We start from the raw sequence: 283,288 nt of genomic DNA on the forward strand, positions 1-283,288 counted from the left end.
CCCCAACCCCAACCCCAACCCCAACCCCAACCCCCCAACCCCAACCCCAACCCCAACCCCAACCCCAATTTTTAACCATATTAAGATTTATTAATCAAATATTTTTGAATTAAAAACTGAGATAGGTAAGTAAAATATTTCAATGATTTTAGAAAAATTGATTTAAATTGTAAAAATATTTATTAAACTTTCTTCGAAATATAATTAAGCAAATGTTTTAAAAATGAATTATTAATATATTTTTTTATCAAATAAAAAATAATAATTAAAAATCAAATTTTAAAATGAAGCAACATACTTTGAATATACCTATTTAACTTTATTTGATGAAGATTAGTTAGGTTATTAGATTGAGGTGATGTGATATAGAATAATCTTTAAATATAGTAAAATTTTTAATAAAATTCCTTTTATTTAATTCATATATTTTTAGAAAAAGTTTAGTAATTTGAAAACTTTGTTGAAACTCATAAATTAACAAATAAAAAGCACAGAGCTTGTTAAAACAAAGAATAAAAAAATTAAAGATTTTATTTATAAAATTTCTTGAATATAACTTTAATTGATATATAAACAAAAAAAAATATATTTTATAATTATTTATTCTATAAGATTTATTTTTAGCTTTTATTCATGAATTATATAATTAAATTCAAGATCAGAAGCATAAAAATCTTTTTCTTTTCACTTTCTTTTCATTTTCTTCATCATTTTTCTTTTGTTGTTGAGAGAAATGAATGAAAATTTACTCCAATGTCATTTCAGTTAGTTAATATGAATCTATTACCATAGAATTTTAGGTAGTATTTTTCTTGTTAACTTTAGAAGAAGATGGTATTTCAATTACAACTTAATGATTTTGTTACACTGGTATGTCTGAAATCTTTACTTACTAAAGCTCATTTAGTATCATGTAAGTCTTATAGAATGAGAAGTTTTAGTATTAAATCGAAAATCCTATTTACCTTCCATCAAACTTTTAAGATACTTTACAGTTACTAATTTTACTTAACAACTAAGATTCAATATAAGAAGCACAATCTTCATTCTTACATTTGATTGTAAGTCTATAACCATCACCATACTTCTTTTTGAGGAAATTTGGACTTCCTAAGCATTAGAATTTACCATTGACCAAGATACCTATTTTAGAGCAAAGTGATTCAGCCTCTTGCATAGAATGAGTAGTCAAAACTATAGAGCTGTCTCTTACCTTCAAACTCTATTTAAGTGTATTCCATAAAAAGCGCCTTGCAATAGGATCAACTCCAGATGATGGCTCATCAAAGAATTAAAGATCTGGACCTCCGATAAGAGCTATGGTAACACAAAGCTTTCTTTTGTTACCACCACTTAAGTTACCTGCTTTTCTAGTTCTATAATCACTAAGCTACATAACTTAAATAAAATAGTCTACGCACTCTTTAAGATCTTGTCCTTTTAATCCTTTCATTCTACCAAACAGTTTTAGATGATCTTCTACTGTCAAATTTTCATATAAACTGTCAAACTAAGGACATATACCTACATCTTAATACACGTCAAGCTAGCCACTTTTTACTTCAACTCCTTTGAGTTAAACAGATCCAGAGCTTTTAGTAATGAGAGAAGTAATAATATTAAATGTAGTAGATTTACCCGCTCCGTTAGGTCCAAGTAAACCCATAACTTCACCAGAATCAACACCAAAAGAGTTATTGGAGATAGCAGTAAAAGGCTTTCCATCTGGGTAATAGGTCTAATAATTAATAAATATAATTAAATATTTTTTAAATTAAATGCTTTAAAATAAATACCTTGTAAAGTTTAGAAACTTTTATTTTATCTTTGCAGCTTGGATCAGCTACTCTTTAATCTTCTTGATGAACTTCTTCTGCCACATGCTAATCTTTTTCGATTTCTGAATAATCTTCACCTTTCATAGATTTATTAGGTAGTTACTAAATTAAAAAGTCAATCAAAATAGATAGGCAAATAAAGATTATTCCTTATACTAAGAGAATGTAAACATAAGTTTAGTAATTTCCCAAACTGCCAGGATATATTTTCATCCATGAAGGATCTTCTTAAACTTCTCCATCATAACTGGGTTAAAAGCATAATTATCCTGGTTAAACTCTCTCTTTCCATTATTTATAGGTCTCATTTGGCAATTAAGGTCCACAGTTAGGTAATTTATTTTGATATTTACTATATGCAAGTATTCCGATAGCATTAGAAGTTGATAGGAAAGGTGATAATATGTTAAGTAAATATTTAACAGCTACATAATCTTATGGTATCAATAAGAAACCAGCTAAGAAGGCGGCAAAGAAAATAAAGAAGTTGATAAATGGATAAGTCTAATTTTATTGAAATAAAATTTATTTAAAAAACTATTAAAATAAAATTAAAAATTTACTATATAAACCCATTTTGACTTAGAATAAATGAAAGAGAACAAATAAGAGAATCCAATGTAGTTGAAGATAGAAATAATCAGAATTAAAGATATTTCCCCTAAATTGTCTGTTAACACACTCAATCCAATAATCGGTACGCATAGTAGGAAAATTCCAAACATAGAAAACATAATTAAAACGTCAAAAATAAAAGATCCTAACCAATAAGGTGTGTTTCTACATCCCATAACAGTAAGGGCGTATCTAAGGCGATATTCTTTATCCATAACTGGAGAAGCAGCTATACCAGTAATAGTTAGAGTATATGACAGAATTTAGAAAGCAGCATCAGTGTTTAACATCAAAAATTTATTATCATTAATCTCTTTTGGCAAAGTAAGATTAGGCTTATATAGTTATTTACTTAGAACTACTCCTCCAATTTGAATAAGGAGAGGGAAAATAAAAGTAAAAATCATAGAAGCAGATTTCATAGATACTATAACTCTCCTCAAGAACAAAGCTAATAATTGATTGGAGAAGATAAAGACAGGATGTTTCTTTACACTTTCAGGAACTTTTATTGATTCAAAATCAGTATACTTTTCCTAATTAATCTTTAAAAATAAATATTTAAAATTAATAAAAATTATTTCCATATTAGTAAAGTTACTTTGTTTTCTCCATTTTTTTCATTGATTTCCTTATCCATACCTATGTTGACGAAGGCATCTTCTAGAGTATTAACTTCAAGAGTAATCTATTAATTTAGTAATTAATATATTAAAATTAAATTAATTGTTTAAATTGTTTACTTAAACTTCAGGAAACTTTTCTTCTAAAATTTAGAATAAATTCAACAATTCATTTTTAGCTTCAAAATTCAAATTCATTAGAACAGTACCTTTAGCGCTTTGAGGATTATATTTTGATTCAGGAATAGTATCAATAACGAGTTATTTAATTTATTGTTATTCCTCTTCATTTAAAAATACTGCTTAAACTTCATCAGGTTTTGTCTTTTTACTCAAAGTGAGATGGTAGCCTTCACAGAAATTTTTTTTGATGTATTAATTAGTACCTAAAATTAAAAGTTTTCCCTTTGACATAATTGCAGTTCTATCAGCCAATTCTTCAACTTCTTCAAGGTGATGTGTTGTAAGAATAATAGTTTTTTCAGAGTCTCTTATCTCATTAATAATTTCTCTGATCTAAATTCTACTTAGACTGTCAAGTCCACTTGAAGGTTCATCTAAGAATATGACTTTACTTCCTCCAATCTATTTTTAAATTATAATTTTTATTAAAAAATTAAGAAAAATAAAACATTTTTTTTTGTAAAATAAAGTTTTTAAAATTACGATTGACATAGCCATACTAAGCTTTCTTTTATTACCACCACTCAAAATGCCAGCTTTTTTGCCTACTTAATTTATAAGTGCGCATTTATCAATTGTGTGCTTAATATCTTCTTCTAACTCATCAAAGAATTTTCCTTTCAATTATCCCATATAGCGCAAGTGCTCTTCAATAGTAAGTTAATCGTATACAGAATCTTTTTATGTGCAAAGTCCGATATATTATCTTATATCTGAGAAATTTTTATTTAAATCCTTTCCATAATAGCTAATTTTTCCAGATGTTTTTTCAAGTAAGCCAGTCAACATAGATATAGTAGTTGTCTTACCTGCTCCATTATGTCCCAATAAACTATTTAAATATTTTTAATTTTTTATAAATTCTAAAATAAGAATTTTAATTACCAAAATATCTATTTTTCAAACAGAGTAAATGAGATATCATCTACAGCTATGAATTTACCAAATGACTTGGTAAGATTTTTAATTTAAACACTTATTTTTGCGTTTCTTGTATTCATCTTTTCATGATATTAAGCAGAGCTATTATCCTCATAATCTATGAATTCAGATTATTCATGACTATCTACTTTTGATAAATTTCTGTTAGTTTTCTTAAAAAAGTCCAAGAAGAAAAGTGGATGCTTGTGGGTTCCATACTCGGTTTTGATAACCTGATCGCAGTAAAGGTAAGCAACAAAGTAGAATACACTCATTATTGTGATAACAACTAATGCATCACCTAAAGTGAAGTAAAGTAAATTGCTGTATCCTTACCATCCAGCAGCGAGCCATGAAAGTACTAAGGCGCTTTAAGGGAAGAAGAAAGTTAATGCGTATAATGAAGAACTGTTGGTGCTAGTACTAGATCCTTCACCTACAAAGAACATTAAAGAAAAAGCTAATGATACAAGAAGATAAATTTCAGAAGCTATTCTTGGTCTTGAGAAGAAAGTAGAGAAGAAAAATGCGAAATTTATATGTATTGCTATATTGAAAAAGTACATAATAGAAGCTTAAATCCAATCGAAAGAGTCCACAGTAAGAGCTCCAGTAGCAGCAGTAGGAATTAAGTAAAATATTGTGCTCTTTTATATTAATAAAAAATTAACTTTAAAAAAAAGCTTAAAAATTGTTTACATAAAAGCCTCTTAAGTAGTAGAAAATCATCCAGCCCATATTATATGAAGAAGTCTCTAAGCCCATAATCTATTAATAAAATTTAAGATGAATAAGTAAAATTACTAAAATTTCATTAAATTTTTTACTTTTTAAATTTCTTTTTGTCTTTCTGCCTTCTCACTAACAAGAGTATAAACCAAATTTCTTGTCAAACTGATGAATGGAAAACTCACCAAGATAGGATTCAACACCATAGTAGTGTACGCTGTTACCAATCCACATACTAGTGCAGGTAGAGGGTCTATAAAAATTTCTTTAGACCTAAAATAGATTTTAAAATTTTTAAGGAGAACAATTATGATCTGCTCTGTTATCATTTTAGTTAGTTTTTTGTATTTTTATGAAATTAAATCAATTATAATTTTTTTAAATGTCATTAAAAATATAAACAAAATTTAAAGAACAAATTATTAAAATTAATTTTTTTAAATTGTAAAATTTTTGAAAAATCAAAAAGTAGATTCGACAAAATAGAAAAATTTATTTGTAGATTTGAGTAATTTTTCTTTGAAAGCAATTAAATTTAAAACATATTTTATCAGAAATTAAATTAAATTTTTGTAATAATATATTATCCATCTAACTTATTTCAATAAAATATTTTTTGTCTTCTTACAACTTAATAATACATTATGAGCGTAAAATATTCATTTTTTATAAATTAATATTTGATTCATTTGATATTTCTTTTAGATTATCTTAATTAGGGAGATATTAGATAACTCTAATCTTTAGCTTAGGCAATCATCAGCAACTCGCTAATGTCTAATTATATTTTTTGAAATTAAGTTAAATGCCACAAAATTTAAATTAATTTTGCTGACGCTTTATAAAAATATAAGAAATGTTAGAACTAATAATTTACTAAAGAATATTCCTTTACAAAAATTTATAAGTAAATAAAAATTATTAAAATAGATATTGATTAAATTTTTAAATTATAAATTTGAATTTTAAACAGATTTTATCCAAAGCTGAGTACAGTTTTTTTAATTTTTATCAAATAAAGTAACTTATACTTTTCTTAATGTATTAAATTATATCGCTTTAAAAAAGCTGAATTTCTCTTTTAGATAAGATAGATAAGATAATCAAAATTCAATTAAATTTACAAATTTATTTTTTTATTATTTAAATTTATACCATAATTTGATATTTTTTTGATGTTTAAAAAGATTATAAGAAAAAATTAAAAAAATAAAGATTTACTTATCTTATAAAATAGCCTTTTTAGCAGAACTCTTCTAAAAATTATTATAAACTTTATTTTAATTACCATTTTGCTGATTTTTCTGATTGAAAAGTAAACTTAATAAAATTATATACTGATAAAAAATAGCTTCCCTTATTTTTGGAGTATTTATCTTAATAAAAGAAGTTAAAGAAATATTTATTAAAAAAATATATTTTTTGATATTAAATAAATAAGCATTAAAAAAAATATGAGTTTTTATGAAAGTAATCTATTAAGTTAAAAAATTTGATATTTATTTTTAAGAATTCAGAAAATAGATTATGATTCTCAAAATTGTTAAAAATGTGAGCTGTATATACAAATTAAAATAAAGGTTTTTGGATGAATAATAAAGATTAGTTGATATTAAATCTGTACTTTGTGATTGAAAAATTTTTCTATATTATTTTCATTTATATTTATTTTATCTTAGAGAACTTAATATACTTTGCTGATATACATAATGTTTGTAATAATATAATCAAACCTAAATACAAATTGTTTTTAAATAACAATTCTATTTTTATTGCTTAAATGTTAAATAATAATCAATTACTTAAATTTAAAAAATTGTTTAGCATTTTGAGCAGTTTTACTTTGAAAAATAAAGGTTTTTTTAAAAATAAAACTTTTTCATGATATTTTAGTACACACCTAAATTTATTTATTTATTAATTAATATATTCCTATAAATCCTTCTATATTTTCAGCTACTTAAATATTATATTTTTTTATTTTACACTTCTATTTTGTTAATTGATGGATGTAAATAAAATTTATATATATTTTCAATACTAAACTTTTTTTGAAAATATTTACAAAATTCTTCTTTATTTTTTATTGATGTTATTCATATTTTTAAAAGTTGAATTCTTCAATCGCTAAATGTTTTGTGAAAATATTTTACACACAAAATAATATATTTGAAATAAATTTGCTTTAATTTAATATTTTTGGATAACAAAATAATTAACATCTATAAAAGCTTAATTTTTAGATATGAATTTTATATGAAATATTATAATACAGACATTTTAAAATATAGAAAAATAAAAAATATAAATATTTTATATTATTTTAATTTAAAAGTAATAACATTTTATTAAATTATGGATTTTGGTTGATTTTTAAATTAGATTTTCGATTATGATACTTACTTATCTTATATTTGATTATTTTATTTATCAGAACCAACTTTTTTATTTAAAAAAACATAGAAAAAAATAAGTAATATCTTTAAATTTGTTATCAGAAAAAGTAATTTATAGAATCGAATACTTATTTTATTAATGGAGTTAGAAAAAAACTAAGATTTAAACAATAGTGATGTCAATGAGAAAAGTTTTCTCTCAAAACAGCTTGAGGTTTATAAAAAGATATATATAGGAGTGGAGTAAGATGAAATAGAGAAATAAATACAAATATACAAGTAGATGGCATCATTTTAGTGCGCAGCTCCTATTAAAAAAGAAGAAGTTTACTTTAAATGCTTAGATTGCTCTACATAGCCTACTCATTGCATTTGCGAAAGTTGTTTTTTTGCTGGAGATCATGAAAATCATAGCTTTTTATACTTTAACAAGCTAACTGTAGAATTTTTTATTTTAATTTGCAAAATAAATATTAAAAATTTTGATCCTTGTAGAGATAGATATCATTCATTCATTATTTAAATAAATAAATATTTAAAAAAGATTTTCTGAACAAACAAAATGATTGTTTAAATTATTTTTTATTTAGGGTGGAACATGTGATTGCGGTGATCCTAATCTTTCATAGCTCCTTTTGTGCAAAAAGCACTAGAAAACTAGCTTAGAAGATAAAATAAAATATGAACACGTAGTTAAACAAGAGTACAAGAACATGATAAAGGAATATTTCTAATTATAATTTGTATCTATTTTTAAGAAAATTGAATAGCGTTGCTGTGAAAAAGATATGTCATAAATATCAAGTGAAAGCGAAATAAATGAATTTTAAAATTTGATTGATGAAATAAAAGTATTTATTTCTGAAAATGCAAGTGGAACTCTCATTTTATCTAAAGTATTAATGGAACCAATACCTTCTTTTATTTGCAATCATGCATGTGACTCAATAGATGAAAGCTAAGAGCATTTTTAAATTATCAGTAAAGCTAAAATAGAAGATCATCAGTGCAAATGTTCTATTTTAAAAAATATTTTTAGATATATTAAGTTTTATGGAACGAAATTAGAATATGAAATAGAACTTACTTTAAATCATTTCTTTATTAACTAAGATTTTAAATTATATTTAATATAAGTATTTTGTGAGATGTTTAACTTTATGCTTTTAAACTACTCTGAAGAATCAAAGTTATATCGTCTTTTTTATCAGTTCAATAGCACAACTTGTTATGAAACGTTCTTACAAAACACTTATAAGAGAGGGTATTTATTCAATTCACTAAAAAAGCTTTAAGTTTATACATTGCCATAGGATTATAAAGATGCTAGATAAAAATACTTCTTTTTCTATTTTCTTCTATACTTTTTTACATCTAATGATTAAAATCCAATAACTTGGTAGAATAATATCCAATGTGCAGTTTAAATTATTAAATCAATTTGCTAAAATGGAAAATGCTAAAATTTTGGTAAATCATTTGTCTGAAAAGAATTTGTGTTAATTTTATTTTTTAAATATTTGTATTAGGCGCTCATTTCATAATGACTCGTTTAATTTAAGACTACTTGTTCTTACAAGTAGTATAAGAGGCCTTCAAGTCTTTACATGATATGCCAGAAGAATCAAAGATGTAATTCTAAGGTTAAGTTCTTATTGCCATGCTTGAACTTATTGAAGAGTTTTAAAAATAGGATTAACAACATTAGGAAAGAATAGAATGTTACAAAAAATGCATAGTTTTAGAAGACGAAATAATAGATTTAGTAGAGCAAAAGTTATAGATAATAAAAAAAGAAGATTTTGAATAGTATTAGCTAAAAATTTTTAAAGGCTTAGAGAATATGAGGTTACAATAAATAAATATTTATTATTCTTGTTTATAAGAATTAAAAATATATTTAGAAGCTGTGCAGGAAAGCTAAGGTAGACACATATTTTTAGTTTTTTGCATTAAATTAAATATAAAATTAAATAAAAGATTAAACAAACGATTAAGAGTAGGAAGCAGATATGTAACAAAGTGATTAAAGCGATAAAATCGAAGAAGATAGTGATTCTGAGTCAATAGATGAGATTAATGTAGAATTAATAAGAGTGCATAATTTATTCTTTCAAAGAAATAGTGACAAAAATTAAAATTCATAAAACCAATTATTATTCTCTACATTCTACACGGTTAATCAAAAATAAAGTGCATCATTCAATAAATTTACTTCAAAAATTGAATTTTATGAAAAAGAGTAGTGTCCACTTTTTAATAATAAATATAGAGTTATAGGGTTGATATTTGCTTAAATCTGCATACAAAGTGAATCTATTGAATAAGCAAAATAAAAAATACTCAATTTAGTATAAACATATGGCAGCTAGAATCAAATAGCTAGTTTTTAGAACAGTCTTTTATTTATTTTAAAGCAACTTTCAGAGTGTTTTGAATATGTAAGGCATCATGATGAAAAAATAATGGGCTATAATGATTATCAGGCATTATATAATGGTAATATTTTACTATTTAAAAATATTTTATTTTATATTTATTAATAACTAAATTACAATATTCATTTTTAATTTAAATTTGAGTTTAGTTAAAACCTTCCAAATTCAAATTGAATTTATTCACAAAAAGATTTATAAATAGTGAGCTAATAGAAATATTATAATTGATATTAGACTTTCTTCAAAAGTGAAAAAATAAGAAGAAAATAGTTTTTTGAAGATTTTTTATCTTCGTATTTTATAAATATGATTGTTTTTTAATAATTCATAATTTAATGAATAAAAAAAACCTAACTTCAATAGAATAAACATTATTTATAAAACATAAAATTGAAATAAAATTATTTATATTTTTAATAAACATAAATAAATAAAATATCAAGAATTGAGTATAATCTAATTGGTTTTTTTTTTTATTTATTTTTTGAATCTAAGCATTAAAAAAAATTAATTTTTACTTTATTTAAATTACAAGTTAATTTCCTAATTCCTAAGAAACTTGAATTTAAAAATAATAATTTCAAATTAAGTATTAAAAATTTTTAACTGATTACAACTATAAAAGTAACACTAATTTATAATACTCTAATGAAATAGAATTACCAGGAAATAACGCAGATAAGGTGCCTATAGAAAAATATTACATGAATCCAGATTATAACTTATATGATAATGACATAATGACAATGTAGACTATTTTAATATTAGTCGATCCTAAATTATACGCTTAAAGTATGCTTGAAGGAATGAAAATTTCACCAGAAGATCAAATTATAAGGTTTGATGAGCATAGAGGACCATTTGATTAAGATTTGGATTAACTTTTAATATATTTTAAGAGTTTAAAAGAGCAGTCATTAGACGGAAAATAGCCTTTAATCATCAAATAAATAAAAAATTTCTTGAAAGTTATCTTGATGGTAGGTATAGATACAAATAGTTAACTGAATTGCCTTCATATTTACAAAGATATTTTTGTGAAATGGATGAAGCCTTATTTGAAGAATGCTTTAAATATCTGCTTCAATTTCAATAAAAAGTAAACATTTCAAACTTTAAAAGAGCAATTAACAAATTTAAAGATTAACAAATAAGTCCCTGTTAAGTATAGCATTCTAAGCATCGTTAAGTTACAGTAAATTTTAATTTTATTTAATTTTATATTAGTTTCATTTTCTATAATTTTAATTTAAAGAGGAGACTATTTCGAGAGACTTCCAAATTTAAAGTTCGTATTTGAGCCTTTTGATTTTTTGAGAGATAAGAAACTTCATAATGAGTATTATCAGCTCTTAAAGGAATAGTACACAAACAATTAAGAAATCGATTATATTCTAGGAAATTAATTCGAAACATTAGTAGTTGAAAGTTAGTTTGTCAAAGAAATATTCGATAATATTTGTTAAAGTGATGAGATACTTTGTATAGTATACAAAATTTTAACCTCAATCGAAACTATTACTTATGAAAGGATGTTCTAGGAATTAATTTAGTACTCATTAAAGTATATCTACTGTTATTTGTACATAAATAAAATTAATCATAGTAGCGCAATTAGAAGTTAGAGAATCATTTATTTAGCTCAAGACTAAAATTTAATAAAAAACCTATAGATTTTAAAAGAAGAGAAAGAGCTTTTTAAAACTATTGATAAAATAGAGTTTTTGATTAAAGAATTAAGGTAATTAATTCAGATAGAGCAGATTGGATAGATTACTAGTAAAGATCTTGAATTTAATAATTCGAATAGCACTAAAGAAGAAGATGACAGAACGATATTTAAAAAAAGAGCTAAAGAAGCTCAATAAAGATAACTTTTAATTATGAAGTAAAAAACAGAGAGATTTAAGGAAAATAATTTAAATGAAGTAGAGAATAGCATAAGTATCGAATATGAAAAGGCTAAGCATGTTTGCATGTACTGTTAAGATCCTCACAGCAATGAATTACAAGTCATTTAGGCATACATAGAAAAAGACAATCTTGATCAATTTACTAATAAATAATTTAAAATTCCATATGACAACAAATCTCGCTACATAATACAAAGTTGCTAGCATACTTCACATTATGATTGCAGAGACAAAGCAAAACTAACACAAAGGGTAAGCTTTAAACATATATTCAATATATTTTAATAACTATCAAATATATGAAATAAAGAATTTTTTTCCCAATTAATTAATTACTTCCATTTATTTCTTAATTCTTTAAAACGCAAATAAATTTATTTAAGTCAATATTTCTTAATTTTAAATTAAATTTTAGTATAAATTAGGCGCATTAGTGCCAAATGGGACACGTAGAAAGGTAGAGGGATTCTGCTTGCAATGCAGATTTTTATTTAATATTGGTATACCATTTATCGAGCAATACCTGAAAAAGACTCTTACTAATGAAAGTGAATAATATCCTATCGCTTTCGAATCAAAAAGTCATTTCTGCGATATAGAACAACTTAAAAGCAAGTTTTAAAAGTAAATTAATTTGGGAGATTCTTAAAAAGAATTAACTTCCGATAATGTATAGAATAGTATATTACTTTTTTTAAATAATTTGTTCATTAATTTCGATGAATAGGATGATTTCAGCAAAATTAAGATTTTGATGGAAAGTTTAATTTTTAATCTCTAATAAGTATTTGAGCAAGGTATGGATATCTTCTTTAAAAAGAAAAAACTTATTAGCTCAAACATATACTTATGCGCAAAGTATTTTATTTAAAATACTCTCGGAAAAGACTTTTTTGAAGCTTGTTAGTAAAGTTTAAAATAGATAATTGATTAAAACTGGTCAATTTTAACCTGCTAGCTAACATTTATAGATAGATTCATTACCAATCAATAAAATCAAAAAACTAATTGCTTCTCTGATTTATCTGATATCTATCTATAAACTTGTTTCTGTATAGCTATCTCTGAAAAAAATGATTATGAAGCAGCGGTTAAAATTTGCTTATTAAGTGAAATTGTATTCTTCAATATTGTTTCTATTAATTCACGCATTCTAACTCTAAAGTCATTTACTGAAAATGAAATCTCCCACAATGAGATGCTAGAAATACACGAAAATCAAAATGTTTAAGACTAGTTGCAAACTAAACTAGCTGACAACAATAAATCTCTTCATATCTAATAAAATAATATGAGTACTTAATATCATAATAACGATACTTAAGGAAAATAACTTCATTCTCTCTAATTAGTAGATCAGTATTTAAAGAATGAAGAATATATGAGTTCTTTAATGGGGTATATTTAACCTTGGAGTAATTTAATAACAAGCACTTTACTGACACTTTATTATGTGAAAGGTGACGATGATCTTGAAGATTTAATACTCTCTGATAGCCGCTAAGTTGATGTTGATGCACAAATTTATTAAAAGCAATGCGTTATGTTTAAATTTTTAAAGATAAAAAGTGAAATGTTAGTATCAGGAATTTACGCATTTGACTTATTTATAAAATAATCAAACAAAAACTATCAAATTGAAATAGAAAATTCACCAAGCAGGCTACTACAGAATATATAATACTATGAATCAATAAAATATAATTTAACAGAGTTAGGAATAGATTTTAAAGAAAATCACTCAAAGTTTTTTAATAAAAGATGCAGCCGTTGCAACTCATACCCTCATGCAGCTAAGTCTGATTTATGTGTTTGTTTAATTTGTGGAATTTAAATATGCAGTATAACATGTGAAAAAAAAAATATTTTTTCAAAAGATAATGAGACATTAATGAGGACACATGTTGGAAACTTAAATACTCATGCATTAGATTGTCATGAAGGAAAAACAATATTTTTTAATATTCTTGAAAATACTTTGATTTTAATTGATAGTCCTATGACTATAGAATACGATCACCTATATTTCGATTTAATTAAATAGCCTATGAAGATCGATATTATGGATTATTCTTCTGCTAAAAATTGGGGGGAATACAGTCTTGATAAATAGAAGCTTTAATTTTACTAAAGCATGATAATTCAAAGATAGATACCAAATAAAATTAGATCAATAATATAATCATCTACTTAAATTATAGAATGCAAACACAATATTTTATGAAAAAAATAAATAAATTACTCAAATAATAACAAAAAAAAACACTATTATTTATTTAAGTATTTGTGCATATTTATTTTAATTGATTTCTATAATTGAGCACTCATTATTTATAAATTATTTTTTATTTTTAGAAAAAATTCTTTACTGTATCAATTTAAAAAAAGCTTTATTAAAATTTTTTAATTTAAATAATAATTGTAAATTAATAAAATTTTTACCATAAAAAACTTAATCTTTATTTAATGTGAGATTTTAAAACAAATTTATTTGATAAATAATAATCACAGTAACAAAGTGTTAATACTAACTAACTTCTACTATTAAACCATATTTAAACAAATTGATTTTTTATAGGTAACTAATATTTAAATTCAATTTTAAATGTACAACAAAAATAAACAAAATGATAGATCCATCCCAGTATTATTTATAAGTTATGGCTATGTTCCTTTATATTAAAATCATAAACTAGCTCCAGAATTTATTTAAAATTTGCAAATGATAGGTAGCTATTTGAGAAATTACTATAAAATCAACAATATTATAGCTATATCTGCTCATAAATGTCTTAAGGGAACCTTCCTAGTTAGCTAATCGGATTAGCTGAAGATATCGCATGACCATCCATTTGAATTTTATTATGATATTGAAAAGATTATAAAGAGTAGTTCGTAAATATCATCTCTAGTTATTAACTTGTTAAGAGCTTATTAAATAGATGCATAACCAGATTAAAGTGGAACAATAGATAGCAGCATATGGGGGCCTCTTTAAATTATGTTCCCTGATCTTGATTACCCAGTAGTTTCTATTTCAGTTAATAAAAATTATGATCCAGAAACTCACTTGAATATTGGGAAATTATTGGAAGAATATAAATCTAAGGGATCTTTAATAATTTGTTTTGGAGGAATTACACAGAATATTCACTAATTTTATGAAGCCTTAGTGGATGAAAAAAAAGTTAAAGAACCATTAGCTTACAATTAGTTTGACGGTTGGTGTAAAAAAGTAATAGAAACTATGAAAGGAAAAGATCGATAAGCTAAAATTATGGAATACTTTAAACATCCACATTTCAACAAAGTCCACCCTACTTAAGAACACTTTATGCCTGTTTTAGTTGCAATAGGGGCTTCTGGTTCTTGCCCTGGAAAAGCCTTTCATTAATAAATGTTTAAAAAGTGCATGAGTCTATCTAGCTATATTTTTGAAGAAGTTGTATATTCTTCATGAAATTAATAATAAATATTTAATTTATTAGTAAATTATACAAAAGTTATATAAAATTATATCTTTTTTATTTAGAGTTAATAAAAATAATATAATTATTTTAAAGTATTTACAAATAAATTGGTATTAGCTTTTTGAGATGAAGTATGTATACATAATATATGTAATTTAAACATAACTGAATTTCCAATTCCGCTTACTGCATTAATTTTTTAAAATTGTTAAGTTAATTAAGAAATTAATGGTTAATACATACATAACACCTGATTACAAAAATAAAAATCAATTATAATTAAAACATAATTTGATTTTAAAATCAATTATTTTTTTTTGATTGAATTATTATCTAATTACATTATTTAATTGAAAGATTGTTCATATAGTTTTTGAAATTAACATTTTTTTATTTATTTATTTATTTAGATATATCTCATTCTTCAATGACTGAATTAAAATATTAATAAAGTTCCTTACGAACAGAGTCCATGTTATCGATTAACTTTTTATTTAGAGAATAATTATTATTAACCTATTATTTAGATTGCTAGATAAACATATTTATTATTTAGTTTTTATCAGAGAACTATAACTTAAATTTTAGAAGCTTTTAAATTGATATTTCAAAAAAATGATTATCTTGAGGATTCAAGTTTTATTTGCCACTTAACTTGCGTCTTTAGTGTAATAAGAAATCAGCATCTTCTTTCATATTACTAAATTCGAGATCTTTACATGAAATGTTAAAGTGATTATATATTTATTCACGATATTTTTAAATATCTATCTTTTATTTATTTAAATCTTCTTTGATCTAAAAGCAGATAATTTTTAATTGAGAAATAACACTCTTCAAATTTTAGTTATATATGCCCATTTATTTGATTTTTTTATTTTATTTTGATTCTATCAATTCTATATTTTTAATTTGAATTATTTTTTTATGGAATAAATTTTACTTTTTTTAATTAACAACAAGCTTTTATTAATTCAGTTCACTCTTATAACTTTAATTTATTAAAAATAGGGGATATTTAATTACTATTTCTATGCACCTTACATCCTATTTATTAACAAATCTGCTTGTTCGAGTGATTACTTTTAATTCCATAATATTAAGAATAACTTGTAAGTGGATTGTATACCAATTTCCAAATAAACCACAAACTTTAGAATAATAATAAATATTTACTAATACTAGCTCAGATAAAAATTGGAAAAATATTTCCTATAAATATATTACATTTTTATAATTCCTTTTTATTAATAAGCCTCTCCGTATAATTATTTTATTAAATTTCTTTAGAAACTAATTAGTAAGTTAATTTATAATAAATTTTTCATCAAATATTAAATTTATTACTTTATTTAGTATAAATCATCTAAGTAAAATCTTTGAGATTCAGGCTAATATCTTAACATTAATTCATATATTTTATAGTCTATCATTTTTTAAGTTTTTTAATTTATTAATATAAATATAATAAATTTTTATACAAACATTAATTTTCATTTTATTTTTTTAACAAAAATAAATGATAATAAGCTTAATAATTTATATTATTAATTAAATAGCTTTTATACGAATTCTATTTTTTTTATCAAACTTCTTGATAATTAAGTAAGCTAGTATTTAGCATATTAAATAATCAATAGTTGTATGAAATACCAAATTTAAAAAATTGAGTTTGCAAAAGTTCAATTTGTAAAAAAATAAAAAATAAAATAAATATTATTAATAATAAATAAATAAATAAATAAACTATTTAGCTCAAATAAAATTAATCTAAATGTAAAAAATAGTTAATTGAAGTAAAAAATTAAATATTTTGAATCAATTTTATTTTTTAGAAATAATGAAATTTTTTAGTATTTTGGTTAAGGTTTTTAATATTTAATAACTATTATAGTTATTAAAGAAAGCTTACTACTATTTAATTTCATAAAATAAATATATCAATAAAACAAAAAGTTAATTGACTAAAATTAACATAATTTTTTATTGCTAATTTTTTTGGAAAAAAAAGTGTTAATTAATTAGTTAGTTAATAAAATTAATTTTTAAAAGGATTTATTATTAAAAACATTAAAATTAATTAAATATTTGTTAAATAAATGAATTTCTATTAGTTGAATATTAATATATTCAGTGATTAAAAAATAAATAGTTATTTTAATTACTTTTGAAAATATTTAAAGTTTTACAATAGTTAATTGAATTATAAATTTTAATATTTTAATTTTAGTGAATATACACATAAAAAAAACAACAGAAATTGATAATAATAATAATTAATAAAATATAATTGTTATCTTATATTCATTTAAATCATTAGTGATTAATTAGCATTACAAATTTATTATAAAAAGTAGATACTATTTTTTTCGTTAACAAAAGATATAAAATTGACTTAGTAAAGTAAATGGCTGATTACGATAATTAATATGATCATTATGATATGACTGAAGTAATGAGGCAGTAAAATTAAGCTGAGTTAGAGCTTTCAGCAAAATTACCTATTAAAAATCATCTAGAGAGACTTGATGTAACTAAATTAATCATTCATTATTTCACATATATTTAACATTCTCCATAAAAGCAAAGTCAACTTTCCCAATAGAAAAAGAAAAAAGTTGAGTTAAGTTATAATTTGTTTCATTTAAATTGTAAAGTTGTTGAAATTCAATAAATTTTAAGAAATAATTTCATAATGATTGAGAGATAAAAATTTTACATTTTAAAGTTGAACATAATTAATTGTAATTTATTATTTGTTTTAGATGACTTTAGAAAATCTGCTTAAAGATTTAGAAGATAGTAAAAAAGACCTCTAGTCGTTAAGAAATGATGTAGTAAGTTTAGGACATTTAAATAATGATTAATGCTCTGAATTAAGTAGATTTGTTATGGATGAAACTCTTAGATTAGCTAAAGATTTTAGAAAATTAACAAATATCGAACAAGATGAGTGCACCTATTTAAAGTAATAAGTAAATTAGCTTACTTAGGATAGAATCCGCCTTCAATAGAACACTTTAGTGTTAGAAAATAGAGTAAATGAAACTGAAAAAGATGTAGGCTTTAGACATATGTACGATTGAATTAATATTTATTTTTTTTGTTATGTATATATAGTAATATTAAGATAGTTTACAATGTAGTTAAAAATTATGCATTATTTATTTATTTATCTTCAAATTTCAAAAAAGCAGTTTTAACTATTTAAAATAATTTTGCTTAAAAAACCATTTTATTTTTTACTTTTGAATTAGAATGAAAATTTCAACGAAAGATAAAAATAATAACCAACATTTATAAAATCTATACTTTTAAACCAAATTTACACAAAGTAAAATTATAGATTAAATTAAATTATATACTTTCAACACTAATTTAAAACTTCAGAAGAACATAAATGGCAATAAGTTCAAAATATTATTTATGTATTTATCTAGTTTTTATGCTAATGCTTTATATTATGTATTATTTTAATTATTAAATATTTAAACAAATTTATTCTTTCTTAAGCTAGCCATAAAATTATATATTTACTATGCTCCTTCAATAACTTAAATATCTAAACTTTTACTCCTTTTATAATTAATTTACTTCAATTGTTAGAATAAATACTATTTATATGAATAGCTATTTTTATAAAAATAAATAATATTAATTTTATTTTTATTCCTGTTTTTGCATAGATTTTAGTTTATTATTTAACAATCACTGAAACTACAAATATATAAATAAAAGAAGTTATATTTATTGCTTTTTTATTTCAATTTATAAATTATGTATTTATTATAAATGGTAATATCTGTTCTCATTTTTACTTTGGTTGTGTTAACTATAAAATTATTTGAAATTAACAAACTTAATAAATAAGTAAAAATAGCAATTGATGATTTTTAATGGTTTTGGAAGTTAATTGAAAAATAGGAAAAATTATTAATCAATTATTTCTCAACTAATTTTAAAAAATAAGAGTATTTATATATTTTAAATTATTTACTGTTATTATTATTTTAGATAAATAATAAATATAATTCTTTTAAACACTCAAAAAAAAGTTATTTTATTATATCCATAAAATATAAATTAAATAAAATGTTAACTTTTATAAAATCAGACTTATAAATTTTAGATTATTTTTCTTTGGAATTAAAATTTAACTTTAAAATAATAATTAAAGTATTTAAATAACAAAATCTCTTTGTAACAATAACCTTGGTACTTTTAATTCTATCCAAATAATTTTTTGATTCAAACTATCATGTGAAAATTAAAACATGCATTCTATTGAGTTAACTTTTAACTAATTTATTTATCTCATTTGTAAAATAGGATTTAATAGTATTATGATGTGTTTACAAATGGTATCATTAAATTTAATTAATAGATTATCAATTTTATCGTTTAAAAATAAAAATACTGATTAATATTTAAATAAATAAATAATTTCAAAATTTAATAAAATCAAATAAATTTAATTGGAAATTTGTTTCAAATTAAGAGATATGGAGAGCATAGTTACAGGAATCGTTTCACTTATATTTAAAATACTTGATAAATATGTTGTTTATAATATGGCTGTAATTCACTCTAATTATAAGTAGCATTTTTTGCTTCAAATTTAACATTTTTTATAATTAATAGACATCATCAATTATACCTAAGTTAAGTCTATTTTGTATTTTCGCTCTGATAGAATTTATAATTGTTTTCTCAGTTTTAGAGAATATATTGGAAGATGTAATTAAGGCTTGCTTTAAATTTTACAGGAATCAAACTCCTCTTTCTTCTCATCTAGATATTTAAAGCTTTATTACCCTTTTAATTACTGTACATTCAGTTATTAACAAAGTAGAAAATTAATTTCTTATATTATAATGGATGATTTTAATGTAAATTTAAAAATAATATAGGCCTTAATATATTCAGGATACGGTTTTTTTGATTCATTTTTAATTTCTCTAGCAGTATTGTTTGGGGTTATAATATTTATACTTGAATAATATAATTTCATTTATAGATTTGTTTCGTATGATGAAAAGAAAGCTATAATTAGTAAAAAGTAGAAAATAGAAGATTCCTATGGTTAAAATAATTAAGATTCTTTTGTTGTTATTTCTTTTGAAGAAGAAAAATCTATTTCAAATAGGATACAAACTTAAAAAGATAAAAAAGCAAATCAAAAGACAGCAGATAAATAAATTTACAGCAACTAAACTGTCTAAATAACTCATTTATATTGGGTTTTAAATATAATTTATTTAATCTTTATAAAATGGATGCTTAAAAAGTATATTGATTCTTCAACAAGCGATTTTTAAAAATTTAAATTTATGCTTGTTGATTTCTTTTTTTTATATCCAATACTATCTGGAAGCCATAAAATACAGAGTATATAACTATAAGGGGTTTTAATATTAAACATCTTATCTTAATGTTTTCTTGTAAATATCTAGGAGGTTCATATCTTAATAACTTATATTGCATTAGTTTTTATCGTCAAAAAATATGGTAAAAGCATTCTGAATTTAGTGATAAGTATATTAGTATTGGTTTATTTAAATGATTTCATATTGCAGTTTATCATTCATTAAACAAGAATGCACTTTTCGATTAAAATAATTTTTAATATTATTGGACTCTCTATGCTATGCTTCTTTTATAGAGTATCACACGAAGGTTTGATATATGCTTCATTTTTACCTGCTATTTAGTTTATTTTATTTATGATATGGTTCTTTGTGTTTGTTTTTCATATTGAAAAGCAAGTTTACTCAACTTAAAGCTATTTGACTGATTTGATAAAAGAGTAAGCTGGCTTAATAGTGCTGCTAAATTTTGAGATTGCAATTTTAAATAAGATTAGCAATAAAATAAGTAATTACCTATATTAGATCTAAAATACTATGTAACATCAATATTAGCAGAATATAATCTTTGAAATTTTAGTATATTATTTAATTTTTAAATTGTTTTTTTAGTTAAAATTAAATTTATCAAAACAGAATGACAATGTCTTCTAAATCATTTGGTACCAAGATCCTCTAATGAAAATGTCTCTAAAAAAAATGAATACCTTATAATTCTATGTTTGCTTTGCGTTCATGCACTTATTCTTTGGTTCTTCAAATATGTATTCTTTCAACTATCTTTAAATTTTTTCAAATTAAGATCTATATATAGTGTATTTAATAAAATTAATCCATTATTTTCTATTACTAAAATATCAGGTTTTCATTCATAGCTTTCTAAGTTATAATGAATCCATATTTTTGGATAAGTAGCTTTCAGAATAAGAGATACTTTACTTTTATAATTGTTACATTTAGCTATGTTAGCAAGTATATGTTAAATAAAGGATTTCATTTTATATTGAAATACTTGATTAACTGTACTTTGGTGATTTTCTCATGGAAAAAAAGTTTACTGGCAAATCTAATTCCTGTAATATTTGAGAATTACACACAAATTATGTCATAAGAGAACAGCAGGTTTCAAATAGTTAATGCTAAGAGCAATGACTATACTAGTAACTGGGAGATATTTATTGTATCTGTTTCTTTCCTTTCTGCAATAGGGTTTTTAGTATCCAATTCTCTTATAAATAATATAACGAAAAGAATTAGAGTAATTAATGATTTATTTTAAAGATAATTATTTCATTTTATTTATTAAAAAAATAGGATTTGCTAGTCCCATTTATGATTTACTTTTTGATTTTCTAAGATTCAAGCTCATAATCTAAATATATATGCTTGAATTTTATGCTTTCATTTGTATAAGATTTGGGTATACTAACTAAAGATATGTGATTAATATTTATAAAACGAGTAATAAATTAAAATAAGGGAAGATTGATTTATGTTTTTTATATATATAAAATTTGGAGTATTTTTTATATATATTTGAGCTCAAAGTATTTTCTTTTGGATCCCTTTTTAATTTAAGTAACCTTAATTTTTTTGGAATATAATATTTCCAAATGTATAGAATTAAATTGTAAAAAATAGCTTTGAAAAATGTTTGTGGAATAATTGAAATAAATTTAAAACCATTAGTTTTGATATATTTTTGTAAATTAATGAGACTCTCTTAAAAAAATTAATATAATTTCTTGTTATTTAATTAATTAATTAAAAAAGCTGAAAAAGCGAATTAATTATACCTACTATATAAAAATATATTAAGTAAAGAATTTAGCAGTTAACTATAAGATAAATAAGTTGTCTTGATAAGATACCTTACAAATACTTTACAATTTTACTTATAAATATTTTTTATTCTGATAGATTTTTTTGATGTCATCTTAGAATTATATATCATCTAAAAATAATGTAAACGCATAAAACTAAAATCCCTTTTCAAGTTAACAATCTTAAATGCATCCTAGCACAGAATATTATGACTATTAAACAGCTTAGTTTATTAAAACCCATACACATATATAGAATAATAATAATATAAACACTTTAATAACTAACAGCAACAATAATATCAATGGTAACTTAAATGGAGCTAATACATTTTTAGCAAATAGTTAGCAATCTTCTTCAAATTAAAATAAAAAATCAGTTGCTTCAAAAAAAAATTCAATAGGTAATAGAGAGAAAATTGAACCTATGATGACAGCTAGCATAAACCATATGATAATTAACAACTAAAGTATGTGCTAAGGATTGAATGAAGAAAGTATGGAGAAATCAAACATTAGTTAATTTGCTGGTGTTAATAATGCAGCAAACCAAAAGGTTGAGTAGTTTTTATTGAAAAAAAAATAAGAAAAGAGTAGATTTAAAGAAGTTTTAAGAAGTAGAAACATATTATTTTTAGCAATAATAATTTTTGTTTATTAAGCAGATACAATTTATATACATACCTAAACAATTAAGAACATAGAGATTAGCCTAGCTTCTAAAATATTTCTTTACATATTGATTATATTATAAACTACTATTGCTATTTTGTTCATTCTTTTAGGATGTAAAAAATAAGACTATTGTTAAATAATTTTAAAGTAGAAATAGAGCTATTTTGGAATATCATAAATCGTATTAATAATTGCTTATTATGAAAGTGTGTCTATAGCACTTGGAGTCGTAGATGTTGTATAAAATTAAATCACTGATGAATAGGAAATCAACTTAAAGATAGTTCTTTTTCGCTTTTTTAATATTTTAATTTTAAATGCATCTTACTCATTTCTTATAAGAACTCATAGATTTAAGTTATTTATTTATGCTTCTTAATTGATTTACTTTCCTCTCCGTTTTTTCATGATCAGTTTAAAGGGTAATTACATATAATTTTTAGTTGTACTGACTGCATTTGTAGGATTATATTTTTAATCAAAGTTATTAAATGAACATATCAGCATTAAAAAGTAAATTTTAATATCAACAAAATATCAGAAGCTAATTAGCGGAACAAATTTTACATTAAACAACAAAAATATTACAGCTAATAACAATAACGTCATTAATAATATGAATAATAATGCAAACTCTTAAAATAATAATTCGAGTAATAATAAAAACTAAAATGCTGGTAGTTATTTGTAATAAAGTAACAAAGGATCGCCTCCTGAAAAAGATGAAATCTAAGATCTTTTAAATAAGTAAAGTTTTAATAATTTCAATAACAATTAAAGCATTTAAGGCTTTTAAGTATCATATCCTTTCATATCTTATCATTAGTCTCAGTAAGGAAGTCAGTTACAAAAGTAATAATCCTTAGGGTAAAATATGAATACTTATTACAGTTAAAATAAAATTGAGGTATAAAATATAAACAACACTAATAATAATTAGTTGGTTTCATATAATTCTCTCAATGGTTCTTTAATAAACTTAGAGAAACCTGCTACCTTGCTTGAATAAAATAACCACAGCTCATAAATAATATTCAATAATAAGAGAAGTTAGTTTGGATAAACACAAAGCTCTTAACATATACAGAGCGGTTTTGATTTAAATAATAATTTTATTAGTAATGTCACTCCTATTTAAAATTAAATAATTAACTAAGGAATATAAAACATTATAAAATCTGAAAAAATGCATTAAATGAGTAAAATTTCTGAGTAAGATTTTGAGAATGATTTCTCCAAAAATCATTATAATACCTCAAATCAAATGTAAAATTTTACTCAAAATGGATAGAGTATGGTGGAGCAAAAATCGTTGATTGAATAAGTTATTGAAGTAGATGGTATTGTCGTTTTTGATCAAGAAACACAAAATGTCATTTTCGCTAACTAGAATATATTGGTGTTATTAGAAACAGATGTGAATAGAGTACTTTAAGAGGTTATGTCCCTAAAGTAGTTACACGTATCAGTTGATGACAAATCTAATAAAGAAAATCTTGAATATTCAAATACTTTCTTGCTAAAAAACTTACTCAAAGGTAATAAATGCATTTTAAAGTTACTAATTTAATAAATAAATAAAACATTTTAAAGAAATTTTATTATTTTTATTTTTTTTTAAATGATTTTTTATTTTTAACAAGATAACTCTATAAATCTTTTAAATGCATCTCCAGCAATTGGCCCTTAAAATAATTCAACAAAAATGTCTAATAAAATAGGAAGTAATCCATAACTAAATAGAGTTATCGAAGAAGAAAATGAATAAGACTTTAGTCCTTAATTAATAGTCAAAGGAGAGGTTGTTAAACAAGAGGGTGGTAAAGTAGAGTAAGTTAATTTGTTTAATTTTTCTGAAAATATGGTAGAAGAGTTAAGCAAACAAGGAACAGATAAGAAATCTTTATCTATGTTGGCTTCGGGAACATAAAGCAACTAAGTTAAAAATCATCAATAAAATAAGCAAAAATACCCTAAATCTAAATCTCATGTTTACACTAAGTCTCGCTCTTAAAATTACAAAGCAAATCCGTTCTATTTATCTCCAAATTAAGAATTATAGCCTGATGAAGACGAAGGAGTTTCAGGAACAAAAACACATAAAAATGAATCCACCTTTAAAAAATTATCCTGCGATAATACACATTAGAATCCTATATCAAACTTTGATTTACCCTCTTATGTACAAAATAATTATGATGGATAATCGTTCCTACAAAATAGATAGTTAAGAGAATCTCAAGATTTTCAAATCCCTTCCTTTATTTCTTCAATTTCACACATGTAAATTCAATTCTTTCTTACATTTCTAAAATAAGAATAATAAATAAATAAAAATGAAAATTTTATTGCAAAAGACCTCGTAAAAATACAAACTAAGGAAGCTACACAACTTTTGAAAGGGAGAGAACTAACACACTGAAAGATATTATGGATGATGTAAGATCTAAGAGTGGAACCTTTTTGGCTTAATAAAGAAAAAGCACTATGACCTAGCAAAGGAAAAAAACTCTTAATAATAAGAAGTAGCTAAACTATTCCTAATAGCCAGAAACAGTTATAAATAATATGGTTTTGTGTAAGGAAAACACATAGAAAATTTATGTGATGAAATATTCAATAGTGGAGCATGCAGGTAAAGTTTTACACATCATTACAATTAGAGACTTATCAAATGAAATTTTTGAGTAAATTCTCGATAGGCAAAGTTCAGTTTTAATAGATGAACTGTACAGATATTTGAATTTCACTGAGATTTCTCAAATTCTTGGAAAATCTTTAAAATAAATTAAAAGCTTAAAATACCAAATTCAAATAAATGACTATAAGCAATTTATTTCACCTTTAAAGCTTAATTTAAAATTATATAAATACTTAATGAGTGATATTTTTGACATACGATCTCTATAACATAGATCATTTGTTCTTAATAAGGACTATTTTGATTTATAACAAGAACTCATTAATGCTAAAAAAATGACAGAAAAGTTAAGAAATGATATTGTATTTAATTTTTATTATGATAAAATGATCCCCATTTAGATATTAAATGACAAAGAGAGAATTTCTCAGATTTTAATGAATTTATTAGTAAATTGTTGCAAATTAATAAAAAATAATAAAATCTTTTTGAAAGCTAAGCTATGCAAGGATTAAAGCCAAGTTAAAATTATAATTTAAAACAGAGAATTAAAAAAGTCATAAAAGGAGCTAATTTTAAAATCTTATCAAAGTCGTCTTAATTCTCTTGGATATCATTTTTTTATTAGTAACTTATTGGCAAAATAAGTATCCAATTAAATTCATAAGCTTGAAATTATTAGTAATAAATAAGAATATGTTAAATTTAAGTTTTTTATTTACTTATTCACTCATGCTAGTTAAGATATTTCGTAAATAAATCTAATTAAACCTTCTTTAAGTACAAACCCTCAACAAGGAAAATCGAATAATACAATGAGCAACGAAAACAAAAACTAATCAAATACACAATAGTAATAATACATTAATAGTTTATCACATTTAGATATAGATATAGACGATTAAAATGAGGAAGACAAAAAGGAATTAACTTAAAGAGAAGAAAATAAAATTGATGAAAGTCCTCCTACTCATCTAGACAAAGGTCAGATTAATATAACATCAAATATCATTAAAGATTCAAAAAACAGTTCTAATGACAATAATCAAAAATCAGAGCCATCAGGTAATTAGTAAAAAAGTAACAAAAAAACCCTTCAGCTGAATTAAGAATAATAACAAGTTTTTAACTAAGATTTTAAAAGTTTAAAGACTATTTCTAACGAAGGTACAGAAATTAGTGAGCAGATTGATAAACAAAAAATCAAAGATTTTGATAATTTTTAAGCAAATTTTCCTATGAAATTTATATCAGATCTATAATAATAAATTTGAATTTTTGTAAAATACACTTGTTTCTTAAGAAATATGACTAAATCATTTGAATAACAATGAAATTGTTAAGAAATCTTTATCTAAAAAATTATTGCCAAACAACATAAAATTTATTTTTATATTTGTAAATAATATTGATAAATAAATTCGCTAAATTCCTCAAACATATAATTTAGAACAGTTTTAAAAAATAATTATCACTAGTAATACAAAAATTTTAAATTAAGTATTAATATACTAAGCATATTAAGGCCAATATATTTTTTTATTTAAATTGATATTAGAGCTTAGTCATTTGTATTGAATTAACTGTTATTTTTTTGTAATTTATAGAGTTAAAAATTTTAACATCCAAAAATACTTAATACACCAAACAGATATAATCATTGACAAAATAAGGAAAAACTTAATTATATTTACTTTAAAAAATTTATAATGTATAATTTTCGATCTTCAGTTTAAATCAATAAATTATATTTATTTGAATAAATCATATAGCTTCTTCAATAGAAGATTTTTATTTTGTTTAAAATGCTGTTATCCTTTATTTATATTAATTCGTAACAAAAGTAATTTGGAAGAAGTAATAATAATTACAAAATAAGCTTTTTAAACATAGAAAGATAGAAAAATATAGTATTGAACTATATCTTAATATAAATAATATTAGGGAGTGGTGACAGATATTCCAGTATAAGATTGTTTAACAAACTTACTGGTTGATTAACTAACTTGGTTTGCGTTTTTGTTAATAAATTTATATAAGAAAAAATATTTTAAACAAACTAGTTTTTTTTAGTTTTTTGTTACTTAACTTTGATTATTATTAATTATTTTTAATAATTTCATTCATTTATTATTATTAATACTTAAGCTTTTAGAAACTAAAGATTTATTATGCAGAGAAACTATTTTTTTTTATGTTCCATTTTAATTGCTGCTTGTAGGTGTATTTGAAAATTAGCTGTTTAATTATTAAGGAGTATTTGAATGATTGGCTATATTAGGAGATATTGACGTTATATTATTTGAATATGTATTACTTTAAATTTAACTGAACCCGTTATTATTATTATTATTACTATTTTTAGATGATATATAATTTTTATGTTCTAAATTTGTAAATTTTGGAGTTTAATTAGGGAATAAGCTAGAGTTATTTTCGTTTAGAGGATGCTCGTAAGTACTTTTGCTTAATAAATTATATGGATTATTTTTAGAAGGTATTGCCTATGATGAAGCATTAACAGCATTTCTTTTTTCATTAATAACCTATTTTGAAAATTAATCTTGCTGTGAGTATCTTTTATCTTTTAAAGAATATCCTGTCTTTTAACTGTCATACTTTTGCTCTAATTTGCTATTTTTTTTATAAATTTTTATGAGTTCATAATAAGTTTACTATACTTTTTAAAAATTAATTTACAGATTCTCAAAGCTAGAATTTTAGTTAGATTGGTTTTGGTTGTCAGGTTAGAGCTAAAACTTTTTTATTTGAACTCCATGCACTGTTGATTAGGATATTTAAGGGTTTTTACTTGTAGAATTTGAGGATTCTCTTTTTTTCTACTAAGTATATGTCTACCTAAAAGAGTTGCTACCTGCCATTGATATAGAAATTTACTTTTATTTAGTTTAAGACTTTTTAAATTAAATTTAGCATTTTAATGTTTTTGATTAAATTATTTTACTATGCTTGTATTAATGTTATTCTTAAATTTTAGTGATTTTTCATTTATTCCTTCTGCAGTTTTTCTTCTCTCTAACAGTTGATATTTATTTTAGTTTTAATTGTGCTTTTATCTAATTGCTAATTCGTATCTTGGACTATAAGGGCTGATTGTTTTTTTATAATTGCAGTTAATTTTGAATTATGGATTAAATATTTTACCTGAATGCTTTTGCCATATTAACGAATTCTATTGAATCATTCAATGATATTTCTCCTGGAAGTGTATTATTTTAAAACGATGAAATATTATCCTTTCTTGAAGCACTATTCGGTTAAGTAACCTTAGATATACTTTAATCTTGGCTATTAGTTGCATTTTTATTTAATTAATTCTGATAATTTTGCTAGTAGGACTGATCTAAACTATCCTATAAATTATTATTTCCTAATTAAGATTAAACCATCTTAATGACATCCTTTTTATCTAAAATTAAGATTAAAAACTTCAATAAAATTTAATTAGATTTACCTGAAAAAGACCTATCTTATCTTGAACTGCTGCTATTAAATTATATTTTTTTAATAAAACTGCTAGAATTATTGCTAGATATTTAGGCTTCTCTCTTTTTAATTGGAGAAACTCCTATATAATTACAAAAAATACTATATAATCAATTTATCATAATTCTTTATACTTGAAGAATTCAATGAAGTTTGATTGTTATGCTAGCTTTTATATGAATCCTTTTCTATAGAACTATTTTATAAATATTATTTTATATTATTATTTAAACTAGATAATTATATTCTTACTATTTTGATATATCTTATATAATTGAAGATCCTTTTGAGTCCTTTTCAGGCCTTTTCTGCTTAAAAGGGCTATTGATTACAAACCCAAAAATGGACTCCTATGGATCTATGAACTCAGAAGAATCAAAATTATTTTAATCTTAAGGATAAAAGAACTAGACTCTGAAGGGTTGATTGTAATCTATTTTACTGGAAAAATACCAGCAAAGAGGAGCTTTTCCTAATTTTATAATGCAATAGAAATTAGGTATAATCAAAAACAACTATCTATATCTATATTTGAAATAATTTCTATCATTCTTTTTCTTATTTTTTTCTGTTTACGAAAGTATTTTATCAAATTTACTTTTTTAAATTTATGATTGATTGTTTTTATTTATGCATTTCATAAAATACTACTTAAACTATCCAAAAATTAATATGAAATCTTTTATTTTCAAGAAAATCAAAAAACTAACCATTATCATTCACAGGAATAGGACTACTTTTTACGATTTCGAGAATCTCAGGAATAAATCTCATATGCTAATTAAATGATTCAGGAATTTTGTTTATACAAACCTATTTAATTTAATTGAAAATAATCAGTGAAGTGCTTAAATGTTTATTTAAGTAGCATATATCAACTTTTGCTACTTTCTATCACATTATAATTAATGCATCAAAAACTATAATTTGTAAGCTATTTTATCAATATTTATTTTTGTTTATTACTTTTCCATCTATTGGTAATACTCCTGTTAATTCACAGAATAAATCTTGCACCTAATTATTATCGTAAAGAAGCTCGCACAAAAATCTACAAGACGTTTTTCGTAATTCTATTTTATAATGATAATTTGTTAATTATATATTGCTGTTAGATATTATAATTATCTAAATGTAATTTTTAAAACAGGTGATGCTAAACTATAAATTGATTTTCACTATAACGCAAAGCTAATTACTTAAATTTTTATCTTCAATATTTGAAAGGATCTTTAATAAGTCATTTGTTGTAAGAGAATTAAAAATTTCTGTCTGATGAACTTTACTGTCATGAATATGCCTAATATTAATAAAACCACGCTTACTCAATCCAAAATTTATTTTTAGTCAATCAAAATGTTACTCAATGAGTTTAGCCATTGACTCAATAAGCATAGTCTTCTCCTATTCATTATAATCACTCATTTGCAGTCTTTAATCTTGCTATATTATAGTACTTTTCTTTATACTCCAAACTTACTTACTTACTTTTTTAACTAATTTTACTCTGTATTTTTATTTTTTAGTGAATATATTATTTTTTTTCTTGTACTATTATATATCTATTGATTTTCACTAATACTTACTTTGACGAACTGATTTTATTTTTCCAAAAATAAGCAAAGACTATATATTATATTTCATTCATGGTAGGTTAACAATTAATCAATAATTTATTAATTAATTCATGCATACATAAATATATATATTTTTAGAGAAATTTCATTCTTTTTATATATCTAAAATTTTCAAAGTTTTTATTTTATTTAAAAATATTATGAATGTTAAAACAAAATTTCTTGAAAGAAAATTGAGATTTCACTGTCCAATATATTGGTCAAAAAAAGTAATTTAAATACATTTTATATTTTTTAACAAATCCAACAAAAATATCCTAAGTGTAATACTTTACTTTTAATTTTGGAAATTATTGTTTTTAAGATTAAAATACTCAAAGCATTACAAATTAAAAATATTTATCAAAAAAATATTACTTTATTTATAACTTAAAATTAATATACGCTTATCTATTAAAAAATCAAATAAATTTTTTAACAACTACATCAAATTATTTTATTTATTTATTTTGAAATCAAAAAAATTTTTAATTTTGATTATTATAGAATCTGTATAAACTTTTAAGATTTTTAGAATTTTATTATTTTCTTTATTTTATCAAATTGTTTAATATATTCATTATCTCTCGGCTGTTTCTACATTTTCGTCAATTTATTGTACAAATGAATGCTCACTTACTTAGTTACCTTGCTTGTAAAATGTTCCTAGTTTGAAATGAAGTTTATGGTAGATAATTAGAATGATAAATATTAGAGGTACCAACACTAACTGAGTATAGAAAGTTATTTATAAAACTTAAATCATTGTTGAATATGATTTTAAATAAGCTAAAGTCTCTTACGAATCTTTAAAGCTATCTATTGATTAGTAATCTTCATAGAATTAATTTAATATTTCATTTCCAAACAGAGTTTGATAGCTTAAATAAATTGAGGAGGAGTAAAATAAAGCCTGAAAAAATTGAAAAATTCTTGCTATGCATAAATATACTTAGCACACATTAAAGTAGTCAGTTAATCTCTAAAAAATAAAAATTATGTATCCTATCAGTGCTAATATTACAAGATTGCTATAGTAGCTAGGAAATTAAGATTACATCTCTTAAAATTCAGTAATTTTTTCTTTATTGTGTAGCCTTAAAAATTTTTAGCAAAAGAAAGAATTAACTAACAGATTGCAGCTTAAATAGATACTAAACACTAAATAAAATTTCTTTAGCATTATTTTATATTTACTTCTATTGAACTATTTATTTATTCTACTTGTCTCTATTATCCAAAATTTAATAATTGTTGTAATGAAATAATTAATTTAAATTTAATTAACCAAAATTTTTTAGAAATCTAAATACAAACAAACAAGCAAACAAACTAATAAATAACTAAGTAAATAAACAAATTATTAATGAATCATAAATAAATTAATGTGAGAGTGAGCAATATTAAAACAAATTTTAATTTCTTGTAAGAATAAATAAAACAATCAAATATAATTTTCTAAATTTTTAAATCTTCAAATAAAATTATAATTATTTAAAATAAAAATATTTTTAATTACTTGATTTACATCATTTATATTAATACATTTATTTATACATAAATATTCTTATTTATTTATAAAGAATTTTCTCTTATTTTTATATAAAGAATATTCTTATTTATTTTTAAAATCTAATAATATTAAAATTTTTTAAATTGATAAAAATATTTGTCTAAATTTTAAAATATTAAGGATCATTTAATAATATAATTTATATTCGTTTAAAATTAAAATAATTAATTCTTTTTCAGTTTTGATTTTCCTAATCAATTTATAGGTTATTAAAGCAATATATTTAATTAAAGTTTTATCTTAAATTGGTTTTTATTAATTATGTTAGCTTTTAGTAGAGAAATATTGTTAAAAATTGTATATTAATTTTAAATTGTCTTGTTAAATAAAAAATTTTGTTTCGTTTTATTTAAATAGAATAATAATTTATAATTTGTACCATATAAATTTTAACTAAGGAAGGAAAAATTAACTTAAAATTATACTAGATAAACAAAATGTAAATTATTTATTTATTATGAATATTTTAAAAATTGTTATTAGGAATTAAATAAAATTAATCAAAATAATATTAAATTAATAAAATATTTTTTCAGTAAAATTTTTGAAATTAGTATTACTAAAATATTTCAGAAAATTCAAATTTAGTAGAGGAATGAGGAATGATGTTATCAATATAAGAAAAAAACTTAAAAATCCTTTTTGGAGTAGATCATCCAATCAAATTGCAGATTTAAAGGTAGATTTACGAAAGAAGTCTATTTGCAATGAAACCAATTTTTTAATATGTATGCTAATCAATAGCTCTAAATGGAATGTTTTTTTCTAAAGTCTTTGATAAAATTTGATAGCACCAAATTATTATGTGTGTATGATATTTCTAATAAATGCATTCATTAAACAAAGGGAAAACCTTTTTGATTCATTTGCTGTGAATGAATTTAAAGCAAATAGCGAAATAAGAATCTATATATTCGTCAAAAAATCCTCTGTTTAATTTCTAAAAAATAAAAGAAATATATTAAAAAAATTAAAAAACTAGAAACAAAAAAGAAACAAAAAAAAATGGGATCCACCAAAAAGTCTGCTACCAAGTCTGCCTCTCGTGAAAGATCTAGATCTCCTTTAACTAAGACCTCCGCCAAGAAGTCTGCTGCTAACAGATCTACTTCTAAGAGCCCTGTTGCTTAAAAGAGATCTGTTACTCCTACCAAGAAGAGTACTGGTAAGACCTCAACCAAGGCTGAATCTACTAAGAAGTCTACCACCAAGTCTGCCTCCAAGACTCCTACTAAGGCTTCTGCTACTAAGTCTACTTCTAAGGCTTCTGCTAAGAAATCTACTGGTAAGGCTTCTGCTAAAAAAGAGTGAGTTGAATGAATAAGTTTGGTACTGATTCATTCATTGCTTTACTAATTAATTAATTAATCAAATTAATTGTGATATAATCTACTACGAAGGTGTTTTTATAAGGGTGTTCCATTCAAGTGATTTAATATCTCCTTGAATAATATATAAATATGTTAATCTATTATTTTCCATTCTAATAATGTTTAAAGCATATTCATATTTTGTGTATTTTGCGAAGAGATATTAATCTTTTGAATGATTTTAACATTTCTTTTTGGTCTTTTAAAATTTCTATATATCAAATATCAAATTTTACAAATCAAAAGTTATTCGAAGGGAGGGAAAAGTAGAAGATTAGAGAAAAAGCATTAATATCTAAAAAAAGATTTATAAGTGGTATTTTCATTAAACTTAAAAAAAAATAATTTGCTTTTCTGAAAATATAATTTAAATGAAGAAATTCTTAAACATTTTCTTTTATTTTTTAATATATATGTGTCTCTTATAGTTTAAAGTTGCACTTTAGTTAGAAGTCCTTTCTATTTATTTATTAATCCTAAAAGATTTTTGAGAAATCTAAAGTATCTCATAGTAATTTTATTGATTAAATACCATGTTTTACAAAATAACAAAACAAACATAAATCCTAATAATCTGATAAATAAAGTAAAATAAGCAACACAGAAAGTTATTAAAACATAGTAAATTAATTGATTATCAATCAATTAAAAATAAACATAATTTTAGTTAAATTGAAGTTCAGAATTTTTAAATCTTAACTATATTTAGAATTTTAAATTTTTAAGAATCTTCGGTTTCTTATTTATTTTAAAATAATATTTTCCTTTTTCTTAGAGTATTTATGCCATTCTTTTTTTATATTATTGCTTCATTAATTTTCATGCATTTTTCATTCAAATATTCTAAATTATTTTATATTTAATTTTCTAAATCGTATAGAAATTTTTCATTCATTTATTCTAATTATTGATCACCTGTCTTGATTATTTTTCTAATTTAATCTTGAGTAGCTTATTCTATTGCATAGTCTTTTAATTATTTAATAGACCTCTTAGTTGTTAGGATTAACTTTTTATCATCTTTAATTTTATTTAATTCCTAATTTATTTTTAAAATTAATTTATGAATTTTAATTCGTTTTAAATTACTTCGAAAAATAATTCTTCTTTTTCTTAGCACTAAATTAATTCAAAAGACTTTATTTCTTAATCATGATCATTTTATAGTTTTTAATTTTCCTTGGCTGTTTCTAAATTACAGTTGGCTTATAAAAAATCAATTTTATTTGGTAAATTTATATATTAAGTATGTTTTATTTCTTGCTAATCTAAATTTCTTTATCTTTTTGTTTAATAAGAACAAGCATCATTCGAATCATATTAATTTAATGGATTTTAATTTTCTTTATCATACACTTAATCAAAGAATAATACAAGTTTTAAAGAAGATTTAGTATTATTTTATTTTTACATTTTATTAAAATCTATCATGTTCAAAAATAACGAAATAAATTAATTATAATTTATTTTTGAATGATTTTATATTTGAAATAAAAATTATTGTGCCTCTTATATTAAATAAGCTTATTTTTAGTTTAATTCATAAATATTTTGGCAGATATATTATTTGAAATAAAAAATCACTGGCTAATTTATTGGTGCAAGATGATTGATTAATAAAAAATATCATTCTTGAATTAATCAAATTTTATTGATTTGCAAAAAAAAAAATTCCATATCTTTATTAATAAAAAAGATCTTATGTAGTTAATTAAATAATTAATAGATTCATTTAAAAAGAAAGCTAACTTTTGAGTGGCTTAGCATTATTAAAAACCTATATTAATATTTAATAATCAAACTGATTGAAATTGCTAAACTAAAAAGGAATATTGAATTTAATTTGATCAATCGATATGAGTAGATTTAATCCAAATAATTTAAGGCAATTAGATTTAAATTAGATCGATTTTCAGTAGGACACTATTTTTTCAGATGAAGAGTCGTTAGAAGATTTTAAAGTCAAAGCGAAAAAACTTATTAAAAGCGCATTTAATACCCCCACAAGAAGGGAATCTAAATCCATTTTGCATACTGGTAAAAATAGCTCATAAAAGTCTGTTAAATTTAATGAAGTCAAGATAGAAAAAGAAGGAGATAGTTTATATGTTTCAGAAGTAACTTTACCACAAAACTTATCAACAAATCCTGATGAATCAGTCTCATAATTTAATGATTCCAAATATTTTCCATCTTAGTAAAGCTAAAATAGAAAGTAGAAAAAGCTACTAGTCACTTAAAGAGACTCTCTGCTTTCTTCATAAGGTCCATTAAGCACGAGGAGTCAATCAGCTTATTCTTCAATATCTAAAGATTTTTAAAATTGTTAATAGCCTTAAGAATTTAATATAAATTAATAAACTTCTGATAAATCAGTCTCATCTTTAAACAGTTCTTTTGAAGCATCAAGCTATTATTCGATGAACTGTAAAAGCCCTAGCTCTTAAAAATATTCTCTTAAGAGGAGAGCAATGTCTCAACGTTCGTCTCTCTGTGAGTAGGAATATGATGTACATGAGTTCGATGATCCAGTCTATTGTAAACAAAAATAAATTACAGAAAGATGGGAAAATACTCATAATTAAATACTAATATAGGATGTATTAAATAAATACTAATGCAATATAGGTAAGAAAATATTTTATATTTAAAATTTATTAATCATTTTAAATTTATCTAAATTCAAATAAATTATTTTGATATTTTTAGTTTAAATTATATTATTTTAAATATAGATTCGCTTCTCAAATATTAAAAAGTTAAATAGACAAAAAACTTTTAAGACAAATTGTTTCCTCCATGTGCCTATTCTCTAGCAAACAAAGAAACATCATATAATATCAATAAAATCTGCAATATATCATGGAAACCTTTGCATATGATCATAGATATAGATGAAAAAAAAAATATTACTTTAGGATAGTATATTAATAGCAGAGATATTATGACAAATAACTGGCATCACAATAACATGGCAGACATATTAAGCGCACTAGCTGAAGATAAATAAAGAGTTAAGAAATTACTTGACCAAAATTTTTATGAAAATAATGAGAAAGGTTGTTTTGTTGTCAGAATTAATTGCAAGGGAGTATGGAGATATATTCTGTTGGATGATATGGTTCCTATTTTTAGATTAAGCAAAGAACCCGTTTTTTGCTAAAACAAATTCAAAGCTTTAAGGAATATTGATATCTGGCCTTTTATGATAGAAAAAGCTCTAGCATCATATTATTATTGTTATGAAAAATTAGAACACGCTGATATAGGTCAAACGCTATTTGATTTAAGTGGTACATATTTTATAAAAGTTCATAAAAATTTTAATTTAATTTTAGCAAAAATAAAATTTATAAATTACTTTTAAATTATATTTTATTGGGAGTTTGAAAAATTTTTATTTCAAAACAAATAGGTGCTCCTTATGAAGAATTAAACCTGAAAGAAGAGCAGCTTATGATAGCAGCTGTAGAAAAAGCCAATTAAATGAATTGGATTACAATGGTCAAAGCAATCTCAGATGATAAAAATATTTAATAGCTAATTCCTATTTATAGACTTTACACTATACATTACGTTCAAACAAAAAAGAGAGTTAAACTCCTAGTTGTAGAACTTAAATCAAGAGATGATAATGGATACTTAAAATACTGTACTTACATTAAAGATAATTGGGATATAATGCCTCCAGATTTTTAAGAATACGCCTTGTAGCAAGCTTAAAATGACCACAAAGTATTTATTACTTATGAAGAGCTGGTAAATAGATTCGACAAGCTTGTAGTAAGCAAAATTCATGATGATTATAATTATGTCTGTACAAGAATAAAACAATCAAAATAACATACTGCATCTATGTTTAAGTTTTATCTTTAAAATTCATCATTATTTTATCTCTAAGTGAGTTAATTTGATAAAAGAAAAATGACAAACTCTTATAAATATTTACCTTGTAGAGTTATTTTGTCTAAGTATGAACCAGAGTAATAGTAATTTGTGTATAGATAAGGATTTTACTAAGTAGGAAGAGATATTAGCTAAGAATTTAATTGTGAAGGAGGTGAATACTTAGTATCTGTATTATTTGAAACCAATGATGAGTAAGCTTTATATGAGGCAACTCTTAGTTATTATGGTGATCAAAAAATATGCTTTGATAGAGTCTCTTTCAGATAAAATTAACAAATATTTGAGCAACAATTTTCTTCTTATGCTAAAAATTAAATCAAAAGAAAGCTTAGGTTAGGTAAAGCTAAGCACATAGATAATAGTTCATAGTATTATTATTAAGCTCCTACTACAACTCAGTAACTAGAAAAAATGGTTATGTTAGATTAATACACAGGTGTGGTTATAGAAGTATATAATAATAGCTAATTAGTAAGCCTAAATTTTGCAAAAAATATGAGTGAAGTTGATTAAAACTAGCTAACTTACATTCACAATAGTCTGTAGGAAGAAAAAGAAAGGCAGGAATAAGAAGATAATAATTTAAAAAATCCTCTTAATGCAAAAAAATCTAATAAGAATAATTCTCAGATTAAGTAATTCTAGGTTTAATCTGGTTAAGATTAAACTTTTATTTACACAATAAATAATTATCCTTTTTCAATAATTTCGAAACTAAAATAAAATTTAAAGTAAATTTTTAGCATTATTTTATTTAGATTTATTTATTTAAGCATTAATAAAATTTATTCACATTATTTTTTTTATTTTTAAAAATATATAAAATTCACTTTAAAGTGAAAACTAATTAATTAATTAATTTTTTTAGGATGTATTATAATACTAAGACAGAAGATATAAAATAGATAATTTGAACTTTAATATTTGTCTATTCAGACAGTAGGAGAGGTAGAGTAATTAATACTTAAATAAGTAGAATAATATTAGAAATACTAAATAAATAAATCAATCAATAAAATAAATAAAAAATTCTTTATAATTAAAAATCTTTCAATTTGTAAATATTTATTAATTTATATAATATATGTATGTAATATAGATAAGCGTCTACTATTTTCAGCTTCAAACTAAATATTAATTTTTTTAAAATAAAAGTAATTAATATCTTTAATACATATAATATATAGAATAACAATTAGAAATATTAAATAAACCAATAAATATAAATAATTAAAATCTTTTTTGAAATTATATAAATTTATTTAATAACATAATATGTATGATATAGATATATGTTCAAACTTTGAATTTGAAAATATAAAATATTTTCATCTTCAACTCTATATTAAAATTTTTAATGATAAAAGTAATCAACCTCTTGAATAAGTTGAATGATTAGAATTATTAAATCAATCAATTTAAAAAATAAAAATTTCTTTGTTACTAAAAATCTTTAAATTTGTAAATATTGTTTAATTTATATAATATGTGTAATATAGATAAGTGTCTACTGTTTTCAGCTTCAAAAAAATATTATTTTTTTAAAGATAAGAACAATTAATATATCGAATAAGTAGAGTAACAATTAGAAATATCAAATAGATCAATGAGTTAGCATAAAAAATATTTAATCATTAAAAATCTTTGAATATGTAAATATTTATTAATTTATATTATATGTGCAATATAGATAAGTGTCTACTATTTTCAGCTTCAACTAAATATTAAATTTTTTAAAGATAAATTAATCAGAATTTTTGTATAAGATATAAATATTATTTATTATCTTTTTAAGATTATTTATTCTTTAATTTTCAATTTTCAAATATTTTACAATTATGAATTCTTTAATTCCTTAAGTAGAATTTTAAGAAGGAGAAGAGGTTAAATATAAAGCTGATTAAATTCCTTTAAAAATTACTAGCAATGTAACAGAAAATTTTGTCATATTTAATGATGGAGTGCTTTGCATTACTAATTAAAGAGTTGTTTTTGCAAACATCGATCAAAAAATTTTCTAACTTGAATATAAAAATGTAGTCTCTCACGGAATCTAAGATAAAAATCTAGTTTGTTACTTAAATGGAGGCGAATCTCAAGAAAATAATGACGAAGAAGAAGATGGAGATTAATAAGATGAAGAAGAAAAATAATATTTTGCATTTTTAGCTAATTCTAAAAATGAATTAATTAATTTATAAGGAGATTATGAAGTAAGATTTTCCTTTGAAAAGAATTTGAATGCTGATATAAATAGTGCATTTAGTATTTTTTCAGAATGTTCTGCTTTGAATCCTGATGCAGACGAAGACGAATCTCATGTAGCAAATTTAATGGGAGGAATGATGGGTTTTGATTTTGATTCTATGGTTACAGCAAAAGATATAGATGAAAATGGAAATCTTATTTCTAATAAATAAGGTTTTGGAGAAAACGATGGAGAAGATGATGAAGAAGAAGAATATACTGATGATGAAGATGAAGAAAATTAATAGGAAATTTAAGAATAGGATTAAAATTAATAAAATAAAAATAGTGAAAAACAAAATAATCAAGAAAATATGGATATAGAGTGAAGCTTCTTAATTAAGTTTTATGCATTATTAATCTATAATAATAATAAATATAGTTTGGTTAATAATTATAAAAATTTGTTGAAAATAATTAGTCATTAGTAAACAATTACCTATGTTTAGCATTTTAATTAAATTATCTATTTTTTTAAAAAAAATATTTTCATGTCGACTGTTTAATTTAATTTTTGAAATCTATATTTGATTCTATTAGTAGCTAATCCTATTAATAATTTAATAAATATTGTGATCAATTTTTATCTAGTGGAGATAAAATTTTTAAAAACTATTTTTTAAAGATGACTAATACAAACTAATTATCAAATATAAGCTATCTTAAATTCTTGTATTTTAGTTTATTTTAATTAAGGCCACATTTTTAATTAAAAGTTTTATAAAAATAATTTTTATTTTAAAGAAAAAAGTTTTTATTATAGGTAATTAATAATATATTTGACTTGAAGGTATTTAAAAATATATATTATAAAAAAAGATTTTCTTATTTTAGAATAAATAATTTTAGAAATAAAAGAAAATCTATTTTAACTTTTTTATATTATATTATTTTAACAATTATTTTATAAATTATTATTAAAATATGAACCTTAAAATGTAAGTTAAGCTACTCAAAAATTATTTTAAAACTGAATACTCGATATAATCTTTTTAAAATTCTTATATCATACTATTAAAGAACGTAATACAGGTTAAACGCGTTAGTTTTTGTAATCGTTTGTTTCGTAACTTAGGTAAAATACCTTAAAAGCTTAATTATCTAACTCTCTAAAAATTGGCTAACAGATTGAATAGGATTTATTAGCTAAATCAGGTTGATTAATTACTTCGATATCAAGTTTCATCAGATTGTATTACTGTATTTTGGTGCATTTCTTTAGAAGTTATAAATTTTCATCTAATCCTCCAAAAATATATATCTAATCATTAACTTCTATAATAGTTGATAAAAAGGATTGACTTACACATTAATTCAATTGAGGCATTTATATCCATTAATCCAAATCAGGGAAATAGAATTCAAACAACGATTCAGCTAAAATCCTGGGTGTTTTTGATTAGTTTCGCTTTTTCAATTAATAAAATAATAAACTTAATAATTTTTCTTTATAATATAATTTAATTTACTTGATCTGTTGAGTTAGAGTCAAATTATATTCCACCAAACTTGACAATTATTTTATCTTACCAAGAGCATACTGAAGCATGAGATGTCTTCTAAAGCAAATTACTTATAGGTATAGCATTGTGCTAATTAACCTTTTAGAGTGATATTTTTTCACATTTAGCCAAACTTCCTTCTTAATAATTATAGCCTCCAATGATATAAAGATAATTTTAAAAACAACATAAACCAAAACTGTGTCTAAGAGTAAGCAAACTACTAACCTTTTTTAAAGTTTTTTAATCTAGATCAAGCAAATATACTGATTTATATTACTCCTCGTTTTCAGAATTAATATTTTTTTGATCATAGCCTCCAATTAAATAAATATTATCATCACTAGCCAGTATAGATCTGTTACCATAATAAATATTAAAAGATATATTATCTAATACAATCTTTGTAATCTATGGATTTGTTTTAGAAGTATCTACATAATAAAAGTTTTTAGTATTAGGTTCAAAATAGAAGAGCCAGTTCTTTTTAGAGTTTAGAGGGGCTCTCTGCTTTTTTTACACCATAAGCTTCTTTTTTAATTCATTTTTTTCTGATGGAATATAAATCAAATTTTTTAGTTCCTGCTAAAATGAGCCTAAAAAGCGCAAGACCACATCATCATCTATTACTCCTTCAAATCTTTTTGTATATTGATGAATTTTTAGAAACATAATATAAAAGTAACTTTGGTCTAATATTCAAAATTTTTTAATGGAAATTTAATTTTTGCTAAATTTATTTAAATGATAATTAATGTTAATGTTACTTTTTTGTTGTACGCTCATCAAAAAGTTACTCCAAGCGAGCTTTTTAAAACGATGTCTAATATGGTATATCAATAATACTAGTAAGTTTAATCGTTTCCAGCTAATCCACTGAGTTTAATTTAGAAATAAAATCATCTGTTTCAGTTATTTTTGTTTATATTTCGTTATAGACATCTTTTATTTTATCTTTTATAGGTTTTTCGTAATCATCTACAAGCTGTTCAATAAAATGATCAAATTCTTAATTAATCATTCTCCTAATTTCTTGTAACTCTTTTACAATATTATTAATTGGTAATTCTGTATTTTCCATATTTTAAATCTCTGAAGAAGCTCTATCTTTAAAAAATTTAAGATCTTCTCTAACTCTCAAAAGAATCTTTTCAACAGTATTTTTTTGATCATCAAATGTAACAATAGTATTGTTTGGTTCTGGTTCATTTTCTACTTTATACTTCTAATGGAATTATAAGTGATTTTTGTGGCATTCGTCACACAATTCTTTGAAGTTGCTACATATTGGGTGTAAGCAAATCCATCTAATCTATCTTCCTTGTTATTTACAAGTATTTGTTCCTGTACAAACTGGCATTGATTTAACTATTAAGTATATTTTTATGATGATATATTTTTATGTTTTTTTTATTTATCAATAAATAAATCAATTAATCAATAAAAAATAAATAACTAAAAACATATTGAAATTAAATTACTATAAAAGTTAAGAAGACCTATTTTTTATTTACAATGAATAAATTATATAAATAAATAGTTAAATATATGCAAAATAAATATTTATTAAATTAATATAAGTGTTTATTAATATAGTGATATAATTTCAGTCATTTTTAGTTATTAACTGGCTTTTTACAGTCAATATTTTTAAATTATTTACAAATTAAATAATATATTTTAAAGATCGATTATTTTTTTTAATAATTTGGTAAAAAGGTATATTCGCTAATATTATCATGAGTTTAATTTTTTTTTGTTTGTTTGTTAATTAATTTAAATCATAATCAAATATCAAAATACCTTAAAAATGGTTTTAAAGTATGATTTTTAAAATCTAAATTATCTTATGCGAGAAAGTAAATTCTTTTTTTCTTAGAATTAGATGTTTCTTTTAATAAAGGCTGAAACATAGAATAACAAGGGTCAAAAACGCTAGATGATTTTGATATTTCTATGTCCAGACTCTCAACATTGTAAGCTTTAATTTTAATTAAGCTGTTTGTTGTAATAACTTTATCTTCATTCTTAGAAGTGCTTTTTTTTTTTATTTTATCAAGAGTAATTCCTCCAAAAATAATAATTTAGCCGTTGATTTCAATCGAATTTGATAGAAAAGTGCAAGGATAATTTAATGTTTACATTTAAACCCAAAAATCTTAATCTGGAAGATAAAACTCTGTCAAATAATCAGATAAAACAATCTACTATTCTTATTTACCCTATTAATAAAAATATTTTTTAAATAATTAATTATTATATTTTAAATTTATATATTTTCTTTTTATTTTTGCTTTAATATTTCAAATCGCTATTATATTTTAATAATAATTATTATCATTTACTATCTAACTCATAAAGATTTTCTAAATTATCTTTAGTTAAATGTAATTCTAGTTAGAAAATCAAAAAATATTTTTGTATTAAAAATCCATAACTCATATTTATTTATATTTTAGATTAATTATAATGGCTTACATTAGTAGCTTAAAAGCTCTGGTCGTGTAAAATACCTCCATACTTAACTAAAATGCTATTCCTCCAGCTACATACTGTAAGGTAGCATGATCTTTTTTAAAGATTATTAATTGGAATAGAGCTATTATATGCTTCGTTATCCAATGGAATCTTCTCACATTTCGCTAAACTTCCTTCAATATAATTATATCCACCAACTACATATAAATAATTTTATAATTGGCACAAGCCAAATGAATGTCTTAGAGTTATCAAAGAACTAACTTTTGAAAGAGTTAATCTTTCCAAATTGAGTTTGTAAACATATTTGTATTACTATTCATTTTCTAAGTTAATTTATTTTGGATCATAACCTCCTACAAGATAGATTTAATTATCTTTAGCTAGAATAGACCTATTCCCTGGTGAAATTAGAAAGTCTATTGCTAAGGTATGTGTCTTAAATGTTGGATTTGAGTCTTAAACATTTAAGTAGTGAAAATTTTTAGTATAAGGCTCAAAATAGAAAAGCCAATTTTTGCATTATTATGAATTATCTATTTATTTTTTAATATTTTATTTTTGTGTTTATATATTTGATGGCTTTAATATAATTTATTCTATGTCTTTTCTAACTGAAGATATTATCCTCAAAACTACATCCTCATCTATTTTTCTTTCATCACTTTTTTTAGTTAAAAATTTATTATTCAATTATAAATTTAATAACTTATTTATTTAGCTATTTAGTTCTTTGTTTAGTTTTTTAATTGATTCTTTGCAAAATCAATAATAGAAATTTATTAAAATACTAATATATTTCGCGTTTTTTGCATGCTTAAATATGACATTTTTTTGAAATTTTTATTGATATTTTGATATTTTTGGGAAAATTGAATTTATAAAGTATTTATATTACTTTTTAATTGCTAATTCATCCAATACTTGTTCCATTCTCGATCTTTGTATTTATGTCTAATACTCTAAGTCAAATATAATAACGTCTCTCATTGATTATAACTAAGTTTCTGGATTACTAAGCATATTTTAATATTCTAAAGTTTCAGTAATCTTGGTTGTAACTTCTTCATGTATTGCCCTCAACATATCTCTCTTTTTTAAATGCGATTCTTCTTGTAACTTATCTATCAAATCATCAAATAATTTTATAATTGCATCTTTCACTGAAGTCAATTCTTAGACAATTGGTAAAGGTGGTGACTCTTGCTTAGCAAAAGATTATATTTCTTAATTTATTTTTTCTCTTATTGCTTATAACTCACTCTATACCTTAATAAGAATTTTATTGACATTATCTTTTTGCTATTCTAGTCTATTTAGTGGATTTTAAAAATCTGCTTCCTAAAATAATTTGTTTTATTTATGAAATTCTATATGAATAGGGTAGCAAGAATCGCACATTTCTAAAAATGAATTACAGAGTGGATGTAAACATATCCACTTAACTGCTCTTCTAAGCTATTTGCACTCTAATTATTGATGGCAGTTATTATTAACTTTATCTATTGCTGTTTATGACATTTGAACCGTTTTTATATTTAAATAAACTTATTTAACTTACAACTTTTAATGTAAAAATTAATAAAAATTATCTTAAAAAATATCTTTAAATGCGTATAAATTATTCAAATAATTAATTATTAATAATATATAATTTCTTCTATGTAGGATTAAATAAATTTAATATAAATAATTTTAATTAATGATCAAAATTTACAATTTTATTTATTTTAAAAAAACTTAATTCTAGCTTGTTCTTTGTTCAATTATAAGATTGACCTGATATTCGTTTATATTAATTCTTTTTCATTTATTTTTATCAATTTATCGTAATTATAAATTAATTAATTATTAAACTTCAAACTATATTTATTTATTTACTTATTTTAAATAAATTTAACTTAAAAAATGTTTATTTTAATTTTCATAATTTATGAAATCTTTAAATCAATTTGTAGGCTTTAAATATGCTAGTTTAATAAAATTATTTTTCATGCTTTATAAATTAATTTTTAATATTAACTAAAGAGTTTATTAAACTAAACAAAAGAAAACTACAGATGTCAATATAAAGTTTAAATTCGATTTGATAAATTGTATCAACTCGAAATAGATGATTAATGTATTAATTTGTGTTTATTTAAAAGATTTAAATTTAATAAATTGAAAAAAAATATATCTATTTGAGGTATAAAATTTAATTTCTCTAAAATCCATCTTTCATTCGGAAAATATTATATTACTAAATAAATTGGAAGGTATTTTATTATAAAATGTAATAATTTTTTCAACTATTTTGAGACTTTAAACTTTTAAAAGAACCAAATTATAAATATTTTTATTAAAAGTTATTCTTGAATTCATAAAATATAAATTTTTTCTATGAAAAAGGAAAGAGTAATTAAGAATTGTAACAAGAAATTGAGTAACAAAATGAAGAAAGTAAAAATTCTGATAGATTTCTATCAAGATATCAAAATTGATTAATAGAAGAGGTAATAGAAAAAAAATAGAACGAAAATATAAAAAGAAGTTTAATAATACTATTAAATAGAAAAAAAGAAAAAATAATATATAAAATATTAAACCAATATTTAAAGTTTTTTAATTACCAAGAATTACTGCATTAAATATTAGACATAGTCAATTTTACATACAAATTTGGAATTGTTAAAAAAATAATAATAATAAAAAGTAATCAAAATCATCATAAGATTATAATAATTAATTCAATATCAAATATAAGATTTAAATACATTTAGTTTATTTTTATCTATTTAGTTTTAGTTAAATCATATGATTGCTGAGGAAATTAGGCAGCCTTAAAATGGTGATTAACATTAAGAAGATATCCAAAATGATGAAATATTTCCTGAGAGTTAGTCAACTTAGGCTTGGTAAAGTTCTAAGTGTGCTTTATCAACCTCAAACGGTAGCACATACTAAATACCTTAAAAAAAAGATAAACAAGAAGAATAATATAATAAAAATAAAATGATTTCTTATTAGATGATTCCAAAGTAGCAACTAAAGCCATTTAATTTATTTTATTTAAGAGGAGAACTATTTATAGATTTAAATTTTAATGAATTTTCAAGAATTTCGAACTTAAACTACTTCAAATAAGTTCGTAGTGCAACATATGTTAAGGAATATGGCTTTTTATATGTAGATTATTTAATAGACTCGAAGTAATTCGATGACCATTAAAGAGTAGCTAAGCTTCTAAAAAACTATAATGATGAAGATATATATGATTTAGGAGAAAAAATAGAAAAGCATGAAATAGTCCAATAAAAACACTCAGAAGTTAAATCGCAAATTATGAAATATACAAGTATAAATAATATAACTTCATAGCTTATTGCAGCAAAGAGATAAGAATTTATGCTGCTTAGAAAGGAAGTATTAAGTCATCTGCCAAAAGATAAATACTATATGTTTGTAGATTACAGCTTTGATTACTTTGACATGACTTTTAAGATGATTGGAAATGGTATGAATTAGTCATTTCTAAAACTCTTAGGATGTGATTTTAAAAGTATGTAAGATATATTGATGCGTAAAGGGATTCTTGATTTTGTAGAATCAAAATCTAAGTGGAAACTATTAAAAAGAATTGTAGATAACCTTAAATTAAGAGTAGAAACTAAACTTCACTATGAAGATAGAATAGAAATGATAACATTAGACGATATTTTAATAGATGCTAATTTCTCCTCTGACCTATATAATTGTTAAGCTAATAGAATCTTTGAAAACTTTTTTCATCCAGATTACAAAGATTACTTAATAGATAAGGGTTTTCTAGTTTTTGAGCTGCATATTACTGATTTTCATATCCTTAAAATCAATAGTATAAGATAAAAATACATTGAAGAATATGGAAAAACAGGTAATTATGAAAATATTTAGCCTCAATTTGATAATCTTTACAGACCACACTTGTTAAGTAACAACAAAAACGATACCGAATTCGATGAAAAATCCTATGAAATGGAAATAGAATAAAATTAAAGCTTCACAGACAGTGAAATTTAGAAAAAAAATTAATGTTAAAATGTAGAACTAACTTAGAATTCTCAATCAAACTTTATTCAAGAGCTAGTAACAGATATTCCCTACACAATTCAAAGCCAATACTTTTTAGATAAATTTTATAATTAAAATAAACCTCTCCCTAAAAAACAATCAGATCTATAAGATAAATTTCCAACTAAAACATGCAAATACCGTGTAATTAATTAATAAAGTTGATGCATATATTCATAAATAATTAAATCAACTACCTATTCAATTACTTTATAAATAAATAATTAATTAATTAATTAAACCTTTTTAAAGATTTATTTTTTAAATATGAATTAATAAAATCAATGAATATAGAGAGGTTTCTTATTTTCTAAATCTCCTTTATTCTATAATTATTTCAATTTTTATTATATGAGGTCTTTTAATGTTGTAATAAATCTAAAATTAGTTTATCCTCCTAATATTAATAGTTTTAAATGTTATTTTAAAATTATAAAATTATAAAATTTATGTTTTTTGTTTCTTTTTTAAATAAGAAAAGTGATTTATCAAATTTTTATTCTTATACTGTTTAAATATTTTCAAAAATAATTAAGGAGATTTCATTTAATTTTATAAAATTAATTATTTACAACTTTTAAGTAACATAAATTATAGTCGAATAAAATATTGAATATTTATTATTAAGAAGCTATAATTATTAATTTTATGTTTTCTTTATAAAATAAATTAGTTTTTGTAATTCTTACAAAAAATGAAACAAATATATTTTAGAAACATCAACTAATATTAACAGTTTCTTCTATTTCTTATTCTCTCTTAGAAGGTATGAGGAATTCCCAAAATTTATCTTCTGAAAGCTTAGGATAGACAATAACTTCTAAATTTTTCTTAACATTTCTGTTAGATTTTTGCCCAATTAAGGTACCTTAGAAATTAAATGAGAAATTAAAGAATAATTTTATAAAAATTTATTTATTACTGATGATAGCTGGAGATGGAATTGATCTTACAAATTAAAGATGTTTGGCACCTTGATTAACGCATTAGAATACATCTTTAGGTAAAGGACAGTTAATCATAGCACCTTACATAAGTGGAGATGAAGTAATAATATTAACTTATAATTCTCTAGCTACTTTAAGTAAGAATTATTCTTGCACTTCTCCTTTTTCATTTTCATAATTTTACCATTTTTCAGAAAAACTTTCAGGCATCATCACATTAACCTTATTACAAAAAATAATAACTTTTATAAAGAAAAACCTTTTTAATTATTTTACTGGCAATTATATGTAACGTAAACCATGGTTTTTACCACCTACTTTTTCTGCTAATTTAACAACTTTTTACAAATTTAAATGTATATTTTTTTCATCTTAACGTGAGCGGAAAGCTAACCAGGTTGCTAATCCGTAATTTCTAATTTTATTTTCTTGTATTTTTTTTTCAAACAGCTCAAAAACTAAAGATAGTTTTTCAAAGAATTTATCTTCACCAATTAAAGGCATTTAGACTTCAGAAGCATTTTATAAATAATATAAATCTAAAGTTTCAACACCCAAGTTGTCAAGACTTTGATCAATGTTTTAAGACAAATAATTAGGGTTCATGCAATGACAAGCTCCAATAATATCCTCTTCAGTAATTAACTTTTTCTAAATCAAATTGTTTATAAGAACAGTACTAGGAATACCTTAATCGGCATCATCAACCAAAAAACCACCTTTAGAAGCTAAGAAATACTAATCTCTAGTAATTTTATTTTAATTTTTGAGATATCTGAGAGCAGCACCTATTGATCTTTCTGATTTTTAGTATCTAAAATTTAATGCTGTATCAATAACATTAATACCACCAGAATTAACTGAGTCTATTAAGGCATTAAACATCTAATTTATAAATTTAATATATAAATTTGTTAATTTTACTATTTTAAAAATATTTAGTAATTCTATTATATATTTATTTGCTTTTAAATATTGAATATTCCAGAAAATTTCGAGTGATTGAAATACTTTCACAACAAGAATTAGTAAATAAATTTGATTTTTGAATTGTATTTTTTAGAATCTTTGATTTTAGTGATGCAAAATCTAATATAAATATCTAAAACTTTTGATAATTACCTTCATATCATCTTCTTTATCAGGAGTACCCTAATAGCTTCCAAAACCTATACTGCTTAAAGTTAGATCGCTCTTAAAGGGAGTGCTAAAATTAGTTGGGTCAACTTTATTATTATATTAATGATTTATTTTTATATTTAAAGATAATGTATTTAAAAAGAAATATTTTACCAGAATCTTTTTTCAATTCTGAATATTTTTTAGTTCCTTCTGCTGTAGCGTATCCTACCAATTTATCAGTGTATTTAACTTTATACAATTATTCAAAATCTGATTTTCTCTAAATTAAATTGTGTTCGCTTTAAATATCAATAGTGTGGCCTTTTAATGAGAAGCATTGCTTTACTTTATTTGATAACTATATGCTGCTTGAGCTTGTAAATTTGGTGAAAATGTTTTTATACATCCTTAAGAAAATTTGTATGTTATTTGTTGCTTGATGGAACTGTTTAATAAGAGGAATTTAGCTGTTAATTACAAATTTTTCAATATCGTGAATTATTAAATAATTAATTATTTTGATTTTTTTATTTTTGATAGTATCTATAATTATGTAAAGATTTAATCTAGAAAAGTATCATTTACATTGCATATTATTTTTTACATTAATTTGTTTGTTTTTTTGTTAATAAATGCGATATTGGTTATCCTCTATAAATTATATTTTTTGATTTTGCAAAAAAGTATGCGCGAAACTCCTTAAATTTTAAATAAAAAAATAGATACATCTTTCGTTTAAATCCAATAAGCTTTATATAGCAAATATTAATTTATAAAAAAATATCTCTAAATAGAAACCATTAATTAAATTATAATATAATATCTTATTTATTATGGCTGATAAAAAGGTTAATCCAAAATCTAGAGAATAAAGTAAAAGATTAAAGTCAAACTCATAAAAATAAAATTAAAATGGCAAATAATAAAAGAATGAAGAAGGAGATGATGGCTTATTTGGCTAAAAATAAGGAAAAGCACAAGTAGAAGGAAATTAATTTCAATAATTTTATGATTACTCTACTCTAGAATTAAAAGATGATTACAGAGAAAGACCTATTTTGATATGTCCAGATGGAATAATATTTTTAGAAACTTTTAATCCTCTTTACAGGGTTGCCTATTAATTTTTAATTTCTATTGGAGAGCCTGTGTAAAGACCTCTCTCAATGCATAAATTTACCTTGACTAAGTATTCACTTTATACTGCGATGGTTTTATAGTATGAACCTAAAGATATAATTCTGTGTCTCGAAAAGCTTAGTAAGAACAAAAAAATTCCTAAAGAAGTAGAAAGATATATTACTGAAAATACATAAAACTATGGAGCTGCTAGACTATTTTTAGACGACAGTAGTTATTACTTAGATATAGATTCTTAGGTATGGACAAGTATAATAGAAAGAAATCCACATATAAAAGACCTAGTTTCACAAACATAATTTAACTTTGATAATATTATAAACTAAAATAAAGAATTGAGGGATATTTAAAAAGATCTGCAAAGCTTCTTTTAAAATATAAAAACAGAAAACAATTAATAATCTTCAAAAAAAAACTAGAAAATGATTGTTGAAGATGAGCAAGATGATGGAATTCCAGATAAAAAAAATAAATTAATGAAAAACGGTGATAGCAGTATTGCTAATTATGATGACGAAGATGAAGAAGATTCTGATGATGGTGATGATGATTTTGTTTATAATTTCATAATGAATAATAAAACAAAACGGTCTTTTAAACGTATTTAAATTATTGGAGATCATTTTGAGGTTACTAAAGCTGTTATTAACTGTAGTGTTCCTCTGATTTAAGAATATGATTTCGAAAACAAAAGCTTCAAATAACTAGAAATTGAATTAAAGCCAAAAATAAAGGTGAGATATTACCAAGAAAGAGCTTTAAAAAATATATTTATATAGAAGAAAGCTCGTTCTGGATTGATAATTCTTCCTTGTGGTGCAGGGAAAACAATTGTTGGAGTTATTGCTATCGAAAGGATAAAATAAAGTACAGTAATTATTTGTGACTCTGATGTTTCTGTGGATTAATGGAGAGATGAACTTGAGAGATGGACTACAATTAATAAAAACAAAATAGTTAGATTAACTGGTAGAATAGTGGATGAATGGCCTACTAGAACTACAGATGAGCCTATTATTGTGATTACAACATATTATATGCTTGTAAAAAAGCGTGAAGATCTTCCTCCAACTTAAATTGCTTAAAAGAGCAAAAAGAGATAATACATAGACTCAATGAAGGAAAGAAAATGGGGAGTTTGTGTGATTGATGAAGTGCATAAATTGCCAGCAAATACTTTTTAAAATGTACTTAAGCAGTATAAATTCCACTTTAAACTAGGTCTCACTGCTACTCCTTACAGAGAAGATGAAAAGATTATTAATTTATTTTATATGATAGGACCTAAGTTGTATGAAGAAAATTGGTATGATTTAGTTAGTTAAGGATTTTTAGCTAAACCCTACTGTGTAGAAATTAGATGTGAAATGTCGTAGCTCTGGATGAGCGAGTATAATAAGAAAGATTTAAAGACAGGTAAAAATTACTACAGAGGGCCATAAAGAGAGTTAATACATACAAGTAACCCAAGAAAATTTAAGACTCTTGAGTATCTCATAAAAGTTCATGAAGAAAGAGGAGATAAAATTCTAGTTTTTTGTGATAGACCAATGATAATAGATTATTATGGAAATATTTTAAAATATCCAGTTATATATGGAGATGTATCACAAGATGAGAGAAAGAAAATATTTAATCTATTTAAAGTTTCAAACTAGATAAATACAATATTTCTTTCCAGAGTTGGAGATACAGCAATAGATTTGCCTCAGGCTAACGTTGGTATCTAAATTGGAATGCATTTTAAAAGTAGGAGATAAGAAGTTTAGAGGTTAGGTAGAATCATGAGAGCTAAAGAAAACTATGATGGTTAATATAATGCTTTTTGGTATACATTAGTTTCAAAAGGAACTGATGAAACTTCCTACTGTTTAGCAAGGCAAAAATGTTTAATAAATTAAGGTTTCAAATATGAAATTATTGATGAAAAAGATTTACCATATAGTTAAAATCCTTAAAAGTTTAAGTGGATGTCTTAATTAGATGAGTCAGATTATCTTTACACATTATTAATGAATTCTGAACAAAATCAGCAAAATGGCAAAATGTCAAGTGAAGAAGAAAGCTCGAGTGGTGATAGCTCAGGATCAGATTCTGAAGAATCAGAAGGACATTTTAATATCACTACAAAAGCTGCAAACCCTTTATAAAATCTAGCACTTTACAAAGAAACATAGCTTAATAAATACTGAATTTTAATTTGGTAATTAAATTAAGACAATATTATTTAGCTATGTTATATCTAATATTGTTAAAAAATTTGTTGGTTTTCAAATAATTACTAATTCTATATATTTATTTAAAATTTTATCAAAAATATAACTACAATTTTTAAACTATGATATTATTAAAGTAAATATTTATAATTTTAGAAAAACGAAAATATGTATTTATTTGCATTTATGTTTATTTTAACTTTTACAAATCAGGTTTAAAATATTTTACTTTGTTCAAACATCTCATAAATAAGAAAGATTACAAATATTTTTGTTATGTAAGAAATTTTAAAAATATTAACAATAAAATTAGTAAAGTTATTATTTGGTTAATTAATTATCATTGATTTGTAACAAGTTTTAAACATTTCTTATGAAAGAGTATAAATTTTTTTCTTATGTAAAAATATTAACAATAAAATTAGTAAAGATATTATTTGGTTAATTAATTATCATTGATTTGAAACAAGGTTTACAAACTAAGTTTAATAAATTTTACTTTGTTCAAAGATTTATTATGAAAGAGTATAAATATTTTTGTTATGTAAGAAATTTTAAAAATATTAACAATAAAATTAGTAAAGATATTAATTGATTAATTAATTCATTATCATTGATTTGAAGAAAGGTTTACAAATCAGGTTTAAAATATTTTAGTTTGTTCAAACATCTCATAAATAAATAAATAAGAAAGATTATAAATATTTTTGTTATGTAAGAAAATTTTAAAAATATTAATAATAAAATTAGTAAAGTTATTATTTGATTAATTAATTATTTATTTTTAATTTGAAACAAGGACAAGATCACATTTTTATAATATTAATTATTTTTTATTAATAAATACACACCAATTCTATCAGATTTAATCATTTGTAACAATGTCATTAAATATTTGCTAGGAAATTAGCTATTCTATTTATTCAAAAAATGTCTTACCCTTCATCACAGAAATATTTCTATTAGATGTAAATATTCTATAAGTAAGTTCATTATCACTTGTTATTATTAGAGAAGATCTAGCTTAATTATCGTTTAAACACATAACATGATCCACAATAAAATCATCTGAGCTTTTAAACTGAGTATTTTTACAATTAATTACTTAAATTTTACTATCACATATCTTAGTATGCATTTAATCAAAAATTAGAATCAGTGTTCTCAATCCTAGAATTTCTTTAAGATGAAAAGATAATTAGAATATTTTTTATTCAGCAATTGCTCTTTGCTTATTTATACAATTTTTCCTTATACTAGAGTTCATAAAAAGCAAATTGTTGCCATCTATAACAACATCAGTAAATTTTTCATTAAAATTCTCTGTAATATTAAAATCATTCAAAGATTATATTTCTGAATATGTGATCTGTTTTATTTTGTGATGACATAATAATTGTATTTCAAAACGAGATTTATCAAGATCACCACTGTTTTTCTTTAAAATTTATATTATTTTTTTTAATGTTGCAGAACTTAACCATCCTTCTAAAGCTAAAGTCTAAAGCTACTCTTTAAAAACTTATTAATCATTTAAGCATGTTTATTTATTTAGATTAATTAGTAAAAGTGCTTTTTACACATCTCCATCAGCTTCTTTCAGGTGTTTTATAATTAAATGTTTACAAATTTTGTGTTTATAGTTCTTTTATATGATATTAATTTCGTTTTGGTACATTTACCTTTATAACTATTTTTAAATAGTTTCTTTTATGAGCTTACGTAAAACAATTTCCTCATTCCCATTTTCTTCTTTTAATAAAACTATAATTTTCGAAGTATTTCCAAATCCATTTTACTTTAAATACTCTATTTGTTTTTAATATTCCTTTTTATACAATTGTTTTAAGCAACCATTTTTGTCTTTTCTGAGAGTAGCTGCCAGCTAATCTTAATTCTAAATACATAATTATACCTTTTGTTTATCATTATTAAATATGTCTTCAAATAGTTATTGTGTGTTAGATTAGATTATTTTTAAATTACTTTTTCTATTATTCTCTTTATTACCATGGGCTTTTCTATTTACATCATTTTAAACCTGAGTTTATTAAAAATTTTGCTAGTTTCCTTGATAAAAATTTTAATTATAGTTATTTGGAGGATAATTAAAATTTTAATACTAATTATTACTAGGAAACTGTCTATTTTACTAATTATATTGATACTAAAATGAATTTTGAAGGTTTTATGGAATATATTATGCCATTTGTTACTATTCTTGAACCATTTACATGTGCATTTATTATTAATTAAATAATATTTATTATTAAAGCTATTACTAATCTTACATCATCTGATATTAAAAGTTATGTTAACTATCAATAAATTATTCCTAAGAATTTAGCATATTTTTCTTATTTTATTTTAACTCTTGCTTCAATTATTTAGCATTTTATTTCATCTAATCTTTCATAATTTTAGAGCTTTCTTTTAATTCTTTCTTTTATTCTCTCATCGCTTGCTTTAATTCTTTTTTCATAAGTTTGTAATCAAACACATCATCTTCTCTCTCCATATTTACTAATTTATAACTCAAGGCTATCTTACTAATTAATTAATTAACTAATATTTGTAGTTTCAACTCTAAAATCTAATTATTTTTTTTAGTGAGGAATATCACTTTGCCTGATCTTAATTAATTCTATATAAAGCAAACCAATTAAGATAGATAAAAATCAAAAAAAACTTTGATAAATAATAATTAAATTAATAAAAAAGATAAATATTAAATTTAAGGGAGAATCTATCTCTTAAAATGAGGAAGTCATTTGTTTTAAATATATCAAATGATTGAATCATTTATAATAGATTTCTTTCAAAATTTAGAGTTCATTTTAAGAAAAAAGATTTATTTGCATTTTAAAAAAAGTTTTTAAACTCCCCTTATTCAAGGCTCAAGTATCAAACTTACTTTTGACACCTAATTTTTTAACGAAATGTATAAAACAACATAAAAATGCTAAGCTAAATCATAAATTAAAATGACTCCTTTCAATTAAATCCATCTAACCTTACCAAAATCGATATTTTACAAAAAACATTTTTGAGAAAACTTAAGTTTTTAAAACAACGATTTATTTAATACCTTAGCAGTAAAAACTGTCATTAAATAAATAAATAATCCATCACTATTGTAAAATATTGCGAGGATTTTGTGAGGAAATCCCTAAATGTTATTGTTCTTGTATCTAGTAATATATAATTAGTATTTTTTAAAAAGTAGGTAATAAAAATAGAAAATCTCTGCTATGCCATGATCTCTCCTTCCAATCCTAAAAGAAAACAAAAACTAAATGAAAGAAATAAAAAATTAATAAAAATAAAATTTAAAAAAATACAAATAAATTTAAATTTCAAATAAATAAAATAAAAAAACAAATAAATAAATAATAATAAAAAAATAAATAAGAAAAATAAAAAATAAATAATTAAAAATTGAATGAAATTAATGAAACTTTTAATTTTAATGTGCGATAATGTATCAAGCATACATTTGAATTTGTAAATTTAAAAAATAGTTATTATTTATAATTTGAAATTCAAAATATAAAAATAAATAATAAGTTTAATTAATTCATTCTATTTAAAAGTATCATTTTTTGAAAAAATTAGTAACTGAATTTTATAAAATTTAATTTGTAATTGCTTACCTTATCTTATTTTAATTTAAATACACAATTAAATGCAAAAATGAAATTGCTTTTAAAAAATGTATAAATATTTATTATAAAACATTGCTTTGATTTAATCTGAGTTGATGTAAAAACATAAATTCATACAAATCGTAAATAAAATTATATTTTTTTCAATAAGGCTAATATGGTTTTTTTAATGAGTTATTTTAAGATTGCATATTTTAGGTTGAAATTTAATTTGCTGTTTTAATGGCTTCATGCATGCTTCTGAGCTTTTACTATTTTAAAGTTTAATAAAGTTTTATAATAGAAAAATAAATTTGAAATTAATTACTTCTAATCTCTTTTTTTCTTCTTCTAATTTTGATACTCTTGTTCTTAAATCTCTATAATCTTAGCCAAGTTCTTCAGAGTTTACAATACTTTCAAATAAAATAAAAATAAATTTAAATCAATAACAACAAAAATATTTACCCAGTTTATTGCTTAAGAGTTAAATTTACAGAACGTAATTTATCTTTAGTCTTTTTTTATTAAGTCAATTACTTTCTCATGTCATCAAGCTCTTAATCTTTTCTAACATTTTAAGAATTGAGTTCTCCGTTTTCGCCCTAGACAAATCCTAGCTTTTCTCTAGTGTGGGTTAGAATTTAAATAGTTGTAGTGTTTTTCTTTTTTAATTTGTGTAATTCTTCGTTTCTTTCCTCAATTTTTTCATTCAAAGTTTAATTTTCAATCTTCAATTATTCAAAATCAATTAAATGAAGACCCTCAGCTAATTCTTCTTTCTTTTTTAATATTTTTTGATTTTTCACATAAGCGTTTCTTAAACGAAGAATTTAAAGACGGAGTTCTTAAAGTTCTTTTGATTTTTACAACTCTGCCTTTTCCCACTCATTAATTTGTTGCTCAGGAATAGGTTTATCAGTACGAGAATTAGCAGCCTTTTTAGCTACTTCTCTCTTTAATTCTAGAAAAGCATACTTAATTTCGTTACATTTTTTTTACTTTTACTCAAGCTTCTTTTACAATTCCTAAGACATTTAATTATATCTAGTTTAAGTTTACTTCAAATCTAAACGGATCTAATGAACATGAGCTAATGTATTTAAGTACTTATGTTCGTTCATTGCAGTTTCATTAGACCTATCTACAAAACCATCATTTTTATTTTTGAGGAGCTTAATTTCCTCTTATAGTTTATGATTTTATAGCATAAATTCATCATGCTACCTCTAAGCCTCTGTTATTGCCATTTCAAGTTCTTACCTAATTTCTTTCTATAAATTAAAATTGACATTATTTTAAAAATTTCTTCATTTGAGTCAATTAATTTACATTAGATATTGTGTCTTGTTATTGTTAGGCAGCTTGTTGGTTTTATTCTTACTCTGCATGCATAGAATCATGGTGTTTATCCTTATCAGATATATCAGACTATGAGTTGAAATCGTCTTAACCGTGTTCATCGTCGTCATATTACCCATCTCCATAATCCTTGCGTGATTGCTTTAGTCTTTTTGCATCATTTTCTTCACGTTCTTTTCTTTCTTACTCTTCGTGAGCTAATATTTCTTGCTCTTTACGAATTCTTTCTTTTTCATCTTCAGCAGCGTACTTTGGATCTGGATAAATTTAAAATGGAGTACGTAATCTTAATTGAAGATGCTTATAAGTTAATTTTTCATTTTTGCTTTATTTCTTTTTATATGGGATTGAATCTGGAGAAACACGAGTATAATATTCAATTGCCATTCTATCTTAGTTATACAGTTCTAGTTCAAAAGAGGCCATCCATTCTTAAGTGGAACGCGTATACTCAATAAATTCGGGTCCAACACCTTTAATGTCTTTCTTTTAATCATCCACATTCATAATTCTGATTGCATAAATACCAAAGTTTTCATCAAGCATTTTACCCCTGATTTCTATTTTATTTTATTCTGGTTATGATATCTTTTAGATGCATAAGACTTTTTCTGAAAGAATCAGTACAACAACAATTTGTATTTCATCAAAAAAGACTCCTATACCGATATGATTATTTGCAGGATCTATTTATTATTTTTTAAACAATAATTATCCAATAAATATTCAGTTAATAATAAATTGAAGATTAATACTTAATATAATTCTTTTTTCTTCTTCACTTTCTAAAAAGAGATAACCAATTTCCATAAAATAATCATAAATATATTCTTTAGTGATATCTGCATCTGGCTCAAACTTAGCTGTTATATGACAAAGTTCACATTCTCCTAAATTATTATACCTGACTTTTCTAATAATATCCAAAAATAATTTTTAAATTTTTCATAATTATAGTTTTAAAATAAATTAGAGTGATTTATTTTAAAGTAAATATAATTAATATATTTTTACGCATTTTCATAAAAATCTTAATTGTGTTCATTATTGACGAGATATTCTGAGTAGTATTAAGAAATATTGTTAGTTGTTAGATCAATATAAACTGGCTATAAATCTCTATGTCTTCTTTCTAAATTTATATTATCTAATAAATCTCTACGAATTTTTCTTAAAGTTTCATCGTCTGCTTCATAATTTCCACTAATCTTTATATAAAATTTAAAACAATTTAGCAAAAATATAAAATTTGAACTTTAAAAATTATTTGTAAAATATTTTTAATTAGTTTAAGAAAAAACTTTTGAAATTTTAATTGTATTTAAATCATTTATAGATATATTTTACCTCGCTATTAACTCTTCTATCATATCTATCTTAATGCATTTCATTAACTTGATCATGTCCTTACTATTGGCTATCTTATTGACTATCATATTCATTTTAATTTCCATCATAATCTTAATCACCATACTCTTCTCCATAACCTTCTCCTTCCTAACCTTCTTCATAGCCTTCTTCATATTATCCTCCTTCCATATTAGAATCTAATAATCCCTGTCTTTGCATTTCCATCATATATTACTGCATTTGACTTTCTGTTAATTATTCAGGGTCTATACCTTCAAATTAGGAAGGCATCTCACCATCTTCGCTTGCCATTTTGTATAAATAGGGTACTTAATTTCTTGCAATTTCAATTGATTGTTGAAATAAATCAGAATAAATATTATCTTTTGATTGAAATTAATAACAATATTTCTAATTATAACTAATAATTAGCCTTATTATTTTTTTATTTATTATAACTATTTAATGAATAAGTTATAAATTGACTTTAATTTATTAACTAAATATTTTTAATAAACATTCAAATCTTTTTTAAAACAATCTTTAAAAATTAAAATTTACTTCTAAATTCTATTAAAAAAATTAATTTTAATTCTAAAATAAAATAATAATTTTTATGATCTTCTAAGCAATTTAATTAAAATTAAAAATTTCATCACTAAGATTAGGTTTTAAATAGTTAAAATTGAATTTTTTTTCTTCAAAAAACCCAAAATTTATTTAAATCTGTAAATTATTTTGAATTCAAAAAAAAAAAATGTAAAAGTCGAATAAAAGTTATCTTGATCATTCAATTGTCAAATAAGTAATTTTTTAAAATAAGAAATATACTTTGTATCTAATTTTATCATAATAAATTATTTAAAACAAAGAATAATTTTGATAAACAAAGAATTAAATAAAATATATTAATCTAAATTTTATTATTTCTTATTTCTTTGATAAATATAGTAAAGAATTTGATTAATTCGAGTTTAATTAAATTAATTTGTCTATTTTTTTAAAAAACATCAATAAGATTTATACTCTTTAACAAATAAACAATGAACACTTGGTTTAATAATTGCTGAATTTAACTTTTTAATCAGTGTTTCTCTAAATCGGTCATCTTGAATTTATTAAAATAAATGATCAAATGAAGTGTATCAATTATTACTTTCATTTTTAAAACAAATTATAATTAGAAATTCCTATTAAAAAAATATTTTAATATTAATTATGCATTAATATGATCTATTACTTATTGAAGATTATATAATTTTAATTAAAATTGAAGGAACATGCTGTCTATATTCATAAAATAAAGTGGATTATAAATTATTCTGTCTATGTAAATCTTATTTAATTATACATACATTTGATTAAGGTAGTTATTAATAATTCATAATTTAATAAGAGGAGAAAGACGCAAAAAAATATAATTTGTTTATTATTAATTAAAACCTAAAGAATAAATTGTAATTATAAGAAGGATTGATTCTTTTGGTCATTAATCAAACAAGAAACTTAGATATATTAAATGAGTAATAAATATTCTATTTATTCAAAATAACTTTTACATACAAATCAATAGAGATTTTATGAGCTAGATTAAACGTATACTAATAAGTATTTTGTATTAATAGGTAATAAAGGTAGCTCAAATCAATTCGTTGATGATGATGGAAGAGAAATTCCAGGATAAAAGCCAGTCAAAAAAAGATTTGCATATAATGCTCCGGAAGAATTAATAGAAGAAGCAAAGATGTAAGGAGCAGATAACGATGATAATGATGATTTATTCAAAAAGAGTTAACAAAGAGTTACTGATACTCAAAATTCATATCAGTTAAGACAATAAAATAGATAACTTTAGTAAAAGAGTTATGATGCATTTGCTGATGGTGGTAAATCGCCAGATGAGAATTCAATTAAATTTTCAGAGAGATTAAAGGAATAAAAGCTTGAAAACGAAAGGGTAGCGTTAGAATAAAAAATAGTTAAAGAAGCTCAATAAGCTGAATACAATAGTAAGTTTTCAAGTGTACCAACCTAAGTAAACTAAAATGCACCTTTAAGATAAGCTAACACTTCAAAAGGTTCATCCAAATTTAGTGATGTTGATACCGATACTTCTTTTTCAAGTGGCGCTATGTCTGCTAACAGAATGGGATCAAAATGGGGAGAAACTCCTAAGAGATAAAGTAATCATTTTTACTTACTTTATTGAATATTAAATTTCAGTTGATTTTAAAAATATTTCATTTTTTTTAAGATCAAATCAAATTAATTTTTAAGAATGCCTCAATATTTATTTCTGAGTCATTTAAAAATAAATAGATATATAAATAAATAGATAGATAGATACTATTTATATTCAAAAGTATTTAAATTAATACTTTCTTTAAAAAGATATCTCATGAAAGATTTTTTAAATTTGATTTGATTTGAACAAATTTTTTTAATATATTCAGAATTTTTAAATTAATTTTATTTTTTATAAAAAAGGTGGTTTTGAACAATCTACTCCTGTAAAGAGACAAAGATGGGATATGACACCTTAATAAAGTGGAGGTTTTGGATAAACTCCTTAAAAAGTTGGTGGTATGTTTGGTGAAACACCTACACCTGGTCACTTAATCTAAGGTACACCAAGCAGATTTGGTGAAACCCCTACTCCTAAAAGAAGTACCACACGTACTCGTTGGGATGAATAAACTCCTAAAAATATATAAACACCTTTAGGAGGTTATATGGGTATTACACCTACTCCTGGTGGTTTATATACTCCCTAAAATCAACCCAATTTAACTCCTGAATAAATTATGAATCTTAAATAATTACAAGCTAATGAAATGAGAAATAGACCTCTCACTGATGAAGATCTTGATCAAATGTTACCTGGACCTGGAGACGGTTATGAAGTAAAAATTCTTTTCACTAATTCACTAACATAAAATTATGAGAGTAATAATCGAGTAGACTTGAAAAAATTTTTCTATCTTAAAAAATATTATTAAATAATCAATTTTATTTTTATTAAAAAAATAAAATCAGTAAAAATAAAAAAAATATTTTAATTTTAATTTAAAATAAATGCTTTCGTTGTCGTGATAAAAACACTTCTTTTATAAAAACCTTAGCATTTTCAACAGAAACCCTCTCAGAGAGCAATTAGAAAATATTTTTATCCTTTCTCCTATTAATTATCTCCATGGTTAGATACATCTAAGTCTATATGTATATGGAAAATTTGACACAAGTAAAATATGTGAAAGGGAGATCAACAAACTAGAAACATTGAGCGATTGATGATGGTTGAAGAAAAGTAGGAGAGATAAATTTAAAATAATGTGGATATGTTAGTTCTTTATGATCTATATAAAAATAAGAATAAAAGCAAAATAAGTTATATGAATAATTAAAAAAACAACATTTTGAATATTTGAAGCTTTCATATTCTCAAAAAAAATGCACCCAATTTGCTATTTAAGTTGGCAGATAAACAAATAGATAGATCTAATGAATCATCATCTAATCTAACTCGATTATAACTCCACTCTTTTGACTTTAAGTAGCTTTTATTTAATTTTTTTTTTTATTAATTTAAATAGATTGTTAAACCACCAGATAGCTACAACCCTCCTAAAAATATGATGAGATAGTTTTTAATGTCATAATAAACTCCGTCAATGACACCCATGGGTTATTAAATCCCTGATGAAATGACTAAGCCTATTGAAGTTCCTCAATCTCCAAGCATAAATGGTTTGCCTTCAATTAAACCTGAAGACTTGGCTTATTTTGGAGAGTTATAAAACCCTGTCAATGAATCAGAGTTAACTCCTGAGGAATTGAAGAAGAGAAAAATAAAAGAATTATTGCTCAAAATTAAAAGAGGTACTCCTTAAATGAGAAAATCTGCTTTACGTTAAATTACTTAAAATGCAAGAGAGTTTGGTGCTGATCTTTTGTTTAACGATATTTTGACTTTGCTTATGTCTCCAACACTTGAAGTACAAGAACGTCACTTGCTTGTTAAAGTCATTGATCGTATTCTCTACAAATTAGACGATTTAGTCCGTCCTCATGTGCATAATATTTTGGTCGTTATTGAACCCTTGCTTATTGATGAAGATTATTACGCTCGTGTTGAAGGTCGTGAAATTATTTCTAACTTAGCTAAGGCTGCCGGTTTACCTACTATGATTAAAACACTCAAGCCTGATATTGACCATAATGATGAATTCGTACGTAATACAACAGCTCGTGCATTTGCCGTCGTCGCAAGTAGTTTAGGTATTTCATCTATGTTACCTTTCTTAAAGCCTGTCTGCAAAAGTAAAAAAAGTTGGTACACCCGTCACACTGGTATTAAAATCGTTTAATAAATTGCTATCTTGATGGGTTGCGCTATTCTTCCTCATCTTCGTTCACTTGTTGAAATTATTGAGCTTGGTTTAAAAGATGAACAAAATAAAGTGAGAACAATTACAAGTCTTGCTCTTGCTGCCTTAGCAGAAGCTGCTACTCCTTATGGTATCGACGCTTTTGCTAGTGTGTTAATTCCTCTTTGGGAAGGTATTACATAGTACAAGGGTAAAAGTTTAGCTGCCTTCCTTAAGGCTATTGGCTTTATCATTCCATTGATGGATGCTGACAGAGCTCTCGAATACACTAAAGAAGTAATGGAAATATTGAAAAATGAATTTTCAAATCCTGAAGAAGAAATGCGTAAAATTGTATTAAAAGTAGTAAAGTAGTGTGTTAGTTGTTAGGGTGTTGATGCACAATACGTCCGTGAGCATGTTGTACCAAAGTTTTTTGAACAATTTTGGGTATCTCGTATGGCAACTGATAAGAATTCTCGTTAACTTATTGATACTACTATTGAAATTGCTTCCAAAGTTGGAGGTGCTGAAATTCTTGAAATTATAGTTCCTCACTTAAAATCAACTAGTGAAGCTTATCGTAAAATGGTCATGGAGACTATTGAAAAAATAGTAGCAGCCCTTGGTGTTTCTGACGTTGATAACGCTTTAGAATAATAATTAATGGATGGTATCATCTCTGCTTTCCATGAACAAAATAGTGAAGATACTGGTACCATGCTTAATGGTTTCGGTACTTGTGTTAACGCTTTAGGCTAACGTGCAAAGCCTTATTTCTCTTAAATTTGTGGTATTATATAATGGCGTCTGAATAACAAGAGTGCTCGTGTCCGTCAATAAGCAGCTGATCTAATTTCTCGTATAGCTTCTTGTATGAAGAATTGCAGTGAAGAGAATAGACTTGGTAATTTAGGTCTTTTGTTGTATGAGAGTTTGGGTGAAGAATATCCTGAAGTCCTTGGTTCTATCCTTGGTGGTTTGAAAGCAATAGTAAATGTCATAGGTATGAATAAAATGACACCACCAATAAAAGATCTATTACCTCGTCTTACTCCAATTTTGAAAAATAGACATGAAAAAGTTTAAGAAAACTCTATTGATTTAATAGGTAGAATTTCAGATAGAGGAGCTGAGCATGTTTCTCCTAAAGAATGGATGCGTATATGTTTCGATTTACTTGATCTTCTTAAGGCACATAAAAAGGGTATTCGTCGTGCTACAGTCAATACATTTGGTTATATTGCTAAAGCCATCGGTCCATAGGATGTTTTGGTTACTTTATTGAATAACTTGAAGGTCTAAGAAAGACAACTTCGTGTTTGCACAACAGTAGCTATTGCTATCGTAGCAGAAACATGTGGTCCCTTCACAGTCCTCCCTGCTTTGATGAATGAATATCGTGTCTAAGAATTGAATGTTTAAAATGGTGTATTAAAATCTTTATCATTCATGTTTGAATATATTGGAGAAATGGCAAAGAATTATATTGCCGCTATAATTACTCTTCTAGAAGATGCCTTGGTAGATCGTGATCCAGTTCATCGTCAAACTGCAGCCTCAGCAGTAAAACATTTAGCTCTTGGTGTTTCCAATCTTGGATGTGAAGATTGCTTAATCCACTTACTCAACTTCATTTGGCCTAACATTTTTGAAACATCTCCTCACGTCATCACCGCTATGACCGAAGCTATAGATGCCCTTCGTGTTGCATTAGGACCTGGAGTCATATTACTTTATCTTCTTTAAGGATTGTATCATCCAGCTAAAAGAGTAATCAATTTTTTATTCAGCTTTAACATTTGAATTTAGAAAGTTTTTTGCAAATTCTTTCTACACTCAAGAAGAATTATATTTCATTCGTTTTTTTTTTATGATATAGGTTAGACAAGTATATTGGAAGTTGTATAACATGATATATGTTGGAAGTTAAGATGCTCTAGTTGCATTTTTCCCAACACTTGAAGATGACGAAGGAGAAGATAGAAAACAGTATTCATACTCCAGAAATGAACTGCAATTAATGCTCTGAAAAAAGTGAAATAATTGTTATTTTATCATTCATATATTCAAACAAGAAAATATACATTCGAAATGACCAATGGCATTTATCGTATATAAATTGTTTGAAATTTTAATTAACTGCGAAAGCTTTTTTATTTTTGATATAAAATTATTTTAAAAATCAAATGAAAAATCATTTAATGAATGTTTTATCTATTTAGTGATGGTTATCTAGGAAGTAATTTTAATCTATTAATTCTAAATAGTATTCATGCAAATTTAGTTTAATATTTATTTATTATATTATTATTTTATTACATATGTTATATTTTTAAATTAATTTTTTAACATTAATATTGATTGTTTGATTAATTGTTTTAAAATAAATAAATAAAAATATTTGATTGTGAAAAAGAAATTTTAAAATGTTAAATAAATTAAATAAAATCACATTTTTAAATTGTATATTCTTAATACTACATAATTAATTATTTAGCACTATACATACATATGGTTATAATTAAGTAATCACTTAAAAATTATAAAAAATTAAAGATATTACAATTTAGTTTATTAAAATTTATCGATTATTTATTATTAAAAATTATGATGCAATCTTCATATGAAGAAAAAAAAAGCTAAACAACTACCTCATTTGATTGGGAACATGTTAAAAAAGAATATAGAAGACTGAATACAAATATTGAATCTCTAATTTCTAGTGTATAAAATTATTTACTAACAACATCCAAACAGTTTTCAGATATTCAGTAATCTATTTATTGTTGTTGAAAGCAAGTATCAATTATCAAGCATTTCGAAATAGCAACTCTTAAATTATTAATAATATTAACAAATCAGAAGTAGTAAAAATTCCATAAGCCATTCTGAATCTTCTTTTGATATTCCTAAAAATGTAGTTAACTGCTTTAACTAAATAAAATCAGATATTGATGAAGTAATTCTTTTTCATTTTATCCTCATTTTAAGAATTTCTAAAATTAAAAAGCTTGAGGTTCTTCTTAAAAAGTGCTTAGCATTTAAACAGCTATAGCCTTCTTAAATGTCGATTATAAAAAGATACAAAGAGATATTGGACGACCAAAAAAAAGAGTTTAGAAGAATTTAAAATGGAATTTAGTAGAACTCAGATAAAATGAAGTTATTTGCCTAAGTGCAGTTAAAAAAAGATAAAGACTTGGAAACATATGACGAAGAGGAAAAACTTCAGTAAGATGGTGACGATTTAGAGCAACATAAGCAAAATGCAGTTAGCTTAAATAAAGGATTAAGCACATCTAATTCTATTATACAGTAAAATAAAAAAATGATTAAACTAAATAAATATTATATAAAAATAAAAATTAAATTAGAATAGCATAATAAGTTAGAAGCTCTTTAAATTTCTAGACGAATTTATTAAGTAGAGCAAATTAATAAGTTGAAAATATGAATAGTAAATATATAAATTAATATAATGGCTTTGTTTAATTGAAAATATTTTTAAATTAAAATTAGAATAAATTCCAGGAATGGGAGATTTAGTTAATGCTATAAAGAGAGCAAAACATAGAAGAGTATTAATATACTATGCAGTTATAATATTTTGTATGATTATCATAACATACTAAGTAATTTCTAGTAGGAAATGAATAAATAATAAAACAAGTAATTAAATTAACAAATAAAATATCTTAATTTTAAATAAAAAAATAAAAATGTCTTCTGTCTTTTTACATAAATTAGTTAATGAATGAATTGCTTATTACATATAATTTATAAATATTTCATCATATCTATTTTTATTGAAAATTTTAAATAATAATTTTTATAATGAGAAATATAGATTTTTATTTATTTATTTAATCATTCAATATTTAGAAGATTTATGCTGATTTGTGAGTTATAACTTGTTATTACTTAAATCTTCTTCTGTATATTATTATTTGCAAGTCTCTTTCAAATCTGGCAGCTTAAAATCATTCTAATTCTTTTTTTTAAATTATTTATTTAAAAAAGTTTTTCAAATAAAATTGGAATTCGCTATAAATAAATTTACTTGTTATTTTTTTGGAGAACTGAAAATATTAATTTATCTAACAAAATGTTCATCTCCTCCTTCACTTTTTCTGCTTCTTGATGATTTATTTAAGATTTAAATTGTTATTTGTTAAAATATTTAATTTACTTGTTAATGCTATTATTATTATTCAGTTCATCTGAGTTTATATTGTTAATTTGCTACTTTCTTTCTGTCTTTACCACTCCTTGCTTCACTATACCAGGAAAGTTTTAGAATATCCTACTTATTGCTTCACATTACTTAACCTCATTATCTAAATTTAAACTAATCATATCTTGATTAGCTATAACTTTATTGTAATTTGAATAATTAACACTTTATTGTTAATTATTACTAAAAATCATATCAAAAATTTTATTGCCTTTTGAAGCTTAATTGTTTTTCTTTTTAACTGAGTTAACTGTAGGGGAATCTTTTTTTTTGTATGTTGATTATTGTAAAATTGTTTTGGGATTTTGTGAGAAATTTAAAGGTTTGTAAAAATTTTATTGGTTTTATTGTAAGGTTTTTTTAATTTAGCTGTTTTTGTTTTAATTTTATGTATTATTTATTCCATATTATGTGTTTGTTGCACTTGAAAAACTGGATTAGGGTCCACTCTACTGGGGAATATCCATTACATTAAATATTTTTAGTTATTTTACTTATTATTTTTCTTAACTTGATTAATATTGCAAATTTTAAGTTTCGCCTTCATTATTTGTCTATTTATAATAGTTTGTATTTTCAAATATTTTAATGTCTGTTTGATTGGGGCTATCAGATATCTAATCATGCATTAAATTTAGAGTATCTGATAATCTAATTATTTTGTTGCTTCTGATTTCCCTTTAACTTGATTAGTTACTGTAGTTTAAAGATATTCTCTTTTCTACTTAATCTTATTGGTTACTCAGATATTGCTGATGAGTAATTTAATCATTTTTTACAAGAAGATCTGTTTTGGAAGTTGAATTAAGATTCTAAGAATTACCATTCAGTAAATATCCAATTAAATTGCTTTAGCTGCGTTAATTACTTTATTTGGCATTCAATCCTTGAATTATTTTTTCTTCCTCTACACATGCATTATTATTTGGCTAAACTACATTTTTTGGATTAGATATACTACTGTAGTTATATTATGTCATAGAATGGTAGTTTTTATAATGTCCTTATGGCACATTTTCCCTTTTTTAGATTAATTTACTTGATGATGGGTGATTGCTACTTAAATGAGAATCATATTAGCTTATAAATGATTAAGCATCACTTTTTATTTACTATTTATCAATTAATCTCTAAGAAACAATAAGTTTTTTACTATTTAGTGCTTGATTTATCAATTAAATCTGATTATGACAAGACAACTATTAATTCAATCCATGTTATTTAGAATAAAACATGCCTTATTCAGATGGTTTATAAAACTACTTCTCAATTCCTTGTATATTTAAAGATGGTAAATCATTTTATTGCTATTCTATTCCATTTAAAGAAGACATTCTGAATTACCTAGTCCTTTCATTGATATTGTTAGCAATGATACTTTTTTATTAGTCTTTCTTTTTAGATACTTTGAATAGTTCAGTGTTTTAAATTTAATTTCCATTTACTTATTTATGTAAGGATAGCTGTAACACATTGTTGTTTTTTGTAATTTCAGAAAGATATTATTCATAATTTTTTCTCTTCTTTTTTTTAGATAAAGAGTTTTAATTTGGGCGCACAATAGGATCTTCTTCGTCAATTTTATAAAATTTTTTTTCACTGTTCGATATGTGTTAGCTTTGTTGATTTCCTAAAAATATAAATGATACTTAGTCGTTATTAATATTTTACTATTAAATTTGAAAATTTTATTTATTTATAGGAGGAATATGGCAAATCATGCTCATATGATGAGATTATTTTTTTGGGCTTTCAGACTTGGATAAAATTTTGTTATGCTAATGTGAGTTCTAGCTAGTATTATTATTATCTTGATAATCTTCTTTTGCAATATCACATTTTTCTATTTCATGAATGCTTTTAAATTCAAATTGTGTAACTTAATTTTTTTAACTCTGGCTGTTTTCATCATCCTCATTGAAGTTTGACAATCTTTCAATTTCAGTATTATAATTATCTTTTTAAGTACTTAGAAGTCCAAACCCATTTTTGTTATTCTAGCAATTGTAATCATCAGTGTAATACTCTTCAATATTTGAACAGCTTATTATCCTTTTTTCAAATATTCTTGATTTAATTTGAAAATATTTATTTTATCTTTTATTCTGTTAGTTATTATTCTATTTGGAGTTCTCAATACTAACATATTTATGTAAAAAATTCCCTAACAATAGCTCAGGCCACTATGTATTTTTAAACAAAGTACTATCAAAATTAAATACTTTTTTTCTTTCAAACTCGCTAAAAAATGCTTCCTGAATGAATTCATTAAATTTTCTTGCTTTTTTATATGCTAATGGATCTTTCCTAAATCTTTCTATTCTTGCACAGTCCCACCCAATACTTCGCCTTATATTATCTATAGTTTTATATGAACTATTTGGTATCCTTGAATATGGATTTTTCTCAAAAATATCTAATATAGTGACTAAAATAGCTTTCCCTACATCTTAATATAATATAGGAACAAATACTGGAGGCTCTTTTTTTCCCTTATATATTTCTGATTGGTTGTCTTCTGCAGGATCATAATCAAATCCTAGAACACTAAAAAGTAATATAATTTTTTATAAAATTTTTAGAGAATTATTTTAATTAAACTTTACTCATTAATTTTAAACTCTGCATTTGATGCAGGTGGAAGATAATTTAGTTGAGTTGCTTGATGAAACCCGCATTCAAGAGTGTATGCATGTATAATTTTTGTAATTTAATGCACCTATACTCTGCCACAACCTTCTTTTGTCATTTCCTCGAACTTATCCTTTTTTTATATTCAGATGTTAAAAGTGCTTTAATAATAAAAAAAACATTTACCCTTGCCTTCATATGTTTTTTAGAAAAATTGCAAAAATTGTATTCAAAATTTTTGCAATTCATAGAGAGTATCTTAGCAAATGTCTAATTTTCAATTTACATTACTATGTCATCGCATGCATTACCATAAACAAAATGACCTTTCTTTCCTGCATGAGCATGTAAATCAATATAAAAAAATAATCTTTTATCTTCTTACAAATATTCTACAAGTTTTTTTATCGCATATATTGAAGGTTGCTTTTATGGATCTGCGATTTTATAAAATCTGTTTAAGTTATTGTTAAATGTATCCATTCTATAGTGTCCATTGTATACTCCATCAGGGTTCAGCATAGGTACTATCAAGAATACAAAGAATTATCTTAGTAAAGCAGACCTTGAATCCTTTTTATTTAAAAGGAACTTAATCATTCCTTCTAAGGCGTAGCTACTCGGAGTTTCTCCAGGGTGAACTCTGCATGTAATCAATATATAAGGCTTATTAGTACGAAATCTTTATTTGAAATATACAAAAATATATACTAAAAGCTTAAACATGAATTCAATAAAATAAGAATATTTTTTACAAAATTTATGATTCATTAAAGCTTTTTTGTATAAATATTTTGATATGTATTGATAAATATTATAATGCAGTACCTTTTTGCTCTAGTTTCTTTTTCTCTAAATGGAAATAAAGGCTATTAAAAATATTCTTCTTATTTATCAAGTATACCATCTTGTGAAGATATTGTTAATAAGTGAACATCTCTTTACTAAGTGCTCTAAACAATAACTTCTGAATGCAAATAAATGTCTTAATCATTAGAATAGTCTTCTTACAATTTTTTAATCATATCTATACATCTTTGATACTCATAAGGGTAAGAAAAACAAAAGAATACTTCATCTTATTCGCTATTCTCTTGATCAAAAGTGTACTCAAATGTTAAAACGAGATAATTCTTGGCAACCATCTAATAAAATTTAATTGTATTTGATAAAAAATCTAAAATTAAATTAATTTAATAAATAATAATAACCACTAATTATAGTTAAGAAAGTAGTTGATTTAAATAAATCTTACAAGTAATTTATTTTTTAATAAATATTAAAAGTAAGAGGACTGTCTGTTTATATAATTGATTGATTAAATAATAACTACTTTTCTTTATTTACTTATAGTTTTAAGAAAGAAATATTTAAACAAAATACCTAAATATTCACTTCTGTCTGTAGTCGCTAATACTCGCCATCTTTATTTATTTTATAGACAGGTTTATACTAGTTACAAGCTTTATTCTTATTATATATATAAGTTTTAATGTTAGATGTTTATTAGCTTATATGGCTCAAATGAAGCAAACAAATAAAAAGATTTATTTATCTAATAAGCATATTTTACATTCCATAGAGACCATAATATATGGATCTGTTAAATGTTCAATTTTATAGTTTATTCCTTTTTGAATCCTTTTACACTAAAATAAAACCAACTCTTAGAGTATCCTTCTTGGTCTGTTCCTTAATCTCTATCAGGAGAAGTAAAAATATCATACTATTTATCATAATTAACAAAATAACTCTTCAGTAATAATTTAATAATAGTTAAATATTTAAGTAAGGCTGTAATGATATAAAATTATTCTTTCTATAATGAAACAGTATATAATATTTTGAAATAACTAAATAAATTACCTCGAAATTAGATTTTTAAATTACTCTTCCACAATTACCAGAGTCAAAATCGCTATTAAAAACAACTGTCATTTCAGACTATCCATCTAAATTTTCTAATTTGAACTCAAAAGTATTATGCTGCGGAATTTATGTTGTTTTTATTTAAATGGCTTATTACTATGTTTAAGCAGTATCATTCATTCTATATATATAATCCTGCGATATTACAAAATTAAAATATCAGATATATTTTGAGAAATGAGAGTTAGTAGAAGATTCTCACTCTCAGATAAAAATTGTTAGATAATAAAGCTTTTGTGAATTAATTTGTTATCTTCTTTTTTATCAGAATAATAGCTATTAGATATAAAAAATTGCAATTATTTTAATTTCATTGAAAAAAAAATAACAAAATACAATCCACAAACACATTAAAGATCATTCATTATTTAAATAGATAGATAAGTAGCATTCTTTTATATTTTAATTAATTCATTAAAATGTATTTGATTTATAAACAAACACAATTTTAAAATCAAATAATGCCATACATAAATCCTTATAACAACATATTAATTATTTTTATTATCAAAAACAATTTAATTTTATAACAATAAAGATAACACTATCATTACTTTTGAATTTTTTGTTGAATACTTTATAAACTATAGTTTTATTATCATCTTCTTATTTTTGGTTTATTTAATTTCTAAGAAACTTTTCATTTTAATAATTGTAAAATAGCAAGATTTTATTTTAAATAATGTCTATTATCAAATCTAAGATCAAATAAAAAAACCTACTTAAAATAAAAAGTAATATTTAAGTTAAACTAAATAAATCATTTATGAATGCAATTTCAATTACCTAAGAAACTATTATAATAATGATTTACCTAATTTATTCTAACTTAAAATGTAAAATGCCTTCTTTTTTTTATCCTCAAATAAAATAAAAATATTTGATTCAATCATTTTCAAAATAAAATCAATTAATATAAAACTAAAATAAGGCACTTTGAAATTTTTCATTAAATACTTAATAAATTATTGCAATTATTATCATTCTCTATTTTTTGTTTGTTTATAAATTATGCAATTTTATCTTGATAATATATTTATGATTATTAAATAGTTGATTATTGAAATTTATTTTAAATAGTACAATATATAAATATCAAATAAGATATTTGCAAATGAAAATATAATAAAATTATATTTGAATAAAATTAAAATAAATCATAAATGTATGTGATTGAAACTCCAAAAAAAATATTTGGTTATAATAAATTACTTTATAAGTACTGATTAAAAATGTAAAATGGCTTCTATTTTTGATTCTTATTTAAATTAATATAAAATTAAAATATTTGATATTCTATCAGTTTTAATTTTTTTTAAAGAATTTATAAAATAATTAAGGATTTTATTATTTTCTATTTTCTTAAGTTAATTACAATGAACCTAATCTGATATTTATAATTTTTATAAAAATTTATTTATTATAAGATTTAGATATAGCTTGCTAATATTTTATTGTATCTTTATTAGGATACCTTTTTTATCAGGAATTTTTGTTGCTAAGAAATAATTGCTTTATATATATTGGAAAGAACAAAAAAATTTAATAAAAAAACTAATTAAAAAAAATAAACAACAATCAAAAAGGTAAACACTCTTTAGCACTCCAAAAATAATATTAACAACAAATAAGAGAAATTTATTTCTTTTCGGACCTTAAGCACTTTTCTTGTTTCAGAAATCCCAACTAAGCTCAACAATGATCTAAACTTCTTTATTGAAGTAATATTTTTCATAAGGAGGAGGCTATATTAACTTTGAAGAGAGATCTTCTACCTGCCTAAAAAACAATCTTTAAGTTTAAATTTTCAATAACTAGGATTTGAAATCATCCTAAGAAAAAATGCCTGCTTAGACATAGAATACTTGCTATTTTAATTAAACAGATAGTAAAAAGAAGCAAAGAAAACCATTAGTTTATAAAAGCAATAACTTTTTTTAAGAACAAAGCGAATCAAATGTTAGTTCTACTTGCTAACAAATTGATATAAAAAAAGCAGATATAAATGAATAAATAATAAATTCAAATAAAAATTTAAGTGAGGCAAATCAAAAATAAGGCGAAAGACAGACAACATCGCTATAAACTCAAGAATGTAATTCCTTTGATAATTCAAATCAAAATATTTCATTGCTTTAGAAAATAAAAAATTAAATCTAACAAGAGTTAAACGTAATTTTATAGTTTTAATGCATCTAATAATTGCAAAACTTTACCAATAGTTTAGGCATGAAATTAAATTTCTAATAAAAGCATATTAATATGTGCTGCTTAAATTTTCTATCATTATGTGTTTCTTAAAAGATTTTCTAAGACATCTTAAATAATAATAAAAACATCCACTAGAAAAAATGTTAAATGAGATACAGGAAGTATAAATATTAAAAAAAATAAGATTAAGAATATGAAATAAAAGAAGTTTAAGAAGCTCCTTATACAGTTCATTTAAATGACATACCTTAAGATTTAGGTGATTGGAATAGCTTTGAAATAAAAAAATTAGACGAGACTGATTCATTCAATGAAGAAGACTCTTCAAGAGATGAAAATGACTCTTAATACATCGAACAAAACTTTCCCTTATTACAAGTTGAGTAAAATCTAAAAACTAAAGATGAACAGATATAAACATGCTCTGATTAAATTAATACAAAAAGTGAAGATACTATCGAAAATCATTCTCAAAAAGAAGGGAGAGTAAATAGTCAATAATAATAAAAATGTTCCTCTTCTTCTTTTTCTTCGATTGAAATAGCAAAAATAGATGAAAACAGTAGATAATCTGAATTTCATTCTTTAAGTGGTGAGAAAGAAAAATTATGCTTCGACAAACAAATGTCAAACAATTTTTAGCTTAAAAACGAATAAACAAATATTCAAATAAAATAATTTAAACTTGATGAAGTAAATGATTAAAAACCAATAAGCATTTCTGATTTATGTCTTAATAATGTCCAACCATTAAATATACTTTACAAAAAAAATGCTCTTCTCGAAAAAATTTAAAAGATTTAAAAAGAACAAAAACTAAGATAAAATTTGAACAAATAAATTGATATTCTAAATTATTAGGAAACTAATGAAGAATCTGATAAGATTTGTGATATAACTATATCTAAAGGAGATGATAAAAAACTATTTTAAAATTAATGGGAAGAGGATGATTTATCACTGTAAGAAATTAATAGTAATTAAATACAGAATTAGTAAACCAATAACAAGGAAGAAAGCAAGTTACCTTCAAAAAGTGAATTTGGTTCATTTCAATTTTAAAACTCTTAAAGCATGGTGCAAGAAAAACTATCTAACATCGAAAATAATAAAAAACTTACTTTTTAAAAATTCTAATAACAGAGATAATACCTAAAAATGTAATTAAGAGCCATCGAAGGAATCAAAGATTTAAAGCTTGGTTGCAAAGTATATAATGATAACATTTATATTTACGAAAAAGAAGAACCTCCTTTTTTGAGAGGCTTTAACATTTTTTAATGTTGTAACATAAATAAGATAGTTGATTGGTGTTAGAATGAATCTGAATTTTAAGATAAATTCTAATCAAAGATAATAGTTGATGTTTAAATTTAAGATTAATTTAAAGGTTTTTTCAATTAGATTTTGCTTAGACCTGATGGCTATTTCAAACAAGGAAATCTTTAATTGATATCTAAATTTACAAGGAGACCTTCTTTTATTTCGAATGATCCACAAAATAGTACCCTCATATCACAAAAAGAAACCTGTAAAGCTATGGAGTTTACTTTAATTAATCTAAAACTTGTTAATCCTAGGGAATTTTATGAAGAAATTAATTAGTGCAATAAATATCTTTAAGATAAAACATTTGATTTTGAATTTATAGAAATTGAATATTTATAAAGAAAGTGCCAAGAATCTCTTAATTATGAGTTTAAATTAATCTTCGAAAAATAAAAAATGGTGAAATAATTAATAGGAGCCTTAAACTCTTTAGCTTAAAAAACTAATTTCATTTTTGGTATTTCTGATATCGATAAATAAAGAAACTAAGAAATTTACTATGAGCATCTCCTTAACAGCCAATTCAATAAAAAAAATATTTGTAATACACTTGATAAATTCATCAATTAGACTCTAGAAATTATAAATTAAAACTTGTCAGTACCTGGTGATGATGCTTAAATAAAGGCTTGGAAAAAATAAAACGAGATTAGGATTGAAATCAATGAGGAAGTTCTAGTTATCGAATTCCAAATATTAAAAATATCAGATAAACTTTATCCTATAAAGATGATAGTTCCTTCTTCTTCTAATTTATTTATGGTCAAAAATGAAAAATGTAAATTGCCTAACCACCAAGGAAATTATACTTACGTAAGGTAAAATGCATCGGTTAATATTTTGCTAGAAAACTAAAAACCTAATCTCTAAATAAAATTACAAGAAGAAGATCTACAAGAAATCAGTCAATTCTATGAATTTAAAAAAGAATTTCTTTCCAAAATAAAGAAATGACATTTTTTTAAAAATTTTAACTTGAGAAACATTTGAATAAATTTAAAAAATATTATATTTTCGTTTAATATGTGTTAAAATAAAATTATATTTGTGAATTTAGTAAAAATATAGTTTATGAGAATTTTATCTTTACTTATTTAGGTTCTTAAATTATAAAATTTAGCTATTTTATTTGAGCATTAACACAATATTATCAACAGAATCTTCAAATGTAATAAAATATCAATAGATTATTTATTAACTTGCTTTTTTTTAGTGTATAAAGTTAAAAATTGATTTAAGTATGATTTAAATCTTAAAAATTAAATTAGAAAACAAAAAATGTCATTTTGAATAAAAGTGTTTAAAGAAAAGTTAAATAATTCCAATTATTTAACAATAAAATATGATTTATAATTCTTTAAAAAGTATTTGTAGTTCAGATAAAAATAATAAGCTTATAAATTTATTTATTTTTATGCTTAATTTTTTAATAGATTTATACAATAGTTGCCATATAAAAATTATCAAGTTTTTTAAGTAGTCTTTAAATGTATACATTGAATTTAATAGGAGAAGAAAAAATAAATTTATTTTATTTGATTGAACAAATGCTCTTAAATAGAATCAACAATGTCTTCTAATTAGAAATTTATTAAAATATTTCAAAATTTACTTGTAATTCTTCTTAGAATAAAGAAAAAAGTAGAAGATTTTTTTAAATAGTAAATGGTAATAGTAACTTGTATAAATAGCAATCATAAAAAAATATAATTTAATTCTGTAATTACTTACAAAATATTAATTTTAATTAGGTTAAACTTACTTCTTTTAATTAAAAGGTTGATAAACAATTTTTTTCAAATGTATTATATAGTTTTTCTTTTTCAATTAGCTTTAATAATATTATTAAACATCTAGCTTACAGAGGTTGATACAGTAGATATCAGAAATTATTCATAAATAATATATTACAAATTGTCATTAATACAAAATAAATTAGTAATTCAAGCCTTTTATTTGATAATAATTCATCTTCAATTTAGTGAAACAATGCATTATAAATTAGTAAGCAAATGATAAATACGATTGCGCTTAAATCCACCTATTTTGCAGTGATATTTTCTTAATAATTTTAATATAGAAAAAAGATAATATGATAACTTATCGATCAAAACACTATTTTCTTTGATAGTGACTTAAATTTAATTGGAAATAATTATTAATTTAAAATATTATTTTATTTCTTCATATTCTTTGTTTTTTAATAAAATAGATGAATAAATTTTTTATTTTTAAAGTATCAAAATACAAAATGATAGAAGATAGAAAGAGGACTCTATCACATATCTTATATTTTAATCAAGAGCTCAGTCAAAAAAAATTGTAATTAAATTATGAAGTTTCTTGTTTCTTATTTTTGAAAAGACTTTAAATTATTTGCTTACGATTATTATTTACACAATTTTTCATAAAAAATCGAATCAAGAAGGTTTTTAATTTCTTAAATAGCAAAAAGGCAAAATTTAGCCAAAGAAATATCAATTAAGATATGAGTGAAAGATGGATTCAACTACATTTTAAAATTAAAAAAATATTATTTTTTATATATACTAATATTAATATTTAGGTTCCTATCTTTTAAACCTTTAACTTTCTTTAGAGAGAATAATTTAATCTATAGATTTTGGGTTCATTTTTTTAGCTAAAAAATATAAACGAACGAACGAACAAAGAAAGATAATTTAATTTTCAAATTTTGTTTCTCTTTATCTTATTTTTATTTATTTATTTACAATTTATTGTTACAAACACTAAAGGTTCTGTTTTATTTTCCAGAAATATTACTTTTTAAGTATAAATTTACATTTTTTTTTAGGTTTATAAAATAGCTAATATTTTTGGCATATTTACTTACATAAGATAAAAAAATTAGGAGTATAAAACTTCATGATATTTGTATCTTTAATCAATTTATATAATAAAAAAATGATATATTTACAATATAAAAATATTAAGATATCTTATACATTTATCTTGCATCAGATGGGGTAGTCTTTGTGTGTTTATAAATTTTTTTTATTAAGACACAAAAAAATTCAAAAAATTTTACTTTGTGACGCATTTATTTTCTTATTGTATAATTAATTTTATATAAAACTTGTTCCAGCTCAAAGCTGGTTTAATTATTAATCAACTAATGTATATTGAGTGAAACCCTATTTCAATTGGCTCAATATTTTCTTTAAATTTTTTAGGAATTTTATTGTATTAGCTTTTGCGAATGGTGTCATGATACTTAAAACACTCAAGCTAATCCAATTTAATGAATTAAGGGAAAAAAATTGAAATATGTATTATGGCAGTTGTAATTGGTTAATATGTAAGTTTTTGAATTTAAGGATGAAACTATAATTCAAAAATTAATATTACTAAAAGCTGATAATCTTCAAAATACTAATCAATAACTTTATTAAATTACAGTCTTTTTGGCGACTACACACAAACCAAACCTTAATTTTTTAATTACCCATCAGTCTTTAAATTCTAACTTACCAATCTTTTTTAAGATATAAAAATATTAATTTTAAAAATTTCTTGTAAATAAGTAAAATAAAAAAATTTGCAAGTTTTCAAGATTTTAATTTGCTAGGTCTACTAAACAAACATTTTAGGACTATTTCTAGGCAGCATACAAGAACAAGAAGCTATAGCTTTACTGTATTATCTCAGACACCCATTAGAATTATAACATTAACAAGATATTGAAGGAAATGGAGTAGGTTTCACTTAATTCTACTACTGAAACCAGTCAAATGGTTTCTAAGCGCGATGGCTATTTCATTAAGCAATCTAAGAGCGATGGTATTGCCAAAGCATCTGACCGCGATTCTCTTATATAATACAAGCTAACTATCTATGAAAATATATGGAGAGCAATATTTTTGTTCATCACAATTTGTGGTGGTATCCTAGTAGAAAGAGTATATCGCTTCCATAACGACCCTTACACTGCTAGTGTACCTAAAGGACATATCTATGATTTCTGGATTTCAATTGTATCTGCTTTAGTTATTGCATTGATCCGTTTCCTCATCAGATATTTCTTACTTGATAAGGTTGTAGGTATGCTCTCTGAAAAGCGTTTAAAAACTATTGAAGAAGGTAAAAAGCGTGCTGATTAAATTTGTAAGTGGTTATTCGATATCTCTTACTATACTTTGACAAGCATAATCGGATACTTGATCTGCAAAGACCAACCCTTCCTCCCTCCTTCCCTTTTAGGAAGTGGATCTTGTAATAATCTTTTCATGGGACATCCTGAAGTCCCCTATGTACCTTACTTAGACATATTCTACTTAGTTCAAACAGGTACTCATCTCTATACATTTATTCACTAAATAATAGCTAAGTTCAGAGATCCTAAATTCTACGAATATGCACTTCACCACGGACTTGCTCTCTTCTTGTTATGGTTCTCATACATGATGAACTTTAAGTTAGTTGGTATCATAGTTCTTTTAATTCATGATATTGGTGATGTCTTTTTGATTGCTGCAAGAGCATACACTGATTTAAAAAATAGAATTGTAGCAATTAACATTTTGATCTACGTATTAACATATCCTACTTGGGTTTACACTCGTAATATTGTATTCCCCTTTTGCGTAATTGGTGCTGCAGCTGACTAATACATGACACCAAGATCAGAAGAATATTCAAGAATTATGGATTTCCCAATGATGTACATGTTATTCATGATTTCAGCATTAGCAATTATGCATATATATTGGACATTTTTCCTCTCCAAAGCTGCTATATCTATGCTTGGAAAGGGTAAGGATAAAAATGGGTATGACTCATGAGCTTATTTCATAATAATATTTAGTTACAAATTAATAAAAAATTATCAAACATACAGTGAAAATGACTGTTATGATTATTATACTTTATAAAATAAAATTTATAGTTTTAGTTAAATTTCTATTCATTGTTTATTCGTATTTTTTCAAATTAAGATTAAATATGTTGACTTTAAAAAGCAAAAGACTTAATTGTAATTCCAAAAATTTTTGGTTTTTTTCTCTAAATAAATACATTTCATTTTTTTTATTATGAGAGTAAATTAATGAGAAGAGTGCTTCATTATTAAATAAATACTTTTCTGTTTCAAAATTTTAGTTTTAAAATTTACTCAATAAAAAGCGAGCTTTATCATCTATCAAAATAAAATAATTACTTTTATTTTAATATTAATAAAATTATTGAAATCTCTATTGTTTATGTAAATAAATACAGTAAACCTAATTTAACTGTAGTGCTTTTTTTCATTCTTACATTTGTACTCATAAAAAGCAACAATTTCACAAGTATCACTAAAGAGAGTTCTAGAATCTGATTTATTTATGTATATATTTTAATTAATATTATTAAAAAAGTTTACACAAGTTAATTACTTTAAAAATCGGCATTTATAAGAAAGTCTTATTAATTTATTTCAATATATTTTTATTGATCTATTGACGTATTGAAATAAGAAAACAAAGAAAATATGTGATGTTTATAACAATTTAATTCTTAATTTACATTCAATTAATTTATTTTTTACTTTTTAAATAGTAAATTTTTGAATTGATAGTCATCTCTTTGATTTTCCTTCGAAACCTTGCTTTTCTAAGTTAATAATATTATCAATTTCTTAACTAAATTTTTTTATAAAAAAAAAGTAAATAATAAAATTATTAGGTCATTTTTAAATATTTAAGATATTTGTGCTGTAAGTAGTTTATAAACCTTATATAGTATCTATATTTTTGGAGTTAAAACTTAAAAAGATTTCAAAAAAATAAAAAATTTTTTCAACTAAAAAATATTTTTTATTTTTTCATGCAAAAAATTTAATTTAATTAGATTTTAAATATTTTTCAACTAACAAATTTCAAATGAAAAACGAAACTTTAATTGAACCTGAATTAATTTATGAAAGAAAATTGTAATTATATTATAAATTTAAGCAAAACAAATTTGCTAAAAATATAAAAAGTTTTATTTAGGTATTTTATTTTATTTTTGATTGAAATTCATTTTTGTATTCTCTAATTGTTATTTTTTTATTTATGAAAATAATTTCTAAATTATAAAATAAAAAGAGCCAAATTTTAATTTAAAAATATGAAAATATCAATTATGAAATTTGTTACATTTGATTATTAATAAATTGATATTAATTTTATATATTTTATTTATTTATATTATTGAAAATAATTTCTAAATTAAACAATAAAATGAGATAAATGGTCATTTTAATATGGAAATATTATTTATGAAGATTATTACATTTGATTATTAAATTAATATTTATAACTTTATTATATCAGTTTTACATATTTAAAAACATATCTAGCTAATTAAATAATCTGTCTTAATTTTCTTGATTTTTTTTCAACACTTTTTTTGAAGTTTTTTTTTTATTTTAAGAAATAATTTTTTTCTTTTCTGGAATTGGCTTTGCCTATTTTTAAACAGTAACTTATTTATTTTCTTATTTATTATTTGTTTTATTTTTTTTCTTCTTTTTTTTCTGGCTGCCTTCGCTTTCATCACTACTATATTCTTCAGATTATAATTTTTCGCTTAGACTCTCTTCAAAATCGCTTTCATCACTCTCTTTTAGATTTTAATTCCCTTTTTTCTAATTTCTTTAATCATTATTTTCCTTTTTTTCAGAAATCTTTAAGAGCTTTCTGTTTTTTTAAAAATTTTTGTTATCATCAATATCTTCATCATCATCAATAAAACTATCTTAGCTTTAATCTTCTCCTTCTGATTCTTCATCATCGTCTGAACTAACAGTTTTGGAGTTTTTATAGTTTTACTTATTTAATTTTTTTTAATTATTAGCTTTTTCTTCTTCAAAGATATTTTCATGAATTTCTGATAAAGATTCATCTTCATTTTGTAGATTCTTAGATTTTACATTTTTATTAAAATTGTTTTATGCTTCTTGATTGCAAGAATTAGAATTAATTGGGCTTGAACTGCTACTATTATAACTTACTTCGTTAAATTATTCTTCATAATCTTTTAAGAACTCTTAAAAATTAATTTTTTTGCCTCTCGTCTGTCTTGCTTTTGATTCATTTTTCTTATTATAATTCTATAATTATTTCTTTTTATTTTAATTTGTATTGTCTTAAGTAAATACTTTTGCCTTCTTTAACTACCTTTTATAATTTTCATTTTATTCTTTAATTGCCTAAAATTGTATATTTAAATCAACCATTTCTATCATTTTCTACTCTAATTAATTTTTTAAATTTAGCAATTCTTCTTTTTCATTGTTATTTTTATAAGAACTCAAAACTTAAATTAAAAATCTTTCAAGAGCATTTATTTTCTTTAATATTTTTGTGTTTTCATCTGATAATTCTTAAAGGCAATTTTATTGATCTGTATCTTATATTTAAACTCCTAATTATTCTAGTTATTTTCGTGTTTGTTCTTATAACGAGCCTTATGTAAAAATTTTAATGAAGTCTAGCAATTTATAATAATTTTTTGTTTGCTCGCAATATTACTCTCTAATTTTAAGATTCTCTTTTGCTAAATATTCCACCATTTCATTTAATTTTCTATTTTCTTTGAAATAGAAATCCTATAATTATGCAAATTCTTTTTCAAACTAATTCTATTTTTTTTAGTTTTAGTTTCTGTATTACTTAAGTTGATTCTCCTGCTCATTAACTATATTCTACAATTCCAAAGTTACTTGCTTTTGAAATAATAACATTTCATCTTCTTTATCATTAAGCTATAACAAATCCTACATCTAAATAGAAGGTTTTTTCTCAGTAAATGTTACTATCTACATTAATTTATCTAGTTTACTATTTATAACCTCAAAATGCAAATCAGCTGATACATAGCTTGAATCTGACTAAACCTCTTAGTTCATTAATTACAAATGTGTGCTTTTACTTAATAATTTACAAAGCTATAAAGATTTTTTCGCTTTTTTGACTCAATTAAATCTAATATTTTACTTAATATTCTATCAGCTTAAAAATTAAAATAATTTGATTAAAAAATTTATTAATAATTACTTAGTTTAGCTTCTGATATAGATAGTATTTGTTATTTAATCATAAGAAAATATTAATTAATATCAAATGAAGCATTTAAAATTTTAAATTTAATAATTTCTTACAACAATTTATGAATTATAATTTGGCGGATAATTAAATAGATCAAGTAGTTAAAAAAAATTTATTCAAATTATCTGAAAAATATTCTTAATTTCTGTATTTAATCTATTGTTTCTTTTATTTTAGCATATTTTTATTATAATAATTTATTCTATCTTATATGAATTAGATAGAAGGAATTTTTATTAATATGCTATTTTCATTATTGATAATTAAGTGGTGTTAAATACTTTTTAAAAATTAATTAACTAATTGCTTCTTATTTTGATACAAAATGAATAATTAAAATCAAGAAGATAAATTAAAAAGAACGCAGGATGTAAAAGATCTAATATCTTTAGAAAAAAAGATTTAAAGACTTTAAATTGAGAAGAAAAGAATTGATAAAAGAAATCATGATATTAGGAGGACCTTTAAGAATACAAGAAATAGATACTAATAAGATTAAAAATAAATAATTTATGATAACAAAATGATTTAAGAAAAAGAATAAGCTGAATACTGCATGGAATAAATGCAATGTTGTTGTATTTAATAATAAAATTAGTATATAATGGATCTTTAATAAACTGATATTGATAACTAAGTATTTAAACATATTCAAACTGACCATCATTATTAAATATTGCTCAATTAAATAGATTTGTAAATAATATCTGGCAATTTTGAAAATATTTGTTTGGTTTTAGAATAGATAAATTAGTTAAATTTTGATACTGAGATTAAAAAAGAAAGTAATATAAAAGTGGAAAATAAAATTCTAATTAATGGATTTAATAGATATAAAAATGAACCTTATATCATATATTAACTGGTAAATCATTTAAATTTTTTACTTGATGTAATTTAATTAAAATCAGATTTAGATTTAAAGTTAGGTAAAATGTTGCTAATTGATTTAAATATTATTAAATTATTGAATGACTAACTTAATTCAATTGATATCACTCTAATTGTTTTAAAAGTTTTAGCAAAATGTATAAAATTTTATGATTCTTAAGAGTTTATAAAATCTAATCAGTTATTTATTAGTGCTTGCTAAAATATCATTTCTGATTATAATAAAAATGTTGAAATTATGCATTCATTATTTGAATTATTCATTTTTATTTTATAAATTCATAATTGTCCATAAAATATCTCACATATAATAAATTTGGTAGATTAAATCCCTTTAAATAAAATCTATACATTAAAAAGCGAAGAAAATACAGAAAGTCTATAATAGTAATAATAATTTATATCATTATAGCTACAATTCTTTCACTAGTTTTCAAAAATTTCTTTTTTATCAAGCTAAAAATTATTATTTAATGGTATCTTTGAGTAGATTATACACATACTTTTTAATATTCTTGAATAAAATGAAGATAATGAATTCAAAGAAATAATTATCAAATTAATAAAATATTAATTAAAAAATGATAGTCTTAATGCTATAGATATTCTTATTTAGAATAAAGTCAATTCAAATTATTATAATAAAAATTAAGCATTGATAAACCTAACTGACAATATACCTTTGATATATAAATTTCTCTTACTATTTTAAGAATAATAATAAAACAAATAGTAATCATCTGTATGCTAGAAAATGTATGAAATTATTTTTCTTTTGATAGAGAACTCTGATATTAATATTCATTTACCTAAATTAATAGAATATGGATATATTGAATTATTATTAGATATAATTAATTAATTTATAAATCTTGAAAATAAACATTTTACTATTTACTAAAATAACCAATTAATAATTAATGAAAAATTAACTGTCAAACTATTAGATACTATTAAATATTTATTTTAGTTGCTTAAAATTTATAGTGATAAATTTTTGGAGCTGAATTAAAACTATTAAAAATAAATCAATTAAATGTTTGATGAAAATGAAGAAGGTAACTAAAATATTAAACACTGGCTGTACTCTATTTATTAAATTTTTAGCTAATTTACCTATATTAAACCATAAATATAAACAATTAGTAAAAATATTCAATCTATTTAAGAAAAAATTCAAGAGATTGAAGAATTATAAATAAGCTTTATCTAAATAGAAAAAAAATGAGAAAATAAATTCTTAAAATGTATGCAATTTTTATTACAAACTAATTTTATATTTCTTTTAAAAAATAAATTATATTTTATATTTCTTTTAAAAAATAAATTATATTTTATATAAGATTATTTATTTGTAAATTAAAGATTTATATCCAAAATCATGTTTATAGCTTAATACTTAATATTGAAATTATATTATTTAGTTTTCATTATTAATTAATTTGATTTTTAAATATTCATAAATATTTTTGAATTATTTAAGTCAATTATCTTAAAAGAAACATTTGTCATTGATTGATTTATTTGTATTAAGATATTTTGTTTTTTATTTAATAAACTTATTTTAGAAAAAAATTAATTAACTATATATTTTGAAAATTGATTAATGTATCTTTATAATCTTTAGTTTCGAAAAATAATTTAATAAAAAAAATTAAGAAAAGAGAAGTTAATGAAAAAAAAGTTAATCATCTTTGAATTTTAAATAAATAAATTTATAAAATCATAAATAAGTTAAACTTCAATTTTTTTAATTCCCGATGAACTACCTCTAAAACTTATTTATGAAAGAAGCGTAAAACAAAGAGAAAATAATTAAATGGCATTTGAAATTATTAGTTTTTAACATCAAAAAGTTTTTAAATTCCCACTTTTAAATATGGTTGCAGAAATGATAGATATACCAATAATAATTAAAAATGCCAATAATTTTTAGTCTCTTTGAAGCTTCACCACTCAATATGAGTACATACTTCTTCCAGTTAATAAAAATATATAAAAATATTGTTTAAAATATAGGAACCTCTTCTAATCTCGACTCCCTGCAGAAAAAAAAAAAAAAAAAATTAAAAAAATTTAAAAAGTTAAAGAAAATAAATAAATAAATTTGAAAAAAATAAAAAATATTAAAAATATATAAATAAAAATTTATTAATTAATTAAAAATAAAAGATACAAATAAATCCGAAAAAAAATAAATAACAAAAATCAAAATTAAAAAATCACTTATCAATATATAAATCACTCGCTCTAACTAAAATATATTTCATTTAAACTAAATTGCTTAATATTTTTATTGAAAATTGCAAATTAAGATTATTTGTTATATTAATGATATTACTATCAAATATACTAAAAAATATTTCTTTAAGATCTAAACTAACTTTTTTAGCATGTTGCGTTGATAATTAATATCTATAATCTAAATTTTTTTATTAATATTGAAAATTTATAGTAGTATTAGCTAACTTTTTTATTTAATTCATAAAATTATAAAAAACTTTTTAAACAAACTCAACCAATTTATGAGATTTAAAGTCAAAATAGATATATTAAATTTCTTAATAATTAAAAAGCTTTGAAAGGTACAATGAAATTACGCTAAGCTCTTTAGAATTTTTACACACCATTGTTTTTATCATTGCAAAAGAAAAACAGTCTGTAAATATAATAAGGAGATAGTTAGATAAATATATAGATAGATAATTTCAAGAATAAGTTTTACATAAATTAATTGTATAAAAAAATTACTTGCCTGTTTAAAAAAAACAAACACTTAACAATAAATTAATAAATCAATTTGCATAGTTTTGTAAATAAAATCTTGTAATAATTTTATTAATTAATAATAAATTAACTTCAACGCATTAATAGGTAGCATAGATGAACTTGAGTAAAAGGCATTAGTCAGAGAAAAGTTTACTTGACATACTTTAAAAAAAAGACAACAACTTAAACTTTGCTAAGGATAGAGAAGAAACACTCTCTAACTATGCACCACATTCCACAACTTCCTAAGGATTCAAAAGAAAAATAAAGTATAGATATACTGAAGATGATGATTGGGAAAATTTTAAAGATAGAAAATAAAAATAAAACAAGCCCTAGCTTACAAGAGTTGTTTTTCGTTCGAATAGACCTAATGACCCTTTAAGCAATGACATATACAAAAAGCACTACGAACCAATCATGACTACAACAAGTTACAATAATTAAACTGCGAGAAATACTCGTTATGGATCTTAAGATTTTAAACAGCAAAAAGCATATTAAGATGAAGCATAAAGAAATGGATTGTATGAGACACAGAAGGATGGAGAAATACCAAAAAATAAGTTTAAAGGAACATTTTACAATTAAAATAAGGATTCTTTTAGCTTTAATAGAAGAAATATAAATAAATCATCTTAAATGAATCCATAATAAAATTATTCTACTAGATATCAACAGCTCCTCAACCGTAATGAAAATTCTAAGTATGCACAAGTAAATAAATATTTAAGCCTATTTCCAATTTTTTTTTTGAAATATAAATTTAGATTCTTAATTTATTTAGTTATATTTTTGTAAAAACATTTTATTTATATTTTATTTTTAACTATTAATAAGTAAAATACCAGAAACAACTTAGGTTTTTTATCTAGTCAAAGGAGTGCATAAAAATTAGAAACTTAGAAGACAGAAGGTAATGAAAATTAAAGGCAAGTTTAATTAGAGGACCATGTATATACAGACCGTGAAAAGCAGTATCTTAAAATAATTTTAGAATATGAATACTTAACTAAATAATATAAAAAGAGGGATGATGATAGATCCACAAAGTGGTGATTACGATGACATTGAAGAATAAGCTCTTTTTGATTAGATATCAAATTAAGATTGGTATCAATTGCTTCCAGAAGAGGTTTTAAATAATAAGAATATTGATTTAGAAAAGTTCTTTATAGATAACTCTGAGTATTTTTATAATCTGCTATGTAAATTTAACTAAATTTATTTTATATTTAAATAATTTTTATTTTGGATAGGTCAAAATGCTCAAATAAAATCTAATAAACCTTTTTTCTTTAACAACGATTAATAGACAGCTAAACTTAAATATAGCTAAGGCTTTAATACTACTTATAACAAGCAGTTTTTCAGAAAAACTTAGCAGTTTCCTTCAAAAGCATAAATAACTGATAAAATGAGACAAACTCAGTTTTTAGGTTAATAATAAATTGAATATACTTCATAAAAACAAGTATAAAATAAATAAATAAATATTATTAAGTAAAGGTCAATTTTATTTTTAATTTAAAAGAATGATTATAAAGATCCTGGTGTACAAGAATTAGAAAGAAGAGTTCAGTAATACTAACCTTCTTAAAAACCTTTTATGGGATTAACAAATTATAAAGTAATAATTGATTAATAAAAGTTGTTTATTTCAAATTAAATTTAATTAATTAAAAAAGAGCAATTTTGTCAATTGGTAAGACTACTAGTAATAGTTCCAAAAAGCACCATAGCATCTAAGTACCATAAATGATATTCCATTTTTTGGCAAAACTAGTTACTAAGAAGCTTTCGGAAATAACAAAAATTAAAAAGGAGAAGTTGCTGAAATAGATAGAAAGAGCCTGTAAAAAACAATTACTTTAATTAATTAATTTAATATTTTATTCATAAAATCAAGGTTTAAAGGACCAATACCTACCTATCCTATTTAGTTTGGTGAAACTCAATATGCTACCACTTACAGACCTTTCTTAATTAAACCAACATATCATAATGTAAATAACACTGCTCCTGATATGGAAGTACCTACAAATGTAATATATTCTATTATTTATATTCAATATAAAAAAATAAAAAATTAAATTAGGAATCTAAATTTAGGACAACATTCTATTCCTCTATACCTTCATTTTAGGGTTAATATAAATCAATGAGCTAGAGAGAATATGGACCTTAGAGAGATCATAGATATCTAGCAAACAAACTTAAAAAAATTTGGAGAAACAAGATTTTATAAAAGTTAGAGGAGTTAAAAACTCTTAAATAAGAAAAGTAAATAGAAGAGCTTAGATAGCAAGTTTAAGAGCTTTCATGATTTTCAAAATGAAAAAGAAATATTAGCTAAAAATATAAAATTAATTATTTAATTTACAGAGTTCTTAGCTACTAAAATAATTGATTAAATAGCAAAAATTAGTAAGATGTAAAATCTAAAAATAATTTTTAAAAATGTAATTTATTAAATATTATTTTATATTGCTTACATATTTATGTAAAACTTTAAAATAAATCTTAGATTAAGTCAAAATATTTAAAACAATTTTTCATTAATTAATAGTGAATAATCAAAAGTAAATTAAATCTAAAGCTATAGATATAAATAATCTTGATAGATTTAAATAATTTTTAAGTTTGTCAATTAAATTTCATTTTTTTAAATTTATCTTATTAAATATTTTTTTCTATTTATTAAAAAATATTTTAATAAATAATACAACAAATTATTATTAAATGAAATTAAATAAATTACTATTTGATTAATTGTGATAATAAATGTAGAAAAGTAGAAAACTAAAAGAAATAAATAACTATTTTCAAATTTACTAAATATAATATTTATTATTAAGATATATAATTAAAACTTCGGTCGAAATTAATAAAATAGATTATTGATAATTGTGAATAATTAAATTTTAAAAAAATTTTTAATTATTTGAATGAAATGCTCAACTTTTTAAAAGTTTAATTATATCATTTTATTGATTAATTAAGTTAATTTTTTTTTAATTTTTAAGTAAAAGCCAGATTAAATGAAAAGATTAACATTTTGCAGTAAAAAAATGTATTTATTAGGATGAAAAAAAACAAGAAGAATGAACTAAAATAAATAACTCATTTGAAATTGATACTTATAATATTTACTATATACAACACAATTAACTATCTTAAATTTATTTACAAAATTATTTTATTTTTATTTAATATTAATCAATTAATTTGAAGAAAAAAATTTTAATTTAATCTTTACATCAAAGTATTTTTTTGTTACTATTTAATTTATCAATTATTTTAAAATTCTTTATTGAATTATTAAAAGTAGAGTTTTTCAGATTTTATTTTTCATTTTAAGTTGTAAGTTAACTCTATTTTGTTATATTTAGTTTAGTTTTTCATTTAATGCTTCATTCATCTTTTATAGCTTTTAAATATTTCTTTGATGCATGTTGACTAAAAAATTAAAAAATAAAAGTTTATAATTTATAGAAGAAAAAAATAAAATACCTTGTTATTTTGAATGAGATGCTATATTATTTTGATCATTTTATTTTAGGTCTTCTCCACAAAAGTTTGAGTTTAGGGTTTAATTGTCTGTTTATTCATTAATTTAATCGTTTTCAAATTAATTTTAATTGTCTGAATGAGTTTTTTTGCTTGCTTATTCCTATTTTTTTCCCTAATTTAAAATTGTATCATTCGAAGTATGTAATTTGTTTTTAGATTATCTTTCTGAATTTTAAGCTTGAGAAATATATTAAATGTTTTAATGCTCATTGCTATCTTCGTCAGAAGTGTAATCATATTAATTATAATCAAATTACTGTATATTATATAAATATCCTTCTTAATTTTGATTTTCATTTTTTTGATTGTTTCTTTATGAGAAAATTTGCTAAACTCCTTAATTAACTCTGCTTGAATTTGTTGGAGATATTTCATAATCAATTTCACTTTAAGCTTTACTGGTCTATCCAGATTAAACTACTTAACACTTGTTCCCATTAAAAACATGAACTTAATCAAATAGATTTTTGTTTAAATTGGTCTAGCTAAGCTAATCAGCAATTTCATCATATTCATCTCTTTACAAATTTTAATCTAAGATCATATCATCTTCGTCAAATTGATTTTATTTTTCATTACTTATTTTATACTCTACTACAAAACCATGTCTTGTATCATCGATAAAAGATTTTGTTTCTTTATTTTAATCAGAAGTTAAGAGATTTGGGTTAGTGTTAAATGACTCTATAGTATTATATTCAGCATGATGGAATATATCAGCTGAACTTATTGCATTGTCGTTAAAGTTTAAAAAATTATCTGTAATACTAAACTTTTCACTGATTTAATAGTCATGATTGTCTTACTATAACAAATATTAATTTTATTCTGATTTTTAATTTCCTAAAATTTAAAACATAGCAGAGTTTTTATCCTACTAAATTAATTGTTTTCTATTTTATTTATCTGAAAAATTCAACTTAAAATTTTAGTTCGATTATTTTGTTTGACTTTAACAAAAATCGCTTTTACTTGAATCCTTTAAGGTACTCAAAATATCTTCATCTTCTGAGATATTTCTAGGAGGAGAAATAGTAGGTATAGAAGGTTCTTCATTTTTAGATGCTGAATCCTCTGTTCTTTTGCTAACCTCATTCTCATGAATATATTGTTAATATGAATCTTTGTTTGGGAATTACATTTTTTTAGATTATGACTAATTTTAACTAGGAGTTTCTATCATTTCGAGAGTAGGTTATTCAATTATTCCATCCATTTAAAAATGTTTATTTTTAGCCATTTGGTAATATTTTTCTTTAATAGCTTGCTATTATTAAGGTTACTTAACATTAATTTAGTAGTTATTGCTGTTTTCATTTAATGAGGGGGAACTTTCTTAATTAATCATATCAAGAAGCACTTATTACTTTTTTTATTGCACAGTTGAAATTTAAGGGATCTATTTCAGATTTATATTAAAATCAACTTTCTTAATATTATCCTCAGTTGCATCACCAGAAGTGGTCAAATATTTTTATTCATCAGAACTTTAAGTATTACTGATTTAGTTAATATTTTAAAAGGAGGAATTAGTTGTTTAAGGAATAGTTTTTTACTAATGGTTTTTCTATTGATTTTGCATAATTTCGATTAATATTTAAGATTAAAATTGCATTAAAACTAGAATTTTTTCAATATGGGAGAGATTAGGATTATTTATAAGCTGTTCTATAAAGTATGTTATGCTTGATTCATACTTAGTGTAGCTTTCTGTTGGTATGTTAGGAATCAAAAATTTAATCTAGCTCATCAATTATCTAATAAATTACTCTATTAATTCAGAACTACTCTTTTTTAAAAAATCTTCCTCTAGTTCTTTAAATTTACTTGTTTCTGTTATTTATTGGTCATTGTTAGACTAAGAATATTCATCCATACTTTATTCTAACCTTCCTCCATTCGAGTTCCCAAAATTTTTTTTGTTACTCTTAGTTGATGAAGAGTCTGGTATATCATCTGTTACAATAAATGAGCTAATTTTATTACTACTCTTTTTTTAAGAGCTATTTATATTAAAGTTATTACTTTAGTTTGATCCATAATGACTAACAGCATTTTTTTATGTTTAAGACGAAGGAGGTAAATTATTCCTATTTTGTGAATTAGAACTAATTATTTAGGTAGATTGATCTTCTCCTCCACTATATTTTTTAATCTAAGATTTACTATTGCTATTTATACTTAATTATTTGCCTTTTGATGGTGTAATATTATTAGAATTTGCTTTACTAAAAATTAAACTTTCGTTTTAAATTTCAATTTTGGCTTAATTGCTATTCTAAGAATAATAATTTTAACTATCATAGTTAAACTATGTTACATATGGAATATTATTATTTGCTTAATTAGATTAATACGAGTTAACAGACTAGTTCTGATACTTGCTAGAATAATTATTATCTTATTAATTAAGTATCTCTTTATTTTCTTGTAGTAGCTTTCCTTTTTAATACGATTTTTTTTATATAACTTCACCTTATATGCTTGCTAAGTCATTTCTAAGTTTATTTAGTTATGAATGGTTTTTTTCACAGATTGATTTGAAAGTGCTTTATACTCTTTTTACTTCTTTTTAGTAGAATGAACCTGCATCAAAAAGTGTTTTTTAAGCATTTTAGAGACTATTGTTATTGCAATTTAGTTTTGTCCTTATCCCACACATAATACTATTACCTAATTAGTCTTCTATTTCACTTACTTTAAAGCCACAATTGTCAACTATAATATTTAAGACTTCTTTATTTTTAGCCAATTCAAAAACAGTTTCTCCTCTTTAATTTTTTTGAAATAAATCACATTTTAATGAATTTAGGAGCAAGTAAATTATATCAATAAACCCTTTATTAGCTGCTATCATCAAAGGACTCCATCCTCTCTTTATTTTTCAAAAAATCAAAATAATTATTTTCATAAAAGTAATTAAAAGATTTACTTAATCAGAAATGTTGACATTTGCATTGTACTATAATAAAATACTAACTACTTCAATTTAGTTATTAAAGGTGGCCAAATATAAAGGAGTCTAGCTTGACTATATTTAAAAGAATTTTTTACTTTATATATTAATATGCGAATAATATCTAACCTTGGTTTGTATATTAACATCAGCTTTGTTGTCTAGTAGTATTTTAAGGATAGATAAATCATTAAGTCTTATTGCAGTTGTTATGGCGCTGTTACCGCTTTTATTTTTTAAATTTATGTATTTTGGATATTTCTAAATACATTAAATAATTTCATTTAAATCCCCTTTTTCAATTTTTAGCATTAAAAGGTTTGTTCCACTTACTTAATCCTTAATTTTATTTATTAAATAAAATATTTTAGGTACTGAGATTATCAATTTAAAGCAATTAATTACCATTTTATTTTAAATATTAGTAGGAATGTGAATATCTTACTGGATTTGACTTTTTAAATATTTTAATTCTTATATTTGTTATGGTTTCAGAAAATTTTCTACTAAATTTTGTAGAATTCAATCAAGATAATTCGCAGACTTATAAATTAAATTAAATATAAATATCAAATATTAACTGACCTTTTTAGTGTAATCTTTGAATACAAAAATTAATCATAATTTTTATTTCATGTCAATCCAAATATTATTCATATATTTATTTTTATCAAAGATTTATCAATTTTTCAAAAGATAGATTTAAATTTTAGTCAAAGCTAAATTGATTAAAAAATAAATATTTTACTTTTAGTTAAAATAAAAAATTATTTAAATTAAAATTATTTTGCAAAATATTTTTAAAAAAAAATTTATTATATGAAAATAAGCTAGTCAGTCTACAAGTTGAAGGTTGGGCAAATGAACATTTTAAACAATTTAATTATGCTAAATTATTCATTAATAAAATTAATTTGCAAGATTTTTTGAATATGATTGGATATTGTTAACATTAATTTATTTATTTCTAATTAGATTCTCTATTTAAATTAGGATAGCTATCTTGTTTTTCAATTGAAAAAAACATGAGCTGATAAATAAAAATTTCAAATAAAATTCAAAAATTATGTGATTTTAAGAGAAAAAATCTTATTATTAATTTATTGATATGAGATTATTATTTTAATAAAAAAAAGTAACACTTATTTGATTAATAAAAGTTAAATAAACAAAAATTATTAATAGATAAAGGATATATTATTAACAGAACTATACAAAAATCAATAAAAATATTTAACAATATACTGAAAAATAAGATTTGTTTCTTAAATAAAAGAGATTTACAATCTGCATTTAAAGTAAGTAATTACAAAAATAGGGTGAAATAAATTAGCAAGGCACATTTAAAATTGTACATTTTAACTTCAAATGGACTAACTTTAGAAAGTAAAAGTTGTTGCTAGAATTAGGTAGCAAAATATTAGTGAGACATACTCTAATGCCCCATAGCAAGCTTAAAATATAAGTAATATTCAAGCTAATACATCTCAAATGGGCACAGTTAAAAACTTTGGAGATAACGTTTCAATGGCTTAAACATAAATGGGAAGTCCTAAATCTATACTTGCAAATGCAAATTAAGGCATGGCTCAAAATTCGTCTCTTGACAAAGATGGTAAAGTTTGCATTTTTACTGCTTCTAGCAAGTAAGTTAAGCCTATTTATGTTGCGGCCAGTGGAAATCCAATAAAGAAATAACTCCTTTAAGAATATGTTAAAACTGATAAGAATATAATTTAGTATCGTCATTCCATCCTAGAAAATGCAAATATTTTTAAATTTGATCATGCTATGAGCTATAAAATTAATAATGAGGAAATCTACAAATTTTAATGTTAAGATCTTGTTTAAAAAGCTATGTCTTAGGGCATCAGCAGTACTTTCATAGTAGTTGGCCCAGCAAAGTAATTTAATTTAAATATTTAATAAAATATCTGTCTTAACATTAAAATCTCTCGAAAATAATTTTAAAATTCAAATTGAAGCTTTTAATTTATAAGAAAATATTTTTTTATTGACATAAATCACTTTTTTTATGAAAATAAAATTCAAATAAATTTTAAAAATTGTGTTTAATATTAATTTATTGTTTTAAATATTTATTTCAAAAATATTAAGATGATGAATGAAATTTTTATTTTTTTAATATAAATTTAGAGCTGGAAAAAAATTTACCATAAAGGGAGGTGAATAAACAGAAAAAGGTATTTTAACCCGTGCTGTTGATGATATGATAAAATTATCTGAATTATAATCATAAAGTTCTGGAACTAAAGTAACATAAAAAAACAAACCTGTTACAGTTGTTTTTTCCATTTATGCTATATACAACAATGAAATAGTAGATTTACTTCAAAAAGATCCTAATGAAGATGAATTAGAAGAAATTGAGCTGACATTTTCTGGAGAGTTCCGTAAATATTATATGAAATCTAGAGAAAGATTGAAATCTATTGGACAAGGAGAATAATCTATTCGTAGACTACATATCATTTACAAATTCTAAATCTATCGTAATGAAACAGGTAAATCAAAAAATAGAATAATGAATGCACCAAATGGAGGGTTATTCAGTACAGTAACTTTCGTGCATTGTGCTGATTTTTGTAAAGCAAAATTGCCAGAATTTGTAGTGCTAGGAGATTATCTTACTGATATTGCTACTCGCAAAGATGCAAATGTCATGGAAGTACCTGCATATTCAAATTCTAAGCTAGTTTCCTAGCTGAATGATTCCTTAAATTCAGGGAAAGATAATTCTTGTGTGTTAATCTGTAATATCTCAGGTTCATATGATTACCTAAGTTAATCTGTAGATTGCTTGCAGGTAATTTGTTTTTTATATGATATTTCAAAAAATTTATTATAAAAATTAAAATAGTACTGTGCTGGAATTAAAGAAAGAATAGACCATTACTATGAAGATGTTAATACATTTAACTAAGATTAGGATATGATTAATTAGTTAGCAAGCCCTAATAACAAATCTGCACAAGATTTATAATAGGGAAGCAATATTTATAGAGGAAGTTTAGGAAACAGTGGAGTAAATGGACAAGGAGGTGAGGCAGCAGGAACCTTTAGAAACTCTTAAAATGAGTTTAATAAAAAGTATTATGAAAATGAATTAATACATGTACCTATGAGAGATGCTACTTATTAATTCAGAAGACTTAGAGGTGAAAATCCTAATGCCCAAGAAATATAATAAGATTTGAGTAATTTAATGAAAGATATTTACACATTTACTGATTAAACAAATGGACTGACTGAGGAAGAGATTAAAGATTGGGCTCATGATAGAGAATAAGAGCTTTAAAGCATTTAAAACGATATTTCCAAATTACCTCCAGAGTAATAAAAATAATTTGAGGCTGCATAGTTTAAGATTGCAGAATCCCTTAACTTTTTATAACAAATAAAAAAAAATGCTGCCCAATTAGCATAAAACAGAAGTAAAATTTTTAATTACTATTTATTATTAAATAATTTTTCTTCAAGGCCCAACAAGCGGAGCATTAAAAATGAGCGATGATTTAGGTACTTTAATGAGTTAATACAATAAATCTAAGGAATCTTTGCTCAGAGGATCAGGTTCATAAGAAGATTTAGTAAAATCGTACAATCAAAGTGATTTATAAGAAGGAGCTAATTAAAGTTATACCTATTAAAATAATTAAAACGGAGGTAAAAAAAGTATGCAAGAGCTTAGAGAATAGATACTTAATAAAATTGAAGAAGTTATTAACGAAAATGATGCTAGTCGTAGAACAGTCAAAGTTGGAGGTAGAAATGGGGAATCTGCAGAATAGTATGCAGAGAGGTAATTTCATTATTTTGTATTTAAATTTTTGAACGTTTCGAGGAATTCAAATAGATTGTAAAATATTTTATATTAACTCTAGGTCTAGCAGAAATTTAAGACAATTAAAAGAAATGCTTGCTGATCAAGATTTTCTGATTTAAGAAAAAAGATAAAGATTAAAACAAAAAAATAAAGAATTAAGAGAGTAATAAGTAGAGCTAAGGAATCAACTTTAGTATCTAGAAAACGATATCAAAGAAAAAGATGCAAGAGTTTAATATGTTCAGGATCAAAACGAGTAGTTAAAAGAATAAATTGAACGCGATAGAGAGATTATTTAGCTTAAAATCGATAAAGAGGAGCTCCTTGAAAAAAATGATGAGGAACTCAGAGAATTAATTGATCGTTTGAAAATAAAATTGTAAAGAAGGAAAGAAGAATGCTTGATGCTAAAGTAATCAATTATCGAATAAAAATAAAATTATATATAATTTGTGTTAATTACCTTCAAATTTATATTAGGGATAATATTGATAAAGTTGAGAGAGACATTTATTAATAAAGAGTTTTTTATGAAGAAGAAAAAAATAGCATGGTAAGATAAATTAAGGATTTGACTAATGCATATGAAGATGAAAAAGTCAGAAATTAAGATATTTAGAGAATAAATGAAAACCTTGATTATTAAATTGATAATTAAGAAAGGCTTTTAAAAAAATTGTAAGAAGATCTTGAATTATCCAACAAAAGATATGATAATATTCAAATCATGTATTAAGAAGAGTAAAGTTTAAGTAAGGAATTGAAGTTAGCTTAAGCTGTATATGAAAAGCGTATAGATGAAGCCGAAGATAGGGCATAGACTCTTGAAGTAAAATTAAATAAGCTTAAAAGAAGATTCTAAGAAGAAAGAAACTAAATAGTTGAAGAAAAAGATCAAGAGCTAATTAAAAAGAAGGAAGCAACTGCTAGACTTAAAAATGAAATTAAGGATTTGGAAAGAAGAGTTTAAGAGCTAACTCAAGACTTAAAGATTCTTAAAATTGAAAATTAAAAATTACAAACTTTTAATGAAGAAATTTAAAGAGACTAAATGTAGAAAAACTAATAAATTAAAGACTTGTCTGAAGAGCTGTAAAAATTATTTATAAAATATTCTTTTTTATTCAAATTTATTTTTTAAAAAAGAGAAAGTGTATAACAAGAACTAAAGAGAGTCAGAAATATACAGAGAGAAAATGCTTAATATTCATCAAACGATCAATAGGAAGTAAACTATTTAGTTAATTAATATGTTTTTAATTTTTTTTTAGAAAAAAAAATTATTAGATGAAAATGAAAGATTAAATCATCACTTAAGAAAATAAGATGCTAGCATCCATATGTTAGAGACAGAGTTAGAAGAAAAGAATATTTATATTGAAAATTTGAAGAAAGATTTACTTCAAATTGATAAAGAAAACTATGGCTAAAAGGGTTTTATAAGCTAACTTGAGAGACAAAATCAATATCTTTCAGATGTTTAGCACACTGTAAGTTGTTTAAATTAAAATTTCTGGATTAAAATTAATTACATATTATTATAATTTAAACATAATAAAATTTTATTGAATTTAAATTAAAATTAAGATTAATTGTAATTAAATTTAAATAGGATATTGATAGACTAGAAAGTAAAGTTAAATAATTGAATCAAGAAATCATCTCATTAAGAAAAGAAAATTAAGACCTAAGTCAAAGAGATAATGAGCAGTAGTTAAGGTTGACAGAGTTTAAAATTTTTACTGAAAAATAAAATGATAAATTGAATAAAAATAAAAATGTGATTAAGCACTTAACTACATAATTAGATTAGATGGATGAAAAGGTTAAAGAGCTTATACATGAAAAAAATCTTGAAATTTCACATGTTCACTAGTCATCAATTTCACAAAATGCTCACAATCAATCAAAAGTATATTTAAATAATTTTTGATAATGTAGCTAATTAAAATTTTAAAATTAATTATTAGAATTAAATTAATGATAGCCTCTTCAAAAGTGCTCAAACATACTAAAGAAATACACCAGCTGGAGTTTAGCCATAATAATAATAATATAACTAGCAACAACAATAGTAATAGAGATCAATTTTAAAGAAGCCAAGATTTAATTTGATTGAATCTGATTCAGATGATTCTGATTATTCTTCCATTTGATTAATAATTCATTTTAGAATGAATCTTACAAATATTATTTTCATATTTTAATTATGGTTTTATAAATTTTTGTTAAAACAAATGTTTTAAATAAGCTTTAAAGTAGATTTTAATTAAATATTTAATTTATTTATTTATTGCTTTGTTTATTGAAAAAATGGGTTAATATAAAAATAAAAAAGTAACCTTTTTATATGAATATGTAATGTAATTAAAACAACAATTTTATATTAATATAAATATTTTGAGATTTAAGGATATTGCAAAGATATAGTCATATTTTCCAAACCTATAACAGAAAATTAAACATAACATAACGTCTAAAAATACTATTTTTTATTTAATTTACTTTGCAAGTTTTATTTATTTAACCTATATAATATTTTAAAGGTACAATAAATCGAAAAAGTAAATCATTAAAGGTTCAAGGGGTTGAGAACGTTAGGAATGCTAACAACTGGTAAGGGGCTGTATTAATAGCTAGGATGAGCATATCTAGTTTTTTTTTCTTGATCAGTTGCCTTACTTCTTTCTTCAATAATGTTTTCCCAGACCTTGTGATACTTTTTTCATTAAAATAATTTTAATAAAATGTTGTGAAAATACATTCAAAAGTTTCAAATTTATTTACTCTCTTCATCATTTCAGCACCATAAATAGCATTAATTTCAATATAGTGAGCTGAAGTTCTTTGATTTAAAGAGTTAAGAGGTAAAGCCATGTCACCAGCTCTCTTTTTCAAGTAGGGGAATCTATCAGGACTGTTTTATAAAATAATTATTTTAGATCAAAGACATCTTTTAAATTCTTTTTAATTTAGTATTAAATGCATTTTCAAATATCTTTATTTTTTTGGCAATTTGATAAAGATACGTATGTATATATCTTTATTTATTTGTTTATTATGAATTATATTGCTGTTTGCCTATTACTCTATATTAAAGAATTTTAAGTATACTTTATCTATTAAAATTTATGTATGCATATCAAACATTTTTGTATTTTAGTCATCTTATATTTGTAATTTCAATTTATTTATTTATATATGAATGTATGGATTACGAGTAACATTTATTGTCATCACCCCAGTAGACGAACAAACCTAAACCAGCCAAAACAGTTGCAGGTAAAACAAAAGCGAAATGTCTGAAAACTCTGAGCATATGGAAGCCATTATGAGTTAAACTCCTGTTTTTAATTAAATTTGAATGTTAATATTATAACCAATTAGCTTGTATTTAATTTTATCAGTAAGTAACTTTTTTTAATTTTATATTTTTCTTATAATTTAAATGCTATGTTTTTTTTGTATTCATCATATGCTATTTAAAAAAGGAGGTAATCAATCGATCAATTAATCCACCAACCAACTTCAACTTTCTTTTGTTATTTCTAATGTAAAATTGAAAAATATTCTTTACTTGACGAAAGAATATCTATGAAGAGCAACAGCTTAGAAAGCCATATATTTTCTGTTCATGAAAATGAACATTCTGTTAATAGGATGGACACCATATTCTCTAGGTCCAATAGCAAAGAATCTACCAAGCTTACCAATAATACCTATTATGAAATAAAAGAAAAATAAATTTAAAAAATAAGAGATAAGCGCTTTTGCTTGAGCTATAATTAGATTGTAACGAATTTAAATTTTATTTCTTATATTTTATAAGTAAAATATTTTATTTTCACTGATAAAGAGCTAATGATTTATTTTTATTAGTCAACATAAAATGGAAGCTAATAATTTGATATCTATCTAAATAGTCTTATTGCTATTCAGTTTATTAAATACGTTCTGCGCTATGCTATAAATTTCTAATTTTTATATCACTTTTTTCTATTATAAAAAGTTTAATTCATTACCGGTTCTCTTGGCCATCTTTTCATTGATAACATAAGAGACAGGTTCCAAAATCTTAAGCCAGGCCTTTTGAATAGGATTCATTTTGATTTTATCTTTTTTGTTTTTCTTTTAGATTCTTTATTAAATTATTTATTTATTTCCTTTTTTCTTTCTTTTTTTTCTTTAATTTCCTTCTTGTCTTTTTTATTTTTTTGTTATTAACAAGGGATTAATTTATTTATAAATTGTTAGCAAGATTTCCCTTATTTTCTTCTTTCTTATTCTTATCTTTTTTCTTCTTTATTTCTTTAAAATATGGTTTCTAATATACTAAATATCAATCAAAATAATCATTAATTATTGATAATGATATAGTTAATTAATTATTTAATTAGTTATGGGTATTTCTTCAAATGATGAGTATCCACATAGACATCAATTTGCAAGCAAATCTTTTCTTAGATTAAAATATTTATTATGAAATCTTTCAATAATGAAGATCTAATTATTTATTTTATTTAAGTTATTTCCATTTTGTTTGTGCCATATATTAAATATGATGAAAATACTGCTAAGAATCAAAGATATTATTTAAAATTATAAATCAGATATCTTAAATGTCTTTTAATAATATAATTAATTTTAAAATACTATAATTTAATTAAATTTTTTAGTTTTATCAAAATATCTAAGAAGGTAATTAGATCTCTTTTTTGATAGGTCTATTCAGAAATTTAAAATATAAGATCAATAAATTATTCATTAAATATAATTTGATTTTTAAAAACTAATTTCAAAAAATAATTATCATTAATAATAAAAAACTAAAAATTATAAGAATATAGCAAAAATAATAGGATGGCTTCAGTTAACGAATTAAAAGATGTCCTTAAAGAGACTCTTGAAGAGAAAGGTGTTCTTACTAAAATAAGAGCTAAAATTAGAGCAGAAATATTTAATACATTGAATGATCAAGGAACTGAAAAGGCTCCTGTTTCCTCAGAAAATATGATTATAAATGAATTAATTAGAGAATATATGGAATTTAATAATTATAATCACGCACTGTCTGTATTTATTCCTGAAACTGGATAACCCTAGTAGCCTCCATTTGATCGTAATTTTATAGCTAAAAAACTTAAAATCATCGAAGATAAAAACACAAGAGATCTACCTCTTTTATATGTAAAAATTTATACTAATGTTAATAAAAATATATTGATAATTGTTTTTGAAAATAAAGGGTATAGTGTATGGCGTTAAAAAAATGGTAACAAAAGATTTGGTTTAAGAATCCTAAAATAATACAGTTTCATAAAAGCTTGGAAAAACTTAATTTGCAGATGATTTAAATGATAATGATACTTCAAATTTTTAAGGTTAACAATCTAAAGGTGGAGATAATAAACCCCTCTATTAAAATATATTTAACTGAAAGTATTTTATATTATATGTAAATGATTTTAAAATTTAAGAGTTTTCAAAGGTTGTTAACAATTTGCTCTATTTCTTATCATTTTTAGAGAAAACAAACTTAAAAGTAATTTGTTTCACATTTTCAAATATAAAAATAATCCATTTTCTATAAATCATTAAATTTAAAAATTTCAAAGATTTTGAAAATTTAAGTTATTTATTTTTAACGCGAATCGATAGTTTATAAAAATATTTAATAATAATTTTTTTAAAAATTGTTTAATTCAAATTTTATTTTCAAAGTAAACAAACAAACAAATAAATAAATAAATAAATAATAATTTTTAGTGTTTTAATTTAAAAGGTAAAATTATTTATTATATTTTGCCTTACTAAATTTATTAAATTAGATTATAATAATAAAAGATCTTATTTTTTAAAAATTGTAAATTTAATATTTAACATAAATAATAAGTAATTAAATTTTATGATTTTTAATGTTTTTGTGAAAGTAAAATATATTTATGCAATTGCCTCATATTAAATTTATTAATTAAAAAATTCATTTTAAATAGTTTAATATTCGAAATGAAAATATTTAGAAAAGAAAGTATTAAAAATCAATTCAATTAATTACAAATATATTTATCAATTTTAGATTCTTAGAATTTTAATTTTTAGGTAATATTATTTGTAATTATCCTTAATTTGTGTACATAAGAAGTAATTAAATGTATTTTAAATAAAAATTTTACTCTAAAAGATATATTGGAATTTAAAGAGAAAAGTTTTTATTTTAAAAGTAGCTTTCTTTATTCAATTAGATATTTAATCAAATAGATGATTAAAAATATATTATTCTGTTTTCAATTTAAGATTAAATAAACATTGAGTTTTTGAATTGAAGAGCTGTTTCAAGCTTTTTAATTTGAATAAATCTGAATTTGATTTTATTAAATAAATTATTTTTAATAATTTTAACTACATCAACATTCCTGAAAGCAGTATGTAATATTTTAAGTATTGATAATAAATAAATACATTTCAACAATTAAAATTAATAAAACTTTTTACATAAGGAAATAGATAATATTACATATAAATATATTTAAACATATCTTTGATTATTTATTAATTATATATTAAATTGATCAATAGTAAATTAAGTTTCTTTTAATATTAATTACTTTATTTTTACATAATTTATTTATTTTTGATATTTGTTTTGTTTTTCAAATAGGAAAACCTATTAATTAATTTTATATTTAGTAATTAAAATCATTAAATTAATCATGAATTCTCTATTTAAACTATATCAACAAGCTAGTTTATTTTCAAATCCACTTTATCGAATTTGATAGAAGGGACTTGTTACTTTAAAATTTTTATTTTGTCAGAAGGACTCAAGTCAACAAATTTTCTATTCTTTTTGATCTATTTAAAATAATAAAATTTTTAATAAAAGTGAGGTAAATTAATATAATGGATTTAGTTTTTAATTTAAAAAAATTTTATAAAATTTATTACTTCACTTTTAATTGCCTATTACAGCTTTTGTAAGTTTTCTTTACCAATTTATTTAACATAATTTTCTTTAATTGCCTATTTATTTAGATTATAATATTAACAAGTTTATTTATTATACGATTAAAAAATTACATTTATTGATTATTTGTTATTTGGAAGAGTGTATATATATTCTTCTTCATCTTATTGTTATTAAATATTGTTATTTTTTTACTTTTAATTAGTATTTCCTTGACTTTCATTGTTATCAAATTAGTCATCATAGTCATCTCTATCTACATCTTCAAAATTCAAATTTTAATTTATGTTTTATTGTTAATCTGAATCATTAGTAGTGTTGTCTTCTGTACAAGGAGGTTCATCAATCTTTTATAAAAATAAAGTTATTTATCTATCATAAATAAAAAAGATTAGAAAATACCAAAGATTTCATTTCTTCTAACATCTATGTATACTCTATTTCTTGTCTATTTTGAGGTGCTACATTTCTATGTGCAAAACCTTTTTATGGATAATTTTAAGGATTTGAGTTTTCCTGCATGTCCATTAAAAATAGCTCTCTTTGCTTTTTTTCTCTCTCCCTTTTGTTTTCTTCATACATTTATTCTTAAAGTTATTTTTGCTTTTCTATTTCTTCTTCTTTCTTTTTTCTCAAAGCCATTTCTTAGTTATATTTCTCAGCAGCTATTTTTTATTCTTCTAACTTTTAATCAATGTATTTAGGTCTTTCAGGTGGTTAGTCTGGCTTAAGTGTTCCCATCCATTCTATTTGTATTTCTTCTTTTTTATTTTATTACTGTTGCTATTGAACTTGTTAAACATTTTGTGATGGCTTTGAACCTTATCTCTATTATTACATAAATTATTGAATTCAATTTAGTGTATTTAGTAAGAAAATAAATTACCTTTTGCTTTATATCTTTATACATATTTTAACGAACTTGTTCTCTTTCTTCTTTTGATTTTAGACTTGCTTCCATTTTAGCTTTTTTAAGATCTTCTAATTTTTTCTTCTTTTACTCTTATGCATCTTTTACTTTATTTAAGATATCTTGCCTTTTTTGACTTATTTCTTATCTCACATTTCTTTAAAGTTATACAGGTGGAGTATTTGATATTCTTTAAGGTGTAGAATTTCTATTATGGGCAGTGATTGGTCTATTATTTGAAATAGGGGGTTTATTATTTTAGTCACCTTTTGAGACCTAATTAGAAACTAGAATCTATCCAGCACTTTATTTGCGGTCAATTGGTTTTGGAGGATAAAAAGGTTTACTTCCAGGTTATGATTTGGGAGTCATTATCTATCTTTAAGGATTTTATGGAACTGCAGTGGAAGGTCTTTAAAGTTTTTATACAACTGGCTTCTAAGGAGCTTTTTAAAATTTCTATTATGAAGGATTTTGCTTTAATTATGGTTATGGAGGTAAAGGTGGTGTTTATTTTGAGGGTTATTAGCTTATTTTTTCTTCTTACTCAGTTGGAACAGAATTATATTTTACATTTACAATATTATTTTTCGAAGGCTATCTTACGATTTTTTTATTATCTGAACTATTTTCTTTTCCGATTGGAGTTTATTATTAACTGTTAGGTATTTTACCATATGGATAATTTTATGGTCCAACATCAATATTTGAAGGTCTTTAATTTTATGCTTAATACTATTAATTCTAAATGGGAATCTTTCCATTTATAGGTCTTACTTGATTGCTGACTGGAGTTTAGGGTCTTATTTATTATTTTTCTATTTAATTTTGCTTCTAGTTTTGAGGTGCCTTCTAAGCTGCTTATTTTGGCTCAATACTTGGCAGTACTTTTTATTATTATTATTAATCTTGCTTCTCCTGAGCATTTCTCTGCTATTCTTTCATTTGGTATGCAACTGAAGGTGGTGGAGGACCTTAGACATTTTTGATATTCTTGAAATCATCATCGATAATAATTTTCTATTGGTATAAAGTAATTTTAATTTATAAATTAAAAAAACAAAATAATTATTACTTAGTTATGCAAGATAGTATGAGAGAATTCATTTGCTTTTATAGTTTCACTCAAGAAATTTTTAATACGGTTTCTGATAAAAGGCAAACCAAGAATTTGTTAAATTGAATAACGGCTTTCAGGCCTATTTTGAAGTAAATTAGAGACTAATTTTTTAAGATCTTATGAATATATATTAGGGATAGGCTAATACTATCCTTTCACAATATTTAATGCTAGATTTTGCAAACTCTCACCTTGGAATGGTGGTCTAAGACAACACATCTCATATAGAACTACTCCAATAGACCATACATCACTTTTGTAAGAATAAGGAACACTATTGATAATCTCAGGAGATAAATAATAAGGAGTACCGACCATCGTCTTAGCTTTTTCAAATGTTTTGTTTAAGACTCTTGCAATACCAAAATCTCCAAGTTTACAAATATTTTAAGACGTTAAAAAAATATTCTAACCCTTCAAATCTCTATGAAGAATTTTTCTATTTTATAAAATTTTGTTTTAAAATGAAATTTTTCTTTGTCATATTCTTTAAACATTAAAGTTAAAACTACAAAATTAATTTATAAAAACTGAATAAAATGTTTTAAAATTTTAATCTTATTTGCTAAAAAATATTAAATACCTATCATGAACGTGCTTCATAGCTAAGCAAATCTAAGTGAACCAATCTAAAATCTACTCTTCTTTGAAATATTTACCTCTTTACTTCTAGATTTTTTAAGAAAGATCGCCACCTATGAACAAAAATAATTTTAATAAAAAAGTATTTAACTTTAACTTTAATTTTTAGTTTTCATCTTTAAAAAATATATTTTTTTTTTTAAATTTAAGTTAAAAAAAACTACCATCAGCATATTCCATTACAATGCAAAGCTTTCCACTTTTAGTTTTATAAATTTCTTTGAATTTAACAATATTTGGGTGATTAAGCTATTCTAAAATCTTAGCTTCCTTATAGCTCTCCTTTTTTTCTTCTGGGCTCATAGCATCAAGAGAAATTTATTTTATAACCCACTTACTTTTATCGCTTTAACTTTCAACTAAGTATGCTTTACCAAATGAGCCTTCACCTAATAACTTTAAGCGTTTATAAATTTCATACTCTTAGGTAGGTTTAGGTCTTTAAATCTGATTAAATATATCTCCATTTTATTGATAATCGTTATTTTAATTATATTACAGCTAGTTCATCTCTAGTTAGCTAGGTTTAAAGCTATATTTATTATCTTTTTAGTTAATGTATTATTGTTTTGTGAGTTATTTGTGAAGAAAAAATATCGTTTGATCTTTTTAAATTATTAAAAAGCTATCTAAAAATTTAATTGTTAATTTAATGAATAATTAATTAGAAATTTAAATGATTTTTTAATTATAATTTTACAAGGTTTTAGCTCATAGATTAATAAATTGAGTGATGGAATAAATTTTTTTTTTTGATTACTTTTAACTAGATATTAAAAATCTTGATTGGAAGCGTTTAATCCCACATTCAATCTAATCTTATTTAAATATTAAGATAAATCAATAATTCTAAATTTTACCTAAAATTTAAATTTTAACATTATCAAGAAACAAACTGTGAAGACTATCTTCCGAAATTTCAGTTTAAGATTTTGATAAATTTTGAATTATTTTTCTATGATTTAATTAAATGAATGAAATACATCTTAATACTTTCTAAAGATAACCATTCAAAAAGGATTTTAGCATAAATGCTTGACAATTTTTTTTCAAAATTAGAATAACAAAAACTAAAAATAGATAAATTTTAATTTTAAAATAATTTATTATAGACAAATCTTCATTTTGAAATTTTCAAAATTTATTAAAATTATTGCTTTTAGTAAATTTATTAACTAAGCAAAATAGAAAAGCTTATTTTTAAATAGAATGTGACAATTAAAGAATAATTTATTTACTTTTATCAAACTTTTGCTTTAATGAAATAGCCAATTATCAAATTATATTTCATCAATCAATATCATTTTGTAAATTTAATCTCTAATAATATAAAGAATTAATTGCTTATAAATAATTTAATTTTTATCAATTAATTAAAAATTCAAAGTTTCACTAAACTATTTGTGAATATTTAAAATAAATTTTATCAATATATTGCATTGAATAGCAGTTAATTATAAAATGATAATTTTATTTCAAATTTTAAAGATATTTTTTTAGATTTAAAAAAGAGATTTTTATGCTAAGAAATTGAAAAATTAATTATTTATTAAATCGTCAAAACTTTTAATATTTCTCATTTGATACTGACACAAAATATTATAAAGCTTTGATATTAGTTGAATTGATACAACTTTTATTAAAGACTAATTAGAAATTTATATCGACGAAAATAATATTAGAGTAGTAATAATTTATAGTTCAATTTGTTCATTCTCTGTACTTGTCGTGGAACCACTTAAGATCAGCAGAGCCAGGTCTTTCAATGGGTAAACCGAAAGCTCTAGACCAGATGAGGTTAGCCATACAACCAAGAGCTCTAGAAACGGCGAAGACAACAGTGTAATATTGATATTCAGTTAAGCCCAAAGAGTATAATAAAACACCAGAGTGGCAATCAACATTGGGATAAGGATTAGCAATCTTCTTGTAAGTTAATAATTTCTTGGGGATAACATCAGCACATTAATGTAATAATTTGATCATTTAGTCATCCTTCAAGTGGAACTTGGAGAAATCGACTTAATGGTGGAATCTAGGATCGGTATCTCTCAAGACAGCGTGTCCGTAACCTATTGTTTAGTAATAACAATTTAGGAATTGTATTATAAAAGTGTTTAAAAAGTATGAAATTTTATAAGCTTATGCTATTATCGTAATAATCAATCATCAAATAATATTATGCCGTTTATGTTTTTTATCAAACTGGAAAGTCTTAATTGATGTGATGTTAAGAATAATTTTTTTTTTTAATTTTTTCATAAATACTTAATTTATTTATGAATTATATTTCCTTCCATTATTTATTTATTTCTTTATTATTTTAATATAAATTGTGATCAGAAAATTCTGGCAAGTGATTGATTGCTTTTATTAATCTTTATTTAAGATTCTTGATGTTTTCGAGATAATTTATTTATCTTAATATGTGAGGTAAGTCTACTAAATATTTGTTGTAAATAATTTTTATTTTTAATTTTATGATTAACTGTGCTTAATAAGTAGTTTTATTTTGTGCTAATACTATTGAAGTGCTTATTTATCTAAATCTTATCTTTGCTATTTCTTTAATAGCTAAACTCTTTCTATAAAAAATATTAAATTTTGCTTATATTTTTAACTTAACTTGCGATTTTTATGACAATGATGATTGATTGCTATTTATAAATAATATAATTTAAATTCAAATTTACCAGGAACGACTCTTCCAGAAGAAATAACGTGATCAACGTAGTCTTCAATGTCCTTGTCAGAAACCTTGGTACCCTTTTCTTCAATGAATTAGAGTAACCACTTAAGGACTTCTTAGTTAGCAAGACCGTGGAGGGGACCGGCAAGACCGTTAACACCAGCAGAGTAAGAAAGATAAGGATCAGAAAGAGCAGAACCGACCAAGTGAGTAGTATGGGCAGAAACATTACCACCTTCGTGATCACAGTGGATGCTCAAATAACCTCTAATACATTCCTTAACGACGTGTTATTCGAAACCCATCATATGAGCGTAGTTACCAGCCCAATCTAACTTAGAATCAGAGTCAATTAACTTGGAATCCTATAATATAAATGAAATTTTGTTAATACAGTTAAAATTAAGATGCTTATATAAATAGCTATCAGTAAATCAGTGTAGGGTAGCACTAGAAGAAAAAAAATTCTATTGTATTTTAAAAACGATTTCAAAAACTAACATGCTTAAAATTAGTTTTTTATTGAATTCATTAGAAGATAAAAAGCATATTGTTAGATATTTCTAAAAGTAGATTTAAATATAAAGCTAAGAAACAAAAATTCTATTAATTTTACTCTGTATTTATGTCTGTAGATAATAGCAGCAACTCTGGGGATCTTAGCAATAAGGTCCATGGAATCTTCGTAGAAGGGCTCCCAGTAATCTTTCTTGGAGATCTTACCTTCGTCGTAAAGCTTAGCGAACTTAGAATCCTTTTGGAGGTAAAGGAGGGCCATAGAGAGCATGGTCATGGAGTGGAGGTCCTTGGGTAAGTTCAAAATGAAGTTGACACAGTCTTAGTTGACGGTACCTCTGTTTTACCATTCGTGCTTAAGAGCATCGACTTAAGCGTGGGTGGGTAATTAACCGGTCATTAATAACCAGAAAATACCTTCAGGTAAAGGTTCTTAGTTGGCTTAGTCAGCAGCCTTAGGATCAGCCTTAGGCAAGAATTCCTTAAGTTGAGGAATAGTGTAGCCTCTGAAAATAATACCTTGATAGGGGTCGCAACGAGAGAGATCACTCATAAGACCCTTCATACCTCTCATACCACCGATGACTTACTTGACAGTGTATTAACCAACAACCTTATCACCATACTTTTCCTTGACTTCCTTTAATTCAGCTTGCTTTTGAGGAATAATTTCAGCAATAACCTTCTTTAAGTTGGTTTGACTAAAGTTGTATTGGCTCTTTTGGGATAAGCTAGCTTGCTTAAGAAGTTAGTTGATAGATCTCATTTTTTGATGATATATTTTTAATAAGATTATTTTACTTATTTTTTTCCTTTATTTTTTATTTTATTCTTTATTAATTAATAATACAAATTTTATTGATTTACCAGATATAAAGGGACACACATATCACACATAGATCGTTCTATCTTATCTTCTTGAAGCAATTGTTAGATTTTTAAATATAAAGTAAATGCTTATTTTATACAAAATTTAATTTAATAATTAAAAAGATATGTATATTCTTTAACTATTCTATTAAAGGTCTTTTAGAATCTTCGTTTATAACATTCAATTAATCAATCAATCAACCAATAAACAGCGAATAGATTTGATACATTAGCAATAGTAAGCTGGGCATTTAATTATAATTATATTTTAAGAAGAAAGCACATAATTTTATCAAGATAAAATAATCCTTGATTTTCTTTTTTTTTAAATTCTTCATGAATTAACAAATGTTTTTTAGTTAAGTGTCTATCTTACTGCGTGATAAGTCCTATTTGTAATATCAGTAATAGGAAAAAATGTATAAAATATAAAGGTAGTATTATCTTATTACTTAGCAAACCGAGAAACCTGTTAGGATAACAATTTTTTAGTAAAAATTCAGCTTAAAATGAAAGATTTTAGAAATCAATATTTGAATCCAAAATATATCTATAATTTTAATAGAAAGTAAAGTGTAGGTGAGTAAAAACCATATAAACATGGATAAGTGTAAAATTTATGAAATCTGTTGAAGAAGGATTTATATTTTTAAGTGTAAATATAAGGCTGCAAGAAATAATTTTTAAATTATCTTAAAAATAGAATAAATATTGCGTCATTTTTCGAAAGAAACATTTTTCTAAAATTTTTGATAATTAAAAATCTACACTAATAAATCGTAATATTCATCAATTTAGACCAATTTAATTCGTTATCAAAGATATTTTATTAAATGCTTATAAATTTAACTTAATTATTGCATCACATTTATAATTTACAGTTCAAATCTTACATAATTATTTTTTTCTTTTTTACTTAAATTGCATTTCAGTTTTTATAAATCCTATCTTTCATCTGCAATTTTTGAATTCTATCTACTATACTTTTACGTGCCATAAGCATATTTTAAATTTTATTTATTTATTTTGCATTTTTTATTTTGCTTAACATCAAATGTTATTTTTCATATCACTATGTTTATATTAGGTACTATCTCATTAATTTTCACATATATCTTCCCAATTCTTTCTTAAGTGGTAATAATGTTCATATTTTCAAGTTAATAAGATCATATATCTTCAAATCAAACGAAAGCCAGTTATATATTTATCAATTTCTGTAAATTTAACAAATTAAAATAATTATGAAATATTTATCTAGAATATTTTGTAATATGAAATTTATTAAAACAATTTCAAATAAAAGAAGTATTTTTATAGCTACATATCATAGATTCGTTTAAAATTATTTAAGTAATAACTTGTTGGGAAAATTTTGAGGATATAAATTTAACAAAGTTAAGCCGCTAAGAAATAAATATGTAAATATACTAAAATAATCAGCCAAAATTTTTATTTTAATTTATTTCTGACCAATTTGGTGTAAATTTGTAAATTTATAATACCTACATCTTTTAAATTACACTTAAAAATTATGTAAAATTCGCATGTAAAATTCTGTTTCTAAAAATTATGTTGAATCCAAAAGCAAAAATATTTTAAAGAATTTAAATGATTTACTTAATATTTTCTCGTAATTACATAATAATATTTATTAATCTTTTTTTTTAGTTTAAATAAAAAATTCAAATAACCTAATTTTATTAAAACTTTGGATATTATCTTCCTCTTCGATATAGTAATTTTAGATCTACAACAATATTTCCTTAAATTTGACTTCCATTTCTTTTCTTAAATGATTATAAAAAATAAATAAATAAATGAATTAGAAAAAATTACTTTTACTCTTAAATTTTTTGCAACAATTAAAATTTTAAAGAAATATTAGCTATCTAGTAATTAAAAGAAGTAAACATTTTAAAAACACATATTCAAAATAATTAATTTAAATCTTTTATTTTAAAGTAAAATTAGAAATTTATATTGCAATTTGATGAAAAAACGAATAACAGTCATCCTTCTATCTGTGCTTAATAATTTAATAAAAATGCTGAATTTTTGTAGAAATTATTTAGATTATTTATTAAAAAACAAAATTTTCATTTTAATAATAAAATAAAATTTAAAAATATTTTTGATTGTTGTGTCATGCAATGAATTAAATTATAAAAAATTGAATTAAAAAAAGATTCTTACCTTGTAAAATAAAATACCTTTAACTATTTTTTATAAATTATTATTAGGAAACATAAAACCCTTTTGTTTAATTTTAAATTAAATTTATATAATTTGAAGTATTAGTTTAATTTTTTTTAATTTATTAATTGTTTGTTGTGTAGATAATTTTTAAAAAGGTAATTCTAATATAAAAAAATATCTTTTTAGTTAATAAATATTTAATTTAAAAACGGCGAATAAGATTAATCTTGTTATAAAGAAAAAAATCTTAATTATATAAATTTGTAATAAATAATATTTTTTAAAAGCAATAATTTGTTTGTTAATATTTATTTAGATACTCTTTTTCTGATCTAAGATATTAAATTTTAAAGAAAATTAAATTTTTTACTATCTAATTTTTTGATGAGTTGAGACTTGATTATAAATTAATATCTTAGGTGGTGATAGTGTTGTTGTATTTTTTTACAATTTTTTTAAGATAAAAGATAGTTTCGCTATCAGTAAAAAAATTAAATTCTTAAATTTTATTTTAAAGTAAAATTAACAATTCACAAATGAAAATTTAAGCGATTTATAACTTTTTATTGTTAATATCTCTCCTTTAAGAAATAGTTTTGAGCTAAGATAAGCTGCTTCTAGTAATAGAGCACTTTAGACATGGCGCAAGAGGTCCTCTAAAAAACTCTTATGACTATTAATAGTAAACATATATGGCAGGTGAATTAACAGACGTAGGAATTTTCTAATAGTATTAGTTAGGATCTCAAATTAGAGCAGAATACGTTTAAAACAGAAAATTCCTTAGACCCTACTTTAACCATACAGAAATATTAGTCTATTCAACAGATGTTAACAGAACAATAATGAGTTCTTATGCCCATCTTACAGGTAGTTTATCTTTCTCAAATAAAATATACAACATTAATTAGTTAGTTTTATCAAAAATCAAAAAATGAAAAAGATTTTAATTTTATAAAAAGCTCTTTACCCACCAGGTACTGGCTATAATATTAGTGTTACAAACTAAACTCTACTTCAGACTCCTTATTAAAACGCTATATTTTACCCTGTTGATGGAGGATATGCATTACCTTATGGAATGTCTGTATTTCCAGTCCATACTCTCCCTTAGTAAGGATCGATTTTACCTCTATATTGCCCTAACTATAATAAACTAATGTAATCAAATATTAATAAGTATGGCGACTTTATTAGTAATTTAAATGCTGAATGCAACGATTTGTATCAATAAATTTCTGATATGATTAATGAGCCTATCAACAACTTATAAGATTTGATGAATTTCGAAGATGTTATGACTGCTGATATATATTAATAAAGAAAACTTCCACCATAGCTTACCTACGATTAGATTAACAAAATAAACATATTGAGAGCTATTTCATGGTTCGTTTACCAAACAGGACCAGTTGCTAAAGCATTGGCCTCAAATGGATTTAATTTTATAATCCAATAATTTTAAAATAAGATAAACAATAACTCTACACTTAAATATATAGTCTTATCAGGACATGATAGCACTCTTAGTAGATAAATATTACAGCTCAATATGTCAAATCATGAATGTTAATGGTAAAAATACCAAAATAAGCCAAGTACATCATTAAATTGTGTAGATAGTCCAAGATTTGCATCTACTATCATATACGAGCTTTACTAATCAGCAGCTGACCCTACTTAGTACTATGTGATGGTAAAATATAATAATTAATATGTCTTTCTTTGTGAGTAATAATCAACTAAATGTGAGCTCTAAGAATTTATTTCAAGATTATAATTTAGCTCAGGGGTTTACGAAGATCTTTGCGGTATAGTAAGCGATAAAAGTGTTATAGACGATAGGGAAACTCTAATTTAATTTTTAGCAATAATTACAGTAGTATTAGCTATAGTAACTGCTCTGCTTGGTTATAGTCTATATAAAATGAAATAGCAATCTAAATCATAGATATAGTATTTACAAGAGCACTAGCTTTAATCCCCACTTTATAACTAATCAGATATGTCTAGGTATGTTGAATTGCATAATATTTAATAAAATTAATAATAATAAATAACTTAATCACAACAATTCTAATAACAATAACAATAACCATAATAACAACAATAACAGTAATAATATACTGAACAAGGGTACACTTAAGCATGATACAATTATTTATGGATGTTGATTAATAATTTTATTTTCAATTAAATTTTTAATAAAATTATTAAGATAAATGTTATCTATATTTCAAATTATATTGACCTTTATTAGTGTATTAATTAATTTATTAATTAGATTAGATTTTTATTTAAAAATTAAAAATTAAAAATATAATTTTATTATTTTTTTATATGAATAAATATTAAAAAAATTAAAGTAGAATAAATCATTATCTCTTTAAATTATATTAAATTACCTTGCTATGTTAAACCGCCAATATTAGACGTTTATATTTTATTGTACCGCCTTATATATAAATACTTATAATTGATTAATTAGTTTTGTTATTAAAAATTTTAGTTTAAATTTTCAATCGGTTTTTTATCATTATTTATTTCACTATTATGCTTTTAAAATTAAAAAATTCTTAATAATAGCTATTACTTTTTAGACGGAAATATTTTATAAAAAAGGTTTTTTTGAATAAAAGATATAGATAGATAGATTATAAAATTAATGGATAAATAAGTATAAAGTGAATGCAGTAAAGTTTTGAAATAGCTGCTTAAGTTACCAGAATCATATCCTTTTAGAGAACCAGTCGATTATGAATAATTATAGTTATTTGATTACCCTGATATTATAAAAAATCCTATGGATTTAGGCACGATAGAATAAAACTTAAAAGCAAAAAAATATAAATAGCCTAAAGACTTCTTTGATGACATATTTTTAGTGTGGAATAATTGTAAAATGTACAATCAAGATGGATCTAACATTTATTAGTAAGCTTTAAATATGGAAAAAGCTACTAATGCTGCTAAATATGCTTTTGAATAGTCCTTAAAAAAGCTAAATTAAACCTAAGCACAAGCAACATAAAACCAATCTTCTTCAGCTGGCATAGCTGGTAAGTAAAAAAAGACAGAAAAATCAGTTAGTTCATCTATAATTAAAAAGAAAATCCATAAAAACAAAGAAGGAAGCAGTAGCATTACAGTAAATACTAATACAAACGTGAATGTAGCATCAGGAAATAATAATAATGGAAATAACAATAATACTTAATATTAACAATAATAAAATGTCTAGAGTGTATAATATAGTAAAAAAGAAAGGCAACCACCTGTCAATAAAAATGAATAATAGTAAGAAAAATATGCTAATTAGCAAGAAAGAAAATATGCTCATATATCACTTAGATTAAATTTAGCTTTTAAATTAAAAAATGCTACAGAAGATAAGTTAGTAAATTTATTTGCTATGCTTGCAGAAAAACACCCTGAAACACTTTCAAATATAGAAAATAGAGAACAAAAGCTCTCTATGAATTTGACCTAGTTACCTGATCAAACTATTTAAAATATGATAGCAGCATTAGAATTCAAAGATTGAAATTATTTTTTGATTTATTTATAGTCTACAAAGTCAAAGAATATAAGAGTTTTCAAAAATGTATGAAAACTTAGTAAATATTTCAATTATGAATAAAAGATAAATACTTCAAATAAAACAAACTACTATATTTCAATCAATCAAATTATATAATTAAATTAAGGCTATTAGACTATTTTGTAATCATAAAGAAACAAGCTTTTATTAAAAAATGTTTCCAACTAATCAAAACTTATTAATGCAAATTATTAAAGAATTTAAAATTTGAAGAACAAAAAAATCTATCTAATTTTCATATTATCAATTATTTTTAACTAAAAAAACATTATAAAAATAACAACTTTCTTTGTTAATGAATTGTATATTGCAAATCATTTTAAAATAAAAACACATTAAAAAATAATTTAATAATTTGTATAAAAACTTTCATTTAATTTATTTTGTTTGTTTAAGTTTAAAAAAAAATTAAAGATTTAGCTTTAACAATATGATAAATAAAGTTTTTAATTTCTTTATGATCTAAATAAAAAATTTTTTAATTTTCCAAATATCAATAATTTAATTTGTTTTATTTAGATTAGAAAAATATAAACTTAGTTTTATATATTATAAATTTGATGCTATATTTAACTTTTAATGAAAAAATCCTTATTATTTTAAAAATAAATAATTTTTATACAACTTATTTTATTCTCAAATTTTATATGTTGATAAATTTAAATAATTAAATGTAATTAATTGTTTTTAAATAATTTAATTCATTTATTTAAAATTAAATTATTGAAAATATATCTATTTAAGATTATCTATCTTTATTGTTCTTGATATAAATGTACTATCATATTAATTTTTTAAGGAATTATTTTTATTTTTGTTTTACATGTATTTTTGTAATTAATTTTAAAAATATTATTATGATAAAATAAACAAAAATCTTTTTTTAACTTATTTATTTATTTAATATTGAATTTTTTTATTTATAGAATTAAAAAGGGAATTTCAAAAAGAAGAAAAAAATAGTGGTATTTAAATATATGCATGCATGTATGTTATCATCAAGATTTCAAAATAAAAGAAACAAAATACTAAAATTATTTAATTAAAAAAATAAATATAGCACAAATAGTTTTTGAGGTTGCTATTTGATACTAATATTGAAATAAAAAAGTTTTTTTCCCTTGATGTAGATTAAGCTTTATTTCTAAAACGATCTTATATTTTTTCATCCTGCTTCGGATGGTTCCAATTAAATCCCTCTACCAATATCATTATTTTTTGTATTCATTCAATGAGCAACAGGTTATATGATTTGTTGGTTAATTATTTTATCAATTATTTAGAAGAAATAAGCAGAAAGGGTGAGTCATTCATTGTTTTTGATAGTGAGTGGCATTAATTACAATCTAATATGTTAAATTTATTAAATATTAGATCATAAGAAGTTTGTTTGGTTGTTTGATTTTGAAATGATATTTTATCATTAATTATTTAATTGAAAATGTTTTATATGAGTGGAACCAGAGTATTTTTATATAGTAAATGTTTATTTAGGTATTTATTTTTATTATTTTTATAGTTTTTATTGAATTATAATGAAGCCAAATATATTTTTTGTTAGCCTCTCTTTATTTATTAAATTTTCAATCATTTATTCAGCCTAACTTTTAGTTTAGCATATCTTTCTTTGATCTTTAATATCCAATTTTCTGCAATTATTGGCTATATTTTTTGGTGTTCTTTTAAATTTTTGTATGATTCTTCTAGCCTTTTCTAAAATTATTCAAGTTCTTCATTCATATGGCAGTTCGGTCCCTTTTTCTTTCCCTCACTTTTTTTAATCTTTTCTGTGCTGCTATCTCTTGGCTATTCTTCTTCACCATTTTAGTGTTAGGATTGGTTTTATTCTTCATCTTTACAAATTATATAAATTTAAATTAATTACATATTTACTAAAAAAATATTTACCTTTATTTGCAGCAGCATTAGCAGCAGATTTGTTTTTCTTTTTCTTCTTTTTCTTTTTCTTTATTTCTTAATCATCAAGTGTATTAATGTATTCACATAACCCATTAATTTATTCCGAAAATTCTTTTTGCCCTGCGTAATCACTTATGTCATTATACTGACCTTGTGCAAACTATTATTGTAATTTTTTCAATTACATATTTTTCGACTTCTTTTAGTTTCTTTTTTTAAGTAGTTTTTGATTCATAGTGCTTTATTATGAAATGTGAGGTTGACCTTAATAATATCTATCATCATCTATTCAAATAATATATTAATTACTATAGATAATTTTATAAAATCTATTACTTTGACTTTCTTCTTCCTCTTCTTCATCACATGTTTCTTTTTCATATATTTCAATGTTTATTGGATGTTCTTCAGATGGAATGTATTAATTTCTATTTTTAAATCAAAAATTTTTATCTATTTATTTACTCAAATAAATAATTGTTTTAAAAATTCTACTTTCTAATTAAAATGTCATGCATCTTGTTTAATTGATGGAAGCAATCATGGTATTTACTTCCATTCAAACCTTTTGATCTGAAATAATTTATCTTAGCCTCTAAGTAATTATTAATTTAAGGATCTGCAAAGACAAAGAAGATAAATATTCTCCTATGAAGGTCTTCACAGTTGAAGCGTATCTATTTAAATTAATATTAGTAACACAATTATTATTTGAAAAGTATGTAAAAAATTATTTTACGGATCTATTTTTCTCAATGAAATGATTTATATAAAGATAAACTATTTTTTCTGTTTATTTACTGTATTTTTCTACTGCTTAATATTATCCATAAATCTGATTTGTAATTCTTATAAAGGCCTCAGACTATTTATGGAAGTTTTTATTGATAATTTATTCGAATTCTGATATTTCGAAAATCCTATTTTATGATTCAGCTATACCAGAACAGGCTTAGTTTATTTACTTTATATTATTTATAATTTTCTACTTTACATCCTATTATAAAATATAAATAAAAGTTATTTTATAGAAATAGCTAAATTTCTTTAATTTTATTACCTCAGCGTATATGCGTATTGAGTTAAAAAGAATATCAAAAAAATTATTTATATTTTAAATCTCTCTTAGTGCTGGAATAACAAATTCTTTTAATTCATCATAAGTATATTCTTCAAAATAAATTTTATTTAAAATTTAATCCAAATCCAAGTGTTCGTCCTTTACTATTAATTTTTTTATTCAAATAAATTTAAAAAATTAAAACTGTTGTGTAAAAAAATTAAACTGAATTTAAAGAAAAGTTTTTTGAATTTTTTTGAATTAAGTTATTTATTTATTTATTTGTCTCAAATTTTAAATGATTAAAGAATAAATTTTAATTAAACACAATTTGAAAAAAATGAAAAATAATTTAATTCGAAATTGATAATTAAAACAAATTTTACAGTATTTAAATTTTTATTAGGATAGCAAGGCTAAATTAGCCTCTTGACTGATAAATGAATTGTGAGAAGGTGCTAATTTTTTCTCACTTTCAGACTTTGGTTTACCATAGACTGCTACTCTTTCAACAGAGCTCTTCTTTAAAGACTAAGATGATTACTTTGTGTTTTTTTCTTATGATTAATAAATAATAATTAGAAAAGATACAGCAAAAATTAAAATATTTAATTTCTATTTTGTTTTGCATATTTTGTAAAATAACAATTTTATTCGTTAAATAAATAATTAATTTTTTACAAAAACTATTTGTTCTTGCGGAATGGTTGAAGCTTTCAGAGTTATCATCCGTGGAAGGAGTTTTACAACCTCTGTTCTTTTATTGCTAAGACTGGTTCTAGTAATTAGCTGTAGAATTTTAGTTTGAAGTATTGTTTTATGAGCCGTTTGCATAATATGAATTGTTTTAATTTATAAATTAGTGGTGTGTCGTTTACTAAGAAGAAGGAAGATAGTTTTTGTTAAGTTATTGAATGTTTTAATTGATTTATTGCTTTTATTATAATTATTATAAATTAACTTAATTGAAAATCTATAGTTGTTGCTATTACAATATTTATTTTTATTATAATGCCTACTACTATTGATGACTTAAATTACTTTATTTAGATTTTCCTTATTAAGCATTTTATAATTATTGCTATTCTAGTAAGTACTATTGTAATTTCTAATGTTAAAGTTATTTTTAATACTGTTTAATCTATAATTGTTGCTGTTAGCGATTTCCTTATAATTGTAGATCATTAAGATTCTTCTATAAAATATTAGCTTATATAAATCTCAAATTTTAATTATCTTCATCGTATGTGTAGCTACCTCTAAAATCACCATTTTCAAATTCTTCGTGGTCATCCTCTTCCTCTTCTTCGTCTTCATCCTCGTCTTCATCATCATCTCCATCGTCTTCCTCTTCATATTCTTAATCATCTTCAGTAGCTCCGTTACTTTATAATTACAATATGATTTAAATTACAAATAGCTGTTTTAGAATTTTTAAATATGATTTTACTTTGACTAGAAAATTTTTTTCCCATAATGATTATAGTAATCTCTTTTGTTGCAGAATTAAATCTACAAATTTTATTAGCAATCAAATTCTTCATTTTCATCGTATTCTATTTATTCTTCATCTTCATCATGTCCTTCCATATCATCACAGTCTAATTATTATCAAATAATACAAGGAAATTAATAGTGTTTCTTTAATATTTTTATATCAAATAGTTTAAAGATTTAAGCTACATGTTATAATATTATCAAATAGTAAAAAGATAATATCAATGACATGTTTTTATATCAATTATACCACAATTAAATTCACGATCTTTTAGAAAATACTTTTTAACTTGAATTACAAACACAAACGCTATTTTTGTTTTTGATTTTCTCTAAAATAATCCTATTATTCTCAATTAAATGTTTAATTTTCTTCTCTCTGTTTTTATTATCGCTCAGCATCCAGTTAAAGAGTGTTAAAAAAGATCCAGATAAAATTTATTTGAAAATAATATTTAAGTAGTTAAAAAATTTTCATTTTTTATTTGATATATCCTTTCAGAAAGATTTCATTCAATTAAAATAATTATTCGGATGCTGCTAACTAGAGAGAATTGCAGAGAGAGTTTAAGGAAAAGCCAACTTCAATTTATTCAAATATATATTATGGCGTCAAATAGAGATTGGGGAGAAATATTCTATAAAATGTATATTAATTTACTCTGATATTACAGCTCATTTTGTGGTAGGTAAACATGATATTGCTATTTTTAAATTTCTTAGTTATCTGTTTAATAAATATCGTTACAATCAGCATCTTCTTCGTCATCATAAGAATTATGATAATTTTAGCGTTTAATTGCATCATCACAACTCTTAGAAATTTATTTTCTCTCAAATCGACGAATCATCATAATCTAAGATCCCTCTTTTTAAGAGAGGCTGTTAAGATTGTTTAAGTGGTGATTTCTATTAATCTGATATTAATTGTAGTGATGCATTTAATTGTCATTTATCTATATATTCTATTGTCCATATATTTAATACTGCTATTATTATAGTGGGTATCTGTGATGAAGAGGTATATGCTAGTTCATCCTTCCTTCTTAGATAATTTTTTGTACCTAAAATATAAAGAAAGTTGAATTTTAACCTAGACTAAGCATTGCATTTTATTATTATAACATCAGAAAAATTTATTATGAATTACCATTTATTCCTTAGTAGCTCTACATTATTCTAATTGTTTGCTTTGTGAGTGCTGTTTATATTAATTAATAAAGGAATTTTAGAAAAATCAAATATGTTTGCAAACAATAAAATATCATAAAAACTAAAGAAATTCGCAGCACTACCATCTTAAGCAAGATCTTTGTGCATTCAATAATTAATAATTAAATAAATATTTTAATAAACATGCCTTCTAACTTTAGTGAATCATTTAAAGCTCCTCGGCACTGAACTCCTGCTGTCTTAAATCCATACTGTATTAATAAACACTCGCATTCAATTTAGATTCATCATCTATGTAATCATTTTACATGGAATTTGTGCATAATTTCCCTCTAATGATATTCAATTCTTGCTATTATTTTAAGAGCTGTGCTTCCTCTTATGCTTTTTATAATTATTATTCTGCTTTAAGCCCCTAATTAACCTTTGAGTTATTTGTATTATTTTTTCTTCTATTTTTTTTGCCCATATTAGACTCTATCTTATAGGAATTTGCTTTTTCTTTGTATACACTATTAATTTAATTAGGTATAAATACCTTTATTTTGTTTTCTTAGTTTTTTTTAATTAATTAATTAAGTTTTTTTGCTAGCTAGAATTGCTGCTGTGTTTCTTCCTCATATTTTCATTCATTTTATTGGCATACTTGCTTGTTTGCATGTATGTATTTATACATCTATACATATATAAATACATAAAAACATTATTTATTATTAACTATAATAAGTGGAAATAACTAAACTAAATTCATAAAATTTTTTCATCTTTAAATAAGAAGTGATTTTACAAATGAGCAAAAAATCAAATAGATCAAAATATTAATTAGTAAATTAAAATACATATTTTAGACAAATAATTGAATATTAATATTGAATTTATACATTTAATTTATTATTATTGTTATCAAACTTCCTAATTTTTTCTACTGAGTTAAGACACAAAACATGTAAAAAATAATCAATATAATTTGATTTTAAATTTACAAATCTAAATAACAAATCCGCTTGACAAATATGGGATCTAAAATACTCTGATATCCTAATAAATCCCAAAAATACTTTCAAAATATCAAAATGAAGTATATAAATAATATAATAAATGCAAAGTTCAATATTTTTTAAAAATATTTAAAGTTTAATAAAAGCAGCTTAGATTTTTTTTGATAAATAAGAGCAGAAAAACACGATTTCTTTTTTAAATAGATGCTTTTAAGTTTTTATCATTTGGCTATAAAAAAATTATATTGTAATGTAAATTTATATTAAAGCTTCAAAGTAAAGATAGAATCTAACCAAAATAATTATTATAAAGAAATAATTTTAAAATAGTTCTATTATAGAGAATTAATTTTATAATATCTAATTATTGTATGTATGTTTCAACCAATTTAAAATTTAAAAAAATAAAAAAATGAAATAGACTATATTTCTTTCAACTAATTATTTACGACAGAATATATTTGTGTTATTTATTAAATTGAAAACTTTTTAAATTAATTTAAATTTCTTTTTTCCTTTTTATATTTGATAGTATTGTTAATGAACTAAAGAACTTCCCCATAATACATAAAACACTTTAAATTCAAAAGTAATCATCTTATAATCGGAAATTAACGAAATATTTACAAATTCTTCTAAGTTACGAACCATTTCAAGATCAAAAATAAAATATGTGAATTTATTTTAATGGATAATTTAAAAATTAATTTTAAATGTAAAAGCATCAAAATTTATTACAAAATTTGATTAAAAATATTCTTAACTGGATGGATAAATATTTACTAAATTACTTTTAATTACAAAATAAAATTTTACTTAATAGCTTAATTAATTTATAACAATTATTTTTTCATTAGTATTTATTGTATTTATTATTTTCTGTGAGTTTTATTTGCTAACTAAAGACAGATACCTTAGGGGTTTTCGAAAAAGCATATGAAGGAGATCTTTTTCCTGTAATGTTAGAAGAATTTTAAAAGTTTCTTGTGCTTTAAGATCCTGCTTAAAATTAATTTTTTATCTGCTTACTGTTGAAATCTTCATTATTATCATCACAATAAAAAATATTATCTCCAAAATTTTTTTTGTGGCTATTTGTATAAAATTGTGTTGCTGAGTGCCTCAAAGGATATTATTTTTAAGATTCTGTCTATTAATTAGATATATTATAAGCATCTTTGTGGATAGAACCTGATTATTGTTTATGATCTCTTTACATTCTTAAATTTTAAGTGGAAATTTATGATGATGGAGTCTTTTCCTTTTCTTATTATTATATTTAAGCTAGCTTATCTTAGAATTCTTAAGGTTTTAATGTACTAAATTTTCTATCAAAATGCTAGTTTCTATTTTGTTGATAGTTGTTTTCTATTGGAAGTCCCGATTTAACTGTTTGCTATCCATCCAAAATATCTTTCATCATTTTTAATTGAGCTAATTCAGTTTCATTTGATTTTTCATTAAGAATAAAATCAGTTGATTCATGCCTCATAACTCTAGAGATATTTACTGAGCTGATACTGTCTTTCTTTATTGGAAGAGGCTTGATAACTTTGTCTAAATCAGGGTAATTCTAAACAATCCATTCTAAATTTTTTTATAAATTAATAACACTCATATTTTTTTAAGCTTAATTTTGTGTAAAACCCTACATATTAATTTTAAAAAAAATATATATTATTGTGAGAAAAGTTTTATTTAGTTTTAGCAAAGTTCTATTTTAAAATTACATTCTATTCATAATTCAGATATTTGTTCAATTTTTCTTACTGGTCTTCAATGAAAGATTCACGTATTAGATCTTCTATTTATTTCTAAGAAAGTATTTCTTGCTTCTAAGAAATTTAATTTTCATATTTTGCATTCATTTAAGTAACTTTGGCAAACTCTTGTCTTATATTAGAAGATAAGTTATTTGCTTATCTTTATTCGTGGTGGTTTTGATTCTTAAAGTCTAAATTTTAAAAGGTGTCCCCTCTCATTTCTTAATATTATTGACCATTTTAATCTGCCAGCTAAGCTTTTAAGTTTTATATGGTGTCAATACTCATCCTTTCTTCTCTTTGATCTTTTTTATTACCTTAAAAAAAAATATGCACTTGCTTTTCATAATAATTTATATGATACTGCTACTTTGCTCTATTGATTTGCTAACTTAATTTGAGTTATCTTTTTGAAATTCTTATTAAACCTTATTGAAAAATAATACCCATAGATAATCTTGAATTGAATTGCATATGATTTAGAAATTTGATTTAAATATAAGTGAGTTAACTTGATATTTTTCTATAAAATCAAACTTTTCAACTTCTAAATCATAAAACTTTTTTAATTCTTAGATTGTAAATTAGTACTCGCTGTTCATTATGTTATAAAATAAATCGTAAATTTAATTTATGTAGCCAACATAATCTAGTTTGCGAAATATTTGATTAGCTTCTTAGTATTTTGCTATATCTTGCTATAGTCTAAATGAAAGCTCTTGATTATAATTAAACAATTATTCAGTCATCTCTTTTTTAAATTTTTGTGAACTTTTAATTTTAAATAATTTATTTACTGTGTTATAATAATTGCAAAATAATTAATAACTGGAAAAAAAATCCAAATCAGATATTTTAGTTTAATTTTTAATTGCTTGATATTAATTCCAAAAGATCTTAAATAAAGTTAATTGATAACAGAAAAAAAAATCAATAAATTTTTGAGAAAAATATTCTGATTATTCACTTTTTCATATCTATATCTGACAAAATTATAATACTGTAAATAATTATAAAAAATATTTTAACCAAAAAAAAAGCATGTAAATGATTAATATTAAATCAAAATGAAACAAAAAAAATTATTTATAAATAGAATAAATCTAAGTAAATTAAAATTTTTTATAAAAAATAAAAAACTATCAATGTTAAAGCTGAATAGAAATTAGTAATTTAAAATAAATCAAAAAAATTATATAATACTGATTGATTTATTTATTGAAACTCGATTTTTAAAAATAAATTCTTTAGAAATAATTTAATTGAGATAAAAAATGATAGTTTATTTATTTAATACAGTAAAAAAAAATTTATTTTTAAATATTTATATGAAAATAACTTGTTTAAATCAGTAAAAACTAGAATTATAAATTTTTTTTATGTGTTTAAAAAATATCTTTTGATAATTTTTTATTAAATTGATATTTTAAAACGTAAAATTTCTATTTATTGATGACTATTTTTATCCTTTTCAAATAATATAGTTTTATTATTTACCATTTTTGAATCAACTTTATCCATAACTATTGTTTGATATTTAATATATTTTGTATTTTACTGAAAAAAGTGATAACGCTAATAATAAAAGACCAAGCTTGGTCAACAAAAATAGAAATTTTCATAAAAAATATGAACTAAATAAACAAGTGAATGAACTTTTTAATTTGTTGAATTTGAAAGGATGAATAATACTATGATATAGATAGATACTTGCTTACTTGCTTTGCTTACTAAAAATTACTGTATAATAAATTTATATTTAATACTCTGATATGATAAACGTTAAAAAACTTATATAAAATTAGTAATCAGTTATCTTCTTCTTCACCCCTTTTAGCGTAGTACAAATCCTTGGTTGATTGTTTAATCTTTTTTAGCTTCTCTGGAGGGAAAATTCTGAGTAATTCCCAAGCTTTGTTTAAGGTTTAGAAGATAGTTCTAGATTCGTATTGACCCTAAATTATATTAAAAATATAAAAAATTTGTTTTCTAATTTAATCTTATTTATTACTTGAGAAATATATTTAGATTCGAAATTCTTTAAGAATTCAAGATAAAGGTGATCTTCTTCATTAAGAGCTTCTTCACCGACGACAGCCTTCATTGCAGCAGTATCCTTACCAATAGCATAAGCAGCATAGAGTTCGTTGGAGACATCAGGGTGATCAACTCTGGTCATGACCTTACCGTGATCATCAATACCAATAGCAGACTTCATGAGACGAGAAAGAGAAGGTAAGACATTGATGGGAGGATAAATTTACTTATTATGTAATTAACGATCAATGAAGATTTAACCTTCAGTAATATAACCAGTCAAATCGGGAATAGGATGGGTAATATCATCAGAAGGCATGGTAAGAATGGGAATTTAAGTGATGGAACCATTAACACCTTCGACTCTACCGGCTCTTTCGTAGATTGTTGATAAATCAGTATATAAATAACCAGGATAAGATCTTCTACCAGGGACTTCTTCTCTGGCAGCTGAAACTTCTCTCAAAGAATCAGCATATTATGACATATCAGTTAAGATAACCAAGACGTGCATTTCTCTTTCGTAAGCTAAATATCTATTAATTTTTAAATAATTTATTATTATTGATATTTTCAAAAGATTTTTATCAATAAAATAATTTTTTATTTTTATTTAAAAGTGCGATGTTAAATTAAAATTTTTTATATTGCTTTTTCTTTCATAAACACTATTTGCCTTTTATTCATATCTTAAATAATAATCAATAAGCTAATTTTTTATTAAAAAATATCTAAAAAATAAAAAATTTTAACCATCCTTCTGACTAATTTATTTTTTGTTTATTTATTTTTTATTAGTAGTTAGTTGCCTGATTTTAGTTTAGAAAGGCAGAAAAATGCAGATTATAAAGTTTTAATTATTGAAAGATTAAGTGTTAATTAAATATACAGGACAAGATAGTTATTAAATTTTTAATAAGCTAAGCTATTTTGATTGGGAGGGAGATCAAGAAAGAAAGAAATAATTAATTATGCACTTAATCTTATATTAATTTATATGTGTGTGTGTTTATTTGTATCTTATTTTAAAGTCATTTCTAAAAATTAGATTAATATATTTATTGTATGTTAATTACTCGGCAGCGGTCAAAGAAAGACGAGGAGTAATGATACGTTCGATAGTGGGATCATTAGCAAGATTAAGGAAAAGAATAACCTTTTCCATGGAACCGTTAGATTCGAAATCTTATCTGAAGAAACGAGCGACTTCCATATTAACACCCATAGCACCGAAAACGACGGCGAAGTTTTCTTCGGAGTGATCTAAAACATCCTTACCCTTAACCAAAGAAGCTTAACGCACGATTTAAGCACCAATTTCATTATGGGGAAGACCGTTAGCAGAGAAAAGAGGAATCTTTTAACCTCTAGCAATAGAAGTCATACAATCGATAGCAGAAATACCAGTTTGAATCATTTCCTTGGGATAAACTCTGGAGTAAGGATTAATGGGTTGACCATTAATACTTTAGAATTTTTCAGCCAAAACAGGTGGACCCTTGTCAATAGGAGTACCAGAACCATTGAAGACTCTACCTAACATTTCTTCGGCAATGGGCATTTATAAAGTTTCACCAGTGAATTCACAGTGAGTATATAAACTATCGATACCATCAGTACCTTCAAAGATCTTTAATTTTATTAAAAATATGATTAGTTTAATGCATTTATTTTTATGGCAAAGCAACTTTTTTAGTAATCCTTTTTGTTGCCTTTCTTTTTAAATACTATTTACCTAAACGACGGCCTTTTTACCACTGATTTCGAGAACCTAACCTTTACGGATTGTACCATCGGCTAAGCAAACGTTAACGATTTCAGCAAACCTTTTTGATACAAAAATTAAAATAAGTAAAAGCTACATTAAAAGTTAAAAAATAAGTTCATTCTTAAATCTATAAAGTTGATTGAATCACCATCAAGCAAAACAATCTAACTATCTATCTATATTTTTATATATTTTATCTGTTCTACTCTTTATACTGAATCTATCTATTACTAAATTTTTATTTTTTGCATTCAACTATTTGCTTTGAAAAAAGTTGTTTATTTGATTTGTGCTGCTCTAATAATTAATGTTCTTAACATTTTTTTATATGCTATTTGGAACTTCTTTGGGAAACTAATGCCATCCATTATATTCATAATTTTTTATTAGGATTGATACAGTAGTATCATTAACAAAAAATTGGAATTTGATTTTGTATGTAAAATATGAAAAATTATTTCCATAGAATGAAAAATGAACCTATTTTATTATCTCTATTTGCATAGTAGTATTTATTAATTGTTGAAATTGATATATGATTTACTTGGGGAATTTGACATTATCGAGGATAACCAAAGGACCATCGACTTTGCAAACTGTTCTGTAATCAGCACGAGGAGCAACATTATAATCTCTAGATGCTGCGGCTGCGTGAATCTTAGCAGCTATAGGATCAGAAGACATTTTTCTTCTTTTTCTTTTTTATTTTTATTTTTGTTTTTTTATTTATATTTTATTATAATAAATAAAAATTTTTATTAGGATTTCATCCCTATAGCCAAATAATTGCTTGTTCCACCTTAACTAATGAGCCAAACAAAGGTATAGTAAAGTAAAAAAATAAGATAATACACATATTCCTTTTCTTTTTTCCCATCCCTTCTTCTATCTTTATTCATCGATTCTTCCTTATTTTATTTTTATTTTTGATTAATCAATCTATCATGCATGCATGCATGCATTCATACATACATGGATGGCATTATTAATTAACTCACATATTATTTATCTATCTTTTTTACATTTATTTAATAACTCATATAATATATATCTTTCATTATAAAAGCTTATCAATTTTAGTTATTTTTCATAATCTTTTTTTTTCTTTTATTTTTCTTTTTGTTTAATCCCATTAATTTAATTTTATGAATATGCAAATATTATTTGCTGATAAACATATCTTGCTTGCTTGATAAAATAAGAATCAATAAATATCATGCGGCAAAAGGCCTTTAATTAATTTATTATTAATCATTTATTATTAATCTTATTTTTGATAAAATTTTATTTGGTTTTAATATTTCTAATGTTTATTTGTTTTTTAACAAATATACAAAAATTTCTCATCCAATTTCTTGCATATCTTTATTCATCAAATTTATACAAAATTTTGTAAATTCTTAAACAATAATTTCTTTTATCCAAACTTATTCATTAAAACTTAGTTAAAATTTTATTAATTCACTAAACAAATTTTTTATTTATTTTTTTATTAAAATATATTAAATTTTTTTTTAGAAATAAATTTAAATTATTTTTAGTTTAGAATAAACATTCTAAGTAATAAGTTTTTTTAATTTATTCAATATATTTATTGTAATATAAAGCCATAAATTAAGTAGTAAGTATTAAATAGTAATTAATTTAAAATATTTTTTAATTATTAATTTTGTAATTTTAATCAAATTTTTTATATAATTTTTATTTTAATAATTTAGTAGTAGTTAAAGAGGATTAGCTTATATTAATAATATCAGAAAGACACTGAATGAAGTCTATGTATTAGGAAATTTGTATCTACTTTGTCTTATTCTTCTTTTTCTCCTTCTATGTTTGAATCATTAAAAGTCTAAATAACGCCCAAGATATTCTAATAATTCTTTTTAAATATCTATTTAAGCTTTTCATCTTATTTTTCTTAGACCAAATTGATGAATAGGTCAAGGATAAGAAAAGCTTCTTTTCTTATAGCCTGATCTTCATTAGCAGCAAGTAGAAGAATAATCTTTAAGTTTTCCTTATATTTATAAAAAAGTTTATGAATATTTTAAATATATTATGTATTTTTCTTACTATGCTTAAGAAATGACTGGCAAACACGTGATAAATAGGATCATTCAAAATCTTATATAAAATCTATTTTTATTTTCATATTAATTTTAAAATATAAGAAATAAATTCTAAAGTTTTTTAAAAATTATTAATAAATAATGAAGAGTATATAATTAATTCAAATAATTTATAAGAATATTATTAACAAATAATTAAAAATAAATATTTGATTTAAATAATTTTTAATATTACTTTTAAAATCATCCTTATGCCAGAGTAGTTTACATTATCTTATAAGGATCTTCTGAAAGTTTGCTCTACCTTTTATTTATAAATTTTGTTATTTTAGGCAAATTCTAGCATTTAATTATTTACTTCAACAGATTTTTCTTCAAGCAGTTAAGACGCAACAATTTTAGTGTTTGTATTTTTTTTGTTCAAGAACAATTACTAATATTAATGATTTGAATGAAATGTTTACTATTTAAATTTAATTTAAAACTAATTTATTTACATTTATTACTTCAATAGCCTCACATTAGATTATGAATTAGTTTGAATTCAAATGTTTAAATATCTTATTTATTAGATTTATTGATAAAATCTATCCTAGCAACTTAATTTTAAAATTAATTTAATTATTTTAATAAGCCTGTTTTGTATTAATTATTGATAATTTACTTCTTTGGATTCTGATACAATCCTTATAACGCTTCCAACATAAAAACTCATTTATTCAAATCTATTAAATATTTAATACTTAAAATTTAATAATTTTAATAAATTAGTTTACTTATCACATAAATCATTGACAATATTCTAAATATGATTAGATTTTAGATATTATTCTGTAGTATTTATAGATGACCTAAGTAGACCCTATTCATCTAATAAAGAGTTCTACAACAAATTAATTATTGTCTTTTTATCTTCTAACTAGAAAACATCTGGATGTTTCATAAGAAGTACAAGTGATTTGTTGAAATACTCATAAGAAATAAGTTCTTTTATTTTATCTTAGTCTCCCTTTATTTTTTTAATAAAGATTAGATTGAAAAGTCTTAGTTATATACTAAATTAGTAGAACAAAGTAGTAAAAAAAGAACTAATTCATTACATGTTAAAAGATCTCTGAGCACCTTTAAATATACTTATTCATTTTTTGATGCTTCTAGTTTATTTTATAGAATATATTTTAGATTAAAATAGTAAAATTATATCAGAGAAATACTTTATTTGATTTCAAGTCATTAAAATATGAATCGATTGATTAATAGAGACAGCAACAAACTTCATAAACAGATTTATGTTTTTTACCAAAAAAGCTAGTTAGCTTTGGTGATACTTTTTTAACTTCAATTTCTTTATATTTAAAATAAATTCAATTAAATATCAGGATAAAAGATATAGGCTTTATTTCTTAGAAAGAATTTACTTTGTTCTTAGTTTAACTTTTGAGTTAACATATTTATTTTTAACAATAGTCACTATGTATGAGAAAGAATTTTTATTTATTTGTTTTTTTTATGTTTTTGTAGTTGATATTAAATTTTGCTTATAAATTATTTACAAAAAAGTTTTTAATTAGCCAGATATATAATACATTTAATACTTGATATATAATAACTTTACAATATTTATTTTCGAAGAACATTTCCACTTAGAAAAACTAAGCTGGTGAATAGTTTTAGTATAATTTCTTTTTTTTTTCATAATTAAATCAAATAGAAATTAGAGTTTTATATATAAGAAGCTACTACCAATTTTTTAACACATTTTAAATTTTTTCTCAAAAAAAAAGCATTAATTAAAAGAAAATCAAAAATTTTACTGGTTGTTATTGTGGAACTTTACAAAAAAATAAAAAATTTTCTTAAAGTATATCTAAGATAACTGCATAACCAAAAAAGTGTAATTGTATTAGTAAATACATGGAGTTTAGAGATTAAATCAATTATTTTTACAAAGTGATATTGAATTTACATTATGGAGAATTTAAAAAGATTATTAACTTATAAAACTATAAAAAATAAAATAAACAAATTTTATAAAAAAATAAATAAATATAGATATGTATTTAATTTTAATATTTTTCTTTTTATACTTGTTTTACTATACTTAAAATCATTATTTAATATTTTATATATATATTTTAACAATTATATAATGAGAAGTAAGGAATAGTTTTTATTTTGCTGAATACTTTATAAAAACTCCTTTTTCTATTTGCTTCAATTTGCAATGTAAGATATAAAAATCTTTTTGATTTTTGGAATTATAAATTTTAATTAGGAAAAATGTAAACAAAAAAAGAATATTTACAAAAATACTATAACAAAAAATATGATAGAATTTCGAATTTTTCACTAAAATTTTTCTATCTTTTGATTGTGAGAAAACAATATTAAAAAATTAAAAACTCTTCTTTTTTCTACCTCAATAGAACTTTAAGTTTTAATAATAATAATAATAGTAATACCTAAAAATTAAATAAAGATTCATCTATTTCATTGATTTCAAAAAATAGATTCAAACATATACCTAATAATATAATCATTTATATATTTAACTTCAATAAAGAAAAATAAATAATATCATTTTCTAAAATTTATTTCGTTTAATTTTATAATTAAAATAAGTTCATTTTTACTTTTTTTTTTTAATATTTTTTTGGTTTTAAAATATGAATTTTTTACAAATTTAGAAAAACAAGAAATATTTTATTTTAATTTTTATAAGAAAATTACTTCACATAAAGATAATGAACTTATATTTATATCATTAATAAAAAATACATAATTAAAAACAAAATCAAATAAAGATACTGTTTAGATAAGGGATAATATAATTAATTATGTATAAAATATTTTTTATCTTTATATTTCAAGAAGAAGTGTTTAAAAACATATTTAATAACTAAAATACAGCTGTTTATTTTTAATAATATAAAAATGTTAAATTAAGGAAGATGTTAAAATAAACAAATTTACCTGAACCTACTACTACAAAAATGAATAGAGAAGTAATAACAGGACCAACTTTGCTTGATTTCTCTTTTGGGACAGGCTTTTATAATTTTAGATTTATTTTTCAATAAATTGGAATGGAAAATTTCTTAATATTTTTATTACTTTTCCAGAAATACTTGACTATCCTCTTTTGGTAATATTTTCACTAAACTATTGGTTTCTATGCTTGATACTTCTAGTTGCTGAAGTCTGATAGTATTTATATTAATTTTTAAATTTTAAAAACCTAAAAAATTAAAACTTTTACCATTTTATCCTTTGTTTCCTATTTGTTTTTTGTTAGATTGTTTATTAATTTTTAATTTAATATTTAAATTTTTTTTTCTACTTAAATCTTTTAAACAATTTATAGTTGATATTAAAGTATTTGTAAAGAAGCAAGTGGATTGTTTTTAGTGTTTATTAGATTTGCAATTCTACTGTTTTTCAATGCTTTATTATTATTAATTAATATAATGGTCATTAATTTGCTTATATAAAATAAAACTAACTCATTTTTTTGTTAAAATAAATGATAGTTAGTTATTAGCTATTTTATAATTTAAGAGTTATTTGCATATAATATATTTGCATCAATATCACTTTTTTAATTAAATAATAGTAAGTTTTACTCTTCATCATCTAATTAATCTAAAAATTTAGAAAGCAATAAAAAAAATAATAACTACTTTTCATAGGTTTTTGATTTAGAAAATGGATGTAAGATTTTAGTTTAATTTAGATTTTTAAATTAGTTGTAGCAGAATGAAATTTAAACTAATATCAAATATTTTTATTGTATTATAAAAAGAATAACTCAAATTATTAGCAAGAATATAGCGAACATGTTTATACTTTGAAAAATAGAACTGCTCCTTAAAAAGAATAGCATTGGAAGATGTAATTTTTTCATTTTAAAATTACAAATTTAAATTTAATTTTTCAAAAGAAATGATAGAAAAGCCTAAAAGAATGGACCTCATAGTGCTATCTACTGGGTTAAGGTAATATTTAAAATAAAGTGCAGATTCTTATCTAGATTAATATGGTTTATACTTAGAAAAAACAAAGAAATGAAGATGGATCTATGAAAGTTGAAAAATGGATAGCAAATACAAAATATATTGGGGATTGGAAAGATAATAAAAAAGATGGTTTTGGTATTTAATTTTATGGAAATGGCGATAAATATGAAGTAAAATCGTTTCACTTTCTAATTTAATGCATTAATTCATTTTTTACGTCAAATAAAGGGAGGATGGTAAAATAATACGAGAAATGGTTAAGGAACTTTTTGGGTTTGTGAAGGCAAAAATAAGTAAAAAAGTTTCTCTTATTATAAAATCTCTTAAAGTTATTTAAATGATTAAGATTGAGGAGAGAATATACTGGAGATTGGGTGGATGATAAAAAAACTGGTAAAGGAACTATGTTTTATAATAATGGAGATAGATATGATGGCCTTTGGTTAGACGATAAGCCACACGATGAAGGGAGAATGATTTATGCTAATGGAGATGTTTATGAAGGTTTTACATACTATTTTTAAGAGTTATTTTTATTTTTAATTAAAATTAAATTAAAGGATAGTGGTTTGTTGGAAAAAGGAGTGGATATGGTGTTATGACAAAAAGAAACGGTGATCACTTCGAAGGTCATTGGGTTAATGATAAAAGAGAAGGATAAGGATCATACTTCTTTGCCCTAAAAAATTAAGTATTTGTTGGTGAATGGGTAGATGATATGCCCAAAACAGGTGTATATTCTGAGGTAGAAGATCCATACACTGTCAAACCAGATAGGTAAAAATATTTTACATACAAATTTAAATTCTGTTTTCAATAAATGAATAAAGTCATTTTTATTTTATTTTTTTAAAAAAAATATAAAGGGAAAAACACTTTACTGACCCATATATTTTACCTAATATACCTAAAATCTAATTAAAGAATCCAACTAAAGTTCTTTAAGAAGCTATGGAAAATGTAAGGAAATAAAGAACTATTTATAGAGCTAGGTTTATTCCTATCGATGAGTTATATACTGAAGAAGAACGTTTAGAGCTTTACAAAGAATTTGCAGCTGCATGTGATGATAATAGAAAAGTTTCAGTACTTGGGTTAAATGCTATTTTAGCTAACATGGACTTTGAATTAACAGGTAAAATATGCTTTAAGAATTTCAATCAAATATGATTTATTATAAAATCCTTTTAAAACACATCAAACTAATTATTACTTTTTTATTTAAAATTATTAGACGAAGATATCAAAGATTATTTAGAAAAGTTAAAACCTGAAAACCCTCAAGCAGATATAGATTATGATACATTTGCAAGATTAATAGCTATTATTCTTGAAGATAAGTCATTTGAATAAGGATAAGAAGAAAACGATTAAGTTTATGAAGATGAAAATGAAGAAGATATGTAATAATATTAAAACGATGTTGGATAACAATACGATAACGAAGACAATGAAGAAAATTCTGATATATTTTGAATTATTTATTTAATTTCATTTATTTATAAATATTATCCATTCCATGATTATATTTTTGTAAACTTTATCATTATTTTCTGTCTAATCAATCTTATCAAATCAGAAGTTTATTTAATATTTTTCTTATTTTTTAATGAATTAATTATTTCCCAAAAATAAAATAAACAATCTAACGAAATATAATTTTTAATTTAATAAATAAATAATTAATACTTAAGCAGCGCTAAGGAAAAGTTTTTTAAGCATCAGCTATTTTCTCTTTGTGACTTAAGATAAAGGCTAAGTATTCTGACAATTGATGGACGGATATGAAGCAAAGTATTGATTATTGGAGGGAAGATGGAGATACAAATTTAAACAACTGAATGATTATTTGAAAAAATACTTAAATAGATAAATAAATAAAAAAAATAAAAAAATTGAAATTACTTCGAGAGAGAGAAAGTATCTAGCATTAAAGGAAATTATATTAATTAGGAGGGATATCTTTAATAGCATACTGTTCCTACCGAGAAATTAGTTTTTTATACCATCTCTTAATTCTGCATTCCTTTCTTCGAAATTTTTAAAAATTCGGTAGTAGGTTAACATGTTAGATGAGATATTTCTAGGCTAATTATTATAAAAGTAATTTAATCAATGAGAAAGAATTGAAGTAATAAAAAAAATGAAAAAAAAAAAAATATATAAAAAATAAAAAAGTATTTGATAATAATCAAGAAGGAATTTAGAGGAATATTGAAATTTTCTTAAAAATATGACATGCTAAGTGAATTTGAACTCTTGAAATTGATTGGTTGAACAGTCTTTACTTAATGATTGGAACTTAACGTCGTTTAAATTGGGGAAGGATTAACTAACCACTAATCTAACTTGATACGACAACCTTAGGCTGCGCCCATAAAAACGTCTTTCAAAACAACTATCATAAAATATTTTTTATAAGGATTGCTATGCTTTAATTTTTACAAATAAATTTTATAAAATCGAGAACTCAACTGATTTGATTATTTTTTTTACCGTTAAAGATTGATAATAAATAAATTTTATTAAAAACTCAACTGATTGATTTATATAAAAAAAACAAAATACTAAAATAAATGAAATAAAATAAAAAAATATTAATTACATATTAAAAAATCTTAAATTAAATAACTAAAAAATAAAAAAAATAAATAAATTAATAAATATAACTTCATATTAAAAATAAACATATAGCTAAAAAGGAATCTTAAAAAACTAAATAAAACACAAAATAGTCATTTTCAAATATGATGAAAACTTTAATAAATACCAATACCATAAAGTATAATACATATTTTCTATACATTTTTTAAAATTTATATATCTATAATTGGATTAATTTCAAATATTAATTAATCTATCACTTTTGTTTTAAAATATCTAAAAGAAAGTATGTTGAAATTAATTTTAATTTTATTTTAAAAATCTTAAGTACAATTATATTATGAAAAAAATAAATCAATTAATATATTTGAAAATAAAACAAAATTTATTAAAAAATATTTCACCATTATTCTACAACCATAAATCATGCATGCTAATTAATAATTAAGACATATTTGAGAAAATATTTTCTTTATGATTTATTATTTATAATTTAACTAATTTGAGAATAATTTTAATTAATTATTAAAATATCTTTTATAAAAAATATCATTGTTTATTTCAAAAAATAATTTGAAATAGTTTTATTCTTAATAATTAGTTGTAAAATTTAATTAATTTTCAAATAATAATAGAATTCATAAATTTTAAATTTAATATCCAAAAAATCAATTTGTATTATCTTTTACACACACTGCTTTGAATAGAAATATTGATGAAATTTTGAATCGAATTTAAAAGCTCCTTATAGCCTTATTTCTAAGGTATTTGAAAAATTTAGAAGATTTAAGTAAAAAGAAATAAAGTTCGTTAATATCGTCTCTTGAGTTATTAATACTGCAAATAAATTGATTTGAAATCAAAACAAAATAAATAGTAAAAATCATAATAACTAAAAGCAAAGCAGTACTATTGGATAATCAACTCAAATATTCTACTTTAAAGATCACCATACCATTTATTTACTTAACTGCTAAAATATTATATTAGACTAATATTACTTAAATATGAACGTCTAAGCCGAAGTTTAAAATTATGCTGACATTTTAGAGTTATTTGTAATTTTGGGAATCAAAATAACTAATGAAAGTAAGCTATATCTTATTAAGTTTTTTTTAGATAGATTCATATCGCTACACTATGAAAATAATCTAATAATTTTTTTTATCTAATAAAGCTTTAGAAATCAGCGATTAAGCTCAGTAATTTGAATTTTCTATAAAAGATGTTTACCCATTTTAGGAAAATAAGCCTGGATTTATTCATAATTTACATCATGTATATTTTTAAATATATTTTCATTTAAAAGGAATTGATAATTAAAGAATCTAAAAAAATTTTTTTCATAATTTGTTCTATAAACAAAAAAGTGGTGTTTTCCAGAAGGCGTGCATATTTATGACGAATAAGGAAATCAGAAATATTAAAACAATTCAATGAAGCAAGCTATTAATAATATAAGCTAAAATAGCAAATAGTAAATATAAGATAAAGTAAACGTTTTTAACTTCGTAATAACTGATGAGAATTCTTTAAAAAGATACTGCACTTGCTTATAAGTATTTGTAAGAAAATACTTTATTAAAATATTTAAATTTTTTATCTTTTAATTTTAATTTATTTCAAACTAACAAATATTTTATAAAAACCAAGAATTTTAAAATATTTTTATACTTTTTAGGAGTTAAGAAAGCTTAAAATTAAATCAACTTCAGAAGCTACAAATTTAGAGTATTAAAGAGTATTTATACCAAAATCATATTGTTTAATAAGTAGACTCAATCTCTTGGAAGTCCATAAATAATTCCTTGCCTTTATTTACAAATATGTTGTACATCCTTAAATAGTCTAAAACTCAATCTCATAAAACAGTGATTTAGTTTATGATTCTATAAAATTTTCTCAAACATAAATACAAAACTTCGAAAAATACGCAAATAACTATGGATATAGAGAGGCCTAAAAAGTAGCCATCAATAATAACTCAGAATTAAAGGAAAAAGGAAGTATAGTCTTTAACGTAAGAGAAGAGTTTGTTTTCAACTTTCTATTTTCGTACCTTAAAACAATCAAGAGTCGTCAAAATATCAATCAATGTAAATAATTTAGTCTCGTACTTAATGGAAGAGAGATATTTACCTTGCGTAATTGTGTGAACAAACTATTTGAAATAGAGAATTTTTCTTACAAGCCACTTTTTATGAAACTATCCATTTAGAATATAATTGATCTTATACAAAGCATCCTTCTTGAAAAATAAATAATTATTTTCTCAAATAATCCCAGCGACATCATTCATTTGTGTGAAGCATTGTTTACTTTTATTAGACCTCTTACTTGGAATTGTCTTTATATACCATTTTTACCAACTCAAATGATAGAGACTCTTCATATAATGGTTCCCTATATTATTGGCATTCATAGAAATAATAAAGATTAAGTTCTTTCTTCAGTAGAATCTGAAAATAAAGTTTTCCTTGATTTAGATAGTGATTATATAATTTAAGATGTAAATATTTTTACTTTTTTATCATAGAGTTAAATCCATAATTTTTTTTAAAATCAGGGACTGCAATTACCAGAGTTTTTAAAGTTTCACTTGAAAGAGTAATTGAGAGATAAATTAAAAAATTATAAAGACACGCTTAAGTAAGGAACCAAAAAAGAGTAGAATCTCAATTTTATGAATCTCATTCTAAATATGAAGAAAATTTTCTTATAATTTATGATTTCTTTAATTAATAACTACTTACCCTTCTTTCTTTTCCCAACGGATTTTGATTATGAAAGAGATGTCAGCAATGAAATATTTGACTTCAAGGCTTATTTTAGATTTTTAGATGCTTCTTCCGAACCTTTTTACCAAGAATTCGTCTAAAAAACTATGGTAAATAAATTTTTATTTTATTTTATATTAAAATATTTGTTTATTTAATCTTAGATTTTTAGAAGCTTTATTGAAGAAACATATAAGATTTTAAGATAAGTTGAAGTTTTTAACAGAGATATTCGCGATATTAGAGACTAAGAGGCTCCCCAGTATTTAATAGAGTTCATAAAGGAAATTTAAAAATTAAATTCTTACATTTAGTTACAGAGCCAAAAGAGAATTGAAATAACTAATGTTAATGTGTACAAATACCCTGACCTTCTTCACACTTTAAACCTTGAGCACTCTATTATTATTAACAATTACATGCAAGAATTATAGAGATAAAACTTTACAGAAACTAAAAATGAATTGCTTAAATACTTGATCTTTTTCTAAAAAGATTTAAAGAAAAAGCAAAGTTAGAATCCGTTCTATCCTTCAAATATTAAAAGTATTTCAGCTCCTCTTTCACCAATATTAGAACAAATAGGAGAGATTCCTATTATTAATTTAGATGAAATATAAAATGATGTAGATAAAACTATTACGAAAAAAGCTGAAGAAAGCAAGTAGCATATTTTTTTAAAGCAGCCATACTTTTAGGAATATAACCCAGACTTTTAAATTTTATTAGATAATCAAAATTAAATATTTGAGGTAATTTATTGAAGTTTACTAACTTGATAAAATTCTTTCTTTTTATCTTTCACATTCATTTAAATAATTATCAAAACATATTTTAGATTAAAGAATTTGAAGATTAGAGTTCTAAAATTTTAATCCCTTAATTTGCTAAGAATATTAACATAAAGCATGAAATGGAAAACCACCACAGATAGAATCTCAGCATTTAAGAATTTTCCACTAATGAGTTAATTATTCCCTACCCATCTCCTAATAGAAATAATTTAAATCTAAATTAATCTAATAATGTTTCTAAAGAATTCTTGACATTTCAAAGCTAGTAAAGACTTCATTCAGAATAGAGTTCTTTCAACAACGGATACAGTAAAAAAATTAACATTTTAAAAAATAATTAATATATTTTTTATTTATTTAGATGGAATGCAGTTTAATTCATAAAATAATTTTTAACCAAACGGAATAATGTTTTCTACTGAAACCAGATGGAATAAATTTGAATAACCTGCTAAAAATACTGGAACTTCATCTTAGAGCTTAAAAAGAAATTCAAGGAAAATATTTGAAAATACAGTAACTTAATTCTCTGGAAATTATTGTTCTGCTGCTTATAAGCCAAGGACTACGTTAGATCCTAACAATCAAAGAAGATTTAGCAATAACATTAAATAAAAGGCTAAAACTGACATGAGTATTGAGGAAAAGAATGATACTTAGGAGGATTTACGTTATCACATTTTTAATAACCAAATTTAGATTAAAGAAGACACTCTAGGAGAAGATGCATAAGATGAAGATTATAAATTCTTCAAAATAGAAGAGGTACCAAAAAAATAAATAGCCAAAAAAGATAAATCTTTATCTCCTAACCGCTCAGACATTCCTGAAGAAAACTAAGTAGATACTGTACCTGACTTCTTTAGAGGAGAGTTAGAAATGAAAAATATTGTAACATTAAATATCGACCAGATAACTAGTTGCCATACATTTCGTAAAAAGGAGTCGTCAAACTAAGATAAAACTAAAAGTCACTTTAAATCTGTTTAAAATTTTGGAGGATAAGCAAACACTCAAAGAAGTTTGAATTGCTAAAACAATTTTGCTTTTACTTCAATAGAAGAGAGCGAGCTAGATAATGAATATAATCATAATAAATCTAACGAAGAGGAGTTTGGTTCAGATCCTTTACTTGAAATAAGAAATCATTTCTTTTAAGATTAATTATCACCTGTAAATACATGCAGCAGATTTTCTTTGTCTAATAATCCTTTTACTGTAATATCTCCAGTAAATTAAGGCAGTGGCTAGATACCTCAATTAAAAAGTGCACATTTTTAACCACCTTACTTTAAGAATAATAAAGTTAGTAGTAATAGCCAAGTAATACCTCGTAAGGCTATTTTTAATACATTAATTTCTGATTAAAACAAAAACTCATAATATTCAAAGTGTTGCATAAAGACTGAAGAAAACCTAGATAACAGGTTTTAATTATCTATTAATTAAAGCTAGCAAACAAATGTTAACACTTAGTAAGATATATGTTCTCCAACTAACTCTAAAATATTTTCATATAATTGGAAAATATAAAATGGTATTTAGCTCAATACTTAAATAACAATTGATGAAGAAGATAATCAAGCTCTATTAACAAATGGTAGCTAAATTTTTTCATAAGGAATAAAGTCCCCAACTTAAAAAGCTTTAAGCCCTCAAAGTAACTAAATAATTAACCTACAAGGAATTAAATATTAATAGTCCAGCATGACTATAGCTGCTATAGCTGGCTCATAAAACCATTAAAACTTGAAAATTTAGCAAAAAATTAAAAATAATTATTTTCACACTGAGAATGTACAAGAAGAAGAAAATGAAAATTTATCTACAGAACCTAGAGATAAACCACATCAAACTTAGCTTTAGTCAAGAATTATTTTTAATCCTTCTTCTTAAATATTAAATAAGTAAAAAACCAAATTGAAAGTAGATATCTAAAAAAAATAAAGTTATTTATAAACTTATGAAGAAAATAAGTTTGAGAATACTCAAATCAAAGATGACCCATTGATTCTAAAAGATTATTTTTCCTATGAAATTAGTAATAATAAAGTCAATACTAACAATAATTTAAATAAAGTAAAACAAGCTCAAACAAATTAAAAAATATAAGTACCAAATTTACTTAATAAAGCTGTTAACTAATAAATGAATATCCAAACAGAAAGTGCTGAAGAAGAAAAAAAGATGCTCCATAAAAGAAGAGGGAATAGCAGTTAAAGCAATTTAGTTGTGAATGCAAACAATAATCGCTCTTTGTCCCAAATTAATCTTACATAAGTCAATCAAAGTACAAACAATGCGAATATTAATCACTCGAAAAACTAGACAGGTCTAACACTTAAATAATACTCTGAAACAAACAGAGATATAAAAACAGCTAATTATTCAAATAACTTTTAAAATAATACGTAAAATAAAAAGACTACTAAATTTAAAATATTTGATCAATCCTAAAACGAAAAATAAATTTAATAAAATATACCAGCAAAAATTTAATAAAACGATGTCAAAATAAATTAGAGTTCTGACGTTATGTAAAATAACTAAAATTAAATTAATACAAACCTTCGTACTATCCTTTAAAACACATAAAACTAAATTTCTAAAGAACATTAAGCTGCTGTCTAACAGGAAAAAACCCATAATTAATAGGGTCCATTACAACCTTAGCAAAACGAATAAAATATACTTAAAAAAAATAACAGTTAGGTTATCTAAGGCAAAGAAACCATATCTCATATGCTTCAATAGAGAAGATAGTCTAAAGAATAATATTTTAATCAAAAATTTTAAGCTCCCTAAACTTTATTATCAGGAGAAAATAAATTAAATTATAATAACTAAGTTTAGAATAACAGTTAAAACAGTTCTGTTGTTACAAATAATTAAAATGACAAAATTATAAAGCAAAACTTAATAATTAATTAAAATTAATAGTAAAAAATATCTGCAATAAAATAAATAAGCTAACAAAATTACTTTTTATCAAAAAATAATCAAGTAAAGACTACTTCTGTAGCTAATTAAAATAAAATTAATTCAAAAAGAATATTTTGATATTCAAATGTAAATAAATTTAAAATATCTTAATCTTATCTGCATAATTTAGAAAGTAACTAACTAAGTAAATATCTAAAATCAATTTATTTTTATGCATAGTAAATTATTATATAACAATGTAAAATAAAAAAAATATATGTCAAAAATTCATACTCATAATCTTATAATCAATCATATTTTACTCTGGCTAATTATAAACGTTTAATTTTGCAACACATAAAGATAAAATTGTTTTAACTTCAATAAAATTTTTCACTTTTGCATTCCAAATAAATAATTATTGTACAAAAATAAATATTTTTGTTTTATCATTTATATAAATTCCTATATAATAATGTAAAATAAATAAAAAATATGTCTAATTTCTTACTTATAATCATTTTATCAATCATATTTTACTCTTTCTAATTATAAATGTTTAATTTTACAACATAAAAAGATAAAAATGTTTTAACTTCAATAAAATTTTTCACTTTTACATTCCAAATAATTATTTTACAAATAAACATTTTTGTTTTATCATTTTTAAAAATATTTGCATACAGCATCTTATACTTGTTTATCAGAAGGAGGGTTATATCTAAAATCTTCAGCTTGCTATGTTGGAAGTCTTTTATTTTTTTCTAATGATTAATTTGACATTTGATGTGCTTTTTGTAAAAGTTTGGTGTCGTCAAAGAACATTTTTTTATTTGGAGAAGAGCTTTTATTAATTAAAGTTGAACATATTTTACCCATATATTTTATTAAATTAAGACAAGTATTGTTATAAGTAATTTTAAAATTAATTTTATTGTAAAAATTTACCCTGCTCCTGAGGTATTAGATTTATAGGCGTTATCGTATAAAAATGAATTATAATAATTTTTGCTGTGATTGGCTGAGTGCTATTACTTTTCAATTAGCCCATAATGTACTAATGAGTTTTTGTATATTCTTGGGAAGTTTTATCCCATATTTTTTAATTACAGACTTTAAAAACTAGTTTGAAATAGATTAATAATTTATTTATTTTCTTTCTTAATTCAAATTACTTGTTGCTATGGTTGAAAGGAGTTAATCTGTCAACACTTTTAGTTTCGATTAAGCTAGGTTTGTAAGATGTTTAATCTAGCTTATTATTTTTTGAAAACATGAACCTTTCAGGATCTCCGTGCATAACCTATTCTGCTTTTAGTGTTCTTATCGATTTTGAAACATTTAGTGTGCTCTCCCAAGGATCATCTTTTACTCTTCCAATAAAATCATTTCTTTTGGGCTTTAAAAATATATTAATCAGTAAAAGAAATACATTTTTAATAGTTTTTACTTCTTTTTTTTTATCTCTGTGTCTTCCTAATTTATCTTCAATTTATTTAAATCCTCCCATGTAAGGGTCAGTTGGTCCAATTGGTATTTGAGGCCATGGTGGGTTACTTGACCATTTCAAACTTGATTTGGTAGAACAATCAAATCCTTTATTCTTAAAATAATTAAAAATTTGATTATTAATAATTAATAAAAAAATTTTTTTTACAAAATCAATCCATTTTTATTTATTTTTCTATTTCCAGTCAGGATCATGAACCATTTTCATATCACGACTGCTGTGATCAATTTTTTGATTGTTATTTTCAATGTTTTTTACAAGATTTTCATTTTCTATACGATTGTTATACCTAAATTTTTGAAATTAGAAAATAATTATAACTTATAGTTATAGAACTAATATCTTTAAGTGTATACCTTAAAGGAGGACCTTCTTTTTTCAAATCTCTTATTCTTAACCATGAAAGTGTAGGATGCAAATGCGGGGGATGGCTATTGTATATTTATCCTTCTAAATGTGAGCTTAAAAATTCCTACTAAGTATGGGCTGCCCTTTCACTACCAACCTAATAACTTAAAAAAAACATTCATTAGAATTTATTTAAATAAGTCTTTAGTATAAATAAGTAAATATAAATTTAATCATTTTTACGTCCTTAAATATATTCCGCCATATTAATCTTTCTCTTTTTCTTTTTATCTATCCCTAAAGTTATGAAGATCAGGATTTATTAAAGGATAAGATCCTGTTTAAAATGCTATTTTGTTTTAAAAAAATAATTATCAAAATTATCAATAAATTAGAAAAAAAATACATTCTAAAATAGTTTATGTTCCATCTTCTTTGACAAAAGTCATTAATTTGTTTTGAAATCTAGAACTTGAGAGAGAGTTAAATGTTTCTTTAAATATTTTCTTCTTCTATTCTTTTTAATTTCTGAAAAAAGCATTAAAACAGCAAGATGAATCCAAAATATTTGGTATTTTTTAATAAGCAATAACAAATTTTACTTTGCTTCCTATTATTCTTATTAAACTATGTCCTTTTTAGACTAAAATACGTTATCCATTTATTTTTTAGATACCTTTATATTAAATACTATTGATCTATTTTTAAATTGATTGTTTCACAAATAAACCTTTTTAAATTGATATTAATTTGTTTATATAAAAAGTATGTAAAATTAATTAATTAATCAGCACAGAAATATTAAAAGAAATATAAATATCCCTAAAAATAAAACGAATTTAAAAATTATTTTAAAAATATAAAATAGTGTTTCTTTACTTAAAAAATTAAAAAAAATGTTTACTTTTGTAATTACTAATTTACTTTTAGAGACCAACCAAAAAAATCTTAAAAAAAAAAGTTTATTCTACTTTAAAAAGTTATTTTATTTCTATTTAAGATAAAATTAATTATTCATAACATTAAAATTTTTTATGTCTTAATTCTATTTTACTATTTTTTTAGTAAATTTTAAAAAGTAATTTTAGGTAAATTTTTATTTATGTTATAAAAATATTGCTATTTCTATTAGATTATTCAATTAAATTTTTATTGTAGGTATATAAATAATAAACATAATTTTACTTGAATATGTTATTGATAGAATTTGGTAAGCATAAAATTTTTATATAAAAAAAGATAATTAATTCATCATAAATTAGCTAGCTAATATTTATAGATAGAATGCAAAGAAAAATTTAAAAAAAGAGAAGAGGAAATAAATTCAAAGATGACATAATGTTAGAAGAAACTGGAAAAAATACTCTTTCCTCCTAAAGTTAAAGCAGGAGCAATTAAATTATTTTATTAGAATAATAGTATAGCCTAGATAAATAGTTTATAAATAAATTAGATTTAGAATTGGCAAAGTAAAATTAAAACAACTGTTAAAAAGAGTCTTTAACACCATGGGAATCTAAAGAAGCAAGCAAATTGAGCTTTATGAACGATTTAGAAATAGATAATTAAAGCTTATTTAGTAATGCATTAACCAATACAAAAGGAAGCTAAACTGAATATAAATAAGAAAAAAAAAAGTTTATTCTACCTTTACATTAAATTAGAAATAAATTTAATTTTGCTAATACTCCTACTTTACCAAAGCATGAGCAACAAACTACACAATTATCTTTTTAGAACTAGGAATAAAATTTAAAAAGCGAGAATTCTTTTCAAATTACTAATAATGGCTACAATACTAAAAATGTTTAAAATTCTAAGCATTAATTCTGCTCAAATTAATAATTTTTGCCTAAAACATAAGAAGATTGTTCAAAAAATTTTGGATCTACTTCTTTGCTTGATTAAGAAGAAAGCAATTATAATTAAAATATTTTACGTAATAAATCTAATTCACTTTTGAATTACAAAAAGTGTTAATAATCAAATGAAAATATCACTCCTCAAAGTAAAAAATAAGATGTACATAAATAATTTTAAAAAGACTAGAATTATTTTATCTCATAAACTTAAAGTTCAGGATAGACAAATAAATTAGATTTAATTAAATCTAGCTAATAAATTTAAAAAATTAGTTAAGAAAATTAAAATATGTTTACTCCTAGATTTATTCATATCTCTTCTAATGATAGTTAAAAAACATAGAGTGTCAGATCTAACTCATAATCCTAATCTTTAGAGCAGTTTACTTAAATAAAAAACATATAAAATTTTTTATAAAATATTCAAACTGATTCAAATCATCATCTTAAAAACAAAATAAATCCATTTAAAAATTTTTATTATCAATCTTCTTAAACAATCAATTTGAATAACAAAGTTGATTTAAATTATGAATAAGAAATGCATAAAACAAACTTAATTAATGGTAATTTTAGATCTCCATCTTTTTTGCATATAAATAAGGTTGATATTTAAAAATCCAATACATTATATTAAAAAAATAAACTTCAAAATCAACAAAAGACTTTTTATTAATAAACTGAAAGCAATAAACCCATTTAATTAAATTTAAATTTTAGTAGTAAAATAATCGATACACCTAAGAGATTGATGAATAACAATGAAGAAAATGGTATTTAAGAATCTCCTTATTAAGCTAATCAACATAATTAAACAACTGATTAAATATAAAATATAAATTACTTCAAATCAATTTTTCCTAAATAAAACGATAAATTAAACTTAGATAAAAAAAGATAAAACACTATGTCAGAATCTCAACCTTTATGTAAATAAGTAAATTTCCAATTTATTTTATTAATATATATTTTTATTAGAATTCAGAAACAGTACTTAAAGAATGTTATAATCAAGCAATAGCGAATTTAAATAAGGTGAGTCTAAAATGATAACAAATAGTTTTTCTAGCAAAAAAATGTAATAAAAAAACAATTTAATTTACTTTTTAAATGATGAAGCTTTAACAAAATAATACGGGTTCCAAACGCCAAGAAAAGCATAAGAAAATAATACTATTCTTACAGAAAGGTTATGGAAAACAGGTCCTAACTTTTTTTAAATGAATTAAAAAAGAAGTAAATCTAACAAAAATTCATTTTACAAATAAAATAATTATAATTCAGATAAATAAGAATGCTCTAAAGTAGATATAAACTAATATAAGAATTTTTAAATTTTTGAAGACTTTATACAAAAAAAGGAGTAAGAGAATTCTCTAAAAAAATCAAATTAGATTATGAATTAAAATATGATGAAATATAAATAACACATGAAGTAAAAGAAATAGCTAAAATAAGAAGAAGATCAATAAATAAACACTCTTCTTTAAAGTTATGTTTAAAATTAATACTCACAAATTTTGTAAAAAATTATTAAAACTAAAAAAATAATGCTAAATACAAACCAATTTAACATAAATATTTCATAAACTAATTTGTAAAAAAAAAACATCGATTAAATTTAAATAAACCATATAAATATAAAATGAAAATTTATATATTTTAATTGGTTTAGGAAAGCAACAATTTAAACTAAGCAACAAAACTTCTTTCTTCAAAATAATTTATATTAAGAGATGATAGGAGAAGTATTACTGAGATATTCGAAATTATTTATTATAAAATTTTGATTAAAAAATTATTATTTTAATACCAAAATCTATTTTATTGTTTATATTTATCACAAATTTATTCTAGAATGTCTTGTTAAAATAAAAGAGAATTAATTTATTTGAAATAGATAATAAAAAAGTGTGTATATATTCAATATAAAATATAAATTGAAGAATAAATAATATATTCGGATTAAAAGTTATTTTTTATATTTTAATTTTTATTTTATTAAAATGGATTTTTGTTTTTGATTTTTCATAAGTTAGACATATTGATTATTACTTACTTTTCATCTTGAGATTTACTTGTATCTAGCTTATTAAATGAATTGGTAATGCTTTGGTATTCATTATTATTAATATTCTCTAATCCCACACTACGGTAATTAAACTCAAAGCATCTTAAAAAGCTGCTAAACAAGACAACTAGTATAGAGCTAGTACTCATAGCTATAGTTGAAATTAATGGAGATACTTTCAATCCATACTGACAAAAACACCCAGCTGCTAGAGGAATCATAAAAAAGTTATAGGAAAAGGCCCAAAATAAGTTTATGTAAATAAATATTTTAGATCTTTTAACAAGATTAAATATATATACAATTTTCCATAGGTTTTCATCTAAAATTACAATATCACTGGCCATTAAATTTAATTCAGATTTTGCATTTATTGATACTCCTAAGCAAGCTTCTTCTAAAGAAAGGATATCATTTAGACCATCACCAACCATCATTACTTCTTTCTTATAATTTTATCTTAAGCTAATAAGGAGATCTTTTTTCATTTATGAGTCACATTCTCCATACAAATTTTCTTTTTTAATTCCTAAATGTCTACCAACCTAGTTGACAGTTTGCTTAGAATCTCCACTCAATATAAAGACTTCTTTTTTAAGTTGCTTAGTCAAGTAGTCTATGACCTATTTAGCTTCAGGCCTTAAATTATTTGTGTTATGCAATGTTATAGTACAGCAAATATTCTAATTTGTGCTCATGATAATTACTGTGCTTCCATTTTCTTAGACATTTTAGATTTATTCGATTAATTAACTACTTACATCAATGTTGTTTTCCCTAATTAAATTGAGGTTGCCAATTAAGACTTTTATTTATTTATTGGATTTTTTTATTTGCAAAAGTGTGCATTCAATACCATTTTTAAATTATTTAAAAGAATTTGCCAAAAGTTAAAAGTCGCTTTTAAAGGTACTACAGTCTCTTTAAACAGCTTCTTTATACAGTAATTCTGCTAGGGGATGATTTACATCTTTTTCAACATGTTAAATCATTTACCAAATTTAGCTATCAGTAAATTAGTTATCAGATAAATTACAAAATTCATCTACTTTGTTAGCTTTAGTGAAAAGTGTTCCTGTTTTATCAAAGACGATAGCTTTAATCTTTCCAATTTTCTCAAATACAGTATTTTTTTTTATCAGAATCGAATTCTTCATAGCTAAATTTAAAGATGTTGCTATGACAGAAGGTATAGCAAGACCCAGTGCACATGGACCTATTGTTCAAATAAAATAATTTTAATAAAAAAATTGAGTAATAAGTTTATAAACATAATAAATTTTATATACACTCTATTCTCAAAGATTAAATCCATTTTAATAAAATTTTTAAAGAAATCTTTCAATAAAGTCAATTTTTTTTAGAGAAAAAACATTTTTTGTAAACACCCCTTAACTAATGAAAATGCAAAGATATAAATTATGTTATGTTATATTGTATCTATGCTAAAACTTATAGAATACTTATTAATTTGAGACAAATTTTATCAAGAAAAGTAATATAATAAGGGGGACAACAAATGAAAAATTTTCTAATTTAAAAATATTAGTTAAATATTGAGCTTTTTTTAAATGATTTTCAAAAAAGGGGATTATTTGTTATTTGATTAAATAAAAAAATTTAATTACATGATGCTACTAAAACTGAAATGAATCTCTCCACAGGGAAACACCACACACAACTAGAAGGGATTTAATAAATGTCAAAAATTGCAATTAAACTCCACGCTATTAAAGTAAATGTTGCTATAATTATTATGGTTTTAACAAAAATTTCTGACAATTTTTTCAAAAGGGCAGATATTCCTGACTCTGATGACTCAGAATTACTTTAAGCCAAGTTAAGCTACTTGCTAGTTTGGTAAAGTAAGCTATCTTCTATTGTGTGATTTATTTAAGCTATTGCTTCTCCTTCAATTATTTCAGCACCACTTCTTAAAATAGAACCCTTTTAAACAACAAAAGGATCATTTTAGCCATACAATATTTAATCAGTTGCTTTAATGTTTGATGATATAATTTAAACTATAGTAACATCATTTAGCAACCTGAACGGGGCTTTTAATTTTATAAACTCATCTTTATCTACATATGAAACATCAACAGTTCTCTAATTATCAATATCAAATTTCTTGTTTTTAGGTTCTATTATTGTTACTTAGGTATTTTTAAGAAGTTAATCTTCAGGAAATAGCTTATCAGTCATATCTAAAATTGATTTTTTCACTTTCCCTTCTTAATACTTGCCAAGTGTAATGATTGCTAAAATTAAAGAAGCAGACTCCATCATATGTACAATCTCTGATATTTTCATTGACCTGCTATGCTTTTATTGGTCTGTGAGTTAGTTACTTCCTAAGACTTCATTATAATCTTCAAAGAAATATGTTAGTAACAAAAATACAGTTAGCAACAATGAGGAAAAACATCCAATAGACACAAGAGTTTCCATATTCATTGCATGATACTTTCTGTAGTTTGTGATAGTATTCAAAAATATACGCTTTCCGAAGTAGTACATAGTAAATGAGGTTAGAATTATCATTATTATAACATAAATTGTCATTATATTCATACTATAAGGAAATAACGCTATCTCTTAAAAGAATTCAAAATGAGGAAGAACCATAGTAAAAAGGGTGAAGCATACCATTATAATGAAAGCAATTAGTACATCACGCATTTTTGTTGCTTAATAGTGACTCTTTGGTTTTTTGAAGCTTTCTATGTATGGATTACTATCAATGTTACTGTTTAAAAATTACTATTATAAAAAGTCGTGAATATCTGCAGCCTTAGTAGCTTTAGGATTGTATTGTATCTAATTTAAAATAAAAAAAATTAGGTAATTTACAAAATAGTTTTAAACAAATAAAATATATTTCATATTTGTTATTTAAATATACAAAGAACTATTTAAATTTAATGTAAATTATTACACAAATTATTCCTTTGTCAGATTGTTCATTTATTTCAGTTATACCACTAAATTTCTACTTTAACTTTTGTTTCAAATCTTCATTTGAAGTTTGAAGTAGCTCATCTATTTATTATCCATCCTTCTTGTTATTTAGATTAATTTTGAAGTATACTTTCCTGTTAGAGTTTTTAGACTAGCTAAATAACTAGATTTCTTCAAATTCAGATATCACTTTAAACCCTAGAGAGCGTATTTTATTAGAAATATCTTGTATATCACCTTGATTTGTGACATTAATTAGAACTTTTTCGGAAATAATGTTCACAGAAATAGATTAAATTGAGAGATAATCTGTGAGATTCTAAACAATTTTATTTCGACAACCTGTACAATGGATACCTTAAAGCTGAGCTTCGTATACATATACTTTTTTCTCTCCTAACTCAATGTCTTGTTTAAGATTATTATTCATTTTTTGATTTCAATGCCAGATCAAATTATCATTAATTAAGAATTATAAATTAGATGAATGTTTATGCTTGAATTTATGATTAGTTTTTGAAGTAAAATAATTAACCTGATTTAAATATAAGCAAGGTGCTTAATTAATTTGTAAAACCAGCTAAATCTAAAAGATCACTTAATAAAAGTAATAGAAACCATCAATTAGCAAGAGTGGTAAAAATTCAATTTTGTACAATTTATGGAAAAAACAAAAAATAATATATTAGCCATTATTATTTTTATTGAATATTATTAATCCCTTTCTTCAGTGACAATATTTACCACAGATAATATAGTTAACCTCAACCTAAGGTGGAAAGTTTATTATAAATCCCTCTTTGATGTAAAATATTTAGACGAAATTCCTTTTGAATATATATTAATGATACTTGATGTTTAAAATATAAATTATTCAAATTATAAAATTCAAAATAAAATATTTTTTATTAAACTGAAACAATATTTTAAATATTTATAGTCAGAGATTAAAAACAATTTTAAAATATTACTATTTTCTTATTACAGAACGATATGTTCGCATGTTAATTCAATTCAAAAATCTTCTTATGACTAAGTTCTGTTTTTTTCACTTGAATAATGATGATCAAAATTGAGGATAAAAAGCAAATTATAAAATTCATACCAAATTTTTTTTGTTTAAATAAAAAATAAGTCCATTTTAATTAATTGGAGATTCAGTAAATAAATATCAACTTCAAATCTAAATAGATAGCTAACAAATCATATTTAAAATTTGAGAGAAAGAAGTTATATGTGATAATAAAAAAATATATAATTGAACTTACAGAAATAAATTTATTACAAAATTAATTTTAAATAATAATTTTAATATAATTTTTTTATAAAGATTTGTATTTATGATTTTCAACTTTAGTTAGTTTTAAGTAAATCTTAATTCTCTTATGTTGCTTAAGTAATTATTGTTTGTATGACTGGCTATGCAACATTATCATGTCTAGTATTCTTATTGAAATTTATTTTTTCTTTTGGGCTATTAACAACTTTTTAAATATTAACAGCTGGTTCTTTAAATCTATAAAGTCTAAGTAGATTACTGAATAAAACCACTACTATAGAACTACCACTCATCGAAGCACTTGATATAAGGGGAGATACATGTATTCCTACAGGCTCAAAAACACCAGCAGCCATAGGAATCATTAATACATTATATGCAAATGACCAGCAAAGATTTAAATAAATAAAAATATTAGCCACTTTTATAAGCTCAAATAAAAATGGAATTTTCCATAAATTTTCATTAAGAGCAACAATATCACTGGCCATGAGGTTTAATTCTGACTTAGCGTTTATTGAAACACCTATACAAGCTTCTTATAATGAAAGAATATCATTTAAACCATCACCGATCATCATAACCTCCTTATTTTATTTCTCCTTTAACGTTTTTAAAAGTTACTACTTACTCTTTGCATCGCATTCTCCAATCAAATTTTATTCAGGGATTCCTAAATATTTACCAACTTCTAAAACTGTGTCTTTATGATCTCCACTAAGAATATAAATATCTTTTTTTAAATTCTTTTGAAGATAATCAACAACTTATCTAGCTTCAGGTCTTAAATTGTTTTAATTATCTAACACTATAGATGCGCTTAGCAATTTATTTATGGAGACTAGAAGGACAGTGTATCCTTATTTTAAATATGCATCTATCTATAATTGATTTTCTTCTTAGATGGTGATTTAACTTTAAGTCATAAGTTTCACGTTTCCAATTTTAACTTCTAGTGAGGCACTATTTCTTTTGGTGTCATATAGAAGTGCTGACAAACCATTTTTACCATCAAATGTGGGTCTATCTACCATCTTGTAATCTGCTTAAAATACATTACAGCCACGAGCAACAGATTCTTAGTAAAGAAGATCAGCTAAAGGATGCTTGATATCTTTTTCAATGATTTGAATAATCTACCATAAAGATTAATCAGAATAAACGCCATTTGAGTAGTTATGGAAATAGTCTATTTTCTCGGCCTTTGTAAAGAGAGTACCTGTCTTATCAAAAATAATTGCCTGAACTTTTTTAATTTTTTCAAAAACGGAGTTCTTTTTAATCAAGATAGAGTTTTTCATAGCCATATTCAAAGTTACTACAATTACTGATGGAATTGCTAATCCAAGTGCACAAGGACCTAATTTGTTGAAACAATAAAAAATTTAATTACTATATTTTTTTATTTTATATAAAATAAATTTTTTTTGAAAATTAAAAATTACATGAAGCTACTAAAACGGAAATGAATCTTTCAATAGGAAAGCACCAAACACAATAATTATCAACAGTGTAGGAATCTGTAGCAATCAGTATACACCAAATTATCAAACTCAAAAAAGCGATGAAAATAATTACTTTCACAAAGTGTTCAGAAACTTTTTTGAATAACGCAGCAATACCATTTTCAGTTGATTCAGAGTTATTTTAAGCAATATTCAACTGTTTGCTAATTTAAAATAGCATACTATCTTCAATAGTGTTGCTTATTTATAGTATAGCTTTACCTTCAGTAATGTCAGCTCCACTCTTTAATGTTTAGCCTTTTTTAACTTCAAAAGCATCATCCCACCCATAACAAACCTGATCAATGGCTTTTAAAGTTGGAGTGTAAATGTGTACTACTGTACTGTCTGTTAGAAGCTTATAAGGAGCCTCTACTAAGATAAAATCATCTTTATCTATATAAGAAATATCATAAGATTTTTCTACATCTATATCAAATTTTTTATTTTTAGGTTCAATATATTTGGTATTTAAGTTAGCTAAGAGCTATTCTTCAGGGAAAAGTTTTTCAGTCATTTAAATGATTGAACGCTTAGATTATCCTTCTAAGTATTTACCTATGGTGATAATAGATAAAATTAGAGCAGCTGTTTCTAACATGTGAACTATATCCTCAATTTTCATTTTACGATCTGATTTTTCGTGTTCTGACATATGGCTCATACTATTAGAATCATCTTCTAATTCTATAAAGTAAATTACTATTAAGAAAATGCTCATAATAGCCGCTGACAGCGCTCCTAAAGCAACAAGAGTTTCCATATTCATTATTCTGTATTTCTTAAAGTTAACAAATGAGTTGTAAATAGGACCTTTACCAAAGTAGTAAAGAGTAAAAACAGTTAGTAAAAACAAAAATATGACATAAAGGGTTATGACATTAAATTTCAGAGGATAAACTTAAACTTCTTCGAAGAAATCAAATATGGGAAGAATAAGAGCCATAACGATAAAAACAATGCAAACTAGAAGTGCTATGATAACATCACGAATTTCTAGAACCTCATTTTTAACATTTTACTTTTTAAATCCAGAAATATAATTGTTGTAAACTTCTAGCTTCCCTTCATACTATTAAAGTATAAAGTCATAAATTTAACGGCCTTTCACAACCTTAGAGTTATATTTAACCTTTATGATAAAAAATGAGTTTAATTAATTGATATTATTCTATTATTAAAATTTAATAAAATTATGTTATTGGTTTCTAAATTTTATTTTTTTTGAGAATAATTTTTTAAGAAAATAAAATTTTAATTTAACCTTTAAATTAAAATCACAGATATAAAATACAATTAATTCAATAATTCCAAACGATTGATAAACACACTCAGTTTGTAATCAATTTTTAATATTTTTAATAAAGAGTAATAAATAAATTCAAATTACCATAAAAATATCTAAGCCAATTTGTTGGACATCAAGTATACCTCCAAATTAGTTTTCGATCACTTTTTATAAGTTTTTTATGTCCATTTGCTCTTTTTACTTTTTTAAGAAATGTATCTAGCGAGTGGTATCAGCTGCATCGGTTTTTTAGATGATTTCTTAGAATCCATTCAGAATTTTGAAGCCTAAAGATTTGATTTTTGATTCCACTAATTATGCAGTTTCCTTATCATAAAAGTGGAATAGACCCTTCTCACCGATAACATTAATATTGAATGACTTTATGCTTGAGAATTCTTTGAGATTATCAGAAATCTTTTTAGTACATCCTGTGCAACGTATACCTGAGAGTTAAGCTTCATATGAGTATATAGTCTTTGATCCTTGCTCAAGGTCTGTATCCTGTGACATAAATCAGAAATTTTTTATTCTTAATGATTTAAATGTTGATATGTTTTATTTATATATTTTTTTTTATAATTTATTATTATCTTTATTTGATTACTAGCTTTATCAATATGAGCATTATGAAAGATTTAAATTTGAAAAGCAAAATAAAAGATTAAACTATATTTGTATTAAGGATTTAGTTATATAAATTATTGATCTAGAATTTATTTTGAATAAAATTGCTTACTAATTTTTTAAAAATACTCAATTTTTAACTCATTTTTAGTATTTTTTCTAAATTTTTCATTCTTTTATTTAAGAATAGCGTTTACAGTTTTTACGGTAATTAATTTGCTTGAATTAAAATGAGTCGGCTCATGACACAAATTTAAGGTTCAAGAGTTTTTCAAATTATTTTTAAATAATAATTCATTCAGTACAGGTGTTAATAAAAATAGTTTTAAAACATGTGAATGATATTTCTATTATTAAATTAATATAAAATAATTTTTAAATATAATTGATAAATATTTTTTGTTTAACATATAAACTACATACAAAAGTTATAATTTGAAAATTTGTACTCTTAGTCGAGCCTTTATTTTCATATTTTTAATTAATATTACGCAGCTAATTGAAAATAATGCACTATTTTTAAAGTGTGTGACTCTTGAGCCAAAATATATATTCAGAATTTATCAAAAAAATTATTGATTCAAGAGTCACTCCCCTATAAATTTGAGATTACAAATCAGAATTTTCTTACAAATTTGATGAAACATTTGCTAAAGCAAGACAAATTTCTTCATTAGAATTACAAAATTATATTTTCGTTTGGACTAAATAGGCAAATTTATTATGTATTATTTAGAATAGATTTATAATGAATTAAAAAATACTTTTTATTATTAAATTTTATTATAATAAAAATAAGTTTTTGATTGAGAAAATTTGCCTATTATTTTATAATTTACAATATCTATAAAACAGAAAAGTATTAATTAATACAAAAATTAATGAAGAATTAAGTAATGTTAACTTAATTTAATTAATAGTAAATATCCATTTTAATAAAGAAAAATGTTTAAAATAGAATATATTTTTTAATTAATTAGAAGTGGAAATTTATAGTTACACTTTATATATTTATTTACTAATTATTATTATATTCATATTTATTTACACTTATAATATTTTTAAAAAATGCCATGAAATAAAGAAATTTTTTTAGTTCATAAAGTTGTGTTAATTAATGAGTCGTCGAAGGAGTGATTCTAATTAAATTAAATCTTTTTCTTCTTTTTTTAAGCTATTGGATTTCTTTCTTACACATAAAAAGAATTATTATTACTAATTGCTTGATTAATTTATTATTATGCGTTTCCACCAATGAATATTCCTGAATTTTATAAATTACTTTCTTTTTCTCTGCTATTATTTTATTACTACTTCTTAACTAAAGGAGGTTTATTATATGATTAAAATGAATTATTATGACTTGTTTGGCTTGCAGCAGTTTGATTGAAATTATTTTTTAACTAACCCTAAAGGTATGATGAGTCTTGTGATGTCGAAGAAAAATGGTTTGAATTCAAAACTGAAGAAACAGAGAGCTGCTGCTACTAATTAATTTATTAAACATTATGTTAATAAATGCTAGACTATGGTCTTTAATTAGGAGATAATTTCTTTTTTCTACTAGGACTAAGAGGTTATTTGTAAGGTTCGAATTTATTAAGTTTTTCTTAACCCTGCTAAGAGATGCTTACTACTTTTACTCTGTTAGCAGAATTAGATGAATTAGAAGGACCTTTAGTATTTTTAGAATTCGCTTAAGATTATTAAGAAGAATTTTTCCCTCCAGAAGTACTTCTTTTTTTTGATTTTGCAGAAGTGCTTCTTTGATTTCTTTATTTGGTTAAAACATCCAACAATTCATCTGCTGAGTTTTCAAAATGATTTTCTTTATTCTCTAATGATTTTTATGGGTAATATTAGTTTTACAATATTACTTATTGCTGCTAGTGCTAAATTATAAAATTTTATTGTAAAGGTTACTAGTACTGAAGAAAGCTATTTTATTAAATATCTAAATGGTTTTAGACTGGAAAGCAGTTTCCTTCAGAACCTCTTCTGCTTGATCTTATTTATTAATTAGCATTTGCTTAGATGTTCTATTTTAATGGCATTACTTATAATTTATTTGTAAGCTAATTATTTTTTTAAGCTATTTAAGCAATAAGATATTTTTATTGTGATTGGTCATTTATATTTTAATTAGAAATATTTTAAGTATTATTTAGAGATTATTGTTTAAGAGGAATCATGTGTTGGTTATCGAAATTTTAAAATGCATCTGCAAGATCAAGAGTGCAGTTTTTAGAATCACCTCCACCCATATTACTATAGGCGTTATCATCATATGAAAATTGTTAGTGGACTTCATCATCAAACTAAGCTGATTACTAAGGAGAGTAGCTATCCTTTTAATGGTTTCCTGCAAATGAAAAGTTACTATTACTCATGTTATTGTATGATTAACTATTTATGGTAATTGAATTGGGGTTATTTTAGTTGCTATAGTAGCTTTGGTTGTTAGCGCATTAAATAGAACTGCTATTGTTCTCTTTAGATTTAGAGTTTCTTGAGCTAGATATTTTTGTTTTACAAGATTTAGGTGTAATGTTTGTAGTCTTTTTAGAAGAAACATTGGATTTTGTAGAATCAAGCAACCTGCTTAAAAAGTCTGTTTTATATAATTTATCAATGCTATGTAGATTTAAATTATTTTTATTAGAATTTGAGACAGTATTCTAAAAGCAGTTTCCTGCTACAATATTGGCACTATTAGTTTTCAAGGGAGGTTTGCAAGGATTTGTAGAGCTATTATTGTTAATTCCATTAATAACACTAGAGATAGTATTATTAAAAGTAGAGCTTAAGTTACTACTTGTATTTTTTTCTAATGATCTCGACTTACCACCACTGTTTGAGCCTTACAATCTCAGTTGACTCAAAATATTGTTTTTACCAGTGGAAGTTGGTGGAGAATGCGAAGGAGTTCTATTTTTGAAGAAACCGCTTGGAGTGACTGATGTTGTCTTTTAACCATTCCTTTTTTTACCATTTGATTTCGATCTACTCTTTGAAGTAGACTTTTAATGTTTGGTAGAAGAAGAGCCTCCACCAGCTTAGATATTCATTGTCTAATATGGAGAATGAGAGTTAGAAAGCGTTTAATATTGGTTATTTTTTCTAAAAAAATCAACTTTTTATGACCTTCCCTAGCTCTTCGAAGAGGCACTAGAAGCAACTATAAACTCTTAGCCTTGTACGATATTTAACTCTAAATTATTTTAGAAGGCTTAATACCTTTATTATCCTTATTAATTTTTTTCTTTAGATCTCGACTTAGATTTTTATTTGGAACTTGATTCATCACTTATATCTAACTATTAGTTTTTAGTTGATGTAGGGTGCTTTAATAAATGTTTTAGCAGTTAATTATTTTAATTTGAGGTATTTTATGTAGGTGACTACCTAATCTATTTCTATTGATTTTTGGTTGAAGATGGAGATTTACTTCCTCCTTAAAATGATTTGTTATGTTGAGATTAATTTTAAATAGCATTTAACAGCTAGAGCTAGGTATTTTCAGTCTAATTATTTGAATCATTGCTATGATGGTAGTTTAATCTTTGTTTTTCTATTGTCTCTTATACTTACTATTTATAAGGTGATTACTGCTTTTATTGTAATATCTGAACATCTCCTCTTTCTTAAGGTGAAAATGTATTTTTATTATTTTTTTTATTTTATCCAGAAACACTAATTTCGTTTGAATTATAATGATTTTAATTATTATTTCCTAATTTAGATTTATTTAAATTAGATTCTTAAATATTTTATGCATGAACAGGAGATTTACTTGGTTGATTAATTCTTGGTGTGTTGTTAGGAGGAAGATTTTATTTATCAGTACTCTTTTAGTGAGTGGTTGGTAGAGGTGAAGTTCTATTTAAAATGTTAGAATTATCATTATCTTATTTTTGTGACATAGGTGCTTTTATTGTTTGATTATGATTGATTGGAGATTAAGATTTTACTACATTATTTTAGTTGGATTATTTGTAGCTATTTTTACTGTTTTATTATTCTTGTTTTATTTATTAAGGCTATACAAAGGGTTAGTTAGCAAAGTAATTATTCATTTAAATTTACTATCCTTTCTAATTCTAGGGAGTTGAAGATCTTTATTATTAATTCTGCTATTGGATTTAGTTACTTAAATTTTAGCTGTTATTTTACTTTTAAGAACTGTCAGCCAAATTATTCTCAGCATTACCAGTATCTTATGCTTTATTATTAAAAAACTATTATTGCATTTAAATTTAACTTGGTTCATCTTCTTTTGTTAAAGTTTTGTCAGTGTGCTCATCTCTAAAAATACTACTGTCCGAAAAACTTAAAGTTACTTCAAATGTATCTCTCCTTTTTTGATTAGGCTAAGAACTCTAAGTATAGCTTAAAGACTCCTTATTTTCATCACTCATTATTGCTTCTCTGAAATGCATTCTTTAATTAAATAAAACCTGCTTTTATGCTTCAGACTCTACACAGTTTATTGGTTATAAATCATCCTTTAATCTCTTTCCTGAGCTATTTTATTATTAAGATGATTATTGTGAGTTTTTTTCTGTAACATTAGTATAATTTGAAGCATATCTTGAATTATCTTTTTTTGTAAGATTTTGCTATTTATTACTGTTGTGCTCTATTTTAATAAAGCCATTATATTTTAAGTTTTAATACTAGTTCTAGTTATATTAGCCATTTTATGAATTTTACTCAGTATCATCTTCTTATATATCCTCTTCTATTTCTTCTTCATCTTCATCTTCGTACTGTTATTCCTCATCATTATAATCTTCTTCATAGTATTCATAATCTTAGTAATTTTTATTTTGTCTTTTCTCAAATGATTATATCTGATCATTTTATTAAATTTTTTTTTATTCGAGAACATTTGAATTTGTAGATGGTGAACCATCCTGCTTGGTTTGCTATTTATAAAACTTTAGTGTATCTTTTTAATTTTGATTATCTTATAATTCCTAGCTTCCTTAATTAACTTTACTATTGTTTATGTTATCTGTCGCTATATTTTTATTTTTTGAATCACTTCCAGTTAAATGCTGCTCTTTTATTTAATTTTGCTAATTTTAGCTTAAAGATAAATTATTTTTACTGAAATTACTATTTTTTTCATTACTTTCAACATTTTCTATTTTTATATTTCCTTAAATTTTTTGCAATTCGTTGCTAACTTGCTACTAAGTATCCTCAACTAAATTTTATTATTTAGACTAAGAATTTCTTTATACTTATCTCCCAGTTTGAGGTCTATTACTGTCTGACATTGCTTTTTAATTATTATTATTAAACTAGGATGGATTTTTATGTCTCTTATATTCTTAGTATTTTTTTTCATAATCATCAATAAAATGTTCATCATCTTCCATTTCAATAATTCCAAGCTTATCATAATCTAAATCTTCATCATCAAACCTGTTGAACTTTTTGTTTGCATTTCCTTAAATTTATGCTTATTAATTTCCCTAAATGTTCTAATTTTAAGGTAATTACTTATCTTTCGCCTATTCAAATTTTCTTTCGATTTTCTAATCAGAATTGTTATTTTCTTGCTTATTAAATAATTTAATTTCCTTACTTCTGTCCTACAAAAAATCAAGTCCTAAATTGTTATTTTTTTTCATTTATTAAAATTGCTACTGCTGCTATTAAATGTATTCTTCTGTAATATTATTGAGATTATTATTGTTGCTATTATTTGAAGAACCATTTTAGTTATTTTAATTTAAACCTACCTCATCAAAGTATCCATATATACCAGCATCTTCTTCTTCGTTCATAGTATAAGTAATAACCTCAGTTGTAGTTGTCCCCTCAGGCCTTTAAAAAAAAAATATTTAACTTATTTCTTAACTTAATGATTTTACTTATGCTCAGTATTATATGTATCTCTTTCTATCCATAAAGTTACTGGTGGTTTTTATTCTCCTTTAAACATAGAAATCATATCTCTAATTTCTTTTTCAGAAGCTGTATCAAACCAAAAAAGACCATCTTAATTCTAGTTTTTGCTTAAGTTTCCATCCTAGCTATCTTCCTAATCTAAATTTACTTCACTTAGCTCCTCTTCACTCTATAATTAAGGCTAATCAGCTCCTATACTATCACTTGAGATATTATTGTTATTATATAAATTGCTTTATTTATCATCTTCTGCTGCTAGTTAATTAAACATGCCGCGACTTGGCGTACTTTCATTATTTCCAATAAATAAATTTTAACTAGTTTGATGATTACTTTATTTGACTGATCTATTCATAATTCCAGAGTCATTTATTATCTAATCTTCTTCCTTTCCCTAAAAAATTATAGGAGTAGTAGACCTATTTTCTTTAGAAGATAAATGAGAATGTATATTGTTTTAGCTGTATGAGTGATAATTGCTTCTCATATTGATATCTATTTATAATAAATATTTAATCATAAAATTAAGAAATATATATAAAATACCTTCTTATTTAAGTCTGAAAAAATGCTTTATAGAATCTCTAGGAGCACATATTTAAATTATAATCATAGCTGCTGCTTAGTTGGTTACATCCCAATCACTTTAAATGTCATAAACTGTTTCCCAAATAGCTAATGATATTAAATTTTCGTGTCTTCTAAAAAAATGGAGATAATTTTTCATTTCATCTACTTTATCGTCAAAATTATAACTTAATCCGCATAGAGATCCTAAAATATTTAAACCTCCAGTTCTACATTCACTTTCTTTACTCTAAAGTAAACTTAGCAACAATCTAAATAAAATTTATAGAAATTTTTTTTAGTTTGAACTTTTATAGTGATTGAGGTCTGCCCTAACCTAATAAGTTCATTAAAATTATTATTAAATTTAAACAATTTCATAATATTAAAAAAATACCCAGTTGCAGATAACACCATAGGTCAAACTTCTGATATTACTCCATGGAGAGTTAACAAGATTTTAAAGCAGGGGCCAGAATTTTAAAATTTAATTTAACCTCATATGAAGATACCACTCATTATCGTAGTCGAAATATTAATCAATAGTGAATTCGTAAGTTTCTAAATCAAGAATCTGTACTTTTTTTTAAGTCTTTTGATGCTTGTTCGGGTTTAGAACCTAATTAGCAAACTTCAATTCACTTTCAAGATCAGGTCCACCAAATAAATTCTAAAAAAACTAATCCATGAGAACAAGAGAATTAAATTATTATTTTGGATCTTTTAAATTTTCAAAAGAAGCTTTTAAGCAAGCAATTATTAACTTTGTTATCATAATTTTTGCAAAAGAAAATACACGTTTTTTTGCCTTACTCTAATCAACTTCTTCTTTTTGCTGCTTATTTAAAATAGTTTAATCTAGCTAAGCACTTTAATCATATTTTGAATTCATACTCGTGCTAATTTTACTTTGATTTTTATTACCCTAAATAGATTTTTTATCACTTTCATTTTTAGAACTATTTTATTAAATTTATTAATAAGTATTAAAATAAACCAAAATATAATCTAAACTAATCTACCTGTTATACCATTCTTCTTAAAAAGAAGGTGCAAATTAATTTTGCTTGGATAAAAATGAACTATTTAAATAATTTCCAAGCAATTTTTCTATTTATCTAATTTATACTTCAGTTAATTCAACAAAATGCTCGTGGATCTTTTTGATAATAGAAAAACCTTTCATTCTAACTCTGGAGTCTCCACTGTTGATAAGCTTGATAATCGAATCGGAGATTACTGAGTCTTGATTTTTACTTATTAAACCCACAAAATGAGTTTACTTTAAATGATCTAAGCAATCTTAGAGAAAAGATAGCTTATCAATAAAAATATCATAATCTTTTTCAAACTGCTTTGTATCAGTATTTTTTTTGTTTTGTCTAGTTTTGATTACTTAGGCTTTCCCTTTAACTTAAATTAAATCACTAGAACTAGGATCATCTTTGTAAGGTTCTACATTTTTTACTAAACAAATTTCCAATATCTATTAAAAATAATTGATTTGTTTTGATTGAGACTCAGGTTTCATTATCTTAGAGATGAAATTGGAAGCCACTTTCTTTTAAGTTTTGTTTTTCATAGTATATTGGTCAATTAAAACAGAGAGTATTTTTTCTATTAAATTATAGTCAAGCTAATCAATTTTTTCAATTAAACAATCAACAAGAAAAAAAATTTCTTCAAATATAGAGTGAGGGACATATCCTAAGATAATTTGTAAAAAATCAAGCATTTCTCTTTTCAAACCAATATCTATTTCTTTCTAATGATAAATTAAAATAAATTAGTTTATTTTTAAAAATAAATTTATTTAAGTATTTATTATGTTTACTTGAGGTAGGGAGGAAATGATAATTATTAATGCATCTAATTGTAAAACAGGAGGAGGATGGTTTGCAATAAACTGCTTAGTTTTATTCAGAATTGAGTAAGTGACTTCACCAAGAGTGTATTCAGTTTATTATTTAGAACTGGCTGAAGTAAGGATATCAATAATTATTGACCATATTAGCTTAAAAGTATCTATTCCTTAAGGGTGGGCTAAGGTGAGCTCTAAAATTTATAAGTAGGGATGGATTAGTATTTTTAAATTTAAATTTTCCTAAGACATTTCTAGCTTTTTATAATAGCGAGCAAAATTACTTGGTAAATTTTCTTAAGTTCTCTTTTCTCTTTGAAGTACAATAGAAGTAATTTCTATCCAAAAGTTAAATTCTGTATCTTAGTCTATTTACGATTCTCTTTTCGATGATTTTTCAACACCTTCTCCTTAGTTATCAAGTATATTTTACAAGTTTTCTGAAATTAAATCAATAATTTTATTGGCTTGTGAAAGTTCTAAGTTTGAAAGAAGCTTTTATTTAATATTATCCCAAGTCCTTTCCAAATGCTATTTGAATTAATTTGTAAACTGCTATTGTTATTGAGTATTTAAAAGATAATTCATCATATTAGTAATGAATTAAGGTGTTACAGTTAGATCTCCTTAACATATACTAATAATTTTATCTGTGATTTTACACAAATAAATTTTAACATCATGAGCAACCTCGTTATTAAATAGCTAAGTGGAAATTACATCATTGAATATTGATCTCAATATTTAAGAAGATGCTGATGCTAACAAATTTAAAAACTGATCTAGCAAATGATGGTACATATCAAATATCACTTTTTAATTTATAGAAGCTTGGGATTATAAGGATTTTGGAAAATTATTGAAGCCATTTCCTTTTTTTGCTTTTTTTGGCCTTTTATTTTAGCGAGCAAATTAGTCTTCTTCTTCATTTATTTCATGCTCTATTTCTTAAAAATTTCCTTCTTCATACCTATCAATAATATCCTCATTATCTTCTTCATCTTCTTCTTAATAATCATCCTCTTCATCAAATTGTTTGTTAGGCTCTATTGAAAAAGCTGGGATCAAGGGATATGTAAGAATGACTTATTTTAATATCTAAGGAAGCTAACTGCTAATAGTGCATCCTAAATTCTCAATTAAAAATTCTATCCCTTTAATTGCAGATATTCTTAAAGGATCTATTCTCTCATCAAGAGTTCTCAAAAGAAATTTGCACAAATAGGGACATAATATTAAGATATTTGTATATGGATCTGCATTTTATTGAGAGAGATTAATATTTAAACGTTACCCTTAAAAGTATTCTGTGGCTCTTAAATAAGCCTATACTTTTTAATTTTGAAGTTAAGGCTATCTGATACAATCAGCAACAAGCAATTCTAACTTTGCTGCTCTTAGTAGCTTTTAATTACTAGTTCCACATCCTTAATAGTTAGTGCTACTAAAGATATTTGTTTAGTTAAACGTATCTTCATTAAATTCTTTAAATAAAGATTTTATAAGTTTAAATTGAAAAGTAAAACGATTTAATTAATAAATTATTTACCATTTTTTTAATTTGGAGAAAAAATCAATGGTTTTGAAGTATCTTGGAAGGTTTAATTAGGAGTAGATTAAAAATTTTCTTATAAATTGTTTTTTTTTTAAGCAGTATTCTCATATTATTTATAAAAATAAAGACTGCATCTTTTGAATATTTCTGCTGCTTAAATATACTTTCTTTATGACATTAATGAATAACCTAAAATTATATCTGTCTCAATAGCCTCTTCCTTTCTATTGTTTTTCTGAAATAAATTAGAAATATTAAGCAAATGTATGCATTAATTCGATGGAGGACTTAGAAAGAGACTATATCCATATATTTATATGCTATCAAATAATTTTTTAAACTCCTCAGAGCCCTTATTTTATTAAATTAATATAAAAAGAATTAACTTTATAAACTATAACTCCTAAAGAATATTTATTTTACTTATTCTAATTCTATATTCTTATCTAAATTTTAATCTTAATACATTACCAAACACCCATCTTAGCTTTATTCTTGAGAGCTATTATTTAAAAACTCACTCTTATTTATAAGGTAAGATATTTATAGAACTTTAGTGACACCATATACTTGAACTTTCATTTAACTATAATAATTTTGGTATAATTTTAGGATTAATCATTCAATTAAAAATATATACTTTTTAATCTTTTGAGTTTGGAGTGTTTTTAAAGAAGCTCCATAAGCAGATAGTTCTCCTCCTTAATCTTGTATAGAATCTAATCTCAAAAGTCTTTAAAATTCAGTATTTTCCCCTAATTAGTTTCCTAATACTTCTAATAACGTAAACTTCTTTTCTGCTGCCTCTTACTCTGTCATAATTATTCTTATACTCTATTTTATATAAAATTAACTTCTTGTTACTTCATTTTTTTTTCTTTTTTAAAGAAAAATTATGCTAATTAATAAATTGTACAGTGACAAGTGATGGACTTCCTAAATCTATCCTGAGAGTGAGTTTTTAGAGGGTATCAAAGCTATCTTTTACATTACTGATTTATTCATCGTAATGTTCTGCTATATGACATGGTGAAATAGAAAAAGAAGTCTTGCTTCCTATCAAGAAATCACAAATAAGATTATTTTAGTTTCTAAAATACATATTTGCCATTAAAAACAGTTTTTACTTTCAAACTAAAATAATTTTTTATTAAATTTTCTTTTAACGTTCAAAAAGCTCTAATTAAAGATCAATAAAATTAGAAGACTATTTGTATAATTCTAATTATGGCTGACCCTAAAATACTATGAAACTGTTGTTCTTAGGTTTTCGCCTTATTCCGCTTAAAAATTATGTGCTTGATAATGTATAATTTTGAATAACAATGTTTACCAATAATTTTTAGATATAATTTGATAAATTATTGATTTAAGTTGAAATTGAAAAAAAAATTTAATTAATTTGATTAGGAAGGACAGATAGTTGTAAAATCAATGAAATATAATCATTTAATTAATTTGATATATCTACTTATTTTCAAATTTTAATTTTCAAATTGCATTTAACAATACACAAAACAAACAAACAAAAATATTCATTAACAAAGTGTCTTTAAGATTTTCTGGTAATTTAAAAGTATTTGACAAAGCATTTATGATCTTCTGTTTAAATTAAAAAAAATTCAATTATTTACAATAAAATAATTATTTAAGAAAAAATATTATTTTTTTGCAAAAAAATTTTATTTTTTAAATATTTTAATCATATATTTCTTTAAATTTAATTTACATATTTAGCTAAAATTATTTCAACATAAAATTTGTTTTAACTATTTTGAGTAAAATAAATTCAATCTTAATTTTAATTTCATTAATATTTTTTTATTAAAAAAGTTATTTTAAAGGTAATTAATTAAAATATATTAAATTTTAATCATTTATTTAATTAAAATACAAAACCAATTACTATTTATTTCTAGAATTTGCTAATCAATTAATAATCAGCTTAAAAATTATTAAAATAAATTAATTTTTTTAGATAAATATTATAACTTAACAAAATAAATTTAAGGTAATTTTTAAGATTTTAATCAAAGAAATTTATGTAATGTAAGTTGAAAAAATACAATAAATATATTAAATTTTACTCATAATATAAAATTAAAATTCAATTTGTTTCTAGAATTTGCTAAAACATTTACAGATTAAAACTATTTAAATAATGAATGTATTTTCTAATTATTTAACTAATTTATTATTCTATTTATGTATTTTAATTGTTTATAAAATTATAATTTTTTTATATTACTCATTTTTTATTTTTATCTTTATCATTTACATTAGAATTTACATTGTTAACTTAGGGATTAGGTTATTAATAAATCTTCAATTCGCTCTTAATACTTGTTTTACATACTGGGCATTCTTTTTTGGGAAGAACGTTATAACACTATTAGCACATAGAACAATGCAAGCATGGACGTAAAATAACACTTCTGGATTTTTAGTAGCAAATGATACACTCCATCTCTTCTCTTGGTTAAGTATATACTATTTCTAGAGCTTTATTATTTTATTCATCTTAGACTTCTATTTATTAGTTTCCAATTTTTTATAGAGAATTGTTTTTATTAAGATAGGCTCTTAAATTTCTCATACCATTTACAATAAATGTAGGGACTTTAAATCTTCTACCAAATATTGTTAAGTAATCTTTATTTTACAGTTATAAATAAAGTCCTCTTAAAGCAAAACTAGAAAAAACAAATGAAGAAAAGAATAATATTATCTTAAGTGTATCTTTAGATTCTATTTAATTCCTAAGTATTTAAAGGTATTCTAGCTTATTTTTCATAAGTCTTACAGGTGTTTAAATACTAAATTCACCTTTATCTTTGTTATATATAACATCACCTAAAACACTTATAATACCTTTATTTTTTATTCCGATTTCACAGTTATCAATTTTTATTTTAAAGCATAAATGTTGATTTAAGTTTTCTCTTAAAAGTAATCCTGCTATGCCAGCAATTAGATTACCAAAAAAATTCCAAGTATATTTGAGAAGAGATGGATTTTCTGATATCATTTTAGAGTAAGTATAATCAAAACACTGATTATCTATATTTTTAAAGTTTTCAGATAAACTAATTTTACAGATTGTGTCTTTTTTCTAAATGTTTATGGTTGGTTATATTTTTATCCTTTAATTTATTCCACATTCTTTTCTTTATAAATAATACAGACTATCAGTAGTCTTTTCTGAAATTATCTTGTAGTTTTCCTAATCATTATAGTATGGAAAATCATAATTAATGCGAGCTACTAGTTATGTTTTGCTATCAATATCAAGAATGGATTTAAGACAATCTGAATTATTAATTTGCCCTTAAACTAAGAGATTTTTACCAACTAATATATTCCCTTAATTTTAAAATAATTTATGAACTAATGGTTCATTTCTATCTATGATATTCTTCAATTCATCTGGAGTATATATTCTTTGATTCTTTAATTATGATTCAATATCTTTAATCCTTTTTTACTCTTTAAATTGATAGTAACCTAAACCGAATAATATAGAGGATATTACTCCTGGAATTAAGACATATTTGTCATTTATATCTGCCATTTTTATATTAATATATTCTAAATATGTAAGTGTGATTGCTATAGTTAATTATTATCTTTTCTTTCTTTTTTCTTGCTTGTTTGATGCTTCAGAGTTAAACAAAAATTAATTTTTCAATTTCTTTTATATTATTTTTTATATACAAAAGTAAATTAGAAAATTTAAATAATTAAAAACAATATAATAAAAATATATTTATTTTTGAGTAAATCCAATCAATATACCCTCTTACCATAAAAATATAATTAGAATATTTTTTGAATATAACATTAATTGTAATAATTTTATTTATGAATTTTTATTAATTTGTAAAATTATTAGAATTGATGATAGAATATTTAAAGCTAGTTTAGTACAATAGATTGTAAAATTTAGAATATTCTGAATATTCGAAAATATTCTTTTTTTATCATTTAAATTTTTTACTATTATTACGATCATTTGTATAAAATACTTAGTAATATTTTGAATATAATACAATTATTTTCATAGAAATAATAATATAAAATAAATAATATATATGTACATCCAGCAATTATCTTTTTATAAAAATATATTTATATATAAATCAAATTTAATTTTAAGTTTATCTCTAAGAATTATGTGAAGAAATTCTGCTCACTTGTAAAGGACTCTTTTTTATTATAATACCATTTGTCAGACTTCTTTGAGTGTTTGAACAAGAAGAAAGTTATTCCTTATCTCTAGAAGTAAATACAGAAAGATGCTTAGGATTTTCTTTTGACGAATAGCTTGAAGAAGAAGAATTTCTTTGATGATAGCATGAATTCACATTAGAGGAACTATTATAAGTTTTTATGCTATCGAATATGTTAATTGGGTGCCTTTCTAATTTAATAAAATCATCCAATAAAATAAATTGATTAGTTCTCTCATTATTTTGCTAATCAACAACTCTGCAAATGAGTGAATTGTTAGTTAATTAAATATCTAAAAGCTTACTTCCAAACTAGTAAATATTTTTATTGACTTTAATAAATTTAAATTAAGAATACTCTTAATACAGTATTCTGTCTATCTCGCTATTTTCATATTAGTTATTCCTGTTTTCTTTAAACTATTCTTTTTCTTAAAATAATAAACCTGAGTTTTGTTCCATCACAGAAGCTTAGCTAACTATCTTTTCTTAAGCTGAAACAGTTTATCTTAATTAATTTTGCATCTTAGCTAACTTTTATACTAAATTTATATTTTATTCATTTTTCTTAATTAACTCTTATTGCAATTACATCATATTATTTTCTAATTTATCTTTTTAATTTCCTAGCTATGCAAGATTGTTCTTGCATAAATCAATCTCTTTTATCAAATTTTCCTTTAATAAAACAAAAAGATATGTTAAATAAATAAATAAATTAATTTTAATAGTTTTATTACAATAAATTCCTTTTAGCCAATTTATTATGCTATTTAGATACACTAATCTTAATTTTGATATATAAGCTCATTTATTCTCTTATCTTTTTCTGTAATTATATTGTTTAATTATTCTATTTAGCTCTCTAGCTCCTTGGTATACTATTAAATATCCTATTTATAAATTCAAAGCTTTAAATAAAATTTAAAAATATTATTAAATTACATTCTTTTATATTGACTCATATTCACTAAGAGAGGATCTCATCAAAGATTGAAGTTTTTAAATTTCTTAAAGAAGCTAAGCATGAATTTAATCCTTTTCTTCTAGTTTAGCTTTATAGCAAGCGATAACATTCTTATTCTAAGATTTAAGCTTTAACTATTCTATCTCTTTTTATAAAATTTATATTTGCTCTTTGTATTATTGTTCTGTTCCTTTAATTTTTTCTTTGAATTCTTTAACTTCAGCTTCTAGTTATAATTTAGTAATTTTTTCTTATTAAACTAAATGCTACTAATTTTTAAGTTGCTCATTCATATCTCTAAATTCATCAAGTTACTCAACTTAAAATTAATTTAATTTCTCAATTTTACTATTTAATTGTTATATTGTTTATTAACTCTCAACTCCTTATTTTAATGCTTATTCTAGAAGTTCATTTGATTACTTTAATTCTTCTTCAAGTTTATTCAAATTGTGTTATAAGCTTTCTTCTTTTGCTGATTGTTTTTCTAGAAACTCTGAAACTCTTGAAAGCTACTCCTTTAAGCAATTTAAATTTTATATTTTTGAAGGAGAGTTATTGATATCACTATTTTGAACATTTTCTTAGCTTTAAAAAATTATTTATAGTTAATTTATTTAATCAACTACTGATAAAATTAATTTTTTTTGATCAGGCTCTATTTCAAGAATTTTATCTCTTCTTTACAATACAGTCTTCATATAACTTACTTATTTGTTCAAGCACTTATTAGAATTTTCTAATATCTTTAATTTTTGATTGGATTCAAATTCTTATTCAATCAATCTTTTTTTATTTATAATTTAAAAATAGATGAAATCAACAAACAATCAAATAAAGTTTTAATAAAATTAAAATCTTATATTTCTGTAAATAAAATTAATTACTGTTAAAATTTTTTATTAAATAAAAAAAAAAAAGAAAACTTATTTTACTTATTCTTAATTTTAACATTTTCATCATTTAAGTCTTAAAAGTGTTTTTAATAGCCTGTTATTGATTTCTAATATCTATTTTGATAATATTTTAATAAACTAATTAATTACTTTATAAAATTTCTTACTGTTATTGTATTCTCTCAAGCTCTTTTTCTTAATTTATCAAAATAATCTAAAGATGTAATATTTTGTCTTGATATTCTTTTGAAGTTAATGTGAGCTAAACATCATCTAATTTGGAAATAGATGAAAACTAATTAGAATCTTCATCGCTGAGGTTAAGATCGTTTATTTCATTTTAAAAATTTTCAGATGACTCTGGCAACGAATTACTTTTTTGATTGAACTTTTCTAACAAATTCTAACTCACGTTATCAATGCTTTTGTATTACAATATTTATTCACATTTTTCATTACTTCTCATTTGTTCGCTAATTAATAATTCTTTTTAGGCGTCTTCTACTCTTTTCAGCCCAGATTCTACTCTTTTTTAAAAATTTTATTCACATGAACTTTACTTTTTTATTTTCTAAAGTTGTAAAGAATGAAAATTTTCTTAATGTTCCTCATCTGTTTCTCTAATTTTATCTATAACTAGCGATTACTATTCTTATTGACTCTATCTTAAATCATTCATTATGTTGCTCGTTTCCCCTAAAATAAATTAAAGTAAAACTCTAGGATTTTCTTAATCATTAGATTCACCTAGTACCCCATCAAATTCATCATCATTTTAACTATCAAAAAGAGTGAACCTTAAGGATAATTAACAAGACATAATTTATTATAAATATGAAAAAGATAATAAATATACCACTGTTAAAACTATTATGTTTATTTAGGAATTTAAAGAAGCTATAAATCAGAAAATGATATGTATCCAACAGACTCATTAGTACTTAATCTTTTAAAGACTAACCTAAGTTTATATGAATTTTAGCTTTAAAATTATAAATTAGCTTTGTTGCATTCATCAGAAAAAAGTATCAAATCTATAAAACGTTCTTCTTAATCTGAGATTTGGCTTAAGTAGCATCCTAAATCATGTAAATATTCATTTTAGTTTCCAAATTCTATGTTCTTAATAGATAAGCTGAATTATATTTCTGACATATGAGTTTTTACTAGCTTGTGATTTAATGACTATTTTTAATATTACTTATTATTTAATATTGATGTGTTTTATTAATCTTTATATTTATTTAATTTTTTTTTTCGTTACTGATTTATTCAATTAAAATTGTTTACAACGAATATTTCTTTCAGCTTTCAACGGTAAAATTTGACTAGTTCTTATAATATACACACAAAAACAAATAGGATTTAATAAACTATCATAAACTAATTAATTTGGGCTAAATCTATTATGTTTAATCTTAAATTTTTTAATTCTCAATTAATTTATTTTGTTTAAAAATATTTTAAATTATTTTATAAAATAAAAAAATTCAACTTGCAAATATTTTTTTATTATTAATTTATTCATTCATTCATCTATTTAGGAATTTAATCAAAAAAGAAATTTATTTGGCTATTGAATTTAAAACTAGTAATATAAAATATTAATAATTATCATTTTTATTATTATTCAAATAGCACACTATTTGAAAATATATAATCATTAGACAACAATCTTTTGTTCAACAAAGCTGGGTTTCTTTTGAGATTATTTAGCATAGAATTCATTCTTCCAAGTAGCAAAGCTGCTAAGAGTTTTGTTTCTGATTTCTTTAAGAATGGGACTGTCATTAGGGCTTGGGGTTCTTAAGTCAACGCAATGAGCACATTGGTCACAATCAGCAATATAGCTTTACATTCCAGGAAGAGTAGGGGTTCTCTTGGATGCCCATTACCAAGGATCTTCACCACCGTTAGTAAAAATCAAATTAGTAGCTTAAATATCAAGACCTCCAAAGTAGTTATTAGTAACTTCAGTGTTAGGGAAGGCACCATCATAAGCGGAATTGCACCATTCAGTCCAGTAGCTCATAGTTAAGATTTCACTTCTCATGGGATAGTGTTTAGCAGGAGTGAATAACCAACCGAATTCACTGCAAACCTATATTTTTAAAAATGTTTTTATTTAAAATTGAAAAAAATTATAATTGATAATTACTTAGTAATACCATTGACGGGCATTTCTTTCATGACTGTAAGTAGTATTTCTTAAATAGTAGGCACCGTATTAATCAGGAGTGACACCAACTTATAAGGCATAGGTAGCAAGATTCTATAAGACACCTGCAAAAGTTTAGTTTGACATAAGTAAATCACACATAGCAACTCTACTACCGTATTAAACTCCCATAACAGTAATATCAGAGAAGTAGAACATAAAGTCACCATCGGTAATTAAAGTACTGTTGAAGTAGGCCTTTAATTATTACTTCTATTGAGGGGTTCCCTTTTTCAAAATATTTGTAACATTAACGTTAATATCATGAACAATCTATCTGCAATTTCCAGAATTCTTAGAAAGAGAATCAGAGATCTATTAATCAAATTCATAGAAATCAGCATAAGCATTGACGACTGCAGAACTGGCCAAAGCACCAATAGTCAAGTGAGGGAACTTGTATCTAGATAAATCAAATAATAAATTATTAATAGTTTGATATTTTTTGTTAGTTATTAGAAGATTTCATCATGCAATTTTTAGCATCCTAAAAAAGTTTAAATTTAGAATTACCTAAACCAAGCAGAAAGAGCACCAGGATAAGATCCACCGATAGTGATCCAAGGCATATTAGGAGTAATTCCGAAAAGTTAATTATCTTTGACGTATTAGATAAACCAAGCTAAATCGTTCAAAGCTTATTATGCAGTCAAGTATTTCAAGTTAGGAAGAGCATAGGAGTCATTACCGAAACCAAAAGGTTGAGATTTTCCTATTTTTATGTAATGAATAGTTAATTTAGTTGATAAATTATGTATAGTTTAAGTAATGAATTTAGAAATTCAAAAAATATTACCGTAGAATCTGTGTTCTAAAGATAAGACGATACCATTGTGGATTTCAGCAATCTTAGAAGTAAAAGAACTGTTATATTAAACACCATTACATTCACCTTCACCACAGATGTAGAGGATAACTAAAGGTTAAGCAGTCTTATTGAACCAATGATCCATTACAAAGTATCTTTGGGCCCAGGTACGATTATCGAGAGGGGCATAATGATCAAGCTTTTATTAGAAGTATAATTCTCCTTCACTTGATTATTCATTCATAACCTTGTAAGTTTATTTAGCAAAAGCCAAAGAAAGGAGAACTAACAAGAATATCAAAGATTTATTCATATTATTAGGTCCGTATTTTATATTATTACAATCAGTTTTTATAACAAATTAAATAAATATAAGGAAAGATAAAGATTCCTTTCAAATAGATAAATTAATAAATAAATAATAAAAGAGATAGTATATATGTTTATAAAATATTTGAGCTTAATCGGTAAATTCTTTTATTAAATTTATTAAGATTTAAAAGAATTCAATTGATAAATTTATACTGATAAGATTTAAATGATTTTTTAGATACTTAATACATCATTTTGCTTAATTTATTTCTATTCAATAGTAATAAATTTATTTAATTCATACTCTAATACTTTATTTAAAATTTAAAAATATTATTTATTTATTTTTTATGCTCAGTAACAATATTCAAAAAATACTTAAACAATTTACAAAAATACCTTTAATAAATAGATCTTTTCATAAAATTTCTTGACAAAAAAAAAATAAAAAATTACTAAAAATTATTTCAACAGGAAATGAATAAATCAATCAAACTTTAAATTTTATAATAAAATACTTTCAAAATTTTTTAAACTTTTGACAACATAAAAAAAAAAAACAAATAGTTTTATTGAAAAAGGTTTATCATAAAAATTTTATTTATAACACAAACTCTTTTTTATAAACTATTTTCAAACAGAGGGGATATATATACTAGTAAGTATTTTCATTACAACTAAAACTTTCAAATAATTATAATACTTAGCTGATTTGTGCTAGTGAAATCTTATATTCAAAAAATAAATTTTTAAAGCAATAAATTAATAAATACAAATTTTATGTTTACAATTATCAGTTAATGAAATTTGTTTATGATTAAAACTCTTAATAATAATAATATTTTTTTAATTACTAATTGCTATTATACTCAAGCTTACATTGCACTTGACCATATAGGTCATGTAATAAATCTTAAATTTAATTTACCTCTACTTATATGATTTTTGGTTTAAGAATGACTGATCAAGATAAAGTATTATTTTAAATTATAGTTTACATATTTTTATATTACATGTTGAATTTTATAAAAAACTTAATTTTATTGGTTTTATATTTGATTATTAAAATAAGTTTGAAATTAAAGTTAGCTTACATCTATCTATTAACATGATTTTCAGACAAGCTTTATGTGTAAAACTTGGCCACTATACAATCCATAGTCGGAAATAAATTTTTCTTTATTATTAAAAAACATTTTATCTGGAACATTAGTATAAAGAATAAATTTCTTATGGCTTAAATCTCTTTGCTTTTATTTGATAAAAGTATGTATATCTTCTATAGTTTCAAAAAGATGAAAATTCTCTGTATATCTAATTTGAGAATCAATCCAAATAGTCAAAGCAATTTACTCTTACTAAATTTCTATCAAATCACTCATTGAATTCTAATTTTTTTGATTATAATCTTTATTATTTATATGATTATCTATTTTTTTGCTTTCTTAAAAACCAATGTTAACTTATTTACTTTAATCATTTAATAAGCTATTTTGATTCTGCTATTTACTTAGTTTTTTATAAAAACTATTTTAATTAGATTAATTATTATCAATTTTTTCAACTTTTTATTTATATTTGTTATTTATTAACTAAATTTTTTAATAAAAGCTTAAAGTTTAATTTTGTTTTTGCTCATCTACCATTTTGTTTTGTTAATTTTCATGATATTTTTTTTTTTAACTCATTTCATCAAATTATTTTTGATATCCCTTAATATCTTCATCTTAATATTTCGATTAATTAACTTATTTATTTTAGCTTTTATTCCTTAAATTATACGACTTTTATTAATCATAATTTGAAAAATCTTCATATTCATCCCATTCTTCATCCATTTAGTTGTCTTTTTTTTTATTACTTTGAATATTATTTTTTTTTTTAAGATTTTTATAAGGTTAAATATCCTCATTTAGAATAAGAAGCTAGTGTTTTTCAAACTCAGCGTTATCCAAAACCTTTTAATTATTGGGATAATCACCTGAAACTAAAAATATATTCTATCCTTATTCTTAAAACTATATGAGTAAAGCACTCAGATAAAAGTCACTTATGTGTCTTGGCCCAGTTTTATACAAAGAATTTAAGTCATACCAAACTCCATCTACTTTTCTGATCGCATACCAATGTAGAGATCTATGACAAATAAATCCAGTCTAATTACTTAAATCTTTATCTATTAATTCATCAGCGTTTACATTTTTACATTTCAAGTTATATCTTTTTAGGGCTCTTTCTAATACCTAGATAGAATAATTTCCTCCATCCTCAACATTATGAGAATCACCTGCCACAAATTCTAAAAAATCTTTAGAATCTGTTCCTCCTTATTCTAAAAGGATTTTTTCTTATTTATCTAATTCCTGAGCATATAAAGCCAAATCAATTTCATTAAAAAAAGGTCCTTGAAGTAAGGAATTAAGACAATGTACTCCGCATAATAAATCATTTCCCTATTTTTCCCAATACACAGCACTCATGTTAAAACTTTTTAGAACAATATTTCTTTCAAATATTATAAAAATTTTAATCAATAAACAAAATTTTTTTTGAATAATTTTATTATCGTCTGATTAATTATAACGCTAATTTGTTGGCGGTCTATCATAAACAAAATAATAAAAATATATTCATAACACTAAAATAGTAAAAGTAAGTATCCTTTTTAAAGTATTGTCTCCCTCAAAAATTTATTAGAATATTTTAAAATAAATAAATAAATAAAATCAAAACCTAATCTTCTTTTTAAATAAAATTTAATACTTATATTATTTTATAAAATGTATCACCCTTGTTATTAGTTATTTTATAATCCGAAAAACATATCAATTTATACAACAAGTATATTGTGATAGAGCATTTAATAAATGAAATATAAAAGTTTAAAGTTTGGATTATTTTATTTTAAAAATTTTTTATTTTAACAACAACTTAATACAAACATCTGAAAGTGAATTATTTTTATTTTATCTGAAATATTTAATAATTAATTAATTCGTTTTTCTTTCTTGAAAATTAAACTTTTTTTTCATTTTTATTTTATTTAGTAACTAATTTTAATAGGAGTAGCATCTATCTATTAAATATTAGGTAGAATTTCCATAAGTTTTTATCTATATGAAGGGAATCTTGATACAGGGTTACCTGCCAAATATACCTGAAAGACAATAAATTATAATTAATAAATAATCAAGATAAAAAATATTACTGTTTCCAAAAGATCATTTTCCTTCAAGATATCTAAGTCAGAGAAGTTTTCTATCTCATTAATATTTAACTAAATTGATAATAAATATTAAAGATAGATAATTACTCAAATTTAATTTTAATTTTACCCATAATTCAGTTAAATTTTTAAGGTTTGTAATTCCTTCTAATTTTTTGATTTTATTCATTGAAAGATCCAAAAGATAAAGATCAGGGAAGTTAACCAAACCTTCTATTTAGGTGATAAAGTTTTCAGCAATATAAAGCTCAGAAAGGTTTTCTAGACAAGAAACTCCATTTCCAATATATTTAATTCTGTTTGCCTTTTATTTAAATGAGTAGAAATAAATTTACAATAGAAGTTAAAAAATGATTATTTACTGTGAGAGCTAGTGTTTTTAGAGTATCCTTAAGAGGTTCTAGGTTTTCAATGACTTGAATTCTATTTTTACCTAGATAAAGTTCGGTCAATTTGGGAAGCTTATCTAGATTTTAAATCTTTTCTATTTTGTTTGCTCCTAATTCCAACATAGTGCACTCAGGAAAATCTATATTTTCAATGACTTTTATCTTATTAGATAGTAAATATATTTTTTCTATCTACTTTAGTGTATCTAATCCTTCTATCTTCTTAATATTATTATATGATAGATCCAATACTCTAAATTCATTTTTTAAATAATAAATAAATAAATAAATCATTTTTTATTTTTTAAAATAATTACTTTAAATTTACTAAAGTTTCTAAACCTTCAATTTTAGTTAATTTATTATCATACAATTCTAACTCTAATAAAGAAGTACAATGAGAAATTCCTTCAATCTTTGCAATCAGATTATTTCTTAAGCATAAAACCTTTTATTTATTATCAAATTTAAATTCTTTTTTATTCTTTAAAGTAAATTTGAGCTAAATCAAATAAATCAATCAATAATCATTACTGTCAAATTATTACAATTTTCAAGGCCTTCCAACTTGCCTATTCTATTTCCTACTAAATACAATTCCTAAAAATATTACATATTAAAATCTCACCTAAAAATTTAAAATATTTATTAATTTTACAGATTCGTCATTGTTAATTGGTAAATCTACTCCCATTTTTTTATAAGCTATCTTTGGCTTTGATTGTAAATTTTACTATTCTAGATCTTGATTAGCTATTTGTTAAGAATTCTACTAATCTTAGTTTATTTGGCTAACTTAAACTGAACCACATTAAGTGATATTAGGTTATTGATGAGTTTGATCTATTTCAATTTCTTATTAATTTTACTATTTATTTGTTTCTTCAATTTCCATTTCAAATAATTTATGTAGAGATAATATTTTTCTATATCTTTCTTTTTTTAAAAGCTAAGACTTTAATTACTTTAATTAAATGAATATTATGATCTATTTTTCAAATTTACTTTATTTTCTTTTGATCTCTTGCTCTTATTAAATCTGACAGAGTTGAAGTAGACTGAAATTTATAATTATTTTTAAATAATTTAAATAAAAAAATTACAAATTCTTCAATTAATTTTAATAAATTTATTTATTAATTAATTAATTAATGATTTTTTTTAGTTTTATTTTCAAGTTTAAAAATGTTTTATTTTTATTTTTTAAATAAATACTTTGAAATATGTAAATTTATTGATATAATTATTTATCTGTTCAAGTTTTGAACAATTAGAGATACAAATGTTAAGAAACTAAGCTTCTTTAAAAGTACATTCTTATGTATTTTAATTGTTTATTAAATATTAAAATTTAGCTTTTGAATAAACTAAATTTAAAATTTAAAAATTAAAATAATAAATAATGTTGTGATAAATTAATTGGAAATTTATTTTTACAGAGAATTAAAATGGAATCTTTACATTAAAATAAATATAAATTATGAGATTTTAATAAAATAATTGAGTGGTTTTAAGTACATTTGTATTAAATTTTCAAATGGTGTGTTAAATATTTAGTAAAAATTGTATGGTGATTAATATTTTATATAATTTTATTACATTTTAACTTTGTAAAGATAACCATTTGAAATCAAAAATTTCAACTTAAACAATTTGTGTAAAACAAATATGTTACTTATTGATTAAATATATTATTTCCAGAGAGGATAATTAAACAAAAAAGCTAATTTTTGATTATTGAATTTTAATTTATTGGGTGTTTAAGGTATAAGTAATAATTACTTTAATTAGTAGTTAAAAGCAATATTGATGTACACTAATTTTATTACCTAAAATTCATCATCTCCGTATTACCATAGCATACAATACAATGGAGTAGTAAATGAAATTGAAGATAAAGATTTAATGTAGCACACTCTACTTGGACAATCTAATTCCTATGGGATCAATTTCACTAATTACTATAGCAATTAATCAATTTCAAGCATAATAAAAGCAGAAAAGTTTAACAACAACAAAAATGATTGTTAAATTAGCAACTAATAACAATTGCAATCTTAACCATAAGATAAAAATATAGATTTAAGCAATAACTAATTAGAGTTATTAAAAGAATAGAATAAATAAGAGAATTTAGGTGGAGAAAAGATGAGAAATCCATCTAAATCGTTAAAAAGGATTTAAAGTGATTAAAGTATCATATCTACATTTGCAAGGTAATTTAAAATAATTTAAAATTAATCTAATTTATAAAATATTTATTAGATCTACGCCCTAATTCTATAATTTAAGCAAGCCCTCATAAATTTATAGTTAGTAGAGTTTGAATACATAGCTCATAAATAACGAAGGAAATTCTTAGGTTTTAAGAAATTAACAAATTTAAAACTCTTCAAACTAAAATGATAAAGAGAAGATTATAAAAATATCTAAAATATACTCTACATAGTTGACAGACAATAAGAAATGCTAAAAAAAAGCGAATTAGATTAACTAGGAATATTAAGAAAAAAAAAGCAGTCCTTAGCAATAGAAATATAACAAATCCTCTTCTTTAAGTAACTAAGTAACTAATTTAGTTGAACAATAGTTTTACAGCACCTTAATGCCTTCTTTTCTTACAAAAACTAATAATACTTTGAGTTCTTATAGGGTTGATGAAAATAAGTAACTTTACGTGTTTCAACAACAAGCTATAAATTTCTAACGAAAATAAAAAAAAACAAGGTCAATTCCATCAAGTATTTATTAAAATAGCAAAAGATTTACGCAAATAAGTGTAAATGCAGATCAATCTTAGAGAAGTTAAAACACAGAAGAAAATGAAGTCAATGTAAGCAATTTACAGCCTACTGCTTTGTTAACAAAACAATAAAAGAATTCAATTAAAATAATTAAAAGTGAAACAAGAAATCATCAAAATTCTATTTTTAATAGATCTGACAGCAAGACTAAATTATTATAGCATGGAAAGTTTCAAACAGGAAACAATACTTAGCAATCTTCTTAATTTTAAAGTCACTCTTAAAGTTTAAGCAATATCATGAATTTGAATAAATAATAAAAATCTATGAGTTAAAAAAACTCTTTAACTTACTAATCTATTTTAAGTAGTATAAACTCTCCTCAAAATAGTAGTAATAAAATAAGATTGTAAAAGGAATAAAGCTAAATCAATCCATCAAATTAGTAATAAAATACTATCCTTTAAAACTTTAATTAGACTTAAAAACCTGATTATGTGATGGATGTTTCTCCAAGTAATGAAGCAATTAAAAATAATAATTTAGAAAATAGTTCTTTTTACTCAAAAAGTAAAAGTTTTTAATTGATGTAAAAGAATAATTCTAAAATACAAGCTAATATTCCCTCAAATTTGTACCATTACAAAAGTAACTCGATGATTGTTCCTACAACCTCCTAAAATACGAGAATGCAGGAAAATAACATTGATTCAACTTAGAGACATACCCAACAACCGCTTTCATTTAAGAAAAACTAATCTTTGTATTATCAAAGTGGAGAATAGTCATTTTAAATGGATAAAAATATGTAAAGTGACGATTAGCACAAATACTGTTAATAAAAGAAATCTTAAGAGTCTTCTCCTTAATTATCAGCTTCATCAAGGATTCCAAGTTAGGTTTTAAAGAAACACTTATACAAGAATAATATAAAATAAAATGATTTACATGAAGGATAATTTAATTAAAAAAAGGGTTCATTTTTAGTCAAGCAGTAGCAATATCAATCTACACTTAAATCTGAATACACAGAAAGTGATGGAAAAGCCGAAGTAGTTTCACAGAAATAAGTTGAAAACAATCTAGAATAGTAATTATCGCCAAAAAGAAAAGTGGTAGATAAATAAATTATAAAAGAAATTAAATAAGAAGTAAAAGAAAAAAATGTTGAAAAATAAATTTTTGATTAAAAAAGCTATGAAAATATTAGATTTATAAAATAATATTAAACAGATTAATCTAACAAAAAACAAATTACTCATTCTGAAAGTACACAACAACTGAAAGAATCTTTAAGTTTATCAAATGCAAGCAATTCTAACTACAATGTAGAAGATAAATTATCTGAAAATCGCAAACTCAATTTAAAAAAGAATTTTTCATAAAATTATTAAGAAAATGATTCATAATTTAAAAAATAAAGCTAAACCTATACTTCAAATTTATAAAATACCCTAAAGGATAATTAAAAAGACCTATAAAATTAATTTTCTGAAATAAAAAAATAAAGGAATATGAGCTAAATCACACTATCTAGTAACTAACAAAACTCTTAAAAAAAAGATGTAATTAATAAAACTGTTGAAGGAATTTTGCTTGAGTAGCAGTAATAAATGGTGAATAAGTAAAATAAATTATCTAAATCACCTTAAAGAACATCTCAAACGGGATTATATTAAGATAATTAAATAAGTGAATACTCTTCAAGGATAATAAACAACAAAATAGATACTGAAAATAAGAAATTTCTTTTAAAGCAAATAGAGTAGCAATATCAAAATAAATAACAAAAAAATTAAAACTTTTATTATCAACCTTCTAATAATACAAAAGATTATTCACCATTAGCTTCAGCCGTTGCAAATAAAAAATTTTAAAATAACAACGATTATAAAGGTTAATAAGATGAAAATGATAATAAAAAATCTTTTGCTGAAAAAATTTAAGATTTAGCTGAAAAAAATAAATAATGGAATAATAATACCAATAAAAAGTATGGAAAAAATGGTTCTTTTTCTATAAAAGCACAAGACTCTTAAATAATTTTAAACAAAGAATAAGAAAATGATTTAAGCCCAGTTAAATATAATGTACCTTATTAAGAAAGCGAAGTTGAATTAAATTAAAAAGAATCTCCTAAACCTGTTGAAGTTCCTTAGTAAATATTTAATTCTATGTGCTAAATTAATATACACAGGCCAAAAACATCAGAGGGTGGAAGCAGATAAAGAGGATTAAGGCTATACTAAAAAATCAGAAACGATAACACTAATGGTATAAATTTAAATGACAAAAACACTCAATTTTAAACACAAAATAGTACTTTTTTATTTCAATTTTATAGATTACTAAAATGTTTTTTATATTATAAAAGTTGCATCAAAAAATGGAGATGAAAATAAATTAGGCCATACTATTAAACAATTTTATGCTACACACCATCCCAGCAAAATAAATAAATTAGGGTCAGAAGGTAGTTGCTTATAATCTATATTTTAGCAAAAGTAAAATAACGTTGATAAAAGTGTTTATGAAAAGATAAGCCTACCTTCGAATTGCTATGAATAGTAGTATCAAAAGAGTGAAAATTAAGTAAGTAACGAAATAGAATTAAATAAGCTTTTAGTTGAAAACGAAAGTGACTTAGGAATTGAAGAGTTTTAGATAGAAGAAACGTAATTTATTCTTTAAAAAAAAAATATAAATTTATCTTTAACTATTTTAAAAAAGGAATGAATAAAACACATTATAAAATGAAGAATATAAATAAATGGTATCTATGCAATAAGAGTGTATTAAAAATAATAATTTTATCTAAGAGTAGAATACTTAGAGCAATAAAATTTTAATTAGATACAACAAATCTTAAAACTAATAGAGAAGAGAAAAACAATAAAGCTTAATAAAATATTCAGATTCTAATACTATTCAAAGCAGCTCACAAGAAATCATACATAAGCCAAAAGGTTCTCAACTAAAATAAGATTTTTTAAGTCTGTTTGCTTAATGAAACAGATTTTTAGATTAATAAATAATTTAATTTTAATTATTTACTCAAACTTTACTTTTTGATTAAATTTTGCAACTTTTATTTTTGTATATTAGAGTTTTATAAAAAATATTTTTAGTTGGCATTTTTATATTTTGCTTTTAAAATATTTTAGTAAATATAAAAGTTAATAAGAAAATAATTTATACATTAATGAGTAAGAAAATAATTATTGTATTTCAATAGCCATTTAATTGATATTTAATAATTAATTATTATATTCACCAAAAAGAAACTGCAATATTTATTTGACTTTTTACGAATAATTAAATTGCTTATAAACATAAATTAATTAATTAATAATTTAATTGTGAAATTAAAAATCAATTAATTAATAGTAGTTATATAGATAGATAAATAGATTTGGTTAGCAAACATGCCTCCTAAAAAGGAATAAAAGAAGGAAGTGAGAATATTTCATTTTATTTAGCATTAATTATAAAATAAAAATAAATCATGATGTCTTATAATGAATAATATGTAATTATAATTCCAATATTATCAAGGTTGTAGTTAAAGAAGATAGGTCTGGAATCCCTAAAAATGATGTGTAATTCAAATTTTAATTTGAAGTGCAATAGTAAAATTTGTAAAATATGGTGTTGATGTGGGAGTGGTTTTCTAATGATACAGCTTTAACTGAGCGCTACGATGGTTAATTGATAGAAAATTGGAATTAAAAAGATCCAAACGGTACTTAAATTATTTTATTTAGATTTATTTGAAAGATTGCTTTTATATCTAAACGATAAAGATATAGAGATTAATTTAGAGCAACAGCAAATATATTATGCTAATATTTAATAACTTTATAACAACATACTCAAAATTAAAATATAGACCCTAATACACTAGTTTTTGAAAAAGAATTTGATCCTATAAGAGTAGATGATGTAAATATTAATTTGATAATATTTTCTTTAAATTAAGGCTCGTTTTTAATTATGAAAAGGATTTTTGTAAAAACTTAACAAAGAAAGAATTTTATATTTATTTTGTGAATTCTGAAGACAGTAAGATTAAGTAAGAAATCTATATTGACTATAGCTAACTGCTCTCAAGCAATTCAGAAAAGCCAGAAGTAAAAACTTAAATTATGAATGAAAATAGGATTTTATTTTAAATTTATTAGAATATCGTTAAAAAGCAAACAAATTTGGATTAGATTTATTGGCAATTTATTTATTATTAAATAATCTTTTAATATGTTAATAAAAGTTTGAATACTCTAACAATAAGTTACTAATTATGGAAATAGAAGATTTTAAATTTAAGCTAATAGCAGATAAGCCTCTTTTGCAGCCACTTTATAAACATTACTTAAATCCCTTAGAAATAGAAATTGTAGGAGCTAAAGATCTTCCAGTTAATACTGACAAAAAATATGAACCTTGTTATGTTTAATATAAATTTTTTGATGGAAATTAAGCTAAAACAGTTGAAAAATTATAAAAAAATACAATAAAATGGGGATCAAAACATGTTTTTCTATGTGGTTTGTTAGACTAAGTAGATTTGGTTGAAAGAATTGCGTAATATTTGATTTGATTTACTATTTAGTCAAAAATAAATACTTTTTTATATAAAATAAATACTCAGATCCCATTATATAAAAATGGAAGTTCATGATAAAGATGAAGTTATGGATAATAAAGTAAAATAAGAATTGCCGTTATTGAGTGTTGAATCAAAAATTAAAGAAATAGAAGAAAAAAATAAGCCACCTGAAGAAGAGGTTATTGATCCTAAAGCAAAAAAAGGAGCACCTGCCAAAAAGGAAGCTCCTAAAAAAGTAGAGCCTCCTAAAAAGGATGCAAAAAAAGATCCTAAAAAAGATGCAAAGAAAAAAGGTGGAGAAATTAAAATAGAACCAATTAAAGATGTTCCTGAGGGACCACCTATTGAGTATCATAGAAATAACTATGGTGTTTCTTGTTTTTTTTTAACTGACCTTTTGAAACCTAGTGTTAGGAGTGTCAAGCTTAGATCTCCCATTGTACCAGTAAAAAAGTATGAAGATTATGAATCAAATAATTTAGATTTAAATACAACAGCTAAGAAAAATATCCCTGCTATGATGGCAAACTCTAATTTTTTCGACTAAAATAGTTTTTTAGTTATAAGCTTAAATCTAGCCCATCCTTTTGGTATATTTTTAAAATTATTATATATTTAATTAATTTGAAATATTTTCTTACCAATAATTTAATTAAGTTGATACAAAATTAGTTTATTTTGATTGATAAATAGATAAATAAATAGACATATCTTTATTAAAATTTATTTAAAATATTCAAAAAATTTAAAAAAAATCATAATCCTCTTTAAAAGAAAGATAAAACGAAAAAAATTAAAATCCATCTTAAGAAAAGAAATGTTGTTGATTTAAAAAATAATTTTATTATTTATGCTTTAAAGGCACTTTTAAACTACCTGAGAAACCAGTTTCCATGGTTTAAATAGAAGATACCGCTTAAGGATAAAATCAAAAGGATAAAAAAGGAAAAGCAGCTCCACCAGCTCCAGCTAAAAAAGAGGCTGCTAAGACAGAAACATAAATAGAGATCATTCCTCCAAAAGTAGATCCCTAAGCTATTTATGAAAGGGCGGTTTACTATATGCCTTACAAATCTCCTGAGTTAGTACAAAGAATTCAAGATGCTTTTTATGAAATAAATATGGAAGCAGCAAAAGTCGAAACAGGAGGATTAAGAGCAATAACTACAAAAAAGCTAAGTGAGTAGGAAAGAAAAGATAGAACATTTGACTTTTTAGGAGGCTTTGAAATAATAGACAACTAATTCAGACTGTTTGTCTTCGAAGGCCTATCAAATGGTGCCATGAAAAAGTAAAATTTTTAATTCTACTTTTTTAAAAATGTAATTTAATAATTTTAATTTAAAGATTAGAAGAAAAAATACCTAGAGCGGAACCAAATTCTGAAAGCCTAAAGATATTGAAAAACTCAGATGTTAAATTCTAAGAAAGATAGTATTTGGATTTTGATATGGAAATAAAAAGAGTAAAATATATTTTTATTTTTTTATTTTTTGTTGAAGATTTAAATATGATTTTTATTAATAACTCTAGATTAGGCTGAGAGAAAATTTAACTAAAATATTAATGAAACCTGATATATACATCCGCACAAAAGAGCCTGAAAATATTTGTAGAACTTTAAATTAAATTAGCGAAATAGCAAAATGCTGGAATATAAAAAGTGTTGCTTAGTTTGATCTTTTCCCTGTAGCATCTGTAAGTTTTACAAACAACTGAAATTGATTTTTTAATTTAACTTTTAAAAAAGGACTTAATAGCTATGGAACGTAAATACAGCGACTCTTTAACTGCAGAAGATATTCATGGTATATAGATTGAAGTAAAGAAATCAAAGAAAGGTAAGAAAATATCAAGTATCAATGATCTATCTAAAACCTAAATGATGGGAGTAGAATCTAAAGCTAATCTTACTTACACTACTAATAATTTATAAACTTATGGTACTAAAGAAATGCTTTCAACTTAACAAAAAGAGTAAATAAGTCCAACCAAGAATAATGTTTAAATTGCAGATAATAGCATCGAAAATGAATAAAATGAATCTATTTTTAATAGTAAAAAAAATAAAACGAGGTTTATGTATACTGTGAAAGGTAAAAAAACAGCTGATAATGTATAAATAAGGATAAAAGAAACTGTGCCTATTCCAGATGATGAACCTGTTTACATTTACAGCTCTTAAAAGAATAATTGGTATGAAAAATAGAAAAGAGAATAAAGAGAGAAAATAAGAGCTGATAAACACAATTTTTACACATACTCAGAATAATATTTGACTCTTTCAGTAGATCCATACAATGTTCAAGACGAAATTAAGCTAGCAGAAACTCTAGAAAAGACAGTAAAAAATAACTTTATATTTAACAAACATTAAAATAAATTTTTCTGTCTATTTAGAAATTGTAAGAAAAACCTTCATTCAGACCAGTTCCACCAAAATCAAAAGATGAGAGGGATGGACACCCTAAAAAACCTCATCCAAGCAAAGTAGAGGAACTATCCAAGTACCCATACTATGAGTAAAGGGAAAAGGAAGAAGTAACTTTGAAAAATACAAGAGGAGAACCGATTAAAGACAAATAAGATTTCAACCCATATTTCAGATAAACAGAAATTTTTTCAAATCCAGAAGTTTTAGAAGCAGAAAAAATAAAACGTAAATTTTACATTCCTTCAATTATTTTTAGAAAATAATTTATTTTTATTAAAAATATATAGCTGTCGAGAAAGAGAAGCAAGAGAGAGAAAAGAAACAAAAAGAACAAGAAGAATGGATGAGTAAATTAAAAGGAACAAAATACTTATACACAAAAAGAACTATGCCAGAGCATCCTTCTTAATTGGATAAATTAAAAGTAATCATAAAAGATTAATTCTAATGCATATATTAAATAAATGAATCTTGGCTATTATATGATGAATCAGGTTTAAATGAGACTTAATTCTAAGTTGCTTTTTAAGTGACTGTTTGATTTAAGTATCTGTGATGTTTTCTAGCCAGGTCTGAAAAAAATAGCCAAGGCTTTGTTTGCAATCAATATTAAAAATAGAAGAAATAAGATCTTCATTATAAATAAATAAACATTTTTTTAAGCTTTTTTAAGCTAAATTGAATTTTAATAAATATTTTTAAATAAAAGGGATTAAGAGATGATCCTGCAGCTAAAAAAGGTTTATTAATGAAGAATTCAAGATTAAAAGATACCACTTTGAGAATGGATAGACAACTAAAGGATATACCTAGTTCTATTTTCCACCACGAAAACTTTAAGGAATAAGTAGATCCTTTCACAAGGAAAGTACATCCAGAGATTTGCATGAGTCCTTTTGACTTTGATGCCTATCAAAATCCAGAAATAATTACAAAAACGTTTATACACAAACCATTAAAATTAGATCCTATGTACAAGTGAAAAAAGAATAAAATAGCACATATATGTACGAAATTATAAATTTTATGAATGTATTGCTATGATTTTAATGTAAATTATCAAAAGAGATAAAAATATTTAAAAAAAAAGTGAAAAATTTGAAGTTTTTTTTAATAATATTTAATTTTGAGAAAAATTTGCTACTATTTTATTTTTAAATACTAAAAAATATATTAATTTTATTACACAAATACATGCAGATTTTTAATTAAAATTAAATGAATTTAATGTAATTCATACCTTAAATTAAAGCACTAGAGAAATTTCCTTATTAATTATTTTCCTCTCCCTATTCTCAAATTACTGCTTACAAGTGTAATTTGTTCTAATTTGATTGAATGATTATATTTATAACACTTACAATAAAATTGACAATAAGGTATAGTATAAAATATCTTCAAAAATAATTTTGACATATATGCAAAGTAGTATGATATTAAAAAAGAAAAAATTAGCAAAAATACAAATTAAAAGCAGATATAAATCCTGCATTAAAAACTTGATAGGAATTATTTATGTAATGATGCAAAAACATAATAAAAATTCAAGCTATAAAATTTGTAAAAATTTACCGAGCTTGTGGAAAAATTTTACTACAGATTATTAATTTTTCTATTTGATTAAAGTAAGAAATTTATTTAGATAATTATGTGGATGATAAATAATATATAGTCAAAAAATAAATTTACCTAAAAGTCATTATTTATACCTTCTTTTACAGCTTATGCTTAATATTATTCATTAAGAATAAATGTTTATACATCCTGAATTCAACCCAACTGCTTTTTTTATATAAACGCCAATTAATTTATTCTAAAAGTAGTTATTTTTTGATCATTTTTGGGTGAATTAATTAATATAAAAGAATTCATTTGTAAAGTAAAACATAAAATATATCATTTTTTATGTATAATAAATATTTAATAGTTTTTTAAGCTTTAAAGAAAATATTAAGATTGATTTGATATGCATTTGAAAATAAGAATTTTTAGAATACTATACAGATAATGAACTAAAAGACGTTAATATAAATTGAAGAATTATTTTCATATTGTTTTATTTTAATATAGAATTCATTGTTAAATAAGATTGATTGTTAATTATTATGTTTATAATATTTGATTGATCTGAGATTCGAAGATTTTTTATATAGACTTGTTTTTATGATATAATTTATTATAAGATTCTGAGATTTTTAATATTTGGGTGCATAAGAATAGTAAAGTAAAATAAATGATTAAAAGAAAAAGTTATGAGCTAAGTAAAGAAAGTATTTCCTGTATGCAAGTTATTTCATTATTAGATTATTTTTTCATTATTAAGTAAATCAATTGGTTTGTGAGTTTCTTCAATATTGTATTTTTATCAAAAGCCCCAAAAAGCAAAATAAGAAAAAGTTAATTAATGTTATAAGAATACTTAGCTTTTTTAATAAAAGCTTATCAACTATATTTTACACTCTTTACATAAAGATATATCTTTTTTGTTTTTGCATCAAAATGATAAATTTTTAGCTCAAAATAAATTATCATTTTTCTTTTTTCAAATTTTTAGTTTATGAAAGATTCTCAGAGACATAGAGGCAATTTATCCAAACAACTCGTCTGAGAAAAGGAGTTTCAATTTGAGATTATTTTTTATTATAGTAAATAGCAATAAGAAGTTCATTTATATAATAAATACTAGCTAGGAAGAGGAAATTCATTTAAATATTTGCTAAAATTGAATATCGATGGTTATAATTAAACTAAAATTTCACAATTCTGTTGAAATAGAATCATTTAATGGAATTTAAATAACTTAAAATTTAGCTTTTTAATTTATTATTTTAACTTCACTTAAGCTAGGATTCCCAATTCCATTTCCATATTATATTCCATTATTAAGAGTGTTATTAGAGTTGCTATTGCAGTTATTAGAGCTACCTGTATTTTATATTTTCGCTTTATTCTATCTGGACAAATCAGGATAAAATCGTTCTATAAACATATTTGATTAAATTTTATATTATAAATTTTTAATCTTTAGGCTTTTTATTTTCTCTTCTGGGGGAATTGATGCACGCAGATGGATAAAATTCTCTTCAACTTCAGGATGAATATTTATGCGTGTTATAATTAAAAAATGGTGGTTTGTCATGTCTTCATGAATACGATATTAATCGTCACCATCAAGAGGATGGATGATATAGTCTATATTGACAGGAAATGTGATATTATCAGAAGTATACATGTTAGAGCTTAAATTGTGCTAAATTTTGGTGTTGCTATTTAAATTATACATTTAGAACTCTTTTTAAGAGATTTTCATTCTGTGATTAAAAAGCTCTAAATTTCCCTATCTAAGAATGTATTCAGTTACATTCCCTCCAAATGTTTCCCCAAAAAAGAGCTAGGCACAAGATTTAGTTACACCATCGAACATGCGCTCAGGTAACAATGTTTGAGGATTAGTTAAGATAATTTAGAAAAGACAAATACTGCTTACATAATTTTCAATCAGAATTTACTTTGCCTTGTGATAGAATTTATCATTCCTTTCATCAAAATTGATTCTGTATTATTCGTATAACTTGCGATTAAATATTTATATCCTCCTCATGTTTGCTCCATGCTGCATTATTTTTTCGCTCATATCATATGCATCGGGATCTTCAAGGCTCCTTAAGAAGCGACTCAAATAGTCATAGCACTGGAGTTATGGTTAATTATTAGCTAATTGCATCTCAATAGTCTCATGAATTTTATCATATTCTATCCTAATAGCAGGTTTTTCGTCAGCATCATAATTAGCTATAAACCCCGTTTTATCTTAAAACCAATCAAGATGAATTACAATATCTCCTGGAATTAAATAGCGCTGACTCTCAGATAAATATTAGAAATGACAATGTCCATCATCTTTTTATCCTCCACACCAAGTTCGTTTGGGTTTAAATCCAATTTTTTTACGCTTTTAGATAGATTTTGAAGTTTTACTGATTAAACTATGGGGTTTCTAAGTACTTTTTGGTTTTTAAGTCTACTATATTTAATTTTTAGGTTATGAAATAGAATTATTACACTACAAATTTGCTTTGCCGATTTAAGGATTAGACATTTTTGTGCTTATCTTTTCAGTTTGAGTATTTTATAAAGTTTATTATTTTGTTGATATTTAAGTTTAATATTATAAGGTATTATCTAAACTTACTTATTATTTATGTGCTTTAACTGAATGGTTTACACTTTGATAATTTACCCCAGAAGTATTTATTTGTGATTATTATTATTTAATAAGGTTTTGCTGATTGAAGCAATCTTAACTTGAAATATTTCTCTTGCTACCTGAAGCTTAATCTTAATTGATGTCTTCGATATATTCTTAAGTAACCATCTTCTTTGCTTTTTCTGAGTTAGTAGGAGTAAATGAAGAAGAATGCAAATTTACTTATTAAAAATGTTAATCTGATTAGCTCTCTTGAAATTGGAATGAATCGTATTATGGTGATGTAGGAGAAATATATTCAGGATCTGTTTGTTTAAATGAAAGCATGATATTCACTTTCAGCCAGAACTAAGTCCACTCAATATTGATATTTTATTACCAAATAAATATATATTTATATTTTCTTTTGTTTCTAAATGGAAGGAAGGGTGTGATGTCTTTGTCACAAAAAGTTTTAAATATCTTCTTTTTTATAATGAAAAGTCTTATTTTTTCTCGTTTTTGTTACACAATTTCTTTTTACAAATTATAGTTAATCTTTTATCGCTTTTTTAATTATTTTTGTATGTGGTAATTAGTTTTTCGCTCTTATTTAGATATATATTCTTGTAATTTAATTACAATTATATCAATTTGCATCATTCTCTATCATTATTAATCTGGGGCTCTCTCTTTCATCTTGCTTTCTGCTGCATTATGTTTTTCGAATGTTTTCTTCTATTAAAAAAATATAAAATTGCCTGCTTATTACATATAGAAAAAGTTGTCTTGAATTTATTTTTCTTTTTTAAGTTTTTTATATTTTCTTTTTCATCAAAAAGTATTTCCCTTCATAATAAATAGTTAAAATAAAATAAAATATATGTATGTATGCGTCTTTGCATGAACTAATGAATACTTCTAATAGTATAAATTAAAAATTTTATAAAAGCACATTCATTTTCATTCTAATGCAAATTTTAATTGAATTATAAAAAAATTTTTAAACTTATCCAAAATCATAAAATATGAGCTCATTATATAATTTAGTAATTAGTAATGTAATCATTTAGCCATCGATTATTTATTTCATTTTATGAAGACCCATAATGCAATTTTTTAAATAGACTTTATTATATTTTTTTGCTTTTAAATATGAGTATCAAGTTATAATTAATTACACTGATTAGATTTTTAAAAATTCCTTTTATTATTTTAATAAATATAAATTTATATTTTTGAGCGGTTGTATACTTAATAGACTCTTAATTAGCTTTAATAAAAGCTATTTAATTTATTATCATAATAATATGTCCTTAAAGAATTCTTTTTACCTTTAACAAAAAAATGCTATTAAATTATTTTTTTTTGATTAATTTTTCTGAATCTACTCTAAAATATAAAAAATATAATAAAATTATCTTAATATTTATTTAAAAAACCCTCATAATTTAGAAAATAACTAGATGAAATTTTCACTACAAAAAAACATAATAATTTCATTATGCTTGGCTCTAAGTACTTTTTACCCAAAAATATTAAGTAACACATAAAGACTAAAATCTTATAAAAAGCTTTTTAAAATAATTGCCTTTTTTATTTAGCTTGAATTTTGAAAATAAGTAAAAAATTTGCTTTTTTAACAAAATTTAAGGATAAATTTTAAATTTAGGATACGCAGATTAATATAAGAATACTTTTATAAACAAAAAAGAAAACTTGTAATTAACTAAGGCCTTTTCTTATTCTTTTAAATAAATGTATAACACTTACAACAATAAAATTTCTTAAAAAAGACCATAAAATGGTTACTGATTTTATACTAATCAAAAAATTATACCTACACTTCCAGAGATAATTAAAACTGATCCGATAATACTAGAAAGTTATATTTCTTAGTTGAATATAAATAAATCAGCTAAAAATGATACAAGTGAATTTATGTAAGTTATTGGTGCTATAAGTGATGTTTTTTCTAAACCATAAGATCTAGAAAATAAAAGCTATCCTATCCATCCAATCAATGATAAAAAGAAACAACATACTAAGAATCTAAAATTTAGTATGTCATAATATGCTTAATTAAAAACAAATAATAGTATAGCTGTAGAAAATATAGTAACTATATAGCTATACTATTACTATACAATATTATGGCATTTATGAATACTTGTCAACTTTTTTAGTGTGATAGTTATTGATGCAACAGAAATACTTCCTAATAACCCCAGAAATGTTCCAACAAATTAATTATAATTTTTATTTTCATGGTTATTTTATATGCTAAATAAATAGCTGGGTCTACTCATCAATACGATACCACTAAATCCTAAAAAAAAGCAGATTAAGGCTTTTTTTGAAAATTTTTCACCCAAAAAAAATATAGCCATAATATTTGTCCAAATTGGAGAGAGATTATTAATAACAACACAATCTGAGACATTCATAAAGTTTATACTTGCAAACATGAGAATCATTCCTAATGCGCCATATATTCCACGCCATATTAAAAGTTTTAATGCTTAATAGTTATCAACATAAACATCCAATCTTTTTACCTAACAAAAGGAAGTGTTAAAAATGAGTCCATAAAACATTCTCATATACAAAATTTGTAAAGTTTAATACTCAGATCTTAAAAAACCTATAACCAGATACATAATAGAATACAATATTTAAGCTATAAGCATATATAATATAGCTGCCTTTTTAGAATTTTGTTTTTCTAGTAGAAAGAGAGAGTTACTAATTTTATCTATCTATTATGATATCATTTTAGCCTGATTCATTTCTTTTTACATTTAATTTATTAATTTTGATTTATATTATGATTCACAAATAAGAAATATGAGTTCCCAATTAATATCTATAATGCTTCGGGATACTTAAATTACGTCACTATTGTTTTTAATTAAATTAAACTATCTATCATAAATAATAAATAGGAAATAGAAAAAAATATTTCAGAAAAATCTAGAATTTAATTAAATATTTATGAAAATAAAATTTTATATTTCTAAATAAAATTATTCCTTAATTTAATTTTTAAAAATGAATATTTTTAAATCCTCATTTACAATAATTCTTTGAATAGAAATACTTTCTCCAAGTATTAAAATTCTATGATGCTATAGATTATGTATTAATAAAACACTTTTCTTCAAAATTAACAAACAAATCAATAGATATGATTATAAAATTAATGTTCGCTTATTCTATTAAATTCATCACTTAAAAAATTATAAAAATATATTGGTGTTTATGAGAGCAGATGTACAAATTATGAAAGAATAATTTAAATTTTTATTAAGAATAAATAATTGAAGGATTTAACTTTGATTTCTTTTTTAAATTATATTTGAGTTAAGAATTAAAAGATTAAATTTAAAAATATTTTTCTCATTATATTAAAAATTTATAATGCATCAGATTAAATACTATTAAAACACTCTTAAAGAATAATATAAAACAGATCAATATATATGATTAAAATTTTATAATAGTTTGCTTAAGTGAGAAAATTATATAACAAATATATTATTTAATCTTGGTACTTATGAGAGCAGATACCCTAATTATGAAAGATTAAATTTTGTATTTTTATCAAGATCCAGTTCAAGGATTTATCATTTATTTATTTATTAAATTATATTTGAGCTAACAATAAAAATATTAAATTAAATAGTACTTTATCTTCAATTGTAATAAAATCTTAAGATTTAATATTACATTAATAAAAAATATTTTCTATTTTTATCAAAAATCTAAAAATATTTCAAAGTATAATTTAATTTGCTATTGTAAGCAAATTCATTACTTCAGAATTAATGAAAATGTAATATTGTAAAAATTAAGAAAAATTATTTATTTTTATCAAGATACTATTAATGGATTCAATTTACATTGATTTTTTGTTTTTTGATTACGTTTAAGCTAATATTAAAGGATTAAGCAAAATAATATTTTGAAAAATACAAAATAATAACAGAATTTTAAGATTTATTCAGTATTATTTACCAAATTCCAAAAATTTAGAGGTTCTTACAAACAAAATATTAAAAAAATTATAAATTTTTTAGAATTTAAATCTTTAAATATTGGATGCGTTAGGATAGTATCTTTTTTTAAATTTTTTGGATAAGCTGATAACTATATTAATAAATATATTACACAATTTAATTTGGTATCTTTATAGCCAGTATCAGTAAATAACTAATTTTCATTAAAAAAGCTGATTTAATACTTTGATCAGTCCAATTATTTTTATTTAGTAAATTTTGTGATTAATTATTGATTGATATTTTAGAAACAAATTGATAATTTTATTAAAGAGATTATACTAAATTAAGAAGAATATATTAGCAAAAATATCATATAAATTTGATATAATAATCAGTAACAAATTTCAATCAAAATAAATCAATCAATTTTACCACTATTATATCAGAATTTCTTAAAAAAATGCAAAGAAATTTTTCTCTACCTTAAATTGGTCTTCAATTTAGTAATAAAAAAGATAACTAATCCAATTCTGCTAATCCTTCCCCTTACTTTTCTCATAGGAAGGTATACAGTGGTAATTATTCACAATCATAATTAGATTCTACTAATAGTGAATCTAAATAATAAAATTCATACTACTCACCTTTTAAATCTGTAAAGTTTTAGTCTAGCAGTGAAAGATATCTTCCTAAGATTTAACAAAAGAGTATATAGGAAATGTAACAATAAATATAGCAATAGGATTTGAAGATTTAGTATTAAACGTAGAGGTTAGATGAAATTACTACAATCCTTCTTGAAGATAATAACTTAATTATTTAACCAAAATTTTTTGAAAAGAAAGGTAGTATGTGTACTACAGAGCTATGGTCAGGTAGTTAAAAGAAAGAGTTTCTTGTTTTTTCATAGTAAGATGTAACAACTAATTCAAGTGGTAAAAAGAAATTGAAGGTAAAAAGAATATCTTCTTAAAATCGCAAAGGAAGTCTCCCAGAAGTTGAAAAGCTACTAGCAAATATATACCGCCCAGATAAGCTGTAAAAATAAGCTGAGGTCAACAGAATATTAGAAGATCTTAAATAAGGTGTACAAATTACTAAGCAATCAATTGAAGATTAAATTAAACACTATGAAAATAGAACACCTTTGGATATAAAAGTTAGATTACTATAGAAAAAAAAGACAATGATTTTTGATGGGGAAGAAAATTTAGAAGATGATAATAACGCAAATTAGAAATAAAACTCAGACTCAGAAGAAGCAAGAAGCTCAAGTTTAAGAAATATTCCTTTATCTGCATAATTTACTCAGGGTGATTAAGGATATTAATATGAAATCTAAGAAGTAGAAGATGAACGTTTAGAAAGTAGCCCTATGAATGCCCAAGATTTTGCTAAGATATTAAATTATACCAATAATAAGGATTCTATCAGATAAAGTAATGAAGACCTTGCAGATGATTATATTTTAGAATAAAAAGATATATCTCGATACAGTGATAAAAAAGATTAAAAATTAAATTAAATTAATTTATTTAATACAAAATCTAGCAGTGATATCAGCTAAGATAGTTTAAAGGCTAATGTTAGCCATTAAGGCATCTTAAAAAAGAGAAATGTTTCTATGCCAAAATCATTAAATTAAGAAAGTATCAATAGATCGAGAAATATTAATTCGGTTAATAAGAAAACAGAGTTAATATAATTGAATTTATCAAAAAAGAATTCTGATAGAGACATATAATCTCTTAATAATATCCCTAATATTAATAACTAAAATTCTGATAGCGATGACGACAATGAATCACTCTCTGACAGAAACATGGAAAATACAACAACTCTCTAAGATCAAATAAATTATGAGTAAATCTTAAAAAATACTAAAAATCCAGAACTAAATGGGTATGTTAACTGTATTAGAAACGTAATTGAAGAATGCAATCAATCTTTGGAATCTAACACAATCCTAACAAAGTAATTTTAAAAATAAATAATTTGTTTTTTCATCTAATTTTAATTGTGAATTATTAACAAAATATTAAAATATATTTTTATAAATAAAGATAAATAAAGAAACACACTTATAAACTTAATAATAGACATAAAAACTTTAAATCTGTGTCTAATTTAGAAAAAAGAATAGAAAGTTCTACCATATTTTGATTGATAAATTTATTAAATACTAAAAAACCAAAATAAAAAATAAATTTTACTCACTTAATAAATTAGAAAATTATAAAATATAAAATTATATTTAATTTTTATAAATAAAACCGTTTAATAAAATACTTAATTTTGTTTATTTTTATTGCTGCCTATTGTATTATTTTTAAAATAAAAAAGTAAATTATTTTAACTGGATCAAATATTTCTATTAAGAATTTATTTTATTAAATTTCTATTAATATTAAAGTAATAAATTTTAATTAATTGATTATTACTTAGGTTAATAAAGAATAATACTATTAATTATTTCAAATATATATTTATTTATAATTTTTTAATACCTAACTAAATATGAGTGATTTTAAATTAAGAACCTCTGTTTCTTAGCAGGGAGAAAGGATTAGACCTTTTTTTTCAAGATAACAGAATAATAGACCTGTACCATAAACAAGTTATAATCAAAAAAGATCTCATAATAGTAAATTAGAATAGCCAGGATTATATTTTGATTTAAATTAAGCAAAAGATATGGTAAATTTCTAAAATCCTCTGATAAATAGAACTTAATCATAGCAATAAATGCGTTCAAGAAGTGGATTTGCATTTAGCGAGAAGAGTTAAAAGCTATATTCCCCTTATGAATATTTGCACTATGCAACAAAGGTTAATGGATCAAAAGAATAGTATTTAAATGCTCTATAATAATTGGGATATGATTAGGCAGAAGTATTCTAAAATAGACCATTAAATGAAATAATAAATAATACTAACGGAATAATTAATAGGTCTTATAGCGTTAAGTACATGGGTATAATAGATGGTAATATGGGTATACTTACTAATCGTAAAAAAATATAAAGTAAATAAATCTAAAATTTATCGTAATAATTCCAAAAGCAATAAGCTGAATAAGAAACTGATAAAAATAAGCACTAAACTAACCACTTTAAGTATGGGATTAACTCATCAGAGATTTCGCATGATGAAAATTTAAATAAACTCTATCAGTATTAGGCAAATAATTAAAATGAAGAAATAGCTGCTGTATAATAAGTTTCTTTGGGAGATAATAGGTAAAGTAAACTTCGTTTAGAAACAAATACTGAATAATAAGTTTCAAAACCATCAGAAATAGTATCATAAAATTAATAAATCTAATTAGAGTAAAAACCTCAAAAATAATATTAAATAAAAGAATAGAAAATTCCTTCTTAAAATAAATTATAAACAGTAGTAACTAATACTAACTTACAATCTTAAACAAACAACACTTAGTAAGCCGATCCAATTGAGCCTTAAATATAAAAAATACCTCACCCTGAGAATTATAGTACCTATCTTGTAGGAAAATATGCCTTACCAAGAGGATTAAAATCAATAAAAAAGATGAGAGATCCAGCAATTTTGTAATAAAAATTAAAATTAGAGCAATGGCATGCTGAAAAAATAAAAGTTTTTGAAGTAAGTGAATAGCAAGGAGGAGGATTCTCTATATAAAACTCTAATCATAATAAAAGTAATTCATCTTTAAATTATCCTCATCACTAAGGAATGTTTGGGTAAACAAAATCAAATTTTATGAAATCAAGTATGCATTTCTCTTAATAACAAAATGGAAATGCTCGTATGAAGAGCAGCTTATATAAGAAACCCTTACAAAATTATGAAGAAAATGTAGAAGAAGGTATTTGCTATGCTATTATTGATTAAAATCCTAATTAAGATACTGTTTCATTCAGTAAACTACTGTAGCATATTGATAGAGTAGATCCTTCTTATGTAATTAATCGTATTTTACCTAAAGCATAATAAAATAAAAGTAAGCAATAGCCTCCTGGAGTAACTTTTGAATAAAATACTTAACTCTTCCAAAGATATTAAAATTTAGAGACAAAAACATTTATAGCATCTGCTTCTCCCAACAAATCATAGTAATCAGATGCTAATTGATTAGTTTAAAAATTCTTTATAATACACCATTAATCAATATATTTAGTTAAAATGAAAAATAATATCACTTCATTTGCTTTTATTATTCCTTTACATTTATTTATATTTTAAATTATAAGCTATTTTTTCTGAAAAAATCAATTTTAAATCTCATTAAATAACTAGACTTAATTAATATAATCTATAAAAATAGTATATTATTCATTATTAATATTATAAAAATCTTATTAATCTATGAAGTAACTTGTTTTACTCATAAAAAATGAAAAGAATTAATAAAAAAAATAAAATTAACCTTTTAAAAATAAATATCTATTTTTATTCTTGTTTAAATTTATTAAAGAAAAAAAATTTTAATAGATAAAGTAAAATAAATAATCAAATTTTTAAATTATTAAAATTTTAATAAATAGTTTTAAAAAGTAAAAAAAGCGGGTTTTAATATATAGTTAGTTTATCAATTGATGCTAATTTTCATTTTAAAAAAAATACAATATATAATATTATTAAATAAAGTTACTATTCAAAATTACTTTTAAAGTAAATCTGATAAAAAAATATTATTCAAGCACTCTTATAGTATTTAAGCTTCTTCAGGTTAAATTTTTTCATCGAATAAATCACTAATTTCAATCATCATATCTACTACAAAAGGAATTTTAGTTTATATTAAATTTAAAATATTTTGTTCCTAGTTTGATTTTTCAAATTAATAATTTAGTTCATGCAGAAATTGAGTTTATTAGATAATTTTAAAGCCATCTAGATATTATTCTAGATCATTTAAATCTCGATTATTATCTTCTTCTGTATTTTTTACTAAATTGATAATAAATAGAAAATTGTAATAATTCTTTATTCCTCTTTTTTTAGGTATGTTTTTCTAAACATGCAAATTAGTTTTAATCTCTCTTTTATTACTATATTAAAATTTATCGTTTATTTAACTTAGTAAAGCATTCATTACTTTCTTTTGAATTTCTTATAATTCAACTTTAATTGTCATTTACCCATTTTCGTAGAAATAAAAATATACGCATTACTCAATATCTGATTCTTGAATTCCGCAATATACTTTAAATAAAGTATCTTAGTCAATTATTATACTTTATTAAATTATCCTATCTTAAATATTAAAGACTGCTTTAATATTTTCTGAAATTTATTAATCGCTTAAAATGCTATTCAAATATATTTGTTCTTAAATATAAGTAAAATTATCAAAGTCATACTCTATCTCATTCAACTTTTCAAAAAATTAATCATTCAAATGTCTTGCCTCTTCACTTTCAATATCACAAAATTTGTCTATGATGTATAAATCTGAGTTTTTCAGTTCCTAGAATATTGTTAGAGGGAAATATTTAATTGAGATTAAGTAATTGTTTTGAAATATTCTTTAAAGTTTGATGTAATCTATTAGTTCTTCAATTGAAAAGCTCAGTTTTTTATTATAAAATATGAAAGCAATATCACATTAATTACTTTTATCAAACTAGACTTTATTCAATTTAATTTGTTATTACTAATCTAAAATGACAAAACTATTTTCAAACTAAACTAAAATTAGACATTAATAAGCTTTCTGAATGGTTTGTTTTATTAAATCATGCTATTCTATTAAAAATTATTTCATTCCTAGATTTTCTTTTATCTTAATAACATCATAAGAATCTTAATTGACTTATTATATATATTCAATTAATTAAATTAAAGATTAATTTAACTACATTTCATAGTTTTATGATAAAAAGCTATTCTCTATATCCAATCCTCTTTCTATTAGCTCTACTTGGCAATGCAATCCTTTTAAATTAGAGATATTTTGAGGTAATTATTCTATAATTGAATCTAAAATCTAATATAAATCCTAAAAAAAGTTTATTCCATTTAGAGATTACTCGTTTCTGTTCATTTCAATTATGTATTTTTAAATATTTTTTTTGAATTAAAATTTATTTAATAAATTAATTGGTTGATAAAAAAATTATGAAAAACTAGACTAATTATGAGCCATTTATTTATTTGATTCTAGAGAAAATCAGTCTAATTTAATTAATTAGTATATCCATCAGTATAACAGATGTAGTTGTTATCAAAATTGATTGTGTTTCTAATTTAATTATTCAAAATAATTAATAATCAATTAATAAAAATCAATACTATTTTGATATTTTCTTATTAATTTAAAGATATTAATAAATATAGATTTTAATAAAAAAGGAGTAAATTGTAAATTACTCAAAGCTAAAATCTTATGAAGTAATGGCTGAAAATTCTGATGTCTTGAATAAATACATTTAAATTAGGAATTAATTCAGAAGTAAATCACGGGGAAGGAGTAGCAAAAATAATTTTAGTGTATTAAAAAAAGATATATACCATAACCTATCTCCTCGCAATAAAGAAGATAGAGAAATCATTCAATAATAAGAAAAGAGTTAATTTGTCTTAGATCTTTCTAAAATTAACATAAATAACTCTCAACAAGATAAGGCATAGCCTGAAGTAATTGAAAATACATCTTATGTGTAATTTTAAAAAGATTTAAATCTGCAGTATGATAAAGCAGTCTAAGATCAAATATATTCAGAACGATAAACTAAATAAAAGCAGCTTTATATCCCTAATCTTAGAAAGCACTTAGAGGACTTCAAAAAAAGAAAATATTAAAGCCCTAGCGTTTCTCAAAGCATAGTGGCTAAAAATCCATCTCAAAAAATAGAATTTCCTTAAGAATGCATTTAAAAATTAGCAAGTACTTTAATCTTTTTTAACAATTAAATTTTGGTTTAATCAACTCAATTTATCATGCTTATAAATAGCGTTGTTTAATTTTAGATTATTTGTAAAATAAACTGAGAATAAATAACTAAATTGATTGATTCATTATATTTATAATTATTCGATTAGAAAATATATTCTTTTATATAAAGATGACATGATACAAAATTACAAGCAAGGAAAACAAAGTGCTAAATATGAATAAATTATGGATTTTATAAAAGGAAAGCCTTTTTATTTAAAACTAGGAGAAATGAAGTATAGGAAAAGTGAAAAAAATTAGTATAATATTTAAGAATAACCTATTAATTTGTAGTACTAGCATATTAGAGAAAAGAACTAGCAGATGGGAGAAAGGCCTCTAAGCAAAGAAAAAAGAATAGAATAAGATTAACAGACTAAATTATGGCTTGAATAATAAAAAAATATTATTTAAGATGGAGAATAGAATAACTTAAGCTTTAGAGTTAGATGCTCAAGTAACTAATAAAAAAGATAAAGAGTGGCTAGCATGATTTCTTCTAAAAAAGTTGCTGAAGAAAATTTGAATGGTTACCATTTCAATTAACTTTAAAATAAAACTCCATCATCTCAAGATATTTCGAAAATATGGAATAACAGTGGCTCAATTTAATAATAACCTCATAAGGAAAAAGATAAGAACATAAATAGTCGCTAGAACACTCCTAACTCATTTATACAACCAAATTAATTCACCCTCAAAAAAAAAGTAAGGGAACTATCGATATCCAAGACTGCATTTGAGTCTGTTTAGGGAGCTGAAAATGAAATATTTATCGAATAATCTTCAACAAGGATAGATGATTTGTATAAAACTCCGAATGCTTATTAGCATAAATAAAATTATTGCAGTCCCAATAATGCATCTTAGGAAACATACAGTACATTCTTAACTCAAGACCTCATTTAATCTAATTTTGAAAACACTTCTTAAAAGATTGATAAAAAAACAAAATCAAAAGATTTGACTATTCTTGTGTAAGGTGATACAACATAGATAAATAACAGTAATAATAATAAAAATAAAAATAGCTATACTCCTTTGAATTCTAATTAAAATAACAATAGTTTAGATTAAAAAAAGCACCACTAATTTCAGTTTGAAAAATAAGCTCTAGTAAAATTAAATCTAAAACTTTAAAGCTAACTTAGGGAGCGTTCTCAGTAATAAAATTAAGTTTCTTAAACACATAGAGTTAGACCTGAAAGCCACAATGAATTTAAAGATGTATAATATAATAGTTCATCAAATACACCAAGAATGATGTATAAAATATCTAGAAACTAGCCAAGAAGTGTACTGGGTAACAGATTGCATAAAAAAGAAGATTCTATTGAAAGCTTGGCTTGTAGTAGTATTTTAAATGATTGCAATGATATTATCAAAGGTAGTTCTATAGAATAAATTGGGCAGGCAGATTATTTTAATGAAAAGTACTATGAAAAAAATTTAATTTAAAATGAAAGAAAGCATAAAATTAAAAAAGATTTAATTTAATTATGGAACTAAAACAAAAATAAGAACATCAATGAAAAGGAAAAACTTCAAAGTGAAGAAGAAGAATAGCAATAAATAATAAAATAATATAAAGACTAATAACCATTTATTAAAAATTAACTATAGAAAAGTGGGGCTATAATTGACAGATATTTTCAAAGTCTAAATGTAGTTAAGCCTTTTTTCTAAAAAAAGATATAATCAAAATCAATTTTATGAAAATCATTTAAATTCAATAAAAATAATTTAACAAATTAATTTATAAATCTTATCATATATTTTATATTCATTAACTAACAATATCAACTCATTCTTATCAATCCATCCATCCATCCATCCATCCATCCATCCATCCATCCATCCAAAACATCCTGCAAATTTAAATTTATGTTTTTTTATTTAAGAAAGAAAAATTTTTAATTAATTTTAAATGTTTTAGCTTTGGTTAAATTAAAAACAATATTTTTATAAGCTAACTAAGTAAATAATTACTTTTTTAAATAAATATTTTTAATAATAAATAAAAATTTTGGAAATAATTTTAAAAAAATAAAATTTTAATTGATGAATCAAAACGTTTTGAATAATAGAAGAGTTTTTACAATAAATTTTGAAGGAAATAATTATTTACATTTATTTATAAATTTAATAACATATTTTAATTTTGAGATCAAGATAAATTCAATAATTTAATTTTTTAGAAAGAGAAAATGTACATTATTCATTTTGAGACTTTATCAATTAATTCATTTTTTAAAACTTTCGATTTATGATTTCTTGGTTAAGGGGTTATATTTACTTGCTAAAATAATAGGTTCTGTTTAGCTATTTTTTCCAAGCAATATCAGGCTTGTGAATTATGAGCATGATTTACCATTTTATGCTGATTTATATTAATTACTTATACTTTAAAGCTGTTCGAAATCATTAAAATTTTCATATTAGCAGGTTTAAGTTGTTCCGTCAATCGAATCATGACAAAAACATCCTAATATTTTAGCTTGATAAATAGAGGCTATCAGAATTGTAGAGCCAAGTGAGTAAATTATCTTGTCATCGTCTAAAAGATCAAAATTTTATACATTTAGGGATTGTTATTATTAGGGGTTAGACTTGGATGAATTAACTGATTTAAAAGAATTAGTAGAATTATATTAAGTTTAATTTTGTTCTCCAGGTATTAAATTAATAACTGCTGAAGGTTAATTTTAATTAACGTAGTTCCAAACTAAGATTTTAGAATCATTAGTTAAGGCAAGAAGTAAGTGATGGAGATTTTTTTCTTTGTCAGACATTTTAAGAAATTTAAGTTTTAAAATACCTGAATTTAATTGCGGACATTGAAGAAATTTTATAAGTTACAAAGACTGTATGTCCCATAATTGAATTACACATTTTTATTTGTTTGATTAATTTGTAGAATATTGGGAAGAATAAAAGTTATTATCAGCAATAGCTATTATTTCTTAATCTCCTAATGATTATCTTGAGTTAGGAATAACTATATCGGAAGGAAGAATTGTAAAATCTATTGCACTAGCAAAAATGTTAGGATTTAAAGTAGCAACTTTTTAAACATTTTTAAGATTTTCAAATGAATATACATATAGTAAATTATTAGTGTCAGCAACTAATATTCTTGAAGATGGAATCTCGCAAGCCTAGATACAATTCATTTTATCCCTAAATATTGCTTTTCCTGTCTGCAATGAGAACAATTCGAAATAGTTATTAGTACACAAAGCGATATGCTTTTTGTCTTTTAATGGTATAATGCTATTAATTTATTCATTTTCATTTCTTATAAGAGTATTTAAACAGCGCTTTTTGCTTACAGAAATAAATTTTACTATGGGAGAATCACTTCCAACTGCCAGTATTTTATCACTTTCACCTTCACAAAGTGGAATAATATTTTGAATTTTAAAAGCCTCATTACTAGAAAAGTCAGATACAACTTCAAGATTAGAATATTAACGTTAAATACTTTCGATACTCTTTTATAATTGTATGAGAGAATCAGGGATTTGAACTTTAGTTTATTTGAAACCTTATAGCAAGTTATTTTAATTATTATTTTATGTCATTTTTGGGGTTATCAAGTAATCGTAAGAAAATCTAAAACTATCTGTCACTCTAAAATAAAGATCCTTAAATCCCTGAATATTTAACTCAGGAATACTTTTTAATATGTCATTAAGTACTTCGTAGTTGTGCTTAATTGATTGTTATGGGTCATCACTGTTTTCAATAAATTTTTTACATAGATCTTCTAAATCCTACTTTGATTAAATATCATTAGAGCCTATCCAGTTATCCCATTCGTTTTTGTAAATACTTGAAATTTCTTGAATAAAATCTATTTATTTTTGAATACCATCAAGTTTTAAACCTATCTACTTATCAAATGTATCTTAAATTTATGTTATCTGCTTCTACATCCATTACATAAGACTATTCAAGTATTCTTTTAAGACCTTTTTAGAGCATTCAGTTTAGTCTTTAATCTTTTAAAACAAGAATTAGCTTTAAGAAACGATTTCACAGAGCAGTTTATTATTTTCTAAAAATGATAAAACAGGATAATCCATAAATTAATGAACATTCAAAAACCAGTGATCACTGTGATCAATTTCTCTATAAATAATAAAATAAATTGAATTTAAGCATTTCATAATTTGCTAATTAATTAAAAATAACAATTTATTTATATCCTTACTTAAAATAAATTGTGGGAAATAAAATTTGTTATTAAAAATTAATAAATTATGTATCAGATAAAATAAATATCAAAATATCTTCTTATAAAATTTATTTATAAAATATATAAATTTACTCTGAGCTACTCATATCGCTATTTAAGCAGTAATGACAAAGGAGAGTCTTACATGTTGTACAAAAGTAATTATATTCTTGATTAGAATGCTTTTCGCATACTAAATCATCTAAGCCTTACTTTAAGCATTTATATATAATCGATTATTTAGTATACAACTAACTTTACTTTAAAGCTTATGACATGTTATTTTGCTTTAGCAAGCTGCTAGTATTACTACAGCTGTTTTAGCTTATATTATGGTTAGAGCCTGAAATAGAGAGTGATCTTCTTGATTGTGACTCGCTTATTGTAGTATTTGAGACACAAGCTGAGCTTTATATCAAATTTTCCTTATTATTTATTTTAGAGCTATTGCTTGTCTTTACTGCGTCACTCAAACTCAATTTACTCTTTTATTAAGTCTGTTTGTCCTACGCTTATGATAAACTCCTAGGTGGAAGCTATTGGTTCATGCTAATGCTGCTTAATGGTGCTTTAGCTTTCATTTTTGCTAATTTTATTATATTTTACTGATAATCTTTTTTTTATTTGTTATTAAATAATATTTTGTTTCTCTTTCAATTATTTTTACAAAAATAGTTAAAACTTAATTAATGTTATCGTTAATAACTGAAAAAAATTAAAGAAAAGTAAATTAAGAAAATTTATTAAAATACAAAGAGTGTTTGTTATACCCGCAATTTTTATTTCTATCAAAATAAAATATTGTATCCATTCATTCATTTTTCTAAGTGTAGGAATGGTGTAAGCTTTATTAAATTATAATATTAACCATTTTAAGAATTTAATAAATATTTATCTAATTAAGCATTTAAAAAATTAAAGTTAAAAATTTTTTTAAAAAATCTAATTTAAATTCTACTATCTTTATTTATTGAAAAGCTTGAATTTGTGTTTGTTTATTAATATTAAATTTTGGTATATCATTTTTCTATAAAAAATAAAATTATCAGATCTTAAAAGAATCTACTTCTCTCAAATAATTTATTAAATTTATATATAATATTTATAAATAGTAAGTCTATTAAGGATAAAAACCAACATGAAAAACAGAAGAAATAATAGAAAAAATGAAAATAAAGACAACGATAAAAAATATGATGACGTAAAAATCAATTTATTGGATTTATAAAGATCTATCTAGTTTTTGCTTAATTATTCTTTAACTTTTTTCTTTTTCTATAAAAAGGCAGAAGAAAAATTTAATGAAGCTAAAAAGCTATTGAGTAAAGAGAATAAAACCACTGTAGATTGTGAGAAGGCTAATATTTTGCTATCAGATGGATTAAAATTATTGTATTATTGTTTAAAATTATTTCTTACAATTTCTTTCACATTTTGCATTAAAAAAAGATAAGCTATTCCTAGTCTATCAGAGAATAGATAAGCCAAGTATTTTCATTTAAAAGGTCAAGCTTATCTAGGGATGAAACAGTATTAAAAAGCTTTATTCGATTTTGATACTGCTGTTAAGCAAGAGATAGACAATGCTACTTATCATGGTATTTAAATTTAAATTGCTTATTACTTTAATAAATGGAAATATTTTTTATGAATAAATTTAAATCGTTTTTTGATGAAAAATATGAGCAAGTAGAGGTAATTGTTAACTTGAACTTGGCAATATAAAAGAAGCCCTTTAAGAATTTGATGAGACTATAAATTTAAATCCTACAGATGGACATAACTATTTAAATAGGGCAAAAGTCTACTTTAATCTTGAATCATATAAGGTAATTTTTTTCAAGTTTATTTTAGAAAACAAAGTTTTTTTGCTTAATTAAACACTACACCAGACTAGTCAGTATAATAATAGTTTCAAATTTTTTATTTTTATTGAACTATATACAGAAAGCTATCGAAGATTTCACAATGGCCTAAAAATATATTAAGGATTCAAATAGTCTGTTTAAAATATATTACAGTCTTGGTGAATGCTATAGAAGAACTAAATAAATGGAAGAGGCTATATAATATTTAGAAAAGGCTACTTTAATTAAAAAAGAAGACTCCAATGCTTAAAATACACTTGGTCTGTCTCTCTTTGAATATGGCAGATATGAAGAAGTAAATTTAATAATTAATGTCTATTTAAATACAACTTTTTTATGACAAATAAGGCACTTGAAAAATTTTAAGAAGCTAGAAATTTAGATGATACAAAGGCTGAATATTATGCAAATAAGGCTTTAACTCTATATCACTTAAAAGATTATAAGTAGTCAATAGTTGAATGTGATTTAGCTATCAAAATAGATGCTTAAACTTCTCGTAATTTTTACATTAGAGGTAATTCTTACTTAGCTTTAGGGTAATTACTTATATATGTTGTTAATCTTTCTAGCTTTATTTAAAATGAATTTTTTAATAAAAGATAATTTTTTGAAGCTCACAAAGACTTTGATAAGGCTATTCTTTTAAACCCAAATAATGAGATGTATTATCACTCAAAAGGTCTTACTTACCATGAGTAAAGTGAGTATGTAAAAGCTATTAAAATGTTTAAAAAAGCATTAAGTATCAAAGAAGATCATATACCTTCAAGATATCATTTAGGATTAATGTAGCATCTGAATGGAGACTTATAGGAATCAATAGAAAATTTTAAAATTGTTTTAGATGCAAAAGGAGATGATAGATTGGTTTATGAAAGCAGAGGAAAAGTTTATTAAGACTTGTAATAGTTTTAACTTTCTATTTCAGATTTTAATCAGGTAATTTACTTTAATAATAATTTAAAATAAATTTAAAATTACAACTAAACACAAAAAAGGCAATAAGATTAGAGCCTTCCTACCCTGAAACATATTATTTTAGAGGATTATCATTAATTGAATTAAAAAAAGTAAAGTAAGCTTTAAGTGACTTTACACTTAGTCTATAACTTGGAATAAAATCCCCTAGCATATTTAGTGGAATGGCACAGGCATATCGATAATTAGAGAATTATGATAAAGCTCTTTTTTACATAAATTAAGCACTTGAAAAATCTTCTTTAAATGTAGATTTTCTTTTATAAAGAAGCAACATTTATGTTGATATTAAGGAATACTAAGTAAATTTCAACTATTTATTTTTTGTTAAAAGTTTAATTATTAAATTATCAATAAAAATTAGAAAGCTATAGATGACTTGACATTAGCACTTGAGCAAAGAGAATTCGATCCATTAGTACTTTATAAGAGGGGTATTGCATTTTTCAACAACAAAGACTATAAGTCATGTATCAAGGATCTCTTTAAATCTTATGAAAAGAGACCAATAACAAAATATGAAGCAGATCTTCATTATCATCTAGGAATTTCTTTTTCAAATTTAGAAAAATTTTTGCATTCTATTGAACCACTATGTGAAGCAATAAAGCTCATGCCTAATTATGCCCACTACATTCATGAAAGAGCTAAAAGTTATTTGTTAGTTGGAGAGTATTAAAAATCTGTGGAGGACTTTAACAGAGTAATTGAAATGTAACCATAAAATCCACATGCATACTTTGGAAGAGGTTTTGCTCTCAAAGGTGTTAAAAAATATTAAGAATCTGCTGAAGATTTTGAATATGCTAGGAAGCTTGATCCTTTAAATCCGTCACTAGTAGTAAATTATAGAAATATGAATACAATTTAATTTATACCTCTCTGTAAACCTGGTGAGGAAGAATAATCAATATTATGAATAAATTTGTATTATCATACATTATATTTCTTAATGATTGTATTTGCTTTCTATAAAATTAAAAATAAATCAAAAAATTTTCAATAAAATAATTTTTTTAAAAAAATAAAAATGTAAAAAAAAAAAATTAAAGACAGTAAAGTTTCAGTTTTTTTTAATTCAAATAAGTATAAATACATATTTATAAACAAATAAAAAAGATTCTATTATTTGTAGATTCAATTATTTATTTATTAATTTTTGGAATAATTATCTTTAGTAGAGAGGTTTCATGTTAAAGATATTAATTAGAATCACAAAAAAAAAGTTCGTTCCACAACAATAAATTAATTATAGATATAATAACTTAATAAATAAATATTATATATTAATAAGTAAGTAGGATAATTAATCAATCATTTTGTAACTGAGTTTAGCTGGAAATGTCACAACAAAACTTAAGAAGCTAGCAATCTTTTGATACTAATAGCAATCTTTCCCATGTTAAAAAATTGTTGGATCCTAATTCATACAGAAATTATTTAAATCAATAAAATTCGGTGAGATAGTAATCTATTTTCGAATTTAGATAATAGATTTAAAGATAATTCAATTTACATAAAATATTTATGAATTAATCTGAAATTAAATCTATGGAAAATTAAAATTTCTAATAATTTTTACTATTAGGTTTTAAAAAACTTCTCATTCTGTCTTTCATAAACCTGGAGGGTTCGAAGATATCAATTTTAATGTCTCTCCACTAGATATGCCTAGATGTAATATAAATATTGAATTACTGAAACTGAAATATAAATAACTATTTTTAATGAAATTTAACTCAAATTAATGATTATTGCAATTTTATACAAAAATAGAACCAGTTTATGGTGATTTGAATTTTATTTCAAGAAATTTTGGAAATTTGTGTGATAGGTATTTGTTTAAGTTAAATCATAACTCAATTTTAAGCTTGATTTTCATTATTTAAATAAGGCAATTCCGCGAACAAACAAAATCATCTTAAAAGCAAAAGTTTGGTAATAGAGATAAAGAACAAGCTCTAAAAAATCTATCTTCTCAATAAGAAAGTTTAAAAAAGATAAAATAAAATGCTAAATCAACAAGTAATGCAAATGATTATAAGCAAAGGCCATTAAAAGATCCTGCCCTTAATGATAAAAGAACTTTTATCAAAAAGGTCTTAGACTATAATGGAATGAAAATAGTAGTTATGTTTAAGTCATTTGAAATTGAAGCAGTTAAGAAAGGCTTTAATGATATTGCATAAAGGAAAAAAAAAATTTCAACTATGATATTGTTTGAGGATTTATAGTATTTGATTGAAAATTTCCATCCAGATGAAATAAACGATTTGTTTAAAAAATGTATTTATGTATAAAACAATTAAATAGTTATTGATTACACTAAATTTGCTTCTCTTCCTTCAAAAAAACCTACAGGAAGTATTCTTGATAAGGCTTCTAGTTTTCCTCAATAATAGGATTATATTTAAGAAGATGCATCTTAAAACGAAAACAATGAAGGTGGATACAGTGGAAAATATACATTAAAAGTTCAATACCCTTTTATAGAAATGTATGTTTCAGAATTGGCTCATAAACAAATATATTAAACTAAAAAAAGAGATATGCTAGATTTATTTAAGACTGACTATGAGAGCCTTAAAGAATATGTATAACAAAAAAATATCATATTATTTTTATAAAATATAAATTTTATTTAAAAAAAATAGCTACGCCATTTTGATTCTACTAAAGCAAAACAAGTAGAGCTCTAAATAAAATCAAACTCAAGAAGTTTTCATTCAGAAGATCAAACTATTCAAAAAGGAGAAATCAGGAAATAAGAAAGCTAGAAAATTGAAAAAGATTAGAAGCATTAAGATTAAAAGAAATAAATTATATAAAATCTTCATATTCAGCTTGAAAGCAACGAGAATAAATAAGATCAGCAAATGAAATAGTTTTAAGAAACTTTGAATGAAAGACTAAAAACTATTAGTGAATAATAGTAAAGAACTTAAGAAGACGAAGAGGATGTTGAGGAATCTAGGCAAATAATTCAATAAATCAACAATAAGAATGGGTTTAATGATACCCCTAAAGATAATTAGTAAAAAAAATACATTAATCATAAAAGAATAAATTTAAAAATTTTTTTAATATTTAGATAACATGAAAATTAATTTAATGGTAATTATGAAGATAAGCAAAAGTTTTAAGAGGAAAAGATTGATTAAACTTAGCAAAATTATTATTTAAATGAATAATAAAATTAAAACAATAAAAAAGAGTAATAAAAATAATTATAGCAGACCATTTTTTTTTTTAATTTATTTTAATTTAGTTAAATTAATAGATTTGAAGATATTACAGAAGAATTAGAAAACTCCTAATAGACTCTTAGCAAACATTTAGATGATAGGCATTAAAATCAAGAATTATAATAAAATGGAACAATAGATGAACATTAAGAATCTTTATAATATTCAGAAAATTAGTAATAATATGAAGAAAGTTAGTAAAATTATGAAAAAAATCAATAATATTAAGAAGAATACTAAGAAGACGAAGAATTTTAGAATTAAGGAAATGAAGATTCATAATTTAATTAAAATGAAGGACAATAATTTTAGGAAGAAGAGAATAGCTAGTAATATTAAGGATAAGAGGAAGAGGAGCAATATTTAAGATAAGCTGAATAAGATGAATATTAGTTACAGGAAGGAGTAGAATATGAAAATCAGGAAGAATAGTAATATTTAGATTAAGAATATGAAAGACAGTTCTAAGAATAAGAAGAAGGGTAAGAGTAATCTTAATTAGAATAATACGATCAATCGTAGTAAGAACAACAATAAATGGATTTTCCTTAGTTCTCAATTGAAGATAGTATTAAAAAATATTTAATTTTGATATTTACTTATTTTTATTAAAAGCTGAAAGAGAGTTCGATCCATAAATTCTCTAAGAAAATATTATTGCCTAAAGCATTGTATGGAATGATGTTGGATATGTGATTGGATTTAAGTAAATAAAACATTTTATAATTTATTTTAAACTTTTAATTTAATAAAAACTTAAGATCTCTAGAAATCTCAATTGAATCTAATAGCTTTGAAGGAAAAATAGTTAAAAATTTGTCTTTCCTTGAGCTTTACATCTTACTTATAGAAACAAAAGAATCAATAGTGGAGGAATATATTTAAGAAAAAATCTAAATATCAGAGAATTTAGAAATAATTTTAGATCTTCCTTAACTTGATTTTGATTTCTAAGAATGCTTTGCCTTGGAAGAAGGACACTTTTATAAATTTTTAGATGAATTAAATGCTTTTGAAATAAATATGGAAGACTAAGCTTACTTAATTTAATTCAAGTAATTTTTATATATCAATAAAAGTAAATTTGACAAACTTTATTTGTTTTTTTTTTTGAAAATATAGCAAACCATCTGTTGAAATTTAAGATGAGCAAGGTGCTGAATCAAGATAAATAGAAATAGATGGATAAACACTTTAAAATATTGTTTAAAGAGGCTTTCACTTTGATTTTGTTGTACCTTAATGATCTTAAAAGATCACACTAATTATAAAAACAATCAAAATAATAATTATCGTTTTATAATTTAAAATTTTTTGTAAGATTGCATTCATTTTTACAATATAAAGATATCCATTCAATTATATAATTTGTTCAATTTATTAGTAACTATAATAACTAAGATATAGAAGTACATTATTTATATATTATTATTTTTTTAAAGATCATATTTATTTTTTTCAATAAATCTAAATAGTTTTTTTTACCTTAAGAATTTTAATTAAACACATCCTTTAATTGTTGGTTTGTTTTTATTTTGTTTAATTTTTATTAAAAGCATATTAAAAAAGAGCAATCAACTCATATAAAAATGTAAGTAGCTTCTAAATAGTTTTGGTAATCTCTGTAATTCAACTTCCACAGCTTTTTGCAAGTCTCATGCATTTACATGTTTAAATTAAGACCTTCTTTACAAATAGGCCAAATAAATTATTTATAGTATGACACTTCTAGCATGTTTATATGGTTATCAAATGAAATATATTCTTCTTTTCCACAACAATTACTTTTACATTCTTTTTTCATTTTTTGCTTAATTTCGCTTCTTTACTAAAGTAAATCAGATATTTCCTTAGGTAATCTTTAAGTACTGTTACCATTTATAATTATCTCTACGTCATCAGCTTAAGTCTGAAGTGAAAGATAACTTTAATTGTCACTTTCTTATCTTTACAAAGCCATTTTGAATATTTACTATTCTAATTTTTAAGAAAAATTATTGAAGTTTTAATCTTTTTTTTTTTGACCAATTATTTATAAGGTTGGTGTTAGATTAGATCTATTTATTTACTCGTAATTAAAATAGATAGAATTATAAAATTTAAAGCTGGTTGATCTTTGTAATTGTAATTTATTATGTTTTTAATGTGAATAAAACGCATGAAAATAAAAACTATTTTTAGAAACAACAACAAACAACGCTTAGTTAGATGACTTTCTTTTACACATTTAAACAATATAGAAAACAAATTTTATTTTTTCTCTATTTTAATTATTTATTTTTTTACAAAAACAAATGAATTTATGAAAAAGACATTTTTTTTATGCTTATATATTAATCCTAAATATTTTTATAAATTTTTTTGTTTTTGAAATCATAGTAAACTTAATTTAATTAAAAGGTATTTAATCTTTAATAAAAATAAATGGAGCTTTCAAATTAATAAAAATTAATAAAAAATATTTAATTTAACTTTTATTTTTGCTACTATCATTCATTTATTTCTCCAAAACATATTTAAGTGAAGTGTTTAATTTTAAATTTGGATGAATCTTACTTAATATTTTCAATTTTCTTTAGTTTTGATATTTTATCTAAGAGTTAGAGTTTCTTAAATTTCATCTTCAGATACAAATGACCATCCTCTTATTGATTTCTTTCTCAACTCTTCATTGATATTCAAATTAATTTTTTATGTATCATTTGATTTCATTTATTATATTTAAAGTTATAGTTAAGTAGAGCTTCTATTAAAAATTTAAGAAGCTGATTTAGCTTATGAAGCTTTATTAGCACCTATTTGGTTATTTGATTGAGCTTTATACTTTTATTAAGAAGTTGAAATTTATTTTAATTTTGCTTCTGAGCTTTCTACAGATTTTATTCTTTCTCTATCAAGAGAAAAATCTTCAAATGAATTAATGGAACTAAAATTTTAATCAGGAAAATTAGTTTGCTCTGTTTGATGCTTATATTATTTTTAACTACCGCTTTTATTTATTATGATAACACGCCTTGTGGAGTTGTTAGATGATTATGACGATTTCTATTTATTTAATGGTAACTCGTTACAGTTTTCAGACTATTTAAATTAACCGAGTATTGGTTATTGTAACTTTAGATTGTCATTTTGTAATTAATATTCTTGTTGCAATTAATCATATAGATAATTATTTTTTTGCTAAGGTATTTACAAAACAAAATTATTATCATAATTTTCTTCAAATGACTAATTAGCCTAATCAACTTTTATAGGTTATTATTAGTGATTACTAGTAAATTTTCTTTAATTTTAAAATTAACTTTGCTAAGATTAGTTTGTGTTAGAAACAACTAGCTATTATTATAAATTGAAATCCCTTTAAGCTTTTGTTTAAGGAATTAAAATTTTACTCCTCTAGAGCAAGGATGTAGCAGGTCTGACTTAATTAGCTTGTTAATTTATAATAAAATCCCTATTTTTACCTCCTAGCATTAAAGGATTATTGTCATTATTTTAACAAAAATATTCCACTTTTTTTAAGTTGTATTTACTGAGGAGTTAATTATGAGAAGGAGATTTATGGATATATTTTAAATCCTATTCTTGTTAGATAACATCTTACTTTATTTATTCTACACTGTCTAACCATTTAAAAAATCCGTTACTTTAGCTAGGTACCATATTTTTAATAAGAAATTATTTAATTATTTCATTTTTCTTATTTAGCTTGGCTTTTACTTAGGAATTTAGCTTATTTCGGTATTTATTTCCTAAAGCATTATGCATAACATAAATCTCATTTTATTAAACAGATCTATCAAAGTTTTTTTAATTATTATTATATCCCAGAATTTGCATATTTTTTTGCTAAGGAGAAGATGAAATGTTTGTACTAAAGTTTGTAAATTATTTTGTTTCTGAATAATCGCTGTCAGTTTGGATACAAGTATACAATCCTTTTTAAAAGTGATAACTCATTGAAGGTGATTAAGGAAAACTTGTTGTTAGACGTAAATTTTGATCATTATGATTGACTTACGGTGAGGAATCTAAACTAATTCTTTAAAAATTTTATCTATAAATATTTTACTAAGTCCCTTTACTTACTATTTTATCATTATTTTTACTGTAGTCTACTATCTACTACTATTACTATTACTTTTATAAATAATGTTATAATTATTATTAACTAGTCATGGGTCTAACATTTTAGTTAATCTTAATCTTATTAGTTGAAGATACCCTAATTTATGACTCTTTAGGTGATTAAAGGCTTTTATGGTACTTTTTTTCATTTAGAATCTGCTTAATTTTATTTGAAATCTATGTTTAACTATAATTTTAAAAAATATTCCTTGGTTGCTATGAGCTCATTTATTTACTACTCAATATTTAATGATTTGTCTTAATTTATTTATTACTATTTTCTACTATTATTGCTTCAAAAAAGTCAAATTTAAATTTTAACAAATAAGTTCGAGATAAAATATATTATAATTTTTTTAAAGATATTTTTTTGTATTTAGGAAAAATAAAACCCCATTAGTAAACATAACATAAATCTTATTGAATATTAATTTAGCTATTATTAAACAATAATAAAGTAAATATTCTTCTACTTTATAAATCAAAAAAGCATAGTAAATATCTAAAATTTATTTGATTATTACTTAACTCACCTAACATCTAATTTTAAGTAACAAAATAAATTAACAAAAATAAACTAATCTTCAAAAAAAGCTTAAAAATAATTTATTAGAAAGTAAAAAGATGAAATAATTTTAAGAACTTGTTATTTTAATTTAAAGCTAAAAGATTTTTTAAATTAATAAATAATAAGATTTTAAACCTATTTAATAGAATAGCTTTGAGCTGAGATAATAATTTTTTTTAAATAATATTAAAATAAGATTTAACTTATCTTAGTAAAAAAAAAAAATATTTTCAAAATCAGCAATTAACTACTGATTGAAAAATTAAATTTATTTTAATTATTAAATGAGATTTTATATTTAAAGAAATTGGATGGTTTATTATTGTTTTTTTAGACTATATTCAAAAAATAAACAAACTAATTCTTTAAATTATTTATTAAAATTATATGGGTAAAAAGAAGCCACAAAATTAATTATTAAATTGTTAGAATTAGAAAATATAGTACAAATGTTGAAGAAAATTTTTAAAACAATTGGAGTTATTGGTTTAAATATATTGGATGGATGGTTTATTGCCATTTTTTAAAATTTTTAAACTTTATTCAAAAAATCAAGAGAAAAACAAATTTATAATTTGTAAGTAAAGCTTTAAATTATTTATTAAATTATCTGGGTAAAAACAAACCACATAATTTATTTATTACTCAGTTTTCAATGTAATTAATAAATATAGTACACATGTTGAAGAGAAAATTTTAATTTGATTTTGAGTTTTAGAAACTCTTAATTAATAATGTATTGGTCCTAAAATTATTAATTGAAAGGTATCTTTGATATTTTTAATGATGTTATTTTTTTTCAATATAACTCTTTATCATAACAAATACAGAATAGTAATTGAAATTCTAATAGTATTTGAAAAAAAAATATATGTTTATATGTTATTATTACTTATTAAAATCTATTTTTTGTTAACAATTTTTGCTTTATGATTCATTTATTAAAAAATATAGTTATTAATCAAAGCTAATTTTACTAGCGTTTTATGAAGCTTTCTTATTTTAAGTTTCTACAAAATAATAATTATTAATAAAATAATAACTTTGATAAATAAATTAAAAATATGAAATTTTGGAAAAAAATTGATATTTTTTCTTAATAATTTTTCTTTAATATTGAAGATAAAGATAAGTAAAAGAAAGCAACCTTTTTGGGTTTTGGACTATCTACACTTGTGTTCATAGTAACACTAGGATATTTTGTCTATTTACTTATTTTGTTTTCAACCAACTAAATATAGCCTATCTTTAGATAATAAAGTTTTATATAAAATAATCTTATACAGACTGAGTTAAATAATGAACTAGTTGCTTTCAAAATGGATTCTGGTGATTTTATTTATAAACCCAACAAAACTTACTTAGTTGTTATGGCTTATTTTTTCTAGTAGGGATAAAATAGAACTTTTATACCTTTAAATGTAATAGATTGTTAAAGCGATGAGCTCTAAGGATATAAGTGCTTGGATTTTTCTTAAGTTTCTAACTATAAATTTTCTTTAAACACATTAGAAGATTTATATTCATAAATATAAATCTTTACATATGGTTGCTTAGATGTGGATAAGGTTAAAACGTTTGTTCCTAATGATTGCGCAAGTTAAGATGAAATAAATGCTCTTGTAAATGGTGTCAATGTAGGATTAAGGTATAAAATTTATACGGCTTAATATAATACAACATCTTAGTAAATGCAATCAGATTACAGAAATATTTTAGTTTATACATTTGCAAGCTAAGCCATAGTAACTTTTTTGAATATGTAAACATAAACAACAAATGTAAAATAAGGATTAATTTGGTAATCAAATTCCTATTATTCTTCTCCATTGTAATATGGGTAAATTAATTAAAGCATGGATAGAATATCAGCTCTGAATGATGGATAAGGTCCTTTTAACTCTTTTGTATTACAAATGGATGAAATAGTTAATTAAATACAGATTTAATACACAACATTACCTTAAATTCTAGCAATTGTTAATGGAGTTTTTTCGCTTTTGGTGTTAGTAGGGTATGTAGGAAGAAAGTATTCTTAAAAGTAAATAAATGATGATTTTCTTTTGCTATTTTTGCAGAATATTTTTTCTGGCTAATATTTCACAATACTTCAATCAAGCAAACTTCTCTAATCCTACTAAAAAGAAAATAATTTAGTAACATATTTAGAAAATAATAACAACTTATTTGAAAATAAATAAATGTTATATCATACAAAAGAAAGTGAATTCATAAGAGAAAATAATAATAATAACTGTAATAACAAAAATAAATAAGATTTTTTTAATGAGTAGTATTTCGAAAAATAAAAAGATGATTAGGAAATTTCTTTACCTAATTTCAAAGTGAAATCAAAAGGAATTTTAGAATAATCTTAAATAAATACTTAAGAGTTAACTCATTAGACATTAAATAATATTAACTAAAAAAAATAATATTCTAAAATAAATAAATTTAGAAATAAAGTATAAGAAAATTTTATTTATCTATAATAATATAAAGACGAGTAATCTATAACTAATGATTAAGAGAATATTTTAAGCCCAACATAACTCCAAACAGAATAGAGTAGCCCATAGAATTCTATACTTAAAAATAAAAAATAAAGTTAGATTATATTTTCAAATTGTTTTACTTTATCTCCAAATTTAAAAAGTATCAACGAAAAAAAATTTATCGAAACTCAGTCTATAAATGAGTAACGCTGTTGTTAAATTTAAATTATAAGAAGAAATTAATCTTTACAAAGTCGTATTAACTTGTAAGATAAGATAGATAAATTAAATGCTCTTCAAAGTAAACACATTTCTAATCTAGCGATGCAAAAGATTATAAAAATAAAGTAATTTGATTAATTTTGAATATTTTTATATTAATGAAATCATTAAAATTTTATATAAAAAACATAGTAAAGTTTCAAATGTATCAAAAGAAATTTAATTTGGATTCAACAGTAAAAGGAAGAAGATGGTTTAAGACTAAATCACAAATGATCTTAATATTTTTTAGCTCTACAAAGATATTTTATTTTTGAAAAAAGCAATTATGGTTTTGTTTAGTCAAGAACAATTAGCTACTATAAAACTTTTAGGTTGTTCGCCAACTTTTTTGGATTTAAAAAGTGAACTAACAAACTTAGATCTACTAAAAATAAAATAATTAAGTAAATTATGATAATATTATTGATATACTTAATCAATTAATTAATAAATAAAAGGGAAAGAAAACAAAATAAATTTTTTAGACGAATAGTTTTTGATTTACTAATCTGAATAACTTCAAAAACAATAGTTAGAGTAATTTTTAATAAGGGTAAAGAATGAGTTAAACATAAATGAAATAGATAAAAGATTAATATCCTCTTTATGTTGATTAAGAGTTTAGTTGAAAATAATTTAATTTTTTGAGTGAATTAATGAATATTTTAGAAAGTTTTTATAAATTTATTAATTGAAATGAAGTTGATTTGTTTATTATATAAATTATTATTTGATTTAATAAATAAATATAAATTTATAAATTCTCAAAACATTTAATAAATTTATTAGGTTAACTTTTTCGGTTTTGGTATTATTAGATTAAAGAAAATTTATTAAATAAATAAGAAATGTTTTAAAGTTATTGATATTTCTATTATCTAATAATCTTTGATAACCTTCAGATAATGTATGTATATAAATAACAAATATAATTTCTACACATGCAATTACAAATTAAAGTTTTCTTTTAATTAATTTTTATAAAATTTATTTTTTTTTTTGTATTTAGGAAAAATAAATTTCTTTAGTAATCATAACATAAATCTTACAGAATATTAATTTAGCTATTGTCTCAATAATAAATTAAATATACTACTATTTTAAAAATCAAAAAAGCGAATAATAAATATCAAAAATTTATTTTGATTATTACTTAGCTCATCTAACATATTATTTTAAGTAACAAAATAAATTAATAAAAATAAACTACTTCTAAAAGAAAAGCTTAAAAATACCTTATTAGCAAGTAAAAAGATGAAATAATTTTAAGAACTTGTTATTTTAAATTAAAGCTAAAAGATATTAAACTTCTAAGTAAAATAATAAAATAAGATTAAACTTATCTTAAGTAAAAAAATATTTTCAAAATCTACAATTAACTGATTGTAAAATTAAATTTATTTTAATTATTAAATGAACTGCATTGATGATTAAGAACAATATCTATTTTAAAAATTAAGAATTCAAAAAATATTTAAATAAATATTTTAACATAGATTAAGTGACTTGATGCTGATTAAATCTGAAAAAGAAAAAATATTAAACATAACTTGCAATTAATTCAAATTCTTTACTCCTTAAATATAATTTACCAATTTTTTTTAAAAGTAAAAATAATAAGTCCTCAAAATTCTAATAGTTATAGATTAAACGAATTGCTTAATTATGCAATGTTTGATGATTTAAAATTAGTAGGTTCTAAATTTACTTTAAAATAAATTTAAATAGTTTATATTAATTTTTTGTATAAAAGAAATTATATTTTTAAATAAATTCGATGGTTTATTATCATTTTTTTAAGAATATATTCAAAAAATAAACAAGAGAAAAGTTACTCTAACTCAAACTTTAAATGATTTATTAAAATTATATGGGTAAAAACAAGCCACAAAATTAATTATAATTTATTTAGAATAAGCAAATATAGTACACATGTTGAAGAAAAAATTTAAAATAATTGAAATTACAGATTTAAATATATTAGATGGATGGTTTATTGCTATTTTTTTAAAATTTTTAAACTTTATTCAAAAAATAAACAAGAGAAAAAACAAATTAAAAATTTGTAATTAAAGCTTTAAATAAATTATTATAATTGTATGGGTAAAAACAAACCACAAAATTTATTTATTACTTAGTTATCAATTTAATTAGCAAATATAGTACACTTGTTTAAGAGAAAATATTAAATTTGATTTTGAGTTTTATAAATTCTTAATTAATAATGAATTGGTACTAATAATTATTAATATATAGAAAGGTTTCTTTTAAATATTGTTATTTTTTTTAAAAAAACTCTTTATCTTAACATATATTCTTTGTTAAAAATTTTTTGCTTTATTGATGCTTCATTTATTAAAAAGTATAGCTATTGATGAAAGCTAATTTAACCAGCGTTTTATGAAACATTCTTATTTTAAATTAGTGTTTAAGTTTCTATGAAATAATAATAATAATTAATAAAACAAAAACTTTCATAAAAATTAAAAATATGAAATTTTGGAAAACAATTGATATTTTTTCTTAATAATTTTTCTTTAATATTGAAGATAAAGATAAGTAAAAGAAAGCAACATTTCTGGGTTTTGGACTATCTACATTTGTGTTCATAGTAACTCTAGGATATTTTGTCTATTTACTTATTTTGTTTTCAACAAACTAAATACAACCTATCTTTAGATAATAAAGTTTTATATAAAATAATCTTATACAGACTGAGTTAAATAATGAACTAATTGCTTTCAAAATGGATTCTGGTGATTTTGTTTATCAACCCAACAAAACTTACTTAGTTGTCATGGCTTATTTTTTCTAGCAAGGATAAAATAGAACTTTTATACCTTTAAATGTAATAGATTGTTAAAGCGATGAGCTCTAAGGATATAAATGCTTGGATTTTTCTTAAGTTTCTAACTATAAATTTTCTTTAAATACACTAGAGGATTTATATTCTTAAATATAAATCTTTACATATGGTTGCTTAGATGTGGATAAGGTTAAAACGTTCGTTCCTAATGATTGTGCTAGTTAAGATGAAATAAACACTCTTGTAAATGGTGTCAATGTAGGATTAAGGTATAAAATTTATACTGCTTAATATAATACAACATCTTAGTAAATGCAATCAGATTACAGAAATATTTTAGTCTATACATTTGCAAGCTAAGCTATAGTAACTTTTTTGAATATGCAAACATAAACAACAAATGTAAAATAAGGATTAATTTGGTAATCAAATTCCTATTATTCTTCTCCATTGTAATATGGGTAAATTAATTAAAGCATGGATAGAATATCAGCTCTTAATGATGGATAAGGTCCTTTTAACTCTTTTGTATTATAAATGGATGAAATAGTTTATTAAATACAGATTTAATACCCAACATTACCTTAAATTCTAGCAATTGTTAATGGAATTTTTTCACTTTTGGTGTTAGTAGGGTTTTTAGGAAGAAAGTTTTCTTAAAAGAAAATAAATGATGAATTTTTTTTGCTATTTATGAAAAATATTTTTTCTGGCTAATATTTCACAATACTACAATCAAGCAAACTTCTCTAATCCGAGTAGAAAGAAAATAATTTGGTAACATATTTAGAAAATAATAACAACTTATTTGAAAATAAATAAATGTTTTTTGATTCAAAAGAAAGTGATTTAATTAGAGAAAATAATAATAATAATTGTAATAACTAAGATAAATTAGATTTTTTTTATGAGTAGTATTTCGAAAAATAAAATAATGATTAGGAAATTTCTTTACCTAACTTCAGAGTGAAATCAAAAGGAATTTTAGAATAGTCTTAAATAAATACTTAAGTGTTAACTCCTTAGACATTAAATTGCACTAACTAAAAAAAATAATATTCTAAAATAAATAAATTTAGAAATAAAGTGTAAGAAAATTTTAATTATCTATAATAATATAAAGACGAGCAATCTATAACTAAGGATTAAGAAAATATTTTAAGCCCAACATAACTCCAAACACAATAAAGTAGCCCATAAATTGCTTTATTTAAAAATAAAAATTAAAGTTAAATTCTATTTTCAAATTCTTTTATTTTATCTCCAAATTTAAAAAGTATCAACCAAAAAAAATTTATCGAAACTCAATCTATAAATGAGTAACGCTATTAAATTTAAATTAAAAGAAGAAATTAATCTTTACAAAGTCGTATTAACTTGTAAGATAATATAGATAAATTAAATGCTCTTCAAAGTGAACAAATTTCTAATCTAGCAATGCAAAAAATTATAAAAATAAAGTAATTTAAATAATTTTGAATATTGTTATCTTAAATAAAATCATTGAAACTTTAAATAAAAAAATTAGTAAAGGCTCAAAAATATCAAAAGAAATTTAATTAGGATTCAACAGTAAAAGGAAGAAGATGGTTTAAGACTAAATCACAAATGATCTTAATATTTTTTAGCTCTACAAAGATATTTTATTTTTGAAAAAAGCCATTATGGTTTTGTTTAGTCAAGAATAATTAGCTACTATAAAACTCTTAGGTTGCTCACCAAGTTTTTTGGATTTAAAAAGTGAACTAACAAACTTAGATCTACCAAAAATACAGCAATTAAGTAAATTATAACACTAAGATTAATATACTTAATTAATTAATTAATTAATAAATAAAAGAGAAAGAAAACAAAATAAATTTTTTAGACGAATAGTTTTTGATTTATTAATCTGAATAACTTCAAAAACAATAGTTAGAGTAATTTTTAATAAGAGTAAAGAATGATTTAAACATAAATGAAATAGATTAAAGATTAATATCCTCTTTATGTTGATTAAGAGTTAAGTTGAAAATAATTTAATTTATTGGGTTAATTTATTAATTTTTTTAGAAATTTTTTATAAATTTATTAGTTGAAATTATGTTGATTTTTTTATTATTTTATATAAATTATTATTTGATTTAATAAATAAATATATATTTATAAATTCCCAAAATTTAATAAAATTTTTTAGGTTGATTTTTTTGGTTGTTAGAAAATTTTTTATTTTTCTATTATCTGATAATTTTTGATAATCTTGAGATAATGTATGTATGTATGTATGTATGTATGTATGTATGTATGTATGTATGTATGTATGTATGTATGTATGTATCTTAATTTTAAAAACTTGAAAAGGAAAAGATTTTGTAAGAATCACATCAATTATAATTTATCAAAAGCAGTTTATGCAGATAAATGCACAATCAAGACTCATTCTTTTCCTAAAAAGTAATGGTAATTAAAAAGCTAAAAGAATGTGAGCTTTCCTAAACCAAAGCATCGAGAGAAGCTTCATATTTAGGAGCTATAACAATAAAAGATAATCTAAAATTATATCTATTTTCTGAAAACCTCCCAACAAAGTTATTTGTTAAAATCCTTAAAACAATATTAATAACTTGGAAACAGAGATATTTTAAAATAAAAAAATATCAACATATTAGGATAAAGACACATAAAATAGATCAAAGATGGCAAAAAAAATTTTATAATAAAAACAAAATAGATTGAATTAGCAGTTGGCAGCCATATTCTCCTAATCTTAATCCGATCGAGAATATATGAGCATTGCTAAAACTGTGAGTTCAAAAAGAAAATCCAATAAATATTAAAAATATAATTTAATCTCTTTTTTTATTCCTTTTTATAACAAAATATGAGATAGCCAAATCCACTTTTACAGGTTATTATTATTAGTGATTATTAATATGTTTTCTTTAATTTTAAAATTAAATTTGCATATCTTAATTTGTGCTAGAAAAAACTAGCTATTATTATAAATAGAAATCCCTTTAAGCTGTTGCTTAAGGAATTAAAATTTTACTTCTCTAGAGTAAGGAAGTAGCAGGTCTGACTTAATTAGCTTGTTGATTTATTATAAAATTCATATTTTTCCCTCCTAGCATTAAAGACTATTATCATTATTTTAACAAATATATTCAACTTGTTTTAAATTATATATTCTGAGGAGTTAATTATGAGAAGGAGATTTATGGATATATTTTAAATCCTATTCTTGTTAGTTAACATCTTAATTCATTTATTCTACACTGTACAACCATTTAAAAAATCCATTACTTTAGCTTGGTACTGTATTTTTAATAAGAAATTTCTTAATTATTTCATTTTTCTTGTTTGCTTGGCTTTTACTTAGGAATTTAGCTTATTTCTGTATTTATTTCCTAAAACATTATTCATAACATAAATCTCATTTTATTAAACAATTCTATCAAATTTTTTAAAATTATTATAAGATCCCATAATTTGCTTATTATTTTACTAAGGAGAAGATGAAATGATTGTACTAAAGTTTATAAATTTTTTTGTTTCTGAATAATCGCTGTCAGTTAGGATACAAATATACAACTCTTTTAAAAAGTGATAACTCATTGAAGGTGATTAAGGAAAACTTGTTGTCAGGCGTAAATTTTGATCATTATTATTGACTTACGGGGAGGAAGCTAAACTAATTCTTTAAAAATTTTATCTCTTAATATTTTATTAAATCCCTTTAATTACTATTTTATTATTATTTTTACTGTATACTCTTGTATCCACTACTATTATTTTTACTTTTATAAATAATTTTATAATTGTTATTAATTAGTCATGGGTCTAATATTTTAGCTAATCTTAATCTTATTAGTTGAAGAAACCCTAATTTATAACTCTTTAGGTGATTAAAGGTTTTTATGGTGCTTATTTTTATTCAAGAATATGCTTTATTTTATTTTAAATCAATGTTTATCTATAATTTTTAAAAATATTCCTTGGTTATTAAGAGCTCATTTATTTACTACTCAATATTTAATGATTCGTATTAATATATTTATTATTATTTTCTACTATTATTACTTCAAAAAGTCAAATTTAAACTTTAACAAATAAGTTCGGGAAAAAATATTCTAATAATTTTTTTATAAATATTTTTTTGTATTTAGGAAATATAAATCTCTTTAGTAATCATAACATAAATCTTACAGAATATTAATTTAGTTATTATCTAAATAATAAAGTAAACTTCTACTTTGTTAATCAAAAAGCTAATAGTAAATATCTAAAATTTATTTGATTATTACTTAACTCATCTAACAAATAATTTTAAGAAACAAAATAAATTAACAAAAATAAACTACCACACAAAAAAAGCTTAAAAATACTTTATTATCTAGTAAAAAGATGAAATAATTTTAAGAACTTGTTATTTGAATTTAAATCTAAATGATATTAAAAACTAATAAATTAAAAAATTTTTAATTTTTTAATAGAATAAACTTCTAAGGTAGATAATAGTAATAATAATTAATAATATTAAAATAAGATTGAATTTATCTGAAATAAAAAAAACATCTTCAAAATCAGCAATTAATTTATTTTAAAATTGAATTTATTTTAATTATTAAATGAACTGAATTATTTCTGATGTAGACAAAGTAGTTATTTTAAAAATTAAAAATTGAAAAAATATTTAAATTAATATTTTAACAAAATTCAGTGACTTGATGCTAATTAAAATTGAAAAAGAAAAAATATTAAGCATAAATATTACTTACAATTAATTAAAATTCTTTGCTCTTTAAAATGAATTTCTTACTTATGAAAATTTAATTATTTAAAATTGTTAAATTTTTTAGACTTTTTTCAAAAAATAAACAATAGAAAAAGCTAATTAATTTTTTTTAATTAAAACTTTAAGTTATTTATTAAAATTATTAGGGTAAAAAAGTCACAAAATTAAATATTATTTAGTTTTTTTAGTTAGCAATACAATTAGAAAATATATTATGCATGTTGAAGAGAAAATTTAACATTTGATATTGAGTTTTATAATTTTCTAATAAAACTTTTTATTAGAATAAACTAATAAGCAAAGTAATAATATTTTTCAATAATATTAAATAAAAAACAAATATTAAAAATTGGTTGATCCTAAATTTACTTTAAAATAAATTTAAATAGTTTTATTTCTTTTTTGTGTAAATGAAAATTTAGATTTAAATTAATTGGATGGTCTATCATAATTTTTTAAACTATTTAGACTATATTCAAAAAATAAGCAAGAGAAAAAACCAGTTGGCTTTAAATTATTTATTAAAATTATCTGGGTAAAAACATTCCACAAAATTAATTATTTTTTTATTAACTATATAATTATCAAATATAGTGCACATTAAACATTTTGTGTTAATAATTGGAATTAGAGATTTAAATAAATTTGATGGATGACATATTACGTTTTTTAAAACTTTTTAGACTTTTTTCAAAAAATAAGCAAGAGAAAAAATCATTTGATTTAAAAGTTTTAAATTATTTATTAAAAATATATATCAAGAGAAAAGTCATTTGATTTAAAAACTTTAAATTATTTATTAAAAGTATATGGGTAAAAACATTCCACAAATTAATTATTATTTAGTTAACTATATAATTAGCAAAAAATATAGGGCACATTAAACATTTTGTGTTAATAATTGGAATTAGAGATTTAAATAAATTTGATGGATGAGATATTACATTTTTTAAAACTTTTTAGACTTTTTTCAAAAAATAAGCAAGAGAGAAAGTCATTTGATTTAAAAACTTTAAAAATTATTTATTAAAAATATAAAGGTAAAAACAAGCCACGAAATTAATTATTATTTAGTTAGCAATAGAATAGCAAATATTGTACATATTTTGAAAAGAAAATTTAAAATTTGGTTTAAATAATTCGAATTATAGATTTAAATAAATTGGATGGATGGATGGCTTATTATCATTTTTTTAAACTTCATAGACAATATTCAAAAAATAAACAAGAGAAAAAGCCAATTAATTTTTTTGTAAACTAATAATTTAGTTATTTATTAAAATTACCTGGGTAAAAACAAGCCACAAAATTGATTATTACTTCATTATCTACAATTAGCAAATATAATATGCATGTTGAAGAGAAAATGTTAATTTTATTTTGAGTTTTATAAATTCTTATTTAATTATGTTTTTGTGCTTATAATTATTAACATAAATTGAAAGGTTTCTTTTAAAAGTTATTAATGGCTTCATTTTTTTTTCAATATAACTCTTTATCTTAACAAATATAGAATAATTATAGAGATTCTCATAGTATTAGAAAAAAAAATTATATGGTTATCTTTTCTTAGAAAATATTTAAGCTTTATTGATGTTTCATTTTTAAAAAAGAGTAGCTATTTAAGAAAGGTAATTTAACCACCGTTTTATGAAGCATGCTTATTTTAAATTAGAGTTTTAGTTTCTACTAAATAATAATAATTAATAAAATAAAAACTTTCATAAAAACTTCAAAATATGAAACTTTGGAAAAAAATTGATATCTTCTCTGAGTAATTTATCTTTAATATAGAAGATAAAGATAGGTAAAAAAAAGCAACATTCCTGGGTTTAGGACTATCTACATTTGTGTTCATAGCAACTCTAGGATATTTTATCTACTAACTTATTTTGTTTTCAACCAACTAAATACAGCCTATCTTTAGATAATAAAGTTTTATCTAAAATGATCTTATACAGACTGAACTAAATAATGAACTAGTTGCATTCAAAATGGATTCTGGTGATTTTGTTTATCAACCCAACAAAACTTACCTAGTTTTTATGGCTTATTTTTTCTAATAAGGATAAAATAGAACTTTTATACAATTAAATGCAATTGATTGTTAAAGTAAAGATCTTTAAGGATATAAGTGCTTAGATTTTTCTTAAGTTTCTAACTAAACATTTTCTTTAAACACATTAGAGAATTTATATTCTTAAATATAAATCTTTGCATACGGTTGTTTAGATGTGGATAAGGTTAAAACTTTCGTTCCTGATGATTGCGCAAGTTAAGATGACATAGACGCTCTTGTAAATGGTGTCAATGTAGGATTAAGGTATAAAATTTATACTGCTTAATATAATACAACATCTATGAAAATGGAATCAGATTACAGAAATATTTTAGTTTACACATTTGCAAGCTAAGCTATAGTAACTTTTTTGAATATGTAAACGTAAACAACAAATGTAAAATAAGGATTAATTTGGTAATAGAATTATTATTATTCTTCTCCATTGCAATATGGGTAAATTAATTAAAGCATGGATAGAAAATCAGCTCTCCATGATGGATAAGGTCCTTTTAATTCTTTTGTATTGCAAATGGATGAAATAGTTTATTAAATCCAGATTTAATACTCAACATTACCTTAAATTCTAGCTATTGTTAATGGAGTTTTTTCACTTTTGATGTTAATAGGGTATGTAGGAAAAAAGTTTTCTTAAAAGAAAATAAATGATGATTTTCTTTTGCTATTTTTGAAGAATATTTTTTCTGGCTAATATTTCACAATACTTCAATCAAGCAAACTTCTCTAATCCGACTAAAAAGAAAGTAATTTTGTGACAACTTATTTAGAAAATAGTAGCAATTTATTTGAAAATAAATAAATAGTATATGATTCAAAAGAAAGTGATTTAATAAAAGAAAATAATAATAATAATTCTAATAACAAAAATAAATAGGATAATACTAATGAGTAGTAATTTGAAAAATAGACAAATGATTAAGAAATTTCTTTACCTAACTTCAGAGTGAAATAAAAAAGATCTTTAGAATATCCTTAAATAAATACTTAAGAGTTAAATAATTAGGCTTAAAATAACACTAACTTACAAAAATAATATTCTTATAGAAATTAATTTAGAATTAAAGAATAAGAAAAGTTTAGTGATCAATAATAATATAAAGACGAAACAAGTGATTAGGAAACTATTTTAAGCCCAACTTAATTGCAAACACTATAAAGTAGCCCAAAAAATGCTTTACTTAAAAATAAAAATTTAAGTTAGATTGCATTTTCAAATTATTTTCCTTAATCTCCAAATTAAAAAAGTATCAACCAAAAAAAATTTATCAACACTCAGTCAGTAAATGAGTAAGACTCTTAAACTTAAGCTCTAAGAAGAAATTAATCTATAATAAATAGTATTAACTTGAAAGATAAGATAGATAAATTAAATGCTCTTCAAAGTGAACAAATTTCAAATCTTGCGATGCAAAATATTTTAAAGCTAAAGTAATATAATTAAATTTTAATATTATATTTATGAAATTATTAAAACTTTAATAAAAAACATAGTAAAGGCTCAAAGATATCAAAAGAAATTTTATTAGGATTTGACAGTAAAAGGAAGAAGATGGTTTATGACTAAATCATAAATGATCTTAACATTTACTAGCTCTACAAAGATATTTTATTTTTGAAAAAAGCCATAATGGTTTTGTTTAGTCAAGAGCAATTAGCTACTTTAAAACTCTTAGGTTGTTCATCAAGTTTTTTGGATTTAAAAAGTGAATTAACTAATTTAGATCTTCGAAAAATACAACAATTAAGTAAATAATAATAAAAAAATTAATATACTTAATCAGTTAATTAATAAATAAAAGGGAAAGAAAACAAAATAAACTATTTAGACGAATAGTTTTTGATTTATTAATCTGAATAACTTCAAAAACAATAGTTAGAGTAATTTTTAATAAGGGTAAAAAATGAAGTAAACATAAATGAAATAGATAAAAGATTAATATCTTCTTTATGTTGATTAAGAGTTAAGTTGAAAATAATTTAATTTATTGGGTTAATTTATGAATTTTTTTAGAAATTTTTTTAAAATTTATTAGTTGAAATTATGTTGATTTGTTTATTATTTTATATAAATTATTATTTGATTTAATAGATAAATAAATATAAATTTATAAATTCTCAAAAAATTTAATAAAATTTATTAAGTTGAATTTTGATATTATTAGATTGAAGAAAATTTATAAAATAAATAAGAAATGTTTAATTTAATTTTTTTTTCTATTATCTAATAATCTTTGATAATCTTGAGATAATGTATGTACTTAACAAAGATAATTTCACATATGCAATTACAAATTAAAGTTTTCTATAAATTAATATTATATTATTAGATATAGTGGGAAAACAAGAATAAAATTAATTAATTTTCTCTTTTAAATAATATTGATTATTTTTAAAATCTTATAATGATATTTATTTTTTTTTCAATATAATTATTTTTCTTAAAAAATATTTAAAAATTATTGAAATTCTATTCATATTTGAAAAAAAAAAATTTATTTTATATTAATTATTTAATATATTCTTAGTAAAAACAATTATATTTTATTGATGTTTCTTTTTTTAAAAGTGTTGCTTTTAATAAAAGCTAATTTAACCACTTTTTTATGAATCATTCTTTTTTTAATTAGCATTTAAATTTCAACTTAATAATAATAAACTTTTGTAAATAATTAAAGGTATGAAATTTTGGAAAAAGTTTGATATTTTTTTTAGTAATTTTACTTTAATATTGAAGATAAGGATAAATAAAAGAAAACAACCTTTCTAGATTTTGGACTATCAATATTTGCGTTGTTAACAGCTTTAGGATATTTTGTATATTTACTTTTTTTGTTTTTAACCAACTAAATATAACCTGTCTTCAGATAATAAAGTTTTATATAAAATGAACTTATACAAACTGAATTAAATAATGAATTAATTGCATTCAAAATGGATTCAGTTGATTTTATTTATTAACCCAACAAAACTTACTTAATTTATATGGCTTATTTTTTCCTTATTAGAAAAAATAGAATTTTTATATCTTAAATGTAATAGATTTTTAAAGCCATGAGCTTTAAGGATATAAGTGCTTGGGTTTTTCTTAAATATCTAACTATAAATTTTCTTTAAACACATTAGAAGAATTATATTCATAAAAATAAATCTTTAGATAAGGTTGTTTAGATGTGGATAATGTTAAAATGATAATTCATGATGATTGCGCAAGTTAAGATGAAATAAACGCTCTTGTAAATGGTGTCAATGTAGGATTAAGGTATAAACTTTATACTGCTTAATATAATACAACATCTCAGTATATGCTATCAAATTACAGAAATATTTTAGTTTATACACTTGCAAACTAATATATAGCAACTTTTTTGAATATGCAAACATAAACAACCAATGTAAAATAAAGATTAATTTGGTAATCAAATTCCTATTATTCTTCTCCATTGTAATATGGGTAAATTAATTAAAACATGGATAGAAAATTAGCTCTCATTGATGGATAAGGTCCTATTATCCCTTTAAGTTTACAAATGGATAAAATAGTTAATTAAATACAGATTTAATACACAACATTACCTTAAATTCTAGCAATTATTAATGGAATATTTTCACTTTTGGTGTACGCAGGGTTTATAGAAAGAAAGTATTCTTAAAAGTAAATAAATGATGATTTTTTTTGTTGCTATTTTTGCAGAATTGCAGAATATTTTTTCAAGTTATTATTTTAAAATACTTCAATCAAGCAAACATCTTTAAAGCGAGATGAAAGAAAATAATTTAGTAACATTTTTAGAAAATAATAACAACTTATTTGAAAATAAATAAATGTCTTATTATACAAGTGAAAGTGATTTTATATCAGAAATAAATTATAATAACAAAAATAAATAAGATTTTTTTTATGAGTAGTATTTCGTAACTAAATACTTAAGAGTTAACTCATTAGACATTAAATAATACTAACTAAAAAAAATAATATTCTAAAATAAGTAAAAAAAAATATCTTCTAAATCAACAATTAACTAATTTTAAAATTAAATTTATAATAATTGTTAAATGAACTGAATTACTTATGATTAACATCAATTAATTATTAAAAAAATAAAGAATTGAAAATAATTTAAATACATATTTTAACATAAATTAAATGAGTTGGCGCTGACTAAAATTGAAAAAGAAAAAATATTAATCACAAATATTACTTACAATTATTTCAAAATCTTTACTCTTTAAATATAATTTACCAATTTTCTTTTTTTAGAAAATAGTAAAAATGATATGCCCTCAAAATTCTAATATTTATAGCTTATGAATTTCTTACTTTTATATAAGCAAAATTTAATGAATTAGTTAAACTATTTATAAAAAAAAATAGAAAAAGCTAATTAGTTTTTTTGTAATTAAAATATATGTTGAAGAAAAAATTTAACATTTGATTTTGAGTTTTATAATTTCTTAATAAAGTTTTTTAATCGAATAAACTAATTAAGTAAAGTAATAATATTTTTCAATAAAATTAAACTTATGCAAAATTTAATTATCTAAAATTGTTTGATCCTAAATTTACTTTAAAATAAATTTAAATAGTTTTATTTATTTTTTTTTGTAAATGAAAATTTTGATTTAAATTTATTGGAAGATGTATTATCATTTTTTAAATAATTTAAATAATTTAGGCAACATTTAACTATTTATTAAAATTATCTGGGTAAAAAGAAGCTAAAAATTAATTATTATTTAGTTAGCTTTATAATTAGCAAATATAGTGCACATTTGATGTGAAAAATTAAATGTTTTGTATTAATAATTGTTATTTGAGTTTTTAATACATTAATTTGATGGATGAAATATTATATTTTTAAAAATTTTTAGACTTCTTTCAAAAAATAAGAAAGAAAAAAAGTCAATTGATTTAAAAGCTTTAAATTATTTATTAAAATTATTCTGGATAAATAAGAGCTACAAAATTAATTATTATTCAGTTAGGTATACAATGGTAAATATTGTATTTGTTGAAAAGAAAATTTAAAATTTGGTGTAAGTAATTGGAATTATAGATTTAAATAAATTGGATGGATGGTTTATTATCATTTTTTTAAATTCTTAGACTAAATTCAAAAAATAAACAAGAGAAATAACCAATTGATTTTTTAGTAAACTTAAATTATTTATTAAAATTACCTGGGTAAAAACAAGCAATAAAATTAATTATTACTTAGTTATCAATACAATTAGTAAATATAATATGTTAAAGAGAAAATGTTAATTTTATTTTGAGTTTTATAAATTATCGATTAATAATGTATTGGTCCTAATAATTATTAATATATAATTGAATTGTTTCTTTTAAAATTTATTAATGGCTTCATTTTTTTTTCAATATAAGTCTTTATCTTCACAAATATAGAATAATTATAGAGATTCAAATAGTATTTGATAAAAAAAAATAATATGTTTTATTATTAGTTATTAATATATTACCTCTCAACCTTGTCCCTCATTGTATAACACAGCAAAAGGTTTGGAGATTATACGGTAAATCTATTCTTAGTAAATTTTTATACTTTATTGATGTTTTTTTTTTTTAAAAAGTGCAGCTATTTATGAAAGGTAATTTAACCACCGTTTTATGAAGAATCCTTATTTTAAATTAGAGTTTAATTTTCTACTAAATAATAATAATTAATAAAATAAAAACTTTAATTAAAACTTCAAAATATGAAACTTTGGAAAAAAATTGACATCTTTTCTGAGTAATTTTTCTTTAATATAGAAGACAAAGACAGGAAAAAGAAAGCTACATTACTTGGTTTAGGGCTTTCTACACTTGTGTTCATAGTAACTCTAGGATACTTTCTCTATTTACTTATTTTGTTTTTTACCAACTAAATACAACCTATCTTTAGATAATAAAGTTTTATCTAAAATGATCTTATATAGCCTGATTTAAATAATGAATTAGTTGCATTCAAAATTGAATCTGGTGATTTTGTTTATCAACCCAACAAAACTTACTTAATTTACATGGCTTATTTTTTCTAGTAAGAAAAAAATAGAACTTTTTTCCCTTTAAATGTAATAGATTGTTAAAGCGAAGAGCTTTAAGGATATAAGTGCTTGGATTTTTCTTAAATATCTAACTATAAATTTTCTTTAAACACATTATAAGAATTATATTCATAAATATAAATCTTTACATACGGTTGTTTAGATGTGGATAAGATTAAAACTTTCGTTCCTGATGATTGTGCAAGTGAAGATGAAATCGATGCTCTTGTAAATGGTGTCAATGTAGGATTAAGGTATAAACTTTATACTGCTTAATATAATACAACATCTTAGTAAATGCAATCAGATTACAGAAATATTTTAGTTTACACATTTGCGAGCTAAGCTATAATAACTTTTGTGAATATGTAAACATAAACAACAAATGTAAAATAAGGATTAATTTGGTAATCAAATTCCTAATATTCTTCTCCATTGTAATATCAGTAAATTAATTAAAGCATGAATAGAAAAGCAGCTCTTATTGATGGATAAGGTCCTATTAACTCTTTATATTTGTAAATAGATGAAATAGTTAATTTAATACAAATTTAATACTCAACATTACCTTAAATTCTAGCTATTGTTAATGGAGTTTTTTCACTTTCAATGTTAATAGGGTATGTAGGTAGAAAGTTTTCTTAAAAGAAAATAAATGATGAATTTCTTTTGCTATTTTTGAAGAATATTTTTTCTGGCTAATATTTCACAATACTTCAATCAAGCAAACTTCTCTAATCCGAATAGAAAGAAATTAATTTTGTGACAACATATTTAGAAAATAGTAGCAACTTATTTGAAAATAAATAAATATTATATGATACAAAAGAAAGTGATTTAATAAATGAAAATAATAATAATAATAATTCTAATAACAAAAATAAATAGGAGAATACTAATCAGTAGTAATTTGAAGAATAAACAAATGATTAGGAAATTTCTTTACCTAACTTTAGAGTGAAATTAAAAAGATCTTTAGAATATTCTTAAATAAATGCTTAAGAGCTAAATCATTAGGATTGAAATAAAAATAAAAAACAAAGATAATATTCTAAAAGAAATTAATTTAGGATTAAAGAATAAGAAAAGGTTAGCGATCAATAATAATATAAAGATGAATAATAAATAACAAATGATTAATAAAATATTTTAAGCCCAACATAACTCGAAACACAATAAAGTAGCCCAAAAAATGCTTTACTTAATAAAAAAAATTTAAGTTAGATTCTATTTTCAAATAATTTTCCTTAATCTCCAAATTAAAAAAGAATCAACCGAAAAAAATTTATCAACGCTCAGTAAGTAAATGAGTAAGACACTTAAACTTAAGCTTTCAGAAGAAATTAATCTTTCCTAAATATTATTAACTTGAAAGATAAGATAGATAAATTAAATGCTCTTCAAAGTGAAGAAATTTCAAATCTTGTGATGCAAAATATTTTAAAACTAAAGTAATATAACTAATTTTGAATATTATTGTATTTATGAAATTATTAAAACTTTAATAAAAAACATAGGAAAGACTAAAAGATATCAAAAGAAATTTTATTAGAATTTAACAGTAAAAGGAAGGAGATGGTTTATGACTAAATCATAAATGATCTTAATATTTTTTAGCTCTACAAAGATATTTTATTTTTGAAAAAAGCCATAATGGTTTTGCTTAGTCAAGAACAATTAGCTACATTAAAACTATTAGGTTGCTCACCAAGTTTTTTGGATTTAAAAAGTGAACTAACTAACTTAGATCTACTAAAAATACAGCAATTAAGTAAATTACAATAATAGTATTAATATACTTAATCTTTTAATTAATAAATAAAAGGGAAAGAAAACAAAATAAATTTTTTAGATGAATAGTTTTTGATTTATTAATCTGAATAACTTCAAAAACAATAGTTAGAGTAATTTTTAATAAGGGTAAATAATGAGTTAAACATAAATGAAATAGATAAAAGACTAATATCCTCTTTATATTGATTAAGAGTTTGGTTGAAAATAATTTAATTTATAGTGTGAATTTATGAGTTCTTTTAGAAAGTTTTTTTTATTTATAAATTGGGAGTAGTTTTAACTAACTTATTCTCAGCTTACTTAATTATTTGAGTAGGAAATGATTTACACCCCTATATTTTGCTATTTTTTGTGTGTAAAAATTTATTAATAAATTGAGGAATTATGGTATTGTATGACTAACTAATCAAATAACCTTTTTTTATAAATGTATGGTCAATTTTATTTCCCTTTTTCTAAATTAACTCTTTATTTTAATGTGATCTATGTATTTAATTAAAATTCTTAACAACTTATAATACAAAAAATTTTAATCTATTTAAATCAAAAACAATTATTTAACAATTTTTAATAATTATTCCTTTTTTTAAATCAATATTAATTAGCTGATGAAAATTTGGAAAAACTTTGATATATTTTCCTAGCAATTCTTCTTTAACATTGAAGATTAAAATTTGTAAAAGAAGTCAACTTTTTTGGGTTTTTGCTTATCAGTAATTGTATTTATAATAATTTTAGCATACTTTTCTTATTTGCTAGTCCAGTTTTCAAATAACTAAATACAACCCTTCTTTAGATAATAAAGCTTTATTGATAATAGATTAATTGAGACGCCATTAAATAACAATTTAGTAGCTTTTAAAATGGACTCTGGAGATTTTGTTTATTAGCCAAACAAAACATATTTAGTAGTAATGGCATATTTTTATTAATAAAAATAAAATACAACCTTTATACCTTTAGATGTAATAGATTGTACAAGCTAAGATCTCTAAGGTTATAAGTGTTTGGATTTTTCTAATGTTTCTAACTATACATTTGCTTTAAATACTTAAGAGAATTTATATTCTTAAATATAAATCTTCATTTATGGCTGTAGAGATATTGATAAGGTGAAAACTACCATTCCTGATGATTGCGCTACTTAAGATGAAATAAATACTCTTGTAAATGGTGTCAATGTAGGATTAAGGTATAAACTTTATACTGCTTAATATAATACAACATCTTAATAAATGTAATCGGATTACAGGAATATTTTAGTTTACACATTTGCAAGCTAAGCAATAGTAACTTTTTTGAATATGCAAACATAAACAACAAATGTAAAATAAGGATTAATTTGGTAATAAAATTCTTATTATTCTTCTCCATTGTAATATGGATAAATTAATTAAAGCATGGATAGAATATCAGCTCTGAATGATGGATAAGGTCCTTTTAACTCTTTTGTATTACAAATGGATGAAATAGTTTATTAAATACAGATTTAATATATAACACTGCCTTAAATTTTGGCTTTTGTTAATGGCGTTTTTTCTCTGTTAATGATTATAGGATATGTTGGAAGAAAATACTCCTAAAAATAAATAAATGAGCATTTTGTTATGCTGTTTTTAGAGAATATATTTCCAGCTTAATATTTTAAAATGTTCAAAGCAAATGATCAACACTTATGCAATTAAAATACAATTACTTAGTATTAAGAAAATAAGAGAAATACGTTAGAAAAAAAATAAAATAAGTTTGATGTATAAGAAAATACCGTTTAAAATTAAAACGAAAGTGATAATACTATTTATCTAAGTAAATAAGAAAATACGTTTGTTAATTGCATTTATTCTATCGAAAATGAGTAAAATGATTAAGTTAATCATTTACCAAACTTCGAAGTGAAGCTAAAAGGGTCTTTGCAGTTTTCTTAAAGCAACTAGATTAAGTTTAATCCTTTTGATATAAGTAATTTATAAACAAAGCCGTCATCATTATAAAATAAATCCAAAAAGTATGACTAAGAAAATATACTAAAATTAAATGATGAATCATAATTAAAAGATGAATAACTTTTTTTTCAATTTTAAGAATCAAATAATTAATCTCAAAATTAAAGTTTTATCTAATAACAGTCATTTTAAAAAACATGTCTTTAAAATTTTTAACATTTAAATGATACAAATTAAAGCTGTCTTTAAAAAAATAGCTTTAATGTCTCTCCCATATTAAAAGATTTTGATTATAAAAATTAGTTAAAAACTAAGTCTTCTGCTGAAAACTGTCAAAAAAAAACCTAGACAAGAAGTCCAACTTAAAACTAAAGCTTATATTTGATAGGCAAAGCTGATAAATAAAAAGTCATTTAAATCGATAATATTTCAAAGGAAAATTTGGAGAAAATAACCAAGCATGAGTATGTCATTTATTATACTACTAAAAAATAAATCCTTTTTTATTAATAATATATATAGCTTATGCTCAAAAAGATAAGAAGTAGAACCTTTAGAGCTTAACACTTAGCAAAAAAACATCATTCATGCTCAAATAGCAAATGATCTGAATATTTTTTCACTTTATAAAGACATTATATTTTTAAAAAAAGCTATGATGATATTGTTTAACCATGAACAATTAGCTGCTATAAAAACTTTAGGTTGTTCATCCAATTATTTAAGCTTGATAAGAAATAACATTGATTTAGATCTACAAAAAATAAATTAATTGAGTAAATTTATTAGTATGTAATTATTTTTTTACAATTATTTAATAAAAGAAAGGGAATAAAAGATAAATTTTTTAGATGAGTAGTTCTTAATATATTAATCCCAAAAACTATAGCAATAGTAAACAGAGTAGCTGTTAATAAGATTCTAATAAAAAACCAATATTAGTGAAATAGATGAAAGAATAGTATCTTCTTTACCTTGAAAACATTTTTAATTTTTAATAATTTAATAATTTGATAAAATCTATACATATTTATCCTGCTATATTAACTTTCTATTTCAATTAAGCAAGTTATTATTTTTGTTTGATAAAATTAAAATAAAATTAATTATTTTTGGTAAAAGAGGCTCTTTTATGAATTTTATAATTTGGATATTATTGCTTTAAATATAAAACATTTTATGAAATAATGTTTCTGCTGTTATTGATTATAAAAAACATTATTTTTGCCTTTTTATGAATTTTATAATAAATTTATTAGTTATTATTCTAAGATTTTAGTTATCAAATTTTACTTGGTAATATGATGAAATTTAAAAATATTCTAATATGGTAGTAATAGAAACAGGTTTATATTATAATTTTTGATTATATTAATTTTATTTTTATTAAATGTGGAATTGCACTTAAGGTTAATAATTAATCAATTTAATATATTATCTTTCTTTAATAATTATTGTATTCAAATCACCATTTTATTATGGCATTTTAAAGTAATTAAAAAATTTTTGAAACCTTTTTTTTCTTTTTAAAATTGAAGTTTAAGTTAATTTTTTTTAGAAAGGATATTAATTATTTGAAGGGCTTAAATTTAAAAGCTTTTTATTAAAAAATATTCTAAATTGAGATTAAAAACTTAAAAATAACCAACAAATCTTTACCTATTAAATGTGTCTTAATAATAAATTATTTTTACATTTATTTTTTCTTTTGCATTTGATTAATAATTAATATTTTTGTAAAATTTTAAATAAAGATTACAACATTTTAAATGATTAAAACTTTTTTTGTAAAAAGGCTTAAAAAATTTATTTTATTTTAACTTTTATATCTGTAATATTGAATAATGGTAATATTTTCCTTAATTAAATAAAAAAATAAATACCAATTTAATTTAATTTATCACATATGATTTAAAATATCATTTAGACACTTTGGTTTTGAAGTTTTTATTAGAGAAAATCCCTTACATAATCTTAGTAATGTAAAAGAAGTAAGTTTTTACTAAAAATATAAAATGTGTGTGCTATTGATAAAGTTATTCAAAATTTCAAATTTTTAAAGATATTTTTTGTGATTATAATTAAGTAATCAATTTGATTGCTGATTAGATAGATCATCAGGTAGGTCTATGACATAAACAAATTTTAATGATTTAAAGTTTTGGAATGGATATTTATCTATCTTTTTATCTCTTAAAAATCATCAAAAAATTGATTATACTTTTTTAATATAAATTAGTAATTTATAATTGATTAAGAAAATTAAAGGTAAAATAAATAACTTTAGAGTAATTAAATAAATATGGGAGGAGATTAGAGAGGTTCTGGCTTGAAACAAACTTTAAAAATTTTTAACATAATAGTTTCAATAGTATTAATGGTATTTGGTGTATTTAGATACTTCAATCTTTCATTAAGTATCGATTAACCATGGCTTGTGTTTTAGCCTGCTTATATGATTCTTTTTGGAATTATATTGTTACTCTCAGAACTAAAAGTTAAATTTATTATTGACAACCTTAGGTTCTTATCTAATTACATAGGTAGAGGTATTTTCATTATTTACCTATCTACAATGGTTACTGGTAATTTAAGTGGAGGTGATCTTATGAAGTATGTATCTATTATTATTGCTATCTTCTTACTAGCTACAGGCATTCTTTATATTTTTATATAATGCTGCTGTAGGGATAAAGTTGAAGAAGATGAGAAGAAACTTCTTGATGATGAAGAAAGAGGTCGCTCTTCCTCTAAAGTAATTTGTACTCTTTTATATAATTTAAGGATTTAATTTTTAACAATATTTCAATAAATTTAAAGGATAGCTAATACCAAATTCGTTGATTAAATGAAGATAAACCTTTAAATACAAAGTACATAGAAGCAAATTACTAATTTACGATAAATAAGATATTCGAATATTGCCAAAAAATATTAATAAAAAAAATTAAAATTGATAAATTAATTTATTTTCTAATGTAAAAAAAATAATAAAATTCATATTAAATTTGTTTTTAAAATAAAAATATTTTAAATAATTTATTTTAATTAAAATTAAATCTAATTTCTAAATAAAAATGAATGAATAAATCTTTATTTATTTATGTAGAACATATCAAAAATATATAAGTAACATTTTAAGTAAGTAATATGAAGGAACATTAGATATATTAGTATAGCTTTAAAATTGATAATTCTTCTTAGTCAATTATTAGTGTTATCTATTAAAATTATTAAAAAAATTAATTAATTTTGTATCCAAGAGTAAAATTAGTGTGAAAAATAAAATAAATTATAATAAAAAATATAAATATGTCATCATCAAATTATAAGCCTTTACAAGTCAAAAAGTGATTAATTATTCATAAGCCATCATTAAATCAACTGAAATATATTTAAATTAATTAGGTTTGCTAAGAAAGCTATTAGTGATACTCCAGAAAACAAATACTGGAAGAAGTTTAAGGTGATATATCATTTCATATTCTTTACTACTAATTGATTGATATATGATTAATTATATAATTAGAATATCATATAAAAGCATCTAATTTATTTCTTTGAAAATAGGTTGAAAGTTCCAAGACTTATGTAAATGCCATTAATAAAGTATATTCAGGTGGAAATGATTCTGAGTTAATTGCCTTTACTGAAGGAAGAATTGTAAGATGTTATTTCTACAATAAAATTAATGTCTTGAAAATAGTGTACAGAATATTAATCTTCTACTTTATTAAAAAATTTAGGTTTATGTTTATAATTCAAAGAAGGAAGAGATTAAATAATAAATAGAAAGATTTTAAGATAAAGTTACTGGAATTTGCTTTAGAAAAGAAGGTATTTAATATTAGAATTATGCCTTTTGTTTAGTAGAAGAACATTTAGCAATTTTCATAAAAAAATAATTTCTAATACAAATTTTAATTTTAAAGGAAAAATGATGGCTACTGCTGAAGCAAATGGTAAAATTAAAGTAAACAGATTAATTTATATCGAATAAGATATTAAATTTTCTTTCAATTTATTTAGATATGGGAAGTCTCAAAGAAAACATTGCTTAGAGAATTCAATGCTCACAAGAAAGCAGTAAACGCTATGGACTTTATTGGTGGAGAGTCTTATATGTATTCAGGATCAGATGATTATGTAAAATATAAATATGAATTACATATGAAAATAATTAATTCATAATGACTAAAAAAAGCAAATTAAACTCTATGATATAGCATCAAATGAAGTAGTTAGAACATACGTGAATGCTCATAGTGATTATGTCAGAAGTATAGTTTCTGTTCCAAATAGTGATAGAAATGTTATATCTGGTGGTTATGATGGCTTTGCAAACCTATTTGATTTTAGAGATAAATCTAAGGTAATAAACTCTTTAAAATAATTTAATGTTTTCAAAATTAAATAATAAATATATTTCAGAAACCTATTCGTTAATTCAATCACGGAGTTTCTATAGAAGATACTACAATTATTCCTTCTGGTTTTTCTTTTGCAACTGTTGGTGGAACTTCAGTTAATATTTGGGATTTAAGAACAGGTAATGCTATCGAAACACTAAATCATAATTTAAAGACTATAACTTGTGCCAAATTTATAAGTAATGGTGATAGATTGATAACTTCTTCAATCGATTAAAGTATGAAAATATATAGAACAGATACTTACTAGATTACTCATCAATTTAAGTTCCCTTCTCCAGTTCTTAGTTTCGATATGACTTAAAACACAAAATGTTTTGCTGTTGGTATGGCGTATGAAATTAATAAAAACTTATTTATCTGTTTATTTAATAATATTTTTCATTTAAAACAGAGATGGTGTATTAGAGATAAGAAGCAATTAAAAAAAGTTAGGAGAATAAGTTGATTCTGATGAAGAAAAAGATGATAAGGAAGATTTAGGTTTATAAATTCCTGACTTTTTAAAATATAACGAAGCAGCATAAAGAAGAGTGCATAATTTTTAATATTTTAGCAGAGGTATGTATGATAAGCCTACCTAATATGATGTAAAGTATGAAGAAAAAAGAATTAAAAAAATAAGCAAGTACGATAAGCTTCTTAAAAAATTCCAATATAAAACCGCCATGATGCACGCTTTAGAAAATCGTTAAAATGACGTTGTTATTGGATTATATGAAGAATTAATTCAAAGGGGTGAAATAATAAATGCTTTTAAAAATTTAGATGATGTAAATAAATTCTTTAAAATAATAGTTTTTATCTTTAATCTATCTTAAATTAATAGTCTTAATTGAGTATAGTTTTTGAGTTTATAGCCAAAAAAATTGCAAACCCTAAATTTTAAGATGTCGCTATTCACATGTTGAACCTTATGTTTGGTAAATATATAAAAATACTTATTTTTTATTTTAGGCTCATATATATTTTTTATTAAATAAAGAACAATACACTTATGAAAGTGGTAAGTACTTGGAAAGCATGGTTGATATACTTGACGAAGAAATTTTGACATAAAAATTGTTACTATAATTAAACGGATAAATAGATACAATAGTTAACACTAGCATTGTGGAATGATGTTAAAAATAAAAATATTGATACTAGATTAAAATAAATAATAAACAATTCAATAAATAAAAATTTAATTAAAACAATACATTTATCTTTGTAAATCTACTAATTTTTTAATATTTATAAGTGTAAATATTTTATAAATTAATTCAAAAATAAAAAATGAATCTTAGCTTCTAATTAGTACAATTAAAGCTCAAAATAATATTTTAATTTGCTCATCAATTAAATTAATTAAATTAAAATTAATATTGAAACATGTAGATAAAATTTAAAAAGCTAAACATTTATCTTAATTAAAATTTTATTTGAAATAATATAAATAAAATTAAAAATAATACATTTTTAAATCAATATTTTAATTTTGTATATTAGTTAAACATAAAATTTACAAATTAAACTTAATATTTATATTTTTATTTAAATTTAAAAAGTAAATGCTAGTTAACTTAACAATTAAGATTTTATAACTTTTAATACTCAAAAACAAAAATATTTTTAAACTTATTAAATAAATCATAAAAAAAATATTTTATTGATTAAAAAAGGTTTATTCATAATTTTGAATCATATGCAATGAATAATTTGAAAAATATATGCACAGCTTCATAAATTTTTAATATATTTAATAATATCTTCTCCATCTTCATCACTTGAAGGATCATCATGCTATAAATTATGATTATCATAGTATTATTTTTACCCTTTTCTACTATAAATTTAGTGAGATTAGGTATTCCAAGTACTTTCATTTTATTATTAGTAATTTATGTTTAAAGAATTTTATTAGTATAAAGTTTGTTATAAAGATAAATCTTATTTATTTTCATCATCATCTTACTCATTTAATTTTTCAACTAAAGAGAAATTTATTTTTAATTTATAATTTCCAGGAAAATTATTATTTATCTTTCTTCTAACTAAATCTTGTAATTTTTATTTTCTCATTTTTTCAGTAAACACCTCATCTTAATTAAGCTTTTAGTTAAAATAATAATAAAGAAAAAATTGATTAAAATAATTTCTTATTTACTTGGTTTACTTTGCTTTAATATATTTTATTTAAACATTAATATCTTCTTTTATCATAACTCAACTTTTGGTCTTATTTCTTTATAGAAAAATGGCTATTAACAGGAGAAACGCTTTGAAATTTTGTAGAGTTTTATTATTAATTAATGCTTTATGGAGTAATAAGATAATTATTTGTAATAGTAGGATTCCTTAGATAATTTGAGTAACGCTATTTTGTGTATAAGCCTGATTATGGGGTAATTTATTTAAGTGTGAAATCATTATTAATCGAGTTTTAATCCAAAGACAAATTCTTTTTTACTGGTGGCTAAGTGAAAGATTCCTAAATAAAATATAAGTTAGTTAAATAGTGAGCTTTAATTAAAGCTTTACTTGAATGATTGATCTCGTATATGGATCTGCAATATAAAAATCTCTCTAGATCTTAATTTCAGATAATAAATTACTATTATGGAGCATAGCAGAAGATTCGTTTTATTGCTCTTCCATTTTATTAATAGATTTAGATTTAAAATCAAAATTCTAAGATTCTCTAGTAATGCTTGAATCTGAAATCATAACATTGTTAAGTAAAGTTTTAGGCTATTCAAATAATTAATTTGATTGCAAAGATAAATCTCTTTTTTAATGGTTTGATGTGTGCAACTATCTTACATTACTAGAAAGAGCATTATAGAAAGAATTAGAAGCAATAGATTTATTATGACTTGATGTTCTTTAATTTGTTGAAGCAGTTTAAGATCTATTAGAACCTATTCTATCACCAACCAAATTTAAACTTTTGATTTATTCATTTCTCTCCTGTTGCTTATCAACGATTTTTTATTTAAAATGGTATTATTAATTTAGATTATTAATATTGCTAAATGCTGTATTTGCTGTGTCCTTAAAATATTTTATCATTAAAAAAAATTAATATCAAAGAGTTTTTTTATTTAAGTAAAGTATTAAAGTAAGATAGAAGCAATTAAAGTATTACTGGCCTATAAGCATCTTTTTGTGGTATTTATAATTGGTTATTATTTATATTTATACTATTCCGTTAAAGAAATTGAGTGGATTTATTAAGATTTTGTTAAGCTAAACTAAAATATTAAGATTAAGAATTAACTGCATCTTTTTTTTGCCAAAATTCTTATTAAGTTTAAAGATATTCGTCTTGCATAATTTGTTTTAGAAATTCTTTTTCAACTAAAAATTTTTGATGATTTTCTTTTCTCTCCTACCATTTTTTAGATCTATCTCTACAGTTTTTGATTCTATGATCAAGAAAAATATTTCTTTATTTTTATTACTTTATTAACTTTTCATCTATTTATTTCTATACTCCTTACTAATATTACATCTATTTTTTCTTCATGTTTTCTAAATTCATTTTCGATTAAATAATCTTCACCATCTTTGCATCCATTTTACTGATATTATCTACAATTATAATGTATTTTATTTCCAAATATTTTATTTATTCCAAAATTACCAGTTACTCCATAGTTTATTTTTTTGTTGAGATCATCAGGATCTAAATTTTCATCTGCAATAACAGGAAATACTATTCAATAAATATAAATAAAGCTTGATAAATCTAAATTAAGGTCAAAGATATTTTACCACTGTTTTCTAAAATATTATTACTTATGCACATCATTTTACTTGGGGGTAAAAGGGAAGATTATAATTTTCTGTGCTTGTTCTTAGATAAATTATTATCTCCCCCAATCACTTTTACAGTTAAATTCTAACTATTTTATTCTTAAATTGTTTTTTATAGGTTACTTTCGTGGCTAATATCTTCATTTTACTTATCCGCCTTCTCTAAAATTGAAGAATAATTTTAAAGTCTTGCACTATCTATTTACAAAGTGCTTTATAAGTCTTAATTGTTATCTTAATAATTCATGTTAAAAAATAGTTTTTAGCTATTTTTATTAATTAGCTAAAAAAGGTAAATTAGAAAATAGTAAATACCAAAATAAACTAGAAGAATTTTATTACAAACAAAACCAATCCCTAAAATTAGAATTCTTTAAAAATATTTTTCAAAAGTGTGTAAAATAAACTTAATTTAAAATTAAATTTGATAAATAATTTTAAAAAATTAAAATATTTGTAATAAATTTTTAAGATTAAATTTCAATTTATACTTTACATTATGAATCATTTATTCTTAATAAAAATTATTTTGTGTTTAAATTAATTACTTTTAAAAATGAAAAAAAATTTCAAACGTATAAAATAAATTAAATTGATATTTTTAAAGCACGATAAATGAATAAATAAATATATAAAATTTCAAAAGTAAATTAAATAACTGAAGCTAAAACAAATAAACTCAATTTTTATGAATATATTTTATTTTAATAATTTTTTTGAAATTAAATTATGAGGGTTAATATTTATGAAATTTTTTTAATTAGTTAGTTTTTCTTAAATTTGCAAAGCAAAATAAATTAACTATTTAATCAATTATTTTGAATTCACCCCTAATTAAGCCATTAAAATGTTTAAATTAATTAACTAAAATTATCCCAAAAAAAATGAGTTCGTATTACTTAAAATTACAATCTGACAATTATTATTGGTCAATTAACACAATTAGTATGTAATTTAAAAATTTTAAAAGTCAAATATTATTTATTATTATTTTTTAAGTAATAAATATTAATATCTAATAATGTTTTTTACTTAATGATGTAACATGAAAATTTTTTTTTGAAATGATGATAAAAATAATTGAAGGTAGTAATATTACAAAATACATTTAATAAATGACTACTTTACAAATTTTAGTAAAAATAAATATCTTTTTTTAAAACCAATTATTTTCTCTTTCAAAAATGTTATTTCCATTCTTGTTTTGCATAATTTTATGGGAATTCAGTACCTAAGTTAACTGTCATTAATCTCTTGACAGCAGATTATAAAGAAATTTAACCATGTAATAAATCATAGATAGTAAATGTAATGGGCATATCTAAGTTATTCTTTTTAGCATATTTATAAACAACATCTAAAGTAGGAATACCTTCAACAACACCAGTGCTACTTTTAACAATATCTTCCAATGATTCACCCTTACCAAGTCTATAACCACAAGTTCTATTTCTAGATAAGCTACCAAAACTTGTTAACATCAAATCACCAATACCAGCAAGGCCGTAGAAAGTTTCATCTCTAGCTCCATAAGTTTCTTTTGATAACAATAAAATAATTTAAATTAGATGCTAATAAATATAAATTTATAAAACACATCTCTATCAAAAAATATAAAAAAATTATGTTTTTTATTAAATTTATAAATTTGCCTTTTTATTTGCTAAAAATTAAATATCTAACTGGTTTTTATCAAATACTATTAATAAAAAGTGATTAATTTGGACCAATAGCTAGATAACTTTCTATTTTATTTCTAGAGTATGTTTACTTAATTAAAAAACACTAAAATTTATTTTGATTTAATAAAAATTTTTATTTTTTGTTGGATTTGCATTAATTATATTAACTTTTGTGCTTTTAACCTAATCTTAATTTTTTTTGAATAAATTCTAATCTTTATTTATAACAAAATGAAGAAATTTAATAAATGCTATTTTTTACTTGCAAACTTTTGGATTTCAGCTGTACCTCTGACAATGAAAGCAGTGGTAGTATTAATACCAAAATCACTACCTTCAATAAAACCAGCACCAATAGCAAATACGTTTTTAAGAGCACCTGCTATTTCAACACCAATAACATCATCATTTGTATAGACTTTAAAGGCACCATGAGAAAGACTTTCTTAAACAACTTAGGCATTCTTAATGTCATTGGAAGCTACTACGACTAATGTAGGCATATTTTAGAGGATTTCCTTAGCAAAACTAGGTCCTGAAAGAACACAATACTTAAGCTTTCCCTCAAACATTTCATTGACTGCTTCAGAAATGAATTTTTCAGATTCAACAAGCATACCCTTTGAGCATGAAACAAAAGGTGTTTCTAAGTTAATGTGTTCCCTATTTTCTCTTAAGACAACCATTGTTTATTAAGTAGGAATACAAGATAAGATAAAGGCAGCATCTTGAACAACCTCTTTAAAGCTAGATGAAGCAGTGATATTTCCATTTAACTCAATATCTGAGAAGAATTTAGGATTACGTTTTTTATCATTGATGTGTTGAGCAACTTCAGGATCTCTAGCATACATCATAACCTTGTTGTAGGGATTAAAAGATGCTGCATGGGCAAGAGCAGTACCGAAAGCACCATTACCTAAGATAGCTACTTTAGTGAATCTTTTCATTTCTATTATTATAATTGTTTAAAGTAATATAAATAATAAATCCTAGGAAGGTAGAAGTAATTTATACTTATTTTATATGGATTATGAAGCTTGCTTAATCTATTTTTAATAGAAAATTATTTATGTTTTTATTTATAAAATATTGTTTATAAGATATTTCAGTTTAAGTCATTCAGAGTATTAAAATAAACTAGTTAGTTGTACAATATTAGTAATATAAAAATCATCACTAGATATATTATGCCCTAATATATAATTCAGATTAAAATTTCGTACTATTAATAATACATCACTTTATTTCGGTATTACATCAAATATATATTGTTTGTTGCAGTCTGTAAAATTCTGAGAAATTTAGAATCACTTGAAATAAAAATTTTTAATTGCATTCGAATGACGATAATTCTTAATATTTTTAGAGTTGAATGCAACACTATTTTATTTTGTATACTTTAATTTATTTAATTGAAAAAATAATATTCTAATCTTTATGTTTGGCTAAATTTATATTTGATTAACTTATTGATTACTGCAAATAGAAAAAATAAACGTAAGTTGAAAGAAGTTAGATGAATTATCTACCATTTTTGGCTTTAAGTTGAAAATATGAAATAAGAACTTAAGTATTTTGGAGTATTGTATATATAGTACTATTTTTATAATTATGTAGGTCTTTCAATAGCTACTTAATGCGCAATATTTTAATTAAAGTATCCTATTAGTCTTAATTACATATATAATGATTTGATGAATTTGTAAATTTAATTGCGTAAAAACTTCAATCTAAATTTCCTACACGTTCAACTTAATTTAATCTAATAAAGAGATATATTTGTGATGAAAATTACTAATTTACAATTGCAAATACTCATCAATTATCACAAAAATCAAGCCATATGATAAATTATTAATTAAGCTGTTATAGATAAATTTATAACTTTAAGTATACATATGATTTGTCATACTTTGTTTGCGTATATTTCCATCATCTAATTTTTTTTAAGTCATTAAAATTTCAATTACAGTCAGCCATTCAAATTTCAATTACGGTCAATTTATTTGATGCTATTCTTAATATGTGCGTTAAACTATTCATACATATTTTATTAAGACAACATATGCTTAACTAAATATTTAAAAATATAAAGGTTAAAATCCCTAAATATGACATTTAATTAGCATCACTTATTTTATAAAATATAATAGAAATTACCTAATAGAACAAACAAAAATAAATATTCAAACAAAATATTTCAAAATAGTAAAAAGTTAAAAGTTGAATAAATATTTTTTATTAGTTGATTATTGTAATAAATTATAATGAATATAATCAAATTTTGTTAGATATTATAATAATCGATGCATCAATAAATTGCTTGTGGATTATTATATCAATCTATCATGTATCAAAATATATCAAAAATAGTATGATTTTACTATAAATAAAATTAAAAATGAAGTACAATCCTATTTTAAATACAAGCTATGCTATATAAATATATAGAACTAATTTGAACATAAATACAAATCTAATTTAGGATGAAGTATATTTTATGAAAATAAAAATGAATTAGTTTTTATGAATAATTGCAAATATTATATTTATATATTAATATTTAAAAGCTTGATTTAATTATCTAAAAGATATATCTTCAAAAGAAATTAATAAAATTTATTATAATTTACTTATTAATATGATATTTAGGAGATAAAAATATAGAAAAAATCTAATTAAATTTTTTTAGCAGATTGGAACTAAATTAAGAAGTGAGATCAATTGATAATGAAAAGTATATAGAATGAATATCAAATCTGTACACTAATCTATTTTTTTTCATTTTTATTGGTGAATTTTGAGTTAATTTTATTGAAGCTTGTATTAAATAAAATAAAATAAACAATACGATTTTGAAATAAAAATTATTAAGAAAATATAGATTTTAAATATTAAAGATTTTAAAATATAACTTGTTTAATTTAAAAATAAATCTGATTTATTTTTCGTTTCAACTTTGAAACTAAATTACTCAAAGAATTAACTAACTAACTATCTAACTAAATAAATAAATTTTAGTCTAAATTATAAAATTTTTTGAAATTGAAATAGCAAATTTTTGAGAAAGTAAGAAAATATTAGATTTAAATATCAACTAATAATAATAAGGTTAATATCTCATTAGTTGCCATTTCCATTCATTACTTAATATTAGTTTATCTTTGATGAACGATTATTATTTTATGAGAATTTATTATTATCTAGAGATGTTCCATTTTTTTGGTATCCTTATTTTTTCTAATTACCATTAAAGGTAGGAGAATAATTTATACCATTTTGGTAATGTTCTTTATTTTAATCAGAATTTATTACTTATTGGTTTGGTGAATTGTGAAAGCCATTGCTTATATTATTATTAAAAATATTGTTATTGAAATTATTATTATTTTAAAATTCTGGAGGAGACTGAGGTCTAGATTAATTTTATTGCAAAACTTATCTTTTTCTAATATCATTTGAAGGTATTTATGAGCCAAAAAGATACACATCCTCTTTATATAACTTTTTATTGGGATGATTGATATCAACACTACTGCTGTAATCTCTAGAATCAAGAGATTCGATATTAGATATCGAGTGTTTGTAAACCTTGCGATTTGTAATTAAGTAAGAACTACTGCTATTTGAAAGCTGTTAATTATTTCTTAGTACATTCTATTACTAATGTTATTATTATTATTGTTACTACTGAGCAATAGATCCTAAATTTAGCTGCAATCCACTATTGACTCCTTATTGTTATTGCTATTGTAAGAGATACTATTAATTAGTCCACTAATTTAATAAATCAGATACAAGCTACTGCTACATTTATTGCATTTAAAGCTATTATTAAATCAGCTATTAATTTTATTATTGCTCATAATTAAACAACAGATTTAAATTAAATCCACTATTTGTATTTGGATTGGCAAAATTTTAAATAAGTGTATTATTTAATGCTTGCTGATAACCTATTTGGTTGCTATTACTATCTATCTCATTTTAATTATTTTATTACTAAGTGATAGGAAATTACTGCATAGAACTATTTAAACTGTTACTCCCATTCCTATCTAGAGCATGATAAATTGGATTCCTACTTTAAAATCCATTTATTTAGTTTTATGAATTTGCATGCTCCCTTAAGAATCCTTAATATTATGAACCAAGTTATCTTCTATTATTACTATTATTATTATTAGTATTATTAGGGGAATTTATATAATGCCTATTATTACTATTATCTATATTTTGATGATTTCTTCCATTTATACTTACATATTCCTCAAGAAAATTTTATATTTTCTCTTAAATTTATTAATTTTCTAAACCGTTTTGTTTTTCAATTTAAAATAATGTCTGTTTAATACGTTTTAATCTTTCAAATAATCCAGGATGAGAATGTTTGAACCAAGCATACCTTAAATTAAATACAATAAAAGCTTCAATATAAAATAATTAAATTAATAAAATAAATATGTTTTAATTTAAATTATTCATTAAAATAAAAAAAAAATTTAACAAATTTGATTTAAAATTAATAATTTAGAAAATTAGTTTTAATACAAATGAAAACTTACCAAGGATCAGGATTAAGAGTAGACACATCTTCTTTTTATATTTTAGTTAGACCACTCATTAAATAATAACCATATCCTAAATTGCATGCAAAAGTATCTGCTTAAAACTCAAAATAGCGGGAGATTACTAAATCTATTATTTCAATTACTGAGTTTATAGGTGAAAATAAATTAAAAAACAGTGTTGTGCCTATAAAAGTAGATTTATCAGTAAATCCAAAGCTAAGAAATATTGAATCACTGTTTCTGAAAAAAGAAAATAGTGAAAAAATTATTATTATTCTCAAACAATAGATTAAAAATTTAATTTTGGAATGAGAATGCTTCCAGTGTCCTAATTCATGACCAACTACAGACATTATTTCGTTTTAAGACATTTAATTTAAAAGAGTGTCGAATAGGACTATTCTCTTGTTATTCCAAAGTCCATAGAAATATGCATTAGAGTGCTCTGAGCGTCGAGACCCATCCATTTTAAGGATATCTTTCAAAGGAAAATTAATGCTGATGGCTAGCTCATTTATTTCTTGTTTTAATTCTCCATCTTCTAATTCCTCAAACTTGTTAAATGCCGGAGCTATAAAATTAGGGTTTATAGTGATATATGCCAGCATAAACAATATAATAAATATTTCTACCTATATATATTATTTAACATGAATTTTATTAAGCAAAAAAAAGTTTTATTTTATAAGATTAAATAAAGATTAATAAAACACTAAAACTAAAAATACTGAAAATACTGAAAAAAATTTTGAATTTACATTAAAAAAGAACCACTCATTAGATTCTGTTTTATCTACTACATAAATATATCCATAAAGAATAGTTGGTATGATAATAACACTCAAACCTGCTTCTATCACTAAATCGTTAAAAAATAGGAAAAGAGTCTTTTTATTAAAGCCATATTTTTCTTCTATTACAAATGTTTCATATAGAGCTATAGGCACATCTATAAATTTTGATTTAAGAGCTTCAATTAAGAGAAACATAAAACCTCTTTAAAACTATTTAAAATAGATAGATAAATTAATTAATTAAAAAATATTTTAAAATGCAAAATAGACCAGTTAGAATTAATAAATAAATAAATTTAAATATTTGATTTTAACTTTTAGTTATTGTATTTATTTATGTGTTTAATTTGTATTAAAATTATTATGTTAAGATAAAACTACAAATTATTAATTACTTCGCTTGTTGGCTCTATAATAGGGAAAAGTTTAGTTACACCGTTCCAAACTAATGGCATAACATAAGTTAGGGAGAAGATGCATTCAAGACCAGTTTTAACAGAGTAAACATACATTTAAAATGCTCTAATTCAAATAAAAAAATACATGTGTTTGAGTAACTTTTTATGATAAATCATAAAATTTCTTTACAATTTATCGAACGCATACTACATAGCTCTCTTATATTGATCTGGATCTATTCCTAAAGATCTTACATCTGAAGGCATTTTTTTAATCTATTTATAATTTTAAATCATTAGGTTAGATTTATTTAGCTGATATCAATTAAAGCGAAGTATTTACTGCCTTTATGTACCTAGAAAGCTATCTTAGATTTAAAATCTACTCTAGTATATATTTCGCAAATATGAAAACTAAATTTTATAAAAAATAGAACTATATCTATCTGCTTAAAGCGTATAATTTTCAATTGAAGTATGGATTTATTTAAAATCATCCTATCAAAATGTATTTACATACTGCTACTGGCATGTATGGAAAATAAGACTAATTCTTATCTTCTATCTCCTTAATTACCATGTTTTACTTTCCCAAATATCCTATCGCTACTTACTTTTACTTTTTTTTAGATTAATAAATTAAGGAAAATTAAATAATTAAATAATTAGAATGTGCATTTAAGGAGCGAATAATTATTTAATAAGGATTGGTATTAAAAATTATATTAAAAAAAAACTAATCTTTCTTTTTCAAAAAATTGGATTAGGGTGAATATAATGCATAGGTTTTAAATTTGCTCTATTTTAATGCAATTTGGATTTTTATTTTGTATTAAAAAGCTATTATTTAAACAAATTAGAGCTATTCTGGCCAGTTTATTGTGTTCTTACATCAGTTTTCATTGTTAATTTTGCTTTAGTTTTTGATTAATATGTATATTTTCTTCAAAAATTTATGATTTTATCCTATTTTTATTGATTAAAATCCATCTGAATAATTTTTTAAATAAAATTTAGAAGATACAAAAAAATAGACGCTAAATTATTTATTCAGATCTTCTTATAATATTATACAGAATTCGATAGGAATTATTTTTTTATTTATTTATATTTTGGTTACTTATAAATAATTAATTATATTTATTTATATTATTATTAAGCAAAAAATAAATAAATATTACAAAAAATATAAGATAAAAAGATGGCGTTTAATCCATTTACATGTAAATGTTTTTGTTCGTATTTAATCATCAATTTTAAGTTATTACCTTAAACGTGTTTTTAATTTAAATCTGATATTTTCTGAAATAAAAAAATTGAATAACTTTAAAGTTAAACATATTGGTTACACTAATATTTTCATTTGGTATAAGTTTATTGAAATTTAATTATAAAATTATTTAATTTACACTTTTATAGCTAATAATTCAAATTAAAACAGCTAATTTCTCAACTACATAATTTACTAAAATATTTAAGAAAATTATTTATTTATCATTTTATCAAAATAAAATAAAAAAATAATATTTTTCAATATTTTTTTAAACATATTTCGAATTTAATTTTTGGTTTGATTAATTTTATGATAAATTAAAAAAAATAATTTTATTTTAACATTATCTGATTTATTTATTTTGATTCAGTGCTGAAAGTGTTGAAGATATTTATTTATTTATTTATTTTAAGATTTATTAATTTTATTTCAAAAAATCAGTTTTGAATTTTCAAGAAATATCTACTTTTAAAAGTGAATGAATGAATGAATATACTTATGGAAATTTGTTTGTAGTTAGGTAGTAAATTTGAAATTATTATTAACTATTTTTGATCCAATCAACTTATTTTTCAATATAAAATAATTAATTAAAATCAATATAGATTAAATAAATGATGCTAGAATAATCAGAAGGCGGAGTAGATCATATAATCTAGGAGAATAAAGATTTAAAAAAGGCTCTTAAGTAACTTAAGAATACTTTAGATAGGACTATTGGTAAACTGCAGCTTATGTTTTTATTTAAATTTTATGTTTTTAAGTTTATCTCACAATCATTTATAAATAAGTTATTTCTATTTATTACATATTTCATTATATTCACTTTAAAATAACAGATGATTATGAAACTTTAAAAAACATTCATGAAGACTTTAAGCAACACTATTAAAAACTAAAAGATGAAAAGTCAGAATAAGTTTAAAGAATTTAAGTTGTTATAAATGAAAAAAACGATATAGAAAATCATTATGAATAAGTAGTCAAAAACTTAAAAAACTAGATAGAAGAAAAGTAAAGAGAAATAGAGTATATTTAAGCAAAAGTTCTTCCTTCTCTAGATCAAGATATGATTAGAGTTAGGCTGTTAAATGAGCTTGAAGCTCCTCATAGAATTGAGTTAGAAGCAAAGTAGCTAGAAATAGAAAGATTACAAGAAAAACATTATGATCTAAAAAGGTAGTTGGAGTTATTTAAAACAAAATATGAAGTTATAACTGCTGAGGCGCAGAGAGATATACGTGAATTAAAAGAAAAGCACAAGGTCCGTTATTTTTTAAAATTTATAGTGTATAAAAAATAAATTAGTTCATATTTAATTTGAAAATATTTTAAATTAAAGTATAAAATAGTAATTTAATTTCAAATTTTAAACAGATTGAATTAAAAGATATGATGCTTGAACTTTAAATCAACTAAGAAAAGACAATAGAAACTTAAAAAGAGAAATAATAGGCAAAAATGTTTAAAAAGGAGGCAGAAGAATTAAGAGCATAATTGCTATTAAAAGATGAAGATATTTTTAATTTGAAGAAGTTAATAGTAATATTTTTGAATTTACAAATATTATATTTATTTATTTATGAATTATAAATCTAAATAGGATTAAGAGAAATAAGATAAATCAGATTAGATTTAAAAATTTGTTGAGGAAATTTCAGAATTAAAAGAACAAATCAGATAATCTAAGACTGAAAATGAGAAGTAGTAGGATCATATTTCAGATTTGGAAAACGAGATAAAGCATTAATATTAAAAATAGTAGCAGTCACCTAACCAAAAGGGTAGTGACTTATCTCCAAAAAGATATATTGACTATGTAAATTAAATTCATTAAAAATAATTTAATAAATTAAAAATTTATTTATCTTAAATTAGCAAGGAGGAGAGTTACATCAACTCAGAGATAATGAATACTTAATCAAAAATTTATAGGCTAAAATATAAGAATAAAAATAAAAATTTGAAGAGGAAATATAGATAAATAGACAAGCAGAAAAGAAAATGGAAGATTAAATAGATAAATTGAGAAGAGAGAAAAGGGATTTACAAAATGAATATCAAAAATTTATTTCAGAAAGCTCAGACAAATTATCAGATGAAAAAAGAAAGGTCTTGGATCTTTAGAATAAAGTTAAGGATTTGGATAGAGAAAAGGATTCTTTAACAGATTAGATTAGATAATTATAAAATTAATCAGGTTTCCCTAAAGAAATTAGGAATTTTTCAAATAATGCTAAAGATTTATCTTCTCTTAAAGTAAATTTTCAATTAATTTTTTAATTTTAAATAATTTTTAAAATGGTGAAACAAACAGGAAGTAGAATCTCTTACTAGAAAGAATAAATAGCTCAAGGAAAAATTAAAAGAGGCAAATTAGAAAATTATGAAACTGCTTAGTGAAAAGATTTTAGAAAAAAAGAGGGATTAAGATATTTAAATAATGAACTAGCATAACACTTAGTTAAGTGGTTTAATTAATCAATACAATACATAAGGCAATGTAGGTACTTTAGGTAGTCTTAATTAAAATTTAAGAAGTTAAGCACTAAATTACTCTGCTCCTAACATTTAGCCTAATAATAGTTACCAAGGTATACAAACAAATAACTACAATACTTAGGGAGCTATCTAAAATACTGGAAATTTTTATACTGTTGCAGATGTTATAAAAACAGATCTTGACCACCATAGAGATCGTTTAAATCATGTAAAGAATCACATAGAAGATATGAATAGAATATCAAATCAGCAATTTTATAAGCCATACTGAATAATTAGTTATCGTTTATCAAACAAAATTATCATTTATATATTTATTATTTATAAATAACTTTAAATTTGTATATAACTTTTGTTCTTCAACTAAAATAATTCATGAGATACTCTCTCTTTGGATTAATAGCTAAAATCACTTTTAAATTTTAATTACAATCATATGTTATTTATTGCTTCAAAGGTAATTATAAGTCTATATTTTTTTATAACTTTGTATATTAAGCAATTCCTATTCGTGGATTTTTTCTATTTTAAAATAATTTAGCGTTATTAAATAAAATAATAACTATACAACAAATTATATTTATTTAATATTTTACTTAATTATTCTATTCTTTCTATGTCCTACTCTGGAATAAGTTTTTTTTATAACTCGCAGATTTTTTGAACTTTGTTAGGAGTATCTTTAGAATAGAATTCATCAAGGACGGCTTTTCTATTTGAAGACATTGCATTTAAATTAAGAGGTATGTGTTTAGGAGCTGGCTCTTTTTGCACTATTTCTTTACGTTAAGCTAATAGCTTTAAATAATCAATATCTTATCTCTATCTATTTTTTTGCTTTTTATGCTCAAACCACTCAGGATGAAAAAACTACATTTAGGTATTCAGTTGAATTCTTTCTCTTATTTTTTATCTTTCTATGTAGTAAAAACTAGTTGGTAGCTTTTTTCTGTAAATATATTAATTAGCATAAGTCCTTTATCCCAGAGGATCACTAGGATCAAAGGGATCATCGTTTTTGTAAAAAACGTAGGCTTTTTTTAAGTACTATTATATACCATTTGAGTTTACATATTCCATTTGGTCTTAATACTAGTTTACCAGACTATCTATTTTTTATACTTTTGTATTCATTCCATTAATTAAACTCCAAACTCCTTCGCTCTAATTATTCATTGCAGATCTATATTCTTCCTATTTTTCTTTTCTCTTCAATTCTTTTTCTGTCATTTCCTTTCTTTTCAATGTTGATGTTAGTGGACTCATCTGAATTGGATCAAGCTTTACATTTTCTGATTAAAAGTATGAAATATAGCTTTTTAAAATAATTAAAAATTTTACATCTAGGAACGGATAAAAAGTGGTGACTTTAAGTCTAATTTTTACTATTCATCTTTAGTTTTTTTGAAACACAAATAATTTAATGTTTATTAAAAAACCTTTTAATTAATTAATTAATTTATTTATTTTTTGTTTGTTTTATTTTGAATGGACACAAATTAATTTTAAGAATGGCAAATACATATTAAAACATAAATATAAAGCTAAATGAATATAGATAAAATGATTTATTTCATAAATAGTCTATTTTTGTATTGATTACTTTTAAGTAATTTGGAATTCTCATTTGACTATCTTCTAAATGTCTTTTTCAAGTTTTATTTTTTATTAAATTATTGAAACAAAAAAACAAAAAAAATTACTTTTTCAGCTTTTTAGCCATCTAATTTTTCATCACTTGGGTTTATAGTAACTGCAATTTAATATATCTAGGATCATTATCTATTTTATCTAGAGAAAAAGGATTATCTTTTTTATAAGTATACATATTTTGATAAATATAATCTGGATTCTTGGATAGGTTTTAGATTAAATTTGATTTGTTTGATTCATCATTTTTTTTAATGTGCCAACATTAGGGTGGGATATACCATTTATTATAATATTAAGGTTTCTTATTTTAATTTGATAAACTTCGATCTTATTTTTCAGAAACAGATCTTTTTTTGATAAAACTTTATTTGGACTAAAACGTTTTTTTAGCTAGTTCTTAAATATCATTATCTTACATTTTAAGTTATTAAACAGCTTCTTTGATAAAAGATAGGTCTTCTTTAGACATTCTTGACTGCCTTTTTTCTTATAAAATAAATTAATTATGTTAACATTTTTTAAATATCAGATTTACAATAGATGAAATTCAAATCATTATTTATCTTTCTTGAAGCTTCTCCATCATATTCCTCGTTAACTGAAGGTTTCAACATTTATATTTTATCCAGATTTACATTATAACTTTAAATATTTAATTCAACTTCTTTTTCTTTATCTTCAACAAAAACTTAATTCTCATGTAATTGCTTTAGTGATGTGTTGATTAAAGATTTTTGCATTCTATCAAATGCTTTTTAGAGATTTTATTCATCTAAATTATTAATATTTTAAAATCTTTGAGATTTACTCAAATCTTTTAAACTGCTTGAAACTCTTAATTTGAATGAATTTTTATTGTTGATGTTAATGTGGTTATTTTGATTTTCAAACTATTTATTTTCATCCTTTTATAAATCCAACAAACTTTTTTATTTAGTTAATTTAAAGGACCTCTATTCTGTATCCTTTGATGCATCTTTCTTTTAAAAATCTTTTACATAAAAATATTGTTTGACTATTCGCTCCCTTTTAGTTTCTTTAATTGGATCTTTCTTTATTATTAAAAAAAACGAATGGTTAATTAAAGACCTTTAAAACTAAATAATACTTTTAGTGAAGGCTTATAAACATTCTATTGTAAATATGCATTATCTTCTTATTCTTGTAATTCTTCTATTGACTAATTTATGTCATTAAATAACATTTTTTTTTCTGAGCTATGATTTATTTTTTTAAGAGGTTTAAAGGCCTATTTATATTTTTCTTGTTCATTAGCAGAATCAATAGTGCAACTCAGATCCTTCATATTTATTGTTTGATTAACATTTAAAAATAATTTTTATTATTATCAAACTTACTTCTTGTTTGCTTTAAGCATTCTAATCTCTTATTTAAGTCTATTATTTATATAGAATTAATATTTAATATCTAGCGAGTATATAAATAACTTACCATGATTTGATTTAAAGTCTAGTTAGGAGAAATGTATGTCTGCTAACTAAAAGAATTTTTTAGCGCACTATGATTTAGCTCGTTAAAAGATTTTTGAGATGAAAGGACAAATTCGTTTTTTATATTGTTTTCCTAAAAGTTAGAGAATTTTTTATTTTATATTCTATTTTTAATTTTTTCTATCAACAACTGTTGTCTTTCATTTGAAGAAACTTTTGTAAAATCATCAAATAAATGATTTAGAAGAGTTGACTTATTTATCATATTAAATAATTAATTAAAAGTTATTATAGTTGTTAAAACAACTCAAAATTATTATTTATATATCCTAAACACAAAATTATTAATTGATTGATTCATAGATAGTTAAACCTTTTTATTGAATGCTAAATAAATAAAAATTTAAAAACCAAATTGATTATGATCTAAATCCTCACTTTAAAGTAAGTATTTATTTAGAATAATATGCAATTTAATTTTTAAAAAGAACTTTTAAATATACTTTTCAAACAAATGTTTATTTAATTATTTATAATTAAAGTTAATTTTATTATTTTACACCAAATTTCAAAAAGAAAAGAAAAAGACATTTTAATACTCTATAGTTTCTAAGTAATTCGAGCCAGCCATTTTAATTAAATATATTAAATAAAATTAAAAATAATTTTTAATTAGCCAAATCGCTAGAAAATAATTTTAATTTGTAGAAATTGACGAAAAGTTACACTATTTATTTGATGGGATATTATAATATAAATAAATAAAGTTATAGTTTATTTAATACATTTTTTTTACTTTTTTAAATTAAATATTTGCTTTATGAATAAGAATTATTGTTAAAGTTATATATTTTATAGCTATTTAAAGTTAATCAATTATATGAAAATTAATAAACGCATAGAGGTTCAGCAGTGTAGTTTACTTTTTCATCACCATTTTAAATTACCAAGCATTCTTACTATGGTTAAGACTTTTTTGGGTTTAACCAATCCTTTAAAAGCTTTCTCTATTCTTTAATCTTGTCAATTTTTTATTATGAACTCAATATTGTTTTATGCACCTATTAATATTAACCAGGCCCAGGACTGTATAACGGATTTTTACTTGAAAAAAAATTGATATATTGATTTTCACCAAACCTATCTCTTTAATCACTTACAAACATATGAGAGGGGTTATTAGGTTTTAGAGATTCAAAAGTTAAATGTTGACTCACTACTTCTTTTTAAGGTGCTATATTTACATCTTAATATTATATTGCTTTTTGAATTTTTTTTTTTAGCCTATTAATAGATATATTACAGCTATCATTTTCATCTCTTTAAATCTTCGAAGAATAATTGTTTCTCTTTTTTTATAAAAATTATGATTTATTTTCATACTCTCCCGGTCCAGGATTATTTTAATTAGAGATGAAAAATGACTATGAAGTAATCTTTTCTCTGCTGGTGCCTCTAAAGCAAGAATTATGTGTTTATTTATATTTTGTTTCAGCATTTTATTAGTTATTGACTTTTGTACTAAAAATATTGTCTTTTGAAATATTTTGATATCTTTTATTTAAAAAATACAATAAAACTTAGAATTAAAATAAATGAATTACATTTTATTATCAACAACAAAAGATTTACTCATGTTGTTAGTTGGAGTTTCAAATAGTTAGGAATTGTTATTCATATTTTATTGAACTTAGCTATTTTCTAAATTACTTGTGTTATTATTATTATTATGGAATGATGTTGACTAATTTAATCTTAAATTATCAAATATTACTTAGGGTATTCCTTAATCATAATAATTTTATGATTTTTTATCAGAATCATTAATAGTTTTACATAAATTTTAACTTAAGGCTTTAAAATGTCTTACATGTCTTTATGGAGTTGATCTTTAGTTTGAGCTAAAACAAGTTTATTCCTTAGGGGTGTAGTTTTTGTATTTTTCAAATATATCCATCAGTCCTGCTTTTGATGATGGAATAATATAATATGATTTTTATTTTTTCTAGTTAGGAAAAATATAAGTCCCATTCGGTTTATTATATTTTTTACTTAAACTTTGCTCAACAAAGCTACTACCAAGCTCTATATTGTCAATTGTATTATTTAAAATGCTCTTGTTACTCTTTTTATTGATATTTCTTTATGATTTATCACTGGTTTGAGCTCGAATTATATCAAACTTTTTGGTGCTATGTTTGTTTTTTGAATTGTTAACCTTTTAGTGGTTCAAAATTGTTTCGGTTTAATCAAAACATTATCTAAGATAATCCTGACCATATTATTATTTCTCAGGTATGCGCACGTTATGTTATTAATATAATTACTTCAGCTTATCATTTTCAGCCTTTTTTGTAGTAAATCTAAACATTATTAAAATTAGATTGATAAAAATTAATTATATTTTCAATTATTGGATTAAACCCTACAAAATATTTATTTATCTAAATGTTAACGAAAAATAATTAAATTGATCAGGAAAGCAACGTTAAAAATATAAATATTAATTTTTTTTGGTTTTTAAATACTTATAAAATTAAGATTGAAAATAAATACATGAAGAAAAGTGTTGATAATTTTATAATAACTTTGCTAAATATTTTGTAAATAATATTAGATCAATCTTATTTACCATTGATTTGAGCTATTTAAACATACAATTTTGATGAAATTCTGGTTTTGTTTCTTTTTATCTTACTTTATTAGCCTTTGATTTTGTGTTTTACATATTGATTAAATAATAGTGTTAAAAATTATAAAAAAAAAAAATAAAGAATTTGATTTATTTATTTATTGATTGTAAAATTTTTGGTAGTAATTTCTAAAAATTTAGATATTTATGAGCTAAGGCTAGAAACAATAATAACGAACATAAAATGGAATCGAAGAGCAAAAGGAAGATTAACGCCCTATGAACTAAGTAAGTTAATTTAAGAGAGGGAACTAGAACCCAATGTTAAATTTTAGAGATATGAATGAGTAAATCTAAATCGGTTATAATAATCAAGAAAATAGATTGATTAAAAATCAGCCATCATTAGTTTAATAACAACCTAATCCTTAATAACCTGTTCAAAATCAATAATAGTTAGAAAATGCTCTAGATTAAAGCTAAAAATAAACTCAAATAAACAAAAATTTAAGCCAGAATAATGTAAATAATCCAAGCTAAGTATCTTAGAATGTTAATAATATTTTAAGTAAAGCTTCTGATAATTAGCAGCTACCTTAATTCTATGGCAAAATAAAAAAGAAGAGTAATTAACTAATTTACTTAAATAGCTATTTCTAAATATTTTAGATAACATTTTTTTTTTTTTGCATAAAATTAATTAGGTAGAATCTTGAAAATGTTCAAAGATATATTCATTTTTATTCATAATGGGTACATGGGATATGTAAAAAGTAAGGACGGTTAAGATAAAAAGTTTGAATAGAAACACTAAGCAAAAAATAAAAGAAATAATGACAGTTTTAATGTAACTTGGAAATAGTTCAAGCAAGATTTTTCTAAATCTATTCTTAAATTTGTTAAAATTGAAGACCTGAAAATAGAAGACTCTTAGAATTCTAAATAGAATTAATACTTCTTTGAAATTTACTTTCCAACTTCTAAGCTAGTAAAAGAGTCAAAAAACATAGAACTGATGAATTTTCATTAGCTAGAATCAGAATATGTTTCTGAATAACAAGGATAAGTTTAAAATAATGAAAATTTGAAAAAAGACTCTCCTAATACTACAATTTGGTATTTTCAAGCAAACTCTATCAATTAATTAAATGAAATAGTAATTATCTCAATTACTGAATATAATTCAATACTATTTTTTTATATAACTAACAAATAGAAAAGATGTATAAATGAAACAAAAAATCCTCCTAATTAATAGCAAAATAAAGAGGCAGAGAAAAAGGTTAGGGACCTTGAAAAAGAATAAAGAGAAAAGCTTGAACAATATAAAAAAAATCAAGAAGAAGGATTGAAGATTCTTCAAGAGGAAAGAAAAAAAATGGAAGAAAATGAAAGACTAAAAAAGGAATAGGAGGAAAAAGAAATAGAGGAGCTTGAAAGAAAAAAGAAAGAATAGTTACAAATACAAAGGGAAGTTGAAGAATAAAATTTGAAAAAGTATATAAATAAACAAAAAACTAAACTAATTTTGCTCATTTTTATTCAAGAAAATTAGAAAATATGAAAATTGGAGAAAAGCTAAAGACTGCATGGAATTATTAATGGATGAGATCGATTGAAGAAAACATTCACCAAACTCATTAAATAGCTAAAATATATTAGAAATCTTAGTACATGATACACTCTTAATTTGCTTTTATTGAAACTTGCTAAAATTATCTAAAAGAAATTATTTTCAATAGAGCTCTGAGAGAGGATTTGTAAACAATAATCTCTATAAATTAGAATATTGTTAAGACTATCGATCCTTAGTTATCATAATTCACTTCATAAAAAGACTCTTTTGTAAAATGCTATCATTTGTAAAATATTTTGTTCAAAGTAGTTTTTTACAATGGATCACATTAAATGCAACTAATTGATTTTGTTGTAAATTAGTTTAAACAAGGTAAATAATCTATTTGATTTAAAAATGTAATTGGTTTATTTATAAGCTATAAATAATTTATTTAGAATTTAAACTATACAATCAACTTACTGATGATATTTTTGAAATATTGGCTTATGATAACTACTATCAGTTAAGGACACCTTAGTGCTGTTTGATAGAATTTGCTGGGTGTATTTCTTTGTGTGTCGCCTTAGAAAATGTGGATATTAAGTTACTATCAAAATCTGAAAAAATAGTCACATTGCAATATGATGAAAAGATAAAGCTAAGATAAGAATTGAATCCTATTTATAAATAGAATTCAAGTAAGGAAACAGAATTATAAAATAAAAAATAATAAGATGATAAAAATTAAAACAAATAAGAAAAAAAAGAGGAAGAAGATCCAGAAGAAAAAAAATATGAAGAAATATTAAAATAAATGATAAAAGAAGAGTATAATATAACTTTATCAGACTAGAATAATCTAAAGGTTTTAGGTTCTGAGAATGAAAGTGATTTTAAAGAAGAAAATAATAAAATTGAAGTCTCCTCAATTTTAAAAACATTGATAAATCATTAAAGATCAAATAACAAATAGTATATTATAGATTTAGAGTTAAGTAATTACTTACTCTATTTGCTTGATGACAATTTGTATGAAAGTTTTTCTAAATTTAATGAATTAATAGGTTAAGTTAGTATTTATCCTAAGCACACAAAAACTGTTATAATTTATTTTAAGCTGTCTTTAAATACACAAATTAAAAGCATTTAGCATATAGTTCCAGAAAAAAAAGATTTTGAGAACACTTTCTCTTTTAATATAAATAACGCACAGAGTTCAAGCTCAACCGTAATGCAAAAATTAAGTGATATCAAATCTCAGAAAAGCAATTAGTCCAACACAAATACATAAATACAGCTACCTTTTCAATATGATATTAGTTAGAGTCAAAACTTAGAAAAAGCTTAAAAAGATTTAGCTTTGAAGTACTTCTTGAACGATATGTTAAATTTAAAACTTTCAATATTAGAGCCGGCATAATTTCGACAGTATTTAAAAAAATATGGAATAAAATGCAGCGAATTATTCGAATTAATTCCATATTTAAAATATTTTTAATTAGGACTATAGCATATTTATGTTTAAATATTAAGTAGAATAATTAAAAAATAGTTTAGGTACTATATTTATTTTAAAATCTAAGAGTTTTAATCTTCAATGAATTCGTTAGAGAGTCAAATTTAGGATTAAAAAGTTAAAATTGATATAATTAATTAGGAAATAAACAAGTTATAAATTTAAGATAAAGAAATGGAGTAAGATATACAAAAATTAAATAACTAATTAGAATAAAGCAAAAGTAATTGGTAAGGTGAGGATAGCAGTTTTTTGATATAAATTCAATAAATTAGCTTAAGTTAATAATCAATAAAATAATAAATTAATGATTTAAATAAAAATCTTTATAATGAAATAAATTATTTTAACTCCCTTCTCTCTGGAGATCCTAGTGAAGATTAAACTTAGTATTTTTTATAAAATAATTCATAATATTAGGATTCTTCTCCTTAAATTAACAAAAAATTGACTCTGAGAAATAAATCTGAATCTCTTTATTCTAAAACTTTTTCTCTAAAAGATTTAGATAAAAAAAATTATAAGAAGATTAAAACTAAATTTGATATCTACCTGATCGAAAATATCAGATAGTTTATTAAATAAGTTTACTTTGATTATAATTTATAAAACTCTAAATTATCTTACTGGTAAAGCAATATAGATCCTGTGCTTTAAGAAAGAGGAATTGAAATTCAAAAATAAATTATCCCAAATGGGTTGTTTTTTTAAGAAATTTGTAAATAAATTGGTGTAGAAAGTAAACCTTCTGAAAAAATAAATTTATTTGACTTCGCTGGCAGCACAAGCATAATAATTGTAAAGCCGTTTGTAAAAATTAAATAATATGTAAATAAGTAATCTACTATCTATTAACTTGAAGAAGACTTCGATAAGAATTTGTCTTCTCATTTATTCATGGTGACACAGTCAACAATAGACCTAAAATTTTAAATATCGTAAACTTACAGTAATGTTATAAATGAGTATAAAATCAACTCTTAAAAAGATAATGATCCATCAGCTTTAATTGAAAAAAGTGAGGATGTTTTGTAATCAAAAAGTGCAATTCCTTAACACCATTCATAAGAATAATAAAATAAAATCCTTTTAGGTATGTAACAAAACATTTTATATTGCTAACTTAAGTAACTGTATGAAGAAAATCAATATAGCTAGATTATACAATACCAAGCTGAAATAAATTAGAAATTTTATCCTCTCTAAATAGAAAAATGCAAAATATTAATGTTATTATTTTCGATATATGTTAAAATTGGAAACATTTAAAAAGCTGAAGAAATCTTTTAATAAATCATGCTTAATATTGATTATAATTATGGTAATTTTTTTAGAAACTTAAATTGTTATAAAATAAAAATAATAATTTAATAGGAAAGGATAGTATTTAGCTTATTTAATCAATTGAAGAGTTGAGTAATTTTTACATTAAAAAAAAATAATTTTCCTAAGGTTTAGATTACTATTTTTAAATTGAAAATATATTGACAAACCAAGTAGGATATAATCATCCAAAAGCTGCATTTTGCTCATCAAGTAAATTTACTTTTAAACACACATTTTTATACATAAAAAAGAATTCTAATTTTTTATATTTAATTATAATTATAAATTTAAGTGATAGCTGAAATATTTTTGAAAATTGGTGACTCGGTAAAATCTATTTAATATTATGAAAAAAGTTTGGATTAATATATAGACTTTGAATAAACGTACTTTTATTCCATAATTGATGTCTTACTTAAATTGAGTGAGCTATACTATGAGAAATGTAATAAAAAGTTTATTTTTATTTTTTTTGTAAATATCAGTTTAATTTTTTTTAAAAATAGTTGATTTTATGAGATCTGAGGATAAATCCTAAAAAGCACTCTAGCTATATTACATATATAAAAAGAATTAAAATATTTAAGATCAATAATCATTAGATTATGCTTTTTTGAAGCTTCTTAATGTTTCAATGAAATTGATGCTCTAAACAAAAAATTTTGATTAAAAAAAAATAATGCTATACACTTAAGATTTTTGGTTAATTTGTCTTTAAGTAGATATCTAGAGCTACCCTGAACTAGTAGGAGAAAGTTTTATGTTATGCTTAATATTAAACTTGATAGAAGCTGATTATAAAGAGAGGTATTATTTTGTTGAATTGATCAACCAAATCAATTTATACAAGAATACCATCGAAATATTAGAGGATAGTAATGAGAATAAGCAGCAAGCAGAGTTTGAAAGAATAAATGTTTATTTTTAACAATTTTATTAAGAAATAAAATCTAACCCGCTCATTTGCTAACTAATATCCACAATACTAAGAGTTTATTATAGAGAGATAAGCTAAATAAGGCCTCATTTTGACATAAAATGTTATCTTTAAAACTCTAATAACTTTGAATACATTAGCAAATATCCCTAAATGCTTAATAAGTAAACTATTTAATAATTTTGATTTAATAAATACTTTTTTAACATTAAACATTTTTTTAATTTAAAAATATTAAGAGTAATATAATTTGCAGAAATATTCGCAAGTGTTATTGGCTTTGGCTAATGTAAATTATTTGTATCTTTCGACTATGATTTCTAAAAATTTATGTGAATATGCATTAATTAAACTCAAATTAAAATCTTTAAAAAATATCAAAAAAAATCAAGATTGTTGAATTAAAAAAATAAATAGCAACAATAATTAAATATTGGCTTACAAATAATATTTTTTATAATTTATAATTTCAATAGTATTAAAAATTATCTATATTTTATTCATATGTATGCTTTATTCTCATTTTATTTCAACTCCTACCATATTTTTATTGCTAATTTTTTTAACTCTATTAGTTTCCTGCTTATTATAAATATAAATTATTTATTTATTTTATTAAAAATCTAAAAATTTTATTGAAATATTTTTACAAAAATAAATAAATAACTTTTTTATTTGGATATTTATTTATTTTTTTGATGATTTATCATAATAATTTATTTAGTAATATATAATTAATTTATTAATCAAAGCCTATTCTAATTTTGTTGAATTTTTTTAATTTGATAAAAAATATTTTTAAGATTAATGTACTATAAGTAATCCTGTGATAAATTTATTACAAATTAAATAGTAAAAATACTATAATTCATTTTATGTAACAACTTAATTTCTTAAGCAATAAATTCTTTGTTTCAATTTCTTTATCCATTTTGTGCTTCATATCAATAAGACTTCTAGCCTTTTCTTTTTTAAGCCTATCATTATCCCACATGATAGTGTCAATTCTCTTTTCATAAGCCTTTTTCATTCTTTCAAACTATTAAATTAAAAAAAAATTGTTTCACTTTTTATTAATATCGAAATGAATTATTTTGATATACCTCTTCTTTCAAAGCATCTTCATAAGTATTCAAGGCTTCTTCTTAACTAGCATATCTTTTGCTAAAGTTTTAGAATAATATTTCTTTTTCTTATTTTAATGTATTGACTTTTTCTTGTAAATCGAAATACTGTTCTTAAATATTTTCCATTTTTATTTTTGTGTCTTCAAGTTTTTCTTTGAGAGAAATATTTTCTAGCTCGTGCTCGCGTATACGTTATTCATAAAAAACTTTAGTTTCGTCGATCAAGCCAGTCCAATAGCTTGGATTTTCTTTAAAGCTATCAGGTGTCTTTCCTATAATTTTTTAAACACTTTTATCACTTTAAGCTTGTTGGGTTGCTTAAATCAGTTCTTTTTGCTACTATTCAATTTTTGTTTCTAAATCAACTATTTTCTCATTTAGCTCCTTAATACGAAAATCTCTCTTACGGATAGTTTCCTTTAGTTCTTTTATGCTTGATTCTAATATTGTAAGCTTATCATTTTAGTTGTCAGTCATAAAAGTTCCTGTTTATTTAGAAGCTATTTTCTTAGATGCACGAATAAGTGAAGCAAAACGTTCCATATTCGCAAAGCAAATTGAGAATTTAGAAAATTAATACTAACCTTGTCCTGCTATCATTTTAAGTTTAGAAAGTTGATTTGCTTAAGGTTCATCTTTTACCAAATTTGAATAAGTATCATCATATCTCATTAAAGAAACCATTTCAAATTCAGTAAGCTTATTAGCTACTATTTCAAATATTAAACAAAGCTTATATAACTTTTTAAGAGCCTCTTCTGTATTTCCTTTTTAACCTAAAGCTTCAGTAATTTTGTTAACATCTAGATCTGCTTTCACTCTTTTATCAAAACTTTATTTGATATTACTATCACTGAATTAACCTAACCATTTTTTGAGAGTAGTTTGATAACCTTTTCCAAATTCGATATTGCCACTTGATCTCAATTTATTATCAGGATCTAATTCATTTAACTCTTCCTAAACCTAAAGCAAATCTGCTTTGATTGTGCTAGCAAATGCAAATTCATCTTATCCCATAGGGAATAAATTTAAAGAATATAAATTGTCTTCATTAAAAAATTTGCTTTCTCCTAAATTTGTGCTACTTCCAGAGTTTCTATCTCTTGAAGATGGACGAAAACCTTATCCTGATATTCTCATTTTTTGAGTATTAATAGACCCTGACTAAGAAAATCCATTTGATTATCTTAATTAGCTATCATTACTTGAAATATTTGAGCTAGGTTTTTTGATAATGCTTTTATTCTAATCCATTTAATATTTTTGATCGTCTTCTTTAATGCTATCCTAAATTCTTTTTATGCAATTTAAAAATATAAATAAATATCTTAATTTGATAAACAATATTTACTTTTTTAATTTTAATTTAAAAAAAAGTAGCTGCTATTATTAAATTAATTAAAAAAAATTGTAACAATAAAGAATTTTCCTCTTCTTTATTATATATTTTTAAAAATTTAAACAATTTCCAAATATAATTTACTATCTATCAGAAGTTTATCTATCAAATTTTATTAAAAATTTTTCTGATTCTATCAATTTTATAGCTACTTAAGTATAAATATAAAATAACTAATAGTTGGTTTTATTTTAAAGTATTTCCACAGTTACTTTTGGAAGAATTATTAAAAAATTTTTTTAAATCATTTGAATTTCACCAAATAGAATATAAAAATTAGTTTATGAGTGGATCAAAAATCAATTCAATACAATAAAATATTTAATCGACCATTAAACTACGAACTCAACATATAGAATTTTAAAATAAAAAAATATTCTGAATATTAACATTACTGGTCAATTAAATTAGTTCCATTAAAAAAATATATATTAAAAACTCTAATTATTTTTTCATTTTTTATTAAAAATGTTTACTATTTGATTGAAATGTACTAATTCTATTTAATTTTCAATTATTATATTAAATTAAAATGTTTTAAATCAAAATGCTCAATTAATGAAAATTGAATTATTATTTTTATTATTAAAATCTTTGTTGTTTTAGATTAAATAATAATAAAATGAATCTAAGAAGTAATACATGCTATGCTAAACGCTTTATTTATAGAGAATACAAAAATTAAGTAAATTTTATACTTTTATTCTATAAAAATAAAAGATAAATAGAATCTAATTAATATATAAAGTAGTAAACTCAAGAAGGTATTTATTTATTTACACTTTTATAGATACCTAGATTTGAAGGAACTTTTAAAAATCTTTAAAATATTCAATAATTTTACTAATCCAAAAATATACTTATAAAATCTTACTTTTCTTTACTTATAAAAAATATTATTTACAAAATTTGATTTCAATACAAATTATAAATAATAGCTTTAATTTTTATTTTTTATTCAGAAATAAGCCAAAAATAAAATAAAACCAATTAAAATGGATACTGAAGAAAATTAAGAAGAAAATACCTACAAATCATCTGCTTATATTTACTATTTAGTTGCTGCCACTTGTTTAGGAAGTCTTTTTTCGGGATATTAAATTGGTGTTTTCAATCAAAGTTACAATGCGGTACTAGATATTATGGATATTTAAGATGAAGATGACAGAGTTAACTTTGAAGGTTTAATTACAAGCTTAATTCCTCTAGGAGGTGTTATAGGAGCCTATTTTTCTCATCATATTTTAAAAATTTACTCTAGGAAAGATGGGCTTATATTAAGCGACATAATAAGTATAGTTGGTAAATTATCAATTATAATTAATTCAACAATTTCTACTTTTAAAAATTATTTTTAGATCTAGAAATGTATAAAATTACTCATAGATCTATTAGAATTGTCTTAAATTAATGCAAATTTTAGTTTTTAAAATGAAATTTTTATTTAAAATAGGCTGTTCTCTTTAAATATGTATTTTTTCAAAATATCTTTTTATCCTTGGAAGGTTTATTAGTGGTTTATCTAGTGGTATTAATAGCTCATTAGTAAGCTTATTTATTATGGAAGTAGCACCAATATAAATGAGATAATAAGTCAGCACATTTCCAGTATTTGGTCTAAATTTGGGTACATTAATAGCATACTCTACAGGATTTGCACTTCAGTCGAATATTTATTCTGAAAAATAGATAATTTACATTTATGGATTTCCTATTATATTCTGTATAATTAGACTGATACTTTTAAAGTAAAATTGTCTTTAAATCTAGGAAGTAGCTTGTTTGTTTATAACTTTCTTCTAATAAAAATAGGTTCTTTTTAGTTGTTGATTCGCCTTATTTTTTTTTCGAAAATGGTGAGTTAATTGAAGCAAAGCGTCTTTTGGGAATTATCTACAAGGATGAATACATAGACCAAATATATCATGATTATCATTAAGTTTTTATTGAAAAATAAAAAAATTAGGAAACATTTCTTTCAGTATTTAATTATTAAAATAAGAAAAGAATTATTATTGCTATTTTGATGATGTATTTTTTGCACTTTGTTGGTGTGTCTCCGATTATGTTTTGTAATTTTTAAATTTGCTTAGGTTTATTTTAAAATTTCAATTTATTTAATAGACTCAACTAAGCTATTTAACAGATTTACAAATATGAATAGAACACTTTCAATTTACTTAACTGTTATAAGTGGTGTTTTCCCTATTGTATGCTCCTTTATAAGTGGGTTTCTTTCAACTTTATATGGAAGAAAATCTCTTCTTTTTTGGGGTATGAATGGCTAAATTTTTATTACATTTACTTTTGTGCTACTCTCATATGTAGATATAAATGACTCTTATGATTAAACCCCTAGTTGGTTATAAGGTTTACTAATTATAAATATAATTGCTTCAAGGTCTTATATAGCTTCAACTTATGCTCCTAATTCTCTTGCTTATGTGTCAGATATATGTGGTGACAAAGGAATTTCTATTGCTTTTATGTCATACTGGTTTTTTTAAGGTGTTGTAGGATTTCTTTTTCCTCAGTCACTCTTTTATATTGGATACCCTTTGACATTTTTAATTTTTTGTGCTAATAGTGTTCTGGGATCTGTTTTTGTAAATCGATATGTTAAAGAAACATAGGGATTAACTAGAATAGAAATAATGCTCTTATACAATCCTGAATATGAATAGCAAATCAACTAAAAGCTAAAAGAAATGTATTCTCTAAAATAGTCCTTAATATATATAAACAACATAGATGCTAGATAATCTATGATGCAATCCGTAAGAATGGAATAAGAAATGACAAATATTGCTGCATTTAATTGAAATTTTGTGGCTAGTTTCACTATTTTCAAAACATTTAGCTTTAGTTGATAAAAAATATTTTTAAGAAAGCTAAGATAATTAAAATCTTTTAATTTATGATCTATCTGTAAATAAATAAATATAATTTTAAATATAAAAATGGTATAAGCTTAATTATTTATGTATAATAAAAATCCTTATGATGTTTAGTAAATATTATTAATTCATTTAAAAAAAGAAGAAAAATTTTTTTAGTTTAGATTAAAGCTTTAAAAATAATTTTAATAAATTTATTTATCACTGGAATTGTTAAAAAATACAGAGAAAAATAGAAAAATCACAGAAATATGATAGAACTTTAGAAGATTAAGTAGAGGCTATACTTAAAATTAAAAGAATACATACATAATAAATAATATAGAAGTTATTATATTTAGTTTAAATTTTTCTTAATTTTGTTATCATAAAGAATATCTGCTTAAATTTAGCAAAAATAAAAGTAAAAGTAAATGTCTTAGGTTGAAGAATAAAAGGCTGTCCTTGTATAAAAGATAGAAAAGCTTGAGGATCGTATAAAGTATTTGGAGGCACTTTTAGAAAAAAATTAGATCCCATTTTCAAAGATCAATTAAGAATAGTAATCTAATTAAGTAGAGGTTGAATCAAAGTTAGAATAATAGTAGGAAAAAGATCAAAAGGGTCCTTTGCATACAAATTTAGATGATCCTTTGTTGACTAAAGACACTATTGAGAGATATTCTCGCCAAATGCTTTTACCAGAAATTAAATATAAAGGTTAGAAGTTGTTACAAAACTCTAAAGTTTTAATTATTGGTGCCGGTGGTATAGGAGCCCCTGCAGCATATTACATTTCTGGAATGGGAGTAGGAACTATTGGAATTATCGATCATGACAATGTCGAAGAAAGTAATTTACATAGATAGATTATTCACAATGTAGAAAGAATTGGCATGAATAAGGTATTTCAATTTATATCATTAATAAGTTTACTAGTATTAATAAAACAATTTTTAGGCACTTTCAGCAAAGTTGACAATAGAAAGATTTAACCACAGAGTTAAAGTGAATACTTATTAGTTCTAGTTGACACCAGAAAATGCTTAAGATATTTTCAGTTAGTATGATATAATATTAGATGCTAGTGACAATCCAAAAACAAGATATCTTGTTAGCGATGCATCTGTTTTAGCCAAGGTAAATATAAATAATGATAGATAAGATATCTTATTACAAAATAGAATATTCAAAAATAATTTATTTAATATAATGGATTTTTACAATATATTTTATTAAATAAAAATAAAATTTTTTGGTGGTGAAATTCTATATTTAACTTTAATTAACAAATTATTAAAAAATAAAAGAAACCTCTTGTTTCAGGTTCAGCCATAGGATGGGAAGGGTAACTTACTGTTTTTAATTACAAGAATGGTCCTTGCTACAGATGTTTATACCCAGAGTGCCCTAAAGCCGGAAGTGTATTGATTTATGTTTTTTATAAAAAAAAATAAAATGCTATTATTTAAAATAGGTTAAAAGTTGTGGTGAGGCAGGAGTAGTTGGTATGATTCCTGGTATTATAGGTTTATTAGAAGCTGTTGAATGTATGAAAATTTTAATTGAAGCTCCTTAGGCTAAAGTTCTTTCCTAAAGAATGATCATATTTGATGGGTACGAAGGAACTTTTAAAGCCTTCCGTATTAGAGGCCCTCAAAAGTAATTAAAAGTTTTCTAAATAACCTCAAATTTAAATTAATTAATTAAATATTTTGTTAAGCCATAACGCACTTATAAACTTTTTATATTTAAAAAAGGAATTGCATTAGCTGTGGTGAAAACAAAACAATTAAGTTTGTTAAGGATTATGATTATGATAATTTCGTTGGAGCTAGCTGCTAAGCATTTACTGTGAAAGAACATAATTTCAAAAATATTACATGGAAGGAATTTGTTTAAGTATTAATCTTTTCTTTTATTATTTATTTATTATAAATAATTGATTAAAAATTCTATTGAGATTCTAATAAGTTCATCAAACAAATAAAATACTTAATTTATTAGACTTTTATTAGTTTAGTGCTAAATTTTTCAACTGATTAATTTGTTTCTCAATTAATTAGGAAAAAGAAAAAGGATTTTCTGATCAAGCCGAGTTTATTGATGTAAGACCTGAAAGCTAATATGATATAGTCAATATACCTCTTTTTAAAAATATTCCATATCAAGACTTGTAAGATTTGGATGAAGTAACTACAAATAAATTTTATAATTAGTGATTTTTTCTCTTTGATTAAATAAAGTTTTTTAAACAGTATTATCAGATAACATTCATTCTTTAAAATAATTAATTTATCCCTCCTATTCTTAATTTATGTTACACCTTTTATTTATTTGATATGTATTTACTTATATATGTATTTATTTATTTATTTATTTATTTATTCGCTTCTTGATTGCTCAGATAATTTAGAAATATCAATCATCCTTACTTTTAAATTAAAATAGAATGCCCTCAGCAACTTATTAGGTGATAAAAACAAAAAAAGTAAAAAATGATTTATTGTTCAAAGTTGTTCTTAATTGAAGTTTTAAATTTTAAATTTAGTATTCATTATGTGCAGAAGAGGTAATATGTCAAGATTGGCTGGAAACGATTTGTTTAAGAAAGGCTACAAAGGTAAAATTAAATATTTTTAAATTAGTAAATAGTTCACAACTCATCAAAAATTTAATAAAAATTTAGATGTTTATAATGTTGTTGGTGGTATTAATGAGTATGGCAGAGATTTTGATTAAAGCGTGCCTTTTATTTGATAGACTATATAAATTTATCAACATATTTAATCTGTGTTTTAATTTCCACAAATAAAAAGATATAAGAAAAATTATATTCGATGTATTTTATTTGGATTTTCTGTTTAAAGGTAAGTCAAAAGTATGTATTAAACATTTGTTTTTATTAATTCTCCGTAAAGCTTTTTAGGAAAAATCTAATTATTAATTTATTTAAATAAAAAGGATAATTTTGTAATTTTAATTAGGACTTATTTTTTTTAATATTTTAATCACTTACCTTACTTACTTAATTAATAAAAATCAAACAATCCGATAGCTCATTTTCAAGTTTTTGCTTGTTTATTTATTCACATTAATTTAGCAAGTTTTCAAAAATAATATAAATCTGATAAATAATTACAAATATGTAAAAGGCTCGCTTCATTTTTTTGTGGAATATGGAGTATGCATTCTTGACACAAAAGTAAGTGCAATACTAAATTACACTTTATATATTTTTGATAAAAGCCATAAAAAAAATTCATGGTTAATATCAGAAGATTTAATTCATTTTTGCAATAACGAATTTAAAAAATACAATCTTATATTCAAAATAAACTTATTGATGTTTTTTGATCTAGCCAAAATAATTAATTTTTTATTCA

At 22.5% G+C, this 283,288-nt stretch overlaps 86 protein-coding genes across 86 annotated transcripts; 46 read left to right on the forward strand and 40 right to left on the reverse strand. All coding sequences in view use genetic code 6, as the record gives it.

The window, feature by feature from the left end:
• Positions 1 to 658: 658 nt before the first annotated feature.
• On the reverse strand, positions 659 to 5,238 carry TTHERM_00529470 (transporter family ABC domain protein; the record flags this gene model as incomplete). The annotated part of the gene is made up of 9 exons (XM_001032658.3): positions 659 to 1,738; positions 1,797 to 2,342; positions 2,402 to 2,998; positions 3,055 to 3,141; positions 3,197 to 3,661; positions 3,743 to 4,091; positions 4,145 to 4,827; positions 4,880 to 4,948; positions 5,008 to 5,238. The coding sequence occupies 9 exons, from the start codon at positions 5,236 to 5,238 to the stop codon at positions 659 to 661; spliced, it is 4,107 nt and encodes a 1,368-aa protein (XP_001032658.3).
• Positions 5,239 to 7,444: 2,206 nt separating this feature from the next.
• TTHERM_00529480 (zinc finger in N-recognin) lies at positions 7,445 to 13,880 on the forward strand (the record flags this gene model as incomplete). Its single annotated transcript, XM_001032659.2, has 7 exons — positions 7,445 to 7,744; positions 7,896 to 8,775; positions 8,835 to 9,230; positions 9,286 to 9,804; positions 10,401 to 10,938; positions 10,999 to 11,908; positions 12,072 to 13,880. The coding sequence occupies 7 exons, from the start codon at positions 7,445 to 7,447 to the stop codon at positions 13,878 to 13,880; spliced, it is 5,352 nt and encodes a 1,783-aa protein (XP_001032659.2).
• A 381-nt stretch (positions 13,881 to 14,261) lies between these two features.
• On the forward strand, positions 14,262 to 15,116 carry TTHERM_00529490 (aromatic ring-opening dioxygenase catalytic subunit LigB; the record flags this gene model as incomplete). The annotated part of the gene is made up of 1 exon (XM_001032660.1): positions 14,262 to 15,116. One exon carries the CDS (start codon positions 14,262 to 14,264, stop codon positions 15,114 to 15,116), a length of 855 nt encoding a protein of 284 aa, XP_001032660.1.
• A 427-nt stretch (positions 15,117 to 15,543) lies between these two features.
• Positions 15,544 to 16,080, reverse strand: TTHERM_00529500 (hypothetical protein; the record flags this gene model as incomplete). The annotated part of the gene is made up of 1 exon (XM_001032661.2): positions 15,544 to 16,080. The coding sequence occupies exon 1, from the start codon at positions 15,985 to 15,987 to the stop codon at positions 15,544 to 15,546; it is 444 nt and encodes a 147-aa protein (XP_001032661.1). The 5' UTR covers positions 15,988 to 16,080.
• Positions 16,081 to 17,533: 1,453 nt separating this feature from the next.
• Positions 17,534 to 18,212, forward strand: TTHERM_00529510 (hypothetical protein; the record flags this gene model as incomplete). Its single annotated transcript, XM_001032662.1, has 2 exons — positions 17,534 to 17,656; positions 17,892 to 18,212. The coding sequence occupies 2 exons, from the start codon at positions 17,534 to 17,536 to the stop codon at positions 18,210 to 18,212; spliced, it is 444 nt and encodes a 147-aa protein (XP_001032662.1).
• A 1,272-nt stretch (positions 18,213 to 19,484) lies between these two features.
• Positions 19,485 to 21,935, forward strand: TTHERM_000529511 (transmembrane protein, putative; the record flags this gene model as incomplete). Its single annotated transcript, XM_012799542.1, has 6 exons — positions 19,485 to 19,703; positions 19,768 to 19,974; positions 20,037 to 21,071; positions 21,129 to 21,256; positions 21,354 to 21,750; positions 21,807 to 21,935. The coding sequence occupies 6 exons, from the start codon at positions 19,485 to 19,487 to the stop codon at positions 21,933 to 21,935; spliced, it is 2,115 nt and encodes a 704-aa protein (XP_012654996.1).
• Positions 21,936 to 22,421: 486 nt separating this feature from the next.
• TTHERM_00529520 (transmembrane protein, putative) lies at positions 22,422 to 26,905 on the forward strand (the record flags this gene model as incomplete). Its single annotated transcript, XM_001032663.2, has 3 exons — positions 22,422 to 24,528; positions 24,634 to 25,273; positions 25,348 to 26,905. 3 exons carry the CDS (start codon positions 22,422 to 22,424, stop codon positions 26,903 to 26,905), a joined length of 4,305 nt encoding a protein of 1,434 aa, XP_001032663.2.
• A 491-nt stretch (positions 26,906 to 27,396) lies between these two features.
• TTHERM_00529530 (hypothetical protein) lies at positions 27,397 to 30,683 on the reverse strand. The gene is made up of 11 exons (XM_001032664.2): positions 30,502 to 30,683; positions 30,338 to 30,438; positions 30,105 to 30,211; positions 29,849 to 29,951; positions 29,391 to 29,610; positions 29,273 to 29,334; positions 29,107 to 29,220; positions 28,797 to 29,061; positions 28,597 to 28,741; positions 28,332 to 28,546; positions 27,397 to 28,265 (listed from the first exon to the last, which is right to left on the reverse strand). The coding sequence occupies exons 1-11, from the start codon at positions 30,561 to 30,563 to the stop codon at positions 27,755 to 27,757; spliced, it is 1,905 nt and encodes a 634-aa protein (XP_001032664.2). The 5' UTR covers positions 30,564 to 30,683; the 3' UTR covers positions 27,397 to 27,754.
• A 648-nt stretch (positions 30,684 to 31,331) lies between these two features.
• On the reverse strand, positions 31,332 to 32,129 carry TTHERM_00529531 (transmembrane protein, putative; the record flags this gene model as incomplete). Its single annotated transcript, XM_001470586.2, has 1 exon — positions 31,332 to 32,129. The coding sequence occupies one exon, from the start codon at positions 32,127 to 32,129 to the stop codon at positions 31,332 to 31,334; it is 798 nt and encodes a 265-aa protein (XP_001470621.1).
• A 1,009-nt stretch (positions 32,130 to 33,138) lies between these two features.
• On the forward strand, positions 33,139 to 33,663 carry TTHERM_000529532 (hypothetical protein; the record flags this gene model as incomplete). Its single annotated transcript, XM_012799543.1, has 1 exon — positions 33,139 to 33,663. One exon carries the CDS (start codon positions 33,139 to 33,141, stop codon positions 33,661 to 33,663), a length of 525 nt encoding a protein of 174 aa, XP_012654997.1.
• A 713-nt stretch (positions 33,664 to 34,376) lies between these two features.
• TTHERM_00529550 (hypothetical protein) lies at positions 34,377 to 35,128 on the reverse strand (the record flags this gene model as incomplete). Its single annotated transcript, XM_001032666.3, has 2 exons — positions 34,377 to 34,736; positions 34,787 to 35,128. 2 exons carry the CDS (start codon positions 35,126 to 35,128, stop codon positions 34,377 to 34,379), a joined length of 702 nt encoding a protein of 233 aa, XP_001032666.2.
• Positions 35,129 to 35,553: 425 nt separating this feature from the next.
• On the forward strand, positions 35,554 to 38,446 carry TTHERM_00529560 (calpain family cysteine protease; the record flags this gene model as incomplete). Its single annotated transcript, XM_001032667.2, has 3 exons — positions 35,554 to 36,325; positions 36,433 to 36,990; positions 37,113 to 38,446. The coding sequence occupies 3 exons, from the start codon at positions 35,554 to 35,556 to the stop codon at positions 38,444 to 38,446; spliced, it is 2,664 nt and encodes an 887-aa protein (XP_001032667.2).
• A 998-nt stretch (positions 38,447 to 39,444) lies between these two features.
• On the forward strand, positions 39,445 to 40,182 carry TTHERM_00529570 (nucleotide-sensitive chloride conductance regulator; the record flags this gene model as incomplete). Its single annotated transcript, XM_001032668.3, has 1 exon — positions 39,445 to 40,182. The coding sequence occupies one exon, from the start codon at positions 39,445 to 39,447 to the stop codon at positions 40,180 to 40,182; it is 738 nt and encodes a 245-aa protein (XP_001032668.1).
• Positions 40,183 to 40,859: 677 nt separating this feature from the next.
• Positions 40,860 to 42,715, reverse strand: TTHERM_00529580 (kelch motif protein; the record flags this gene model as incomplete). The annotated part of the gene is made up of 3 exons (XM_001032669.3): positions 40,860 to 41,261; positions 41,323 to 41,995; positions 42,123 to 42,715. 3 exons carry the CDS (start codon positions 42,713 to 42,715, stop codon positions 40,860 to 40,862), a joined length of 1,668 nt encoding a protein of 555 aa, XP_001032669.1.
• Positions 42,716 to 43,142: 427 nt separating this feature from the next.
• TTHERM_00529590 (kelch motif protein) lies at positions 43,143 to 45,354 on the reverse strand (the record flags this gene model as incomplete). The annotated part of the gene is made up of 3 exons (XM_001032670.2): positions 43,143 to 43,577; positions 43,834 to 44,497; positions 44,732 to 45,354. The coding sequence occupies 3 exons, from the start codon at positions 45,352 to 45,354 to the stop codon at positions 43,143 to 43,145; spliced, it is 1,722 nt and encodes a 573-aa protein (XP_001032670.2).
• Positions 45,355 to 46,951: 1,597 nt separating this feature from the next.
• On the reverse strand, positions 46,952 to 47,521 carry TTHERM_000529591 (transmembrane protein, putative; the record flags this gene model as incomplete). Its single annotated transcript, XM_012799544.1, has 1 exon — positions 46,952 to 47,521. One exon carries the CDS (start codon positions 47,519 to 47,521, stop codon positions 46,952 to 46,954), a length of 570 nt encoding a protein of 189 aa, XP_012654998.1.
• A 1,123-nt stretch (positions 47,522 to 48,644) lies between these two features.
• On the reverse strand, positions 48,645 to 50,400 carry TTHERM_00529610 (aldo/keto reductase family oxidoreductase; the record flags this gene model as incomplete). The annotated part of the gene is made up of 5 exons (XM_001032672.1): positions 48,645 to 48,793; positions 48,848 to 49,094; positions 49,149 to 49,757; positions 49,995 to 50,098; positions 50,166 to 50,400. The coding sequence occupies 5 exons, from the start codon at positions 50,398 to 50,400 to the stop codon at positions 48,645 to 48,647; spliced, it is 1,344 nt and encodes a 447-aa protein (XP_001032672.1).
• Positions 50,401 to 50,827: 427 nt separating this feature from the next.
• On the forward strand, positions 50,828 to 53,326 carry TTHERM_00529620 (DNA repair helicase Rad25; the record flags this gene model as incomplete). Its single annotated transcript, XM_001032673.1, has 1 exon — positions 50,828 to 53,326. The coding sequence occupies one exon, from the start codon at positions 50,828 to 50,830 to the stop codon at positions 53,324 to 53,326; it is 2,499 nt and encodes an 832-aa protein (XP_001032673.1).
• Positions 53,327 to 54,209: 883 nt separating this feature from the next.
• TTHERM_00529630 (hypothetical protein) lies at positions 54,210 to 55,958 on the reverse strand (the record flags this gene model as incomplete). Its single annotated transcript, XM_001032674.4, has 1 exon — positions 54,210 to 55,958. The coding sequence occupies exon 1, from the start codon at positions 55,866 to 55,868 to the stop codon at positions 54,210 to 54,212; it is 1,659 nt and encodes a 552-aa protein (XP_001032674.3). The 5' UTR covers positions 55,869 to 55,958.
• A 351-nt stretch (positions 55,959 to 56,309) lies between these two features.
• On the forward strand, positions 56,310 to 56,792 carry TTHERM_000529649 (hypothetical protein; the record flags this gene model as incomplete). Its single annotated transcript, XM_012799545.1, has 1 exon — positions 56,310 to 56,792. One exon carries the CDS (start codon positions 56,310 to 56,312, stop codon positions 56,790 to 56,792), a length of 483 nt encoding a protein of 160 aa, XP_012654999.1.
• Positions 56,793 to 57,158: 366 nt separating this feature from the next.
• On the reverse strand, positions 57,159 to 60,171 carry TTHERM_00529650 (hypothetical protein; the record flags this gene model as incomplete). The annotated part of the gene is made up of 7 exons (XM_001032676.2): positions 59,704 to 60,171; positions 59,371 to 59,564; positions 59,112 to 59,269; positions 58,327 to 59,042; positions 57,463 to 58,268; positions 57,323 to 57,410; positions 57,159 to 57,266 (listed from the first exon to the last, which is right to left on the reverse strand). The coding sequence occupies exons 1-7, from the start codon at positions 60,016 to 60,018 to the stop codon at positions 57,159 to 57,161; spliced, it is 2,385 nt and encodes a 794-aa protein (XP_001032676.1). The 5' UTR covers positions 60,019 to 60,171.
• A 1,054-nt stretch (positions 60,172 to 61,225) lies between these two features.
• Positions 61,226 to 66,105, forward strand: TTHERM_00529660 (splicing factor 3B subunit 1; the record flags this gene model as incomplete). Its single annotated transcript, XM_001032677.2, has 5 exons — positions 61,226 to 61,229; positions 61,332 to 61,889; positions 62,194 to 62,609; positions 63,300 to 65,846; positions 65,956 to 66,105. 5 exons carry the CDS (start codon positions 61,226 to 61,228, stop codon positions 66,103 to 66,105), a joined length of 3,675 nt encoding a protein of 1,224 aa, XP_001032677.2.
• A 520-nt stretch (positions 66,106 to 66,625) lies between these two features.
• On the forward strand, positions 66,626 to 68,089 carry TTHERM_00529670 (SNAP receptor complex protein, putative). Its single transcript, XM_001032678.3, has 5 exons — positions 66,626 to 66,847; positions 66,939 to 67,035; positions 67,087 to 67,391; positions 67,451 to 67,533; positions 67,596 to 68,089. Exons 1-5 carry the CDS (start codon positions 66,684 to 66,686, stop codon positions 67,727 to 67,729), a joined length of 783 nt encoding a protein of 260 aa, XP_001032678.3. The 5' UTR covers positions 66,626 to 66,683; the 3' UTR covers positions 67,730 to 68,089.
• Positions 67,948 to 72,990, reverse strand: TTHERM_00529680 (zinc carboxypeptidase family protein; the record flags this gene model as incomplete). The annotated part of the gene is made up of 9 exons (XM_001032679.2): positions 67,948 to 68,067; positions 68,137 to 68,212; positions 68,266 to 70,857; positions 70,917 to 71,074; positions 71,128 to 71,623; positions 71,770 to 72,086; positions 72,325 to 72,411; positions 72,515 to 72,667; positions 72,808 to 72,990. 9 exons carry the CDS (start codon positions 72,988 to 72,990, stop codon positions 67,948 to 67,950), a joined length of 4,182 nt encoding a protein of 1,393 aa, XP_001032679.2.
• Positions 72,991 to 74,397: 1,407 nt separating this feature from the next.
• Positions 74,398 to 77,364, forward strand: TTHERM_00529690 (hypothetical protein; the record flags this gene model as incomplete). The annotated part of the gene is made up of 1 exon (XM_001032680.3): positions 74,398 to 77,364. Exon 1 carries the CDS (start codon positions 74,569 to 74,571, stop codon positions 77,362 to 77,364), a length of 2,796 nt encoding a protein of 931 aa, XP_001032680.1. The 5' UTR covers positions 74,398 to 74,568.
• Positions 77,365 to 80,120: 2,756 nt separating this feature from the next.
• TTHERM_00529700 (LAG1 longevity assurance protein) lies at positions 80,121 to 81,212 on the forward strand (the record flags this gene model as incomplete). The annotated part of the gene is made up of 1 exon (XM_001032681.3): positions 80,121 to 81,212. The coding sequence occupies one exon, from the start codon at positions 80,121 to 80,123 to the stop codon at positions 81,210 to 81,212; it is 1,092 nt and encodes a 363-aa protein (XP_001032681.1).
• A 1,508-nt stretch (positions 81,213 to 82,720) lies between these two features.
• On the reverse strand, positions 82,721 to 84,301 carry TTHERM_00529710 (hypothetical protein; the record flags this gene model as incomplete). Its single annotated transcript, XM_001032682.3, has 1 exon — positions 82,721 to 84,301. One exon carries the CDS (start codon positions 84,299 to 84,301, stop codon positions 82,721 to 82,723), a length of 1,581 nt encoding a protein of 526 aa, XP_001032682.2.
• Positions 84,302 to 86,145: 1,844 nt separating this feature from the next.
• On the forward strand, positions 86,146 to 86,619 carry TTHERM_00529720 (hypothetical protein; the record flags this gene model as incomplete). Its single annotated transcript, XM_001032683.2, has 1 exon — positions 86,146 to 86,619. The coding sequence occupies one exon, from the start codon at positions 86,146 to 86,148 to the stop codon at positions 86,617 to 86,619; it is 474 nt and encodes a 157-aa protein (XP_001032683.2).
• A 1,586-nt stretch (positions 86,620 to 88,205) lies between these two features.
• On the forward strand, positions 88,206 to 90,486 carry TTHERM_00529730 (STOP protein; the record flags this gene model as incomplete). Its single annotated transcript, XM_001032684.2, has 8 exons — positions 88,206 to 88,877; positions 89,001 to 89,137; positions 89,190 to 89,368; positions 89,420 to 89,634; positions 89,695 to 89,790; positions 89,849 to 90,015; positions 90,070 to 90,205; positions 90,259 to 90,486. The coding sequence occupies exons 1-8, from the start codon at positions 88,275 to 88,277 to the stop codon at positions 90,484 to 90,486; spliced, it is 1,761 nt and encodes a 586-aa protein (XP_001032684.2). The 5' UTR covers positions 88,206 to 88,274.
• Positions 90,487 to 91,497: 1,011 nt separating this feature from the next.
• TTHERM_00529740 (ankyrin domain protein) lies at positions 91,498 to 95,097 on the reverse strand (the record flags this gene model as incomplete). The annotated part of the gene is made up of 4 exons (XM_001032685.2): positions 91,498 to 94,608; positions 94,666 to 94,764; positions 94,819 to 95,028; positions 95,095 to 95,097. 4 exons carry the CDS (start codon positions 95,095 to 95,097, stop codon positions 91,498 to 91,500), a joined length of 3,423 nt encoding a protein of 1,140 aa, XP_001032685.2.
• A 960-nt stretch (positions 95,098 to 96,057) lies between these two features.
• On the forward strand, positions 96,058 to 100,692 carry TTHERM_00529750 (kinesin motor catalytic domain protein; the record flags this gene model as incomplete). The annotated part of the gene is made up of 10 exons (XM_001032686.1): positions 96,058 to 96,593; positions 96,847 to 97,516; positions 97,571 to 98,144; positions 98,191 to 98,512; positions 98,595 to 98,948; positions 99,017 to 99,628; positions 99,683 to 99,764; positions 99,808 to 100,026; positions 100,149 to 100,448; positions 100,507 to 100,692. 10 exons carry the CDS (start codon positions 96,058 to 96,060, stop codon positions 100,690 to 100,692), a joined length of 3,855 nt encoding a protein of 1,284 aa, XP_001032686.1.
• Positions 100,693 to 101,105: 413 nt separating this feature from the next.
• Positions 101,106 to 102,640, reverse strand: TTHERM_00529760 (transmembrane protein, putative; the record flags this gene model as incomplete). Its single annotated transcript, XM_001032687.3, has 5 exons — positions 101,106 to 101,255; positions 101,324 to 101,453; positions 101,755 to 101,880; positions 102,114 to 102,255; positions 102,559 to 102,640. 5 exons carry the CDS (start codon positions 102,638 to 102,640, stop codon positions 101,106 to 101,108), a joined length of 630 nt encoding a protein of 209 aa, XP_001032687.2.
• Positions 102,641 to 103,396: 756 nt separating this feature from the next.
• On the forward strand, positions 103,397 to 103,973 carry TTHERM_00529770 (fop amine-terminal dimerization domain protein; the record flags this gene model as incomplete). The annotated part of the gene is made up of 2 exons (XM_001032688.3): positions 103,397 to 103,723; positions 103,782 to 103,973. 2 exons carry the CDS (start codon positions 103,397 to 103,399, stop codon positions 103,971 to 103,973), a joined length of 519 nt encoding a protein of 172 aa, XP_001032688.1.
• Positions 103,974 to 105,244: 1,271 nt separating this feature from the next.
• TTHERM_00529780 (plant dual-specificity MAP kinase kinase family domain protein) lies at positions 105,245 to 108,811 on the reverse strand (the record flags this gene model as incomplete). The annotated part of the gene is made up of 8 exons (XM_001032689.3): positions 108,337 to 108,811; positions 108,114 to 108,225; positions 107,486 to 107,969; positions 106,387 to 107,430; positions 105,903 to 106,328; positions 105,614 to 105,847; positions 105,482 to 105,556; positions 105,245 to 105,388 (listed from the first exon to the last, which is right to left on the reverse strand). Exons 1-8 carry the CDS (start codon positions 108,680 to 108,682, stop codon positions 105,245 to 105,247), a joined length of 2,865 nt encoding a protein of 954 aa, XP_001032689.2. The 5' UTR covers positions 108,683 to 108,811.
• Positions 108,812 to 109,882: 1,071 nt separating this feature from the next.
• TTHERM_00529790 (citrate synthase I) lies at positions 109,883 to 112,143 on the reverse strand (the record flags this gene model as incomplete). The annotated part of the gene is made up of 3 exons (XM_001032690.3): positions 109,883 to 110,244; positions 110,866 to 111,226; positions 111,478 to 112,143. 3 exons carry the CDS (start codon positions 112,141 to 112,143, stop codon positions 109,883 to 109,885), a joined length of 1,389 nt encoding a protein of 462 aa, XP_001032690.2.
• A 301-nt stretch (positions 112,144 to 112,444) lies between these two features.
• On the reverse strand, positions 112,445 to 112,849 carry TTHERM_000529799 (transmembrane protein, putative; the record flags this gene model as incomplete). The annotated part of the gene is made up of 2 exons (XM_012799546.1): positions 112,445 to 112,636; positions 112,700 to 112,849. 2 exons carry the CDS (start codon positions 112,847 to 112,849, stop codon positions 112,445 to 112,447), a joined length of 342 nt encoding a protein of 113 aa, XP_012655000.1.
• A 1,974-nt stretch (positions 112,850 to 114,823) lies between these two features.
• On the forward strand, positions 114,824 to 116,598 carry TTHERM_00529800 (histidine phosphatase family (branch 2) protein; the record flags this gene model as incomplete). The annotated part of the gene is made up of 2 exons (XM_001032691.2): positions 114,824 to 115,316; positions 115,409 to 116,598. The coding sequence occupies exons 1-2, from the start codon at positions 114,983 to 114,985 to the stop codon at positions 116,596 to 116,598; spliced, it is 1,524 nt and encodes a 507-aa protein (XP_001032691.1). The 5' UTR covers positions 114,824 to 114,982.
• A 513-nt stretch (positions 116,599 to 117,111) lies between these two features.
• TTHERM_00529810 (bromodomain protein) lies at positions 117,112 to 117,990 on the forward strand (the record flags this gene model as incomplete). The annotated part of the gene is made up of 1 exon (XM_001032692.1): positions 117,112 to 117,990. One exon carries the CDS (start codon positions 117,112 to 117,114, stop codon positions 117,988 to 117,990), a length of 879 nt encoding a protein of 292 aa, XP_001032692.1.
• Positions 117,991 to 119,634: 1,644 nt separating this feature from the next.
• On the reverse strand, positions 119,635 to 124,319 carry TTHERM_00529830 (hypothetical protein; the record flags this gene model as incomplete). The annotated part of the gene is made up of 13 exons (XM_001032694.2): positions 124,006 to 124,319; positions 123,885 to 123,948; positions 123,675 to 123,725; positions 123,186 to 123,588; positions 122,478 to 122,628; positions 121,709 to 122,412; positions 121,414 to 121,584; positions 121,028 to 121,191; positions 120,707 to 120,964; positions 120,463 to 120,644; positions 120,304 to 120,395; positions 119,956 to 120,252; positions 119,635 to 119,900 (listed from the first exon to the last, which is right to left on the reverse strand). Exons 1-13 carry the CDS (start codon positions 124,164 to 124,166, stop codon positions 119,635 to 119,637), a joined length of 2,964 nt encoding a protein of 987 aa, XP_001032694.2. The 5' UTR covers positions 124,167 to 124,319.
• Positions 124,320 to 125,545: 1,226 nt separating this feature from the next.
• TTHERM_00529850 (hypothetical protein) lies at positions 125,546 to 126,932 on the reverse strand (the record flags this gene model as incomplete). Its single annotated transcript, XM_001032696.2, has 2 exons — positions 125,546 to 126,343; positions 126,426 to 126,932. 2 exons carry the CDS (start codon positions 126,930 to 126,932, stop codon positions 125,546 to 125,548), a joined length of 1,305 nt encoding a protein of 434 aa, XP_001032696.2.
• A 1,144-nt stretch (positions 126,933 to 128,076) lies between these two features.
• TTHERM_00529860 (vacuolar V-type H(+)-ATPase B subunit) lies at positions 128,077 to 130,947 on the reverse strand (the record flags this gene model as incomplete). The annotated part of the gene is made up of 4 exons (XM_001032697.3): positions 128,077 to 129,031; positions 129,572 to 130,125; positions 130,231 to 130,321; positions 130,808 to 130,947. The coding sequence occupies 4 exons, from the start codon at positions 130,945 to 130,947 to the stop codon at positions 128,077 to 128,079; spliced, it is 1,740 nt and encodes a 579-aa protein (XP_001032697.2).
• Positions 130,948 to 132,016: 1,069 nt separating this feature from the next.
• On the reverse strand, positions 132,017 to 133,781 carry TTHERM_00529870 (calcium-binding-like protein; the record flags this gene model as incomplete). Its single annotated transcript, XM_001032698.2, has 10 exons — positions 132,017 to 132,280; positions 132,337 to 132,399; positions 132,568 to 132,636; positions 132,691 to 132,765; positions 132,830 to 132,931; positions 132,997 to 133,057; positions 133,109 to 133,341; positions 133,433 to 133,486; positions 133,547 to 133,677; positions 133,751 to 133,781. 10 exons carry the CDS (start codon positions 133,779 to 133,781, stop codon positions 132,017 to 132,019), a joined length of 1,083 nt encoding a protein of 360 aa, XP_001032698.2.
• A 1,417-nt stretch (positions 133,782 to 135,198) lies between these two features.
• TTHERM_000529879 (ribosome associated membrane protein RAMP4) lies at positions 135,199 to 135,594 on the reverse strand (the record flags this gene model as incomplete). The annotated part of the gene is made up of 4 exons (XM_012799547.1): positions 135,199 to 135,242; positions 135,306 to 135,381; positions 135,447 to 135,533; positions 135,592 to 135,594. 4 exons carry the CDS (start codon positions 135,592 to 135,594, stop codon positions 135,199 to 135,201), a joined length of 210 nt encoding a protein of 69 aa, XP_012655001.1.
• Positions 135,595 to 136,037: 443 nt separating this feature from the next.
• On the forward strand, positions 136,038 to 137,824 carry TTHERM_00529880 (MORN motif protein; the record flags this gene model as incomplete). The annotated part of the gene is made up of 9 exons (XM_001032699.2): positions 136,038 to 136,043; positions 136,135 to 136,223; positions 136,273 to 136,327; positions 136,384 to 136,518; positions 136,577 to 136,641; positions 136,695 to 136,852; positions 136,909 to 137,125; positions 137,215 to 137,483; positions 137,583 to 137,824. The coding sequence occupies 9 exons, from the start codon at positions 136,038 to 136,040 to the stop codon at positions 137,822 to 137,824; spliced, it is 1,236 nt and encodes a 411-aa protein (XP_001032699.2).
• A 1,985-nt stretch (positions 137,825 to 139,809) lies between these two features.
• Positions 139,810 to 145,583, forward strand: TTHERM_00529890 (DENN domain protein; the record flags this gene model as incomplete). Its single annotated transcript, XM_001032700.2, has 8 exons — positions 139,810 to 140,041; positions 140,130 to 140,230; positions 140,323 to 140,517; positions 140,634 to 141,461; positions 141,519 to 141,839; positions 141,894 to 142,481; positions 142,568 to 142,832; positions 142,885 to 145,583. The coding sequence occupies exons 1-8, from the start codon at positions 139,960 to 139,962 to the stop codon at positions 145,581 to 145,583; spliced, it is 5,079 nt and encodes a 1,692-aa protein (XP_001032700.2). The 5' UTR covers positions 139,810 to 139,959.
• Positions 145,584 to 146,105: 522 nt separating this feature from the next.
• On the reverse strand, positions 146,106 to 147,964 carry TTHERM_00529900 (hypothetical protein; the record flags this gene model as incomplete). The annotated part of the gene is made up of 9 exons (XM_001032701.2): positions 146,106 to 146,289; positions 146,394 to 146,567; positions 146,621 to 146,844; positions 146,896 to 147,048; positions 147,103 to 147,244; positions 147,312 to 147,467; positions 147,547 to 147,652; positions 147,710 to 147,831; positions 147,906 to 147,964. The coding sequence occupies 9 exons, from the start codon at positions 147,962 to 147,964 to the stop codon at positions 146,106 to 146,108; spliced, it is 1,320 nt and encodes a 439-aa protein (XP_001032701.2).
• A 470-nt stretch (positions 147,965 to 148,434) lies between these two features.
• TTHERM_00529910 (endo-1,4-beta-xylanase xylA, putative) lies at positions 148,435 to 150,814 on the forward strand (the record flags this gene model as incomplete). Its single annotated transcript, XM_001032702.2, has 2 exons — positions 148,435 to 150,094; positions 150,144 to 150,814. The coding sequence occupies exons 1-2, from the start codon at positions 148,495 to 148,497 to the stop codon at positions 150,812 to 150,814; spliced, it is 2,271 nt and encodes a 756-aa protein (XP_001032702.2). The 5' UTR covers positions 148,435 to 148,494.
• A 379-nt stretch (positions 150,815 to 151,193) lies between these two features.
• TTHERM_00529920 (E1-E2 ATPase family protein) lies at positions 151,194 to 154,627 on the reverse strand (the record flags this gene model as incomplete). The annotated part of the gene is made up of 3 exons (XM_001032703.1): positions 151,194 to 152,452; positions 152,865 to 154,056; positions 154,175 to 154,627. 3 exons carry the CDS (start codon positions 154,625 to 154,627, stop codon positions 151,194 to 151,196), a joined length of 2,904 nt encoding a protein of 967 aa, XP_001032703.1.
• Positions 154,628 to 155,544: 917 nt separating this feature from the next.
• On the reverse strand, positions 155,545 to 158,782 carry TTHERM_00529930 (E1-E2 ATPase family protein; the record flags this gene model as incomplete). Its single annotated transcript, XM_001032704.2, has 3 exons — positions 155,545 to 156,836; positions 156,922 to 158,113; positions 158,372 to 158,782. The coding sequence occupies 3 exons, from the start codon at positions 158,780 to 158,782 to the stop codon at positions 155,545 to 155,547; spliced, it is 2,895 nt and encodes a 964-aa protein (XP_001032704.2).
• A 1,211-nt stretch (positions 158,783 to 159,993) lies between these two features.
• Positions 159,994 to 169,912, reverse strand: TTHERM_00529940 (hypothetical protein; the record flags this gene model as incomplete). Its single annotated transcript, XM_001032705.2, has 10 exons — positions 159,994 to 164,734; positions 164,782 to 165,313; positions 165,365 to 165,722; positions 165,783 to 166,344; positions 166,408 to 167,150; positions 167,220 to 168,730; positions 168,796 to 169,153; positions 169,225 to 169,387; positions 169,442 to 169,635; positions 169,718 to 169,912. The coding sequence occupies 10 exons, from the start codon at positions 169,910 to 169,912 to the stop codon at positions 159,994 to 159,996; spliced, it is 9,357 nt and encodes a 3,118-aa protein (XP_001032705.2).
• A 1,054-nt stretch (positions 169,913 to 170,966) lies between these two features.
• Positions 170,967 to 171,731, forward strand: TTHERM_000529959 (transmembrane protein, putative; the record flags this gene model as incomplete). Its single annotated transcript, XM_012799548.1, has 1 exon — positions 170,967 to 171,731. The coding sequence occupies one exon, from the start codon at positions 170,967 to 170,969 to the stop codon at positions 171,729 to 171,731; it is 765 nt and encodes a 254-aa protein (XP_012655002.1).
• A 1,209-nt stretch (positions 171,732 to 172,940) lies between these two features.
• TTHERM_00529960 (hypothetical protein) lies at positions 172,941 to 176,048 on the reverse strand (the record flags this gene model as incomplete). The annotated part of the gene is made up of 6 exons (XM_001032707.1): positions 172,941 to 173,708; positions 173,771 to 173,923; positions 173,976 to 174,783; positions 174,933 to 175,007; positions 175,061 to 175,690; positions 175,750 to 176,048. 6 exons carry the CDS (start codon positions 176,046 to 176,048, stop codon positions 172,941 to 172,943), a joined length of 2,733 nt encoding a protein of 910 aa, XP_001032707.1.
• A 505-nt stretch (positions 176,049 to 176,553) lies between these two features.
• Positions 176,554 to 178,274, reverse strand: TTHERM_00529970 (serine carboxypeptidase S28 family protein; the record flags this gene model as incomplete). Its single annotated transcript, XM_001032708.4, has 4 exons — positions 177,908 to 178,274; positions 177,625 to 177,823; positions 177,052 to 177,514; positions 176,554 to 176,994 (listed from the first exon to the last, which is right to left on the reverse strand). Exons 1-4 carry the CDS (start codon positions 178,230 to 178,232, stop codon positions 176,554 to 176,556), a joined length of 1,428 nt encoding a protein of 475 aa, XP_001032708.3. The 5' UTR covers positions 178,233 to 178,274.
• A 1,072-nt stretch (positions 178,275 to 179,346) lies between these two features.
• TTHERM_00529980 (josephin protein) lies at positions 179,347 to 180,795 on the reverse strand (the record flags this gene model as incomplete). Its single annotated transcript, XM_001032709.2, has 1 exon — positions 179,347 to 180,795. The coding sequence occupies exon 1, from the start codon at positions 180,709 to 180,711 to the stop codon at positions 179,347 to 179,349; it is 1,365 nt and encodes a 454-aa protein (XP_001032709.1). The 5' UTR covers positions 180,712 to 180,795.
• A 464-nt stretch (positions 180,796 to 181,259) lies between these two features.
• Positions 181,260 to 182,741, reverse strand: TTHERM_00529990 (protein phosphatase 1 regulatory subunit 7; the record flags this gene model as incomplete). Its single annotated transcript, XM_001032710.3, has 7 exons — positions 181,260 to 181,388; positions 181,440 to 181,508; positions 181,567 to 181,761; positions 181,820 to 182,099; positions 182,164 to 182,294; positions 182,381 to 182,446; positions 182,505 to 182,741. The coding sequence occupies 7 exons, from the start codon at positions 182,739 to 182,741 to the stop codon at positions 181,260 to 181,262; spliced, it is 1,107 nt and encodes a 368-aa protein (XP_001032710.2).
• Positions 182,742 to 183,595: 854 nt separating this feature from the next.
• TTHERM_00530000 (hypothetical protein) lies at positions 183,596 to 187,600 on the forward strand (the record flags this gene model as incomplete). The annotated part of the gene is made up of 4 exons (XM_001032711.2): positions 183,596 to 184,062; positions 184,112 to 186,909; positions 186,965 to 187,265; positions 187,321 to 187,600. Exons 1-4 carry the CDS (start codon positions 183,656 to 183,658, stop codon positions 187,598 to 187,600), a joined length of 3,786 nt encoding a protein of 1,261 aa, XP_001032711.2. The 5' UTR covers positions 183,596 to 183,655.
• A 415-nt stretch (positions 187,601 to 188,015) lies between these two features.
• TTHERM_000530016 (hypothetical protein) lies at positions 188,016 to 192,612 on the forward strand (the record flags this gene model as incomplete). The annotated part of the gene is made up of 13 exons (XM_012799549.1): positions 188,016 to 188,045; positions 188,146 to 188,332; positions 188,480 to 188,532; positions 188,592 to 188,720; positions 188,858 to 189,171; positions 189,239 to 189,786; positions 190,058 to 190,487; positions 190,544 to 190,661; positions 190,730 to 190,894; positions 190,947 to 191,540; positions 191,597 to 191,855; positions 191,918 to 192,054; positions 192,340 to 192,612. 13 exons carry the CDS (start codon positions 188,016 to 188,018, stop codon positions 192,610 to 192,612), a joined length of 3,237 nt encoding a protein of 1,078 aa, XP_012655003.1.
• A 2,085-nt stretch (positions 192,613 to 194,697) lies between these two features.
• TTHERM_000530017 (transmembrane protein, putative) lies at positions 194,698 to 195,600 on the forward strand (the record flags this gene model as incomplete). The annotated part of the gene is made up of 1 exon (XM_012799550.1): positions 194,698 to 195,600. The coding sequence occupies one exon, from the start codon at positions 194,698 to 194,700 to the stop codon at positions 195,598 to 195,600; it is 903 nt and encodes a 300-aa protein (XP_012655004.1).
• Positions 195,601 to 198,096: 2,496 nt separating this feature from the next.
• TTHERM_000530018 (hypothetical protein) lies at positions 198,097 to 198,600 on the forward strand (the record flags this gene model as incomplete). Its single annotated transcript, XM_012799551.1, has 1 exon — positions 198,097 to 198,600. The coding sequence occupies one exon, from the start codon at positions 198,097 to 198,099 to the stop codon at positions 198,598 to 198,600; it is 504 nt and encodes a 167-aa protein (XP_012655005.1).
• A 1,677-nt stretch (positions 198,601 to 200,277) lies between these two features.
• TTHERM_000530019 (hypothetical protein) lies at positions 200,278 to 201,980 on the forward strand (the record flags this gene model as incomplete). Its single annotated transcript, XM_012799552.1, has 2 exons — positions 200,278 to 201,791; positions 201,881 to 201,980. The coding sequence occupies 2 exons, from the start codon at positions 200,278 to 200,280 to the stop codon at positions 201,978 to 201,980; spliced, it is 1,614 nt and encodes a 537-aa protein (XP_012655006.1).
• Positions 201,981 to 202,253: 273 nt separating this feature from the next.
• On the forward strand, positions 202,254 to 203,933 carry TTHERM_00530020 (hypothetical protein; the record flags this gene model as incomplete). Its single annotated transcript, XM_001032713.2, has 1 exon — positions 202,254 to 203,933. The coding sequence occupies exon 1, from the start codon at positions 202,335 to 202,337 to the stop codon at positions 203,931 to 203,933; it is 1,599 nt and encodes a 532-aa protein (XP_001032713.2). The 5' UTR covers positions 202,254 to 202,334.
• A 724-nt stretch (positions 203,934 to 204,657) lies between these two features.
• TTHERM_00530039 (transmembrane protein, putative) lies at positions 204,658 to 204,987 on the forward strand (the record flags this gene model as incomplete). The annotated part of the gene is made up of 1 exon (XM_001470606.1): positions 204,658 to 204,987. One exon carries the CDS (start codon positions 204,658 to 204,660, stop codon positions 204,985 to 204,987), a length of 330 nt encoding a protein of 109 aa, XP_001470656.1.
• A 1,097-nt stretch (positions 204,988 to 206,084) lies between these two features.
• On the forward strand, positions 206,085 to 208,455 carry TTHERM_00530040 (hypothetical protein; the record flags this gene model as incomplete). The annotated part of the gene is made up of 2 exons (XM_001032715.4): positions 206,085 to 206,691; positions 206,870 to 208,455. The coding sequence occupies exons 1-2, from the start codon at positions 206,199 to 206,201 to the stop codon at positions 208,453 to 208,455; spliced, it is 2,079 nt and encodes a 692-aa protein (XP_001032715.4). The 5' UTR covers positions 206,085 to 206,198.
• Positions 208,456 to 208,982: 527 nt separating this feature from the next.
• TTHERM_00530050 (B-box zinc finger protein) lies at positions 208,983 to 211,560 on the reverse strand (the record flags this gene model as incomplete). The annotated part of the gene is made up of 2 exons (XM_001032716.1): positions 208,983 to 210,873; positions 211,073 to 211,560. The coding sequence occupies 2 exons, from the start codon at positions 211,558 to 211,560 to the stop codon at positions 208,983 to 208,985; spliced, it is 2,379 nt and encodes a 792-aa protein (XP_001032716.1).
• A 557-nt stretch (positions 211,561 to 212,117) lies between these two features.
• Positions 212,118 to 214,747, forward strand: TTHERM_00530060 (peptidase c14 caspase catalytic subunit p20, putative; the record flags this gene model as incomplete). Its single annotated transcript, XM_001032717.2, has 9 exons — positions 212,118 to 212,180; positions 212,265 to 212,371; positions 212,429 to 212,577; positions 212,666 to 212,808; positions 212,927 to 213,142; positions 213,196 to 213,386; positions 213,450 to 213,789; positions 213,849 to 214,130; positions 214,193 to 214,747. 9 exons carry the CDS (start codon positions 212,118 to 212,120, stop codon positions 214,745 to 214,747), a joined length of 2,046 nt encoding a protein of 681 aa, XP_001032717.2.
• Positions 214,748 to 215,169: 422 nt separating this feature from the next.
• Positions 215,170 to 218,319, forward strand: TTHERM_00530070 (hypothetical protein; the record flags this gene model as incomplete). Its single annotated transcript, XM_001032718.3, has 10 exons — positions 215,170 to 215,294; positions 215,417 to 215,505; positions 215,605 to 215,662; positions 215,723 to 216,422; positions 216,483 to 216,862; positions 216,920 to 217,042; positions 217,097 to 217,641; positions 217,689 to 217,779; positions 217,835 to 218,128; positions 218,196 to 218,319. 10 exons carry the CDS (start codon positions 215,170 to 215,172, stop codon positions 218,317 to 218,319), a joined length of 2,529 nt encoding a protein of 842 aa, XP_001032718.2.
• Positions 218,320 to 218,652: 333 nt separating this feature from the next.
• TTHERM_00530080 (hypothetical protein) lies at positions 218,653 to 219,033 on the reverse strand (the record flags this gene model as incomplete). Its single annotated transcript, XM_001032719.1, has 1 exon — positions 218,653 to 219,033. One exon carries the CDS (start codon positions 219,031 to 219,033, stop codon positions 218,653 to 218,655), a length of 381 nt encoding a protein of 126 aa, XP_001032719.1.
• A 1,069-nt stretch (positions 219,034 to 220,102) lies between these two features.
• TTHERM_000530108 (transmembrane protein, putative) lies at positions 220,103 to 220,426 on the forward strand (the record flags this gene model as incomplete). Its single annotated transcript, XM_012799553.1, has 1 exon — positions 220,103 to 220,426. The coding sequence occupies one exon, from the start codon at positions 220,103 to 220,105 to the stop codon at positions 220,424 to 220,426; it is 324 nt and encodes a 107-aa protein (XP_012655007.1).
• Positions 220,427 to 224,289: 3,863 nt separating this feature from the next.
• TTHERM_000530109 (hypothetical protein) lies at positions 224,290 to 224,803 on the forward strand (the record flags this gene model as incomplete). The annotated part of the gene is made up of 2 exons (XM_012799554.1): positions 224,290 to 224,611; positions 224,679 to 224,803. The coding sequence occupies 2 exons, from the start codon at positions 224,290 to 224,292 to the stop codon at positions 224,801 to 224,803; spliced, it is 447 nt and encodes a 148-aa protein (XP_012655008.1).
• A 2,216-nt stretch (positions 224,804 to 227,019) lies between these two features.
• TTHERM_00530110 (transmembrane protein, putative) lies at positions 227,020 to 228,946 on the forward strand (the record flags this gene model as incomplete). Its single annotated transcript, XM_001032722.2, has 3 exons — positions 227,020 to 227,139; positions 227,242 to 228,794; positions 228,898 to 228,946. The coding sequence occupies 3 exons, from the start codon at positions 227,020 to 227,022 to the stop codon at positions 228,944 to 228,946; spliced, it is 1,722 nt and encodes a 573-aa protein (XP_001032722.2).
• A 4,901-nt stretch (positions 228,947 to 233,847) lies between these two features.
• Positions 233,848 to 236,142, forward strand: TTHERM_00530120 (AMP-binding enzyme family protein; the record flags this gene model as incomplete). Its single annotated transcript, XM_001032723.3, has 3 exons — positions 233,848 to 235,616; positions 235,680 to 235,933; positions 235,988 to 236,142. 3 exons carry the CDS (start codon positions 233,848 to 233,850, stop codon positions 236,140 to 236,142), a joined length of 2,178 nt encoding a protein of 725 aa, XP_001032723.3.
• A 3,761-nt stretch (positions 236,143 to 239,903) lies between these two features.
• On the forward strand, positions 239,904 to 241,256 carry TTHERM_00530127 (transmembrane protein, putative; the record flags this gene model as incomplete). The annotated part of the gene is made up of 2 exons (XM_001470607.2): positions 239,904 to 240,640; positions 240,695 to 241,256. The coding sequence occupies 2 exons, from the start codon at positions 239,904 to 239,906 to the stop codon at positions 241,254 to 241,256; spliced, it is 1,299 nt and encodes a 432-aa protein (XP_001470657.2).
• A 1,379-nt stretch (positions 241,257 to 242,635) lies between these two features.
• On the forward strand, positions 242,636 to 245,106 carry TTHERM_00530128 (transmembrane protein, putative; the record flags this gene model as incomplete). The annotated part of the gene is made up of 3 exons (XM_001470608.2): positions 242,636 to 244,434; positions 244,493 to 244,746; positions 244,799 to 245,106. 3 exons carry the CDS (start codon positions 242,636 to 242,638, stop codon positions 245,104 to 245,106), a joined length of 2,361 nt encoding a protein of 786 aa, XP_001470658.2.
• A 1,166-nt stretch (positions 245,107 to 246,272) lies between these two features.
• TTHERM_00530129 (COPI associated protein) lies at positions 246,273 to 246,814 on the forward strand (the record flags this gene model as incomplete). The annotated part of the gene is made up of 2 exons (XM_001470609.1): positions 246,273 to 246,725; positions 246,791 to 246,814. 2 exons carry the CDS (start codon positions 246,273 to 246,275, stop codon positions 246,812 to 246,814), a joined length of 477 nt encoding a protein of 158 aa, XP_001470659.1.
• A 468-nt stretch (positions 246,815 to 247,282) lies between these two features.
• On the forward strand, positions 247,283 to 249,522 carry TTHERM_00530130 (U3 small nucleolar RNA-associated protein, putative; the record flags this gene model as incomplete). Its single annotated transcript, XM_001032724.1, has 11 exons — positions 247,283 to 247,320; positions 247,379 to 247,436; positions 247,541 to 247,633; positions 247,717 to 247,807; positions 247,903 to 247,943; positions 248,000 to 248,116; positions 248,175 to 248,342; positions 248,402 to 248,733; positions 248,795 to 249,173; positions 249,230 to 249,323; positions 249,386 to 249,522. 11 exons carry the CDS (start codon positions 247,283 to 247,285, stop codon positions 249,520 to 249,522), a joined length of 1,548 nt encoding a protein of 515 aa, XP_001032724.1.
• A 600-nt stretch (positions 249,523 to 250,122) lies between these two features.
• Positions 250,123 to 252,535, reverse strand: TTHERM_00530140 (NAD-dependent glycerol-3-phosphate dehydrogenase carboxy-terminus family protein; the record flags this gene model as incomplete). The annotated part of the gene is made up of 6 exons (XM_001032725.2): positions 252,160 to 252,535; positions 252,029 to 252,100; positions 251,531 to 251,976; positions 250,924 to 251,436; positions 250,550 to 250,873; positions 250,123 to 250,494 (listed from the first exon to the last, which is right to left on the reverse strand). The coding sequence occupies exons 1-6, from the start codon at positions 252,446 to 252,448 to the stop codon at positions 250,123 to 250,125; spliced, it is 2,016 nt and encodes a 671-aa protein (XP_001032725.2). The 5' UTR covers positions 252,449 to 252,535.
• An 844-nt stretch (positions 252,536 to 253,379) lies between these two features.
• TTHERM_000530149 (glycerol-3-phosphate dehydrogenase [NAD(P)+] protein) lies at positions 253,380 to 254,833 on the reverse strand (the record flags this gene model as incomplete). The annotated part of the gene is made up of 2 exons (XM_012799555.1): positions 253,380 to 253,738; positions 254,146 to 254,833. The coding sequence occupies 2 exons, from the start codon at positions 254,831 to 254,833 to the stop codon at positions 253,380 to 253,382; spliced, it is 1,047 nt and encodes a 348-aa protein (XP_012655009.1).
• Positions 254,834 to 257,006: 2,173 nt separating this feature from the next.
• Positions 257,007 to 259,946, reverse strand: TTHERM_00530150 (M48 family peptidase; the record flags this gene model as incomplete). The annotated part of the gene is made up of 5 exons (XM_001032726.2): positions 257,007 to 258,291; positions 258,452 to 259,089; positions 259,216 to 259,461; positions 259,647 to 259,773; positions 259,840 to 259,946. 5 exons carry the CDS (start codon positions 259,944 to 259,946, stop codon positions 257,007 to 257,009), a joined length of 2,403 nt encoding a protein of 800 aa, XP_001032726.2.
• A 1,590-nt stretch (positions 259,947 to 261,536) lies between these two features.
• On the forward strand, positions 261,537 to 263,695 carry TTHERM_00530160 (hypothetical protein; the record flags this gene model as incomplete). The annotated part of the gene is made up of 6 exons (XM_001032727.2): positions 261,537 to 261,642; positions 261,762 to 262,186; positions 262,300 to 262,464; positions 262,526 to 262,741; positions 262,801 to 263,181; positions 263,240 to 263,695. The coding sequence occupies 6 exons, from the start codon at positions 261,537 to 261,539 to the stop codon at positions 263,693 to 263,695; spliced, it is 1,749 nt and encodes a 582-aa protein (XP_001032727.2).
• A 180-nt stretch (positions 263,696 to 263,875) lies between these two features.
• On the reverse strand, positions 263,876 to 264,817 carry TTHERM_000530169 (hypothetical protein; the record flags this gene model as incomplete). Its single annotated transcript, XM_012799556.1, has 3 exons — positions 263,876 to 263,946; positions 264,021 to 264,716; positions 264,766 to 264,817. 3 exons carry the CDS (start codon positions 264,815 to 264,817, stop codon positions 263,876 to 263,878), a joined length of 819 nt encoding a protein of 272 aa, XP_012655010.1.
• Positions 264,818 to 264,997: 180 nt separating this feature from the next.
• Positions 264,998 to 266,793, reverse strand: TTHERM_00530170 (hypothetical protein; the record flags this gene model as incomplete). The annotated part of the gene is made up of 6 exons (XM_001032728.2): positions 264,998 to 265,070; positions 265,128 to 265,563; positions 265,613 to 266,129; positions 266,186 to 266,377; positions 266,436 to 266,474; positions 266,530 to 266,793. 6 exons carry the CDS (start codon positions 266,791 to 266,793, stop codon positions 264,998 to 265,000), a joined length of 1,521 nt encoding a protein of 506 aa, XP_001032728.2.
• Positions 266,794 to 267,400: 607 nt separating this feature from the next.
• Positions 267,401 to 268,944, reverse strand: TTHERM_00530180 (hypothetical protein; the record flags this gene model as incomplete). The annotated part of the gene is made up of 2 exons (XM_001032729.2): positions 268,133 to 268,944; positions 267,401 to 268,082 (listed from the first exon to the last, which is right to left on the reverse strand). Exons 1-2 carry the CDS (start codon positions 268,897 to 268,899, stop codon positions 267,401 to 267,403), a joined length of 1,449 nt encoding a protein of 482 aa, XP_001032729.2. The 5' UTR covers positions 268,900 to 268,944.
• Positions 268,945 to 269,367: 423 nt separating this feature from the next.
• Positions 269,368 to 274,833, forward strand: TTHERM_00530190 (hypothetical protein; the record flags this gene model as incomplete). Its single annotated transcript, XM_001032730.2, has 9 exons — positions 269,368 to 269,785; positions 269,865 to 270,316; positions 270,377 to 270,657; positions 270,708 to 271,108; positions 271,174 to 273,555; positions 273,609 to 273,770; positions 273,853 to 274,005; positions 274,067 to 274,661; positions 274,737 to 274,833. 9 exons carry the CDS (start codon positions 269,368 to 269,370, stop codon positions 274,831 to 274,833), a joined length of 4,941 nt encoding a protein of 1,646 aa, XP_001032730.2.
• Positions 274,834 to 275,248: 415 nt separating this feature from the next.
• Positions 275,249 to 276,965, reverse strand: TTHERM_00530200 (hypothetical protein). The gene is made up of 2 exons (XM_001032731.3): positions 275,601 to 276,965; positions 275,249 to 275,536 (listed from the first exon to the last, which is right to left on the reverse strand). Exons 1-2 carry the CDS (start codon positions 276,879 to 276,881, stop codon positions 275,366 to 275,368), a joined length of 1,452 nt encoding a protein of 483 aa, XP_001032731.1. The 5' UTR covers positions 276,882 to 276,965; the 3' UTR covers positions 275,249 to 275,365.
• A 1,056-nt stretch (positions 276,966 to 278,021) lies between these two features.
• TTHERM_00530208 (MFS sugar transporter) lies at positions 278,022 to 279,848 on the forward strand (the record flags this gene model as incomplete). Its single annotated transcript, XM_001470611.1, has 4 exons — positions 278,022 to 278,328; positions 278,480 to 278,774; positions 278,839 to 279,098; positions 279,151 to 279,848. 4 exons carry the CDS (start codon positions 278,022 to 278,024, stop codon positions 279,846 to 279,848), a joined length of 1,560 nt encoding a protein of 519 aa, XP_001470661.1.
• Positions 279,849 to 280,336: 488 nt separating this feature from the next.
• On the forward strand, positions 280,337 to 282,662 carry TTHERM_00530210 (MFS transporter; the record flags this gene model as incomplete). Its single annotated transcript, XM_001032732.3, has 9 exons — positions 280,337 to 280,807; positions 280,863 to 281,042; positions 281,213 to 281,326; positions 281,380 to 281,564; positions 281,663 to 281,804; positions 281,969 to 282,094; positions 282,354 to 282,393; positions 282,454 to 282,525; positions 282,592 to 282,662. 9 exons carry the CDS (start codon positions 280,337 to 280,339, stop codon positions 282,660 to 282,662), a joined length of 1,401 nt encoding a protein of 466 aa, XP_001032732.3.
• Positions 282,663 to 283,288: the final 626 nt, after the last annotated feature.

Source organism: Tetrahymena thermophila (assembly GCF_000189635.1).
Source record: "Tetrahymena thermophila SB210 genomic scaffold scf_8254459, whole genome shotgun sequence".
Classification (NCBI taxonomy): Eukaryota; Ciliophora; class Oligohymenophorea; order Hymenostomatida; family Tetrahymenidae; genus Tetrahymena; species Tetrahymena thermophila.